This window comes from Dendrobates tinctorius, unplaced genomic scaffold, assembly GCF_039654945.1.
Source record: "Dendrobates tinctorius isolate UK_male_01 unplaced genomic scaffold, ASM3965494v1 ptg000233l, whole genome shotgun sequence".
Classification (NCBI taxonomy): domain Eukaryota; kingdom Metazoa; phylum Chordata; class Amphibia; order Anura; family Dendrobatidae; genus Dendrobates; species Dendrobates tinctorius.
Genome location: NW_027361900.1, coordinates 5689674 through 5964111, shown reverse-complemented (window position 1 = coordinate 5964111; position 274438 = coordinate 5689674). Strand labels below are relative to the sequence as shown.

The following is a 274438-nucleotide window of genomic DNA, read 5'->3' as shown; positions in this document are numbered from 1 at the left end:
ATGAGTCTCTCTGTCTCAATCTTTGCTGCCTTGATTTGCTTTACAGAATTTATTTAATCTTCTGTATTTATTTAATGCCTTATCACTACCTACTTGCTTTAATTCTTTAAATGCTTTATTTTTATCTCTTATTGCGCCCCTTACAGCTCTATTTAGCCATAGTGGTTTCCTCCTATTTCTATCATGTTTATTCTCATACGGTATATATTGTGCACAGGTCCTATTCAGGATACTAATAAACGTCTCCCATTTTCTTTGTGTATTTTTATGTCTTAGGACATCGTCCCAGTTAATTGCACCAAGATCATCATCTCTCATCCGTTGGAAATTTGCTTTCCTGAAGTTTAGTGTCCTTGTAACCCCTCTACTACACATCTTATTAAAGGATACATGAAAACTCATCTGGAATATTGTGTCCAGTTTTGGGCACCACATTTTAAAAAAGACATCAACAAACTGGAGCAAGTTCAGAAAAGAGCGACCAGAATGGTGACCGGTCTGCAAACCCTGTCTTATGAGGAAAGGTTGCAGGATTTGGATATGTTTAGTTTGCAAAAGAGAAGACTGAGAGGAGACTTAATAACTGTCTACAAATATCTAAAGGGCTGTCACATTGTAGAAGGATCAACTTTATTCTCATTTGCACAAGGAAAGACTAGAAGCAATGGGATGAAACTGAATGGGAGGAGACACAGATTAGATATTAGAAAAAACTTTTTGACAGTTAGAGTGATCGATGAGTGGAACAAGCTGCCACGAGAAGTGGCGAGTTCTCCTTCAATGGAAGTCTTCAAACAGAGGCTGGACAGACATCTGACTGGGATGATTTAGCGAATCCTGCTTTGAGCAGGGGGTTGGACCAGATGGCCCAGGAGGTCCCTTCCAACTCTACGATTCTATGACTATTCCCCCAGTGACCCCCAACCCTTATATCTGATCTGCGGTCTGGCCTGTGGGGTAATATTAGGTCTAGCAGTGCCCCCCTCTTGTTGGGTCCTGAACCAGTTGTGAAAGGTAATTGTCTCTCAAAGTGGTCAGACACCTATTACCTTTGCTGGAACTGCAGGTTTCTGTTCCCCAATGTATTTCAGGGTAGTTGAAGTCCCCCATAATAATGACTTCTCCTTGAGTCGCAGCTTCATCTATTTGCTTTATGAGGATATTCTCTGTTGCTTCCATTATTTTTGGAGACTTATAACAAACCCCTATCAGTAATTTATTATTTTTCCCCCCTCCCCCTATCTCCACCCACAGAGACTACATTTTCATTAGATTCATATATATTATCACGCAGGATGGGTTTTAAGGATGATTTTACATATAAACACACGCCTCCCCCTCGCTTATTTGTTCGGTCATTTCTGAACAGACTATAGCCCTGTAAATTAACAGCCCATTCATGGCTCTCGTCCAGTCATGTCTCAGATATCACCACCATGTCAGAATCATGTTCCAACAACATTAACTCCAATTCCTCCATGTTGTTGGTGAGGCTTCTGGCATTAGTATACATGCACTTTATGTATCTCTCTGTACCTCTATTCTTTCTTAATTAACTGTTCTAACCCCACCCCCCATGCCACCCCCACCCCAATTTCATTATTTGTGCCCAGGTCTCTATCTGCACTGTCTTCCCCTCCTATAAAAGGAATACTCTCCCCCCATCCCTAGTTTAAACACTCCTCCAACCTTCTAGCCATTTTCTCCCCCAGCACAGCTACACCCTCCCCATTGAGGTGCAGCCCGTCCCTAGCGTAGAACCTGTACCCAGTTCTGCAGGAACCCAAACCCCTCCTTCCTTTACCAACTCCTGAGCCACTTATTAACCTCCCTAATCTCCCGTTGCCTCTCTGCCGTGGCACGTGGTACAGGAAGTATTTCCGAAAATACCACCTTGGAGGTCCTTGCTTTAAGCTTACAGCCTAATTCCCTGAAATCATCTTTAAGGACCTTCCACCTACCTCTAACTTTGTCAATTGTGCCAATGTGCACCATGACCGCTGGATCCTCACCAGATGCTCTATAGATTTTACCCCCATATGCTGCCCCCCATAAGATGCTCTATAGATTTTACCCCCATATGCTGCCCCCATAAGATGCTCCATAGATTAACCCCATATGCTGCCCCTATAAGATGCTCCATAGATTTTACCCCCATATACTGCCCCCATAAGATGCTCCATAGATTTTACCCCCATATGCTGCCCCCATAAGATGCTCCATAGATTTTACCCCCATATGCTGCCCCCATAAGATGCTCCATAGATTTTACCCCCATATGCTGCCCCCATAAGGTGCTCCATAGATTTTACCCCCATATGCTGCCCCCATAAGATGCTCCATAGATTTTACCCCCATATGCTGCCCCCATAAGATGCTCCATAGATTTTACCCCCATATGCTGCCCCCCATAAGATGCTCCATAGATTATGCCCCCATGTGCTGTCGCTGCTGCATTTAAAAATAAAAAAAAATGACATACTCACCTCTCTGTCGCTGGGGGCCAGGTGCTGGTGTCACTGCTGGCACCTGAGATATTCACCTGTCCAGGGTCCATCGCTGATTGCTGCTGTTTGGCACGTCATCTGTCAGTGACGTTCAGACTGCAGGGGGCGCGGCGCGCACTAACCACTTCACCGTGCCCTCTGCTGTCTGAATATCACTGACATGACGTGCCAGACAGCAACAACACAAACAAAAAAGCACAGAATGACATGTGCAAAAATACCTTGCAATAAGACATATAACAGTCAGCAAGTGCTGATAAAAGGTAATAACAAACACAGGGTATTTAGTCGATACTTTTTTTGCAAAAAAATGTATACCAAGCTGCCTCACCAACGTCAAGGTAACCCGTATTGAAGCAGTCCCTATCTAATGTATTTAATACCTGAACATATGAACAGTGTCTAAATGAGCAGGATTAAGACAGGCACTTTCTGGTATGGGCATGTGATGCAAGACAGCTCCTTATGTGCATGTCACACAAGAGAGGGGTGGGGTCTCTCAAATCATGCATAAGCACGAAAAAAACTGGATTAAAAACACACATGTGGTGTGAACATGGTCCAACAGACTTGTTCACATTGTGCATGTCACATGTGTGTTTTTATTTCAGACAGCAGCAAGCAGCGATGGAACGGGGACAGGTGAATATTGCTACACTTACCCATCCTGGCGCAGCCTCGTTCTCCCGCGGTCTCCCTTCCTGCCTTCAGCAGTCACATGGTACCGCTCATTACACTCATAAATATGCTCATATTCATGAGTGTAATGAGCGGTACCACGTGACCGCTGAAGGAAGGAAGGGAGATCGCGGAGAAGCTGGGGGCTGCAGAGATCGTGCCAGGACAGGCAAGTATGACCTGACACCCCCGCCCCCCCTTCCCTCTGACCCCCTGTTGTATATGACTCGAATATAAGTCGAGAGGGGGACTTTGTTAGGAATCTGTGTCCTACCATACTTATGCAGAGATCCAGATCCTCACATTTGTCTCCAGAGGCTAAGTCCTTTCAGCCAGCTTCTGAGCATGCTCCTGGAATGAGCTCCCATTGGAGTTCAGGAGTCAGGTGCTCAGGTCCTGCTCCTGATTCCATTGGCTTAGCTCAGGGCTCTGGAGATTTCTGGCAGGTCCCGTACGCTATAAAAAGTGCGCATGGCCGCTATGCCATGCGCTAGTATTTTCATACTGCTGCTGTATGTATGGTGATGGATGCTTGGACTGGTGACTGACTTATTCTGAAACCCCTTCCCTCTGATATTACGATTGTGTGAGTGATTGGGCAGCTGCCAGTAGCAGCGCTAGCGCCAGCGCGCTCCAGCTATACGTTTTCAGCAGCTAGCGTCCTGCATCGCGCCAGCTAGATTGCGGTGTCTTCTCTGTGGCTCCATTCACACCGCGCTGCGATTGCAGTTTTCCGCGTCTGCAGTTGCGACGCCTCCTGTCTGATTTCACGGTAGGTCTAGAGGGAGTAGTCCTGCTGCCTAAGGCTACTTCTGTGACTATTTTTACCGTGACAGTTTCGCTGTTATTCTGTGTCCCCGAACAGACGTAGCGTGTCACTTTATTCTTTTCCCTGCAGCTCTGTGAGCATAACAGAGCTCTCTTCTGTGCACTTAGGGTGCAGTTAACCCCGTGCACATTACCGCCATAGTGCTCTGCCTCTCTAGCAGCGGTTGTATCACCTGCCGCACGGTGGACCCCGGGCGGCGAACACGTTTATTTATATTTTTTTAAGCGTGTACCGCCGCCGTAACATAATACTAGCGCCAGGGTCTAGATGCTGCCGTCCAGGCACTTATGGACGCGGTAGGGCGTATGTCCATGTCCGCCCTTGCGCCGACAGTTACCCGCCTCCCGTTGCCCGATAAATATGCTGGGGATGGAGTCCCTCCTCCATCAGCGGACCCGGGTGCATCTGTAGGAGATGGTCGCGAGCAGTTGATGTCGCTGGTTCGTTCGTCGGTGACTTCGTCTACGTGGCAAGCCTATGATGCCGTTAGACCGACTGTCTGGTTACTAGGACACTCCTACATATTTTGGGCAGCGCAGCGAGCTGAGTGCCGCCCTGGTGGGAGGCATCTAGGTTTCCGTGACGTGGCCTTCATGTGGAGAGGCATCAGGGGCTTGCAATGGCCACAAGTTCTACCGGAAGTGGTATCGATTGCAAGAGGAGCCAGGGGTCCTATGATTTTGGATTCTGCACGCGGGGGGGGGGAATGTTCTATGTTCATACAAGGTGGCAGAGCTTCTCACAATGATGCGGGCTGATATGGAACGTTTCCATGTTTTTTTTTTCAGGAATTGGTGCTAGTCTGGTCTGAGATTGTCCCGAGGGCGGTGTGGCAAGGAGCTAGGGATGGTATTGCCGTTGAGCGCACTAGGAGGACCATACACGCCTGTATTTCTAAGATGGTGCGTGAGAGGTTTGGTTGTTAGACACAGACAACTAGAAGGGGATAATGCTGCTTTATTGAGACCTGACGGGGTGCACTTGAACGATATCGGGCTCGATAGCTTATCCGGTCTCCAAGATGGCATAGAGCAGGCATTGCTACTGATGGGTGGGGGTCGGAGTCCTGTTTGAGAAACAGGATCCTCCGTGGCGGTGGAGAAGTAATGGCACATAAGTTATGGCTTGCTGGCTGACTTGCCTGCGAATATGGAGTAGGGCATTAGGCAGCGAGCGCATTTTTAAGAAAGCTAAGTGCCTTTTCAAATGGTTGGTAAGAAAACATTTAATAAAGCTGTGACCGACCTTCCCCCATCACTTGGTCTCTGAGTTTTGATTTGTATGGTTAAGTGGGGCTGAGGAAATGCGCCAAGGGGTTGTTTAGCCCTATGTCAACACATTCATACAGGAGGAGAGGTACTGTGCAGTATATACATATACAGGAGTGGTACTGTGCAGTGTATATATATACAGGAGGAGTGGTACTGTGCAGTATATACATATACAGGAGTGGTACTGTGCAGTATATATATACAGGAGGAGTGGTACTGTGCAGTGTATATATACAGGAGGAGTGGTACTGTGCAGTATATACATATACAGGAGTGGTACTGTGCAGTGTATATATATATACACAGGATGAGTGGTACTGTGCAGTATATACATATATAGGAGTGGTACTGTGCAGTGTATTTATACAGGAGGAGTGGTAATGTGCAGTATATACATATACAGGAGTGGTACTGTGCAGTCTATATATACAGGAGGAGTGGTACTGTGCAGTATATACATATACAGGAGTGGTACTGTGCAGTGTATATATATATATATATAGGATGAGTGGTACTGTGCAGTATATACATATATAGGAGTGGTACTGTGCAGTGTATATATACAGGAGGAGTGGTACTGTGCAGTATATACATATACAGGAGTGGTACTGTGCAGTGTGTATATATACAGGAGGAGTGGTACTGTGCAGTATATACATATACAGGAGTGGTACTGTGCAGTGTATATATACAGGAGGAGTGGTACTGTGCAGAGTTTATATAAAGGAGGAGTGGTACTGTGCAGTATATACATATACAGGAGTGGTACTGTGCAGTATATATACAGGAAAGGAGGAGTTGTACTGTGCAGTGTATATATACAGGACAGAAGGAGTGGTACTGTGCAGTGTATATATACAGGAGGAGTGGTACTGTGCAGTGTGTATATACAGGAGGAGTGGTACTGTGCAGTGAATATATACAGGACTGGAGTGGTACTGTGCAGTGTATATATACAGGACAGGAGGAGTGGTACTGTGCAGCGTACATATACAGGACAGGAGTAGTGGTACTGTGCAGTGTATATATACAGGAGTGGTACTGTGCAGTGTGTATATACAGGAGGAGTGGTACTGTGCAGTGTATATATACAGGAGTGGTATTGTGCAGTGTATAAATACAGGAGTGGTACTGTGCAGCGTATATATACAGGACAGGAGGAGTGGTACTGTGCAGTGTATATATACAGGAGGAGTGGTACTGTGCAGTGTATATATACAGGACAGGAGTGGTACTGTGCTGTGTATATATACAGGAAAGGAGGAGTGATGTTGTGCAGTGTATATATACAGGATTGGTATTGCGCAGTGTATACATACAGGAGGAGTGGTACTGTGCAGTGCATATATACAGGACTGGAGTGGTACTGTGCAGTGTATATATACAGGAGTGGTACTGTGCAGTGTATATATACAGGATTGGTACTGTGCAGCGTATATACACAGGACAGGAGGAGTGGTACTGTGCAGTGTATATATACAGGAGGAGTGGTACTGTGCAGTATATACATATACAGGAGTGGTACTGTGCAGTGTATATATATACAGGATGAGTGGTACTGTGCAGTATATACATATACAGGAGTGGTACTGTGCAGTATATATATATACAGGAGGAGTGGTACTGTGCAGTGTATATATACAGGAGGAGTGGTACTGTGCAGTGTATATATACACAGGAGTGGTACTGTGCAGTATATACATATACAGGAGTGGTACTGTGCAGTGTATATATATATACACAGGATGAGTGGTACTGTGCAGTATATACATATATAGGAGTGGTACTGTGCAGTGTATTTATACAGGAGGAGTGGTAATGTGCAGTATATACATATACAGGAGTGGTACTGTGCAGTCTATATATACAGGAGGAGTGGTACTGTGCAGTATATACATATACAGGAGTGGTACTGTGCAGTGTATATATATATATATATATATATAGGATGAGTGGTACTGTGCAGTATATACATATATAGGAGTGGTACTGTGCAGTGTATATATACAGGAGGAGTGGTACTGTGCAGTATATACATATACAGGAGTGGTACTGTGCAGTGTGTATATATACAGGAGGAGTGGTACTGTGCAGTATATACATATACAGGAGTGGTACTGTGCAGTGTATATATACAGGAGGAGTGGTACTGTGCAGAGTTTATATAAAGGAGGAGTGGTACTGTGCAGTATATACATATACAGGAGTGGTACTGTGCAGTATATATACAGGAAAGGAGGAGTTGTACTGTGCAGTGTATATATACAGGACAGAAGGAGTGGTACTGTGCAGTGTATATATACAGGAGGAGTGGTACTGTGCAGTGTGTATATACAGGAGGAGTGGTACTGTGCAGTGAATATATACAGGACTGGAGTGGTACTGTGCAGTGTATATATACAGGACAGGAGGAGTGGTACTGTGCAGCGTACATATACAGGACAGGAGTAGTGGTACTGTGCAGTGTATATATACAGGAGTGGTACTGTGCAGTGTGTATATACAGGAGGAGTGGTACTGTGCAGTGTATATATACAGGAGTGGTATTGTGCAGTGTATAAATACAGGAGTGGTACTGTGCAGCGTATATATACAGGACAGGAGGAGTGGTACTGTGCAGTGTATATATACAGGAGGAGTGGTACTGTGCAGTGTATATATACAGGACAGGAGTGGTACTGTGCTGTGTATATATACAGGAAAGGAGGAGTGATGTTGTGCAGTGTATATATACAGGATTGGTATTGCGCAGTGTATACATACAGGAGGAGTGGTACTGTGCAGTGCATATATACAGTACTGGAGTGGTACTGTGCAGTGTATATATACAGGAGTGGTACTGTGCAGTGTATATATACAGGATTGGTACTGTGCAGCGTATATACACAGGACAGGAGTAGTGGTACTGTGCAGTGTATATATAGGAGTGGTACTGTGCGGTGCATATATACGGGACAGGAGGAGAGGTACTGTGCAGTGCATATATACAGGACAGGAGTGGTACTGTGCAGTGTATATATACAGGAGTGGTGCTGTGCAGTGTATAGATAAAGGAGGAGTGGTACTGTGCAGTGTACATATGCAGGACAGGAGTGTTACTGTGCAGTGCATATATGCAGGACAGGAGTGGTACTGTGCAGTGCATATATGCAGGACAGGAGTGGTACTGTGCAGTGCATATATACAGGCCAGGAGGAGTGGTGCTGTGCAGTGTATATATACAGGACAGGAGGAGTGGTACTGTGCAGTGTATATATACAGGAGGAGTGGTACTGTGCAGTGTATATATACAGGACAGGAGTGGTACTGAGCAGTATATATACAGTAGGAGTGGTACTGTGCAGTGCATATATACAGGACAGGAGGAGTGGTACTGTGCAGTGTATATATACAGGAGGAGTGGTACTGTGCAGTGTGTATATGCAGGATAGGAGTGGTACTATGCAGTGTGTATATACAGGACACAAGTGGTACTGTGCAGTGTATATATACAGGACAGGAGGAGTGGTGCTGTGCAATGTATATATACAGGACAGGAGTGGTACTGTGCAGTGTATATACACAGGAGTGGTACTGTGCAGTATATATTTACAGGAGGAGTGGTACTGTGCAGTGTGTATATGCAGGACAGGAGTGGTACTGTGCAGTGTATATATACACAGGAGTGGGACTTGCAGTGTATATAGACAGGAGTGGTACTGTGCAGTGTATATATATGCAGGACAGGAGTGGTACTGTGCAGTGCATATATGCAGGACAGGAGTGGTACTGTGCAGTGCATATATGCAGGACAGGAGTGGTATTGTGCAGTGCATATATGCAGGAGGAGGGGTACTGTGCAGTGTATATATAGGAGTGGTACTGTGCAGTGTATATATACAGGAAAGGAGGAGTGATATCGTGCAGTGTATATATACAGGATTGGTACTGTGCAGTGCATATATACAGGACTGGAGTGGTACTGTGGAGTGTATATATACAGGAGTGGTATTGTGCAGTGTATATATACAGGATTGGTACTGTGCAGCGTATATACACAGGACAGGAGTAGTGGTACTGTGCAGTGTATATATATAGGAGTGGTACTGTGCGGTGCATATATACGGGACAGGAGGAGAGGTACTGTGCAGTGCATATATACAGGACAGGAGTGGTACTGTGCAGTGTATATATACAGGAGTGACGCTGTGCAGTGTATAGATAAAGGAGGAGTGGTACTGTGCAGTCTACATATGCAGGACAGGAGTGGTACTGTGCAGTGTACATATGCAGGACAGGAGTGGTACTGTGCAGTGTATATATACAGGACAGGAGTGGTACTGTGCAGTGTATATATACAGGACAGGAGTGGTACTGTGCAGTGCATATATACAGGAGGATCGGTACTGTGCAGTGTATATATACAGGACAGGAGTGGTACTGTGCAGTGTATATATACAGGAGGATCGGTACTGTGCAGTGTATATATACAGGACAGGAGTGGTACTGTGCAGTGTATATATACAGGACAGGAGTGGTACTGTGCAGTGTATATATACAGGACAGGAGTGGTACTGTGCAGTGCATACATACAGGACAGGAGTGGTACTGTGCAGTGCATATATACAGGACAGGAGTGGTACTGTGCAGTGTATATATACAGGACAGGAGGAGTGGTACTGTGCAGTATATATACAGGAGTGGTACTGTGCAGTGTATATATACAGGAGTGGTACTGTGCAGTTTATATATACAGGACAGGAGGAGTGGTACTGTGCAGTGTATATATACAGGAGTGGTACTGTGCAGTGTATATATACAGGAGTGGTACTGTGGAGTGTATATATACAGGACAGGAGTGGTACTGTGCAGTGTATATATACAGGAGGAGTGGTACTGTGCAGTGCATATATATACAGGACAGGAGGAGTGGTACTGTGCAGTGTATATGTACAGGACAGGAGTGGTGCTGTGCAGTGTATATATACAGGACAGGAGGAGTGGTGCTGTGCAGTGTATATATACAGGACAGGAGGAGTGGTGCTGTGCAATGTATATATACAGGACAGGAGTGTTGCTGTACAGTGCATATATACAGAACAGGAGTGATACTGTGCAGTGCATATATACAGGACAGGAGGCGTGGTGCTGTGCAGTGTATATATACAGGACAGGAGTGGTACTTGTGATGTACAATGTCTGTGAGGTATGGGGTTTTGTCCACAAAATATGATGTTTTCTGTTGTAACTTTCCAGAAAGATCCGGCAGATATGACAATCCAGGCTGCTAGCTCTGCAGCTTCATCCCTCCTCCCTTCACACACACACAGAGCAGTGCCACCCCCCCTCCTCTACAGCCTGTGTTCGCACTAGGAATAGGAGACCCCCCTGCTGTTACAACCATTTGTTTCCTTCTCTCCTCTTCAGAGCGGGAAAAACTTCTTTGTTTGAAACGAATAAAACTTTGTTTGAAACGAATAAAACTATGAGAGACTATACCATAAGAACCAAATACCCTAGAGATATGAAAATCACATTTTTGTAATCCGGGCGGTCACAGCGTCGCTGCCGTGGTTCTGGCGAAGCGTAATCCTTTCAGAACCTGAGATATGTGTTCCAGCTAAACGGTGTATCAGAACTACTGCATATTTGGTCTTGAATTGTTGTACTCAACAAATCACAACCAATGATGCCCTATATGTGTCTGTGCGGGCTGCCCCCACGGAGTTATGATTAGTATAAGTTTTCTAGTGTAATTCTACATCCAAAAGAGAGAGGTGGGATTAACCCAGCATGCATCTCTCCGTGATGTCACATAGCAAGTCTTTAAAGCATTTCCTGGACAAAACCAGAGCAGAACAGCTCAAGTCGTCGTGCTAGAAAGACCCAGATGAGCGGAGAAGTGCAGCTCCGCCTCCACCCACCTTAGCCGCATGGTCTGCCTAACAACAATATGGAACCGTGAGTATAATCTCTTTGTTTTCTCCACTTTTATTTTATACCTGTACTGTACATATTTTATGTCTCAATTTTATAGCAACTTTTATCTGTAATCACTGTCCTCTTTCGGAAAATAAATGAAATAATTATTTAGATCTGTCTCTATGCTCTAAGACTCGAACTATACGCCTTTGATAGATAATGGCTACTAATTCAAGGGGTTTGCCACGGACCCTCTTAATTTAACACTGTGAATTAAGTAACCGTGACTGGTGGCAGCGCGTTGTGCACGGCTATTGCGGCTTGCTGGCAGTCTAGAAGGGTCTTATAGAGCTGAATAAGGGTCTGCGGCACCAGCATTCATAATTCCCTTACTGCAGAAGCCTAATTGCCGGTTCACAACAGGCAGCCCGTCCGGCGACCAATTATCCTAGGTGCAGTTCCCTGACTGACCTGAGGGTAAGGGGGGCGCCGGAGAGCTGCAAGTTCAAAAGTGGAACTGAGAAAGTGGGATATACATAAATCCCCGCAGTACTTGGAAGATTGATAGCAGTGGTGGGGCATCCAAATTAAACTCCCCCTGCGGCAAATTGTAGAGTGAGATTAGCTTGCTGGATATTTTTGGTCACATGGTGCCAGTGTTGGGATAACTAAGATAAGCCCCACTGCGCCTGTGATAGCCGTGTGCCGGCATTGTGTCACGCCCCTCCATCCGCTGATACACCGGTGTCAGTGGTGGGATTGTGACAGTGGTGACACAGGGTCCGCTGTCCGTCGCGTTTTGGTGGCAGCGGGACCCCCGTTAGTGTCGCCCGTAAGTGGATGAACGGCGGTGGGCTGTTCGTCACATATTGGTGGCAGAGCGGTGGGATAATCCTAGAGCATTAGTGATTTGGTTTGAGCAATCATTCCTCTCACTAAAGACCTGCACGGTTCCTGCGGGAATCCTGCATCATAGGTTTTGGAGAACAGACTCAGTGGTTACTAGTCCTGAGACATTAGTGTGTACTTGCAAGTATTCCCTCCCTTTTTCTCCGTTTTTCTTTTCTGTCTTTTATTTGGCAACCATGGCTACGATGGGAGCAGAGTGGTATAAGCAGCATAACAAGGCATCTCTTATTGCCCTCTGCGGGGTGTGGCGGATCGACACCACGAACAAAAAACAAAGCCCAAATGATCGCGGCTCTGGTGCAACGGGAAAACGACCAGAGCCCAGCGAACGCAGAAGCGGGCTCAAGTAACAATGGGGCTGCAGCAGAGGCTCCACTCACGAGTTTATCTCGATTGGGGTGCTGGGAGCGGGTTGAGGGAGGTGGGAGTGTCTGAAAACCTGCCCACTGATGTTTTATTGGGGACTGACTTGGGGCGGATGGTTGCATACTACGTCAGGAGTGGTACTGTGCAGTGCATATATGCAGAACAGGAGTGGTGCTGTGCAGTGCATATATGCAGGACAGGAGTGGTACTGTGCAGTGTATATATACAGGACAGGAGTGGTACTGTGCAGTTGCGACGCCTCCTGTCTGATTTCACGGTAGGTCTAGAGGGAGTAGTCCTGCTGCCTAAGGCTACTTCTGTGACTATTTTTACCGTGACAGTTTCGCTGTTATTCTGTGTCCCCGAACAGACGTAGCGTGTCACTTTATTCTTTTCCCTGCAGCTCTGTGAGCATAACAGAGCTCTCTTCTGTGCACTTAGAGTGCAGTTAACCCCATGCACATTACCGCCATAGTGCTCTGCCTCTCTAGCAGCGGTTATATCACCTGGTGCACGGTGGACCCCGGGCGGCGAACACGTTTATTTATATTTTTTTAAGCGTGTACCGCCGCCGTAACATAATACTAGCGCCAGGGTCTGGCTAGAGATGGCAGATCAGAAGCAGCTGTTACAGCTTGTGCGTCAGCTCGAGGCTCGTCTTGCTACCCTTGAGAGGTCTCTCGCAGCTGCGCAGGCCACAGATGCTGCCGTCCAGGCTCTTACGGACGCGGTAGGGCGTATGTCCATGTCCACCCTTGCGCCGACAGTTACCCGCCTCCCGTTGCCCGATAAATATGCTGGGGATGGAGTCCCTCCTCCATCAGCGGACCCGGGTGCATCTGTAGGAGATGGTCGCGAGCATTTGATGTCGCTGGTTCGTTCGTCGGTGACTTCGTCTACGTGGCAAGCCTATGATGCCGTTAGACCGACTGTCTGGTTACTAGGACACTCCTACATATTTTGAGCAGCACAGCGAGCTGAGTGCCGCCCTGGGGGGAGGCATCTAGGTTTCCGTGACGTGGCCTTCATGTGGAGAGGCATCAGGGGCTTGCAATGGCCGCAAGTTCTACCGGAAGTGGTATCGATTGCAAGAGGAGCCAGGGGTCCTATAATTTTGGATTCTGCACGCGGGGGGAATGATCTATGATCGTACAGGTGGCAGAGCTTCTCACAATGATGCGGGCTGATATGGAACGTTTCCATGGTTTTTTTTTCAGGAATTGGTGCTAGTCTGGTCTGAGATTGTCCCGAGGGCGGTGTGGCAAGGAGCTAGGGATGGTATTGCCGTTGAGCGCACTAGGAGGACCATACACGCCTGTATTTCTAAGATGGTGCGTGAGAGGTTTGGTTGTTAGACACAGACAACTGGAAGGGGATAATGCTGCTTTATTGAGACCTGACGGGGTGCACTTGAACAATATCGGGCTCGATATCTTATCCGGTCTCCAAGATGGCATAGAGCAGGCATTGCTACTGATGGGTGGGGGTCGGAGTCCTGTTTGAGAAACAGGATCCTCCGTGGCGGTGGAGAAGTAATGGCACATAAGTTACGGCTTGCTGGCTGACTTGCCTGCGAATATGGAGTAGGGCATTAGGCAGCGAGCGCGTTTTTAAGAAAGCTAAGTGCCTTTTCAAATGGTTGGTAAGAAAACATTTAATAAAGCTGTGACCGACCTTCACCCATCACTTGGTCTCTGAGTTTTGATTTGTATGGTTAAGTGGGGCTGAGGAAATGCGCCAAGGGGTTGTTTAGCCCTATGTCAACACAGTCATACAGGAGGAGAGGTACTGTGCAGTATATACATATACAGGAGTGGTACTGTGCAGTGTATATATATACAGGAGGAGTGGTACTGTGCAGTGTATATATATACAGGAGTGGTACTGTGCAGTGTATATATATACAGGAGTGGTACTGTGCAGTGTATATATACAGGAGGAGTGGTACTGTGCAGTATATACATATACAGGAGTGGTACTGTGCAGTGTGTATATATACAGGAGGAGTGGTACTGTGCAGTATATACATATACAGGAGTGGTACTGTGCAGTGTATATATACAGGAGGAGTGGTACTGTGCAGTATATACATATACAGGAGTGGTACTGTGCAGTGTATATATATATATACAGGATGAGTGGTACTGTGCAGTATATACATATATAGGAGTGGTGCTGTGCAGTGTATATATACAGGAGGAGTGGTACTGTGCAGTATATACATATACAGGAGTGGTACTGTGCAGTGTATATATATACAGGATGAGTGGTACTGTGCAGTATATACATATATAGGAGTGGTACTGTGCAGTGTATATATACAGGAGGAGTGGTACTGTGCAGTACATACATATACAGGAGTGGTACTCTGCAGTGTGTATATATACAGGAGGAGTGGTACTGTGCAGTATATACATATACAGGAGTGGTACTGTGCAGTGTATATACACAGGAGGAGTGGTACTGTGCAGAGTATATATAAAGGAGGAGTGGTACTGTGCGGTATATACATATACAGGAGTGGTACTGTGCAGTGTATATATACAGGACAGGAGGAGTTGTACTGTGCAGTGTGTATATATACAGGAGGAGTGGTACTGTGCAGTGTGTATATACAGGAGGAGTGGTACTGTGCAGTGAATATATACAGGACTGGAGTGGTACTGTGCAGTGTATATATACAGGACAGGAGGAGTGGTACTGTGAAGTGTATATATATATATATATATATATATACAGGAGGAGTGGTACTGTGCAGTGTATATATACAGGAGTGGTACTGTGCAGTGTATATATACAGGAGGAGTGGTACTGTGCAGTGTATATATATACAGGATGAGTGGTACTGTGCAGTGTGTATATACAGGAGGAGTGGTACTGTGCAGTGAATATATACAGGACTGGAGTGGTACTGTGCAGTGTATATATACAGGACAGGAGGAGTGGTACTGTGCAGCGTATATATACAGGACAGGAGTAGTGGTACTGTGCAATGTATATATACAGGAGTGGTACTGTGCAGAGTATATATATACACAGGAGGAGTGGTACTGTGCAGTGTATATATACAGGAGGAGCGGTACTGTGCAGTGTATATATATACAGGAGGAGTGGTACTGTGCAGTGTATATATATACAGGAGGAGTGGTACTGTGCAGTGTATATATATACAGGAGGAGTGGTACTGTGCAGTGTATATATATATATACAGGAGGAGTGGTACTGTGCAGTGAATATATACAGGACTGGAGTGGTACTGTGCAGCGTATATATACAGGACAGGAGGAGTGGTACTGTGCAGCGTATATATACAGGACAGGAGTAGTGGTACTGTGCAGTGTATATATACAGGAGGAGTGGTACTGTGCAGTGTATATATACAGGAGGAGTGGTACTGTGCAGTGTATATATACAGGAGGAGTGGTACTGTGCAGTGCATATACTGTATATACAGGGCAGGAGGAGTGGTACTGTGCAGTGTGTATATGCAGGACAGGAGTGGTACTGTGCAGTGTATATATACAGGACAGGAGTGGTGCTGTGCAGTGTAAATATACAGGACAGGAGTGGTACTGTGCAGTGCATATATACAGGCCAGGAGGAGTGGTGCTGTGCAGTGTATATATACAGGACAGGAGGAGTGGTAATGTGCAGTGTATATATACAGGAGGAGTGGTACTGTGCAGTGCATATATACAGGACAGGAGGAGTGGTACTGTGCAGTGTATATATACAGGAGGAGTTGTACTGTGCAGTGTGTATATGCAGGATAGGAGTGGTACTATGCAGTGTGTATATACAGGACACGAGTGGTACTGTGCAGTGTATATATACAGGACAGGAGGAGTGGTGCTGTGCAGTGTATATATACAGGAGTGGGACTGTGCCGTGTATATAGACAGGAGTGGTACTGTGCAGTGTGTATATATACAGGACAGGAGTGGTACTGTGCAGTGCATATATGCAGGACAGGAGTGGTACTGTGCAGTGCATATATGCAGGACAGGAGTGGTACTGTGCAGTGCATATATACAGGACAGGAGTGGTACTGTGCAGTGTATATATACAGGACAGGAGTGGTACTGTGCAGTGCATATATGCAGGAGGAGGGGTACTGTGCAGTATATATAGGAGTGGTACTGTGCAGTGTATATATACAGGAAAGGAGGAGTGATGTCGTGCAGTGTATATATACAGGATTGGTACTGTGCATTGTATATATACAGGACTGGAGTGGTACTGTGGAGTGTATATATACAGGAGTGGTACTGTGCAGTGTATATATAGGAGTGGTACTGTGCAGTGTATATATACAGGAAAGGAGGAGTGATGTCGTGCAGTGTATATATACAGGATTGGTACTGTGCAGTGCATATATACAGGACTGGAGTGGTACTGTGGAGTGTATATATACAGGAGTGGTACTGTGCAGTGTATATATACAGGATTGGTACTGTGCAGCGTATATACACAGGACAGGAGTAGTGGTACTGTGCAGTGTATATATATAGGAGTGGTACTGTGCGGTGCATATATACGGGACAGGAGGAGAGGTACTGTGCAGTGCATATATACAGGACAGGAGTGGTACTGTGCAGTGTATATATACAGGAGTGGCGCTGTGCAGTGTATAGATAAAGGAGGAGTGGTACTGTGCAGTGTACATATGCAGGACAGGAGTGGTACTGTGCAGTGTATATATACAGGACAGGAGTGGTATTGTGCAGTGCATATATACAGGACAGGAGTGGTACTGTGGAGTGTATATATACAGGACAGGAGTGATACTGTGCAGTGTATATATACAGGAGTGGTACTGTGCAGTGTATATATACAGGACAGGAGTGGTACTGTGCAGTGTATATATACAGGACAGGAGTGGTACTGTGCAGTGTATATATACATCACAGGAGGAGTGGTGCTGTGCAGTGTATATATACATCACAGGAGGAGTGGTGCTGTGCAGTGTATATATGCAGGACAGGAGTGGTACTGTGCAGTGTATATATACAGGAGTGGGACTGTGCAGTGTATATAGACAGGAGTGGTACTGTGCAGTGTATATATACAGGACATGAGTGGTACTGTGCAGTGCATATATGCAGGACAGGAGGAATGGTGCTGTGCAGTGTATATATACAGGACAGGAGTGGTACTGTGCAGTGTATATATACAGGACAGGAGTGGTACTGTGCAGTGTATATACAGGAGTGGTGCTGTGCAATGTATATATGCAGGAGTGGTACTGTGCAGTGTGCATATGCAGGACAGGAGTGGGACTGTGCAGTGTATATATACAGGAGTGGGACTGTGCAGTGTATATAGACAGGAGTGGGACTGTGCAGTGTATATATATATACAGGGCATGAGTGGTACAGTGCAGTGCATATATGCAGGACAGGAGGAGTGGTGCTGTGCAGTGTATATATACAGGACACGAGTGGTACTGTGCAGTGTATATATACAGGAGGATGGGGTACTGTGCAGTGTATATATAGGAGGAGTGGTGCTGTGCAGTGTATATATACAGGAGGAGTGGTACTGTGCAGTGCATATATACAGGACAGGAGGAGTGGTACTGTGCAGTGTATATATACAGGAGGAGTGGTACTGTGCTGTGTGTATATGCAGGACAGGAGTGGTACTGTGCAGTGTGTATATACAGGACAGGAGTGGTGCTGTGCAGTGTATATATACAGGACAGGAGGAGTGGTGCTGTGCAGTGTATATATACAGGACAGGAGTGGTACTGTGCAGTGTATATATAAAGGACAGGAGGAGTGGTGCTGTGCAGTGTATGTATACAGGACAGGAGGAGTGGTGCTGTGGAGTGCATGTATACAGGACAGGAGGAGTGGTGCTGTGGAGTGTATATATACAGGACAGGAGTGGTACTGTGCAGTGTATATACAGGAGTGGTACTGCGCAGTGTATATATATACAGGAGGAGTGGTACTGTGCAGTGCATATATATACAGGACAGGAGGAGTGGTACTGTGCAGTGTGTATATGCAGGACAGGAGTGGTACTGTGCAGTGTATATATACAGGACAGGAGTGGTGCTGTGCAGTGTAAATATACAGGAGTGGTACTGTGCAGTGCATATATACAGGCCAGGAGGAGTGGTGCTGTGCAGTGTATATATACACAGGACAGGAGGAGTGGTACTGTGCAGTGTATATATACAGGAGTGGTAGTACTGTGCAGTGCATATATACAGGACAGGAGGAGTGGTGCTGTGCAGTGTATATATACAGGAGGAGTTGTACTGTGCAGTGTGTATATGCAGGATAGGAGTGGCACTATGCAGTGTGTATATACAGGACACGAGTGGTACTGTGCAGTGTATATATACAGGATAGGAGGAGTGGTGCTGTGCAGTGTATATATACAGGAGTGGGACTGTGCCGTGTATATAGACAGGAGTGGTACTGTGCAGTGTATATATACAGGACAGGAGTGGTACTGTGCAGTGCATATATGCAGGACAGGAGTGGTACTGTGCAGTGTATATATACAGGACAGGAGTGGTACTGTGCAGTGTATATATACAGGACAGGAGTGGTACTGTGCAGTGCATATATGCAGGAGGGGTACTGTGCAGTGTATATATAGGAGTGGTACTGTGCAGTGTATATATACAGGAAAGGAGGAGTGATGTTGTGCAGTGTATATATACAGGATTGGTACTGTGCAGTGTATATATACAGGAAAGGAGGAGTGATGTCGTGCAGTGTATATATACAGGATTGGTACTGTGCAGTGCATATATACAGGACTGGAGTGGTACTGTGGAGTGTATATATACAGGAGTGGTACTGTGCAGTGTATATATACAGGATTGGTACTGTGCAGCGTATATACACAGGACAGGAGTAGTGGTACTGTGCAGTGTATATATATAGGAGTGGTACTGTGCGGTGCATATATACGGGACAGGAGGAGAGGTGCAGTGCATATATACAGGACAGGAGTGGTACTGTGCAGTGTATATATACAGGAGTGGCGCTGTGCAGTGTATAGATAAAGGAGGAGTGGTACTGTGCAGTGTACATATGCAGGACAGGAGTGGTACTGTGCAGTGTATATATACAGGACAGGAGTGGTACTGTGCAGTGCATATATACAGGACAGGAGGAGTGGTTCTGTTCAGTGTATATATACAGGACAGGAGTGGTACTGTGCAGTGTATATAGACAGGAGTGGTACTGTGCAGTGTATATATACAGGACAGGAGTGGTGCTGTGCAGTGTATATATAGATCACAGGAGGAGTGGTGCTGTGCAGTGTATATATGCAGGACAGGAGTGGGACTGTGCAGTGTATATAGACAGGAGTGGTACTGTGCAGTGTATATATACAGGACATGAGTGGTACTATGCAGTGCATATATGCAGGACAGGAGGAGTGGTGCTGTTCAGTGTATATATACAGGACAGGAGTGGTACTGTGCAGTGTATATATACAGGACAGGAGTGGTGCTGTGCAATGTATATATGCAGGAGTGGTACTGTGCAGTGTGTATATGCAGGACAGGAGTGGGACTGTGCAGTGAATATATACAGGAGTGGGACTGTGCAGTGTATATAGACAGGAGTGGTACTGTGCAGTGTATATATATACAGGGCATGAGTGGTACTGTGCAGTGCATATATGCAGGACAGGAGTGGTGCTGTGCAGTGTATATATACAGGACACGAGTGGTACTGTGCAGTGTATACAGGAGGAGGGGTACTGTGCAGTGTATATATAGGAGTGGTGCTGTGCAGTGTATATATACAGGAGGAGTGGTACTGTGCAGTGTATATATACAGGACAGGAGTGGTACTGTGCAGTGTATATATACAGGAGTGGGACTGTGCAGTGTGTAAAGACAGGAGTGGTACTGTGCAGTGTATATATACAGGAGGAGTGGTACTGTGCAGTGCATATATACAGGACAGGAGGAGTGGTACTGTGCAGTGTATATATACAGGAGGAGTGGTACTGTGCTGTATGTATATGCAGGACAGGAGTGGTACTGTGCAGTGTGTATATACAGGACAGGAGTGGTGCTGTGCAGTGTATATATACAGGACAGGAGGAGTAGTGCTGTGCAGTGTATATATACAGGACAGGAGTGGTACTGTGCAGTGTATATATACAGGACAGGAGGAGTGGTGCTGTGCAGTGTATGTATACAGGACAGGAGGAGTGGTGCTGTGGAGTGTGTATATACAGGAGTGGTACTGTGCAGTGTCTATACAGGAGTGGTACTGTGCAGTGTATATATACAGGAGGAGTGGTACTGTGCAGTGCATATATATACAGGACAGGAGGAGTGGTACTGTGCAGTGTGTATATGCAGGACAGGAGTGGTACTGTGCAGTGTATATATAGACAGGAGTGGTGCTGTGCAGTGTAAATATACAGGACAGGAGTGGTACTGTGCAGTGCATATTTACAGGCCAGGAGGAGTGGTGCTGTGCAGTGTATATATACAGGACAGGAGGAGTGGTACTGTGCAGTGTATATATACAGGAGGAGTGGTACTGTGCAGTGCATATATACAGGACAGGAGGAGTGGTACTGTGCAGTGTATATATACAGGAGGAGTGGTACTGTGCAGTGTATATATACAGGAGGAGTGGTACTGTGGAGTGTATATATACAGGAGGAGTGGTACTGTGGAGTGTATATATACAGGACAGGAGTGGTGCTGTGCAGTGTATATATACATCACAGGAGGAGTGGTGCTGTGCAGTGTATATATACAGGACACGAGTGGTACTGTGCAGTGTATACAGGAGGAGGGGTACTGTGCAGTGTATATATAGGAGTGGTGCTGTGCAGTGTATATATACAGGAGGAGTGGTACTGTGCAGTGTATATATACAGGACAGGAGTGGTACTGTGCAGTGTATATATACAGGAGTGGGACTGTGCAGTGTGTAAAGACAGGAGCGGTACTGTGCAGTGTATATATACAGGAGGAGTGGTACTGTGCAGTGCATATATACAGGACAGGAGGAGTGGTACTGTGCAGTGTATATATACAGGAGGAGTGGTACTGTGCTGTATGTATATGCAGGACAGGAGTGGTACTGTGCAGTGTGTATATACAGGACAGGAGTGGTGCTGTGCAGTGTATATATACAGGACAGGACGAGTAGTGCTGTGCAGTGTATATATACAGGACAGGAGTGGTACTGTGCAGTGTATATATACAGGACAGAAGGAGTGGTGCTGTGCAGTGTATGTATACAGGACAGGAGGAGTGGTGCTGTGGAGTGTATATATACAGGACAGGAGTGGTACTGTGCAGTGTATATACAGGAGTGGTACTGTGCAGTGTATATATACAGGAGGAGTGGTACTGTGCAGTGCATATATATACAGGACAGGAGGAGTGGTACTGTGCAGTGTGTATATGCAGGACAGGAGTGGTGCTGTGCAGTGTAAATATACAGGACAGGAGTGGTACTGTGCAGTGCATATTTACAGGCCAGGAGGAGTGGTGCTGTGCAGTGTATATATACAGGACAGGAGGAGTGGTACTGTGCAGTGTATATATACAGGAGTGGTACTGTGCAGTGTATATATACAGGAGGAGTGGTACTGTGCAGTGTATATATACAGGAGGAGTGGTACTGTGCAGTGTATATATACAGGAGGAGTGGTACTGTGGAGTGTATATATACAGGACAGGAGTGGTGCTGTGCAGTGTATATATACATCACAGGAGGAGTGGTGCTGTGCAGTGTATATATGCAGGACAGGAGTGGTACTGTGCAGTGCATATTTACAGGCCAGGAGGAGTGGTGCTGTGCAGTGTATATATACAGGACAGGAGGAGTGGTACTGTGCAGTGTATATATACAGGAGGAGTGGTACTGTGCAGTGCATATATACAGGAGGAGTGGTACTGTGCAGTGTATATATACAGGAGGAGTGGTACTGTGCAGTGTATATATACAGGAGGAGTGGTACTGTGGAGTGTATATATACAGGACAGGAGTGGTGCTGTGCAGTGTATATATACATCACAGGAGGAGTGGTGCTGTGCAGTGTATATATGCAGGACAGGAGTGGTACTGTGCAGTGTATATATACAGGAGTGGGACTGTGCAGTGTATATAGACAGGAGTGGTACTGTGCAGTGTATATAGACAGGACATGAGTGGTACTGTGCAGTGCATATATGCAGGACAGGAGGAGTGGTGCTGTGCAGTGTATATATACAGGACAGGAGTGGTACTGTGCAGTGTATATATACAGGACAGGAGTGGTACTGTGCAGTGTATATACAGGAGTGGTGCTGTGCAATGTATATATGCAGGAGTGGTACTGTGCAGTGTGTATATGCAGGACAGGAGTGGGACTGTGCAGTGTATATATACAGGAGTGGGACTGTGCAGTGTATATAGACAGGAGTGGTACTGTGCAGTGCATATATGCAGGACAGGAGGAGTGGTGCTGTGCAGTGTATATATACAGCACAGGAGTGGTACTGTGCAGTGTATATATACAGGACAGGAGTGGTACTGTGCAGTGTATATACAGGAGTGGTGCTGTGCAATGTATATATGCAGGAGTGGTACTGTGCAGTGTGTATATGCAGGACAGGAGTGGGACTGTGCAGTGTATATATACAGGAGTGGGACTGTGCAGTGTATATAGACAGGAGTGGTACTGTGCAGTGTATATATACAGGGCATGAGTGGATAGTGCAGTGCATATATGCAGGACAGGAGGAGTGGTGCTGTGCAGTGTATATATACAGGACACGAGTGGTACTGTGCAGTGTATATATACAGGAGGGGTACTGTGCAGTGTATATACAGGAGGAGTGGTGCTGTGCAGTGTATATATACAGGAGGAGTGGTACTGTGCAGTGTATATATACAGGACAGGAGTGGTACTGTGCAGTGCATATATACAGGAGTGGGACTGTGCAGTGTGTATAGACAGGAGGAGTGGTACTGTGCAGTGCATATATACAGGACAGGAGGAGTGGTACTGTGCAGTGTATATATACAGGACAGGAGGAGTGGTGCTGTGGAGTGTATATATACAGGACAGGAGTGGTACTGTGCAGTGTATATATACAGGAAAAGTGGTACTGTGCTGTGTGTATATGCAGGACAGGAGTGGTACTGTGCAGTGTGTATATACAGGACAGGAGTGGTGCTGTGCAGTGTATATATACAGGACAGGAGGAGTGGTGCTGTGCAGTGTATATATACAGGACAGGAGGAGTGGTGCTGTGCAGTGTATATATACAGGACAGGAGGAGTGGTGCTGTGCAGTGTATATATACAGGACAGGAGGAGTGGTGCTGTGGAGTGTATATATACAGGACAGGAGTGGTACTGTGCAGTGTATATACAGGAGTGGTACTGTGCAGTGTATAAATACAGGAGGAGTGGTACTGTGCAGTGTGTATATGCAGGACAGGAGTGGTACTGTGCAGTGTATATATACAGGAGTGGAACTGTGCAGTGTATATAGACAGGAGTGGTACTGTGCAGTGTGTATATATACAGGACAGGAGTGGTACTGTGCAATGCATATATGCAGGACAGGAGTGGTACTGTGCAGTGTATATATACAGGACAGGAGTGGCACTGTGCAGTGCATATATACAGGACAGGAGTGGTACTGTGCAGTGTATATATACAGGAGGAGTGGTACTGTGCAGTGTATATATACAGGAGGAGTGGTACTGTGGAGTGTATATATACAGGACAGGAGTGGTGCTGTGCAGTGTATATATACATCACAGGAGGAGTGGTGCTGTGCAGTGTATATATGCAGGACAGGAGTGGTACTGTGCAGTGTATATATACAGGAGTGGGACTGTGCAGTGTATATAGACAAGAGTGGTACTGTGCAGTGTATATAGACAGGACATGAGTGGTAGTGTGCAGTGCATATATGCAGGACAGGAGGAGTGGTGCTGTGCAGTGTATATATACAGGACAGGAGTGGTACTGTGCAGTGTATATATACAGGACAGGAGTGGTACTGTGCAGTGTATATACAGGAGTGGTGCTGTGCAATGTATATATGCAGGAGTGGTACTGTGCAGTGTGTATATGCAGGACAGGAGTGGGACTGTGCAGTGTATATATATACATGGCATGAGTGGTACTGTGCAGTGCATATATGCAGGACAGGAGGAGTGGTGCTGTGCAGTGTATATATACAAGACACGAGTGGTACTGTGCAGTGTATATATACAGGAGGAGGGGTACTGTGCAGTGTATATAGGAGGAGTGGTGCTGTGCAGTGTATATATACAGGAGGAGTGGTACTGTGCAGTGTATATATACAGGACAGGAGTGGTACTGTGCAGTGTATATATACAGGAGTGGGACTGTGCAGTGTGTATAGACAGGAGTGGTACTGTGCAGTGTGTATAGACAGGAGTGGTACTGTGCAGTGTATATATACAGGAGGAGTGGTACTGTGCAGTGCATATATACAGGACAGGAGGAGTGGTACTGTGCAGTGTATATATACAGGAGGAGTGGTACTGTGCTGTGTGTATATGCAGGACAGGAGTGGTACTGTGCAGTGTATATATACAGGAGTGGTACTGTGCAGTGCATATATACAGGACAGGAGGAGTGGTACTGTGCAGTGTATATATACAGGAGGAGTGGTACTGTGCTGTGTGTATATGCAGGACAGGAGTGGTACTGTGCAGTTTATATATACAGGAGGAGTGGTACTGTGCAGTGCATATATACAGGACAGGAGGAGTGGTGCTGTGCAGTTTATATATACAGGACAGGAGTGGTACTGTGCAGTGTATATATACAGGACAGGAGGAGTGGTGCTTCCCTGAGGAAGTTGTTTTTCTAGCTCCGAAACGCGCGTCGGGGATAGGACCGACCTTGCTGCTTCCCCCCGTACTTCAGGTATAGTAATGCAGTTTATTAGGTCATTAGTATGACGTGTATTATACATCAATTTTGCATGTGCGCATTTGCACTTTGTCAGGGTATACTTCTTATGAAGGATTGTAGCACTTGCTGTATGATTTGTCTTATTATACTTTATATAACCCCTTAACTCTTATTAGCTATACCATCTAGCTCTGCATTTTACTATCCTGGCGGGGTGTTTGCAGCTTCGTTGGCCCTTCATGACCATTGTGTTCATTTATATGCTGTTCCTTTTCCCTGTCCAAACACTGTGTGTCCATATCTATTAATGTTTTAAATTATCTTTAATAAATATCATAGTTTTATGGATTTTTTGACTGCTTCTTTGTTTGGTACTTTCTATATACAGGAGTGGTACTGTGCAGTGTATATATACAGGAGGAGTGGTACTGTGCAGTGTGTATATGCAGGACAGGAGTGGTACTGTGCATTGTATATATACAGGAGTGGAACTGTGCAGTGTATATAGACAGGAGTGGTACTGTGCAGTGTGTATATATACAGGACAGGAGTGGTACTGTGCAGTGCATATATTCAGGACAGGAGTGGTACTGTGCAGTGCATATATACAGGACAGGAGTGGTACTGTGCAGTGCATATATGCAGGAGGAGTGGTACTGTGCAGTGTATATATACAGGACAGGAGTGGTGCTGTGCAGGGTATATATACAGGACAGGAGGAGTGGTACTGTGCAGTGTATATATACAGGAAAGGAGGAGTGGTACTGTGCAGTGTATATATACAGGACAGGAGTGGTACTGTGCAGTGCATATATGCAGGAGGAGGGTTACTGTGCAGTGTATATATAGGAGTGGTACTGTGCAGTGTATATATACAGGACAGGAGGAGTGGTGCTGTGCAGTGTATATATACAGGACAGGAGTGGTGCTGTGCAGTGCATATATACAGGACAGGAGTGGTACTGTGCAGTGCATATATACAGGACAGGAGGAGTGGTGCTGTGCAGTGTATATATACAGGACAGGAGTGGTACTGTGCAGTGTATATACAGGAGTGATACTGTGCAGTGTATATGTACAGGAGTGTTACTGTGCAGTGTGTATATGCAGGACAGGAGTGGTACTGTGCAGTGTATATATACAGGAGTGGGACTGTGCAGTGTATATAGACAGGAGTGGTGCTGTGTATATACATATACAGGAGTGGTACTGTGCAGTGTATATATACAGGAGTGGGACTGTGCAGTGTATATAGACAGGAGTGGTACTGTGCAGTGTATATATACAGGACAGGAGTGGTACTGTGCAGTGCATATATGCAGAACAGGAGTGGTACTGTGCAGTGTATATATACAGGACAGGAGTAGTACTGTGCAGTGCATATATGCAGGAGGAGGGGTACTGTGCAGTTTATATATAGGAGTGGTGCTGTGCAGGGTATATATACAGGAGGGGTACTGTGCAGTGTATATATACAGGAGGAGTGATACTGTGCAGTGTATATATACAGGAGGAGGGGTACTGTGCAGTGTATATATACAGGAGGAGGGGTACTGTGCAGTGTATATATAGGAGGAGTGGTACTGTGCAGTATATACATATACAGGAGTGGTACTGTGCAGTATATACATATACAGGAGTGGTACTGTGCAGTGTATATATACAGGAGGAGTGGTACTGTGCAGTATATACATATACAGGAGTGGTACTGTGCAGTGTATATATATACAGGATGAGTGGTACTGTGCAGTATCTGTATCCAACATTCTGCCCCAGCTCACAGCCTGCCCCCATGTCCAGCATTCTGCCTCAGTCTCCAGCATTCTGCCCCAGCTTCGAGCATTCTGCCCCATGTCCAGAATTCTGCCCCAGCGTCCAGCATTCTTCTGCCCCATGTCCAGAATTCTGCCCCAGCGTCCAGCATTCTTCTGCCCCATGTCCAGAATTCTGCCCCAGCGTCCAGCATTCTTCTGCCCCATGTCCAGCATTCTGCCCCGTCTCACAGTCTGCCCTCATATCCAGCATTCTGCCACCAGCGTCCAGCATTCTGTCCCCAGCGTCCAGCATTCTGCCCCCAGTGTCCAGCATTATGCCCCATGTCCAGCATTCTGCCCCAGGCTCCCTGGATAGCCGCTCTCAAAAAAAAAAATAAAAAAAAATTCTTACCTTGTTATCTGGCTGTGCTCCAGCGGCGAGGCTCCCTCCCTCTCCCAGTCCCACGTGGCACACTGACTGAATGAGGAAGTGGAGGAGCAGAGCAGTGTGTGACGTCAGGTGAGGGCGGAGCTGTGGCTGGACCATTGTGCAGGGGGGGATTTCGGCGCTGGCTGGACCATGGTGCGGGGGGGGGGCCTGCCCGAGGGGCCCGGCAGGCGCTGAGTCTGAATTTAAAATATAGCTGCAGAAGCCTGTATAAAATGTAGGGGGGCCCCAGCGCGGATCGGGCTGCCAGCATAGTCGGGCCCCCCTAATCACCGGGCCCCATACACATGTAAGGCCTGTCATGCCCTGATGGCGGCCCTGGTTTCAGGATGCTTGACAGTTGGCATGAGACAAGACTGGTGGTAGCGCTCACCTGGTCTTCTCCGAATAAGCCGTTTTCCAGATGTCCCAAACAATCGAAAAGGGGATTCATCAGAGAAAATGACTTTACCCCAGTCCTCAGCAGTCCACTCCCTGTACCTCTTGCAGAATATCAGTCTGTCCATGATGTTTTTTCTGGAGAGAAGTGGCTTCTTTGCTGTCCTCCTTGAGACCAGGCCTTGCTCCAAGAGTCTCCGCCTCACAGCGTGTGCAGAAGCACTCACACCTGCCTGCTGCCATTCCTGAGCAAGCTCTGCACTGCTGGTAGTCCGATCCCACAGCTGAAGCACTTTTAAGAGACGGTCCTGGCGCTTGCTGGTCTTTCTTGGGCGCCCTGGAGCCTTTTTGGCAACAAAGGAACCTCTCTCCTTGAAGTTCTTGATGATGCGATAGATTGTTGACTGAGGTGCATTCTTTCTAGCTGCGATACTCTTCCCTGTTAGGCCATTTTTGTGCAGTGCAATGATGACTGCACGTGTTTCTTTAGAGATAACCATGGTTAACAGAAGAGAAACAATGATGCCAAGCACCAGCCTCCTTTTAAAGTGTCCAGTGGTGTCATTCTTACTTAATCATGACAGATTGATCTCCAGCCCTGTCCTCATCAACACCCACACCTGTGTTAATGGAGCAATCACTGAAACGATGTTAGCTGGTCCTTTTAAGGCAGGGCTGCAATGATGTTGAAATGTGTTTTGGGGGATAAAGTTAATTTTCTAGGCAAATATTGACTTTGCAAGTAATTGCTGTTAAGCTGATCACTCTTTATAACATTCTGGAGTATATGCAAATTGCCATTAGAAAAAATGAAGCAGTAGACTTTGTAAAAATTATTATTTGTGTCATTCTCAAAATTTTTAGCCATGGCTGTACAGACCAAAGTTTGGACACACCTTCTCATTCAAAGAGTTTGCTTTATTTTCATGACTATGAAAATTGTAGATTCACTCTGAAGGCATCAAAGCTATGAATTAACACATGTGGAATTATATAATTAACAAAAAAGTGTGAAACAACTGAAAATGTGTCTTATATTCTAGGTTCTTCAAAGTAGCCACCTTTTGCTTTGATTACTGCTTTGCACACTCTTGGCATTCTGTTGATGAGCTTCAAGAGGTAGTCACTGGAAATGGTCTTCCAACAGTCTTGAAGGAGTTCCCAGAGATGCTTAGCACTTGTTGGCCCTTTGGCCTTCACTCTGCGGTCCAGCTCACCCCAAACCATCTCGATTGGGTTCAGGTCTGGTGACTGTGGAGGCCAGGTCATCTGGCGTAGCACCCGATCACTCTCCTTCTTGGTCAAATAGCCCTTACACAGCCTGGAGGTGTGTTTGAGGTCATTGTCCTGTTGAAAAATAAATGATGGTCCAGCTAAACACAAACCGGATGGAATAGCATGCCGCTGCAAGATGCTGTGGTGGCCATGCTGGTTCAGTATGCCTTCAATTTTGAATAAATCCCCAACAGTGTCACCAGTAAAGCACCCCCACACCATCACACCTCCTCCTCCATGCTTCACGGTGGGAACCAGGTATGTAGAGTCCATCCGTTCACCTTTTCTGCGTCGCACAAAGACAAGGTGGTTGGAACCAAAGATCTCAAATTTGGACTCATCAGACCAAAGCACAGATTTCCACTGGTCTAATGTCCATTCCTTGAGTTCTTTAGCCCAAACAAGTCTCTTCTGCTTGTTGCCTGTCCTTAGCAGTGGTTTCCTAGCAGCTATTTTACCATGAAGGCCTGCTGCACAAAGTCTCCTCTTAGCAGTTGTTGTAGAGATGTGTCTGCTGCTAGAACTCTGTGTGGCATTGACCTGGTCTCTGATCTGAGCTGCTGTTAACCTGCGATTTCTGAGGCTGGTGACTCGGATGAACTTATCCTCCGCAGCAGAGGTGACTCTTGGTCTTCCTTTCCTGGAGCGGTCCTCATGTGAGCCAGTTTCTTTGTAGCGCTTGATGGTTTTTGCCACTGCACGTGGGGACACTTTCAAAGTTTTCCCAATTTTTCGGACTGACTGACCTTCATTTCTTAAAGTAATAATGGCCACTCGTTTTTCTTTACTCAGCTGCTTTTTTCTTGCCATAATACAAATTCTAATAGTCTATTCAGTAGGACTATCAGCTGTGTATCCACCAGACTTCTGCACAACTGATGGTCCCAACCCCATTTATAAGGCAAGAAATCCCACTTATTAAACCATAGTCATGAAAATAAAGAATACGCTTTGATTGAGGTGTGTCCAAACCTTTGGTCTGTAGTGTGTGTGTGTGTGTGTGTGTATGTGTATATATATATATATATATATATATACACACACTCACTGGCCACTTTATTAGGTACACCTGTCCAACTGTGTGTTAAGACTTAATTTCTAATCAGCCAATCACATGGCGGCAACTCAGTGCATTTAGGCATGTAGACATGGTCAAGACAATCTCCTGCAGTTCAAACCGAGCATCAGTATGGGGAAGAAAGGTGATATGAGTGCCTTTGAACGTGGCATGATTGTTGGTGCCAGAAGGGCTGGTCTGAGAATTTCAGAAACTGCTGATCTACTGAGATTTTCACGCACAACCATCTCTAGGGTTTACAGAGAATGGTCCGAAAAAGAAAAAAAATCCAGTGAGCGGCAGTTCTGTGGCCGGAAATGCCATGTTGATGCCAGAGGTCAGAGGAGAATGGGCAGACTGGTTCGAGCTGATAGAAAGGCAACAGTGACTCAAATTGCCACCCGTTACAACCAAGGTAGGCAGAAGAGCATCTCTGAACGCACAGTGCGTCGAACTTTGAGGCAGATGGGCTACAGCAGCAGAAGACCACACTGGGTACCACTCCTCTCAGCTAAGAACAGGAAACTGAGGCTACAATTTGCACAAGCTCATCGAAATTGGACAGTAGAAGATTGGAAAAACGTTGCCTGGTCTGATGAGTCTCGATTTCTGCTGCGACATTCGGATGGTAGGGTCAGAATTTGGCGTAAACAACATGAAAGCATGGATCCATCCTGCCTTGTATCAACGGTTCAGGCTGGTGGTGGTGGTGTCATGGTGTGGGGAATTTTTTCTGGGCACTCTTTGGGCCCCTTGGTACCAATTGAGCATCGTTGCAACGCCACAGCCTACCTGAGTATTGTTGCTGACCATGTCCATCCCTTTATGACCACAATGTACCCAACATCTGATGGCTACTTTCAGCAGGATAATGCGCCATGTCATAAAGCTCGAATCAACTCAGATTGGTTTCTTGAACATGACAATGAGTTTACTGTACTCAAATGGCCTCCTCAGTCACCAGATCTCAATCCAATAGAGCATCTTTGGGATGTGGTGGAACGGGAGATTCGCATCAGGGATGTGCAGCCGACAAATCTGCGCCAACTGTGTGATGCCATCATGTCAATATGGTCCAAAATCTCTGAGGAATGCTTCCAGCACCTTGTTGAATCTCTGCCACGAAGAATTGAGGCAGTTCTGAAGGCAAAAGGGGGTCCAACCCCTTACTAGCATGGTGTACCTAATAAAGTGGCCAGTGAGTGTATATATGTATACACACACACACACACACACACACACACTGACTTATCTCGGCTAAGACAAAGCCTAGATCCTCAGGCTACATCCACATCATGGGCGTAGCCAGGATCAAACCTGGGGGGGGGCAGAACCTCATACTGCACACCCCTACACTTGAAAATAAAGCCTGCACCTTAAGAAGATGTGGTGGTGAATGCAGTATATTTATTCCAACTATCAGTTGATGTTACTGAAGACGAGCAATGCCTGTCCTGGGCGTCCTTTTGGGCAGCTATGAGGTGGACCTGACTGGTGCTAAAAAAAAGGAGTGTTAGTCTGTGTGCTATCCGGCTTTCATTCTTTTTGGTACAGATATGATATGGATAGACAGATATATAAATAAAAGCAGATTAGAAATCTGCTCTGATATTGAAAACATTATCTATGAGCTCAAAAACCTTTCAGGTGATGCAGTTTTTAAAAAGCTGATCTGCTTTTGCAACTGAAAAACGTATCCTCAAAAAACGCAGCAAAAACGCTGTGTGTGAATGTAGCCTTAGATCAGGAATAGAACAGCCATTTATAGGACATTTCATAACTTTCCCAAATTTCTATGAAAAAATATTCAGCACATTCTGCATTGAACTACTGTACCCAATTTATTATATATTTTAGGAGTCGGAATCGGTCCATTTTATACCAACTCCGACTCCACCAAAATGAGCTCCGACTCCGACTCCACAGCCCTACATACTAAGGTTATGTTTTATCTCCCGTCCACCACACTCCAGCTCCGGCTCCGCCCCCCAAGCACCATCCTCTGCTCCCCCCCCCATGCTCAGCCTCTGCCCCCCCCCATGCTCAGCCTCTGCTCCCCCCCATGCTCAGCCTCTGCTCCCCCCCATGCTCAGCCTCTGCTCCCCCCCATGCTCAGCCTCTGCTCCCCCCCCATGCTCAGCCTCTGCTCCCCCCCATGCTCAGCCTCTGCTCCCCCTCCCATGCTCAGCCTCTGCTCCCCCCCATGCTCAGCCTCTGCTCCCCCCCCATGCCCAGCCTCTGCTCCCACCCCCATGCTCAGCCTCTGCTCCCACCCCCATGCTCAGCCTCTGCTCCCCCCCATGCTCAGCCTCTGCTCCCCCCCCATGCTCAGCCTCTGCTCCCACCCCCATGCTCAGCCTCTGCTCCCCCCCATGCTCAGCCTCTGCTCCCCCCCATGCTCAGCCTCTGCTCCCCCCCATGCTCAGCCTCTGCTCCCTCCCATGCTCAGCCTCTGCTCTCTCCCATGCTCAGCCTCTGCTCCCCCCCATGCTCAGCCTCTGCTACCCCCCCATGCTCAGCCTCTGCTCCCCCCCCATGCTCAGCCTCTGCTCCCCCCCCATGCTCAGCCTCTGCTCCCCCCCCATGCTCAGCCTCTGCTCCCCCCCACGCTCAGCCTCTGCTCCCCCCCCATGCTCAGCCTCTGCTCCCCCCCACGCTCAGCCTCTGCTCCCCCCCACGCTCAGCCTCTGCTCCCCCCCCATGCTCAGCCTCTGCTCCCCCCCACGCTCAGCCTCTGCTCCCCCCCCCATGCTCAGCCTCTGCTCCTCCCCATGCTCAGCCTCTGCTCCCCCCCATGCTCAGCCTCTGCTCCCCCCCCCATGCTCAGCCTCTGCTCCCCCCCCCATGCTCAGCCTCTGCTCCCCCCCCCATGCTCAGCCTCTGCCCCCCCCATGCTCAGCCTCTGCTCCCCCCCATGCTCAGCCTCTGCTCCCCCCCCATGCTCAGCCTCTGCTCCCCCCCCATGCTCAGCCTCTGCTCCCCCCCCATGCTCAGCCTCTGCTCCCCCCCCCATGCTCAGCCTCTGCTCCCCCCCCCATGCTCAGCCTCTGCTCCCCCCCCCATGCTCAGCCTCTGCTCCCCCCCATGCTCAGCCTCTGCTCCCCCCCCATGCTCAGCCTCTGCTCCCCCCCCATGCTCAGCCTCTGCTCCCCCCACTCTCCCCCCACACACCGTCTCCCTTCTGTCCTCTGCTCCCCCCATGCTCAGCCTCTGCTCCCCCCCCATGCTCAGCCTCTGCTCCCCCCCCCATGCTCAGCCTCTGCTCCCCCCCCCATGCTCAGCCTCTGCTCCCCCCCCCATGCTCAGCCTCTGCTCCCCCCCCCATGCTCAGCCTCTGCTCCCCCCCCATGCTCAGCCTCTGCTCCCCCCCCCATGCTCAGCCTCTGCTCCCCCCCCCATGCTCAGCCTCTGCTCCCCCCCCATGCTCAGCCTCTGCTCCCCCCCCATGCTCAGCCTCTGCTCCTCCCATGCTCAGCCTCTGCTCCCCCCCCCATGCTCAGCCTCTGCTCCCCCCCATGCTCAGCCTCTGCTCCCCCCCATGCTCAGCCTCTGCTCCCCCCCATGCTCAGCCTCTGCTCCCCCCCATGCTCAGCCTCTGCTCCCCCCCCATGCTCAGCCTCTGCTCCCCCCCCATGCTCAGCCTCTGCTCCCCCCCATGCTCAGCCTCTGCTCCCCCCCCCATGCTCAGCCTCTGCTCCCCCCCAATGCTCAGCCTCTGCTCCCCCCCCATGCTCAGCCTCTGCTCCCCCCCCATGCTCAGCCTCTGCTCCCCCCCCATGCTCAGCCTCTGCTCCCCCCCCATGCTCAGCCTCTGCTCCCCCCCATGCTCAGCCTCTGCCCCCCCCATGCTCAGCCTCTGCTCCCCCCCCATGCTCAGCCTCTGCTCCCCCCCATGCTCAGCCTCTGCTCCCCCCCATGCTCAGCCTCTGCTCCCCCCCCATGCTCAGCCTCTGCTCCCCCCCCATGCTCAGCCTCTGCTCCCCCCCATGCTCAGCCTCTGCTCCCCCCCATGCTCAGCCTCTGCTCTCCCCCCATGCTCAGCCTCTGCTCCCCCCCCATGCTCAGCCTCTGCTCCCCCCCCCCATGCTCAGCCTCTGCTCCCCCCCCCCCATGCTCAGCCTCTGCTCCCCCCCCCCCCATGCTCAGCCTCTGCTCCCCCCCATGCTCAGCCTCTGCTCCCCCCCATGCTCAGCCTCTGCTCCCCCCACTCTCTCCCCCCACACACCGTCTCCCTTCTGTCCTCTGCGGGGTGTCGCCGCTCCCTCCTCCGGGCTTTGTGTTGTGCCGCGCTCTTCCCCGCTGACAGCTCCGCTCCTCTGCTGCGCTCTCCACAGCAAACATTACGACACCACCGTCGCCTCCTCCATGACTCAGTCCGGCCTCCCACGTCTCCTCACCACACGTCACTTCCCCGCCCGGCCGCCATTTTAGTTCCTGTGGTGGCGGAGCACAGGCGGAAGTGCCGCCATCTGTAGCAGCGGCTGCGGTCCTCCTCACCGTGTCTCCGCCGAGTCAGGAGGTTTTCGTGAGGGGGAGATCTCGGCGGCCTGATACCATAATGCCGTCCCCCCCGCTCCGTGTGGCCGTGGTGTGCTCCAGAACCGCAGCATGGAGGCGCACAATCTCCTCCGGTAATGGCGGAGCCCCTTCTTCTTCAGTCTGTGCGCGTAGTTCGGGGCCGTGTGAGGCCGGGTGATGTCTCTAGGCCTCTGTATGTGATGGAGGACCCTGGGAGCGGCCATACCTTCTTACACACACCTCCATGGTGGCCTTTTCCCCCTCAGATGTAGGAAAATTACACATTTGTAACTGAATGTGTTAGAAACTTTTTTTTTTGGGTGGGAAACTTGCGCCATATAGCAACTCTCCGGCCATTTTTTTAAAATTCTTTTATATGACTGGGAAAGGATTAAAAGCATAACAGTAGTCGCCTTTTCAGTTACCGGGGCCGACTAGGCCTCACATGGGTTCTGGTCGGGTCGTCATCAGTCCAGTCTGGGCAGGTGGTGTGTATATATATATATATATATAATTTAGTTTTCACCCCCCCCCAGTCTCTTCGCTAGTTTTAAGCTTCAGGGGCCTGAAGGTCCTGGAAACCCTTTTATTTCGAGTGATTTCTGGCCGAAGCAAACTTAGGTTTGTTTGTGTCTGGTGGAAACTGATGGCCTTCACTCTGTTTTTTTTTCTGTTTTTGGAGTAAAAAAAAAAAATATATATATTAGGTTCTTTTCACACCAGGACGTGTACACTGAATATATTCTATAGGGTATAACAGGCACCCGTCTGCCGAGAGAACGTCCTTCTCAAATCCATCTGACCACTGTACATCCAAAAAAACTTACCAGCTGATTCATCAGTTTAAATTTTTTTTTTTTTTTTAAGCCAAAAAATGTCTCTTGATGTTTTTACAGCCTCTCTGTTAACTTTGTGAAAAGTTGAATAAAATGCCTTTATCTACGATCATCTGATGTCTTGTTACAAAGAAATTAGACAGGGACAGAGTTTTGAATATTGGAATATTACAATTTTTTCTCATGTAGGGTGACCAGCCAATGTTACTGGGCACAGTGAGGCTACATGAAAGCTCCACATGTCCACTGTTAACTCCTGGTGGATTGTTTTATTAGTAATCTGTTCATTGTGGTATAAGTTGTATGCACAACTTTTTGTGTTTTTTGTGTTGTATTTGAATTCAAATGGAATTTGAATTCAGGGGGTCAGAGCCTGGCTGTCCATGGATAAAAGTGGTCCTTGTGGTGCAGGCTTGAGGGTGCACAAATGCCCAACAGAGCACCACACAGCCCCAAGAACTGCTCCCTCACCTCAGTCTGGTAATTAGCTTTCAAATGACATCCCAATGTCCCCTCTGGCTTTGCCAGAAGTCCCACCAGGGGCCCCAATGTCTGATTTGGACAGCAGATCTGTACTGAAGTCCCTGGTGGTGCAAACTCTTGTGTCACCAGGGAGCATGTCACTGTCAGCAGTCAGGATGGCCTAGTGGTCTAAGGCACTGTGTTCAGGTTGCAGTCTCCCGTGGAGGCGTGGGTTCGAATCCCACTCCTGACAGCAGCAGTACTGGTCCCTGGAGGTGCAAGCTGTTGTGCACCAGGGAGCGTGTTAAGCGTCTGCAGTCACCACATGTGGAGGCGTGGATTCAAATCCCACTCCTTGACAGCAGCAGTACTGGTCCCTGGAGGTGCAAGCTGTTGTGCACCAGGGAGCGTGTTCAGCGTCTGCAGTCACCACGTGGAGGCGTGGGTTCGAATCCCACTCCTGACAGCGACAGTTTTTTTTTTTTTTAAAGAAAAGAAAATAAACCTAGTGGCAGCATGTGTAATAACAGTCTCCCGTGGAGGCGTGGGTTCGAATCCCACTCCTGACAGCAGCAGTACTGGTCCCTGGAGGTGCAAGCTGTTGCGCACCAGGGAGCGTGTTAAGCGTCTGCAGTCACCACATGTGGAGGCGTGGGTTCAAATCCCACTCCTTGACAGCAGCAGTACTGGTCCCTGGAGGTGCAAGCTGTTGTGCACCAGGGAGCGTGTTCAGCGTCTGCAGTCACCACGTGGAGGCGTGGGTTCGAATCCCACTCCTGACAGCGACAGTTTTTTTTTTTTTTAAAGAAAAGAAAATAAACCTAGTGGCAGCATGTGTAATAACAGTCTCCAGGTCTTATAGCCTAATGTATACACCATAAATATTTATATGTGTGTCTATACAGTTGGTGTATATATGTGTGAGTATATTTTTTTAGCCTTAAAGTTTTGATTCTCCATCCTCATTTCTTTCTTTTCCAAATCAAAAAAACACTCGTGTGAGAGCAATCTGCATCCAAAAAAACTTAGGGATAGGGACAATTTAGTGAGTACGTCAGGCTCCCTTAAAAGGTCAATTCACCCAACGAACAAGGGTGCTGCTTGCTCGTCGGGTGAGATGGGCAGCACGATTATTATCATCTAACACGCTTTCCTAGGATAATCTGCCAACACAAATCTCTTCTTGAATGGACAATCGTTTCTTAAATGACAATTTATGCTGATAAAAAAAACAAAAGCTCTAAATTAGGAAGGAGGCTGGAGGGGGGGGGGCGTCAGGGGCTGGAGGGGGGAAGACAGAGGCTGGAGGAGGAAGTGTGGTGGTGTAGACGGGAATCTATCTGATTCCCAAAAGGAAGATGGAAGTCCACAGCATCCATGGGGTCCCTAGGAATTATCTAGTGTCCAGAGTAATCATTCTAAAGACATACTAATAGGGAATTTAGATTGTGAGCCCCATCGGGGACAGTGATGATGTGTGCAAACTGTAAAGCGCTGCGGAATATGTTAGCTCTATATAAAAAAATAAAGATTGAGACACCCACGATTATTACCAGCCATGACGTCCCTGTAGTCCTGGACTTGCCATTCCCTATTGTAAAAGGCCGGGACTTTAAATGGTTTTGGGAACTGAGGGAGGAGAGGGAAATGTCTGAAGAGAGTGCGGCAAGGTGGACTCGAGTAAAAATGGCAAGGGTTCCCCTGGTCGCCAGGGACATGGCGGCTGCAGAAAGGCAGGTCAGGCTGAACACTCTGAAGAAGAGACGGGGTCAGGTGCAAACAAACTTAATGTCCTAGATAAAGAGGTCACATTGCCGCTGACAAACCCCAGCACAGAGGTAACAGTTGATGTGCTGAAAATTAAACTGACATATTGTGATGGTGGAGATGCCTCAGCAAAGATCGTGGTAGGAGAAATCCCAGAGAGTGCAGGTGGAGTGAAAACCCACAAAGGTTATGGAGAGTGGACTGGTGGTTCATTTGCCTCAGGTGGTGGAAAATGACAACTGTGCCAAAATTCTGGAAGAGGAAGGGAACTATACTGAGGCGTGTGACTACAGGACAGTAGGGGGTGAGAACTCCAGAGAACCCGAGGGTAGAGAGATGGAGTCTGGGAGCGAGAACATTGACTCTTCAGAGAGCCCTGTTGAGGCCCTAGGGGTGGTTGATGGTAATGGAGGGAAGACCCACAAAAATCTTAACCTGCAGATGAAGAAATAGGTTGAACTCTGAAGCAGCAGAGAGTGGGTTGGCAAGCTGCCCCATCTGAAACTTTAATTAATGAATTTATGGTCCGACACGTGCTAGCCAAAAGGGAACAGGCTCACGAAGTGGAGATGGTTAAAGAGACAATAAGAGACCATGTCGAGCGAGAAAAGGACCTGAGACAAGTGGCTGAGTACAGAGTTGATGAGCTGGAGAAGGAAGTCTCTGAGCTCAGAGGTCACTTGTCAACGTGTCAATCAGTGAACAAGGCCATATTGGAAAATATAGAGGTGCTTATATCGTAGATAAGTCTGCTGTGGCTAGAGTGAGGATTCCGGCTGATGATGAAGCCCAGGTAGCTGGTGAAGGTGGGATGGTTCCATTCTTCCTTGTCAGATCAATCTAGAGCCTTGAGAATATCCGAATGCTCCTGGAACATCGCACGGCGTACCTAAGAGTGGTAGAGCAGCTGACACTTGAGAGACTGCAAATTAATAAACAGCTGCAGGAAAGACGAAGAAGATGGCGGCCATTTTCAACTCGAGGTATTGAGAGACGAGGGTTTCTTTAAAGGCTTGAAGTACTCAACCGGAAGATAAATGGAACGACTCCTCTCTGGGTAATAAAGACAAAAGGAGAAACTGTCAATAGAGAGACAACCGAAAGTGGCCTGATGGAAGAGGACAAGGAAGAGTTAGAAGTAGTGACTCTTCTGTGAGTTCAGTGATGCGTGACCTAGGCAGGAAACCCCTGTAGCAGACGTGGTGACAAAGGGTCAGACCAGACAGAAGGTATAGGTGTCAGGGAATCACCACACTGTACTGACCGCCAGGGATGGGGGTGGTCCAACAAAGGGGCAACACTATCAGAGGAGGTGAAGGAGTCGGACGACGGATAGTTCCAAAAGGGTTCAGTGATTCGGCCCGATTTTGACAGACGGTGTGACTTTCAGAGGCGACTGAGATGGGTTTCTGGTCGGGTAATAGCAAGTGCCAAGCCTCGGAGCCTTAGGCAGAGTGGGGAGGTATGTGGTATGGCGAGTGTCCATGTGGTTAATGGGCGGTATGTATCACAGAGGTGGGTGGCCCTGTGATGGAAGCCTGGGCTTGTTTTGCTCAGCAGATGTACTGCTGAAGGTTAATATACATTGGGAAGGCTTCCAGGTGACTTGGAGAGATGGGTGGATCCAGACACCTACATACCCCACCCAAGGGGGTGTGTCTGAAGACCCAAGATGGAGTCTGTGTGTTTGTGCACGGGCAGTGCTGGCTAGGCTGTGCCAGAGAGAGAAAACCTGTGGTATACCTCGGGAGAGGATGCCTCTGAGGATAAGAGGTATCGAGGAACCTGTGGACAGTTAATGGACACTAATCCGTGTTAGGTACACCAAGACTCAGTGAGGTCCATGGGTACTGTAGAGCCGAACAGTGCACGGGGTGCTGCAAGTTACCAAGTACCTGAGATTCGGTTTATGCTCAGTATTAATAAATCGATTGGACTTTTGTTTTAACCCTGAGTGTCCCAGCGTATGCCTCAACGACTGGCCAAGTGAGTATTCCCCGTCCACAGATAGTCGAAGTGTCACAATGCATATACATACAGTCATACACATATTCCATGCATGTTTACACATACAGGCATATATCTACACATATACCATCATACATTCATACAGGCATATACCATGCATACATATGTTGAGGAGAGCCTTAAGATCAAATACTTAAATAACCTCGACATAAGAGATTGAGAACTACCCATAAAGTGTATTATTTCACCTTACATGAGCTTTTTCAGATCAAAGTGGGACACTAAAGATAGCTGCCATTTCCTGTTTCACCACACACCATGTGCTGGTATCCAAGATGACGCCCACTCTGATGACCTCATGGATCCGCCCACGATGACGCCCACTCTGATGACCTCATGGACCAACCCAGCCAGATTACCTTATGGATCCGCCCACGGACTAGCTCACTGCCCAACCCACTAACCAATGGAATACATCCGATCACTCCCATTTTAGAGCCCCCTTACAGGGGATATATAAACCTATGTTTGGATTAATAAAGCTCTTGGAGTTGTGCCATAGATTGATCGAAGAGAGGTTACATCCGCCTGTGTCTCTGGTGTGATTTCTTTATTGCACACTAATCAGTATCCATTTGGCCAGGAGCATGCAACTAGTGAACATTTCTTATTGCATACCTCCCAACTTTTGAAGAAGGAAAAGAGGGAAAAATAATGCGGCGCGCACAGCGAGCCGTGGCAAAATTTAGGCCACGCCCCTGACCACACCCATTTCACAACTATTCACACTCATGTCCATGCCCAACTGCACCCATTTAGCACTGCTGAATACACTGACTGGTAAAGAGGGCACAGTGGCTGGCATTATGGGCACAGTGGCTGGTACTATAGGCACACTGACAGGTACTGAGAAAAGAAAGAGAGAAAAAAGAAAACAGAAAGGAGAGCGAGAGAAAGAAAGAACAGAGAGAGGAAGAACAGCAAGAGAAGAAAGGACAGAGAGAAGAAAGAACAGAAAGAAAGAGGGGAAGAAAGAACAGAGCAAAAGTAAGAACAGAGAGAAAGAGAGAGGGGAAGAAAGAAAGAACAGGGAGAGAGAAAGGGGAAAGAAAGAACAGAGAGAAAGAGGGGAAAGAAAGAAAGAGGGGAAAGAAAGAAATAACACAGAGACAGAGAAAGAACAGAGAGAGAGAAAGAAGTAAAGAAAGAGGAAAGAAAAAGAAAGAAAGAACAGTGAGAGAGAAAGAAAAAAAGAAAGATTAGAGAACGAAAGACCAGAGAGGGAGAAAGAAAAATAGAGGGAAAGACAGAACATAGAATGAGAAAGAAAGATTCTATAGCAGCCCAGCTCCCATTGTAACGCCCACCTGACCCTCTCGGTGCAGGACATATCATGATCCACTCACATGGCCAACATCCCCGATTCCAAGGCGATCCTGCTGTCCGCACTGTCGGAGGAGGACATGGTGATGGATCCGAAGCATTCCTGGTTCCGTCACAATCTCCTCATGAATTTACCTAATTTCCAGTACATCACTTCTGGTGGACTGTCATGTGCAAGTTTTGAAGTGCTCCGCCATGTACTCCTGTGTCCTTTGGGAAAAGCCTGCTTTGTATGCCTTGTACACACTTGGCTCCACTCTGTACATCCCATACACATATGGCTCCGCTACATACACCAAGTACACACACAACTCTGCTCTGTACACCTCATACATGTGCAGCTCCGCTCTGTACACCTAATACACACATGACGCGGCTCCATACACACGTGATTCCACTCCGTACGCCCCACACACACACGCGCAGCTCCGCTCTGTACACATGTGGCTTCGCTCTGTACACTTCATACACACACGGCTCTGCTCTGTACACACACAGCTCTGCTACATCCACCCTGTAAAGCACTCCTGACCCCACACAGAAACTTTACCTCATCCAGCACCAAGACAACCAGCACAGCAGAGTCCTGCAGAGTGCAGACACAGAGGCCCCTGATCATGTGAACCCTGACTCCTCCCCTCTCACAGGTCCTGTGCGTACAGAACACACAGCCCAGCCACATCATTACTGTTTAGGTGTTGGGTTCCTGCAGTGGTTCAACAGGAATCCAGAACCTCACATTCTGCGGTATCCCATTGTCTTTCGACCGCAGAGAAGATTGCTCAGCAATCCCGGCTTCCCAGAGGCTCTGCCCAGACCTGCTCTGTGGGGCTGGCTATTGCTGCCACCTTTGGGTCAGCAATGGCAATGCAGGCTGCTCAGCAGCAAATCGCTCCAGAGGCTGTCCTTCTGTCGCTCCACTGAGTATGCTCACGAGACGATCTCCCATTGGAGATCGGGAGCCACATGTCCAGATCCTTCTCCAGATCTGATTGGTCCATTTCAGGGATCTGGAAGCTTCCGGAAGGTCCTGGCTATAAAAAGTTTGCATGGCCACTCTGCTACTGTGAATGATGATGGATGCATGAACCTGCGAATGACTCATTAAGATCCCCTCCCTCTGATATTACGAGTGTGTATAGGGACTTAGCTTTAGAGTCAGCGCCAGCCAGTGGCAAGCTATAGCCACAATAAGTATCCACACAGTACTAGCGTCCGACAGTGCGCCCCCTCTTGGGCATTGTCGACTAGCGGCAGTGTCTGTCGCTGCGCTGCAGTCTGCAGCTCCTTTTGGCGTCCGCAGTTGCGACGCCGCATACACGGTAGGTCTAGACGGATGCTGATCCTCTGCCAAGGGCCCAGCTCCTGTGACCATATACCGTGCGTGCACACCTCTGAGACCTGTGACACTGACAGGCTCAGCCCTTTTGTGTTTTGCACTTAAGGCATCTCTGTGAGTAAAACAGAGATCGCTCAGCGCACCTGGGTGACGTTCAACCTACGTGCGCTATACCGCCATATCGTACGTCCGGCATCAGCTAGCAGCAGTGTTAACACCTTCTGCACGGTGGACCCCGGGTGGCAAACGCACTTTACGTTATTTTATATTTAGTGCGTTCCGCCGTCCCTAACATTATACTAGCGCCAGGGTCTGGCTAGTAATGGCGGACCAGCAGCAGCTATTGCAGTACATTCGGCAGCTGGAGGGCAGGTTGGCGACTCTCGAGAGTTCCGCCTCAGCTGTGAAGGTTACTGAGGCTGCTGTGCAGTCAGTCGCAGAGGCTGTCTCGCATGTGTCCACGTCTGCACCGACAGTTTGCCGCCTCCCGTTGCCTGATAAATTTTCTGGTGACACTGCCTCCTGCAGGGGTTTCGTGAGCCAGTGCTCTATCCAGCTTGTTACTGGCCGCGTGATTCCCTACAGAGCGGGCTAAGGTGGGGTTTATCGTTTCCCTTCTGTCGGGCAGGGCGTTGGAGTGGGCCACGCCACTGTGGGAGCGTGGTGACCCTGTGATTCGGACCACTGCTCAGTTCCTAACATCTCTGAAGCAGGTCTTTTTGGGGCCACGGGTCACTCACGACACCTCTCTCCAGTTACTAGCATTAACACAGGGATCCCTCTCGGTCAGCCAGTACGCCGTCCGTTTCCGGACACTGGCTTCCGAGCTGGAATGGCCTGATAAAACCCTCATCCCTGTGTTCTGGAGAGGTTTGGCGGAGCATGTTAAGGATGCTCTATCTACCAGGGAGGTTCCCATAAGTCTGGAAGAGCGGATTGCTATTTCCACCCGCATCGATCTCCGTTTTTCGGAGCGCGGGCTGGAGCGTGCTCAATCCAGACGGAAGATTAGCTTGGCTCCCAACCTCTTTGAACCTCTAGAACCTCTTGAGCAAGAGAGTTTACCTCCAGAGCCCATGGAGGTGTCCCACGCCGGTCTCAAGACACGGCCGGCACAACGCTCCACACGCTGTTACCAGTGTCGACAGTCTGGTCACGTGGCTAACAGGTGTTCGCAGCGGCCGAAAAAACGACCACGTCCACTGGTAATTGGTGAGGGTCTATTCGCTATGGAGACCGTCTCCCCCAATCCAGCGCTCCAAGGGATGTTAGATAGCGGTGATTCCTCCTGGGAGGTACAGGTCACAGTGGATTCCGGGGCAGAAGGGAACTTTATGTCCTCGTTCTTCGCCCAACAGCACGCTATCCCGTTGGTACCACTTCCTCACTCAGTACCCATCAGGGTGGTAAACGGGTCGACCTTATCATCCCAGATTACCCACCAAACAGCACCCCTTTAAGCTCTCAATTCCACCTTTTCATCGGGAGACGGTGTCCCTGCTCATTATGCCAGAGGGCATCGATCAGGTGCTCCTCGGGGTTCCCTGGCTCTGTTGCCATTCCCCTCATATAGAGTTCTCCTCGGGGAGAATAATAGAATGGAGCAAAGACTGTGTGGGAAAGTGCATGGGGGGAGTCGTCCAAGTAGCCTCTGCGGAGGTGCCTGCAGATCTTTCCGCGCCACCTACTGGGAATCTGAAGACCGTGGCTCCGGTCGTCCTCGAGTCACTGCTGCCAGGCAAGACCTTTGTCCCGCCTCATCTACGGTCCAAGGTTCTCACGTGGGCACACGCGTCCAGGGTGGATGGTCACTTTGGCTACAAGCAGACCACAAAACTCCTGGCAAGCTCTTATTGGTGGCCGCACAGGGCTCGGGACGCTAAAAAATACATTCAGGCATACGCCTCTTATGCTCGGAGCAGCTCCTCTAAACAGAGGCTGGCTGGGTTACTGTATCCCTTGCCGGTGGCAGACCGGGCAATGGAGGTTCGCGACAGTCTGGGTCGCACCCCGCATGTCACTCTATCCTCTAAAGTGAGTGAAGACGCCCGTCGACACACATCGGTGCCCCGCTCCAACTTCTCCTGGCGACTTAGCCATCCCTGACGCCTTCCACGTGTCCCTTCTCAAACCTGTTCACATGTCCCTGTTTTCCGAGTCATCTGCGGAGTCAGACTTGTCTTCGGACAAGCCTGAGGCCTATGCCTCTGTGGGACACAAGGTGGTACGTGGCAAAAAACTTTATTTGGTGGATTGGAAGGCTCAAGGGGAAGGGGGCCCTAGGGGGGGTAATGTTAGGTGTCGCGTTCCTGCTGCGGTTCTACAGGAATCCAGAGCCTCACATTCTGCAGTCTACCATTGTCTTTCGACCGACCGACCGCAGAGGAGATTGCTCAGCAATCCCAGCTTCCCAGACACTCTGCCCAGACCTGCTCTGTGGGGCTGGCTATTGCTGCCACCTTTGGGTCAGCAATGGCAATGCAGTCTGCTCAGCAGCAAATCGCTCCAGAGGCTAAGTCCTTCTGTCGCTCCACTGAGCATGCTCACGAGACAATCTCCCATTGCAGAACGGGAGCCACATGTCCAGATCCTTCTCCAGATCTGATTGGTCCATCTCAGGGATCTGGAAGCTTCCGGAAAGTCCTGGCTATAAAAGGTTCGCATGGCCGCTCAGCCATGCGCTAGTATAGTCTCTAGTTGCTACTGTGTGAATGATGATGGTTGCATGAACCTGCGAATGACTCATTAAGATCCCCTCCCTCTGATATTATGAGTGTGTATAGGGACTTAGTGGGTCGCCCTCCCAGGGCCGTGGGGTACTCGGTACCGGGCCGGTGTCAGTGGGATGTGTCACAGCAGCGGTGGCCCTGGGCGCCCAAGTCAATGGCGGGGATGTGAATGGTGTAATGGAATGGAATAGTTTGTGACGCCACCTGTGGTGTTCGGCAAGGGAGGTGTTAAGCCGACGCTGCAAAGAGATCCTCTGGGACAGATGGTGTGATGCAGCAATGATGGTATAGCCCTCCACAGGCAGGGCTGTTGTCCCAGGGCAGTGTAGATGTGGGGACACTTTGATGGTGTAGTGTCCGGCGCAGGGGATGTAGCAGTGTCAGGCAGACGGACGCAGGAAGGAATGGAGGACACCAGGGCATGTAGTTCCAAGGCTTTACTCCCAGTCAGTAGTGCCCGCTTCTGTGCCGTGTTCTCCAGGTCAGGGACCCAGTCAACCTCAGGCAAGATGGAAAGCTCCCCTCCACACTCCGCCAACTTATGTGCTTTTCCTGAACGTCTCCTCTATAGCGCCTTGAAGTGTGAAGATCTCCAGTACCGTGGTACGCTGGAGTTCCTCCTGTCAGATGTTCCCAAGAACCTACTTGTACGGCAGACAGCTGTAGCCTGCTTCGGGGACTCCCTCCTCCTGAGTCCCGGCTCCCTATACAATTGCTGTTGTGCCCCAAGTCTTAGATGGGAGTAGTGCATTTACAGCCATCTACTCCACCGGTGTCTGCTGCAGAACCATAAGTGTCCATACAACCTCGGGGATCGGGCCCCAGCCTTGCGCTGAGAACCTATAGTCAGGGTTCCTCTTCTAACCCACGTCCTCTCTGTTCTCTCTACTCCTTTGTTCCGTACTTGTCTTTCTTTCTTATGGAAGCTTAGGTTTCAGTTTTATGTCTTTCTCCTTCTGTTCCTTTCCTGTGCCAGGTGGCTCAGATCACTGAGGCAGCTGCAGCACTCCTTCCTCCATCCCTTCTTCCAGGGATCCTCACTCCTGTCTGAGTGACTTCCTACCCTCCCGACCTTCTGTCAGACTGAACCTCACATCCTATACTTTCCCACTCTTTTATGTATCTTAACTCCACCCACCTCCCAGCACATCCAGTGTTCCAAGCGGGGAACCACCAAAGGTGCTCTGCTACCCTCTGAGCATGGAGCCGCAATGTGGTTGTGCAGAACTACCCTGTTGTGTGGGGTGCGAGTGTTGGAGTGTAGAAAGGGAGTTCCCACCTTACTTGGATGGTGGGGTACCCCACCTTGGAGAGAGAGCAAGGTGCAGTACCTCTGTGGTGACTGAGCCTCAGGGGCGTCACACTTAGCTTTAGCGTCAGTAACAGCCAGTGGCAAGCTCTAGCCACAATAAGCATCTACACAGTACTAGCGTCCGACAGTGCGCCCCTCTTGGGCATTGTCGACTAGCGGCAGTGTCTGTCGCCGCGCTGCAGTCTGCAGCTCCTTTTGGCGTCCGCAGTTGCGACGCCGCACGCACGGTAGGTCTAGACGGACGCTGATCCTCTGCCTAGGGCCCAGCTCCTGTGACCATATACCATGCGTGCACTCCTCTGAGACCTGTGATGCTAACAGGCTCAGCCCTTTTGTGTTTTGCACTTAAGGCATCTCTGTGAGTAAAACAGAGATCGCTCAGTGCACCTGGGTGACGTTCAACCCGCGTGCGTTATACCGCCATATTGTACGTCCAACATCAGCTAGCAGCAGTGTTAACACCTTCTGCACGGTGGATCCCGGGCAGCGAACACACTTTACGTTATTTTATATTTAGTGCGTTCCGCCGTCCCTAACAATTGCAGGCTGCGGTGGCTCTCTGGGAGGGTGAGGATCATGGGGTCGGTGAATGGTGGGGCATGGCGGCTCAGTGCAATGCGGGAAAAATAGCGTCCCGGGCGGGACGCGGGTTGGGGGTGTCAAAAACAGGACTGTCCCGCGAGAATCGGGACTGTTGGGAGCTTTGCTTATTGTTCAACCTAACACATACACATATACCATGCATACATACACATCCAGGCATATACCATGCATATATACACATCCAGGCATATACCATGCATACATACACATATACTATGCTATATTAACAAGTTATTACACTAAGGTTCAGATACGGCTTTAAATAAGGCTACTACTTATTTTAAAGTACAAAATTAAAGGAATAGTATAATTGAATAGTATGATTGCGTACACTTTTGTATATTTTAAGATACAAAGGTTAAGTACATATAAAGATTAAATACATATAATGATTAAGCACATATAAACATTAACTACATACTGTATACTCACATCATCACCAAGAAGCTTTTAAACATCATCCATCTGGAATATCAGAGATGCACCAAGACAGAGAACCCCTGGGAAATTCACAACACTGCATGGGCGTCCCCACTTGTGCAGGTATTACAACACTGTACACGTGTACAGGTACCCAGGTTTCTGCTTCTGTCTTAGTTATGTTTCTCTGGCCTTATATACAGAGTGGGCCATTTATATGGATACACCTGGGTGGGCCATTTATAAAGTTGGATCTAAAATGGCCCACTTCAAAATGGCCGCCATGGTCACCACCCATCTTGAAAAGTTTCCCCCTCCCATATACTAATGTGCCACAAACAGGAAGTTGATATCACCAACCATATAGGAATAAATGTTAGCACAGCCAAACAGGGAGGTGCCACACAGTAGGTTCCCAAACCTTATAACCAAGTATCAAATACCAGGCACACTCAAGGATTTTTGGTGCAAAAAAATCAGAATTTTAATGCATACAGTAGCCACTAATTACAAACGTTTCGGTCGTGATAGACCTTCATCAGTGTACTAGGGTTAATTTCTAGATGCTAGTGTGAGTAAATCACAAATAGTAGCCAAATAGCCAAAGATCAGGTAAAGAGTGTAGCCCAGAACTTAGGTGGTCAGTGACCTGCAGTATGCCAAAATAGGTATATGCCAGGTATCCTATGTCACAGTATCCACCGCAAGACAGGGAGCTGTCACCTCCCTATGTTCCGTACTACACTCTTTACCCGATCTTTGGCTACTATTTGTGATTTACTCACACTAGCATCTAGAAACTAACCCTAGTACACTGATGAAGGTCTATCACGACTGAAACGTTTGTAACTAGTGGCTATTGTATATATTAAAATTCTGATTTTTTTTGCACCAAAAATCCTTGGGTGTGCCCGGTATTTGATATCACCAACCATTCCCATTTTATTTAGGTGCATCTATATATATGGCCCACCCTGTAGTGATTTACACTGTGTAACTCTGGTTTCACCATGCCCTTCCAGTGGCCAGCTTTCAAGATTAGGTGAAATGGAGATACCATGGCTATTTGCTGGCTTTCATGCCAGTTCTCATGGTCATAACCCATTCGGGCCGGGTTCAGTCATTTAACCCTTTCAGTAACGCCCTTCGGTGCCCACTTAGATGCCCTTTTTATGCAGTTTTATCATATTTGTAGCTGCTTTTAAGCGTTATTCACAGCAGGGCTCCTCGCCGCATTGTATTTTATTAGAGCAGGTGGAGGCGTTGGTCTGCTCCTATCACCAAAATGTACCTTTCAGGTTATCCCTCAAGTACCCTCACTTGTCTCTTCTTTTGAGGTCCATGCCGTCAGACTCTACACCCCCTTCTCAATGCAAGTGGCGGTGGTATATCATTCTCCCGGCCCCTCCCATCAGTTCCTGGATCATTTTGCCACTTGGCTTCCACATTTTCTCTCTTGTGACATCCCTACCCTCATCATGGGCGATTTCAACATCCCCATTGCTCTTCCCCTCTCCCTATCTGCTACTCACCTTTTATCTCTAACCTCCTCGTTCAGCCTTTCGCAGCTTACTAATTCTCCAATGCATGGAGACAGAAACTCCCTCGACTTGGTCTTCTCTCGGCTTTGTGCAGTGGATGATTTTGCAAACTCCCCTCTCCCGCTCTCTGACCACAACCTTCTTTCATTCTCTATCAAGAACTGCCAGGCCGCTCAGGTCACCCCCACTGTCCATACTTATAGAAACATACAGGCCATTAACACCCAGAAACTTATGGAGAACTTGCAGTCTTCATTGGCCCCTATCTCCTCCCTCTCATGTCCTGATTCTGCATTGAAACATTACAATGAAACACTTCAAAGTGCCCTGGATGAATTTGCACCTCCTAAACATAGACCACCACAACACAGATGGCGACAACCCTGGCATACCCTGCAAACACGTTTCCTGCAGCGGCGCTCCAGGTGCGCTGAACGTCTGTGGAGAAAATCCAATCTACACGAAGATTTCATCCATTATAAGTTTATGCTTAGAACATACAACACTGCCCTTCACATCTCAAAACAAACCTATTTCAACACGCTCATCACCTCACTGTCCAATAACCCTAAACGTCTCTTTGACACTTTTCATTCTTTACTCAACCCAAGAGTACAGGCCCCAACCACGGAGCTTCAACCTAACGATCTGGTGAATTACTTCAAAGAAAAAATTGACCAGCTCGGACAGGAAATTATCTGCCTATCACCTCATACCATGCACTGTCCTCTGTTGTGAGTTCATTTTTCCCTTCACCAGTGAGGTCTGATGAACTCCCTCTTCTGGCGAAGGAAGGTAGTGAGGCTGATCACCAAACAGCTGAGCAGGTAGATGATGACTGGGTCACAGGAACTGATGACTGGATATAAGGCAGCCGACGCCCTGCTGCCTCGCTGGTGAATTCCTGCTGGATTCTTGGAGACCAGTCTGATTTCTGCTTCTCAAAGCTAAGTGTTGCTCTGCCTTTTGTACACTTTAGTTCTGGTTTTGTTTGCCTTGTTTTTTGGAGTTCAGCCATCCCCGGCCGGGGGTGAGCTGAATTCCATTTTTGTCTCTGATCTGTTGATCTCTGGCTCTGTCTTCAGAATATACCTAAGTGCTGATATAGTCTTTTTGAAGCCTAGTGACTTCAGGGCCTGTTTTTCCTATTAGTCTGTTGGTTCATTTTTGGATAGGGTTTTTGCGGATTGCAGACAGCAGCTTTTCTATCCTGTCCTATTTAGTTAGCTTGGGCTCCATCATTTGCTCAAACTATCTTTCTATCTGTGTTAGTGTTTTTCATCTTGCTTCACAGTCATTATATGTTGGGGGCTGCCTATTCCTTTGGGGTCTGCTCTGGGGCAGTTTAGATTTCCCCTTTCTGTCTTTAGGCTAATTTAGTTCTCCGGCTGTGATCGAGGGGTCTAAGGCACCGTAGGAACCCCCCACGGCTACTGCTAGTTGTTGTGGATAGGTTCAGGGGTCTGCAATCCGATAGCTTCCAACTTCTCTGGTTTTCTGGACTTAGCTATTATTTTTGTTTTTTCCTCCTTCGGTGACTCATCCATAACAGTCCTCCCTCCCCCACTGCATCTAGCGCACTCTATGATTTTGAACCAGTCACAGAAGAAGAAGTAAGCAGGCTCCTTGCATCATCTCGCCCAACTACTTGCACCAGTGACCCATTTCTGTCACATCTCCTCCAGTCCCTTTCCCCTGCTCTCACCCCTCACCTAACTAAAATAACCTCTCTCTCTCTTCTGGTATCTTTCCCTCCTCATTTAACCATGCCATCATATATCCACTACTTAAAAAAACCATCCCTCGACCAAAACTGTGCCGCTAAGGGTACCGTTACACCTAGCGACTCACCAGCGATCTTGACCAGCGATATGATGCGGTCAGGATCGCTGCCACACAGGCAGATCTCACCAGCGACATCGCAGGGGACGGGGATCGCTACTTACCTGTCAGACGCGGCGATCCTGCGTCCTCCCGCCCGGCTCCACGCGTCGCTCATCGTCACAGCAGGAAGCGCCGCAGGAAGCTGACGATGAGAAATGATCCAGGAGCTTCTCGCGCGATCAGCAATAACCAGCGGGGGAGCCGGTCGGAGGTAAGTATCACATGCAGCGATATCGCTAGCAATATCGCTGCAACGTCACAAAATCGGTGACTTTACAGCAATATTGCTAGCGATATCACAGTGTGTAACGGGGGCTTTACTATAGACTTGTCTCTAATCTTCCCTTCATCTCTAAACTCCTGGATTGCCTGTCAACTCCCGTCTTATCTACTATTTCTTTGATAACTCTCTTCTCGACCCTCTCCAATCCAGTTTCCGTTCTTTACGCCCTACTAAAACTGCCCTCACTAAAGTCTCTAATGATCTACTAACAGCTAAATCAAATGGTCATTAGTCCATGCTAATTCTCTTGGATCTCTCTGCAGCATTTGACACTGTGGATCATCAGCTCTTCCTCACTATGCTCCGTTCCATTGGCCTCAAGGACACCGTTCTCTCCTGGTTCTCCTCCTATCTCTCTGACCGCTCCTTTACTGTATCTTTTGCAGGTTCCTCCTCCTCTCATCTTCCCCTTACTGTTGGGGTTCCTCAAGGATCAGGTCAAACAATCAGTAGATTGGTCAAACAATCAGTAGATTTGGTTTCCAGTACCATCGCTATGCTGATGACACCCAATTATACGCTGCTTCTTCTGACATCACGCCTGCCTTTCTAGAAAACACCAGCGATTGTCTAAACGCTGTGTCTAACATCATGTCCTCACTATATCTGAAACTGAACCTGTCAAAGACTGAACTCCTTGTGTTTCCTCCCGTTGCTAATGTACCTATACCCGACATTGCCATTTCCGTGTGTGGTTCCACTATTACTCCCCAGCAACATGCCCGCTGTCTTGGGGTCATACTTGACTCCGAGCTTTCCTTTGCCCCCCACATCCGATCACTGGCTCGCTCTTGTTATCTGCACCTCAAAAACATTTCTAGAATTCGACCTTTTCTTACTTTTGACTCCACAAAAACTCTTAGGCTGTGTGCCCATGTAAGCGTTTTTGAAGCATTTGTCCAGGTCAAAATGCTTCAAAAACGCATACAAGAAGCATCCCATTCGTTTTAAATGAAGTCCACACATTTTGTGCACATTGATGCGCTTTTTTTCCGCGAAAAACGCTTCACGGTAAAAAATGCAGCATGCTCATTAATTTTGCAGAAAAGTCAGCGTTTTTGCTCTTTCCTATGAGTCAGAAAACACATGGAAAAAAACGCATAAACGCGCAGTTTTCGCGCGGAAATAAAACGCGCGTTTTCTGGGAAGGAGTCCGATTTTGAAGCAGAAATTTTCTGCATACGTGGGCACATAGCCTCACTGTTTCTCTTATTATTCTTGTCTTGACTATTGTAACTCTCTTCTAATCGGTCTCCCTCTTACCAAACTCTCCCCCCTCCAATCTGTCTAGAATGCTGCAGCCGGGATCATATTCCTCGACAATCGTTAGGCTAAGTTCACACATAGCGGAATTCCCACGGAAGTTACCGCGAGAATTCCGGAATTCCATTCCGCGGGAAAATCGCATTTTAAATTCCCGCGATTTTCCCGTGGAAAAACTAGCGATTTGCAAGCGTAATTAGCTTACGGAATGCTAGCGTTTTCCAAGCGATCTGGAGCATCGCTTGGAGAACTGATTCACAGGTTGGTCACACTCGTCAAACATAGTGTTTGACGAGTGTGACCAACATTTTACTATTGAGGCTGCCTATGCAGCATCAGTAGTAAAAGATAGAATGTAAAAAATAATCAAAAAAAATATTGTTATTCTCATCTTCCGGCGTCCCACGCAGCCTTTCCGCCTCTCTCCACGCTCCCGGCATCGTCCGGTCCGAGACCGCGACGTCATTGCAGTCATTCTCGCAAAGGATTACTGGGACCGGAAGATTCTGGGAGCGTGGAGAGAGGCGGGAAGTCCTCACCCACAAAGCTCTCCGTGGCTCAGCGCCACCCTACATCTCCTCCCTCGTTTCAGTCTACCACCCTATCCGCGCCCTCCGTTCTGCTGACCTGAGGTTAGCATCCTCAATAATCAGAACCTCCCACTCCCGTCTCCAAGACTTTACACGTGCTGCACCAATTCTTTGGAATGCACTTCCCAGGCCAATACGATTAGTCCCCAATCCCCACAATTTTAAGCGTGCCCTGAAAACCACATTTATTCAGACTGGCCTATCGCCTCAACACATTAACCTAATCTATCCCTGTGTGGCACAGCCAAAAGTTTTACCATAACCAGGTTCCCCGCGTCATGTTCCCACATGCTTTATGCATCCATTAGCCCTCTGTGTCTGTACTGTTACACACTTAACATTATGGCTGGTCCATACAATCAGGGCAACTGTTACCACCCACCTTTCGTGTCTACCTCTTTCCTCATAGACTGTAAGCTTGCGAGCAGGGCCCTCATTCCTCTTGGTATCTGTTATAATCTATGTGATTATTGTTATGCTGTAATGTCTATTGTCTGTACAAGTCCCCTCTGAAATGTAAAGTGCTGCGGAATATGTCAGCGCTATAAAAATAAAATTTATTATTATTTATTTTTAAGTTTTGTCATTAAATCTGTAAAAAAAAAAAAAAAACTTAAAAAAAAAAAGGGGGAAAAAAAATTCTGAATAAAAAAAAAAAAAGCTTCAGTTTGGTAAAACATGGCTTCTGGAATAAGATGAAGAAAATTCCCCTCTAGGGGCCACAAGCTGCATTCCCCCTGGTGACGGTGTGCCTTCCTGTCGTCCACACTTCTCTCCTATGGGGAGATGCTGGACAGTGTGGGCGGGGCCACAGCTTCCTCCCGTCTGCTCTATGGAGGAGGAGGCGCCGCCCCTTCTGGTCACATGGGCATGACGTCACCACAGGTCCTGTGTGCACAGAGCAGTCATATATGTGGCGGACGCTCCTGGACCTTCTGCTTTCTGGGCCGGTTCCTCCTGTAAGTCCTACTAACCCTTCCGCCCCCTGTCTTCTCCTTTCTGACAGGACAATCTCTGAATTCGGACAGTGTGACAGGAATTTCAGCAATGTGGAAGGAAGAAATGACAATTTTACTGTTTTCCTCACAGAAATGTCACTTTAGCCCCAAATATATCATTGTCCTAAAGGTGACAGGAGCGCTGAGGCCGCACAGTGCTCCGTGTCTAATGAGTGCCGATACCCCACAGGCTCGGGAGGGAAGGGGCGCCATTGTGGCTGGGATAGACAGCGGACGCCGTGTGACGTGTGAAGAGCTCTGACACCAGAACAGCAGAGACCCCACAAGTGGCCCCATGTTACCCCCTCCACCTCTGGGGGCTCATCTAGGGGGCAGGGAGGATTATTAACCCTCAGGGGTCACAGAATTGTGTAACATTGAGCGGAGGAATGAAATGTTCCCACTAAAATGTCGCTCCGTCCCCAAGTCTGTAATTATCACACGGGAGAAGAGGAGAAAACAGAAACCACTTGTTCCACAATTTCCCCTGAGCGCCGATACCCCATAAGGGGCCGGACACTCCTCAGGAGGGAAGGGGCGCCATTGTGGCTGGGATAGACGGTGGACGCCATGTGAAGAGCTCTGACACCAGAACAGCAGAGACCCCACAAGTGGCCCCATGTTACCCCCTCCACCTCTGGGGGCTCATCTAGGGGGCAGGGAGGATTATTAACCCTCAGGGGTCACAGAATTGTGTAACATTGAGCGGAGGAATACATACATACTACATACATAATATATACTACATGCATGCTACATACATACTACATGCTACATATATACTACATGCATCCTACATACATACTACATGCTACATACATGCTACATATATACTACATGGATGCTACATACATACTACATGCTACATACATGCTACATGCTACATACATGCTACATACTACATATCTACTACATATCTACTACATATCTACTACATATCTACTACATATCTACTACATACATACTACATACATACTACATGCATGCTACATACATACTATATGCTACATACATACTACATACATGCTACATACATACTATATACACTCACTGGCCACTTTATTAGGTACACCATGCTAGTAAGGGGTTGGACCCCCTTTTGCCTTCAGAACTGCCTCAATTCTTCGTGGCAGAGATTCAACAAGGTGCTGGAAGCATTCCTCAGAGATTTTGGACCATATTGACATGATGGCATCACACAGTTGGCGCAGATTTGTCGGCTGCACATCCCTGATGCGAATCTCCCGTTCCACCACATCCCAAAGATGCTCTATTGGATTGAGATCTGGTGACTGAGGAGGCCATTTGAGTACAGTGAACTCATTGTCATGTTCAAGAAACCAATCTGAGATGATTCGAGCTTTATGACATGGCGCATTATCCTGCTGAAAGTAGCCATCAGATGTTGGGTACATTGTGGTCATAAAGGGATGGACATGGTCAGCAACAATACTCAGGTAGGCTGTGGCGTTGCAACGATGCTCAATTGGTACCAAGGGGCCCAAAGAGTGCCAAGAAAAAATTCCCCACACCATGACACCACCACCACCAGCCTGAACCGTTGATACAAGGCAGGATGGATCCATGCTTTCATGTTGTTTACGCCAAATTCTGACCCTACCATCCGAATGTCGCAGCAGAAATCGAGACTCATCAGACCAGGCAACGTTTTTCCAATCTTCTACTGTCCAATTTCGATGAGCTTGTGCAAATTGTAGCCTCAGTTTCCTGTTCTTAGCTGAGAGGAGTGGTACCCAGTGTGGTCTTCTGCTGCTGTAGCCCATCTGCCTCAAAGTTCGACGCACTGTGCGTTCAGAGATGCTCTTCTGCCTACCTTGGTTGTAACGGGTGGCAATTTGAGTCACTGTTGCCTTTCTATCAGCTCGAACCAGTCTGCCCATTCTCCTCTGACCTCTGGCATCAACAAGGCATTTCCGGCCACAGAACTGCCGCTCACTGGATTTTTTTTCTTTTTCGGACCATTCTCTGTAAACCCTAGAGATGGTTGTGCGTGAAAATCCCAGTAGATCAGCAGTTTCTGAAATACTCAGACCAGCCCTTCTGGCACCAACAATCATGCCACGTTCAAAGGCACTCAAATCACCTTTCTTCCCCATACTGATGCTCGGTTTGAACTGCAGGAGATTGTCTTGACCATGTCTACATGCCTAAATGCACTGAGTTGCCGCCATGTGATTGGCTGATTAGAAATTAAGTCTTAACACACAGTTGGACAGGTGTACCTAATAAAGTGGCCAGTGAGTGTATATACTACATACATACTACATACATACTACATGCTACATATATACTACATGCATGCTACATACATACTATATGCTACATACATGCTACATATATACTACATACATACTACATGCATGCTACATACATACTACATGCTACATACATACTACATACATACATACTACATATATACTACATGCTACATACATACTACATACATACTACATGCATGCTACATACAATACATTCATACAATACATACATAGACATACAGTACATATAACATAGAGTACATACTTACCAATACTTGTCACATTGTTCCCCGAAGCCATTGTCTTCTGCGGAATAAATACTAAAATAACAAACCACCAAAATACTCACCCATGATCCGAAGCAGTCCACGAGTGTGTCCCACGACGATCTTGGGTAGAGAACTGCAGCATCAGCTGATGCTACCGCTCTCTACGGGCTCCAGGAATCCAATGACGGAAGGTAGGTATCCTTCCGCACTGTATTCCTCCGCCACTTAAAAAAAAAAAAAGTCCCTAGTCTCACTTTATGGTAAAAGCTGTGTGGGAATTTCCCATGCAGCTTTTACCATAAAGTGAGACTAGGGACTTTTTTTTTTTTTTAAGTATGTATGTAGTATGTATGTAGCATGTATGTAGCATGTATGTACCATGTAGCATGTATGTAGCATGTATGTAGCATGTATGTAGTATGTATGTAGCATGTAGCATGTATGTAGTATGTATGTAGTATATATGTAGTATGTATGTAGCATATAGTATGTATGTAGCATGCATGTAGTATATATGTAGTATATATGTAGCATATATATAGTATATATGTAGCATGTATGTAGTATGTATGCAGCATGCATGTAGTATATATGTCGTATATATGTAGTATGTATGTAGCATGTATGTAGCATGTAGTATGTATGTAGCATGCATGTAGTATATATGTAGCATGTATGTAGCATGTAGTATGTATGTAGCAGGCATGTAGTATATATGTAGCATGTAGTATGTATGTAGTATATATGTCGTATATATGTAGCATGTATGTAGCATGTAGTATGTATGTAGCATGTATGTAGCATGTAGTATGTATGTAGCATGTATGTAGTATGTATGTAGTATGTATGTAGCATGTAGTATGTATGTAGCATGCATGTAGTATATATGTAGTATGTATGTAGCATGTATGTAGCATTATTATTATTATTATTATTATTATTGTTATAGCGCCATTTATTCCATGGCGCTTTACATGTGAGGGGGGTATACATAAATGTAGCATGCATGTAGTATGTAGCATGCATGTAGTATGTATGTAGCATGCATGTAGTATGTATGTAGCATGTATGTATGTAGCATGTAGTATGTATGTAGTATATATGTAGTATGTATGTAGCATGTAGTATGTAGTATGTATGTAGTATGTAGTATGTAGCATGTATGTAGTATGTATGTAGCATGTATGTAGCATGCATGTAGCATGCATGTAGTATATATGTAGTATGTAGTTTGTAAATTTTTTTTTTTTTTTTTTTTTACATTTAACACATTAGCCAGATGATGGGACTACTACTGTCCCATCATTGGCTAATGTGTCAATCACTGTCATGGTAGCAGGCATCGCCAGATGGGACTTGTAGTCCCATCGGACGATGCCTGCACAGACCCTCGCAGGCTGCACAGACCCCCGGACATCAGCACAGCCCCCCGGCAGGCCGGCACAGCCCCCCGGCAGGCCGGCACAGCCCCCCGTAGGCTGCACAGACCACCGGAATCGGCGATACCCGATATTTTTTTTAGATCGGGCGATACCGTCCGATACGATATTTTCAAGTATCGGACGGTATCGCTCAACTCTACTAATGATCAAGGATAAGCGCACAATAAAAGTCAATATTACCGGCTTACACAAACAAAAGTCTGTTTTCTTGACCAACCAGAAATCAACACTTACATTTAAAGCCAACATACAGACAACATTCTATTATTCTTTGTTTGCTAAAAAATAGTTGTCTGGTTACTTAAGATACAATGCTGTATGTCTTCACAATGCCAAAAGTGAAAAAAAAAAGGTTTTTAAAACTATTAAAGAAAAATATATAAAAGTTCAAATCACCCCATTCAAAATAAAATAAAAAAATCAAACACAGTTATTTGGTATCGCCGCTTTCAGAATCGGCCGATCTATCAATATAAAAAAGAATTAACCCTATCGCTAAATGGCGTAATGAGAAAAAAGTCAAAACGCCAGAATTACGTTTTTTGGTTGCTGCAACGTTGCATTAAAATACAATAACGGGCGATCAAAAGATCGTATCTGCACCAAAATGGTATCATTAAAAGCGACAGCTCGGCACACAAAAAATAATCCCTCACCCAACCCAAGATCATGAAAAATGGAGACGCGACTGGTATCGGAAAATGGTGCATTTCTTTTTATACTTTACCTAATAAAGTTGAGTTATTTTTACTGATAAATGTTTGTTTTGGGTCATTTATTTTCTGTTGGTATTTGGTTTATCCTATAAAACTCCCATATAATATTCTCACCCTGAATTTATCCTATAAACTCCCATATAATATTCTCACCTTGAATTTATCCTATAAAACTCCCATATAATATTCTCATCTTGAATTTATTCTATAAAACTCCCATATAATATTCTCACCTTGAATTTATCCTATAAATCTCCCATATAATATTCTCACCTTGAATTTATCCTATAAAACTCCCATATAATATTCTCACCTTGAATTTATCCTATAAAACTCCCATATAATATTCTCACCTTGAATTTATCCTATAAAACTCCCATATAATATTCTCACCTTGAATTTATCCTATAAAACTCCCATATAATATTCTCACCTTGAATTTATCCTATAAAACTCCCATATAATATTCTCACCTTGAATTTATCCTATAAAACTCCCATATAATATTCTCACCTTGAATTTATCCTATAAAACTCCCATATAATATTCTCACCTTGAATTTATTCTATAAAACTCCCATATAATATTCCATCCTTGAATTTATCCTATAAAACTCCCATATAATATTCTCACCTTGAATTTATCCTATAAAACTCCCATATAATATTCTCACCTTGAATTTATCCTATAAAACTCCCATATAATATTCTCACCTTGAATTTATCCTATAAAACTCCCATATAATATTCTCACCTTGAATTTATCCTATAAAACTCCCATATAATATTCTCACCTTGAATTTATCCTATAAAACTCCCATATAATATTCTCATCTTGAATTTATCGTATAAAACTCCCATATAATATTCTCACCTTGAATTTATCCTATAAATCTCCCATATAATATTCTCACCTTGAATTTATCCTATAAAACTCCCATATAATATTCTCACCTTGAATTTATCCTATAAAACTCCCATATAATATTCTCACCTTGAATTTATCCTATAAAACTCCCATATAATATTCTCACCTTGAATTTATCCTATAAAACTCCCATATAATATTCTCACCTTGAATTTATCCTATAAAACTCCCATATAATATTCTCACCTTGAATTTATCCTATAAAACTCCCATATAATATTCTCACCTTGAATTTATCCTATAAAACTCCCATATAATATTCTCACCTTGAATTTATCCTATAAAACTCCCATATAATATTCTCACCTTGAATTTATCCTATAAAACTCCCATATAATATTCTCACCTTGAATTTATCCTATAAAACTCCCATATAATATTCTCACCTTGAATTTATCCTATAAAACTCCCATATAATATTCTCACCTTGAATTTATCCTATAAAACTCCCATATAATATTCTCACCTTGAATTTATCCTATATAACTCCCGTATAATATTCCATTCTTGAACGCACGCCGCGTGCATCATGTTTTTGTACAATTTGTGAATAATATATATAGGTTTTCCCCGTCTGAGTTATTTTTGAAGGTCAACAAAATACGATTTTCCTGTAATTCATTTCTCGCACTCTAGGTATAATAATGACTTTTCCCTGTGTGGGATTTTTGATAAAGAGGTTGACAACTAGTTGGACAACCCCTTCTCATTCCTCATGTTCGGTCCTGTTAATATAAAAACACTTACACAAACCTCCCATGCTGGCTCCGTTTCAGTGATGTTAGCACTTGCGTTCTTGGGCTCTTTTGAGGTTGTTACGTGATGTGAGCCCTGTGCCCAATCAGCGCTGACGTCACTGTCCCCACCTTCAGACAAATCAAGCATCATGAGGCCGTCAGAGAGCAGCCGCAGCCCTGGCCTCCTGTTGATGTTCAATATGTCCGAAGGAACAGTGAAGCTGCCGGTGATTGGGTGCAGGGCTCGTGTGATGTGAGAACCTCACATAAGCCTCGGGACAGTGAGTCTCAACACCGCTGAAGTGGAGCCGGCACGCCAGCGGAGTAGGAGTGTTGTTATTTTAATGAGGCCAAACATGAGGAATGAGTTCAGAGAAAATTTATATATAGGAAGAAGCTGAGCGGTGAAACACGTGTCGGGGTGTCAGGAAGAGTGTCACAACTCTGCATCAGGTGAATCGCTCTCCCTTTACTACTTATAACTTTTATTATTGACATTTGGGATTATTTAGCGTTCAGTCAGCTGATTATAGTATGCATACTGTTTAGAATTAGTGACATTTTGGTCTATTACCTTACATGGCATGGTATAATCAGTGAATTAGATGCACTGCTTTCCCTTTACTACTCACACCTCTTGCTATTGACTTTTGGGATTACTTAGCAGTCTTCTATTCAGCTGTTCATTGTAGTGAATACTGTCTATGCTAAGTGGCTGTTTGGTCTTTTGACCTTATATGATGTGGCACAATCAATGGAAAATAATGCCTTAATTTCGTTTTAGTCGAAGAATAATATATGTTTTCATATATCTGGCACTGTGCATTTTATGATAAACAATTATTTGCATATTTTTGGCATTAAACTTTGGATATATGGGCATTCATTACCTTTGTATTTTCCACTGATTTTTGCACAAGTTGTTCCGTCCTGATTTTTGAGGCATTCTGCTTAATTTTACATAAATTGTTGTTTTTAATATTTGAAACAAAAATGTTATTTTTATGGATCTCTTCTTTTGTCCTTACGTTATCATAAGGAAGGATTGGAGTTAAATATTTATGCTGAAGGGCCATATATCTTTATTGTCTCTTCTGGACATTTACTTGATGGTATATATATATATATATACATATACATACACACTCACTGGCCACTTTATTAGGTACACCTGTCCAACTGTGTGTTAAGACTTAATTTCTAATCTGCCAATCACATGGCGGCAACTCAGTGCATTTAGGCATGTAGACATGGTCAAGACAATCTCCTGCAGTTCAAACCGAGCATCAGTATGGGGAAGAAAGGTGATTTGAGTGCCTTTGAACGTGGCATGATTGTTGGTGCCAGAAGGGCTGGTCTGAGTATTTCAGAAACTGCTGATCTACTGGGATTTTCACGCACAACCATCTCTAGGGTTTACAGAGAATGGTCCGAAAAAAAAAAAAATCCAGTGAGCGGCAGTTCTGTGGCCGGAAATGCCTTGTTGATGCCAGAGGTCAGAGGAGAATGGGCAGACTGGTTCGAGCTGATAGAAAGCCAACAGTGACTCAAATTGCCACCCGTTACAACCAAGGTAGGCAGAAGAGCATCTCTGAACGCACAGTGCGTCGAACTTTGAGGCAGATGGGCTACAGCAGCAGAAGACCACACCGGGTACCACTCCTCTCAGCTAAGAACAGGAAACTGAGGCTACAATTTGCACAAGCTCATCGAAATTGGACAGTAGAAGATTGGAAAAACGTTGCCTGGTCTGATGAGTCTCGATTTCTGCTGCGACATTCGGATGGTAGGGTCAGAATTTGGCGTAAACAACATGAAAGCATGGATCCATCCTGCCTTGTATCAACGGTTCAGGCTGGTGGTGGTGGTGTCATGGTGTGGGGAATTTTTTCTTGGCACTCTTTGGGCCCCTTGGTACCAATTGAGCATCGTTGCAACGCCACAGCCTACCTGAGTATTGTTGCTGACCATGTCCATCCCTTTATGACCACAATGTACCCAACATCTGATGGCTACTTTCAGCAGGATAATGCGCCATGTCATAAAGCTCGAATCATCTCAGATTGGTTTCTTGAACATGACAATGAGTTCACTGTACTCAAATGGCCTCCTCAGTCACCAGATCTCAATCCAATAGAGCATCTTTGGGATGTGGTGGAACGGGATATTCGCACCAGGGATGTGCAGCCGACAAATCTGCGCCAACTGTGTGATGCCATCATGTCAATATGGTCCAAAATCTCTGAGGAATGCTTCCAGCACCTTGTTGAATCTCTGCCACGAAGAATTGAGGCAGTTCTGAAGGCAAAAGGGGGTCCAACCCGTTACTAGCATGGTGTACCTAATAAAGTGGCCAGTGAGTGTGTGTGTGTGTGTGTGTATATATATATACACACACACACACACACACACACACACACACACACACACACACACACACACATGCACTACCATTCAAAAGTTTAGGGTCACTGAGAAATTTCCATATTTTTGAAAGAAAAGCAGTTTTTTACAATGACGCTAACATTAAATGATTCAGAAATACATTCTATACATTGTTAATGTGGTAAATGACTTTTCTAGCTGCAAACGTCTGGTTTGTAATGCAATATCGTCATAGGTGTATAGAGGCCCATTTCCAACAACCATCACTCCAGTGTTCTTATGGCACTTTGTTTGCTAACTGTGTAAGAAGGCTAATGGATGGTTAGAATACCCTTGAAAACCCTTGTGCAAGTATGTTAGCACAGCTGAAAACAGTTTGGCTGATTAGAGAAGCTATAAAACTGACCTTCCTTTGAGCTAGTTGAGAATCTGAAGCATTACATTTGTTGGTTCCATTAAACTCTCAAAATGGCCAGAAAAAAAGAACTTTCATGTGAAACTCTACAGTCTATTCTTGTTCTTAGAAACGAAGACTATTCCATGCGAGAAATTGACAAGAAATTGAAGATTTCCTACAACGGTGTGTACTACTCCCTTCAGAGGAGAGCACAAACAGGCTCTAACCAGAGTAGAAAGAGAAGTGGGAGGCCCCGCTGCACAACTGAGCAACAAGACAAGTACATTAGAGTCTGTAGTTTGAGAAATTGTCACCTCACAGGTCCTCAACTGGCAGCTTCATTAAATAGTACACGCAAAACGCCAGTATCAACGTCTACAGTGAAGAGGCGACTCCGGGATGCTGGCCTTCAGGGCAGAGTGGTAAAGAAAAAGCCATATCTGAGACTGGCTAATAAAAGGAAAAGATTAATATGGGCAAAAGAACACAGACATTGGACAGAGGAAGATTGGAAAAAAGTGTTATGAACAGACGAATCCAAGTGTGAGGTGTTTGGATCACACAGAACATTTGTGAGACGCAGAACAACTGAAAAGATGCTGGAAGAGTGCCTGACGCCATCTGTCAAGCATGGTGGAGGTAATGTGATGTCTGGGGTTGCTTTGGTGATTGTGGAGATTTGCACAAGGTAAAAGGGATTTTGAATAAGGAAGGCTATCACTCCATTTTGCATCGCCATACCCTGTGGACAGTGCTTGATTGGAGCCAATTTCATCCTACAACGGGTCAATGATCCAAAGCACACCTCCAAATTATGCAAGAACTATTTAGGGAAGAAGCAGATAGCTGGTATTCTATCTGTAATGGAGTGGCCAGCGCAGTCACCAGATCTCAACCCCATTGAGCTGTTGTGGGAGCAGCTTGACCGTATGGTACGCATGCCAATGGTCTGCAATGCTGGACTTGCTGCAAAGGGAGCATTCTTTGACGAAAGAAAAATTTGAAGGAGAAAATTATTATTTCAAATAAAAATCTTTTTTTCCAACCTTGTCAATGTCTGGACGAGATCTTAAATTAATTTGGCAACTCATTTGATTAATAAAAGTATGAGTTTTCATAGAAAACACAGTTGTCTGGGTGACCCCAAACTTTTGAACGGTAGTGTATATACATATATATACACACACGTAATTATCCCTTGATTAGAAGATTCACTGACAAAATGATAAAACTAAACTTTATTAATTCCAAATGTAAAACTATAATTCACTCCCTGAAGGTTAGTCAGAAGGTGACTATTAGAAAAAACATGTACCCCACATCTCAGCATATAGGGTAAGGTGACGTATACACACTCACTCTCCAAGCCTCACATTTCTACGGGTTTCATCGTCCTCACCAAAGGCGACTCATGAGGAGATTATTTATTATTGATCTATATTCAAGCAGGACTAGATGAAGAAAACCCTAAAATCATGTTATCTTAAACAGTCAGAAAGCTAGCCACATATTGTCAGATCCCAGACCTCAAACTATATACTGTGTAAGTTTATAAGCCCCTCCAGTGTCAGGAATAGATAGTATGTGATAATACCGTATATACCGCTCAGGGAACACTTACCTTTCAGAGATAATTTCCATATTCATACTAAATAATGGCACAGATCTCCCAGACATTATGACTGCACATATCCCTAGTCTTTATAACGATATTGCACTCATTCCCTTCCAGACCGCAGCATGGCCATTAGTTAGAGGCTGCTAATGATCTTTGGAGCAGGTACGTTTTCCCTGAGTGGTACATATTGGGCCGTCTGAAGACTGAGTTTAGTCTAGGACAATTTGTCTGCACTACTAATTAACAGCAGTTACATTACCAAACTAGGGCAGTCCCTATAGGAGAAAACACAAGAATGATACTGTATTGTCACATACTATCTATTCCTGACACTGGAGGGGCTTATAAACTTACACAGTATATAGTCTGAGGTCTGGGATCTGCCAATATGGGGCTAGTTTTCTGACTGTTTCGGATAACATGATACATGATTTTAGTTTTTTGTCTAGTCTCTCTTGAATATAGGTCAATATTAAATAGTCTCCTGATGAGTCGCCTTTGGTGAGGACGATGAAACCCGTAGAAATGAGAGGCTTGGAAATGTGGATATGTTTTGTCTATTAAGCTATGTGCACATGGTGCGTATTCTGCTTTGGAATTTTCCACGCAAAATTTACTAAATCCGCAGGTCAAATGACCTGCATTTTTCCTGCAGATTTAGTGCATTTTTTGTGCGATTTTACTGCATATTTTGTGCGGTTTTCCCCTGCGGTTTTCCACCTGCAGATTTCTAGAATGGAGCAGGTGGAAAACTGCAGCAAACCGGCACAAAAGAAGTGACATGCTGCATTTTTCATTCCACACCAAATCTGCACGGAAAAAAACGCAGCATGTGCACTGCGGATTTTGTTTTACATAGCCTTTAATGCTACTGTACATCACATGCAGTTCTGCTGCGAATCCGCAGGGCCAAATGCGCTGTGGATCTGCAGCAGAATTCGCACCATGTGCACATAGCCTCAATCACCTTCTGACTAACCTTCAAGGGGTGAATTATTTGTATAATTTTACATTTGAAATTAATAAAGTTTAGTTTTATCCTTTTGTCAGCAAACATGAGGAATGACAAGAGACAACCTATTTAAGAAGATTCAATTTTGGTTAAAACTATTCCAACATTATGAACAAAAAAAAGGCTTCTCCCCTATGTGACATCTCTGATGTTTATTAACAGTTGATTTCCAAGTAAAATATTTCCTACATTAAGAAAATGAAAAAGGTTTCTCCCCTGTGTGACTGCTGTGATGCTTAACAAAATATGATTTGTGCGCAAAATATTTCCCACATTCTGAACAGGAAAAAGGTTTCTCCCCTGTGTGGGTTCTATGGTGAATAACCAAATTTAATTTCCGGTTAAAACATTTCCCACATTCTGAACAGGAAAAAGGCTTCTCCCCTGTGTGAATTCTCTGGTGATTAACTAAATCAGATTTCTTGTTAAAACATTTCCCACATTCTGTACAAGAAAAAGGCTTCTCCCCTGTGTGGGTTCTATAGTGAGTAACAAAATTTGATTTCTCGTTAAAACATTTCCCACATTCTGAACAGGAAAAAGGCTTCTCCCCTGTGTGGGTTCTTTGATGGCGATCAAGACGTGTTTTCCCTTGAAAACATTTTCCACATTCTGAACATGAAAAAGCTTCTCCCCTGTGTGAGTTCTATGGTGAGAAACAAGCAGTGATTTATGTGCAAAACATTTCCCACATTGTGAACATGAAAAAGGTTTCTCTCCTGCGTGAGTTATTTGGTGTGCAACAAGACTCCCTTTTTGGTTAAAACATTTTCCACATTCTGGACAGGAAAAAGGCTTTTCCCCTGCGTGAGTTTTTTGGTGTTGAACAAGATTCCCTTTCTGGTTAAAACATTTTCCACATTCTGAACAGGAAAAAGGCTTCTCCCCTGTGTGAGTTCTTTGGTGCTTAACAAGATTCCCTTTCTGGTTAAAACATTTTCCACATTCTGAACATGAAAAAGGCTTCTGCCCTGTGTGCGTTCTATGGTGTGTAGCACAAAGTGATTTCTTGTTAAAACATTTCCCACATTCTGAACATGAGTATGACTTCTTTGCTTTAGGAGCAGTTTGTTTTGTAATGCCTCTTTTGTGACTTTGATTTTCCTTAGTAGTCAGTAATGAATCAGAAGATGGGACCTGTTTCATAGGATCAGATGACAGATCTTTGCTGTGAATGGATGATGGTATATCTGGAGTAATAGAAATCACTTCAGTTGTATCTTGTAGGATCTTAAGATCATCAAATTTAAAAATTGAAGATGTCAGCTGTCCCTCTGATCTCCTGGTACAGTCATCTAAGATAAAAAAAAAAAACTTTTTTTTAAATAAAATATCCTTGAGTTTTATATTTTTGATCATTTCTACTTAAACTGTACATAAAAATGGCAAGCTATGTAAAAAACTTTAATTATTTACCAAGACAATGACAGTTCACAGTCTAATAGAAAACCTTGTTGGATGAGCCAGTAGTGTGTGGTGTTCAACTGTTTGTTCATTCTGCCTCCCAAATATCAAATAAAAAGAAATCAATCAATGATATGTAGGCGAAAATAATACCAATTTTCATCTCACAAAAAACAAGTCCCCACTCAGGTCCATCATCTGTCAATGGAAAAACAGATAAGGCATGTGATGTACAATGTCTGTGAGGTATGGGGTTTTGTCCACAAAATATGATGTTTTCTGTTGTAACTTTCCAGAAAGATCCGGCAGATATGACAATCCAGGCTGCTAGCTCTGCAGCTTCATTCCTCCTCCCTTCACACACACACAGAGCAGTGCCACCCCCCCTCCTCTACAGCCTGTGTTCGCACTAGTAATAGGAGACCCCCCTGCTGTTACAACCATTTGTTTCCTTCTCTCCTCTTCAGAGCGGGAAAAACTTCTTTGTTTGAAACGAATAAAACTATGAGAGACTATACCATAAGAACCAAATACCCTAGAGATATGAAAATCACATTTTTGTAATCCGGACGGTCACAGCGTCGCTACCGTGGTTCTGGCGAAGCGTAATCCTTTCAGAACCTGAGATATGTGTTCCAGCTAAACGGTGTATCAGAACTACTGTATATTTGGTCTTGAATTATTGTACTCAACAAATCACAACCAATGATGCCCTATATGTGTCTGTGCGGGCTGCCCCCACGGAGTTATGATTAGTATAAGTTTTCTAGTGTAATTCTACATCCAAAAGAGAGAGGTGGGATTAACCCAGCATGCATCTCTCCGTGATGTCACATAGCAAGTCTTTAAAGCATTTCCTGGACAAAACCAGAGCAGAACAGCTCAAGTCGTCGTGCTAGAAAGACCCAGATGAGCGGAGAAGTGCAGCTCCGCCTCCACCCACCTTAGCCGCATGGTCTGCCTAACAACAATATGGAACCGTGAGTATAATCTCTTTGTTTTCTCCACTTTTATTTTATACCTGTACTGTACATATTTTATGTCTCAATTTTATAGCAACTTTTATCTGTAATCACTGTCCTCTTTCGGAAAATAAATGAAATAATTATTTAGATCTGTCTCTATGCTCTAAGACTCGAACTATACGCCTTTGATAGATAATGGCTACTAATTCAAGGGGTTTGCCACGGACCCTCTTAATTTAACACTGTGAATTAAGTAACCGTGACTGGTGGCAGCGCGTTGTGCACGGCTATTGCGGCTTGCTGGCAGTCTAGAAGGGTCTTATAGAGCTGAATAAGGGTCTGCGGCACCAGCATTCATAATTCCCTTACTGCAGAAGCCTAATTGCCGGTTCACAACAGGCAGCCCGTCCGGCGACCAATTATCCTAGGTGCAGTTCCCTGACTGACCTGAGGGTAAGGGGGGCGCCGGAGAGCTGCAAGTTCAAAAGTGGAACTGAGAAAGTGGGATATACATAAATCCCCGCAGTACTTGGAAGATTGATAGCAGTGGTGGGGCATCCAAATTAAACTCCCCCCTGCGGCAAATTGTAGAGCGAGATTAGCTTGCTGGATATTTTTGGTCACATGGTGCCAGTGTTGGGATAACTAAGATAAGCCCCACTGCGCCTGTGATAGCCGTGTGCCGGCATTGTGTCACGCCCCTCCGTCCGCTGATACACCGGTGTCAGTGGTGGGATTGTGACAGTGGTGACACAGGGTCCGCTGTCTGTCGCGTTTTGGTGGCAGCGGGACCCCCGTTAGTGTCACCCGTAAGTGGATGAACGGCGGTGGGCTGTTCGTCACATATTGGTGGCAGAGCGGTGGGATAATCCTAGAGCATTAGTGACTTGGTTTGAGCAATCATTCCTCTCACTAAAGACCTGCACGGTTCCTGCGGGAATCCTGCATCATAGGTTTTGGAGAACAGACTCAGTGGTTACTAGTCCTGAGACATTAGTGTGTACTTGCAAGTATTCCCTCCCTTTTTCTCCGTTTTTCTTTTCTGTCTTTTATTTGGCAACCATGGCTACGATGGGAGCAGAGTGGTATAAGCAGCATAACAAGGCATCTCTTATTGCCCTCTGCGGGGTGTGGCGGATCGACACCACGAACAAAAAACAAAGCCCAAATGATCGCGGCTCTGGTGCAACGGGAAAACGACCAGAGCCCAGTGAACGCAGAAGTGGGCTCAAGTAACAATGGGGCTGCAGCAGAGGCTCCACTCATGAGCGCTGGCCCCACATTCAACCATAACGGGGTGGACCCCTATCTGCAAATGGCCTTGGACGAACTCCCTGCCGAAGACAGTGAGGGTCGTCTGACACTGATCCGGCAATATCGGCAGGAGGCCCAGGCCGAGCGTCAAGCCCAGGCTGAGAGAGCCGAACGTGAGCGTCAATCCCAGGCTGAGAGAGCTGAGCGCCATGCAGAAGCTCAGAGGGCCCATGAGCTGGAGATGCTCCAGCGGGGGTGGAATGCCCCCCACAGCCCGAACCAGTGAGCCCAGCAGCGTCCAGACTCCTAAACCCCGGACAGAGCATTTTCCCGTGATGGAAAAGGACGGGGACTTGGACACGTTTCTGCGAGCCTTTGAGAAAGCCTGCAGACAGTACAGACTGCCCGAAGACCAATGGGCCAGGTACTTGACCCCAGGGCTAAAAGGCAAAGCTCTGGAGGCGTTTGCTTCTCTTCCGCAAGCGCATGATGATGACTATCGCGCCATAAAAGAGGCGCTGATCGCCAAATATCGGCTGACACCTGAGGTATACCGAAAGAAGTTCCGACACCTCCAACGTGGCCCACATGATAGCTACAGTGATGTGGTGCAAGGACTCAGGACCCACTTTGACCAGTGGATCCATGGACTGTCCGTTGAAACCTTTGAGCAGCTACGGGACCTGATGATCAAAGACCAGTTCCTGCATCTCTGCCCAGCTGAGGTCCGACAGTTCATCCTGGACCGCGAACCAACGAACGCGGACAAAGCGGCGCAGATCGCCGACAACCACGAGGCCAACCGGAAGCCCGAGACGCGGAGGCCAGTCGCCACCAGCTGGAAAGGGGGTAAGCCAGCAACCAACCCCAATGCCCCAGCTAGCCGTCCCTCCGGAGGCCCTGTCCCTGTTGCCAACAACAGGCCGGCTACTGACAGTCGCCTGTGTCACCACTGCCAGCGGCCTGGTCACTTCTTTTACGCCTGTCCGAACAGGCCGAAGAACCCCCCAGCCAAGGCCCCCGGGCCCAACGCCTCTGTTCTTTTGGTGGGAGGTGTGGTTGGGAGGGCTGACAACAACGTTCAACTTGTTCAGGTGGGGGCCCGTCTTGCTACAGGCCTCAAGGACACCGGGGCTGAACGAACCCTCATCCGTCCTGGACTGGCGGCCCCTGAAGAGTTTGTTGAGGGGAAAACCCTGACTGTCACCGGGATTGGAGGCACCCGTTGTCCTTTGCCAGTGGCACGAGTTTATCTCGATTGGGGTGCTGGGAGCGGGTTGAGGGAGGTGGGAGTGTCTGAAAACCTGCCCACTGATGTTTTATTGGGGACTGACTTGGGGCGGATGGTTGCATACTACGTCAGGAGTGGTACTGTGCAGTGCATATATGCAGAACAGGAGTGGTGCTGTGCAGTGCATATATGCAGGACAGGAGTGGTACTGTGCAGTGTATATATACAGGACAGGAGTGGTACTGTGCAGTTGCGACGCCTCCTGTCTGATTTCACGGTAGGTCTAGAGGGAGTAGTCCTGCTGCCTAAGGCTACTTCTGTGACTATTTTTACCGTGACAGTTTCGCTGTTATTCTGTGTCCCCGAACAGACGTAGCGTGTCACTTTATTCTTTTCCCTGCAGCTCTGTGAGCATAACAGAGCTCTCTTCTGTGCACTTAGAGTGCAGTTAACCCCGTGCACATTACCGCCATAGTGCTCTGCCTCTCTAGCAGCGGTTATATCACCTGGCGCACGGTGGACCCCGGGCGGCGAACACGTTTATTTATATTTTTTTAAGCGTGTACCGCCGCCGTAACATAATACTAGCGCCAGGGTCTGGCTAGAGATGGCAGATCAGAAGCAGCTGTTACAGCTTGTGCGTCAGCTCGAGGCTCGTCTTGCTACCCTTGAGAGGTCTCTCGCAGCTGCGCAGGCCACAGATGCTGCCGTCCAGGCACTTACGGACGCGGTAGGGCGTATGTCCATGTCCACCCTTGCGCCGACAGTTACCCGCCTCCCGTTGCCCGATAAATATGCAGGGGATGGAGTCCCTCCTCCATCAGCGGACCCGGGTGCATCTGTAGGAGATGGTCGCGAGCATTTGATGTCGCTGGTTCGTTCGTCGGTGACTTCGTCTACGTGGCAAGCCTATGATGCCGTTAGACCGACTGTCTGGTTACTAGGACACTCCTACATATTTTGAGCAGCACAGCGAGCTGAATGCCGCCCTGGGGGGAGGCATCTAGGTTTCCGTGACGTGGCCTTCATGTGGAGAGGCATCAGGGGCTTGCAATGGCCGCAAGTTCTACCGGAAGTGGTATCGATTGCAAGAGGAGCCAGGGGTCCTATAATTTTGGATTCTGCACGCGGGGGGAATGATCTATGATCGTACAGGTGGCAGAGCTCACAATGATGCGGGCTGATATGGAACGTTTCCATGTTTTTTTTTTTCAAGAATTGGTGCTAGTCTGGTCTGAGATTGTCCCGAGGGCGGCGTGGCAAGGAGCTAGGGATGGTATTGCCGTTGAGCGCACTAGGAGGACCATACACGCCTGTATTTCTAAGATGGTGCGTGAGAGGTTAGGTTGTTAGACACAGACAACTGGAAGGGGATAATGCTGCTTTATTGAGACCTGACGGGGTGCACTTGAACAATATCGGGCTCGATATCTTATCCGGTCTCCAAGATGGCATAGAGCAGGCATTGCTACTGATGGGTGGGGGTCGGAGTCCTGTTTGAGAAACAGGATCCTCCGTGGCGGTGGAGAAGTAATGGCACATAAGTTACGGCTTGCTGGCTGACTTGCCTGCGAATATGGAGTAGGGCATTAGGCAGCGAGCGCGTTTTTAAGAAAGCTAAGTGCCTTTTCAAATGGTTGGTAAGAAAACATTTAATAAAGCTGTGACCGACCTTCACCCATCACTTGGTCTCTGAGTTTTGATTTGTATGGTTAAGTGGGGCTGAGGAAATGCGCCAAGGGGTTGTTTAGCCCTATGTCAACACAGTCATACAGGAGGAGAGGTACTGTGCAGTATATACATATACAGGAGTGGTACTGTGCAGTGTATATATACAGGAGGAGTGGTACTGTGCAGTATATACATATACAGGAGTGGTACTGTGCAGTGTATATATACAGGAGGAGTGGTACTGTGCAGTACATATACAGGAGTGGTACTCTGCAGTGTGTATATATACAGGAGGAGTGGTACTGTGCAGTATATACATATACAGGAGTGGTACTGTGCAGTGTATATACACAGGAGGAGTGGTACTGTGCAGAGTATATATAAAGGAGGAGTGGTACTGTGCGGTATATACATATACAGGAGTGGTACTGTGCAGTGTATATATACAGGACAGGAGGAGTTGTACTGTGCAGTGTGTATATATACAGGAGGAGTGGTACTGTGCAGTGTGTATATACAGGAGGAGTGGTACTGTGCAGTGAATATATACAGGACTGGAGTGGTACTGTGCAGTGTATATATACAGGACAGGAGGAGTGGTACTGTGAAGTGTGTATATATATATATATATACAGGAGTGGTACTGTGCAGTGTGTATATACAGGAGGAGTGGTACTGTGCAGTGTATATATACAGGACAGAAGGAGTGGTACTGCGCAGTATATATATACAGGAGGAGTGGTACTGTGCAGTGTATATATACAGGAATGGTACTGTGCAGTGTATATATACAGGAGGAGTGGTACTGTGCAGTGTGTATATACAGGAGGAGTGGTACTGTGCAGTGTATATATATACAGGAGGAGTGGTACTGTGCAGTGTGTATATACAGGAGGAGTGGTACTGTGCAGTGTATATATACAGGACAGGAGGAGTGGTACTGTGCAGCGTATATATACAGGACAGGAGTAGTGGTACTGTGCAATGTATATATACAGGAGTGGTACTGTGCAGTGTATATATACAGGAGGAGCGGTAATGTGCAGTGTATATATACAGGAGGAGTGGTACTGTGCAGTGTATATATACAGGAGGAGTGGTACTGTGCAGTGCATATATACAGGAGGAGTGGTACTGTGCAGTGTATATATACAGGAGGAGTGGTACTGTGCAGTGCATATATACAGGAGGAGTGGTACTGTGCAGTGCATATATATACAGGGCAGGAGTAGTACTGTGCAGTGTGTATATGCAGGACAGGAGTGGTACTGTGCAGTGTATATATACAGGACAGGAGTGGTGCAGTGCATATATGCAGGACAGGAGTGGTACTGTGCAGTGCATATATGCAGGACAGGAGTGGTACTGTGCAGTGCATATATACAGGACAGGAGTGGTACTGTGCAGTGCATATATACAGGACAGGAGTGGTACTGTGCAGTGCATATATGCAGGAGGAGGGGTACTGTGCAGTGTATATATAGGAGTGGTACTGTGGAGTGTATATATACAGGAGTGGTACTGTGCAGTGTATATATAGGAGTGGTACTGTGCAGTGTATATATACAGGAAAGGAGTGATGTCGTGCAGTGTATATATACAGGATTGGTACTGTGCAGTGCATATATACAGGACTGGAGTGGTACTGTGGAGTGTATATATACAGGAGTGGTACTGTGGAGTGTATATATACAGGAGTGGTACTGTGCAGTGTATATATACAGGATTGGTACTGTGCAGCGTATATACACAGGACAGGAGTAGTGGTACTGTGCAGTGTATATATATAGGAGTGGTACTGTGCGGTGCATATATACGGGACAGGAGGAGAGGTACTGTGCAGTGCATATATACAGGACAGGAGTGGTACTGTGCAGTGTATATATACAGGAGTGGCGCTGTGCAGTGTATAGATAAAGGAGGAGTGGTACTGTGCAGTGTACATATGCAGGACAGGAGTGGTACTGTGCAGTGTATATATACAGGACAGGAGTGGTGCTGTGCAGTGTATATATACAGGAGTGGTACTGTGCAGTGTATATATACAGGAGGAGTGGTACTGTGGAGTGTATATATACAGGACAGGAGTGGTGCTGTGCAGTGTATATATACATCACAGGAGGAGTGGTGCTGTGCAGTGTATATATGCAGGACAGGAGTGGTACTGTGCAGTGTATATATACAGGAGTGGGACTGTGCAGTGTATATAGACAGGAGTGGTACTGTGCAGTGTATATATACAGGACATGAGTGGTACTGTGCAGTGCATATATGCAGGACAGGAGGAATGGTGCTGTGCAGTGTATATATACAGGACAGGAGTGGTACTGTGCAGTGTATATATACAGGACAGGAGTGGTACTGTGCAGTGTATATACAGGAGTGGTGCTGTGCAATGTATATATGCAGGAGTGGTACTGTGCAGTGTGCATATGCAGGACAGGAGTGGGACTGTGCAGTGTATATAGACAGGAGTGGGACTGTGCAGTGTATATAGACAGGAGTGGGACTGTGCAGTGTATATAGACAGGAGTGGTACTGTGCAGTGTATATATATACAGGGCATGAGTGGTGCAGTGCATATATGCAGGACAGGAGGAGTGGTGCTGTGCAGTGTATATATACAGGACACGAGTGGTACTGTGCAGTGTATATATACAGGAGGATGGGGTACTGTGCAGTGTATATATAGGAGGAGTGGTGCTGTGCATTGTATATATACAGGAGGAGTGGTACTGTGCAGTGTGTATATATACAGGACAGGAGTGGTACTGTGCAGTGTATATATACAGGAGTGGGACTGTGCAGTGTGTATAGACAGGAGTGGTACTGTGCAGTGTATATATACAGGAGGAGTGGTACTGTGCAGTGCATATATACAGGACAGGAGGAGTGGTACTGTGCAGTGTATATATACAGGAGGAGTGGTACTGTGCTGTGTGTATATGCAGGACAGGAGTGGTACTGTGCAGTGTGTATATACAGGACAGGAGTGGTGCTGTGCAGTGTATATATACAGGACAGGAGGAGTGGTGCTGTGCAGTGTATATATACAGGACAGGAGTGGTACTGTGCAGTGTATATATACAGGACAGGAGGAGTGGTGCTGTGCAGTGTATGTATACAGGACAGGAGGAGTGGTGCTGTGGAGTGTATATATACAGGACAGGAGTGGTACTGTGCAGTGTATATACAGGAGTGGTACTGCGCAGTGTATATATACAGGACACGAGTGGTACTGTGCAGTGTATATATACAGGAGGATGGGGTACTGTGCAGTGTATATATAGGAGGAGTGGTGCTGTGCATTGTATATATACAGGAGGAGTGGTACTGTGCAGTGTGTATATATACAGGACAGGAGTGGTACTGTGCAGTGTATATATACAGGAGTGGGACTGTGCAGTGTGTATAGACAGGAGTGGTACTGTGCAGTGTATATATACAGGAGGAGTGGTACTGTGCAGTGCATATATACAGGACAGGAGGAGTGGTACTGTGCAGTGTATATATACAGGAGGAGTGGTACTGTGCTGTGTGTATATGCAGGACAGGAGTGGTACTGTGCAGTGTGTATATACAGGACAGGAGTGGTGCTGTGCAGTGTATATATACAGGACAGGAGGAGTGGTGCTGTGCAGTGTATATATACAGGACAGGAGTGGTACTGTGCAGTGTATATATACAGGACAGGAGGAGTGGTGCTGTGCAGTGTATGTATACAGGACAGGAGGAGTGGTGCTGTGGAGTGTATATATACAGGACAGGAGTGGTACTGTGCAGTGTATATACAGGAGTGGTACTGCGCAGTGTATATATATACAGGAGGAGTGGTACTGTGCAGTGCATATATATACAGGACAGGAGGAGTGGTACTGTGCAGTGTGTATATGCAGGACAGGAGTGGTACTGTGCAGTGTATATATACAGGACAGGAGTGGTGCTGTGCAGTGTAAATATACAGGACAGGAGTGGTACTGTGCAGTGCATATATACAGGCCAGGAGGAGTGGTGCTGTGCAGTGTATATATACAGGACAGGAGGAGTGGTACTGTGCAGTGTATATATACAGGAGGAGTGGTACTGTGCAGTGCATATATACAGGACAGGAGGAGTGGTACTGTGCAGTGTATATATACAGGAGGAGTTGTACTGTGCAGTGTGTATATGCAGGATAGGAGTGGTACTATGCAGTGTGTATATACAGGACACGAGTGGTACTGTGCAGTGTATATATACAGGATAGGAGGAGTGGTGCTGTGCAGTGTATATATACAGGAGTTGGACTGTGCCGTGTATATAGACAGGAGTGGTACTGTGCAGTGTATATATACAGGACAGGAGTGGTACTGTGCAGTGCATATATGCAGGACAGGAGTGGTACTGTGCAGTGTATATATACAGGACAGGAGTGGTACTGTGCAGTGTATATATACAGGACAGGAGTGGTACTGTGCAGTGCATATATGCAGGAGGAGGGGTACTGTGCAGTGTATATATAGGAGTGGTACTGTGCAGTGTATATATACAGGAAAGGAGGAGTGATGTTGTGCAGTGTATATATACAGGATTGGTACTGTGCAGTGTATACTGTATATACAGGAAAGGAGGAGTGATGTCGTGCAGTGTATATATACAGGATTGGTACTGTGCAGTGCATATATACAGGACTGGAGTGGTACTGTGGAGTGTATATATACAGGAGTGGTACTGTGCAGTGTATATATACAGGATTGGTACTGTGCAGCGTATATACACAGGACAGGAGTAGTGGTACTGTGCAGTGTATATATATAGGAGTGGTACTGTGCGGTGCATATATACGGGACAGGAGGAGAGGTGCAGTGCATATATACAGGACAGGAGTGGTACTGTGCAGTGTATATATACAGGAGTGGCGCTGTGCAGTGTATAGATAAAGGAGGAGTGGTACTGTGCAGTGTACATATCCAGGACAGGAGTGGTACTGTGCAGTGTATATATACAGGACAGGAGTGGTACTGTGCAGTGCATATATACAGGACAGGAGGTGTGGTGCTGTTCAGTGTATATATACAGGACAGGAGTGGTACTGTGCAGTGTATATATACAGGACAGGAGTGGTACTGTGCAGTGTATATAGACAGGAGTGGTACTGTGCAGTGTATATAGACAGGACAGGAGTGGTGCTGTGCAGTGTATATATAGATCACAGGAGGAGTGGTGCTGTGCAGTGTATATATGCAGGACAGGAGTGGGACTGTGCAGTGTATATAGACAGGAGTGGTACTGTGCAGTGTATATATACAGGACATAGGTGGTACTGTGCAGTGCATATATGCAGGACAGGAGGAGTGGTGCTTTTCAGTGTATATATACAGGACAGGAGTGGTACTGTGCAGTGTATATATACAGGACAGGAGTGGTACTGTGCAGTGTATATACAGGAGTGGTGCTGTGCAATGTATATATGCAGGAGTGGTACTGTGCAGTGTGTATATGCAGGACAGGAGTGGGACTGTGCAGTGTATATATACAGGAGTGGGACTGTGCAGTGTATATAGACAGGAGTGGTACTGTGCAGTGTATATATATACAGGGCATGAGTGGTACTGTGCAGTGCATATATGCAGGACAGGAGGAGTGGTGCTGTGCAGTGTATATATACAGGACACGAGTGGTACTGTGCAGTGTATACAGGAGGAGGGGTACTGTGCAGTGTATATATAGGAGTGGTGCTGTGCAGTGTATATATACAGGAGGAGTGGTACTGTGCAGTGTATATATACAGGACAGGAGTGGTACTGTGCAGTGTATATATACAGGACAGGAGTGGTACTGTGCAGTGTATATATACAGGAGTGGGACTGTGCAGTGTGTAAAGACAGGAGTGGTACTGTGCAGTGTATATATACAGGAGGAGTGGTACTGTGCAGTGCATATATACAGGACAGGAGGAGTGGTACTGTGCAGTGTATATATACAGGAGGAGTGGTACTGTGCTGTATGTATATGCAGGACAGGAGTGGTACTGTGCAGTGTGTATATACAGGACAGGAGTGGTGCTGTGCAGTGTATATATACAGGACAGGAGGAGTAGTGCTGTGCAGTGTATATATACAGGACAGGAGTGGTACTGTGCAGTGTATATATACAGGACAGGAGGAGTGGTGCTGTGCAGTGTATGTATACAGGACAGGAGGAGTGGTGCTGTGGAGTGTATATATACAGGACAGGAGTGGTACTGTGCAGTGTATATACAGGAGTGGTACTGTGCAGTGTATATATACAGGAGGAGTGGTACTGTGCAGTGCATATATATACAGGACAGGAGGAGTGGTACTGTGCAGTGTGTATATGCAGGACAGGAGTGGTACTGTGCAGTGTATATATACAGGACAGGAGTGGTACTGTGCAGTGTATATATACAGGACAGGAGGAGTAGTGCTGTGCAGTGTATATATACAGGACAGGAGTGGTACTGTGCAGTGTATATATACAGGACAGGAGGAGTGGTGCTGTGCAGTGTATGTATACAGGACAGGAGGAGTGGTGCTGTGGAGTGTATATATACAGGACAGGAGTGGTACTGTGCAGTGTATATACAGGAGTGGTACTGTGCAGTGTATATATACAGGAGGAGTGGTACTGTGTAGTGCATATATATACAGGACAGGAGGAGTGGTACTGTGCAGTGTGTATATGCAGGACAGGAGTGGTACTGTGCAGTGTATATATACAGGACAGGAGTGGTGCTGTGCAGTGTAAATATACAGGACAGGAGTGGTTCTGTGCAGTGCATATTTACAGGCCAGGAGGAGTGGTGCTGTGCAGTGTATATATACAGGACAGGAGGAGTGGTACTGTGCAGTGTATATATACAGGAGTGGTACTGTGCAGTGCATATATACAGGACAGGAGTGGTACTGTGCAGTGTATATATACAGGAGGAGTGGTACTGTGCAGTGTATATATACAGGAGGAGTGGTACTGTGCAGTGTATATATACAGGAGTGGTACTGTGGAGTGTATATATACAGGAGGAGTGGTACTGTGGAGTGTATATATACAGGAGGAGTGGTACTGTGGAGTGTATATATACAGGACAGGAGTGGTGCTGTGCAGTGTATATATACATCACAGGAGGAGTGGTGCTGTGCAGTGTATATATGCAGGACAGGAGTGGTACTGTGCAGTGCATATTTACAGGCCAGGAGGAGTGGTGCTGTGCAGTGTATATATATACAGGACAGGAGGAGTGGTACTGTGCAGTGTATATATACTGGAGGAGTGGTACTGTGCAGTGCATATATACAGGACAGGAGGAGTGGTACTGTGCAGTGTATATATACAGGAGGAGTGGTACTGTGCAGTGTATATATACAGGAGGAGTGGTACTGTGGAGTGTATATATACAGGACAGGAGTGGTGCTGTGCAGTGTATATATACATCACAGGAGGAGTGGTGCTGTGCAGTGTATATATGCAGGACAGGAGTGGTACTGTGCAGTGTATATATACAGGAGTGGGACTGTGCAGTGTATATATACAGGACATGAGTGGTACTGTGCAGTGCATATATGCAGGACAGGAGGAGTGGTGCTGTGCAGTGTATATATACAGGACAGGAGTGGTACTGTGCAGTGTATATATACAGGACAGGAGTGGTACTGTGCAGTGTATATACAGGAGTGGTGCTGTGCAATGTATATATGCAGGAGTGGGACTGTGCAGTGTGTATATGCAGGACAGGAGTGGGACTGTGCAGTGTATATAGACAGGAGTGGGACTGTGCAGTGTATATAGACAGGAGTGGTACTGTGCAGTGTATATATACAGGGCATGAGTGGATAGTGCAGTGCATATATGCAGGACAGGAGGAGTGGTGCTGTGCAGTGTATATATACAGGACACGAGTGGTACTGTGCAGTGTATATATACAGGAGGGGTACTGTGCAGTGTATATACAGGAGGAGTGGTGCTGTGCAGTGTATATATACAGGACAGGAGTGGTACTGTGCAGTGCATATATACAGGAGTGGGACTGTGCAGTGTGTATAGACAGGAGGAGTGGTACTGTGCAGTGCATATATACAGGACAGGAGGAGTGGTACTGTGCAGTGTATATATACAGGACAGGAGGAGTGGTGCTGTGGAGTGTATATATACAGGACAGGAGTGGTACTGTGCAGTGTATATATACAGGAAAAGTGGTACTGTGCTGTGTGTATATGCAGGACAGGAGTGGTACTGTGCAGTGTGTATATACAGGACAGGAGGAGTGGTGCTGTGCAGTGTATATATACAGGACAGGAGGAGTGGTGCTGTGCAGTGTATATATACAGGACAGGAGGAGTGGTGCTGTGCAGTGTATATATACAGGACAGGAGGAGTGGTGCTGTGCAGTGTATATATACAGGACAGGAGGAGTGGTGCTGTGGAGTGTATATATACAGGACAGGAGTGGTACTGTGCAGTGTATATACAGGAGTGGTACTGTGCAGTGTATAAATACAGGAGGAGTGGTACTGTGCAGTGTGTATATGCAGGACAGGAGTGGTACTGTGCAGTGTATATATACAGGAGTGGAACTGTGCAGTGTATATAGACAGGAGTGGTACTGTGCAGTGTGTATATATACAGGACAGGAGTGGTACTGTGCAATGCATATATGCAGGACAGGAGTGGTACTGTGCAGTGTATATATACAGGACAGGAGTGGTACTGTGCAGTGCATATATACAGGACAGGAGTGGTACTGTGCAGTGTATATATACACAGGAGGAGTGGTACTGTGCAGTGTATATATACAGGAGGAGTGGTACTGTGCAGTGTATATATACAGGAGGAGTGGTACTGTGGAGTGTATATATACAGGACAGGAGTGGTGCTGTGCAGTGTATATATACATCACAGGAGGAGTGGTGCTGTGCAGTGTATATATGCAGGACAGGAGTGGTACTGTGCAGTGTATATATACAGGAGTGGGACTGTGCAGTGTATATAGACAAGAGTGGTACTGTGCAGTGTATATAGACAGGACATGAGTGGTAGTGTGCAGTGCATATATGCAGGACAGGAGGAGTGGTGCTGTGCAGTGTATATATACAGGACAGGAGTGGTACTGTGCAGTGTATATATACAGGACAGGAGTGGTACTGTGCAGTGTATATACAGGAGTGGTGCTGTGCAATGTATATATGCAGGAGTGGTACTGTGCAGTGTGTATATGCAGGACAGGAGTGGGACTGTGCAGTGTATATAGACAGGAGTGGTACTGTGCAGTGTATATATATACATGGCATGAGTGGTACTGTGCAGTGCATATATGCAGGACAGGAGGAGTGGTGCTGTGCAGTGTATATATACAAGACACGAGTGGTACTGTGCAGTGTATATAGGAGGAGTGGTGCTGTGCAGTGTATATATACAGGAGGAGTGGTACTGTGCAGTGTATATATACAGGACAGGAGTGGTACTGTGCAGTGTATATATACAGGAGTGGGACTGTGCAGTGTGTATAGACAGGAGTGGTACTGTGCAGTGTATATATACAGGAGGAGTGGTACTGTGCAGTGCATATATACAGGACAGGAGGAGTGGTACTGTGCAGTGTATATATACAGGAGGAGTGGTACTGTGCTGTGTGTATATGCAGGACAGGAGTGGTACTGTGCAGTGCATATATACAGGACAGGAGGAGTGGTACTGTGCAGTGTATATATACAGGAGGAGTGGTACTGTGCTGTGTGTATATGCAGGACAGGAGTGGTACTGTGCAGTTTATATATACAGGAGGAGTGGTACTGTGCAGTGCATATATACAGGACAGGAGGAGTGGTGCTGTGCAGTTTATATATACAGGACAGGAGTGGTACTGTGCAGTGTATATATACAGGACAGGAGGAGTGGTGCTTCCCTGAGGAAGTTGTTTTTCTAGCTCCGAAACGCGCGTCGGGGATAGGACCGACCTTGCTGCTTCCCCCCGTACTTCAGGTATAGTAATGCAGTTTATTAGGTCATTAGTATGACGTGTATTATACATCAATTTTGCATGTGCGCATTTGCACTTTGTCAGGGTATACTTCTTATGAAGGATTGTAGCACTTGCTGTATGATTTGTCTTATTATACTTTATATAACCCCTTAACTCTTATTAGCTATACCATCTAGCTCTGCATTTTACTATCCTGGCGGGGTGTTTGCAGCTTCGTTGGCCCTTCATGACCATTGTGTTCATTTATATGCTGTTCCTTTTCCCTGTCCAAACACTGTGTGTCCATATCTATTAATGTTTTAAATTATCTTTAATAAATATCATAGTTTTATGGATTTTTTGACTGCTTCTTTGTTTGGTACTTTCTATATACAGGAGTGGTACTGTGCAGTGTATATATACAGGAGGAGTGGTACTGTGCTGTGTGTATATGCAGGACAGGAGTGGTACTGTGCATTGTATATATACAGGAGTGGAACTGTGCAGTGTATATAGACAGGAGTGGTACTGTGCAGTGTGTATATATACAGGACAGGAGTGGTACTGTGCAGTGCATATATTCAGGACAGGAGTGGTACTGTGCAGTGTATATATACAGGACAGGAGTGGTACTGTGCAGTGCATATATGCAGGAGGAGTGGTACTGTGCAGTGTATATATACAGGACAGGAGTGGTGCTGTGCAGGGTATATATACAGGACAGGAGGAGTGGTACTGTGCAGTGTATATATACAGGAAAGGAGGAGTGGTACTGTGCAGTGTATATATACAGGACAGGAGTGGTACTGTGCAGTGCATATATGCAGGAGGAGGGTTACTGTGCAGTGTATATATAGGAGTGGTACTGTGCAGTGTATATATACAGGACAGGAGGAGTGGTGCTGTGCAGTGTATATATACAGGACAGGAGTGGTGCTGTGCAGTGCATATATACAGGACAGGAGTGGTACTGTGCAGTGCATATATACAGGACAGGAGGAGTGGTGCTGTGCAGTGTATATATACAGGACAGGAGTGGTACTGTGCAGTGTATATACAGGAGTGGTACTGTGCAGTGTATATGTACAGGAGTGTTACTGTGCAGTGTGTATATGCAGGACAGGAGTGGTACTGTGCAGTGTATATAGACAGGAGTGGGACTGTGCAGTGTATATAGACAGGAGTGGTGCTGTGTATATACATATACAGGAGTGGTACTGTGCAGTGTATATATACAGGAGTGGGACTGTGCAGTGTATATAGACAGGAGTGGTACTGTGCAGTGTATATATACAGGACAGGAGTGGTACTGTGCAGTGCATATATGCAGAACAGGAGTGGTACTGTGCAGTGTATATATACAGGACAGGAGTAGTACTGTGCAGTGCATATATGCAGGAGGAGGGGTACTGTGCAGTGTATATATAGGAGTGGTGCTGTGCAGGGTATATATACAGGAGGGGTACTGTGCAGTGTATATATACAGGAGGAGTGATACTGTGCAGTGTATATATACAGGAGGAGGGGTACTGTGCAGTGTATATATATACAGGAGGAGGGGTACTGTGCAGTGTATATATAGGAGGAGTGGTACTGTGCAGTATATACATATACAGGAGTTGTACTGTGCAGTATATACATATACAGGAGTGGTACTGTGCAGTGTATATATACAGGAGGAGTGGTACTGTGCAGTATATACATATATAGGAGTGGTACTGTGCAGTGTATATATATACAGGATGAGTGGTACTGTGCAGTATCTGTATCCAACATTCTGCCCCAGCTCACAGCCTGCCCCCATGTCCAGCATTCTGCCTCAGTCTCCAGCATTCTGCCCCAGCTTCGAGCATTCTGCCCCATGTCCAGAATTCTGCCCCAGCGTCCAGCATTCTTCTGCCCCATGTCCAGAATTCTGCCCCAGCGTCCAGCATTCTTCTGCCCCATGTCCAGAATTCTGCCCCAGTGTCCAGCATTCTTCTGCCCCATGTCCAGCATTCTGCCCCGTCTCACAGTCTGCCCTCATATCCAGCATTCTGCCACCAGCGTCCAGCATTCTGCCCCCAGTGTCCAGCATTATGCCCCATGTCCAGCATTCTGCCCCAGGCTCCCTGGATAGCCGCTCTCAAAAAAAAAAAAAAAAAAAAATTCTTACCTTGTCATCTGGCTGTGCTCCAGCGGCGAGGCTCCCTCCCTCTCCCAGTCCCACGTGGCACACTGACTGAATGAGGAAGTGGAGGAGCAGAGCAGTGTGTGACGTCAGGTGAGGGCGGAGCTGTGGCTGGACCATTGTGCAGGGGGGGATTTCGGCGCTGGCTGGACCATGGTGCGGGGGGGGGGCCTGCCCGAGGGGCCCGGCAGGCGCTGAGTCTGAATTTAAAATATAGCTGCAGAAGCCTGTATAAAATGTAGGGGGGCCCCAGCGCGGATCGGGCTGCCAGCATGGTCGGGCCCCCCTAATCACCGGGCCCCATACACATGTAAGGCCTGTCATGCCCTGATGGCGGCCCTGGTTTCAGGATGCTTGACAGTTGGCATGAGACAAGACTGGTGGTAGCGCTCACCTGGTCTTCTCCGAATAAGCAGTTTTCCAGATGTCCCAAACAATCGAAAAGGGGATTCATCAGAGAAAATGACTTTACCCCAGTCCTCAGCAGTCCACTCCCTGTACCTCTTGCAGAATATCAGTCTGTCCATGATGTTTTTTCTGGAGAGAAGTGGCTTCTTTGCTGTCCTCCTTGAGACCAGGCCTTGCTCCAAGAGTCTCCACCTCACAGCGTGTGCAGAAGCACTCACACCTGCCTGCTGCCATTCCTGAGCAAGCTCTGCACTGCTGGTAGTCCGATCCCACAGCTGAAGCACTTTTAAGAGACGGTCCTGGCGCTTGCTGGTCTTTCTTGGGCGCCCTGGAGCCTTTTTGGCAACAAGGGAACCTCTCTCCTTGAAGTTCTTGATGATGCGATAGATTGTTGACTGAGGTGCATTCTTTCTAGCTGCGATACTCTTCCCTGTTAGGCCATTTTTGTGCAGTGCAATGATGACTGCACGTGTTTCTTTAGAGATAACCATGGTTAACAGAAGAGAAACAATGATGCCAAGCACCAGCCTCCTTTTAAAGTGTCCAGTGGTGTCATTCTTACTTAATCATGACAGATTGATCTCCAGCCCTGTCCTCATCAACACCCACACCTGTGTTAATGGAGCAATCACTGAAACGATGTTAGCTGGTCCTTTTAAGGCAGGGCTGCAATGATGTTGAAATGTGTTTTGGGGGATAAAGTTAATTTTCTAGGCAAATATTGACTTTGCAAGTAATTGCTGTTAAGCTGATCACTCTTTATAACATTCTGGAGTATATGCAAATTGCCATTAGAAAAAATGAAGCAGTAGACTTTGTAAAAATTATTATTTGTGTCATTCTCAAAATTTTTAGCCATGGCTGTACAGACCAAAGTTTGGACACACCTTCTCATTCAAAGAGTTTGCTTTATTTTCATGACTATGAAAATTGTAGATTCACTCTGAAGGCATCAAAGCTATGAATTAACACATGTGCAATTATATAATTAACAAAAAAGTGTGAAACAACTGAAAATGTGTCTTATATTCTAGGTTCTTCAAAGTAGCCACCTTTTGCTTTGATTACTGCTTTGCACACTCTTGGCATTCTGTTGATGAGCTTCAAGAGGTAGTCACTGGAAATGGTCTTCCAACAGTCTTGAAGGAGTTCCCAGAGATGCTTAGCACTTGTTGGCCCTTTGGCCTTCACTCTGCGGTCCAGCTCACCCCAAACCATCTCGATTGGGTTCAGGTCTGGTGACTGTGGAGGCCAGGTCATCTGGCGTAGCACCCGATCACTCTCCTTCTTGGTCAAATAGCCCTTACACAGCCTGGAGGTGTGTTTGAGGTCATTGTCCTGTTGAAAAATAAATGATGGTCCAGCTAAACACAAACCGGATGGAATAGCATGCCGCTGCAAGATGCTGTGGTGGCCATGCTGGTTCAGTATGCCTTCAATTTTGAATAAATCCCCAACAGTGTCACCAGTAAAGCACCCCCACACCATCACACCTCCTCCTCCATGCTTCACGGTGGGAACCAGGTATGTAGAGTCCATCCGTTCACCTTTTCTGCGTCGCACAAAGACAAGGTGGTTGGAACCAAAGATCTCAAATTTGGACTCATCAGACCAAAGCACAGATTTCCACTGGTCTAATGTCCATTCCTTGAGTTCTTTAGCCCAAACAAGTCTCTTCTGCTTGTTGCCTGTCCTTAGCAGTGGTTTCCTAGCAGCTATTTTACCATGAAGGCCTGCTGCACAAAGTCTCCTCTTAGCAGTTGTTGTAGAGATGTGTCTGCTGCTAGAACTCTGTGTGGCATTGACCTGGTCTCTGATCTGAGCTGCTGTTAACCTGCGATTTCTGAGGCTGGTGACTCGGATGAACTTATCCTCCGCAGCAGAGGTGACTCTTGGTCTTCCTTTCCTGGAGCGGTCCTCATGTGAGCCAGTTTCTTTGTAGCGCTTGATGGTTTTTGCCACTGCACGTGGGGACACTTTCAAAGTTTTCCCAATTTTTCGGACTGACTGACCTTCATTTCTTAAAGTAATAATGGCCACTCGTTTTTCTTTACTCAGCTGCTTTTTTCTTGCCATAATACAAATTCTAATAGTCTATTCAGTAGGACTATCAGCTGTGTATCCACCAGACTTCTGCACAACTGATGGTCCCAACCCCATTTATAAGGCAAGAAATCCCACTTATTAAACCATAGTCATGAAAATAAAGAATACGCTTTGATTGAGGTGTGTCCAAACCTTTGGTCTGTAGTGTGTGTGTGTGTATATATATATATATATATATATATATATATATATATATACATATATATATATATACACATACACACACACACACTATGACTTATTTATCTCGGCTAAGACAAAGCCTAGATCCTCAGGCTACATCCACATCATGGGCGTAGCCAGGATCAAACCTGGGGGGGGCAGAACCTCATACTGCACACCCCTACACTTGAAAATAAAGCCTGCACCTTAAGAAGATGTGGTGGTGAATGCAGTATATTTATTCCAACTATCAGTTGATGTTACTGAAGACGAGCAATGCCTGTCCTGGGCGTCCTTTTGGGCAGCTATGAGGTGGACCTGACTGGTGCTAACAAAAAGGAGTGTTAGTCTGTGTGCTATCAGGCTTTCATTCTTTTTGGTACAGATATGATATGGATAGACAGATATATAAATAAAAGCAGATTAGAAATCTCCTCTGATATTGAAAACATTATCTATGAGCTCAAAAACCTTTCAGGTGATGCAGTTTTTAAAAAGCTGATCTGCTTTTGCAACTGAAAAACGTATCCTCAAAAAACGCAGCAAAAACGCTGTGTGTGAATGTAGCCTTAGATCAGGAATAGAACAGCCATTTATAGGACATTTCATAACTTTCCCAAATTCCTATGAAAAAATATTCAGCACATTCTGCATTGAACTACTGTACCCAATTTATTATATATTTTAGGAGTCGGAATCGGTCCATTTTATACCAACTCCGACTCCACCAAAATGAGCTCCGACTCCGACTCCACAGCCCTACATACTAAGGTTGTGTTTTATCTCCCGTCCACCACACTCCAGCTCCGGCTCCGCCCCCCAAGCACCATCCTCTGCTCCCCCCCCATGCTCAGCCTCTGCTCCCCCCCCCCATGCTCAGCCTCTGCTCCCCCCCCCCCCCATGCTCAGCCTCTGCTCCCCCCCATGCTCAGCCTCTGCTCCCCCCCATGCTCAGCCTCTGCTCCCCCCCCATGCTCAGCCTCTGCTCCCCCCCCATGCTCAGCCTCTGCTCCCCCCCCATGCTCAGCCTCTGCTCCCCCCCCCCCATGCTCAGCCTCTGCTCCCCCCCCATGCTCAGCCTCTGCCCCCCCCATGCTCAGCCTCTGCTCCCCCCCCCCCATGCTCAGCCTCTGCTCCCCCCCATGCTCAGCCTCTGCTCCCCCCCATGCTCAGCCTCTGCTCCCCCCACTCTCTCCCCCCCATGCTCAGCCTCTGCTCCCCCCCCATGCTCAGCCTCTGCTCCCCCCCCCCCATGCTCAGCCTCTGCTCCCCCCCCCTGCTCAGCCTCTGCTCCCCCCCCCCATGCTCAGCCTCTGCTCCCCCCCCCCCATGCTCAGCCTCTGCTCCCCCCACTCTCTCCCCCCACACACCGTCTCCCTTCTGTCCTCTGCGGGGTGTCGCCGCTCCCTCCTCCGGGCTTTGTGTTGTGCCGCGCTCTTCCCCGCTGACAGCTCCGCTCCTCTGCTGCGCTCTCCACAGCAAACATTACGACACCACCGTCGCCTCCTCCATGACTCAGTCCGGCCTCCCACGTCTCCTCACCACACGTCACTTCCCCGCCCGGCCGCCATTTTAGTTCCTGTGGTGGCGGAGCACAGGCGGAAGTGCCGCCATCTGTAGCAGCGGCTGCGGTCCTCCTCACCGTGTCTCCGCCGAGTCAGGAGGTTTTCGTGAGGGGGAGATCTCGGCGGCCTGATACCATAATGCCGTCCACCCCGCTCCGTGTGGCCGCGGTGTGCTCCAGAACCGCAGCATGGAGGCGCACAATCTCCTCCGGTAATGGCGGAACCCCTTCTTCTTCAGTCTGTGCGCGTAGTTCGGGGCCGTGTGAGGCCGGTGATGTCTCTAGGCCTCTGTATGTGATGGAGGACCCTGGGAGCGGCCATACCTTCTTACACACACCTCCATGGTGGCCTTTTCCCCCTCAGATGTAGGAAAATTACACATTTGTAACTGAATGTGTTAGAAACTTTTTTTGGGTGGGGAACTTGCGCCATATAGCAACTCTCCGGCCATTTTTTTTAAAATTCTTTTATATGACTGGGAAAGGATTAAAAGCATAACAGTAGTGGCCTTTTCAGTTACCGGGGCCGACTAGGCCTCACATGGGTTCTGGTCGGGTCGTCATCAGTCCAGTCTGGGCAGGTGGTGTGTGTATATATATATATATATTTTAGTTTTCACCCCCCCAGTCTCTTCGCTAGTTTTAAGCTTCAGGGGCCTGAAGGTCCTGGAAACCCTTTTATTTCGAGTGATTTCTGGCCGAAGCAAACTTAGGTTTGTTTGTGTCTGGTGGAAACTGATTGCCTTCACTCTGTTTTTTTTTCTGTTTTTGGAGTAAAAAAAAAATATATATATTAGGTTCTTTTCACACCAGGACGTGTACACTGAATATATTCTATAGGGTATAACAGGCACCCGTCTGCCGAGAGAACGTCCTTCTCAAATCCATCTGACCACTGTACATCCAAAAAAACTTACCAGCTGATTCATCAGTTTAAATTTATTTTTTTTTTTAAGCCAAAAAATGTCTCTTGATGTTTTTACAGCCTCTCTGTTAACTTTGTGAAAAGTTGAATAAAATGCCTTTATCTACGATCATCTGATGTCTTGTTACAAAGAAATTAGACAGGGACAGAGTTTAGAATATTGGAATATTACAATTTTTTCTCATGTAGGGTGACCAGCCAATGTTACTGGGCACAGTGAGGCTACATGAAAGCTCCACATGTCCACTGTTAACTCCTGGTGGATTGTTTTATTAGTAATCTGTTCATTGTGGTATAAGTTGTATGCACAACTTTTTGTGTTTTTTGTGTTGTATTTGAATTCAAATGGAATTTGAATTCAGGGGGTCAGAGCCTGGCTGTCCATGGATAAAAGTGGTCCTTGTGGTGCAGGCTTGAGGGTGCACAAATGCCCAACAGAGCACCACACAGCCCCAAGAACTGCTCCCTCACCTCAGTCTGGTAATTAGCTTTCAAATGACATCCCAATGTCCCCTCTGGCTTTGCCAGAAGTCCCACCAGGGGCCCCAATGTCTGATTTGGACAGCAGATCTGTACTGAAGTCCCTGGTGGTGCAAACTCTTGTGTCACCAGGGAGCATGTCAATGTCAGCAGTCAGGATGGCCTAGTGGTCTAAGGCACTGTGTTCAGGTTGCAGTCTCCCGTGGAGGCGTGGGTTCGAATCCCACTCCTGACAGCAGCAGTACTGGTCCCTGGAGGTGCAAGCTGTTGTGCACCAGGGAGCGTGTTAAGCGTCTGCAGTCACCACATGTGGAGGCGTGGGTTCAAATCCCACTCCTTGACAGCAGCAGTACTGGTCCCTGGAGGTGCAAGCTGTTGTGCACCAGGGAGCGTTCAGCGTCTGCAGTCACCACGTGGAGGCGTGGGTTCGAATCCCACTCCTGACAGCGACAGTTTTTTTTTTTTTTTTTTTTTAAGAAAAGAAAATAAACCTAGTGGCAGCATGTGTAATAACAGTCTCCAAGTCTTATAGCCTAATGTATACACCATAAATATTTATATGTGTGTCTATACAGTTGGTGTATATATGTGTGAGTATATTTTTTAGCCTTAAAGTTTTGATTCTCCATCCTCATTTCTTTCTTTTCCAAATCAAAAAAACACTCGTTTGAGAGCAATCTGCATCCAAAAAAACTTAGGGATAGGGACAATTTAGTGAGTACGTCGGGCTCCCTTAAAAGGTCAATTCACCCAACGAACAAAGGTGCTGCTTGCTCGTCGGGTGAGATGGGCAGCACGATTATTATCATCTAACACGCTTTCCTAGGATAATCTGCCAACACAAATCTCTTCTTGAATGGACAATCGTTTCTTAAATGACAATTTATGCTGATAAAAAAAAACAAAAGCTCTAAATTAGGAAGGAGGCTGGAGGGGGGGGCGTCAGGGACTGGAGGGGGGAGACAGAGGCTGGAGGAGGAAGTGTGGTGGTGTAGACGGGGCTGCGGGAGGCTGTGTGGTGCTGTAGAGTGGGTTGCGGGAGGCTGTGTGGTGGTGTAGAGGCCTACAGGGCCACACAGCCCCCTGGTGTGACTTCCCGAGTGCCATGACAGCTGACTGTATATACATGTTTACACATACATGTATGTACATGTGCCATGACCGCTCCTTAGACCATACATACATGGATTGTCACTTACCCAAACCGAGGATGAAGAGGCTTAGCTGCTCCACATGATGATGGTGGCCGGAGAGCTGTGTTCCTCCATAGCGATGTCGTCCATTAGGCAAACTTGGTGTCCTTGTCCCGCCAGTTCTTGAGCCAGTTTAGTGTCCACGATGCCTTGTTACCTATTGGAAAAAAAAGGGAAAAGGAAATTATTGAATTTTGACATAGAATAAAAATTAAGTCCTATGAATTGTACTGGTACATTAACCCCTTTTTCTACGAGCGTATATTGCCAGCAGACACACAGAGAGCGGGCGACTGCCCCAAGTGTTACCTACTGAGAGACAGAGAAATAAAAAAACAATAATTAATAAGGGAAATATTGCATTCATAATTAGTGTTCACAGCAGAGTGACAACACAGCCCCCCTAACCCTCCCCTACCCCACAGGGAACGCCTGTACCCCGCCATGCCCCCCACAGCTGTGCCCATACACTGTCCTCACCTCCCCCTGCAGGGACCACCTGTCTCCCACGCAGTGCCCCCCACAGCTGACCCCAAACACTCTGCAGGGACCCCCTGTCTCCCACGCAGTGCCCCCCACAGCTGACCCCATACACTCTGCAGGGACCCCCTGTCTCCCCCGTAGTGCCCCCCACAGCTGACCCCATACACTCTGCAGGGACCCCCTGTCTACCCGCAGTGCCCCCCACAGCTGACCCCATACACTCTGCAGGGACCCCCTGCCTCCCCCCACAGCTGACCCCATACAGGCATACAGTTACCGGCCGGCAGCTCCAAGGTTCAAATCTGGCGCTCAGGTGACGTCATTGTTGCTGCAGTTAGACCGAGAAAGCAGGGGGTGGGCTCGGAGCCACGTGACACAGAGCCCGGCCGCCCATCCCCCAGCCTCACTGTACTGCAAGCCAGGGAGAGACTGTTTGTGTGCTGCACGGCGCTGGCTCCGCCCCCCGAGCCAGGGGATGAGTCACAGGCAGCTCGGCGTGTCACACGACTCCTCCCTCTTCCACCTTCTATGCAGGCCGGATCTTGGTTCCCATAGCACAGTGACCCTGCCCACCGGCCAGTCACTGCCGCCCCTCCCCCACCACTAAGCGATCTTACACAGCAGCACAGAGCCAGGGAGGAGATGGGAGATGACCCCGCACCACACAGCGGAGCACTATGAGCCCTGGGGGTGCAGCGCTGACCCCGCCCACGCCGCACCACACAGCGCAGCGCTATAAGCCCTGGGGGCGCAGCGCTGACCCCACCCACCCCGCACCACACAGCGGAGCACTATGAGCCCTGGGGGCGCAGCGCTGACCCTGCCCACCCCGCACCACACAGCGCAGCACTATGAGCCCTCGGGGCAGTCTCCCGTAGAGGCGTGGGTTCGAATCCCACTCCTGACAGCAGCAGTACTGGTCCCTGGAGGTGCAAGCTGTTGTGCACCAGGGAGCGTGTTCAGCGTCTGCAGTCACCACGTGGAGGCGTGGGTTCGAATCCCACTCCACACAGCGCAGCACTATGAGCCCTCAGGGCGCAGCCAGGGGTGGGATTCAGCGGGTTCTCCCCGGTTCGGTGGAACCGGTTGTTAAAGCTATTGCTCTCATTTTTGGCACCATTAGCCGGCTCTCACTTTTGAAAATGAGATTTCAAATTTTGAGGTCTGCGGCAGATTCTTTCCGGCGTCCATGCTCCCGGAGGCCACTGCAACATGGCGGCGGCCAGCAAGGGAAGTGCGGGGGCCTCCGGGCTGCGAAGAAATCGCGGCGGAGCCGCTGTCCCTGTACCGGAGCACAGCCCGCTGCCACCACCGCACCGCAGAGCGCCGCCCGCTGCCACCACCACAGAGCCCACCTGCCCCAGCACAGCTGCCCCAGCACAGCTGCCCCTGCCCCAGCGCAGCTGCCTCTGCCTCAGCGCTGCTGCTGCCCCTGCCTCAGCGCAGCTGCTGCCCCTGCCTCAGCGCTGCTGCTGCCCCTGCCTCAGCGCTGCTGCTGCCCCTGCCTCAGCGCTGCTGCTGCCCCTGCCTCAGCGCTGCTGCTGCCCCTGCCTCAGCGCTGCTGCTGCCCCTGCCTCAGCGCTGCTGCTGCCCCAGCACAACCAACCTGCCCTAGCACAGAGCCGCCACCGCACGAGCCTGGACCACTGAATGACCCCTGTGACTACTTCACCTGTGCCAGATCCCTTCCCAGGTAAGCTGAATTCGGACTGTAAGACAGACCCCCATTTGACACATTATTTTTTTTCCCCCTATTTTCCTACTGAAAATTGGGGTGTTCTTATGGTCCGTTGCATCTTATAGTCCGAAAAATACGGTAATTTATCCTGAGATTACAGAGTCTGCAACTTTTCTATCTAGCCAGTTAGAAGTGACTCATTGTAACACTTAGGGTACCGTTACACCTAGCGATGCACCAGCGATCCCGACTAGCGATATGACGTGGTCAGGATCGCTGGTGCATCGCTAGGTGGTCGCTAGTGAGCTGCTACACAGGCAGATCTCACCAGCGACATTGCTGGAGACGGGGATCGCTACTTACCTGTCAGACGCGGCGATCCTGCGTCCTCCCGCCCTGGGCGCCACAGGAAGCCCAGCAGGAAGTGGCCGACGAGGAATGGACCAGGAGCTTCTCGCGCGATCAGTGATAACCAGCGGGGGAGCCGGTCGGAAGTAAGTATCACATGCAGGGATATCGCTAGCAATATCGCTGCAACGTCACAAAATCGGTGACTTTACAGCAATATAGAATCATAGAATCGTAGAGTTGGAAGGGACCTCCTGGGCCATCTGGTCCAACCCCCTGCTCAAAGCAGGATTCGCTAAATCATCCCAGTCAGATGTCTGTCCAGCCTCTGTTTGAAGACTTCCATTGAAGGAGAACTCACCACTTCTCGTGGCAGCCTGTTCCACTCATTGATCACTCTAACTGTCAAAAAGTTTTTTCTAATATCTAATCTGTGTCTCTTCCCATTCAGTTTCATCCCATTGCTTCTAGTCTTTCCTTGTGCAAATGAGAATAAAGTTGATCCTTCTACAATGTGACAGCCCTTTAGATATTTGTAGACAGCTATTAAGTCTCCTCTCAGTCTTCTCTTTTGCAAACTAAACATTCCCAAATCCTGCAACCTTTCCTCATAAGACAGGGTTTGCAGACCGGTCACCATTCTGGTCGCTCTTTTCTGAACTTGCTCCAGTTTGTTGATGTCTTTTTTAAAATGTGGTGCCCAAAACTGGACACAATATTCCAGATGAGGTCTGACCAAAGAGGAGTAGAGGGAAATAATGACTTCACGTGATCTAGACTGTATGCTTCTGTTAATACATCCTAGAATTGCATTTGCCTTTTTTGCTGCTGCATCACACTGTTGACTCATATTCAGTCTGTGATCTATTAGTATACCCAAGTCTTTTTCACATGTGCTGTCACTTAGCCCTATTCCTCCCATTCTATATATGCTTTTTTCATTTTTATTGCCCAGATGTAGTACTTTGCATTTCTCCCTGTTAAAAACCATTCTGTTAGTTGCTGCCCACTTCTCCAGTTTATTTAAATCTTTTTGAATCCTCTCTCTCTCTTCTCTAGTATTAGCTATCCCTCCTAGCTTTGTGTCATCAGCAAATTTAATCAGTTTACCCTCAATTCCTTCATCTAAATCGTTGATAAAGATGTTGAACAATACAGGGCCCAGGACAGAGCCCTGTGGTACCCCACTTGAGACATTCTTCCAACTGGATGTGCAGCCATTTACGACCACTCTTTGGGTCCGATCACTAAGCCAGTTATGAATCCACCTAACAGTTGCCTTGTCCATTCCATACTTAGTCATTTTTTCAATAAGGATTGTATGAGAGACTTTGTCAAATGCTTTGCTGAAGTCAAGATATACTATATCTACAGCATTTCCTTGATCCACCCAATCAGTGATACCGTCATAGAAGGAAATTAAGTTAGTCTGACATGACTTATTAGTTAGAAACCCATGCTGACTCTGTTTAATCACTTCATTCTTATCCAGGTATTGACATACATGTTGTTTAATAATTTGTTCAAAGATCTTTCCTGGTATAGAAGTCAGACTCACCGGCCTATAGTTGCCTGGGTCCACCTTCTTCCCCTTTTTGAAGATAGGAACAACATTTGCTCTTCTCCAGTCTTCTGGCACTTCTCCTGTTCTCCAAGAATTTTCAAAGATTATGGAGAGGGGTTCAAAAATATTGCTAGCGATATCGCAGTGTGTAACGGGGTCTTTACAGACAATGGCGTTTACCATCTGTCTGCAGAACTAAAGTAATGAAAAAGAAGCTGGTAATTAGCTTTCAAATGACATCCCAATGTCCCCTCTGGCTTTACCAGAGGCCCCAATGTCTGATTTGGACAGCAGATTTGAAAAGACATTTTCAGTCTGGGGCAGTCTTGGGGGTTCTCAATCCCCTTAACTACTCTGCAGAAGGGGTCAGGCAAATCAAGCTTGGCAGGAACATCATCCAGGAGGCCACCTACATACAGCAACATCACTTGTCCCCCTGCTCCAAATGGAATTTGAATTCAGGGGGTCAGAGCCTGGCTGTCCATGGATAAAAGTGGTCCTTGTGGTGCAGGCTTGAGGGTGCACAAATGCCCAACAGAGCACCACACAGCCCCAAGAACTGCTCCCTCACCTCAGTCTGGTAATTAGCTTTCCAATGACATCCCAATGTCCCCTCTGGCTTTGCCAGAAGTCCCACCAGGGGCCCCAATGTCTGATTTGGACAGCAGATCTGTACTGAAGTCCCTGGTGGTGCAAACTCTTGTGTCACCAGGGAGCATGTCAATGTCAGCAGTCAGGATGGCCTAGTGGTCTAAGGCACTGTGTTCAGGTTGCAGTCTCCCGTGGAGGCGTGGGTTCGAATCCCACTCCTGACAGCAGCAGTACTGGTCCCTGGAGGTGCAAGCTGTTGTGCACCAGGGAGCGTGTTAAGCGTCTGCAGTCACCACATGTGGAGGCGTGGGTTCAAATCCCACTCCTTGACAGCAGCAGTACTGGTCCCTGGAGGTGCAAGCTGTTGTGCACCAGGGAGCGTGTTCAGCGTCTGCAGTCACCACGTGGAGGCGTGGGTTCGAATCCCACTCCTGACAGCGACAGTTTTTTTTTTTTTTTTTTTGTTTTTTTAAAGAAAAGAAAATAAACCTAGTGGCAGCATGTGTAATAACAGTCTCCAGGTCTTATAGCCTAATGTATACACCATAAATATTTATATGTGTGTCTATACAGTTGGTGTATATATGTGTGAGTATATTTTTTAGCCTTAAAGTTTTGATTCTCCATCCTCATTTCTTTCTTTTCCAAATCAAAAAAACACTCGTGTGAGAGCAATCTGCATCCAAAAAAACTTAGGGATAGGGACAATTTAGTGAGTACGTCGGGCTCCCTTAAAAGGTCAATTCACCCAACGAACAAGGGTGCTGCTCAGGGTGGATTGATTTAAATCACGCCGATTTAAATCATGATTTAAATCACGATTTAAATCAAAAGATTTTTTTCTATTTAAATCGGATCGATTTAAATCATGATTTTAATCATGATTTAAATCACTGATTTAAATCAAAAGTTTTTTTTTTAATATAAATCACGATTAAAATGAGAAGTGAGAGCAGTGTGCATGTGCGCCCATAGTTACACGGACGAAAGTAGGGGCAACGATCTAACGCCAGGGTGAGGGGGGGACCCCAAAGTAAGTAAAAATCTTTTTTGTTTTACTATATGGCAATAGGTAGGTGTTTAAAAGCAGCATGTCTTAATTGTATAAACTATTAATAGCCTCCACATTTTGTTCATACTGCCCCTTTATTTCCACACTTCTAGCTTGGTTTCAGTTTTGGTTTAGTTTCTTTTTCCCTGCATTCAGTTGACATGCCCAAACTTGTTGGATAGTCAGCAGTACTTGGCTCAGGCTGGAGTAACATCAGCAGTGCTTGGCTCAGGCTGTAGTAACAATCAAACTTCATAAGTGATCTGTGTGAGCCATGGCAGCAGGTCGTAAGAGAGACCCTATTTGGGTTCATTTTGTTGAGATGCCAGCAGCAGATCTTGGAAAGAAAGGTGCAAGAGCAAAGTGCAAATACTGTCAAAAGGATATCCAAGGACTTGTTTGCCGTTTGAAATCACATTATGAAAACTGCAATCAAATGATTTAAATCCAAAAAATCTGATTTAAATCAAAAAAATCTGATTTTTTTGATTTTTTTAAAAAATTCAAGATTTTTATCCACCCTGGTGCTGCTTGCTCGTCGGGTGAGATGGGCAGCACGATTATTATCATCTAACACGCTTTCCTAGGATAATCTGCCAACACAAATCTCTTCTTGAATGGACAATCGTTTCTTAAATGACAATTTATGCTGATAAAAAAAACCCAAAAGCTCTAAATTAGGAAGGAGGCTGGAGGGGGGGGCGTCAGGGACTGGAGGGGGGAGACAGAGGCTGGAGGAGGAAGTGTGGTGGTGTAGACGGGGCTGCGGGAGGCTGTGTGGTGCTGTAGAGCGGGTTGCGGGAGGCTGTGTGGTGGTGTAGAGGCCTACAGGGCCACACAGCCCCCTGGTGTGACTTCCCGAGTGCCATGACAGCTGACTGTATATACATGTTTACACATACATGTATGTACATGTGCCATGACCGCTCCTTAGACCATACATACATGGATTGTCACTTACCCAAACCGAGGATGAAGAGGCTTAGCTGCTCCACATGATGATGGTGGCCGGAGAGCTGTGTTCCTCCATAGCGATGTCGTCCATTAGGCAAACTTGGTGTCCTTGTCCCGCCAGTTCTTGAGCCAGTTTAGTGTCCACGATGCCTTGTTACCTATTGGAAAAAAAAGGGAAAAGGAAATTATTGAATTTTGACATAGAATAAAAATTAAGTCCTATGAATTGTACTGGTACATTAACCCCTTTTTCTACGAGCGTATATTGCCAGCAGACACACAGAGAGCGGGCGACTGCCCCAAGTGTTACCTACTGAGAGACAGAGAAATAAAAAAACAATAATTAATAAGGGAAATATTGCATTCATAATTAGTGTTCACAGCAGAGTGACAACACAGCCCCCCTAACCCTCCCCTACCCCACAGGGAACGCCTGTACCCCGCCATGCCCCCCACAGCTGTGCCCATACACTGTCCTCACCTCCCCCTGCAGGGACCACCTGTCTCCCACGCAGTGCCCCCCACAGCTGACCCCAAACACTCTGCAGGGACCCCCTGTCTCCCACGCAGTGCCCCCCACAGCTGACCCCATACACTCTGCAGGGACCCCCTGTCTCCCCCGTAGTGCCCCCCACAGCTGACCCCATACACTCTGCAGGGACCCCCTGTCTACCCGCAGTGCCCCCCACAGCTGACCCCATACACTCTGCAGGGACCCCCTGCCTCCCCCCACAGCTGACCCCATACAGGCATACAGTTACCGGCCGGCAGCTCCAAGGTTCAAATCTGGCGCTCAGGTGACGTCATTGTTGCTGCAGTTAGACCGAGAAAGCAGGGGGTGGGCTCGGAGCCACGTGACACAGAGCCCGGCCGCCCATCCCCCAGCCTCACTGTACTGCAAGCCAGGGAGAGACCGTTTGTGTGCTGCACGGCGCTGGCTCCGCCCCCCGAGCCAGGGGATGAGTCACAGGCAGCTCGGCGTGTCACACGACTCCTCCCTCTTCCACCTTCTATGCAGGCCGGATCTTGGTTCCCATAGCACAGTGACCCTGCCCACCGGCCAGTCACTGCCGCCCCTCCCCCACCACTAAGCGATCTTACACAGCAGCACAGAGCCAGGGAGGAGATGGGAGATGACCCCGCACCACACAGCGGAGCACTATGAGCCCTGGGGGTGCAGCGCTGACCCCGCCCACGCCGCACCACACAGCGCAGCGCTATAAGCCCTGGGGGCGCAGCGCTGACCCCACCCACCCCGCACCACACAGCGGAGCACTATGAGCCCTGGGGGCGCAGCGCTGACCCTGCCCACCCCGCACCACACAGCGCAGCACTATGAGCCCTCGGGGCAGTCTCCCGTAGAGGCGTGGGTTCGAATCCCACTCCTGACAGCAGCAGTACTGGTCCCTGGAGGTGCAAGCTGTTGTGCACCAGGGAGCGTGTTCAGCGTCTGCAGTCACCACGTGGAGGCGTGGGTTCGAATCCCACTCCACACAGCGCAGCACTATGAGCCCTCAGGGCGCAGCCAGGGGTGGGATTCAGCGGGTTCTCCCCGGTTCGGTGGAACCGGTTGTTAAAGCTATTGCTCTCATTTTTGGCACCATTAGCCGGCTCTCACTTTTGAAAATGAGATTTCAAATTTTGAGGTCTGCGGCAGATTCTTTCCGGCGTCCATGCTCCCGGAGGCCACTGCAACATGGCGGCGGCCAGCAAGGGAAGTGCGGGGGCCTCCGGGCTGCGAAGAAATCGCGGCGGAGCCGCTGTCCCTGTACCGGAGCACAGCCCGCTGCCACCACCGCACCGCAGAGCGCCGCCCGCTGCCACCACCACAGAGCCCACCTGCCCCAGCACAGCTGCCCCAGCACAGCTGCCCCTGCCCCAGCGCAGCTGCCTCTGCCTCAGCGCTGCTGCTGCCCCTGCCTCAGCGCAGCTGCTGCCCCTGCCTCAGCGCTGCTGCTGCCCCTGCCTCAGCGCTGCTGCTGCCCCTGCCTCAGCGCTGCTGCTGCCCCTGCCTCAGCGCTGCTGCTGCCCCTGCCTCAGCGCTGCTGCTGCCCCTGCCTCAGCGCTGCTGCTGCCCCTGCCTCAGCGCTGCTGCTGCCCCTGCCTCAGCGCTGCTGCTGCCCCAGCACAACCAACCTGCCCTAGCACAGAGCCGCCACCGCACGAGCCTGGACCACTGAATGACCCCTGTGACTACTTCACCTGTGCCAGATCCCTTCCCAGGTAAGCTGAATTCGGACTGTAAGACAGACCCCCATTTGACACATTATTTTTTTTCCCCCTATTTTCCTACTGAAAATTGGGGTGTTCTTATGGTCCGTTGCATCTTATAGTCCGAAAAATACGGTAATTTATCCTGAGATTACAGAGTCTGCAACTTTTCTATCTAGCCAGTTAGAAGTGACTCATTGTAACACTTAGGGTACCGTTACACCTAGCGATGCACCAGCGATCCCGACTAGCGATATGACGTGGTCAGGATCGCTGGTGCATCGCTAGGTGGTCGCTAGTGAGCTGCTACACAGGCAGATCTCACCAGCGACATTGCTGGAGACGGGGATCGCTACTTACCTGTCAGACACGGCGATCCTGCGTCCTCCCGCCCTGGGCGCCACAGGAAGCCCAGCAGGAAGTGGCCGACGAGGAATGGACCAGGAGCTTCTCGCGCGATCAGTGATAACCAGCGGGGGAGCCGGTCGGAAGTAAGTATCACATGCAGGGATATCGCTAGCAATATCGCTGCAACGTCACAAAATCGGTGACTTTACAGCAATATAGAATCATAGAATCGTAGAGTTGGAAGGGACCTCCTGGGCCATCTGGTCCAACCCCCTGCTCAAAGCAGGATTCGCTAAATCATCCCAGTCAGATGTCTGTCCAGCCTCTGTTTGAAGACTTCCATTGAAGGAGAACTCACCACTTCTCGTGGCAGCCTGTTCCACTCATTGATCACTCTAACTGTCAAAAAGTTTTTTCTAATATCTAATCTGTGTCTCTTCCCATTCAGTTTCATCCCATTGCTTCTAGTCTTTCCTTGTGCAAATGAGAATAAAGTTGATCCTTCTACAATGTGACAGCCCTTTAGATATTTGTAGACAGCTATTAAGTCTCCTCTCAGTCTTCTCTTTTGCAAACTAAACATTCCCAAATCCTGCAACCTTTCCTCATAAGACAGGGTTTGCAGACCGGTCACCATTCTGGTCGCTCTTTTCTGAACTTGCTCCAGTTTGTTGATGTCTTTTTTAAAATGTGGTGCCCAAAACTGGACACAATATTCCAGATGAGGTCTGACCAAAGAGGAGTAGAGGGAAATAATGACTTCACGTGATCTAGACTGTATGCTTCTGTTAATACATCCTAGAATTGCATTTGCCTTTTTTGCTGCTGCATCACACTGTTGACTCATATTCAGTCTGTGATCTATTAGTATACCCAAGTCTTTTTCACATGTGCTGTCACTTAGCCCTATTCCTCCCATTCTATATATGCTTTTTTCATTTTTATTGCCCAGATGTAGTACTTTGCATTTCTCCCTGTTAAAAACCATTCTGTTAGTTGCTGCCCACTTCTCCAGTTTATTTAAATCTTTTTGAATCCTCTCTCTCTCTTCTCTAGTATTAGCTATCCCTCCTAGCTTTGTGTCATCAGCAAATTTAATCAGTTTACCCTCAATTCCTTCATCTAAATCGTTGATAAAGATGTTGAACAATACAGGGCCCAGGACAGAGCCCTGTGGTACCCCACTTGAGACATTCTTCCAACTGGATGTGCAGCCATTTACGACCACTCTTTGGGTCCGATCACTAAGCCAGTTATGAATCCACCTAACAGTTGCCTTGTCCATTCCATACTTAGTCATTTTTTCAATAAGGATTGTATGAGAGACTTTGTCAAATGCTTTGCTGAAGTCAAGATATACTATATCTACAGCATTTCCTTGATCCACCCAATCAGTGATACCGTCATAGAAGGAAATTAAGTTAGTCTGACATGACTTATTAGTTAGAAACCCATGCTGACTCTGTTTAATCACTTCATTCTTATCCAGGTATTGACATACATGTTGTTTAATAATTTGTTCAAAGATCTTTCCTGGTATAGAAGTCAGACTCACCGGCCTATAGTTGCCTGGGTCCACCTTCTTCCCCTTTTTGAAGATAGGAACAACATTTGCTCTTCTCCAGTCTTCTGGCACTTCTCCTGTTCTCCAAGAATTTTCAAAGATTATGGAGAGGGGTTCAAAAATATTGCTAGCGATATCGCAGTGTGTAACGGGGTCTTTACAGACAATGGCGTTTACCATCTGTCTGCAGAACTAAAGTAATGAAAAAGAAGCTGGTAATTAGCTTTCAAATGACATCCCAATGTCCCCTCTGGCTTTACCAGAGGCCCCAATGTCTGATTTGGACAGCAGATTTGAAAAGACATTTTCAGTCTGGGGCAGTCTTGGGGGTTCTCAATCCCCTTAACTACTCTGCAGAAGGGGTCAGGCAAATCAAGCTTGGCAGGAACATCATCCAGGAGGCCACCTACATACAGCAACATCACTTGTCCCCCTGCTCCAAATGGAATTTGAATTCAGGGGGTCAGAGCCTGGCTGTCCATGGATAAAAGTGGTCCTTGTGGTGCAGGCTTGAGGGTGCACAAATGCCCAACAGAGCACCACACAGCCCCATGAACTGCTCCCTCACCTCAGTCTGGTAATTAGCTTTCCAATGACATCCCAATGTCCCCTCTGGCTTTGCCAGAAGTCCCACCAGGGGCCCCAATGTCTGATTTGGACAGCAGATCTGTACTGAAGTCCCTGGTGGTGCAAACTCTTGTGTCACCAGGGAGCATGTCAATGTCAGCAGTCAGGATGGCCTAGTGGTCTAAGGCACTGTGTTCAGGTTGCAGTCTCCCGTGGAGGCGTGGGTTCGAATCCCACTCCTGACAGCAGCAGTACTGGTCCCTGGAGGTGCAAGCTGTTGTGCACCAGGGAGCGTGTTAAGCGTCTGCAGTCACCACATGTGGAGGCGTGGGTTCAAATCCCACTCCTTGACAGCAGCAGTACTGGTCCCTGGAGGTGCAAGCTGTTGTGCACCAGGGAGCGTGTTCAGCGTCTGCAGTCACCACGTGGAGGCGTGGGTTCGAATCCCACTCCTGACAGCGACAGTTTTTTTTTTTTTTTTGTTTTTTTTTAAAGAAAAGAAAATAAACCTAGTGGCAGCATGTGTAATAACAGTCTCCAGGTCTTATAGCCTAATGTATACACCATAAATATTTATATGTGTGTCTATACAGTTGGTGTATATATGTGTGAGTATATTTTTTAGCCTTAAAGTTTTGATTCTCCATCCTCATTTCTTTCTTTTCCAAATCAAAAAAACACTCGTGTGAGAGCAATCTGCATCCAAAAAAACTTAGGGATAGGGACAATTTAGTGAGTACGTCGGGCTCCCTTAAAAGGTCAATTCACCCAACGAACAAGGGTGCTGCTCAGGGTGGATTGATTTAAATCACGCCGATTTAAATCATGATTTAAATCACGATTTAAATCAAAAGATTTTTTTCTATTTAAATCGGATCGATTTAAATCATGATTTTAATCATGATTTAAATCACTGATTTAAATCAAAAGGTTTTTTTTTAATATAAATCACGATTAAAATGAGAAGTGAGAGCAGTGTGCATGTGCGCCCATAGTTACACGGACGAAAGTAGGGGCAACGATCTAACGCCAGGGTGAGGGGGGGACCCCAAAGTAAGTAAAAATCTTTTTTGTTTTACTATATGGCAATAGGTAGGTGTTTAAAAGCAGCATGTCTTAATTGTATAAACTATTAATAGCCTCCACATTTTGTTCATACTGCCCCTTTATTTCCACACTTCTAGCTTGGTTTCAGTTTTGGTTTAGTTTCTTTTTCCCTGCATTCAGTTGACATGCCCAAACTTGTTGGATAGTCAGCAGTACTTGGCTCAGGCTGTAGTAACATCAGCAGTGCTTGGCTCAGGCTGTAGTAACAATCAAACTTCATAAGTGATCTGTGTGAGCCATGGCAGCAGGTCGTAAGAGAGACCCTATTTGGGTTCATTTTGTTGAGATGCCAGCAGCAGATCTTGGAAAGAAAGGTGCAAGAGCAAAGTGCAAATACTGTCAAAAGGATATCCAAGGACTTGTTTGCCGTTTGAAATCACATTATGAAAACTGCAATCAAATGATTTAAATCAAAAAAATCTGATTTAAATCAAAAAAATCTGATTTTTTTGATTTTTTTTAAAAAATTCAAGATTTTTATCCACCCTGGTGCTGCTTGCTCGTCGGGTGAGATGGGCAGCACGATTATTATCATCTAACACGCTTTCCTAGGATAATCTGCCAACACAAATCTCTTCTTGAATGGACAATCGTTTCTTAAATGACAATTTATGCTGATAAAAAAAACCAAAAGCTCTAAATTAGGAAGGAGGCTGGAGGGGGGGGCGTCAGGGACTGGAGGGGGGAGACAGAGGCTGGAGGAGGAAGTGTGGTGGTGTAGACGGGGCTGCGGGAGGCTGTGTGGTGCTGTAGAGCGGGTTGCGGGAGGCTGTGTGGTGGTGTAGAGGCCTACAGGGCCACACAGCCCCCTGGTGTGACTTCCCGAGTGCCATGACAGCTGACTGTATATACATGTTTACACATACATGTATGTACATGTGCCATGACCGCTCCTTAGACCATACATACATGGATTGTCACTTACCCAAACCGAGGATGAAGAGGCTTAGCTGCTCCACATGATGATGGTGGCCGGAGAGCTGTGTTCCTCCATAGCGATGTCGTCCATTAGGCAAACTTGGTGTCCTTGTCCCGCCAGTTCTTGAGCCAGTTTAGTGTCCACGATGCCTTGTTACCTATTGGAAAAAAAAGGGAAAAGGAAATTATTGAATTTTGACATAGAATAAAAATTAAGTCCTATGAATTGTACTGGTACATTAACCCCTTTTTCTACGAGCGTATATTGCCAGCAGAGACACAGAGAGCGGGCGACTGCCCCAAGTGTTACCTACTGAGAGACAGAGAAATAAAAAAACAATAATTAATAAGGGAAATATTGCATTCATAATTAGTGTTCACAGCAGAGTGACAACACAGCCCCCCTAACCCTCCCCTACCCCACAGGGAACGCCTGTACCCCGCCATGCCCCCCACAGCTGTGCCCATACACTGTCCTCACCTCCCCCTGCAGGGACCCCCTGTCTCCCACGCAGTGCCCCCCACAGCTGACCCCAAACACTCTGCAGGGACCCCCTGTCTCCCACGCAGTGCCCCCCACAGCTGACCCCATACACTCTGCAGGGACCCCCTGTCTCCCCCGTAGTGCCCCCCACAGCTGACCCCATACACTCTGCAGGGACCCCCTGTCTACCCGCAGTGCCCCCCACAGCTGACCCCATACACTCTGCAGGGACCCCCTGTCTACCCGCAGTGCCCCCCACAGCTGACCCCATACACTCTGCAGGGACCCCCTGTCTACCCGCAGTGCCCCCCACAGCTGACCCCATACACTCTGCAGGGACCCCCTGCCTCCCCCCACAGCTGACCCCATACAGGCATACAGTTACCGGCCGGCAGCTCCAAGGTTCAAATCTGGCGCTCAGGTGACGTCATTGTTGCTGCAGTTAGACCGAGAAAGCAGGGGGTGGGCTCGGAGCCACGTGACACAGAGCCCGGCCGCCCATCCCCCAGCCTCACTGTACTGCAAGCCAGGGAGAGACTGTTTGTGTGCTGCACGGCGCTGGCTCCGCCCCCCGAGCCAGGGGATGAGTCACAGGCAGCTCGGCGTGTCACACGACTCCTCCCTCTTCCACCTTCTATGCAGGCCGGATCTTGGTTCCCATAGCACAATGACCCTGCCCACCGGCCAGTCACTGCCGCCCCTCCCCCACCACTAAGCGATCTTACACAGCAGCACAGAGCCAGGGAGGAGATGGGAGATGACCCCGCACCACACAGCGGAGCACTATGAGCCCTGGGGGTGCAGCGCTGACCCCGCCCACGCCGCACCACACAGCGCAGCGCTATAAGCCCTGGGGGCGCAGCGCTGACCCCACCCACCCCGCACCACACAGCGGAGCACTATGAGCCCTGGGGGCGCAGCGCTGACCCTGCCCACCCCGCACCACACAGCGCAGCACTATGAGCCCTCGGGGCAGTCTCCCGTAGAGGCGTGGGTTCGAATCCCACTCCTGACAGCAGCAGTACTGGTCCCTGGAGGTGCAAGCTGTTGTGCACCAGGGAGCGTGTTCAGCGTCTGCAGTCACCACGTGGAGGCGTGGGTTCGAATCCCACTCCACACAGCGCAGCACTATGAGCCCTCAGGGCGCAGCCAGGGGTGGGATTCAGCGGGTTCTCCCCGGTTCGGTGGAACCGGTTGTTAAAGCTATTGCTCTCATTTTTGGCACCATTAGCCGGCTCTCACTTTTGAAAATGAGATTTCAAATTTTGAGGTCTGCGGCAGATTCTTTCCGGCGTCCATGCTCCCGGAGGCCACTGCAACATGGCGGCGGCCAGCAAGGGAAGTGCGGGGGCCTCCGGGCTGCGAAGAAATCGCGGCGGAGCCGCCGTCCCTGTACCGGAGCACAGCCCGCTGCCACCACCGCACCGCAGAGCGCCGCCCGCTGCCACCACCACAGAGCCCACCTGCCCCAGCACAGCTGCCCCTGCCCCAGCACAGCTGCCCCTGCCCCAGCACAGCTGCCCCAGCACAGCTGCCCCTGCCTCAGCGCTGCTGCTGCCCCTGCCTCAGCGCTGCTGCTGCCCCTGCCTCAGCGCTGCTGCTGCCTCAGCGCTGCTGCTGCCCCTGCCTCAGCGCTGCTGCTGCCCCTGCCTCAGCGCTGCTGCTGCCCCTGCCTCAGCGCTGCTGCTGCCCCTGCCTCAGCGCTGCTGCCTCTCCCCCAGCGCAGCTGCCCCAGCACAACCAACCTGCCCTAGCACAGAGCCGCCACTGAATGACCCCTGTGACTACTTCACCTGTGCCAGATCCCTTCCCAGGTAAGCTGAATTCGGACTGTAAGACGGACCCCCATTTGACACATTATTTTTTTTCCCCCTATTTTCCTACTGAAAATTGGGGTGTTCTTATGGTCCGTTGCATCTTATAGTCCGAAAAATACGGTAATTTATCCTGAGATTACAGAGTCTGCAACTTTTCTATCTAGCCAGTTAGAAGTGACTCATTGTAACACTTAGGGTACCGTTACACCTAGCGATGCACCAGCGATCCCGACTAGCGATATGACGCGGTCAGGATCGCTGGTGCATCGCTAGGTGGTCGCTAGTGAGCTGCTACACAGGCAGATCTCACCAGCGACATTGCTGGAGACGGGGATCGCTACTTACCTGTCAGACGCGGCGATCCTGCGTCCTCCCGCCCTGGGCGCCACAGGAAGCCCAGCAGGAAGTGGCCGACGAGGAATGGACCAGGAGCTTCTCGCGCGATCAGTGATAACCAGCGGGGGAGCCGGTCGGAGGTAAGTATCACATGCAGGGATATCGCTAGCAATATCGCTGCAACGTCACAAAATCGGTGACTTTACAGCAATATAGAATCATAGAATCGTAGAGTTGGAAGGGACCTCCTGGGCCATCTGGTCCAACCCCCTGCTCAAAGCAGGATTCGCTAAATCATCCCAGTCAGATGTCTGTCCAGCCTCTGTTTGAAGACTTCCATTGAAGGAGAACTCACCACTTCTCGTGGCAGCCTGTTCCACTCATTGATCACTCTAACTGTCAAAAAGTTTTTTCTAATATCTAATCTGTGTCTCTTCCCATTCAGTTTCATCCCATTGCTTCTAGTCTTTCCTTGTGCAAATGAGAATAAAGTTGATCCTTCTACAATGTGACAGCCCTTTAGATATTTGTAGACAGCTATTAAGTCTCCTCTCAGTCTTCTCTTTTGCAAACTAAACATTCCCAAATCCTGCAACCTTTCCTCATAAGACAGGGTTTGCAGACCGGTCACCATTCTGGTCGCTCTTTTCTGAACTTGCTCCAGTTTGTTGATGTCTTTTTTAAAATGTGGTGCCCAAAACTGGACACAATATTCCAGATGAGGTCTGACCAAAGAGGAGTAGAGGGAAATAATGACTTCACGTGATCTAGACTGTATGCTTCTGTTAATACATCCTAGAATTGCATTTGCCTTTTTTGCTGCTGCATCACACTGTTGACTCATATTCAGTCTGTGATCTATTAGTATACCCAAGTCTTTTTCACATGTGCTGTCACTTAGCCCTATTCCTCCCATTCTATATATGCTTTTTTCATTTTTATTGCCCAGATGTAGTACTTTGCATTTCTCCCTGTTAAAAACCATTCTGTTAGTTGCTGCCCACTTCTCCAGTTTATTTAAATCTTTTTGAATCCTCTCTCTCTCTTCTCTAGTATTAGCTATCCCTCCTAGCTTTGTGTCATCAGCAAATTTAATCAGTTTACCCTCAATTCCTTCATCTAAATCGTTGATAAAGATGTTGAACAATACAGGGCCCAGGACAGAGCCCTGTGGTACCCCACTTGAGACATTCTTCCAACTGGATGTGCAGCCATTTACGACCACTCTTTGGGTCCGATCACTAAGCCAGTTATGAATCCACCTAACAGTTGCCTTGTCCATTCCATACTTAGTCATTTTTTCAATAAGGATTGTATGAGAGACTTTGTCAAATGCTTTGCTGAAGTCAAGATATACTATATCTACAGCATTTCCTTGATCCACCCAATCAGTGATACCGTCATAGAAGGAAATTAAGTTAGTCTGACATGACTTATTAGTTAGAAACCCATGCTGACTCTGTTTAATCACTTCATTCTTATCCAGGTATTGACATACATGTTGTTTAATAATTTGTTCAAAGATCTTTCCTGGTATAGAAGTCAGACTCACCGGCCTATAGTTGCCTGGGTCCACCTTCTTCCCCTTTTTGAAGATAGGAACAACATTTGCTCTTCTCCAGTCTTCTGGCACTTCTCCTGTTCTCCAAGAATTTTCAAAGATTATGGAGAGGGGTTCAAAAATATTGCTAGCGATATCGCAGTGTGTAACGGGGTCTTTACAGACAATGGCGTTTACCATCTGTCTGCAGAACTAAAGTAATGAAAAAGAAGCTGGTAATTAGCTTTCAAATGACATCCCAATGTCCCCTCTGGCTTTACCAGAGGCCCCAATGTCTGATTTGGACAGCAGATTTGAAAAGACATTTTCAGTCTGGGGCAGTCTTGGGGGTTCTCAATCCCCTTAACTACTCTGCAGAAGGGGTCAGGCAAATCAAGCTTGGCAGGAACATCATCCAGGAGGCCACCTACATACAGCAACATCACTTGTCCCCCTGCTCCAAATGGAATTTGAATTCAGGGGGTCAGAGCCTGGCTGTCCATGGATAAAAGTGGTCCTTGTGGTGCAGGCTTGAGGGTGCACAAATGCCCAACAGAGCACCACACAGCCCCAAGAACTGCTCCCTCACCTCAGTCTGGTAATTAGCTTTCCAATGACATCCCAATGTCCCCTCTGGCTTTGCCAGAAGTCCCACCAGGGGCCCCAATGTCTGATTTGGACAGCAGATCTGTACTGAAGTCCCTGGTGGTGCAAACTCTTGTGTCACCAGGGAGCATGTCAATGTCAGCAGTCAGGATGGCCTAGTGGTCTAAGGCACTGTGTTCAGGTTGCAGTCTCCCGTGGAGGCGTGGGTTCGAATCCCACTCCTGACAGCAGCAGTACTGGTCCCTGGAGGTGCAAGCTGTTGTGCACCAGGGAGCGTGTTAAGCGTCTGCAGTCACCACATGTGGAGGCGTGGGTTCAAATCCCACTCCTTGACAGCAGCAGTACTGGTCCCTGGAGGTGCAAGCTGTTGTGCACCAGGGAGCGTGTTCAGCGTCTGCAGTCACCACGTGGAGGCGTGGGTTCGAATCCCACTCCTGACAGCGACAGTTTTTTTTTTTTTTTTTTTGTTTTTTTAAAGAAAAGAAAATAAACCTAGTGGCAGCATGTGTAATAACAGTCTCCAGGTCTTATAGCCTAATGTATACACCATAAATATTTATATGTGTGTCTATACAGTTGGTGTATATATGTGTGAGTATATTTTTTAGCCTTAAAGTTTTGATTCTCCATCCTCATTTCTTTCTTTTCCAAATCAAAAAAACACTCGTGTGAGAGCAATCTGCATCCAAAAAAACTTAGGGATAGGGACAATTTAGTGAGTACGTCGGGCTCCCTTAAAAGGTCAATTCACCCAACGAACAAGGGTGCTGCTCAGGGTGGATTGATTTAAATCACGCCGATTTAAATCATGATTTAAATCACGATTTAAATCAAAAGATTTTTTTCTATTTAAATCGGATCGATTTAAATCATGATTTTAATCATGATTTAAATCACTGATTTAAATCAAAAGTTTTTTTTTTAATATAAATCACGATTAAAATGAGAAGTGAGAGCAGTGTGCATGTGCGCCCATAGTTACACGGACGAAAGTAGGGGCAACGATCTAACGCCAGGGTGAGGGGGGGACCCCAAAGTAAGTAAAAATCTTTTTTGTTTTACTATATGGCAATAGGTAGGTGTTTAAAAGCAGCATGTCTTAATTGTATAAACTATTAATAGCCTCCACATTTTGTTCATACTGCCCCTTTATTTCCACACTTCTAGCTTGGTTTCAGTTTTGGTTTAGTTTCTTTTTCCCTGCATTCAGTTGACATGCCCAAACTTGTTGGATAGTCAGCAGTACTTGGCTCAGGCTGGAGTAACATCAGCAGTGCTTGGCTCAGGCTGTAGTAACAATCAAACTTCATAAGTGATCTGTGTGAGCCATGGCAGCAGGTCGTAAGAGAGACCCTATTTGGGTTCATTTCAGGGTGGATTGATTTAAATCACGCCGATTTAAATCATGATTTAAATCACGATTTAAATCAAAAGATTTTTTTCTATTTAAATCGGATCGATTTAAATCATGATTTTAATCATGATTTAAATCACTGATTTAAATCAAAAGGTTTTTTTTTAATATAAATCACGATTAAAATGAGAAGTGAGAGCAGTGTGCATGTGCGCCCATAGTTACACGGACGAAAGTAGGGGCAACGATCTAACGCCAGGGTGAGGGGGGGACCCCAAAGTAAGTAAAAATCTTTTTTGTTTTACTATATGGCAATAGGTAGGTGTTTAAAAGCAGCATGTCTTAATTGTATAAACTATTAATAGCCTCCACATTTTGTTCATACTGCCCCTTTATTTCCACACTTCTAGCTTGGTTTCAGTTTTGGTTTAGTTTCTTTTTCCCTGCATTCAGTTGACATGCCCAAACTTGTTGGATAGTCAGCAGTACTTGGCTCAGGCTGTAGTAACATCAGCAGTGCTTGGCTCAGGCTGTAGTAACAATCAAACTTCATAAGTGATCTGTGTGAGCCATGGCAGCAGGTCGTAAGAGAGACCCTATTTGGGTTCATTTTGTTGAGATGCCAGCAGCAGATCTTGGAAAGAAAGGTGCAAGAGCAAAGTGCAAATACTGTCAAAAGGATATCCAAGGACTTGTTTGCCGTTTGAAATCACATTATGAAAACTGCAATCAAATGATTTAAATCAAAAAAATCTGATTTTTTTGATTTTTTTTTTAACCCCTTCACTACCAAGGGTGGTTTGCACGTTAACTACCGGGCCAATTTTTACAATTCTGACCACTGTACCTTTATGAGGTCATAACTCTGGAACGCTTTCATGGATCCTGGTGATTATGACATTGTTTTCTCGTGACATATTGTACTTCATGTTCGTGGTAAAATTGCATTCAAATAACTTGCGTTTATTTGTGAAAAAAACGGAAATTTGGCGAAAATTTTGAAAATTTCGCAATTTTCCAACTTTGAATTTTTATGCCCTTAAATCACAGCGATACGGCACACAAAAAACTTAATAAGTAACATTTCCCACATGTTTACTTTACATCAGCACAATTTTGCAACCAAAATTTTTTTTTGCTAGGAAGTTATAAGGGTTAAAATTTGACCAGCGATTTCTCATTTTTGCAACACCATTTTCTTTTTAGGGACCACTTCGCATTTGAAGCCACTTTGAGGGGTCTATATGATAGAAAATACCCAAAAGTGACACCATTCTAAAGACTGCACCCCTCAAGGTGCTTAAAACCACATTCAAGAAGTTTATTAACCCTTTAGGTGCGTCACAGGAATTTTTTGAATATTAAAAAAAAAATGAACATTTAACTTTTTTTCACAAAAAAAATACTTCAGGTTCAATTTTCTTTATTTTACCAAGGGTAACAGGAGAAATTGGACTGCAAAAGTTATTGTGCAATTTGTCCTGACTACGCTGATACCTGATATGTGGGGGGGAACCACTGTTTCGGCGCATGGCAGAGCTCAGAATGGAAGGAGCGCCGTTTGACTTTTTCAATGCAAAATTGGCTGGAATTCAAATCGGACGCCATGTCACGTTTGGCGAGCCCCTGATGTACCTAAACAGTGGAAACCCCCCCAAGTGACCCCATTTTGGAAACTAGACCCCCCAAGGAACTTATCTAGATATGTGGTGAGAACTTTGAACCCACAAGGGCTTCACAGAAGTTTATAACGTACAGCGGTACAATTAAAAAATCATATTTTTTCCACAAAAATGATCTTTTCACCCACAATTTTTATTTTTCCAAGGGTAACAGGACCCTAAAAGTTTTTGTGCAATTTGTCCTGAGTACACTGATACCCCATATGTGGGTGTAAATGACTATTTGGGCGCATAGCAGAGCTCGGAAGGGAAGCAGCGCCATTTGACGTTTTTGGCTAGAATTGAGATCGGACACCATGTCGCGATTGGAAAACCCCTGATGTACCAAAACAGTGGAAACCCCCCACAAATGACACCATTTTGGAATCTAGACCCCCCAAGGAACTTATCTAGATGTGTGGTGAGAACTTTGAACCCCCAAGGGCTTCACAGAAGTTTATAACGTACAGCAGTACAATTAAAAAATCATATTTTTTCCACAAAAATGATCTTTTCACCCTCAATTCTTATTTTTCCAAAAGTAACAGGACCCTAAAAGATATTGTGCAATTTATCCTGAGTACGCTGATACCCCACATGTGGGTGTAAACCACTATTTGGGCGTATGGCAGAGCTCGGAAGGGAAGCAGCGCCATTTGACGTTTTTGGCTGGAATTGAGATCGGACACCATGTCGCATTAGGAAAGCCCCTGATGTACCAAAACAATAGAAACCCCCCACAAATGACACCATTTTGGAAACTAGACCCCCCAAGGAACTTATCTAGATGTGTGGTGAGCACTTTGAACCCCCCAGTGCTTCACTGAAGTTTATAACGTCCGGGCGTGAAAATAAAAAAATCGTATTTTTTCCACAAACATGATCTTTTAGTCCCCATTTTTTTATTTTCCCAAGGGTAACAGGAGAAATTGGACCCCAAAAGTTGTTGTCCAATTTGTCCTGAGTACGCTGATACCTCATATGTGGGAGAAAACTACTGTATGGGCACACGTCGGGGCTCGGAAGGGAAGTAGTGACGTTTTGGAATGCAGACTTTGATGGAATGGTCTGCGGGTGTCATGTTGCGTTTGGAGAGCCCCTGATGTACCTAAACAGTGGAAACCCCCCACAAGTGACCCCATTTTGGAAACTAGATCCCCTAATGAACTTATCTAGATGTGTGGTGAGCACTTTGAACCCCCCCAGTGCTTCACAGAAGTTTATAACGACCGGGCGTGAAAATAAAAAAATCGTATTTTTTCCACAAACATGATCTTTTAGTCCCCATTTTTTTATTTTCCCAAGGGTAACAGGAGAAATTGGACCCCAAAAGTTGTTGTCCAATTTGTCCTGAGTACGCTGATATCTCATATGTGGGAGAAAACTACTGTATGGGCACACGTCGGGGCTCGGAAGGGAAGTAGTGACGTTTTGGAATGCAGACTTTGATGGAATGGTCTGCGGGTGTCATGTTGCGTTTGGAGAGCCCCTGATGTACCTAAACAGTGGAAACCCCCCACAAGTGACCCCATTTTGGAAACTAGACCCCCTAATGAACTTATCTAGATGTGTGGTGAGCACTTTGAACCCCCCAGTGCTTCACAGAAGTTTATAACGACCGGGCGTGAAAATAAAAATATCGTATTTTTTCAACAAACATCATCTTTTAGTCCCCATTTTTTTTTATTTTCCCAAGGGTAACAGGAGAAATTGGACCCCAAAAGTTGTTGTCCAATTTGTCCTGAGTACGCTGATATCTCATATGTGGGAGAAAACTACTGTATGGGCACACGTCGGGGCTCGGAAGGGAAGTAGTGACGTTTTGGAATGCAGACTTTGATGGATTGGTATGCGGGTGTCATGTGCGTTTGGAGAGCCCCTGATGTACCTAAACTATTGAAACTCCCCACAAGTGACCCCATTTTGGAAACTAGACCCCCCACGGAGCTTATCTAGATGTGTGGAGAGCACTTTGAACCCCCAAGTGCTTCACAGAAGTTTATAACGCCTGGGCGTGAAAATAAAAAAAACATTTTTTTCCGCAAAATTATATTTTTGCCCCCAGTTTTTTATTTTCCTAAGGGTAACAGGAAAAATTGGACCCCAAAAGTTGTTTTGTAATTTGTCCTGAGTAGGCTGATACCCTACATGTGGGGGTAAAACACTGTTTGGGCACATGGCAGAGCTTGGAAGGGAAGGAGCACCATTTGACTTTTTCAACGCAGAATTGGCTGGAATTGAGATCAGACGCCATGTTGCCTTTGGAGAGCACCTGATGTGCCCAAACAGTGGAAACCCCCAATTATAACTCCAACCCTAACCTCAACACACCCCTAACCCTAATCTGAGCCCTAACCCTAGCCCTAACCCTAACCCTAGCCCTAACCCTAGCCCTAGCCCTAACCCTAGCCCTAACCCTAGCCCTAACCCTAGCCCTAACCCTACCCTAACCCTAACCCTAGCGGGAAAATGGAAATAAATACATTTTCTTTTAGTTTTATTATTTTTCTCTAACTAAGGGGGTGATAACGGGGGGTTTGATTTACGATTTATGGCGGTTTTTATGTTTGGCGGCTGTCGCACGCTAAAAGACGCTTTTTATTGTAAAAATAGTTTTTGCATCACCACATATTGTGAGCTATAATTTTTCCATATTTTGACCCACCGAGTCATGTGAGGTCTTATTTTTTGCGGGACGAGTTGACGTTTTTATTGGTACCATTTTCGGGCACGTGACATTTTTTGATCGCTTTTTATTCCGATTTTTGGGATGCAGAATGAACAAAAACCAGCTTTTCATGAATTTCTTTTGGGGGGTGCGTTTACACCGTTCCGCGTGCGGTAAAATTGATAACGCGGTTTTATTCTTCGGGTCAGTACGGTTACAGCGATACCTCATTTAGGTCGTTTTTTTATGTTTTGTCGGTTTTTTGCAATGAAAACAATTTTATATAAAAAATAATTATTTTTGCATCGCTTTATTCTGCGAGCTATAACTTTTTTATTTTTTTGCGGATGATGCTGTATGGTGGCTCGTTTTTTGCTGGACAAGATGACGTTTTCAGCGGTACCATGGATATTTATATGCGTCTTTTTGATCGCGCGTTATTGCACTTTTTGTTCGGTGGTATGATAATAAATCATTATTTTTTGCTTCGTTTTTTATTTTTATTTTTTAAGGGGTTCGCTAAAGGGGTTAACTAATGGGACAGTTTTATAGGGCAGGTCATTACGGACGCGGCGATACCAAATATGTGTACTTTTATTGTTTTGGTTTTTTTTTATTTTCAAAAAATGGATTTATTGGGGAATATTTTTTTTTTTTTTTAACTAATTTATTTAGCGATTTTTTTTTAATTATTTTTAACACTTTTTTTTTTTTTTTTTTTTACTTTATTACCTTGTCCCAGGTGGGACATCACTGTCCTGTGACAGATCGCTGATCTGTCACATCACAGATCACTGTGACAGATCAGCGATCTGTCACAGGCACTGCTGCAGACTTCCTCATGCCTGCGCTTTGCAGGCACTGAGGAAGCCAGCTTCCTCAGGCCCCCGAAGGCCCCCGTCGCCATCTTGGATTCGGGGGCCTGGAGGATAGGAGCCCCCCGCAGCAGCGCTGCACATTGCGCTGCCGTGGGGGGCTCAGGGAAGCACGGAGGGAGCCCCCTCCCTGCCGATGCTTCCCTTTAACCCCCGGTACACCGCGATCGCGTTTGATCGCGGTGTGCAAGGGGTTAACGTGTCGGGGGCGGTCCGTGACCGCCCCTGACACATTGTGCCGGGTGTCAGCTGTGATAATTAGCTGACACTCGGCCGCGATCAGCGGCGCTCACCACGTGGGCGCCGCTGATCGCGATGACGTAATATTCCGTCCATGGTAATTAGGTCCATGGTCACATGGACGGAATATTACGTCAATTGTAGGTAAGGGGTTAAAAATTCAAGATTTTTATCCACCCTGGTGCTGCTTGCTCGTCGGGTGAGATGGGCAGCACGATTATTATCATCTAACACGCTTTCCTAGGATAATCTGCCAACACAAATCTCTTCTTGAATGGACAATCGTTTCTTAAATGACAATTTATGCTGATAAAAAAAACCAAAAGCTCTAAATTAGGAAGGAGGCTGGAGGGGGGGCGTCAGGGACTGGAGGGGGGAGACAGAGGCTGGAGGAGGAAGTGTGGTGGTGTAGACGGGGCTGCGGGAGGCTGTGTGGTGCTGTAGAGCGGGTTGCGGGAGGCTGTGTGGTGGTGTAGAGGCCTACAGGGCCACACAGCCCCCTGGTGTGACTTCCCGAGTGCCATGACAGCTGACTGTATATACATGTTTACACATACATGTATGTACATGTGCCATGACCGCTCCTTAGACCATACATACATGGATTGTCACTTACCCAAACCGAGGATGAAGAGGCTTAGCTGCTCCACATGATGATGGTGGCCGGAGAGCTGTGTTCCTCCATAGCGATGTCGTCCATTAGGCAAACTTGGTGTCCTTGTCCCGCCAGTTCTTGAGCCAGTTTAGTGTCCACGATGCCTTGTTACCTATTGGAAAAAAAAGGGAAAAGGAAATTATTGAATTTTGACATAGAATAAAAATTAAGTCCTATGAATTGTACTGGTACATTAACCCCTTTTTCTACGAGCGTATATTGCCAGCAGACACACAGAGAGCGGGCGACTGCCCCAAGTGTTACCTACTGAGAGACAGAGAAATAAAAAAACAATAATTAATAAGGGAAATATTGCATTCATAATTAGTGTTCACAGCAGAGTGACAACACAGCCCCCCTAACCCTCCCCTACCCCACAGGGAAAGCCTGTACCCCGCCATGCCCCCCACAGCTGTGCCCATACACTGTCCTCACCTCCCCCTGCAGGGACCACCTGTCTCCCACGCAGTGCCCCCCACAGCTGACCCCAAACACTCTGCAGGGACCCCCTGTCTCCCACGCAGTGCCCCCCACAGCTGACCCCATACACTCTGCAGGGACCCCCTGTCTCCCCCGTAGTGCCCCCCACAGCTGACCCCATACACTCTGCAGGGACCCCCTGTCTACCCGCAGTGCCCCCCACAGCTGACCCCATACACTCTGCAGGGACCCCCTGCCTCCCCCCACAGCTGACCCCATACAGGCATACAGTTACCGGCCGGCAGCTCCAAGGTTCAAATCTGGCGCTCAGGTGACGTCATTGTTGCTGCAGTTAGACCGAGAAAGCAGGGGGTGGGCTCGGAGCCACGTGACACAGAGCCCAGCCGCCCATCCCCCAGCCTCACTGTACTGCAAGCCAGGGAGAGACTGTTTGTGTGCTGCACGGCGCTGACTCCGCCCCCCGAGCCAGGGGATGAGTCACAGGCAGCTCGGCGTGTCACACGACTCCTCCCTCTTCCACCTTCTATGCAGGCCGGATCTTGGTTCCCATAGCACAGTGACCCTGCCCACCGGCCAGTCACTGCCTCCCCTCCCCCACCACTAAGCGATCTTACACAGCAGCACAGAGCCAGGGAGGAGATGGGAGATGACCCCGCACCACACAGCGGAGCACTATGAGCCCTGGGGGTGCAGCGCTGACCCCGCCCACGCCGCACCACACAGCGCAGCGCTATAAGCCCTGGGGGCGCAGCGCTGACCCCACCCACCCCGCACCACACAGCGGAGCACTATGAGCCCTGGGGGCGCAGCGCTGACCCTGCCCACCCCGCACCACACAGCGCAGCACTATGAGCCCTCGGGGCAGTCTCCCGTAGAGGCGTGGGTTCGAATCCCACTCCTGACAGCAGCAGTACTGGTCCCTGGAGGTGCAAGCTGTTGTGCACCAGGGAGCGTGTTCAGCGTCTGCAGTCACCACGTGGAGGCGTGGGTTCGAATCCCACTCCACACAGTGCAGCACTATGAGCCCTCGGGGCGCAGCCAGGGGTGGGATTCAGCGGGTTCTCCCCGGTTCGGTGGAACCGGTTGTTAAAGCTATTGCTCTCATTTTTGGCACCATTAGCCGGCTCTCACTTTTGAAAATGAGATTTCAAATTTTGAGGTCTGCGGCAGATTCTTTCCGGCGTCCATGCTCCCGGAGGCCACTGCAACATGGCGGCGGCCAGCAAGGGAAGTGCGGGGGCCTCCGGGCTGCGAAGAAATCGCGGCGGAGCCGCCGTCCCTGTACCGGAGCACAGCCCGCTGCCACCACCGCACCGCAGAGCGCCGCCCGCTGCCACCACCACAGAGCCCACCTGCCCCAGCACAGCTGCCCCTGCCCCAGCACAGCTGCCCCTGCCTCAGCGCTGCTGCTGCCCCTGCCTCAGCGCTGCTGCTGCCCCTGCCTCAGCGCTGCTGCTGCCCCTGCCTCAGCGCTGCTGCTGCCCCTGCCTCAGCGCTGCTGCTGCCCCTGCCTCAGCGCTGCTGCTGCCCCTGCCTCAGCGCTGCTGCTGCCCCTGCCTCAGCGCTGCTGCTGCCCCTGCCTCAGCGCTGCTGCCTCTCCCCCAGCGCAGCTGCCCCAGCACAACCAACCTGCCCTAGCACAGAGCCGCCACCGCACAAGCCTGGACCACTGAATGACCCCTGTGACTACTTCACCTGTGCCAGATCCCTTCCCAGGTAAGCTGAATTCGGACTGTAAGACGGACCCCCATTTGACACATTATTTTTTTTCCCCCTATTTTCCTACTGAAAATTGGGGTGTTCTTATGGTCCGTTGCATCTTATAGTCCGAAAAATACGGTAATTTATCCTGAGATTAGAGTCTGCAACTTTTCTATCTAGCCAGTTAGAAGTGACTCATTGTAACACTTAGGGTACCGTTACACCTAGCGATGCACCAGCGATCCCGACTAGCGATATGACGCGGTCAGGATCGCTGGTGCATCGCTAGGTGGTCGCTAGTGAGCTGCTACACAGGCAGATCTCACCAGCGACATTGCTGGGGACGGGGATCGCTACTTACCTGTCAGACGCGGCGATCCTGCGTCCTCCCGCCCTGGGCGCCACAGGAAGCCCAGCAGGAAGTGGCCGACGAGGAATGGACCAGGAGCTTCTCGCGCGATCAGTGATAACCAGCGGGGGAGCCGGTCGGAGGTAAGTATCACATGCAGGGATATCGCTAGCAATATCGCTGCAACGTCACAAAATCGGTGACTTTACAGCAATATAGAATCATAGAATCGTAGAGTTGGAAGGGACCTCCTGGGCCATCTGGTCCAACCCCCTGCTCAAAGCAGGATTCGCTAAATCATCCCAGTCAGATGTCTGTCCAGCCTCTGTTTGAAGACTTCCATTGAAGGAGAACTCACCACTTCTCGTGGCAGCCTGTTCCACTCATTGATCACTCTAACTGTCAAAAAGTTTTTTCTAATATCTAATCTGTGTCTCTTCCCATTCAGTTTCATCCCATTGCTTCTAGTCTTTCCTTGTGCAAATGAGAATAAAGTTGATCCTTCTACAATGTGACAGCCCTTTAAATATTTGTAGACAGCTATTAAGTCTCCTCTCAGTCTTCTCTTTTGCAAACTAAACATTCCCAAATCCTGCAACCTTTCCTCATAAGACAGGGTTTGCAGACCGGTCACCATTCTGGTCGCTCTTTTCTGAACTTGCTCCAGTTTGTTGATGTCTTTTTTAAAATGTGGTGCCCAAAACTGGACACAATATTCCAGATGAGGTCTGACCAAAGAGGAGTAGAGGGAAATAATGACTTCACGTGATCTAGACTGTATGCTTCTGTTAATACAGCCTAGAATTGCATTTGCCTTTTTTGCTGCTGCATCACACTGTTGACTCATATTCAGTCTGTGATCTATTAGTATACCCAAGTCTTTTTCACATGTGCTGTCACTTAGCCCTATTCCTCCCATTCTATATATGCTTTTTTCATTTTTATTGCCCAGATGTAGTACTTTGCATTTCTCCCTGTTAAAAACCATTCTGTTAGTTGCTGCCCACTTCTCCAGTTTATTTAAATCTTTTTGAATCCTCTCTCTCTCTTCTCTAGTGTTAGCTATCCCTCCTAGCTTTGTGTCATCAGCAAATTTAATCAGTTTACCCTCAATTCCTTCATCTAAATCGTTGATAAAGATGTTGAACAATACAGGGCCCAGGACAGAGCCCTGTGGTACCCCACTTGAGACATTCTTCCAACTGGATGTGCAGCCATTTACGACCACTCTTTGGGTCCGATCACTAAGCCAGTTATGAATCCACCTAACAGTTGCCTTGTCCATTCCATACTTAGTCATTTTTTCAATAAGGATTGTATGAGAGACTTTGTCAAATGCTTTGCTGAAGTCAAGATATACTATATCTACAGCATTTCCTTGATCCACCCAATCAGTGATACCGTCATAGAAGGAAATTAAGTTAGTCTGACATGACTTATTAGTTAGAAACCCATGCTGACTCTGTTTAATCACTTCATTCTTATCCAGGTATTGACATACATGTTGTTTAATAATTTGTTCAAAGATCTTTCCTGGTATAGAAGTCAGACTCACCGGCCTATAGTTGCCTGGGTCCACCTTCTTCCCCTTTTTAAAGATAGGAACAACATTTGCTCTTCTCCAGTCTTCTGGCTCTTCTCCTGTTCTCCAAGAATTTTCAAAGATTATGGAGAGGGGTTCAAAAATATTGCTAGCGATATCGCAGTGTGTAACGGGGTCTTTACAGACAATGGCGTTTACCATCTGTCTGCAGAACTAAAGTAATGAAAAAGAAGCTGGTAATTAGCTTTCAAATGACATCCCAATGTCCCCTCTGGCTTTACCAGAGGCCCCAATGTCTGATTTGGACAGCAGATTTGAAAAGACATTTTCAGTCTGGGGCAGTCTTGGGGGTTCTCAATCCCCTTAACTACTCTGCAGAAGGGGTCAGGCAAATCAAGCTTGGCAGGAACATCATCCAGGAGGCCACCTACATACAGCAACATCACTTGTCCCCCTGCTCCAAATGGAATTTGAATTCAGGGGGTCAGAGCCTGGCTGTCCATGGATAAAAGTGGTCCTTGTGGTGCAGGCTTGAGGGTGCACAAATGCCCAACAGAGCACCACACAGCCCCAAGAACTGCTCCCTCACCTCAGTCTGGTAATTAGCTTTCAAATGACATCCCAATTGTGATGTACAATGCCCGAAGATATGTTTTCTGTTGCAATGTGCTAACAAATCCTCCATCCTAGGACATTGTAAACTGTCAGTAGTAGGAATTCTTTCCCCCCAGGTTTTATCAACCCTGCCACTTCCTCTGGAAGAGCAGGAATGTTAATTAGCTAGACCATCTTCCTCACACCATTTGGCTTCTCTCAGCTGAAAGAGAAAAAAAGTGCGGGAACTAAACTCTTTGTTTGAAACCAGGAGTTTGAATAAAACAGTAAGGGATTGTCCCGCGAAAACCATACCCAGCAGAAATATAAAAATCATATTTCTGCGATCCGAGCAGACCCAGCTTCGCTGTGGTGCCTGTTGCAAAACTCTCGGATGTCCAGAACCTGAGATATGATTTGCGCCCAAATGGACGGTCATATCGCATAGATGTTTGATGTTTTCTTGATGGGCTCATTACGCTGGGAAACATGATACCACTGATGAGTCCATACCAGCTTCTCCCATAAAGTTATAGCTAATCTAAGTTTTGTAGCCAAAACATAACTTGGATAAGAGAGGTGGGATCAACCCAGAATGCACCTCTCTGTGATGTCACATAGGAAAGTCTATAAGGCATTCCCTGGCAGAACCAGCTCAGAACAGCTCAAGTCGTCGTGCTAGAAAGATCCAGATGAGCGGAGAAGTGCAGCTCCGCCTCCACCCACCTTAGCCGCATGGTCTGCCTAAGGAACAATATGGAACTGTGAGTGTAATCTCTTTGTTTTCTCCACTTTTATTTTATACCTGTACTGTACATATTTTATGTCTCAATTTTATAGCAACTTTTATCTGTAATCACTGTCCTCTTTCGGAAAATAAATGAAATAATTATTTAGATCTGTCTCCATGCTCTAAGACTCGAACTATACGCCTTTGATAGATAATCGCTACTAATTCAAAGGGTTTGCCACGGACCCTCTTAATTTAACACTGTGAATTAAGTAACCGTGACTGGTGGCAGCGCGTTGTGTACGGCTATTACGGCTTGCTGGCAGTACAGAAGGGTCTTATATTGCTGAATAAGGGTCTGCAGTCACAGCATTGATAATTCCCTTACTGCAGAAGCCTAATTGCCGGTTCACAACAGGCATCCCGTCCGGCGACCAATTATCCTAGGTGCAGTTCCCTGACTGACCTGAGGGTAAGGGGGGCGCCGGAGAGCTGTGAGTTCCAAAGTGGAACTGAGAAAGTGGGATATACATAAATCCCCGCAGTACTTGGAAGATTGATAGCAGTGGTGGGGCATCCAAATTAAACTCCCCCTGCGGCAAATTGTAGAGCGAGATTAGCTTGCTGGATATTTTTGTCACATGGTGCCGGTGGTGGGATAACTAAGATAAGCCCCAACGGTGCCTGTGATAGCTGTGTGCCGGCATTGTGTCACGTCCCTCCGTCCGCTGATACACCCGTGTCAGTGGTGGGATTGTGACATAGTGGTGACACAGGGTCCGCTGTCCGTCGCGTTTTGGTGGCAGCGGGACCCCCGTTAGTGTCGCCCGTAAGTAGACGAACGGCGGTGGGCTGTTCGTCACATATTGGTGGCAGAGCGGTGGGATAATCCTAGAGCATTAGTGATTTGGTTTGAGCATTCATTCCTCTCACTAAAAACCTGCACGGTTCCTGCGGGAATCCTGCATCATAGGTTTTGGAGAACAGACTCAGTGGTTACTAGTTCTGAGACATTTGTGTGTACATACAAGTATTCCCTCCCATTTCTTCGTTTTTCTTTTTCTATCTTTTATTTGGCAACCATGGCGGCAAAAGGAGAACCTTGGTACAACCGGCAGACAAAGGAAGTTCTTGCTGGGTTATGCACGTACCAAGGCCTTGACGCCACGAACAAAAACAGAGCTCAAATGATCGCGGCTCTAGTGCAGCTGGACAACGACCAGAATCCAGCGAGCGCAGAAGTTGGCCCAAGTGGCAATGGGGCTGCAGCAGAGGCTCCACTCCTGAGCGCTGGCCCCACATTCAACCAGGACGGGGTGGACCCCTATCTGCAAATGGCCTTGGACGCACTCCCCGCCGAAGACAGTGATGGGCGGGTGAGGCTGATCCAGCAATATCGGCAGGAGGCCCAAGCCGAGCGTCAAGCCCAGGCTGAGAGAGCTGAGCGCCGAGCGGAGGCTGAGAGAGCAGAGCAGCGAGCCGAGAGGGAGGCGCAGAGGGCCCATGAACTGGAGGTACTCCAGTGGGGTGGGAATGCCCTCACAGCCCGAAGCCGTGAGCCCAGCAGCGTCCAGACTCCTAAACCCCGGCCAGAGCATTTTCCCGTGATGGAAAAGGACGGGGACTTGGACACATTTCTGCGAGCCTTTGAGAAAGCCTGCAGACAGTACCAGCTGCCTAGAGACCAATGGGCAAGGTACTTGACCCCAGGGCTAAAAGGCAAAGCCCTGGAGGCATTTGCTTCTCTTCCGCCAGAAGCCGATGATGACTATGACGCCATAAAGCAGGCGCTGATCGCCAAATACCGGCTGACACCTGAGGTATACCGAAAGAAGTTCCGACACCTCCAACGTGGCCCACACGATAGCTACAGTGATGTGGTGCAAGGACTCAGGACCCACTTTGACCAGTGGATCCATGGACTGTCCGTTGAAACCTTTGAGCAGCTACGGGACCTGATGATCAAAGACCAGTTCCTGCATCTCTGCCCAGCTGAGGTCCGACAGTTCATCCTGGACCGCGAACCAACGAATGCGGACAAAGCGGCGCAGATCGCCGACAACCACGAGGCCAACCGGAAGCCCGAGACGCGGAGGCCAGTCGCCACCAGCTGGAAAGGGGGTAAGCCAGCAACCAACCCCAATGCCCCAGCTAGCCGTCCCTCCGGAGGCCCAGTCCCTGTTGCCAACAGCAGGCCGGCTACTGACAGTCGCCTGTGTCACCACTGCCAGCGGCCTGGTCACTTCTTTTACACCTGTCCGAATAGGCCGAAGAACCCCCCAGCCAAGGCCCCCGGGCCCAACGCCTCTGTTCTTTTGGTGGGAGGTGTGGTTGGGAGGGCTGACGACAACGTTCAACCTGTTCAGGTGGGGGCCCGTCTTGCTACAGGCCTCAAGGACACCGGGGCTGAACGAACCCTCATCCGTCCTGGACTGGCGGCCCCTGAAGAGTTTGTTGAGGGGAAAACCCTGACTGTCACCGGGATTGGAGGCACCCGTTGTCCCTTGCCAGTGGCACGAGTTTTTCTTGACTGGGGTGCCGGGAGCGGGTTGAGGGAGGTGGGAGTGTCTGAAAACCTGCCCACTGATGTTTTATTGGGGACTGACTTGGGGAGGATGGTTGCATACTATGTCCCTGACACCCTTCCCCAAACTGATAATAAGGGTAACGTTAACCCTGATGATGTTGATGATGGGAAACTGAATGTGTTACCTGCTAATGCCTTGATGAGTAATGATGCAACTAACAACCATTCTTTCCCAAGGTATGATGCTGATGCTGATGTGAATGTACCAAAGCAAACTGATAACCATTCTTTTCCTAGGAATGATGATGTTGATGTATCTGTGCCGACTGAACCCGTTAACCCTTTCTTTGAAACGGTAGATGTGTCCACAGGTACCGAGGTGCTCAGCCCCGTCACTCTGCGGAGTGAGACGGCTGAGGAACCCCTGGCAGGAGCAAGCAACGGTGCTCAAGAGGATGGGGAGGTGCATGGGGACCATGAGGAAGGTAATGCCATGCAGCTGACCAGTGCCACCGAGGAAGGTAACTGGCCCATAAGTAGCACTGCTCCTAAAGTGTTGGGGGTGGATGGGGAGGTAGAGCCCAGGGCAGCACCAGCTGGTGGGTCTGAAGAAATCCCCAGGGAGACAGCATACATAGCAGCTGTCACACGCAGTCAGAGTGCCCAGATCGCAGGTAACGCACTGTCTTCTGGACCCTCTGCTGCTACAGGAGAGACTGAACCAGAGGTGAACCCAGAGCCGGTTCCAGAGGGTCCCAGTAAAGAGGGGACCCTGACGTCACTTCTGGCAGCCTCCAGCATGGAGTTCCAGGCTGCTCTGCACTCAGATGCCAGCCTGGAGAAATTGAGAGGTCTCGCCGAGACGCCCACCTCCAAGTCTGATAAGGAGAGGGTGTTCTGGGAACGAGGAAGGTTGTACCGGGAGACAGTACCCGGAGATCCTAAAAAGGAGTGGTTGAGGGAAAGACAGCTGGTCGTCCCCTATCAGTTCAGAACTGAGTTGTTGCGGATTGCCCATGAGATTCCACTCGCTGGACACTTGGGGATCAGCAAAACAAAGGCACGGCTGTCTCAACACTTCTATTGGCCCAAGATGGGGACAGATGTAACACACTACTGCCGCTCCTGTGCCACCTGTCAAAAAGTGGGTAAGGCGGGGCCTGCTCTTAAGGCTCCCCTTATTCCTTTGCCGGTGATAGAGGAGCCTTTCCAGAGAATCGCGGTGGACATTGTAGGACCGCTGTCCGTCCCCAGCAGCTCCGGAAAGCGATACATTCTCACCGTGGTAGACTACGCTACCCGGTACCCAGAGGCAGTAGCTCTGTCTTCAACCAGGGCAGATAAGGTGGCTGACGCACTGGTGACCATCTTTTCAAGAGTAGGATTTGCCAGGGAGATGCTTACCGATCAAGGGCCCCAATTCATGTCTCGCCTAATGGAGGCTCTCTGTGAGAAAATGCAGGTGACGCAGCTGGTATCGAGTCCGTATCACCCACAGACTAATGGTTTGTGTGAACGTTTCAACGGTACCCTCAAACAGATGCTCCGCATACTGGTTGAGACCCAAGGGCGCGACTGGGAGCGGTACCTCCCACACCTGCTGTTCGCTTACAGAGAAGTTCCGCAGGCCTCGACCGGGTTCTCCCCCTTCGAGCTCCTGTATGGCAGGCGAGTCCGGGGACCCCTTGGGTTGATAAGAGAATCCTGGGAAGATGAGCCAAACCCCACAGAAGTGTCCATCGTGGATTATGTCATGCGCTTCCGTGACAAGATGCAGACCTTGACGCAGTTGGTGCATGACAACATGACGCAGGCTCAGGCTGACCAGAAGCGCTGGTACGACCAGAACGCCCGGGAGCGGACCTACCAGGTGGGTCAAAAGGTGTGGGCGCTGGTCCCTGTACCAACGGATAAGCTTCAGGCAGCCTGGGAAGGCCCGTACGTCGTCCACCAACAGCTCAACCCGGTCACCTACGTGGTCACGCTTGACCATGCTCGGGGTAGGCGCAAGGCCTTTCACGTCAACATGCTGAAGGCGCACTACGAACGTGAAGCTTGCGTCCTACCGGTCTGCAATCTGCCAGAGGATGGGGAGGAAGATTCCCTCCTGGACATGCTGGCCCAGGCCAAGGCCAATGGGTCCATTGAGGACATGGAGATAAGTGGTTCGCTCACCGTGTCCCAGCGGTTGCAGTTGATGGCCACCCTGGAACTCTTCCGGCCCGTGTTCACCAACCGTCCTGGGAGGACGGAGTTAGCGGTTCATGAGGTGGACACCGGGAATCATGCCCCATTACGGCGAACACCTTATCGGATCTCTGAAACGGTGCAACAAGTCATGCGCCGAGAGGTCGATGAGATGTTAAGGCTGGGAGTGATTCGACGGTCAAAAGGTGCGTGGGCTTCACCTGTAGTCCTCGTTCCTAAAAAGGATCGAACCACCCGGTTCTGCGTGGACTACAGGGGGCTCAACGCCATCACAACCTCTGATGCCCACCCAATGCCGCGCATCGAGGATCTGCTCGAGCGGTTGACAAACGCCAACTACATATCCATCATGGATTTGAGTCGGGGATACTGGCAGATTCCCCTGAGCCCTGAGGCGCAGGAGAAATCCGCCTTTATCACCCCCTTTGGACTGTACGAGTCCACGGTCATGCCCTTCGGCATGAAGAATGCCCCTGCCACTTTCCAGCGGATGGTCAACCACCTGCTTCGGGGACTGGAGGAGTACGCCGTGGCGTACTTAGACGATATTGCCGTCTTCAGTTCCACCTGGGAGGAACACCTTCAGCACCTCCAGGAGGTGCTCAAGCGTCTTCACCAGGCAGGCCTGACCATCAAGCCGGGGAAGTGCCAGATAGGCATGCGCAAGGTCCACTACCTGGGGCACCGGGTAGGCGGGGGTTCCATGAGTCCGGAGCCAGGAAAAGTGGACGCAATCGTGTCCTGGCCCACCCCCAGGACCAAGAAACAGGTGAAGTCCTTCTTGGGCACTGCAGGGTACTATAGGCGGTTCGTACAGGACTATAGCGCCCTTGCCAAACCCTTGACTGACCTCACCAAGCAGAGGCTACCCCAAACAGTCAACTGGACAGATGACTGTGAGGCGGCTTTCCAAGCTTTGAAAGCAGCCCTGTGCAACTCTCCAGTGTTGAGAGCAGTCGACAGCAGTCGCCCGTTTCTGGTACAGACCGACGCCAGCGAGTTTGGCCTCGGTGCTGTGCTTAGCCAGGTCGACTCGGGGAACCAAGAGCACCCCGTGTTGTACCTGAGCCGGAAACTTCTGCCGAGGGAAGTGGCATACTCGACCATCGAGAAGGAGTGTCTGGCCATGGTGTGGGCACTGCAACGTTTGCAGCCCTACCTGTACGGGCGCGCCTTCACGGTGGTAACCGACCACAACCCTCTGAGCTGGTTGCACACAGTGTCCGGAACCAATGGAAGATTGCTCCGCTGGAGCCTTGCCCTTCAACAGTACGATTTTACTGTAAAACACAGGAAGGGCAGTGAAAACAGCAATGCCGATGGGTTGTCCCGCCGGGGCGAACCCGCTGAGGTGCGCATGGCAGATTACCGAGAGGTAATGCCTCCTTAGCGCCCTCTTAAGGGGGGAGGTGTGATGTACAATGCCCGAAGATATGTTTTCTGTTGCAATGTGCTAACAAATCCTCCATCCTAGGACATTGTAAACTGTCAGTAGTAGGAATTCTTTCCCCCCAGGTTTTATCAACCCTGCCACTTCCTCTGGAAGAGCAGGAATGTTAATTAGCTAGACCATCTTCCTCACACCATTTGGCTTCTCTCAGCTGAAAGAGAAAAAAAGTGCGGGAACTAAACTCTTTGTTTGAAACCAGGAGTTTGAATAAAACAATAAGGGATTGTCCCGCGAAAACCATACCCAGCAGAAATATAAAAATCATATTTCTGCGATCCGAGCAGACCCAGCTTCGCTGTGGTGCCTGTTGCAAAACTCTCGGATGTCCAGAACCTGAGATATGATTTGCGCCCAAATGGACGGTCATATCGCATAGATGTTTGATGTTTTCTTGATGGGCTCATTACGCTGGGAAACATGATACCACTGATGAGTCCATACCAGCTTCTCCCATAAAGTTATAGCTAATCTAAGTTTTGTAGCCAAAACATAACTTGGATAAGAGAGGTGGGATCAACCCAGAATGCACCTCTCTGTGATGTCACATAGGAAAGTCTATAAGGCATTCCCTGGCAGAACCAGCTCAGAACAGCTCAAGTCGTCGTGCTAGAAAGATCCAGATGAGCGGAGAAGTGCAGCTCCGCCTCCACCCACCTTAGCCGCATGGTCTGCCTAAGGAACAATATGGAACTGTGAGTGTAATCTCTTTGTTTTCTCCACTTTTATTTTATACCTGTACTGTACATATTTTATGTCTCAATTTTATAGCAACTTTTATCTGTAATCACTGTCCTCTTTCGGAAAATAAATGAAATAATTATTTAGATCTGTCTCCATGCTCTAAGACTCGAACTATACGCCTTTGATAGATAATCGCTACTAATTCAAAGGGTTTGCCACGGACCCTCTTAATTTAACACTGTGAATTAAGTAACCGTGACTGGTGGCAGCGCGTTGTGTACGGCTATTACGGCTTGCTGGCAGTACAGAAGGGTCTTATATTGCTGAATAAGGGTCTGCAGCCACAGCATTGATAATTCCCTTACTGCAGAAGCCTAATTGCCGGTTCACAACAGGCAGCCCGTCCGGCGACCAATTATCCTAGGTGCAGTTCCCTGACTGACCTGAGGGTAAGGGGGGCGCCGGAGAGCTGTGAGTTCCAAAGTGGAACTGAGAAAGTGGGATATACATAAATCCCCGCAGTACTTGGAAGATTGATAGCAGTGGTGGGGCATCCAAATTAAACTCCCCCTGCGGCAAATTGTAGAGCGAGATTAGCTTGCTGGATATTTTTGTCACATGGTGCCGGTGGTGGGATAACTAAGATAAGCCCCAACGGTGCCTGTGATAGCTGTGTGCCGGCATTGTGTCACGTCCCTCCGTCCGCTGATACACCCGTGTCAGTGGTGGGATTGTGACATAGTGGTGACACGGTCCGCTGTCCGTCGCGTTTTGGTGGCAGCGGGACCCCCGTTAGTGTCGCCCGTAAGTAGACGAACGGCGGTGGGCTGTTCGTCACACCAATGTCCCCTCTGGCTTTGCCAGAAGTCCCACCAGGGGCCCCAATGTCTGATTTGGACAGCAGATCTGTACTGAAGTCCCTGGTGGTGCAAACTCTTGTGTCACCAGGGAGCATGTCAATGTCAGCAGTCAGGATGGCCTAGTGGTCTAAGGCACTGTGTTCAGGTTGCAGTCTCCCGTGGAGGCGTGGGTTCGAATCCCACTCCTGACAGCAGCAGTACTGGTCCCTGGAGGTGCAAGCTGTTGCGCACCAGGGAGCGTGTTAAGCGTCTGCAGTCACCACATGTGGAGGCGTGGGTTCAAATCCCACTCCTTGACAGCAGCAGTACTGGTCCCTGGAGGTGCAAGCTGTTGTGCACCAGGGAGCGTGTTCAGCGTCTGCAGTCACCACGTGGAGGCGTGGGTTCGAATCCCACTCCTGACAGCGACAGTTTTTTTTTTTTGTTTTTTTTTAAAGAAAAGAAAATAAACCTAGTGGCAGCATGTGTAATAACAGTCTCCAGGTCTTATAGCCTAATGTATACACCATAAATATTTATATGTGTGTCTATACAGTTGGTGTATATATGTGTGAGTATATTTTTTAGCCTTAAAGTTTTGATTCTCCATCCTCATTTCTTTCTTTTCCAAATCAAAAAAACACTCGTGTGAGAGCAATCTGCATCCAAAAAAACTTAGGGATAGGGACAATTTAGTGAGTACGTCAGGCTCCCTTAAAAGGTCAATTCACCCAACGAACAAGGGTGCTGCTTGCTCGTCGGGTGAGATGGGCAGCACGATTATTATCATCTAACACGCTTTCCTAGGATAATCTGCCAACACAAATCTCTTCTTGAATGGACAATCGTTTCTTAAATGACAATTTATGCTGATAAAAAAAACAAAAGCTCTAAATTAGGAAGGAGGCTGGAGGGGGGGGCGTCAGGGGCTGGAGGGGGGAAGACAGAGGCTGGAGGAGGAAGTGTGGTGGTGTAGACGGGAATCTATCTGATTCCCAAAAGGAAGATGGAAGTCCACAGCATCCATGGGGTCCCTAGGAATTATCTAGTGTCCAGAGTAATCATTCTAAAGACATACTAATAGGGAATTTAGATTGTGAGCCCCATCGGGGACAGTGATGATGTGTGCAAACTGTAAAGCGCTGCGGAATATGTTAGCGCTATATAAAAAAATAAAGATTGAGACACCCACGATTATTACCAGCCATGACGTCCCTGTAGTCCTGGACTTGCCATTCCCTATTGTAAAAGGCCGGGACTTTAAATGGTTTTGGGAACTGAGGGAGGAGAGGGAAATGTCTGAAGAGAGTGCGGCAAGGTGGACTCGAGTAAAAATGGCAAGGGTTCCCCTGGTCGTCAGGGACATGGCGGCTGCAGAAAGGCAGGTCAGGCTGAACACTCTGAAGAAGAGACGGGGTCAGGTGCAAACAAACTTAATGTCCTAGATAAAGAGGTCACATTGCCGCTGACAAACCCCAGCACAGAGGTAACAGTTGATGTGCTGAAAATTAAACTGACATATTGTGATGGTGGAGATGCCTCAGCAAAGATCGTGGTAGGAGAAATCCCAGAGAGTGCAGGTGGAGTGAAAACCCACAAAGGTTATGGAGAGTGGACTGGTGGTTCATTTGCCTCAGAGGTGGTGGAAAATGACAACTGTGCCAAAATTCTGGAAGAGGAAGGGAACTATACTGAGGCGTGTGACAACAGGACAGTAGGGGGTGAGAACTCCAGAGAACCCGAGGGTGGAGAGATGGAGTCTGGGAGCGAGAACATTGACTCTTCAGAGAGCCCTGTTGAGGCCCTAGGGGTGGTTGATGGTAATGGAGGGAAGACCCACAAAAATCTTAACCTGCAGATGAAGAAATAGGTTGAACTCTGAAGCAGCAGAGAGTGGATTGGCAAGCTGCCCCATCTGAAACTTTAATTAATGAATTTATGGTCCGACACGTGCTAGCCAAAAGGGAACAGGCTCACGAAGTGGAGATGGTTAAAGAGACAATAAGAGACCATGTCGAGCGAGAAAAGGACCTGAGACAAGTGGCTGAGTACAGAGTTGATGAGCTGGAGAAGGAAGTCTCTGAGCTCAGAGGTCACTTGTCAACGTGTCAATCAGTGAACAAGGCCATATTGGAAAATATAGAGGTGCTTATATCGTAGATAAGTCTGCTGTGGCTAGAGTGAGGATTCCGGCTGATGATGAAGCCCAGGTAGCTGGTGAAGGTGGGATGGTTCCATTCTTCCTTGTCGGATCAATCTAGAGCCTTGAGAATATCCGAATGCTCCTGGAACATCGCATGGCGTACCTAAGAGTGGTAGAGCAGCTGACACTTGAGAGACTGCAAATTAATAAACAGCTGCAGGAAAGACGAAGAAGATGGCGGCCATTTTCAACTCGAGGTATTGAGAGACGAGGGTTTCTTTAAAGGCTTGAAGTACTCAACCGGAAGATAAATGGAACGACTCCTCTCTGGGTAATAAAGACAAAAGGAGAAACTGTCAATAGAGAGACAACCGAAAGTGGCCTGATGGAAGAGGACAAGGAAGAGTTAGAAGTAGTGACTCTTCTGTGAGTTCAGTGATGCGTGACCTAGGCAGGAAACCCCTGTAGCAGACGTGGTGACAAAGGGTCAGACCAGACAGAAGGTATAGGTGTCAGGGAATCACCACACTGTACTGACCGCCAGGGATGGGGGTGGTCCAACAAAGGGGCAACACTATCAGAGGAGGTGAAGGAGTCGGACGATGGATAGTTCCAAAAGGGTTCAGTGATTCGGCCCGATTTTGACAGACGGTGTGACTTTCAGAGGCGACTGAGATGGGTTTCTGGTCGGGTAATAGCAAGTGCCAAGCCTCGGAGCCTTAGGCAGAGTGGGGAGGTATGTGGTATGGCGAGTGTCCATGTGGTTAATGGGCGGTATGTATCACAGAGGTGGGTGGCCCTGTGATGGAAGCCTGGGCTTGTTTTGCTCAGCAGATGTACTGCTGAAGGTTAATATACATTGGGAAGGCTTCCAGGTGACTTGGAGAGATGGGTGGATCCAGACACCTACATACCCCACCCAAGGGGGTGTGTCTGAAGACCCAAGATGGAGTCTGTGTGTTTGTGCACGGGCAGTGCTGGCTAGGCTGTGCCAGAGAGAGAAAACCTGTGGTATACCTCGGGAGAGGATGCCTCTGAGGATAAGAGGTATCGAGGAACCTGTGGACAGTTAATGGACACTAATCCGTGTTAGGTACACCAAGACTCAGTGAGGTCCATGGGTACTGTAGAGCCGAACAGTGCACGGGGTGCTGCAAGTTACCAAGTACCTGAGATTCGGTTTATGCTCAGTATTAATAAATCGATTGGACTTTTGTTTTAACCCTGAGTGTCCCAGCGTATGCCTCAACGACTGGCCAAGTGAGTATTCCCCGTCCACAGATAGTCGAAGTGTCACAATGCATATACATACAGTCATACACATATTCCATGCATGTTTACACATACAGGCATATATCTACACATATACCATCATACATTCATACAGGCATATACCATGCATACATATGTTGAGGAGAGCCTTAAGATCAAATACTTAAATAACCTCGACATAAGAGATTGAGAACTACCCATAAAGTGTATTATTTCACCTTACATGAGCTTTTTCAGATCAAAGTGGGACACTAAAGATAGCTGCCATTTCCTGTTTCACCACACACCATGTGCTGGTATCCAAGATGACGCCCACTCTGATGACCTCATGGATCCGCCCACGATGACGCCCACTCTGATGACCTCATGGACCAACCCAGCCAGATTACCTTATGGATCCGCCCACGGACTAGCTCACTGCCCAACCCACTAACCAATGGAATACATCCGATCACTCCCATTTTAGAGCCCCCTTACAGGGGATATATAAACCTATGTTTGGATTAATAAAGCTCTTGGAGTTGTGCCATAGATTGATCGAAGAGAGGTTACATCCGCCTGTGTCTCTGGTGTGATTTCTTTATTGCACACTAATCAGTATCCATTTGGCCAGGAGCATGCAACTAGTGAACATTTCTTATTGCATACCTCCCAACTTTTGAAGAAGGAAAAGAGGGAAAAATAATGCGGCGCGCACAGCGAGCCGTGGCAAAATTTAGGCCACGCCCCTGACCACACCCATTTCACAACTATTCACACTCATGTCCATGCCCAACTGCACCCATTTAGCACTGCTGAATACACTGACTGGTAAAGAGGGCACAGTGGCTGGCATTATGGGCACAGTGGCTGGTACTATAGGCACACTGACAGGTACTGAGAAAAGAAAGAGAGAAAAAAGAAAGGAGAGCGAGAGAAAGAAAGAACAGAGAGAGGAAGAACAGCAAGAGAAGAAAGGACAGAGAGAGAAAGAAGAAAGAACAGAAAGAAAGAGGGGAAGAAAGAACAGAGCAAAAGTAAGAACAGAGAGAAAGAGAGAGGGGAAGAAAGAAAGAACAGGGAGAGAGAAAGGGGAAAGAAAGAACAGAGAGAAAGAGGGGAAAGAAAGCAAGAACAGAGAGAGAAAGAAAGAGGGGAAAGAAAGAAATAACACAGAGACAGAGAAAGAACAGAGAGAGAGAAAGAAGTAAAGAAAGAAAGAAAGGAAAGAAAAAGAAAGAAAGAACAGTGAGAGAGAAAGAAAAAAAAGATTAGAGAACGAAAGACCAGAGAGGGAGAAAGAAAAATAGAGGGAAAGACAGAACATAGAATGAGAAAGAGAAAGATTCTATAGCAGCCCAGCTCCCATTGTAACGCCCACCTGACCCTCCCGGTGCAGGACATATCATGATCCACTCACATGGCCAACATCCCCGATTCCAAGGCGATCCTGCTGTCCGCACTGTCGGAGGAGGACATGGTGATGGATCCGAAGCATTCCTGGTTCCGTCACAATCTCCTCATGAATTTACCTAATTTCCAGTACATCACTTCTGGTGGACTGTCATGTGCAAGTTTTAAAGTGCTCCGCCATGTACTCCTGTGTCCTTTGGGAAAAGCCTGCTTTGTATGCCTTGTACACACTTGGCTCCACTCTGTACATCCCATACACATATGGCTCCGCTACATACACCAAGTACACACACAACTCTGCTCTGTACACCTCATACATGTGCAGCTCCGCTCTGTACACCTCATACACACATGACGCGGCTCCATACACACGTGATTCCACTCCGTACGCCCCACACACACACGCGCAGCTCCGCTCTGTACACATGTGGCTTCGCTCTGTACACTTCATACACGGCTCTGCTCTGTACACACACAGCTCTGCTACATCCACCCTGTAAAGCACTCCTGACCCCACACAGAAACTTTACCTCATCCAGCACCAAGACAACCAGCACAGCAGAGTCCTGCAGAGTGCAGACACAGAGGCCCCTGATCATGTGAACCCTGACTCCTCCCCTCTCACAGGTCCTGTGCGTACAGAACACACAGCCCAGCCACATCATTACTGTTAGGTGTTGGGTTCCTGCAGTGGTTCAACAGGAATCCAGAACCTCACATTCTGCGGTATCCCATTGTCTTTCGACCGCAGAGAAGATTGCTCAGCAATCCCGGCTTCCCAGAGGCTCTGCCCAGACCTGCTCTGTGGGGCTGGCTATTGCTGCCACCTTTGGGTCAGCAATGGCAATGCAGGCTGCTCAGCAGCAAATCGCTCCAGAGGCTGTCCTTCTGTCGCTCCACTGAGTATGCTCACGAGACGATCTCCCATTGGAGATCGGGAGCCACATGTCCAGATCCTTCTCCAGATCTGATTGGTCCATTTCAGGGATCTGGAAGCTTCCGGAAGGTCCTGGCTATAAAAAGTTTGCATGGCCACTCTGCTACTATGTGAATGATGATGGATGCATGAACCTGCGAATGACTCATTAAGATCCCCTCCCTCTGATATTACGAGTGTGTATAGGGACTTAGCTTTAGAGTCAGCGCCAGCCAGTGGCAAGCTATAGCCACAATAAGTATCCACACAGTACTAGCGTCCGACAGTGCGCCCCCTCTTGGGCATTGTCGACTAGCGGCAGTGTCTGTCGCTGCGCTGCAGTCTGCAGCTCCTTTTGGCGTCCGCAGTTGCGACGCCGCATACACGGTAGGTCTAGACGGATGCTGATCCTCTGCCAAGGGCCCAGCTCCTGTGACCATATACCGTGCGTGCACACCTCTGAGACCTGTGACACTGACAGGCTCAGCCCTTTTGTGTTTTGCACTTAAGGCATCTCTGTGAGTAAAACAGAGATCGCTCAGCGCACCTGGGTGACGTTCAACCTACGTGCGCTATACCGCCATATCGTACGTCCGGCATCAGCTAGCAGCAGTGTTAACACCTTCTGCACGGTGGACCCCGGGTGGCAAACGCACTTTACGTTATTTTATATTTAGTGCGTTCCGCCGTCCCTAACATTATACTAGCGCCAGGGTCTGGCTAGTAATGGCGGACCAGCAGCAGCTATTGCAGTACATTCGGCAGCTGGAGGGCAGGTTGGCGACTCTCGAGAGTTCTGCCTCAGCTGTGAAGGTTACTGAGGCTGCTGTGCAGTCAGTCGCAGAGGCTGTCTCGCATGTGTCCACGTCTGCACCGACAGTTTGCCGCCTCCCGTTGCCTGATAAATTTTCTGGTGACACTGCCTCCTGCAGGGGTTTCGTGAGCCAGTGCTCTATCCAGCTTGTTACTGGCCGCGTGATTCCCTACAGAGCGGGCTAAGGTGGGGTTTATCGTTTCCCTTCTGTCGGGCAGGGCGTTGGAGTGGGCCACGCCACTGTGGGAGCGTGGTGACCCTGTGATTCGGACCACTGCTCAGTTCCTAACATCTCTGAAGCAGGTCTTTTTGGGGCCACGGGTCACTCACGACACCTCTCTCCAGTTACTAGCATTAACACAGGGATCCCTCTCGGTCAGCCAGTACGCCGTCCGTTTCCGGACACTGGCTTCCGAGCTGGAATGGCCTGATAAAACCCTCATCCCTGTGTTCTGGAGAGGTTTGGCGGAGCATGTTAAGGATGCTCTATCTACCAGGGAGGTTCCCATAAGTCTGGAAGAGCTGATTGCTATTTCCACCCGCATCGATCTCCGTTTTTCGGAGCGCGGGCTGGAGCGTGCTCAATCCAGACGGAAGATTAGCTTGGCTCCCAACCTCTTTGATCCTCTAGAACCTCTTGAGCAAGAGAGTTTACCTCCAGAGCCCATGGAGGTGTCCCACGCCGGTCTCAAGACACGGCCGGCACAACGCTCCACACGCTGTTACCAGTGTCGACAGTCTGGTCACGTGGCTAACAGGTGTTCGCAGCGGCCGAAAAAACGACCACGTCCACTGGTAATTGGTGAGGGTCTATTCGCTATGGAGACCGTCTCCCCCAATCCAGCGCTCCAAGGGATGTTAGATAGCGGTGATTCCTCCTGGGAGGTACAGGTCACAATGGATTCCGGGGCAGAAGGGAACTTTATGTCCTCGTTCTTCGCCCAACAGCACGCTATCCCGTTGGTACCACTTCCTCACTCAGTACCCATCAGGGTGGTAAACGGGTCGACCTTATCATCCCAGATTACCCACCAAACAGCACCCCTTTAAGCTCTCAATTCCACCTTTTTATCGGGAGACGGTGTCCCTGCTCATTATGCCAGAGGGCATCGATCAGGTGCTCCTCGGGGTTCCCTGGCTCTGTTGCCATTCCCCTCATATAGAGTTCTCCTCGGGGAGAATAATAGAATGGAGCAAAGACTGTGTGGGAAAGTGCATGGGGGGAGTCGTCCAAGTAGCCTCTGCGGAGGTGCCTGCAGATCTTTCCGCGCCACCTACTGGGAATCTGAAGACCGTGGCTCCGGTCGTCCTCAAGTCACTGCTGCCAGGCAAGACCTTTGTCCCGCCTCATCTACGGTCCAAGGTTCTCACGTGGGCACACGCGTCCAGGGTGGATGGTCACTTTGGCTACAAGCAGACCACAAAACTCCTGGCAAGCTCTTATTGGTGGCCGCACAGGGCTCGGGACGCTAAAAAATACATTCAGGCATACGCCTCTTATGCTCGGAGCAGCTCCTCTAAACAGAGGCTGGCTGGGTTACTGTATCCCTTGCCGGTGGCAGACCGGGCAATGGAGGTTCGCGACAGTCTGGGTCGCACCCCGCATGTCACGCTATCCTCTAAAGTGAGTGAAGACGCCCGTCGACACACATCGGTGCCCCGCTCCAACTTCTCCTGGCGACTTAGCCATCCCTGACGCCTTCCACGTGTCCCTTCTCAAACCTGTTCACATGTCCCTGTTTTCCGAGTCATCTGCGGAGTCAGACTTGTCTTCGGACGAGCCTGAGGCCTATGCCTCTGTGGGACACAAGGTGGTACGTGGCAAAAAACTTTATTTGGTGGATTGGAAGGCTCAAGGGGAAGGGGGCCCTAGGGGGGGTAATGTTAGGTGTCGCGTTCCTGCTGCGGTTCTACAGGAATCCAGAGCCTCACATTCTGCAGTCTCCCATTGTCTTTCGACCGACCGACCGCAGAGGAGATTGCTCAGCAATCCCAGCTTCCCAGACACTCTGCCCAGACCTGCTCTGTGGGGCTGGCTATTGCTGCCACCTTTGGGTCAGCAATGGCAATGCAGTCTGCTCAGCAGCAAATCGCTCCAGAGGCTAAGTCCTTCTGTCGCTCCACTGAGCATGCTCACGAGACAATCTCCCATTGCAGAACGCGAGCCACATGTCCAGATCCTTCTCCAGATCTGATTGGTCCATCTCAGGGATCTGGAAGCTTCCGGAAAGTCCTGGCTATAAAAGGTTTGCATGGCCGCTCAGCCATGCGCTAGTATAGTCTCTAGTTGCTACTGTGTGAATGATGATGGTTGCATGAACCTGCGAATGACTCATTAAGATCCCCTCCCTCTGATATTATGAGTGTGTATAGGGACTTAGTGGGTCGCCCTCCCAGGGCCGTGGGGTACCGGGCCGGTGTCAGTGGGATGTGTCACAGCAGCGGTGGCCCTGGGCGCCCAAGTCAATGGCGGGGATGTGAATGGTGTAATGGAATGGAATAGTTTGTGACGCCACCTGTGGTGTTCGGCAAGGGAGGTGTTAAGCCGACGCTGCAAAGAGATCCTCTGGGACAGATGGTGTGATGCAGCAATGATGGTATAGCCCTCCACAGGCAGGGCTGTTGTCCCAGGGCAGTGTAGATGTGGGGACACTTTGATGGTGTAGTGTCCGGCGCAGGGGATGTAGCAGTGTCAGGCAGACGGACGCAGGAAGGAATGGAGGACACCAGGGCATGTAGTTCCAAGGCTTTACTCAGTCAGTAGTGCCCGCTTCTGTGCCGTGTTCTCCAGGTCAGGGACCCAGTCAACCTCAGGCAAGATGGAAAGCTCCCCTCCACACTCCGCCAACTTATGTGCTTTTCCTGAACGTCTCCTCTATAGCGCCTTGAAGTGTGAAGATCTCCAGTACCGTGGTACGCTGGAGTTCCTCCTGTCAGATGTTCCCAAGAACATCCCGGAACTTAGGTGGTCAGTGACCTGCAGTATGCCAAAATAGGTATATGCCAGGTATCCTATGTCACAGTATCCACCGCAAGACAGGGAGTTGTCACCTCCCTATGTTCCGTACTACACTCTTTACCCGATCTTTGGCTACTATTTGTGATTTACTCACACTAGCATCTAGAAACTAACCCTAGTACACTGATGAAGGTCTATCACGACTGAAACGTTTGTAACTAGTGGCTATTGTATATATTAAAATTCTGATTTTTTTTGCACCAAAAATCCTTGGGTGTGCCCGGTATTTGATATCACCAACCATTCCCATTTTATTTAGGTGCATCTATATATATGGCCCACCCTGTAGTGATTTACACTGTGTAACTCTGGTTTCACCATGCCCTTCCAGTGGCCAGCTTTCAAGATTAGGTGAAATGGAGATACCATGGCTATTTGCTGGCTTTCATGCCAGTTCTCATGGTCATAACCCATTCGGGCCGGGTTCAGTCATTTAACCCTTTCAGTAACGCCCTTCGGTGCCCACTTAGATGCCCTTTTTATGCAGTTTTATCATATTTGTAGCTGCTTTTAAGCGTTATTCACAGCAGGGCTCCTCGCCGCATTGTATTTTATTAGAGCAGGTGGAGGCGTTGGTCTGCTCCTATCACCAAAATGTACCTTTCAGGTTATCCCTCAAGTACCCTCACTTGTCTCTTCTTTTGAGGTCCATGCCGTCAGACTCTACACCCCCTTCTCAATGCAAGTGGCGGTGGTATATCATTCTCCCGGCCCCTCCCATCAGTTCCTGGATCATTTTGCCACTTGGCTTCCACATTTTCTCTCTTGTGACATCCCTACCCTCATCATGGGCGATTTCAACATCCCCATTGCTCTTCCCCTCTCCCTATCTGCTACTCACCTTTTATCTCTAACCTCCTCGTTCAGCCTTTCGCAGCTTACTAATTCTCCAATGCATGGAGACAGAAACTCCCTCGACTTGGTCTTCTCTCGGCTTTGTGCCATGGATGATTTTGCAAACTCCCCTCTCCCGCTCTCTGACCACAACCTTCTTTCATTCTCTATCAAGAACTGCCAGGCCGCTCAGGTCACCCCCACTGTCCATACTTATAGAAACATACAGGCCATTAACACCCAGAAACTTATGGAGAACTTGCAGTCTTCATTGGCCCCTATCTCCTCCCTCTCATGTCCTGATTCTGCATTGAAACATTACAATGAAACACTTCAAAGTGCCCTGGATGAATTTGCACCTCCTAAACATAGACCACCACAACACAGATGGCGACAACCCTGGCATACCCTGCAAACACGTTTCCTGCAGCGGCGCTCCAGGTGCGCTGAACGTCTGTGGAGAAAATCCAATCTACACGAAGATTTCATCCATTATAAGTTTATGCTTAGAACATACAACACTGCCCTTCACATCTCAAAACAAACCTATTTCAACACGCTCATCACCTCACTGTCCAATAACCCTAAACGTCTCTTTGACACTTTTCATTCTTTACTCAACCCAAGAGTACAGGCCCCAACCACGGAGCTTCAACCTAACGATCTGGTGAATTACTTCAAAGAAAAAATTGACCAGCTCGGACAGGAAATTATCTCCCTATCACCTCATACCATGCACTGTCCTCTGTTGTGAGTTCATTTTTCCCTTCACCAGTGAGGTCTGATGAACTCCCTCTTCTGGCGAAGGAAGGTAGTGAGGCTGATCACCAAACAGCTGAGCAGGTAGATGATGACTGGGTCACAGGAACTGATGACTGGATATAAGGCAGCCGACGCCCTGCTGCCTCGCTGGTGAATTCCTGCTGGATTCTTGGAGACCAGTCTGATTTCTGCTTCTCAAAGCTAAGTGTTGCTCTGCCTTTTGTACACTTTAGTTCTGGTTTTGTTTGCCTTGTTTTTTGGAGTTCAGCCATCCCCGGCCGGGGGTGAGCTGAATTCCATTTTTGTCTCTGATCTGTTGATCTCTGGCTCTGTCTTCAGAATATACCTAAGTGCTGATATAGTCTTTTTGAAGCCTAGTGACTTCAGGGCCTGTTTTTCCTATTAGTCTGTTGGTTCATTTTTGGATAGGGTTTTTGCGGATTGCAGACAGCAGCTTTTCTATCCTGTCCTATTTAGTTAGCTTGGGCTCCATCATTTGCTCAAACTATCTTTCTATCTGTGTTAGTGTTTTTCATCTTGCTTCACAGTCATTATATGTTGGGGGCTGCCTATTCCTTTGGGGTCTGCTCTGGGGCAGTTTAGATTTCCCCTTTCTGTCTTTAGGCTAATTTAGTTCTCCGGCTGTGATCGAGGGGTCTAAGGCACCGTAGGAACCCCCCACGGCTACTGCTAGTTGTTGTGGATAGGTTCAGGGGTCTGCAATCCGATAGCTTCCAACTTCTCTGGTTTTCTGGACTTAGCTATTATTTTTGTTTTTTCCTCCTTCGGTGACTCATCCATAACAGTCCTCCCTCCCCCACTGCATCTAGCGCACTCTATGATTTTGAACCAGTCACAGAAGAAGAAGTAAGCAGGCTCCTTGCATCATCTCGCCCAACTACTTGCACCAGTGACCCATTTCTGTCACATCTCCTCCAGTCCCTTTCCCCTGCTCTCACCCCTCACCTAACTAAAATAACCTCTCTCTCTCTTCTGGTATCTTTCCCTCCTCATTTAACCATGCCATCATATATCCACTACTTAAAAAAACCATCCCTCGACCAAAACTGTGCCGCTAAGGGTACCGTTACACCTAGCGACTCACCAGCGATCCTGACCAGCGATATGATGCGGTCAGGATCGCTGCCACACAGGCAGATCTCACCAGCGACATCGCAGGGGACGGGGATCGCTACTTACCTGCGTCCTCCCGCCCGGCTCCACGCGTCGCTCATCGTCACAGCAGGAAGCGCCGCAGGAAGCTGGCGATGAGAAATGATCCAGGAGCTTCTCGCGCGATCAGCAATAACCAGCGGGGGAGCCGGTCGGAGGTAAGTATCACATGCAGCGATATCGCTAGCAATATCGCTGCAACGTCACAAAATCGGTGACTTTACAGCAATATTGCTAGCGATATCACAGTGTGTAACGGGGGCTTTACTATAGACTTGTCTCTAATCTTCCCTTCATCTCTAAACTCCTGGATTGCCTGTCAACTCCCGTCTTATCTACTATTTCTTTGATAACTCTCTTCTCGACCCTCTCCAATCCAGTTTCCGTTCTTTACGCCCTACTAAAACTGCCCTCACTAAAGTCTCTAATGATCTACTAACAGCTAAATCAAATGGTCATTAGTCCATGCTAATTCTCTTGGATCTCTCTGCAGCATTTGACACTGTGGATCATCAGCTCTTCCTCACTATGCTCCGTTCCATTGGCCTCAAGGACACCGTTCTCTCCTGGTTCTCCTCCTATCTCTCTGACCGCTCCTTTACTGTATCTTTTGCAGGTTCCTCCTCCTCTCATCTTCCCCTTACTGTTGGGGTTCCTCAAGGATCAGGTCAAACAATCAGTAGATTGGTCAAACAATCAGTAGATTTGGTTTCCAGTACCATCGCTATGCTGATGACACCCAATTATACGCTTCTTCTTCTGACATCACGCCTGCCTTTCTAGAAAACACCAGCGATTGTCTAAACGCTGTGTCTAATATCATGTCCTCACTATATCTGAAACTGAACCTGTCAAAGACTGAACTCCTTGTGTTTCCTCCCGTTACTAATGTACCTATACCCGACATTGCCATTTCCGTGTGTGGTTCCACTATTACTCCCCAGCAACATGCCCGCTGTCTTGGGGTCATACTTGACTCCGAGCTTTCCTTTGCCCCCCACATCCGATCACTGGCTCGCTCTTGTTATCTGCACCTCAAAAACATTTCTAGAATTCGACCTTTTCTTACTTTTGACTCCACAAAAACTCTTAGGCTGTGTGCCCATGTAAGCGGTTTTGAAGCATTTGTCCAGGTCAAAATGCTTCAAAAACGCATACAAGAAGCATCCCATTCGTTTTAAATGAAGTCCACACATTTTGTGCACATTGATGCGCTTTTTTTCCGCGAAAAACGCTTCACGGTAAAAAATGCAGCATGCTCATTAATTTTGCAGAAAAGTCAGCGTTTTTGCTCTTTCCTATGAGTCAGAAAACACATGGAAAAAAACGCATAAACGCGCGTTTTCTGGGAAGGAGTCTGATTTTGAAGCAGAAATTTTCTGCATACGTGGGCACATAGCCTCACTGTTTCTCTTATTATTCTCGTCTTGACTATTGTAACTCTCTTCTAATCGGTCTCCCTCTTACCAAACTCTCCCCCCTCCAATCTGTCTAGAATGCTGCAGCCGGGATCATATTCCTCGACAATCGTTAGGCTAAGTTCACACATAGCGGAATTCCCACGGAAGTTACCGCAAGAATTCCGGAATTCCATTCCGCGGGAAAATCGCATTTTAAATTCCCGCGATTTTCCCGTGGAAAAACTAGCGATTTGCAAGCATAATTAGCTTACGGAATGCTAGCGTTTTCCAAGCGATCTGGAGCATCGCTTGGAGAACTGATTCACAGGTTGGTCACACTCGTCAAACATAGTGTTTGACGAGTGTGACCAACATTTTACTATTGAGGCTGCCTATGCAGCATCAGTAGTAAAAGATAGAATGTAAAAAATAATCAAAAAAAATATTGTTATTCTCATCTTCCGGCGTCCCACGCAGCCTTTCCGCCTCTCTCCACGCTCCCGGCATCGTCCGGTCCGAGACCGCGACGTCATTGCAGTCATTCTCGCAAAGGATTACTGGGACCGGAAGATGCTGGGAGCGTGGAGAGAGGCGGGAAGTCCTCACCCACAAAGCTCTCCGTGGCTCAGCGCCACCCTACATCTCCTCCCTCGTTTCAGTCTACCACCCTATCCGCGCCCTCCGTTCTGCTGACCTGAGGTTAGCATCCTCAATAATCAGAACCTCCCACTCCCGTCTCCAAGACTTTACACGTGCTGCACCAATTCTTTGGAATGCACTTCCCAGGCCAATACGATTAGTCCCCAATCCCCACAATTTTAAGCGTGCCCTGAAAACCACATTTATTCAGACTGGCCTATCGCCTCAACACATTAACCTAATCTATCCCTGTGTGGCACAGCCAAAAGTTTTACCATAACCAGGTTCCCCGCGTCATGTTCCCACATGCTTTATGCATCCATTAGCCCTCTGTGTCTGTACTGTTACACACTTAACATTATGGCTGGTCCATACAATCAGGGCAACTGTTACCACCCACCTTTCGTGTCTACCTCTTTCCTCATAGACTGTAAGCTTGCGAGCAGGGCCCTCATTCCTCTTGGTATCTGTTATAATCTATGTGATTATTGTTATGCTGTAATGTCTATTGTCTGTACAAGTCCCCTCTGAAATGTAAAGTGCTGCGGAATATGTCAGCGCTATAAAAATAAAATTTATTATTATTTATTTTTAAGTTTTGTCATTAAATCTGTAAAAAAAAAAAAAAAAACTAAAAAAAAAAGGGGGAAAAAAAATTCTGAATAAAAAAAAAAAAGCTTCAGTTTGGTAAAACATGGCTTCTGGAATAAGATGAAGAAAATTCCCCTCTAGGGGCCACAAGCTGCATTCCCCCTGGTGACGGTGTGACTTCCTGTCGTCCACACTTCTCTCCTATGGGGAGATGCTGGACAGTGTGGGCGGGGCCACAGCTTCCTCCCGTCTGCTCTATGGAGGAGGTGGCGCCGCCCCTTCTGGTCACATGGGCATGACGTCACCACAGGTCCTGTGTGCACAGAGCAGTCATATATGTGCCGGACGCTCCTGGACCTTCTGCTTTCTGGGCCGGTTCCTCCTGTAAGTCCTATTAACCCTTCCGCCCCCTGTCTTCTCCTTTCTGACAGGACAATCTCTGAATTCGGACAGTGTGACAGGAATTTCAGCAATGTGGAAGGAAGAAATGACAATTTTACTGTTTTCCTCACAGAAATGTCACTTTAGCCCCAAATATATCATTGTCCTAAAGGTGACAGGAGCGCTGAGGCCGCACAGTGCGCCGTGTCTAATGAGTGCCGATACCCCACAGGCTCGGGAGGGAAGGGGCGCCATTGTGGCTGGGATAGACGGCGGACGCCGTGTGACGTGTGAAGAGCTCTGACACCAGAACAGCAGAGACCCCACAAGTGGCCCCATGTTACCCCCTCCACCTCTGGGGGCTCATCTAGGGGGCAGGGAGGATTATTAACCCTCAGGGGTCACAGAATTGTGTAACATTGAGCGGAGGAATGAAATGTTCCCAGTAAAATGTCGCTCCGTCCCCAAGTCTGTAATTATCACACGGGAGAAGAGGAGAAAACAGAAACCACTTGTTCCACAATTTCCCCTGAGCGCCGATACCCCATAAGGGGCCGGACACTCCTCAGGAGGGAAGGGGCGCCATTGTGGCTGGGATAGACGGTGGACGCCGTGTGAAGAGCTCTGACACCAGAACAGCAGAGACCCCACAAGTGGCCCCATGTTACCCCCTCCACCTCTGGGGGCTCATCTAGGGGGCAGGGAGGATTATTAATCCTCAGGGGAATCGCTTGTGTAATACACGACCGCTCCAAAGTTTGGGGTCACCCAGACAATTTTGTTTTCCATGAAAACTCCGACTTTTATTCATCTATTGAGTTGCCAAATTAATTTAACCCCTTAAAGGGAGTCTGTCACCCCATTTTAGCGCTATAAGCTGGGGCCGCCGCCATCAGGGGCTTATCTCCAGCATTCTGTAATGCATTCTGTAATGCTGTAGATAAGCCCCCGATGTAACCTAAAGATAAGAAAAACACGTTAGATTATACTCACCCCGGCGTTCAGTCCGGTCCGATTGGTGTCTCCTTCCCGTCCGGCGCCTCCCATCTTCATACGATGATGTCCTCCTAACTTCTCCCTCGGCTCCTGTGCAGGCGTGCTTTATTGGCCCTGTTGAGGGCAGAGCAGAGTACTGCAGTGCGAGGGGCCGGGAAGGTCACAGAGGTCCCGCGCATGCGCACTGCAGTACTCTGCTCTGCCTTCTACAGGGCAGATAAAGTACGCCTGCACAGGAGCCGAGGGAGAAGGTAGGAGGAGGACGTCATCGTATGAAGATGGGAGGCCCTGGACCGGACTGCAACACCCCCCGCCCCCCGGTGAGTATAATCTCACGTGTTTTTCTTACCTTTCGGGTTACATCGGGGGCTTATCTACAGCATTACAGAATGCTGTGGATAAGCCCCTGATGGCGGTGGCCGCAGCTGATAGGGCTAAAATGGGGTGACAGATTCCCTTTAATAAACGGAGCTTTTTTCGTTTTTCGCTCCCCTTATTTCCAGAGCCATAATTTGTATATTTCTCCGTCAGTATGGCCGTGTGAGGGTTATTTTTTGCGGGGTGAGTTGTGCTTTTGAACGACACCATTGCTTCTACCATGTCTTGTACTCAAAATCGGGAAAAAAATTCCAAGTGCGGTGAAATTGCAAAAAAAGTGCAATGCCACACTTGTTTCTTGCTTGGCTTTTTTGCTAGGTTCACTAAATGCTAAAACTGCCCTGCCATCATGATTCTCCGGGTCATTACGAGTTCATAGATACCAAACATGTCTACGTTCTTTTATCTAAGTGGTGAAAAAAAATACAAAATTTGCTAAAAAATAAGCACAATTTTCCAAGCCCCGTAACATCTCCATTTTTCGTGATCTTGTGCTTGGTGAGGGCTTATTTTTTGCGTACCGGGCTGATGGTTTTAATGATACCACGTTTTTGCAGATACATTCTTTTGATCACCCGTTATTGCATTTTAATGCAATGTCACGGCGACCAAAAAAAACGTAATTCTGTCATTTGATTTTTTTTCTCGCTACGCCGTTTAGCAGTCGGGTTCATCCTTTTTTTATTGATCGGGCGATTCTGAATGCGGGGATACCTAATATCTGTAGGTTTGATTTTTTTTTTTATTTTATTTTGATTGGGGCGAAAGAGGGGTGATTTGAATTTTTGTTTTATTTTCTTTCATTTTTAAACACTTTTTTGTTATTTTTGGCATGCTTCAATAGCCTCCAAGGGAGAGTAGAAGCATGCCATACTTGATCGGCTCTGCTACATATGGGAGATGAGCAGATCGCCCATATGTAGCAGTAATACAGCATTGCTATGAGCAATCTGACGGCAACAACCATAGAGGTCTCTATGAGACCTCTGATTGTCATGGCAACGCGTCGCTGACACCCGATCACGTGACGGGGGTTGGTGATACGCTCATTTCCGGCTGGACGCCGGAAGTACTAGTTTAATGCCCGCTGTCAGTGTTTGACAGTGAGATTTAACTAGTTAATAGGCGCGGGCAGATCTTGATTCCGCCCGCGCCTCTTGCCGGCACATGTCAGCTGTTTATAACAGCTGACATGTCGAGGTTTTGAAGTGGGCTCACCACCGGAGCCCACATCAAAGCAGAAGATACTGACCGCTGATGTACTATCCCGTCAGCGGTCTGTAAGGGGTTAAAATCTCGTCCAGACATTGACAAGGTTCGAAAAAAAGATTTTTATTTAAAATAATAATTTTCTCCTTTAAACTTTGCTTTCGTCAAAGAATGCTCCCTTTTCAGCAATTTCAGCATTGCAGACCTTTGGCATGTGTACCATACGGTCAAGCTGCTCCCACAACTGCTCAATGGGGTTGCGATCTGGTGACTGCGCTGGCCACTCCATTACAGATAGGATACCAGCTGCCGGTTTCTTCCCTAAATAGTTCTTGCATAATTTGGAGGTGTGCTTTGGGTCATTGTCCTGTTGTAGGATGAAATTGGCTCCAATCAGACTCTGTCCACAGGGTATGGCATGGCATTGCAAAATGGAGTGATAGCCTTCCTTATTCAAAATCTCTTTTACCTTGTACAAATCTCCCACTTTACCAGCAAGAAAGCAACCCCAGACATCACATTACCTCCACCATGCTTGACAGATGGCGTCAGGCACTCTTCCAGCATCTTTTCAGTCGTTCTGCGTCTCACAAATGTTCTTCTGTGTGATACAAACACCTCACACTTGGATTCGTCTGTCCATAACACTTTTTTCCAATCTTCCTCTGTTCAATGTCTGTGTTCTTTTGCCCATATTAATGTTTTCTTTCTATTAGCCAGTCTCAGATATGGCTTTTTCTTTGCCACTCTGCCCTGAAGGCCAGCATCCCGGAGTCGCCTCTTCACTGTAGACGTTGACTCTGGCGTTTTGTGGGTACTATTTATTGAAGCTGCCAGTTGAGGACCTGTGAGGCATCGATTTCTCAAACTACAGACTTTAATGTACTTGTTACTCAGTTGTGCAGTGGGGCCTCCTACTTTTCTTTCTACTATGGTTAAAGCCTGTTTTTGCTCTAGGAGTAGTACACACCGTTGTAGGAAATCTTCAGTTTTCTTGGCAATTTCTTATATAGAATTTCTAAGAACGAGAATAGACTGTCAAGTTTCACATGAAAGTTCTTTTTTTTTCTGGCCATTTTGAGAGTTTAATGGAACCAACAAATGTAATGCTCCAGATTCTCAACTAGCTCAAAGGAAGGTCAGGTTTATAGCTTCTCTAATCAGCCAAACTGTTTTCAGCTGTGCTAACATACTTGCATAAGGTTTTTCAAGGGTATTCTAACCATCCATTAGCCTTCTTACACAGTTATCAAGCACAAAGTACCATAAGAACACTGGAGTGATGGTTGTTGGAAATGGGCCTCTATACACCTATGAAGATATTGCATTACAAACCAGACGTTTGCAGCGAGAATAGTCATATACCACATTAACAATGTATAGGGTGTATTTCTGAATCGTTTAATGTTAGCTTCATTAGAGAAAACTGCTTTTCTTTCAAAAATAAGGAAATTTCTAAGTGACCCTAAACTTTTACATGGTAGTGTGCTTTAATATTAGCCGTATTTCCTGTTGGCAGGTATACCTTTTCTTTTAGGATTTCATTAAAAACTTCCACCAGTGGAGAAGAAACCTCTTCTACTAATGTTTTGCAGAACTCCCCTGGCAGCCCATCTGGTCCGGGGGCCTCGCTATTTTTCAGGGAGTTAATAGTGTCTAGTATCTCTTCCTTTCTTATTGTAGAGTTGAATCTTTCTCACCTTCTGAGACTGTTGGGAGGGATAGTCTGTCTAGGAATGTCTTCCCCTCTTCTCCATCTACTGGTTCTTGTTCATACAATGTGTTATAGTATTTATGCCAGCTGTCATTTATGATTTTTGGGTCTGTTTGTGGTGAACCTTTGTGATCATTCAAGCTACCTATAAATATCATAGGTGTTCGACCTTTTGCCAAGCGAGCCAATAATGAACCAGCCTTATTAGGCTGGTTTCACATTTGCGCTTTTGTGCGCTGCGCATCGTGCGCACCCGTGCGCATGCGCACTGCGCACCTATGTTTAACATGACGTGCGCATGGTCTTGCGCACGGTTGCGTTTTCGTGCGCATGCATTTTTTTGTCTTTTGCGCCAGGCGCGCCAGACGCAACATGTTGGATTTTTTGGTGCGCCCTGTCTCGGCAAAAAAACGCATGCGCACGCTTGCGCACGGAATGCGCAAAAACAACACATTGAAGTCTATGGGAACGCATGCGTGAGCATGGTCTTGCGCACGGTTGCGTTTTTTTGCGCATGCGTTTTTGAGTGAAACAAGTCTAGAATGTTCTCTAGACAATGGAAAAAATGTCACACCTAAAAACGCATGTGCATAAAAAAAAGCAAACGCATGCAAAAACGCATGTAAAACGCAAGCAACGCTGCGTTTTTTTGACGCATCAGCGTGCGCATGATGTTAAAAAAACGCGCGTTTGTTTTGCGTTTTTCTTTGCGTTTTTTATGCGCACGATGCGCTGCGCAAAAAAACGCTAATGTGAAACTAGCCTTACCGTATCTAAAAATTCAGATGTTTTTTGGTTCCCCCTTATTCTTTCTAGTCTGTCCAGCTAAAGGTCAAATTCCGCTTTAGCTTTGATCCATTTATGCCTATTTTCTAAATTGGGTCAGTTAACCCCCAAGGGTGGTTTGCACGTTCATGACCAGGCCAATTTTTACAATTTTGACCACTGTCACTTTATGAGGTAATAACTCTGAAACACTTCCATGGATCCCAGTGATTCTGACATTGTTTTCTCGTGACATATTGTACTTCATGTTAGTGGTAAAATTTCATTCAATTAACTTGCGTTTATTTGTGAAAAAAACGGAAATTTGGCGAAAATTTTTAAAATTTCGCAATTTTCCAACTTTGAATTTTTATGCCCTTAAATCACAGAGGTACGGCACACAAAAAACTTAATAAGTAACATTTCCCACATGTTTACTTTACATCACCACAATTTTGGAACCAAAACTTTTTTTTGTTAGGAAGTTATAAGGGTTAAAAGTTGACCAGCGATTTCTCATTTTTGCAACACCATTTTATTTTTAGGACCACATCACATTTGAAGCCACTTTGAGGGGTCTATGTGATAGAAAATACCCAAAAGTGACACCACTCTAAAAACTGCACCCCCTTAAGGTGCTCAAAACCACATTCAAGGAGTTTATTAACCCTTCAGGTGCATCACAGGAATTTTTTGAATATTTAAAAAAATGAACATTTAACTTTTTTCACAAAAAAAATACTTCAGATTCAATTTTTTTTATTTTACCAAGGGTAACAGGAGAAATTGGACTGCAAAAGTTATTGTGCAGTTTGTCCTGAGTACGCTGATACCTGATATGTGGGGGGGAACCACTGTTTCGGCGCATGACAGAGCTCAGAAGGGAAGGAGCGCCGTTTGACTTTTTCAATGCAAAATTGGCTGGAATTCAGATTGGATGCCATGTCACGTTTGGAGAGACCCTGAATTACCTAAACAGTGGAAACCCCCCACAAGTGACCCATTTTGGAAACTAGACCCCCCCAGGAACTTATCTAGATGTGTGGTGAGAACTTTGAACCCACAAGGGCTTCACAGAAGTTTATAACGTACAGCCGTACAATTAAAAAATCATATTTTTTCCACAAAAATGATCTTTTCACCCCCAATTTTTATTTTTCAAGGGTAACAGGACCCTAAAAGTTATTGTGCAATTTGTCCTGAGTACGCTGATACCTCACATGTGGGGGTAAACGACTATTTGGGCGCATGGCAGAGCTCGAAAGGGAAGCAGCGCCATTTGACGTTTTTGGCTGAAATTGAGATCGGACACCATGTCGCGTTTGGAGAGCCCCTGATGTACCAAAACAGTGAAACCCCCCACAAATGACCCCATTTTGGAAACTAGACCCCCTAAGGAACTTATCTAGATGTGTGGTGAGCACTTTTAAACCCCCAGTGCTTCACAGAAGTTTATAATGACTGGGCGTGAAAATAAAAAAATCGTATTTTTTCCACAAACATGATCTTTTAGTCCCCATTTTTTTTATTTTCCCAAGGGTAACAAGAGAAGTTGGAACCAAAAGTTGTTGTCCAATTTGTCCTGAGTACGCTGATACCTCATATGTGGGAGTAAACTACTGTATGGGCACACGTCGGTGCTCGGAAGGGAAGCAGTGACGTTTTGTAATGCAGACTTTGATGGAATGGTCTGCGGGTGTCGTGCGTTTGGAGAGCCCCTGATGTACCTAAACTATTGAAACTCCCCACAAGTGACCCCATTTTGGAAACTAGACCCCCCACAGAACTTATCTAGATGTGTGGTGAGCACTTTGAACCCCCAAGTGCTTCACAGAAGTTTATAACGCCCGGGCGTGAAAATAAAAAAATCATTTTTTTGCACAAAAATGATATTTTTTCCCCCAATTTTTTATTTTCCTAAGGGTAACAGAAGAAATTGGACCCCAAAAGTTGTTTTGCAATTTGTCCTGAGTACGCTGACACCCCATATGTGGGGGTAAAACACTGTTTGGGCGCATGGCAGAGCTTGGAAGGGAAGGAGCACCATTTGACTTTTTCAACGCAGAATTGGCTGGAATTGAGATCAGACGCCATGTTGCATTTGGAGAGCCCCTGATGTGCCCAAACAGTGGAAACCCCCAATTCTAACTCCAACCCGAACCCCAACACACCCCTAACCCTAGCCCTAATGGGAAAATGGAAATAAATACATTTTTTTATTTTATTATTTTTCCCTAACTAAGGGGGTGATAATGGGGGGTTTGATTTACTATTTATGGCGGTTTTTATGTTTGGCGGCTGTCGCACGCTAAAAGACGCTTTTTATTGTAAAAATAGTTTTTGCATCACCACATATTGAGAGCTATAATTTTTCCTTATTTTGACCCACCGAGTCATGTGAGGTCTTATTTTTTGTGGGACGAGTTGACGTTTTTATTGGTGCCATTTTCGGGCACGTGACAATTTTTGATCGCTTTTTATTCCGATTTTTGTGACGCAGAATGAACTAAAACCAGCGTTTCATGAATTTCTTTTCGGCGTGCGTTTACACCGTTCCACGTGCGGTAAAATTGATAAAGCGGTTTTATTCTTCGGGTCAGTACGGTTACAGCGATACCTCATTTATGTCATTTTTTATGTTTTGGCGCTTTTATGCAATGAAAACAATTTTATATAAAAAATATTTTTGCATCGCTTTATTCTGCGAGTTATAACTTATTTTTTCGCTGATGATGCTGTGTGGCAGCTCGTTTTTTGCGGGACAAGATGATGTTTTCAGCGGTACCATGGATATTTATATGCGTCGTTTTGATCGCGCGTTATTGCACTTTTTGTTTGGCGGTATGATAAATCATTATTTTTTGCTTAGTTTTTTATTTTTATTTTTTAAGGGGTTCGCTAAAGGGGTTAACTAGTGGGATAGTTTTATAGGGCGGGTCGTTCCGGACGCGGCGATACCAAATATGTGTACTTTTATTGTTTTGGGTTTATTTTATTTCCAAAAAATGAATTTATTAGGGAATTTTTTTTTTTTAAATTTATTTAGCGATTTTTTTTTTAAATTATTTTTACACCTTTTTTTTTAACTTTATTACATTGTCCCAGGTGGGACATCACTGTCCTGTGACAGATCGCTGATCTGTCACATCACAGATCACTGTGACAGATCAGCGATCTGTCACAGGCAGTGCTGCAGACTTCCTCATGCCTGCACTTTGCAGGCACTGAGGAAGCCGGCTCCCTGAAGGCCCCCAAAGGTCCCCGTCGCCATCTTGGATCCGGGGACCTGCAGGGATAGAGCCCCCCCGCAGCAGCGCTGCACATTGCGCTGCTGTGAGGGGCTCAGGGAAGCACGGAGGGAGCCCCCTCCCTGCCGATGCTTCCCTTTAACTCCCGGTACACCGCGATCGTGTTTGATCGCAGTGTGTAAGGGGTTAACGTGTCGGGGGCGGTCCGTGACCACCCCTGACACATTGTGCCGGGTGTCAGCTGTGATAATCAGCTGACACCCGGCCGCGATCAGCAGCGCTCACCACGTGGGGGCCGCTGATCGCTGTGACCTACTATCCCGTCCCTGGGAATGAAGTCCCAGGGCACATGGACGGGATAGTACGTCACATGGCAGAAAGGGGTTCTGTGGGAATTGCGAACATGTGCTGCACTTGCGGTTTTGAACTTGCAGTGAAACAAAAAATCACAGCTAGCAGCGTTGTTTTCCGTTGCAGCAATACAGCATTTGCCGGATCTGCCGCGAATGGCATAAATGGCTGATGTGACAGTAGCCTAAGTCCCTGACAACAGTGTCTGCATTAGTCATCCTCATCAATGGGGGGCAGCACTAAAAGTGCCCAGGGCAGCACAAACTCTAAACACGGCCCTGAGCGGAGGCTCCTGTTTGGGATAATAAGCCAACATGATCACAGCTACTCCAAATGAAAAGAAAATTAGTTTATTACAATGAGAGTTCGTTCACATAACTATATGATATGGTCGAGAACTATCCGATGTCTTATCAGATCGCGCTAGACCCAATATTATACCATGGGGCAGAGCAGAGCTGTACTCTCTATCTCATACTAATTCAGCATGAGAAAAAAAATCACAGCCACTGGCCACCTCCTGATGGGCACCATGAAGAATGTGAAGTGACCAGATAAAGTCCATCATCACCCTGCACCTTGGCTCAGCCGGACGGGGCTCTTCTCTAGCACATGATGCTCACGAAGGAGTCACAAAAGCATTTTTTTACCAGGCAGATATTCTATATCCTGTTCAAATTGTTTTTATTGAAAATGTCCTAATTATTATACAATCCAGGTAATGACGGTCACAGAGGAGCGCCAGCCGTGCCTTCTCTGGGGAGATCAATGCAGCTCCAGCCGGGTGCCTCCAAAGAGGAAGGAGGTTGCGATGCTGGATGAACCCGGTCGGACGGAGCTCAAAGAGAGGGGAGTGTAGATTTAGAATCTTCTTATATTAATCACATTGGACTACATTAATAAAAGAAGATTGTAAATCTACATTCCCCTCTCTTTGCGCTCCGTCCGGCCGGGTTCATCCGGCATCGCTAATTATTATACAAAATAGAGTTAAACAAAATAAAGGAAAAGAAAAGGAAAAAAAAAGGGGAAACAAGGGAAAATAAAGGAAAATGGGAGAAGGAACTATCGCAAAGCAACAACAGTTATTCTATCTCTGATACATGTACCAAGAGAGATACTAAGATCAAGGGTAAGACAATGGAGTTATCATTTCTTTCACATTATCTCACCATTGTGATAATGAAACCATCACATATTATGTAAGCTATGTTCCTGATCAGGGCTGCCAAAAGGAATTTCAGGGCCCCATACTGGCAAAATTTTTGGGCTCCCTTGAGACTCCGTCCAGGCTCCACCTCAGTTCTGCCTCCACTCAAGCCCCACCTACACCCCTCAAACTTTCCACAGTCCCACCACCCACTCCTGGAAAAACTCTTCTACCCCATCCTCACCAATCACACAGTAACTGTTCCCATGGAACTGTATCACATACATAACCATCAGCTTTTATTTTGACCAACTGATTTTTTAAGCCTGCCACCACGACAAGGTAGACTCTTCTGGCAGGGCCCTACTCTACTCTAACCTATTAAACGTTTCTTAAAATATCCAATCATCTTATTAGGAATATTTTCTATTTGTTTTTCTTTAAGGGAATGTGTCACATACATTTTTTAAACTAATTGAAATCCTATTGTTATAATCTTTTTTGTATAATCTGTATTTCTGATTGCAGATTATTGTATGCTGTTTCCTGAACATTTATGGGAGCTGCTCTCTTGCCTGTTTGGAGATATGGATATTGGACATATACATGTGTATATATATCATAACACATTATAGGGGACTCTATTTCCTTGGGAGAGTTTTCTATTCATGTTCTTACGTTTAGTGACATTACATGCAGATGTCATTGTGCAGGAAGGGGGAAGAGGTGAGCTGTGACATTACCTAATGGTGTACCCTGTTATCTCTCATTGTAATCCTGCTTGTTATGATAATGAGGTGACTGCTAATAAGGGATCTCTTCTGGAAGTGCCAGTCTATTAGAAAAGTTGTTTCTGTTTATTTTATGATATAAGGGGTTACATACTTTCTTGCAAAACTTTATTAACTATGATTAAAAGGATTAGCCATGTTCTGGTTATTGGTCACGAATGTGTTTGAGATGATAGGGCTCTTACTAATATGGCCTTTCTTGAATTACAGCAACAAATATGAAATATGGGAAATAGAAATATAGGCTATGCTGAATTTCTGCACTAAATGCCTTTTAATCATCTCATATAATTGTAGATTGTGAGCCCTCGCGGGCAGGGTCCTCGCTCCTCCTGTGCCAGTCGTGACTTGTATTGTTTAAGATTATTCTACTTGTTTTTATTATGTATACCCCTCCTCACATGTAAAGCGCCATGGAATAAATGGTGCTATAACAATAAATAATAATAATATACTCATTGGTTAATAATAATAACTAGAGAGTGGACAATGCCCAAAACATAAAAGCTTCATAACACATTCCCACTAAATATTTTGCTAGCTAAATCTATTTTCATAGGAGTCATTTAGTTAAATCCTTTGGTCAATTACATAAAGTGCAAAATTACAGTGACAATAACAAAAGAGAAAACAAAGAAAACAGACAAAACAAAAACAACACATATAACAATAACATATAACACAATGAAAATAAGGTCATTTTGTGAGATCAGAGAAACATAATATAAAAACAACAAAGAGTATTGCACACAATCTAAGGAACTGAAGTAGGTCCGACCCCCCCCCCCCTTTGTTCCTGCTCACCGGGCACCATACACTAGTAAGGGCAGTAATGCCCTGATGGCGGCCCTGTCCCTGCCTACATGAAGTATGTAGCTAGTCTACATAGATCATGGGATGTCAGACATCCATTCCTGGCTACCTACAGTTGCCATTTCATCTACGTATTCAGTCAATCTATATTAAAAGGAAACTGTCACCCCGCCAAGGTCATATATGACCTATTAATATGGGCACACAGGTAATAGGTGCTAGTCCTACCTGTATGCCTCATATTAACGGTCTTGTTGTGGAGAAATGTTATATTCTGTCTTTACATTAATGATTTCTTCCAGGCTCCGGGGCATTCTCTGCCTGGAAGAAATCCCTGCCCCCTCTCCTCATTACAATACTACCCTCCTCCCATCAGCGCCAGTAATAGCCCCAGAATCCTGCGCCTCAGCCATGCACCTTGTCGGCGCTCACACCAGAGATTACTGGAGCGGAAGGCGCCGGCACCTGTGCAGAAGATCCCTGAGTGCAGTACCCATAGAAGGGAGGATGAGATATGTATTTCTGGGGGAGTGCAGGGCGCAGGAGTGGGATTCCAGGGCCAAAACTGCCGTGCATGAGAGGGTGTTAGTATTACAATGAAGAGAGAAGGCAGGGATTTCTTCCAGGCAATGCAAGCCCCAGTGCCTGGAAGAACTCATTAACGTTAAAAAAATGTAACATTTCTCAATAACAAGACCATTAATATGAGGCATACAGGTAGGACTAGCTTAACATTTCTATTACCTGTATGCCCGAATTAATAGGTCATATACGTCTCGGGGGGTGACAGATTACCTTTAAAGCATAAACACACATAGATAAGAATTAATATATATAATATGATGACGACAGCCGTCCAGACCTGCATCCCACCACAAGAAACAGTCCAGAGTAATCCCTGGAGAATGCTATCATCCTCAGTGACACAGTGAGGGGCTATGCGCCCCCTTCTGATCTCAGGCTATTTACTCATCTAGGAGTGTCTGCTCAAACTGTTGGGGTACAGCTGTGGGACCCTATTTTCAGAGATGATGTCCTCCACCCAAGTCTCAAAAAGCTAAAAGGGTCTTCAGGAGAGGTGGGTAGTCAAGCTAGCCTATCAGACGGTCATCTCTGTAGCTGTAGTCATCCTTCCTATGGTACTATTCAGGGGTGGACATGTTATTAGTACAAATTGTGAAATTGCACACGGGCCAAGAGGTAAGGGGACCCATTTCCACCTCCAAAGCAGATACAATTATGCATTATGATGAGTTATTGGGCTGATCTTTAGCATAAAGACATAATATATCCACAAGACCATTAATATGAGGCATACAGGTAGGTCTAACGTAACATTTCTATTACCTGTATGCCCATATTAATAGGTCATATACGTCTCGGGGGGGGGGGGGTGACAGATTACTTTTAAAGCATAAACACACATATATTAATTCTTATCTATCTAATAGGATGACGACAGCTGTCCAGACCTGCATCCCACCACAAGAAACAGTCCAGAGTAATCCCTGGAGAATGCTATCATCCTCAGTGACACAGTGAGGGGCTATGCGCCCCTTCTGATCTCAGGCTATTTACTCATCTAGGAGTGTCTGCTCAAACTGTTGGGGTACAGCTGTGGGACCCTATTTTCAGAGATGATGTCCTCCACCCAAGTCTCAAAAAGCTGAAAGGGTCTTCAGGAGAGGTGGGTAGTCGACCTAGGCTATCAGACGGTCACCTCTGTAGCTGTAGTCATCCTTCCTATGGTACTATTCAGGGGTGGACAGGGTTGGACATGTTATTGGTACAAATTGTGAAATTGCCCACGGGCCAAGAGGTAAGGGGACCCATTTCAACCTCCAAAGCAGATGAAATTGGGCGTTATGATGAGTTATTGGGCTGCAAAGGATCCATATATTGTTCATGCACAGTGTCCCTCTTCCGCCTGTGTCTTCCAGTGGCTCCAATATATAATTAATTTCCTGCAGTGAGAATCACATCACATTAATAATTTCCAGGCAATCAAGCTCAACACCATCAATCCTATCACTACCAATACTGTGTGGGCTTTTGAAAAGTTGAGAGTAAATTGTTTAACCCAACTCTGATAGACCCCATCCAGAAAAAGGGATTCCATCCCTCCTTGGATATATCTCCAGCTTTTTGCTGCAGCTCCTTTCCTTTATCCATTATTGAATCATGTGCATCTTCTAGGAGCAGCATTGCTCTCCTATAACAGCGCAAGTGCCCCCTTCAACTGCTAACAGGCAGTCAAGCGCCATTGTCTTCTGAAGGGCTACTATCCTCATTAGTGACATCACAAGTAGAAGCTAATGGAGGTGACGCCAACAACCAAAACATTTGGTGACATCACAAGTAGTAGCTTATGGGGGCAAAGCTAACCACCAAAACATTCCGTGAAATGACAAATAAGAGCTAATGTGGGCGGAGCCAAGAACCTCACTTCCATTGAAGCGCATTGCCCAATATACTAGAGATCAAACGATATGAATCCTCCAATGTGGGGGAAGATTTGACTAGCTTTACTGCATATGGAGCTAATATGTATATACATCGGTGTTGTGCAAGGATTTCCCAATATTGGTTGGATTTATATTTTTGATCTGGACTGTATATTACTATATGTCTCAATGACATCCGACAATTACATAGTTATCTTCATGTTACATGCAGGGTGGATAAAAATCTTGATTTTTTAAAAAAAATCAGATTTTTTTGATTTAAATCAGATTTTTTTGATTTAAATCATTTGATTTAAATCAGATTTTTTAATCAAGTTGTACACAAGCAAAACTTTGTCTTTTTGCAAATCTAATTGTTTTACACAAATAAAAATATTAAAACAGTTGATTATGAAACCTAATAATTTTTATTTGCACTATTAAACACTCAGAATTGAACTACAGAGAGTAAGTACTTTTTAACAATAGCCTATCTCTAACGTTTGAAGTAAGCAAACATCTTCAGTGAATACATCAGTCCTTTAAGCCTACTGTTTATTTAGGACTTTTTATAGGAAAACCAGTTGTCCTGCTTTAGCAGTTCCTAATCCTAAGCGGTTTCGGACTGTTGTGTGCACAAAACCAAATGAAGAAAACAATCTCTCTACTCCTGCGGATGAAGCCGATGCAGTCAGTAGCTGAGTAGCTAGATTTATTATCTTTGCTGGAAGAACAAGTGATTGCGACTTCCACCAGTCCAGTGGTTTTAGTTCATTAACGACGTTATCTGCAAACATGTATTTTTGAAATGGTGCAGATTCACACTTCAATTTCAGCACAGTTGCCACAATGTCATGGTTAGTATTGGCGAGCCACTCCATTGCAGAGTTGATTTCCGCCTCAGATAATTTTTTCCCTCTGTAGATGGGATGCAAGATATTGGCTAAATAGTGTTCTTCTTTTAATGCTTGGTCCTTGCGGTGCTGTATTGCAACCTTTACATTGTTTGAGAGGTTCAAGAGATCTAGAGAACCTTCTAAATCTTTCCAAACTTCTGTGGCATCAGCTATGGTTGCAGTATCTTTCTGCATTTTATCCAAAGCAATCGATATTGGCTTTAACCTTTCCAAAAGGTCCTCGGCATTTCTCTTCACACCAAGATTTAATACTTTGCTTCGTATATTAGCATCAATTTTATCCCGATGTGTTTCGCAAATGGACAGTAATTTTGACCAGTTGTTAATAAACAGTTCCAAGCAGTCAGCCAAGGTATTCCATCTAACATCTTGTGGTAGAACCAACTTCAGTCCTCCCATTTCCTTGTAGGTTGCATGTGCAAAATGATTATTGCGGAAATATTTAACAATTTCTACAACATGTTCCTTGACACCCAAAATATGCAGGTCTTTTGCCAAAAGATGCAACAAATGGGCAGAACAACCGTATGTAATGACATTTGTGTCATCCTGTGCCAGTTCCGCTCGCATTTTTGCCACATTGCTTGCGTTATCAGTAACTAAGCTCCTTACTTTACATCCAAACTGTTCTTGGCATTGGTGAATTGAGTTCTTAGCAATTTCAAGTAAATATTCAGCAGTATGTGAATTTCCAGATGTGTCGATTGTGTCTGTAAGGTAAGTTTCACCATCTTCTGTTGTGACACAAGTGCAAATTATGGGGTCGTTGTGGATGTTGCTCCAACCATCCAAGCTCATGTTAACAACCTTGTCTTTCAAATATTTTGTACAAGCCGCTCTTTCTATGTCGTATACAGCCTGAAGATGTTTTCCTGAGATATCAAATCTACTTGGTGGTTTGTAGCCTGGTCTAATTCCTTCGATCATTTGTACAAACAATGGGTGCTCAACTAGTCGGAAAGAAGAATTGGTTGCAAATATGAATTTAGCAATTAATTCATCAAAATGTTCTTTCTGGCTCGTCGTAGTCTTTAAGATGAATTTTTCTACACTTTGCACGCAAAGTTTTTTTTTGGGCTGCTTTGTTGAAGTTGTACCCAGATATTGATTGTCACGTGCAGCACAAGCCATATTTGACCCTGAAAGCACAGAAATTAAAAATATAAATCGACTGCGTATTTGAAGAAATATAACGAAAATATTGAAACAAACTTTTTGAACAATGTAATGGTCCTCGTCCTATAAGGGCTGTCTCAAAAGTTATGCTACTCAAGTTTTCCGGTGAGGTTGCTGTAATACTGGTAACTAATATCAGAGCCTCAGCAACTGAAAAAAATTATGTCACAAAAGTTTTAAAAATGTTTTTTTTTTTAAAATGGTCAATTTGGCAGACTTCAAAAGTGAATTGCAGCCTACAATAAAAAAAAAATAAGCGTATACACTTTATTTTTACTTAAAGGACATGTGCACCTTTATTTTTTAAGGTGCAGCCAGTCACAGTGTGCACATGTCCTCCCCCCCGCAGCTCTCTTACCTCCGATGTCAGCGCTGCGGGGATCCGTGGCTTCGTTCTGCCCGTCCGCGAGCGCGCCTCCATTCATTTCAATGGAGCGTGCGGCCCGCTGACGTCACGCCGCTGGATCACTGCGAGTAGGCCGCAACCGGAGGACGGGAGGCGGACGGTCAAAACGAAGCCACGGATCTCAGCGCTGCGGGGATCGGAGGTAAGAGCGCTGCGGGGGGAGGACATGTGCACCTTAAAAAAATAAAGGTGCACATGTCCTTTAGCGTTAATTTTCTGTGAAATATTGCCTTAACATAAATTTAAATTCTATACTCCAGAACTACCAGTGCTAGAAATTTTTCTTTTCATAGACTTTAACCATCCCAGTAAAATGTCTGTTAAAAAAATAGGTTGTAAATTAATTGCCAGACTTACCACTAGTACTAGGCTCCTGGTGCATAAGAAGCTGTGGGGGTTCATTGACATTAGTTGTATCACTATCAACATCTTCATTTCCCTTCTGGTTGCAGTTTTCATAATGTGATTTCAAACGGCAAACAAGTCCTTGGATATCCTTTTGACAGTATTTGCACTTTGCTCTTGCACCTTTCTTTCCAAGATCTGCTGCTGGCATCTCAACAAAATGAACCCAAATAGGGTCTCTCTTACGACCTGCTGCCATGGCTCACACAGATCACTTATGAAGTTTGATTGTTACTACAGCCTGAGCCAAGCACTGCTGATGTTACTACAGCCTGAGCCAAGTACTGCTGACTATCCAACAAGTTTGGGCATGTCAACTGAATGCAGGGAAAAAGAAACTAAACCAAAACTGAAACCAAGCTAGAAGTGTGGAATTAAAGGGGCAGTATGAACAAAATGTGGAGGCTATTAATAGTTTATACAATTAAGACATGCTGCTTTTAAACACCTACCTATTGCCATATAGTAAAACAAAAAAGATTTTTACTTACTTTGGGGTCCCCCCCTCACCCTGGCGTTAGATCGTTGCCCCTAGTTTCGTCCGTGTAACTATGGGCGCACATGCACACTGCTCTCACTTCTCATTTTAATCGTGATTTATATTAAAAAAAAACCTTTTGATTTAAATCATGATTAAAATCATGATTTAAATCGATCCGATTTAAATAGAAAAAATCTTTTGATTTAAATCGTGATTTAAATCATGATTTAAATCGGCGTGATTTAAATCAATCCACCCTACTGCCATCTCGCCCGATTTGAGACGTGCTCTGGAAGAGTTTCAGGAGGACAAACCTGAGCGTTGTCCCAGTGGAAAGTTGTATGTTCCTGACCAGTGGAGGAAGAGAGTGATGTCTGAAGTTCATTGCTCTGCATTGGCTGGTCATCCAGGTATTTTTGGTACTAGAGATCTGGTGAGTCGATCTTTTTGGTGGCCCGCCTTGTCTCGTGATGTCAGGAATTTTGTGCAGTCCTGTGGGACTTGCTCCCGGTCTAAACCTTGTTCTCGCTCTAGTGGCTTGTTGATGCCTTTGCCGGTGCCCAGGAGGCCATGGACCCATATTTCAATGGATTTTATCTCTGATATGCCTGTCTCTCAGAGAATGACTGTTATTTGGGTGATTTGTGATAGATTCTCTAAGATGGTCCATCTTGTACCACTCCCTAAGTTGCCATCTTCCTCTGAGTTGGTGCCCTTGTTTTTGCAACAGGTGGTTCGCTTGCACGGGATTCCTGAGAACATTGTATCTGACAGAGGAGTTCAGTTTGTGTCTAGATTTTGGAGGACTTTCTGTTCCAAGCTGGGAATTCAGTTGTCCTTCTCCTCTGCGTTTCACCCTCAGACCAATGGGCAGATGGAGAGAACAAACCAGACTTTGGAGTCGTATTTGAGATGTTTTATTTCTGCCGATGAGGATGATTGGGTTTCATTTTTGCCCTTGGCCGAATTTGCTTTAAATAATAGAGCTAGTTCTGCCACTTTGATGTCACCTTTTTTTTGTAACTTTGGTTTTCACCCTCGATTTTCTTCAGGGTAGGTGGAGCCTTCTGCCTGCCCAGGTGTTGACACTGTGGTGGAGAGAATGCACCAGATCTGGGACCAAGTAGTGGATAAGTTGTCTCTCTCCCAGGAAAAGGCCCAGCGGTTTTCCAACCGGCGTAGGACCGTTGGTCCCCAGTTTAAGGTGGGTGATATGGTTTGGTTGTCATCAAAAAATATTGCTATGAAGGTGGCTTCTCCTAAGTTTAAGCCTAGATTTATTGGACCTTACAAGATTTTGGAGATTATTAATCCGGTCTCTTTTCGGTTGGCTCTTCCTGTCACATTTAAAATTCATAATGTGTTTCATAAGTCCTTATTGAAGAGGTTTGTTGAACCAGTAGTTCCTGTGGTGGCACCTCCTGACCCTATATTGGTTGAAGGTAACATGGAATATGAGGTAGAGAAGATACTGGATTCCCGTCTGGCTAGACGGAGGCTCCAGTATTTGGTTAAGTTGAAGGGTTATGGTCAGGAGGATAATTCCTGGGTCTCTGCCTCTGATATTCATGCCGAAAGATTGGTGCGTGCCTTTCATCGGGCTCACCCGGATCGCCCTGGTGGCATGGATGAGGGTTCGGTGACCCCTCCTGAGTTCATTTTTCCCTTCACCATTGAGGTCTGATGAACTCCCTCCTCTGGTGAAGGAAGGTAGTGAGACTGGTTACCAAACACCTGGGCAGCTAGATTATGACTGGGTGGCTGGAATTGAGGACTGGATATAAGGCTGCTGACGCCCTTCTTCCTTGCTGGTGATTTTCCTGCTGGATTCTTTGAGACCAGTCTGATTCCTGCATCTCAAAGCTAAGTTTTTCTGCTCTGCTTTGTACTCTTCTGTTTTGTTTTTGTTTTGCCTTGTTTTTTGGGAGTTCTGCCATCCCCGGCCGGGGGTGAGCTGAATTCCATTTTTGTCTCTGATCTGTTGATATTTTGCTCTGTCTTCAGAATTTACCTGAGTGCTGATATAGTCTTTTGAAGCCTAGCGACTTCAGGGCCTGTTTTTCCTATCAGTCGGTTGTCTCATTTTGATAGGGTTTTTGCGGATGGCAGACAGCAGCCTTCCTATCCTGTCCTATGTAGTTAGCTTGGGCCCCATCATTTGCTCAACCTGTCTTTCTATCTGTGTTAGTGTTTTCATCTTGCTTCACCGTCATTATATGTTGGGGGCTGCCTTTTGCTTTGGGGTCTGCTATGGGGCAGTTTAGTTTTTCCCCTTTCTGTCTTTAGGCTATATAGTTCTCCGGCTGTGATCGAGGGGTCTAGGGCACCGTAGGAACCCCCCACGGCTACTGCTTGTTGTTGTGGATAGGTTCAGGGGTCTGCAAACCGATAGCTGCCAACCTCTCTGGTATTTCTGGACTTAGCTGGTATTTTGTTTTTTCCTCCTTCGGTGACTCATCATAACAGAGAGGCCTCCCAAAGACACTACTTGGGCAGATGCTCAGAAGGGGTGACAGCAGAGCCCAATTTAGCGACCACCTGCTGGTGATCAAGTACAAGAGGGATGTCCTTTTCTTTACCACCATACACGGTGGTGGCAGCGCCCTCAGCACTGTACAAGGTATCTCTACACAGGTCTGCAAACCGGACTGTGTACAGGGGTACAACAAAAACATGGGGGCGTTGATCTCTCCAATCAACTCCTCCAACCGTACAGTGCTTTGAGAAAGGCCAGGGTGTGGTACAAAAAGCTGGCCGTGCACATCATACAAATGGCAATGCTCAACGTTTTCCTGCTGTCACTATGTCGTACCTTCAGTTCCAGGAGGTAGTAGTTAAGGCCCTGATATTTGGCACTAAGGAAGGAGCGGGCCCCAGTACTTCCAGAACTGAAGGTGCTCGTATCGTACCAGGTCAGCATTTCCTGGGAGAGGTCCAACAAACTGGAAAAAGAGGTAAGTCGCAAAAAAGGTGCCAAGTGTGTAACAAAAGGGGAATACGCAAGAACACCATCTATCAATGCGACACCTGCCCAGAAAAACCTGGCCTGTGTATGAAGGATTGCTTCAAATTGTACCACACCTCCATGCACTACTAATTTACTTTACAGGAAGCAGTAAATTAGTTCCAAAAAGGGGGCACATCTAGATAAGTTCCTGGGGGGTCTAGTTTCCAAAATGATGTCACTTGTGTTTTTTTTTTACAGTTTAGGCACATCAGGGACTCTGCAAATGGAACATGACGCCCGCAGACAATTCTATCAAAATCTGCATTACAAAACGTCACTACTTCCCTTCCGAGCCCCGATGTGTGCCCAAACAGTAATTTTCTCCCACATATGGGGTATCAGTGTTCTCAGGACAAATTGGACAACTTATAGGGTCTAATTTCTCCTGTTACCCTTGGGAAAATAAAACATTGGGGGCTAAACAATCATGTTTGTGGAGAAAAAATTTTTTTTCGTACCCGATCATTATGAACTTTAGTGAAACACTTTGGGGTTCAAAGTTCTCACCACACATCTAGATAAGTTCCGTAGGGCATCTAGTTTCCAAAATGGGGTCACTTGTGGAGGGTTTCTACTGTTTAGGCACATCAGGGGCTCTGCAAACGGAACATGAAACCCGCAGACCGTTCGTGGAAAGGGGCTATCCACGCAGAGTAATTTCCCAGGCTTATCAGAAAGCTTTGACAAATGAAAGGTCTGTATTGCTTCAACCTAAATCTCGAAATTCTTCTCATACCATTAACTTGATCACTCCCTACAATAACCAGTGGCGCGAGATTTATCAGGTATTAGATAGGCATTGGGAAATTTTACTGAACGAACCCAAACTAAAACCTTTTCTTTCTGATAGACCAAAAATCGTAGCCAGAAAGGCTAAGAACTTGAAAGACCATTGACAACCAGTCATTATCAACGACCAACGACAAGGATTGGCACTGGGCATCGTCTATCAGGTTCGTTTCCTTGTGGTGGATGTACTATCTGCCCGTTCATGATCGCTTCTGATACCATTACACTCTCAATTTTTCCAGGTACAATTCAATTGAGGCACTATTCCAACTGCAAATCTAGAAATGTGATTTATCTCTTGATCCGCCTATGCCCTAAAATTTACGTAGGACAAAACAGCCAAGAACTCAGACGGAGAGTGCAACAGCACATTTCAAATGCGAATAAGGCCAAAATGGACCGTGAGAAGGGTAAGCCCATAACCTCTGTGGCCAGTCACTTTTTGGACTATCATGGAGGTAGACATCAGGGTTTACGGGTGTTAGTAATTGATCAAATACGGAGTAACATTTGTGGCGGTAATCCAACAGAAGAACTTCTTCGCAGGGAGTCATGCTGGATCTACAATTTAAAGAGTATGGCCCCACAGGGATTAAATGAGGAGCTTCTATTTTCAGGTTTCTATGGATAATACCAGGCCTTTACATTCACCTCCTTTTCTTTCCTTATATCTTAGGTGGTTTCCAGGACTCCAAGACCCTTTCAGGTCTTGCTACAGCTTTCATCTGAAATAACGTACATTTGATCCGGCGATTGAATCATCAATCTCTGCAAGATTTTAAATTTCAGCCACCTGCTTTTGTAAAAAGCGCATATGGACTTTCTTTCCCCTACCATTTTTTCATTTTTCTATTCTTGCCTGTTGTGTCTTTGTTCAAGATTGCTCATTGTCTGCCAACATTCAAGTTGGCTGTTTATTTATGGCATCATATTTGACCATTCATAGCACCATGTCCCTGGTCCCATTGTGACCATACCAGATCTTATTTTTGAAGTCACATGTTCACCTTGAGAAGGGCCATTTATTGGCTCCTTATGTTTGCCCATGTATTCTCACTCTGTGTATTTAATTCATTGCACACTAGTCTGTGCCCATACACAGTGTGTTTGCCATATTACTAGGATATCTGATCATTCACAGCACCATGTTTTTGGCCCCATTTTGATCATTTTTATGTTGGAAGACTCATGCTTATCCTGAAAAGGAGTTATTTATTGGTCTCTCGTTCTGTGTGTTTAAATGTCTTGCACACTAATCTGGATTTCTACACGAGCTGCTTGTTATAATAGCATATGCTGCATGAGGATAATCCTGTTTAAGATTTCCGTGCGTTTCATCTTTTGCACACTGATGTAAGGTTTTTATTTATGGTGCATAAATTTGTACCCAATCCAAATCATGTAGTTTTTAACCCTTCTGAGTTTATATAAAATTGAGATACTACCTTTACGACTGTATTATCCATTTATATATGTCTTCCTTTTCTCAGTTGGGGTTTCTCTATTTGCCATGCACATAGATATCTTAGGCACAACAGCATGTGCTGATTTTTCATAATGTGCATATACAAGCACGCATCTTGGACACGATTTTTCTATCATGTGTAGATATATTCAGATCAACGTATATGTGCTCGCACGTGTCTGATTCCATATAGGTGTCATTGATGTGACGATGCATTGGGTGCCCATATGCTATAAATAAAATTGTATTGACATCTATAGATGCGTCTTGGATACGATATCATGCACCCATGCACTTTTTGTCAACACGTCTGCATATGATATGGAATTGTATATACATATGTATTGATTAACAAACATGGCTTATATATTCATAGTTCTGTTTTTCCAGAATAGATTAATATTAACTATCTATTCAGTCTCTTTTGTGCAGCACATTATGTTTATTTCGGTAGACGCTATGCGTTGATCAACCGGCCCTCTTTTTGCTTCCATGTTGCACTAAGGCAGATTTCAGCCTAAGTACCATAAGAATAAACTCTGCGCAGGCGCTAAAGCACGTTTTTGGCGCATGTGCTGTTCACGTCCATATATCTGACATCTGCGCATGCGTGTAGTTCTGTTTCATTTAGAATAAACTATTGGTTATGCTATATAGTCTACATTGCACAATACATAGGGCTTATTTATAGACAAATGTCCAGCAGTGATTGATTAAAAAGACTTATAGTGTTGTTCGTCCTATACTAAAGGTACTGTCACACTTAGCGATGTACCAGCGATCCCAACCAGCGATATGACGCGGTCAGGATCGCTGGTGCATCGCTAAGTGGTCGCTAGTGAGCTGCCACACAGGCAGATCTCACCAGCGACATCGCTGGGGTTGGGCGTCGTTACTTACCTGTCACACTAGGCGATCCTGCGTCCTCCCGCCCGCATCCTCGCTCGTCGGCGCCACAGGAAGCCCAGCAGGAAGCTGACGACGAGAAACAGTCCTGGATCTTCTCGCGCGATCAGCGATAACCAGCGGGGGAGCAAAGGAGGTAAGTATCAGACAGAGCGATATCGCTAGCAATATCGCTGCTACGTCACAAAAACCAGTGACGTTATAGCGATATTGCTGGCGATATTGCTTAGTGTGACGGGCCCTTAAGGTAAACTTTATCCCAAATGTCGCAGGCACGTACTTTGCACAAGCATCCAAATATATGCTCTGGCGCTTGCGCTATCTACTTTCATATGGCAGTGCGTTATACATCTGCGCATGCGAAAAAGGTTTTGATCTCTGCGCATATCCCAATAAGGTATTTGCCAAACTTTATTGCCACCTTGTCAGATGTTGACAAGATGGCCAACGCCGCAACTACTTCTGACCGCCTCACTTCAGCTGGGTGTTTTCCACGCATGCGCGGTTTAATCACCTTGCTTAACTTTATTGTTAGACCTTGCCACGCTGACAAGATGGCCGCGGCCATGCGATTCTCCAGCCGCCTCACTCCAGTAAGTGTTAATTCAATTATACCGCACATGTGTTCATGATATAAATATGACCGACGCACACATGGACTCAGCGCTCTATCCCTCCCTTGAGAAAGCCACTCGTTTGTGGCGATACACGTGGGGTTTGCTCCCCCCACCATCTAATCCTGCAGAGGCACCAGGCACTTTAATCTTCTTACATGCATTAGCATATTCATGGAGTTTTGGTCTATTGATCTTTTTTGTCTGCATCTTCTGGCAATTTGTGGTTTGTATGCCTTTCTTAACCATATCAGGGGTGCTCAGCCACCAGCTCCTTTGTCTTATATGGGCTTTTGCATTTAACTATCTCATATTGGCTGCATGTCCTTGATAACATGCGATTTGCATGCTTTCATTAACCACACCAGGGCCGCACAAATGCTAGCCTCATTGTTCTATATGGGCTTAGTTCATATTTTTCTTGGTGCTGTGAAGTCTTTATTACTCATAGATATCTTTGACCGTATTTTTTTATTCTGTTTGGATCTGCTTTATTCATGCATATCATGAATCATGTCTCATTAGATATTCTATGTGGTCATTTGCTCAATTTTTGTGGGATTCTTTGATGTGGGTGGGTTATCACATCATTATTCCATGACATGACCTGTTCCTTCTATGTGTACATGTTTTTAAATGTTTTTATGGAGTTTGTGCTATTCCATGTCTGTGTTGGATTTGTTCAATAAAATAAAATTGTGTTTATACAAACCCATATCTCTGGTGTTCCCATTGTATAGGCAAGTCGCTTTCTCCTCTGTTTTATGACGCCCGCAGACCATTCCATCAAAGTCTGCATTCCAAATCATCACTACTTCCCTTCTGAGCCCGACGTGTGCCCAAACAGTAGTTTTCTCCTAAATATGGGGTATCAGTGTCCTCAGGACAAATTGGACAACAATTTCTGGGGTCAAATTTTGCCTGTTACCCCTGGAAAATAAAAAATTGGGGACTAAACGATCATGTTTGTGGAAAAAAACATTTTTTTTTCATGCCCGGGTATTTTAAACTTTAGTGAAACACTTGGGGGTTCAAAGTGCTCACCACACATCTAGATAAGTTCCTTAGGGGGTTTAGTTTCCAAAATGGGGTGAATCGGTGGTTCCCACTGTGTAGACATATCAGGGGCTCGCCAAACGCAACATAGTGTCCGATCTTAATTCCAGCCAATTTTAGTTTGAAAAAGTCAACCGGTGCTCCCTCCCTTCCGAGCCCTGCCATGCACCCAAACAGTGGTTCCCCCCACATATGGGGTATCAGCATTCTCTGGACAAATTGGACAATTTTTGGCATCCATTTTCCATTTTTTCCTTCCCCGTTTCTTCTGCTCCTGTGAAACACCTGAAGGGTTAATAAACTTCTTGAATGTGGCTTTGATCAGCTTGAGGAGTGCAGTTTTTAGAATAGTGTCACTTTTGGGTATTTTCTGCCATATAGACCCCTCAAAGTGACTTTAAATGTGAGGTGGTCCCTAAAAAATGTTTTTGCAAATTTTGTTGCAAAAATGAGAAATCGCGGGTCAACTGTTAACCCTTATTACCTCCTAAAGGGACAGTGGTCAGAATTGTAAAAATTGGCTCGCTAATTGACGTGCAAACCACCCTTGGGGGGTAAAGGGATTAAAAGATGAAAGCTGAGCTGTGATTGGTTGTTATGAGCAACAGTTTTCCTTGTAGACAGTTGCGGTAACTGAGACTTATTATTCTTATCATTTCTAGGATGTTTCTGTAAATCTGGAAATAACACAATTTATTACCGTGCCAACACAGACCACCCTCTGACACAGACTGCAGGGGGAGCCCAGAATCAGGAACTTCTGTTTGTCTGGCATGAAGCATCTCACTAACTTAAAAATTCAAGCACAGATTAAAAAAAGAAACACAAGACGGATTTCTCCAACCCATGTATAATTTTAATCGATGTAACAGCGCCAACCTGAGAATGTTGGCTCTGACGGGATGATGTGGAATATTAGGGGTAGTAGACCGATGGCTCTGACAGAATGATGTGCGATATTAGGGGTAGTAGCCTGGTGGCTTTGAAGGGATGATGTGAGATATTAGGGCTAGTAGACCCTGGCTCTGCCTGATGGGATGATGTGGGATATTAGGGGTAGTAGTCCGGTGGCTCTGGCTGATGGGATGATGTGGGATATTAGGGGTAGTAGTCCGGTGGCTCTGGCTGATGGGATGATGTGGGATATTAGGGGTAGTAGTCCGGTGGCTCTGGTTGATGGGATGATGTGGGATATTAGGGGTAGTACGGGATGACGGATTTCATTTAGTTGGATGGTAGATATATATATATTTAGATGGGAAAGTAGACTAGGTGGGAAAGGGGGGGTATGGAATTAAGATGGGATATTGTGGCTAGGGAGAGAAAGCACAGTAGGTGCTCATCCACGTTGATTCTACCTGTAAGAATCTTGTTATGGGAGAAAAATATATTTGATAATTTATATAATATTTACAGCTAATTTATAACCCAAACTTGTTGATTGTGTGGATGTGTCTGGCCTAAGAGAGACAATCACAGGGAGTGAGTGTGACGACAAAATAGTATTTTGACACGGTGACTACTTCAAATAAGAGTCTTCATTGCTAGTGCATAAATCAAGAAGCAGGAGAACGTGGCAAACCCCACAATGTCCACATACCAAAGAGGCACACACAGACAAGACAGATCTATAGAGAGGATTACATTACCCAGAGGCGCTCTTTTCAGCACGTTTCTCTTGTAATGCTTCCTCAGAAAGGGGTTTCTACAAGAGAAACGCGGGTAATGTGCAGTTTGCCCCGTTCTGCTGCTTCTGGATTTATGCACCAGCAATGAAGACTCTATGTGAAGCCGTGACCGTGTCATGCCCATAATGCCACACATGCCCTATGGAATCGGCTTTATAACATTCATTGTCTGTACTATTTTTTTAATGTTTCCATGAGCACTGTCACTTTATGAGTCTACAATGTAATATTTATTCCTGTGTGGATTGTAAACCCGTTCTATATATTCTTTGTATCTGGGTTTATTGTGAATTGTTATTGACCATTCGGCGGAGACCTTACACCTGAGATATGTAACGATATAGGGTGATAAGCGATATAATTGTTATACTTCTTCCATATGGGCTTTCCACTTACAGTTATATATACTGTATATGTAAAGGATTTTACTAAACTATACTTTGGGACAGATTTCCATACGTTTTATATACATACCTGATGATTTTTCTCTGCATAATCTCTCCTTTTTACATGTTTTTATGTTTTGCTGAAATAAAGAAATTGAATTTCATACTGAAATGTTGTTTATGGGAGTAACGTTTGTAGGCCATGTTGTTGATTTCTACTTCTGAATATATGGAGGACCTTGTTTGAGATATATATATATATATATATACACTCACTGGCCACTTTATTAGGTACACCTGTCCAACTGTGTGTTAAGACTTAATTTCTAATCAGCCAATCACATGGCGGCAACTCAGTGCATTTAGGCATGTAGACATGGTCAAGACAATCTCCTGCAGTTCAAACCGAGCATCAGTATGGGGAAGAAAGGTGATTTGAGTGCCTTTGAACGTGGCATGATTGTTGGTGCCAGAAGGGCTGGTCTGAGAATTTCAGAAACTGCTGATCTACTGGGATTTTCACGCACAACCATCTCTAGGGTTTACAGAGAATGGTCCGAAAAAGAAAAAAAATCCAGTGAGCGGCAGTTCTGTGGCCGGAAATGCCATGTTGATGCCAGAGGTCAGAGGAGAATGGGCAGACTGGTTCGAGCTGATAGAAAGGCAACAGTGACTCAAATTGCCACCCGTTACAACCAAGGTAGGCAGAAGAGCATCTCTGAACGCACATTGCGTCGAACTTTGAGGCAGATGGGCTACAGCAGCAGAAGACCACACTGGGTACCACTCCTCTCAGCTAAGAACAGGAAACTGAGGCTACAATTTGCACAAGCTCATCGAAATTGGACAGTAGAAGATTGGAAAAACGTTGCCTGGTCTGATGAGTCTCGATTTCTGCTGCGACATTCGGATGGTAGGGTCAGAATTTGGCGTAAACAACATGAAAGCATGGATCCATCCTGCCTTGTATCAACGGTTCAGGCTGGTGGTGGTGGTGTCATGGTGTGGGGAATTTTTTCTGGGCACTCTTTGGGCCCCTTGGTACCAATTGAGCATCGTTGCAACGCCACAGCCTACCTGAGTATTGTTGCTGACCATGTCCATCCCTTTATGACCACAATGTACCCAACATCTGATGGCTACTTTCAGCAGGATAATGCGCCATGTCATAAAGCTCGAATCATCTCAGATTGGTTTCTTGAACATGACAATGAGTTCACTGTACTCAAATGGCCTCCTCAGTCACCAGATCTCAATCCAGTAGAACATCTTTGGGATGTGGTGGAACGGGAGATTCGCATCAGGGATGTGCAGCCGACAAATCTGCGCCAACTGTGTGATGCCATCATGTCAATATGGTCCAAAATCTCTGAGGAATGCTTCCAGCACCTTGTTGAATCTCTGCCACGAAGAATTGAGGCAGTTCTGAAGGCAAAAGGGGGTCCAACCCCTTACTAGCATGGTGTACCTAATAAAGTGGCCAGTGAGTGTGTATATATATATATATATATATATATATATATATATATATATATATATAGTTAGACAAACGAACTACATATGGCGGCAAAAGGCGTATACATGATAACCTCATACTGCAGGGAAAGACAATAAAGAAAGTGATAACACAAAATGACAATATTTAGGAGTATTTCACCAAACTCTGACATGGCTGTTCAACATATTTAGTACTGATCATTCTCGTACAATGAGTGTTTTTATTGTAACATGGCCAAACATGAGGAATGACAAGGCGCTGTCCTAGTAGTGGTCAACACCTTTAAGAAGATACAATTTTCAGTTAAATTATTTCTAACATTATGAATATGAAAAAGGCTTCTCCCCTTGTGACAACCATGATGTTTATTAAGAGTTGATTTCAGTGTAAAACTTTTCCCACATTAAGAACATTAAAAAGGCTTCTCCTCTGTGTGAGTTCTTTGGTGACTTAAAACAGATGATTTCTTCACAAAACATTTTCCACATTCTGAACAGGAAAAAGGCTTCTCCCCTGTGTGAGTTCTCTGGTGTCTAACAAGATTTCATTTATGGTTAAAATATTTCCCACATTTTGAACAGGAAAAAGGCTTCTCCCTTGTGTGAGTTCTTTGGTGTCTAACCAAATCTGATTTCCAGATAAAACATTTCCCACATTCTGAACAGGAAAAAGCCTTCTCCCCTGTGTGAGTTCTTTGGTGTCTAACCAAATCTGATTTCCAGATAAAACATTTCCCACATTCTGAACAGGAAAAAGGTTTCTCCCCTGTGTGAGTTCTTTGGTGTGTAACAAAACGTGATTTATGTGCAAAACATTTCCCACATTCTGAACAGGAAAAAGGCTTCTCCCCTGTGTGAGTTCTTTGGTGCCTAACCAAATGTGATTTCTGGCTAAAACATTTCCCACAATCTGAACAGGAAAAAGGCTTCTCCCCCGTGTGAGTTCTTTGGTGCCTAACCAAATCTGATTTCTTGCTAAAACACTTCCCACTTTCTGAACATGAATATGGCTTCTCTGCTGTGTGAATTCTCTCATGTGTAACAAGATCTGAATTCTGAGTGAAACATTTCCCACATTCTGAACAGGAAAATCTATTCTCTGTTATGTGAATTTTTTCATGTTTAAGAAAAGTCTTTTCAAGAAAATTATTTCCATTTTCTGAATATGAAAATGGCTCCTTTCCTTTAGAATCAATTAATTTTTCAATGCTTATATTGTGACTTTGATTTTCCTTAGTAATTGGTAATGAACCAAAAGATGGGACCTGTTTCATAGGATCAGATGACAGATCTTTGCTATGAAGGGATGATGGTATATCTGGAGTAATGGCATTAACTTCAATTGGATCCTGTGAGATCTCAAGATCATCAGATTTAAAAATAGAAGATGTCAGCGTTCCCTCTGATCTCCTGGTACAGTCATCTGCTAAAAATAAAACCAATTAATAATTTTGAATAAAATATCCTTAAATTTTATACTTTTGGACATTTCTACTTAAGCTGTCCATAAAAATACAAGCTTTTTAAAAATATTGAATTATTCACCAAGACAATGACAGTTCACAGTCTAATCGAAAGCCTCATAGCATGAACCAGCGCATCATGGTGCTCAATGGTTTGTTCATTCTGCTTTCCAAACATGGAATAAAAAGCCAACAAACAATATTATATAGGCAAAAATTATACCAATAAAACTTCTATTTATCTCACGGAAACACAAGACACCACTAAGGTCCATCATCTGTCAGAGGAAAACCAAAAGGTTTCCACAATATTTGTGGCTCAACAGCTCTTGAAAAGCAACATGGCTTCCATAAACCAATCCAGCAATATCCGCTCTCCCAAAGTCAAATATCCACTCTCTTCTGAGCCTTGTAGTGCGCCCAAACCATATTTAGCATCCATATATTTGGCATTACTATAGTGAGAAGAACCCACTTAATTTACGGTGTGTGTCTCCTGGAGCACAATCTGGGCATTATGTGTTGGATAATAAAATGGCAAATTGCAATTTTCATGTTGCAACATCCAGTGCGAGCTAATTTCCGTAAAGTGTCACTACTCCCATAGAATAATTCACTGAGGGTTATAATTTCCATAATGGAGTCACTTTATGGGGATTTCTACTGCTTTAGTTTCCTGTAATTTTGTTATATTAGGGCATCTGCAGATGGTGTGTCCCCTCTCCTCTGGAATCTGCTCCTGCGATGTTTGATTCCATCACCAAGCAGCGCCTTATTTATTGTGCAGGCGTTGCTGGTAATAGAAGAGACGTCGAAACCAGAAGCTCTGGGTGGCGCTGGCTCTGTCCAGCCACTAAGATTAGGGTGCCTGAGACCAGTAGTTTCATCCAGCCTGGCAGTATGGGTTTGTGTGCTGTCCAGCAATCTGGTAGCAATCTGCTACCTGCTTAAGCCAATTAGAAAGCACCAAACCCTCCTAAAGCTTGAAGCCTATTCCCGGAATCTGCCAGATACCGCCTTGTTCTCCTCTGGTTCAGTCCTCTGTGCTCAGCTGGTGTATTTGTTTCCTGGTGTAATCCCAGCCCGCTTACTGACTACACTTGTGTCTTCTGATTTTGTACTTTCTCTGCCCTCCTGGTTATGACCAACTACCTGACTATTCTTCTTGCCATCTCACTCCACAGAGTAGCAGGTAACACCATGGCCCAAGCCTAGGGATCTCTGTGTAATTCCAGATCCATGTAGAGGGGTTAAAGGATGATGAGCAAGGCAATCACTGGGATCTGGAAAATAGAGTAGATAGAGCCAAGCCTTCTCGTGGTGGCCATCTTTTCATCTGCCGGGTGATCACTAACAGTGCTCCCAATACATCGTGTCTGCAAACTATTCCATCAAGATCTGTGTACGAATAGCTAAATGGCGCTCCTTCCTTTCTTAACCCTGGCATGTGCCCAGAGAGTAGTGTACAACCATATATAGGGGATTGTTGGATTCAAGAGACATTGGAGAATAATTTGTAAGGTGCATTTGTTTCCTATTATCCTGGTGAAAACTCTCTGGGTAATTAGAGTATGGGGCTCGGTGGCTCTTGGCAATCTAAACTATCGTAAGGGCCAATATTTTCCATCAGATGAGTTTCAAGAAAAAAGATTAGACATTCATGGACAACCTTTTATAATAGTGCAGAGCTGATGTGTCTTAAATTTAGATCTCAGGCATCTGGCAGAGGTAATGGAGACTTATTTTAAAGGCTACCAGGTAGTTGCAGATCACATAAGTGAGGCAGGCCGATCCCACCATCATCAGACTACCATACAAAATGAACCTGAACAAAAAGAAATAGAATAAAAAAACATGTTACCGTATTTTTTGGATTATAAGACGCTCCCCAAATTTTGAGGAGAAAAATAGGAATTTCTTGTTAATAAAATGGTGGTGTTTCTTATAATCCATGCGTCTTATTTCTGTGGTGAAGCGGGGTCCCAGGGTCGCTGCTGGAGGAGGCAGGAGTGGGGTGATGCTGCAGGCCGCAGGGTGGGATGAGGGGGGGTCCGATGTGCAGTACACCGCTGTGATTGTTTGGTGCTGCTGGGGTGCCTGGCGCTGCTGCCCGGGGAGTCCGCTGCTGCAGGGGGACTCTGCCGACATTTCGTGAAAGGCCAGAGCCCCCCGCATGTCCATGGTTTCCTCCTGTGCGGTGGACTCTGTGAACATGGCTGCCGGGGGGCGGTACATGCGCAGATGGAGATCTCGGTATCAAGATCTCAGGAGATGAGATTTCAGCCCTGAAATTAGATCTCAGGGATCTAGGAAGCCAACAGCATCATTACCCTCCACTTTCTCTTACAGGCCCAGCATAATAGCTTTCTTCAAGTGATTTTCTAACTTGTCAGCACATTCTACGTACGCTGTCATTTGGCTTTATAGTTACAGATCTGGGCAGGTAACGATCAGCATCTCCTAATCCTAGGGGGTAGGTGGATCCTCCAGGTCGTAAGTTCTATAGAAAAGGGCTTTCAATGCCCAAAGTCATTTGAACAGTTTTGGGTGGAGGAGAATGTTGTGGTCTAGAGGCAAAATGGTGATCATGGTAATACGGCCGGACTACACCACCGATAAAGCAGCCACAGCCGGTGACTGAGAGGAATCTGTGACTTCTCTGCATTCAGTGGTTACTACTCACCTGGGTAGTCATATGTGGGAATCTCCTCTTTACACCACTCATCATCTCTCACATATGTCTCTGTAGTATTAATATGGGTCAGATCTTCACCCTGAAACAAATATTGTAAAAGTCACAGACAGATGGAGGAGTCCCTTCTATGATCAGCTCTAATCCTGCCATATCCACTGTTCTCATTATAAAAGTTGTTGGAATAGGTTTAGTGCAACAACTCCATTCATGTACATGACTGTTCAGTTGCTAGATTTGTATGCTGTTTATAAAGTTTAAAAAAAAAACTCCCAGGGGCTCACACAGGGAGAGCATGTGACTGTATTTCCTGCTGTGTCTGAGTATGAGAGAAGCAGCCTGCTGTAGATGCTGCACAGATAGAGACACTCAAATGATTTATTCCTGATCTATTAGGCTTATCATATATTGTTCCTGATTGTTCCTGAAAAAACAAGTTCTGTGATGTATTAAGAGAAGTATAGAGTCTACATCACGTCAAATAATTATTCTCCTCTACTCCTTCTTGGTCAGATCTCTTCTGGAACACTGTGTCCAGTTCTGGGCATCACATTTAAAAAAAAGCATTGACAAGCGAGTGCAAGTTCAGAGAAGAGCTACCAGGAATGGTGAGATAAAACAAGACTGAGCACAAGACCTTTACAGCCATCTACACATCATAGGGGAGATCTCCTGACACCTTCTCTCCATCTACCTGATGATCCTGAGGAACATTGGGATCTTCTTGGTTACAGTCCTGTGGAAGAAGAGGACGGGGACATCTCTCTGGTGTTGTCCTCTTACTGGATAGATCTGGAGGAAACACATACAGGGACTGAATTCATTCTCTACATACAGATAATTATAGGCTGTGTGTATTTAGTCCTGTCTATTACCTGGAGATGTGAGGGGCTGGGGAACCTCCATTATGATGTTCTTGTACAGATCTCTGTGTCCTTCTAAATACTCCCACTCCTCCATGGAGAAATAGACGGCGACATCCTGACACCTTATAGGAACCTGAGACATACAATGATACGGTCATCCCCCCGATCTCTTCATAGTGATACTGTATAATGTCCCAGCATTCCCAGCAGTGTCACCTCTCCAGTCAGCAGCTCAATCATCTTGTAGATGAGTTCTAGAATCTTCTGGTCATTGATGTCCTCATGGATCAGGGGGTGAGGTGGAGGCCCCGTGATTGGGCTCAGGGGTCTTCCCCATCCCTCAGACACAGGGTCCTGACAGCAATCACTAGAGGTCTTCTTCACCACTGTGTAATCCTGGTAAAGGAGGGACACATTAATAAATCTCACTACAGACATTTCCAGAGTCCTCACCTCTCCAGTTCTGTCCATCTGTTATTCTCATAGATAACAATGATGTAATGTGACGTCAAAATATTCTTTAACTACATAAATAGTAAGAAGCTAAAAAATGACAGTGTAGGTCCCCTTAAAAATAGTCTGGGTGAAATGGTGGATGAGGAGGAGGAAAAAGCCAATATGCTAAATGACTTTTTTTCAACAGTATTTACACAAGAAAATCCCATGACGATTAACATGATCATGTGAAAATGAGGATGAGTGACCTCGTGGAGATCAAACATCCAACACTGCGGAGACACCATCACATGTTTCTCAACGCAGTGATCTAGAGCAATGCCCCCATCCCTTATGGGAAATATGCAAAAACATGCAAAACACAAGCCGCGGAGACACCATCACGTGTTTCTCAACGCAAGCAATGACTAGCAAGGTCTTTCCCCGGGAAGGAACAACCACGGGAAGGGCAGTCTCCAATGAAGGAAACCACCTATGCCAAAACATGGTATCCATCCACAGACAGCTGTTTCGGGGTATTGCCCCTCATCAGTGTGGAGTAGGAAACTGGCTAGTAGGAGCAATGCCTAGTAAAAGACTGTGAAAATGAGGATGAGTGACCTCGTGGAGATCAAACATCCAACACTGCGGAGACACCATCACATGTTTCTCAACGCAGTGATCTAGAGCAATGCCCCCATCCCTTATGGGAAATATGCAAAAACATGCAAAACACAAGCTGCGGAGACACCATCACGTGTTTCTCAACGCAAGCAATGACTAGCCAGGTCTTTCCCCGGGAAGGAACAACCACGGGAAGGGCAGTCTCCAATGAAGGAAACCACCTATGCCAAAACATGGTATCCATCCACAGACAGCTGTTTCGGGGTATTGCCCCTCATCAGTGTGGAGTAGGAAACTGGCTAGTAGGAGCAATGCCTAGTAAAAGACTGTGAAAATGAGGATGAGTGACCTCGTGGAGATCAAACATCCAACACTGCGGAGACACCATCACATGTTTCTCAACGCAGTGATCTAGAGCAATGCCCCCATCCCTTATGGGAAATATGCAAAAACATGCAAAACACAAGCCGCGGAGACACCATCACGTGTTTCTCAACGCAAGCAATGACTAGCCAGGTCTTTCCCCGGGAAGGAACAACCACGGGAAGGGCAGTCTCCAATGAAGGAAACCACCTATGCCAAAACATGGTATCCATCCACAGACAGCTGTTTCGGGGTATTGCCCCTCATCAGTGTGGAGTAGGAAACTGGCTAGTAGGAGCAATGCCTAGTAAAAGACTGTGAAAATGAGGATGAGTGACCTCGTGGAGATCAAACATCCAACACTGCGGAGACACCATCACATGTTTCTCAACGCAGTGATCTAGAGCAATGCCCCCATCCCTTATGGGAAATATGCAAAAACATGCAAAACACAAGCCGCGGAGACACCATCACGTGTTTCTCAACGCAAGCAATGACTAGCCAGGTCTTTCCCCGGGAAGGAACAACCACGGGAAGGGCAGTCTCCAATGAAGGAAACCACCTATGCCAAAACATGGTATCCATCCACAGACAGCTGTTTCGGGGTATTGCCCCTCATCAGTGTGGAGTAGGAAACTGGCTAGTAGGAGCAATGCCTAGTAAAAGACTGTGAAAATGAGGATGAGTGACCTCGTGGAGATCAAACATCCAACACTGCGGAGACACCATCACATGTTTCTCAATGCAGTGATCTAGAGCAATGCCCCCATCCCTTATGGGAAATATGCAAAAACATGCAAAACACAAGCCGCGGAGACACCATCACGTGTTTCTCAACGCAAGCAATGACTAGCCAGGTCTTTCCCCGGGAAGGAACAACCACGGGAAGGGCAGTCTCCAATGAAGGAAACCACCTATGCCAAAACATGGTATCCATCCACAGACAGCTGTTTCGGGGTATTGCCCCTCATCAGTGTGGAGTAGGAAACTGGCTAGTAGGAGAAATGCCTAGTAAAAGACTGTGAAAATGAGGATGAGTGACCTCGTGGAGATCAAACATCCAACACTGCGGAGACACCATCACATGTTTCTCAACGCAGTGATCTAGAGCAATGCCCCCATCCCTTATGGGAAATATGCAAAAACATGCAAAACACAAGCCGCGGAGAAACCATCACGTGTTAACATGATCAGGGATAAAAATTCTCCATTAAATGTCACCTGCTTAACCAAGCAAGAAGTACGGAGGCGTCTAAAAATCACTAAAATTGATAAATCCCCGGGCCCGGATGGGATACACCCCCGAGTACTGCAGGAATTAAGCACAGTCATAGATAGACCATTATTTTTCATCTTTAAAGATTCCATAATAACAGGGTCTGTACCACAGGACTGGCGTATAGCAAATGTGGGGCCAATATTCAAAAAGGGGACAAAAACTGAACTTGGAAATTATAGGCCAGTAAGTTTAACCTCAACTGTGGGTAAAAACCTGGAGGGTTTTCTAAGAGATACTATACTGGAGTATCTGAAGAAGAATAACCTCATGACCCAATATCAACATGGGTTTACGAGTGACCGTTCCTGTCAGACTAATCTGATAAGCTATTATGAAGAGGTAAGTTCCAGATGGACCAAGGGAAAGCAGTGGACATGGTGTACATGGACTTTTCAAAAGCTTTTGATACGGTGCCACACAAAAGTTTGATTGTTATGACTGAGTCACCGTAGGAGGCAGACACAAAAATAGAAGCTACGTCCAGAAAACCAGAGAAGTTGGCAACTATCAGATTGCAGACCCCTGAACCTATCAACACAACTAGCAGTAGCCGTGGGGGGTTCCTACGGTGCCCTAGACCCCTCGATCACAGCCGGAGAGCTAAATAGCCTAAAGACAGAAAAGGAAATCTAAACTGCCCCAGAGCAGACCCCAAAGTAAAAGGCAGCCCCCAACATATAATGACGGTGAAGCAAGATGAAAAAACACTCACACAGATAGAAAGATAGGCTGAGCAAACGATGGGGCCCAAGCTAACTAAACAGAACAGGAAAGGAAGGTTGCTGTCTGCAATCTGCCAAAACCCTATCAAAGACATAAGCCAACAAGCTGATATGGAAAAAGACCCTGAAGCAGCTAGGCTTCAAAAACTAAATCAGCACTCAGGTATTTTCAGAAGACAGAGCTAAAGGAATTCAGCTCACCCCAGCAGGGAATGGCAGAAATCCAGAAAAACAAAGCAAAACAAAGTCAAAGCACAAATGCAAAAAGCCGAGCAGAAAACTTAGCTTTAGAAGAGCAGGAATTCAGACTGGTCTCCAAGGATCCCACAGAGAAATCACCCGCAGAGCAGAAGGGCGTTGGCAGCCTTATATCCAGTCAGTAACTCCACTCAGCCAGTCATCATCATTAGGCTCAGGTGTTTGATAATCAGGCTCACTACCTTTCTTTACCAGAAGAGGGAGTTCCTCGGGCCTCAGTAGTGAAGGGGAAAATGAACTCACAACAGTACCCCCCCTTGAGGAGGGGTCACCGAACCCTCAACCACGCCACCAGGGCGATCAGGGTGAGCCCGATGAAAGGAACGCACCAATCTTTTGGCATGAATATCAGAGGCAGAGACCCAGGAATTATCCTCCTGACCATAACCCTTCCACTTATCCAAATACTGGAGTCTCCGTCTAGCCAGACGGGAATCCAGTACTTTCTCTACCTCATATTCCATGTTACCTTCAACCAATACAGGGTCTGGAGGTGCCACCCCCAGAACAACAACAAAGATTTATGGAACACATTATGGATTTTAAATGTGACAGGAAGAGCCAAACGAAAAGAGACTGGATTAATAATCTCCAAAATCTTGTAAGGTCCAATAAATCTAGGCTTAAACTTAGGAGAAGCCACCTTCATAGCAATATTTTTTGATGATAGCCACACCATATCACCAACCTTAAACTGGGGACCAATGGTCCTATGTCGGTTGGAAAACCGCTGGGCCTTTTCCTGGGAGAGAGATAACTTATCCACCACTTGGTCCCAGATCTGGTGCATTCTCTCAACCACAGTGTCAACACCTGGGCAGGCAGAGGGCTCCACCTGCCCTGAAGAAAATCGAGGAAAAAACCCAAAGTTACAAAAAAAGGTGACATCAAATTGGCAGAACTAGCTCTATTATTTAAAGCAAATTCGGCCAAGGGCAAAAATGAAACCCAATCATCCTGATCAGCGGAAATAAAACATCTCAAATACGACTCCAAGGTCTGGTTTGTTCTCTCTGTCTGCCCATTGGTCTGAGGGTGAAAAGCAGAGGAGAAGGACAACTGAATTCCCAGCTTGGAACAGAAAGTTCTCCAAAATCTAGACACAAACTGAACTCCTCTGTCAGATACAATGTTCTCAGGAATCCCGTGCAAGCGAACCACCTGTTGCAAAAACAGGGGCACCAACTCAGAGGAAGACGACAACTTAGGGAGTGGTACAAGATGAACCATAATAATCTTTATTTTTTATATAGCGCTAACATATTCCGCAGCGCTTTACAGTTTGCACACATTTTTCATCACTGTCCCCGATGGGGCTCACAATCTAAATTCCCTATCAGTATGTCTTTGGAATGTGGGAGGAAACCGGAGTACCCGGAGGAAACCCACGCAAACACGGGGAGAACATACAAACTCCTTGCAGATGTTGTCCTTGGTGGGATTGACTGAGCCACCGTGCTGCCCAAACCATCTTAGAGAACCTATCACAAATCACCCAAATAACAGTCATCTTTTGAGAGACCGGCATATCAGAGATGAAATCCATTGAAATATGGGTCCATGGCCTCTTGGGGACAGGCAAAGGCATCAACAACCCACTAGAGCGAGAACACGATTTAGACCGGGAGCACGTCCCACAGGACTGCACAAAATTCCTGACATCACGAGACAAGGAGGGCCACCAAAAAGACAGACTCACCAGATCTCTAGTACCAAAAATACCTGGATGACCAGCCAATGCAGAGCAATGAACTTCAGACATCACTCTCTTCTTCCACTGGTCAGGAACATACAACTTTCCACTGGGACAACGCTCAGGTTTGTCCTCCTGGAACTCTTGCAGAGCACGTCTCAAATCGGGCGAGATGGCAGAAAGAACTACCCCTTCGCCTAAGATGGTAGCAGGCTTGGTCACCACAGGAGAATCAGCAAAGAAGCTCCTAGAGAGGGCGTCTGCCTTGACATTCTTAGTTCCAGGAAGAAAAGAAACCACAAAATCAAAACGTGTAAAAAACAAGGCCCACCTAGCTTGTCTAGGGTTCAAGCGCTTAGCCGACTCTAGGTAAAGCAAATTCTTGTGGTCAGTGAGGACCACGACTTGATGCTTAGCTCCCTCCAACCAATGTCTCCACTCCTCAAATGCCCATTTCATGGCCAACAGTTCCCGATTCCCCACATCATAGTTACGTTCAGATGGAGAGAACTTTCGGGAAAAGAAAGCACAGGGATTCATTTTAGATGTTACAGGATCCTTTTGGGACAAAACAGCTCCTGCATCAATCTCAGAAGCATCCACCTCTACCTGGAACGGGAGTGAGACATCAGGTTGCCGCAAAACCGGGGCGGAGGTAAATCTTCGCTTCAGCTCCTGAAAGGAAGCAACAGCCTCCGGAGACCAATTCAACACATCAGCACCCTTCTTAGTCAGATCAGTCAATGGCTTGGCAATACCAGAAAATTTTGCTATAAATTTCCGATAAAAATTAGCAAAACCCAAAAACTTCTGGAGGGCCTTCAAAGAAGTGGGCTGAACCCAATCATAAATGGCCTGTACCTTGGCCGGGTCCATTTCAATAGTTAATGGAGACAAAATAAATCCCAAAAATGAAATCCTCTGTACTCCAAAAAGGCATTTCGATCCTTTGACATACAGGGAATTCTCCCTCAAGATCTGGAACACAGTCCGAATATGTTCCACATGAGAATCCCAATCCTTGGAGAAGATCAAAATATCATCCAGATAGATAATCATAAATTTATCGACAAAGTCTCGGAAAATATCGTTCATGAAGCACTGGAAGACAGAAGGGGCATTAGTGAGCCCAAAAGGAATCACCAGGTACTCAAAATGTCCCTCCGGAGTATTAAACGCCGTCTTCCATTCATCCCCCTGCTTAATGCGGATAAGATTATACGCCCCCCTGAGGTCAAGCTTGGTAAACCAGCAAGCACCTCTAACTCTAGAGAATAGATCCGAAATCAGGGGTAACGGATACTGATATTTAATAGTAATTTTGTTGAGGGCACGATAATCAATACAAGGCCTTAAAGAACCATCCTTTTTGGCCACAAAAAAAAACGGCACCTAAGGGTGAAGAGGATGGTCTAATATGACCCTTCTCCAACGCCTCCTTAATATAGGACCGCATAGCCTCGTGCTCGGGTACAGATAAATTGAAGAGCCGACCCTTGGGAAATTTACACCCCGGGCTCAGTTCAATTGCACAGTCATAACTCCTATGAGGAGGCAAGGACGCAGACTCATTCTCACTAAATACATCATAAAAGTCCGCCAAATAGTCAGGAACATCATGCGACTGAGGAGAGGTGGAAAAAACCGGAGCCTCACTACAGGCACACCGACAACCCCAACTCACCACAGACAGATTTCCAATCCAAGACTGGATTATGAATTTGCAACCAGGGAAACCCCAGAACAACAGGCATCATGCAGACCATGTAACACCAAAAATCTGCAATTTTCTTGATGGTCTGGGGCGACCCGCATGACCACCTGGGTCCAAAACTGAGGTTTATTTTTCGGCAAAGGAGTAGCATCAATCCCCCTCAAAGGGATAGGCGTCTGCAGAGGTGTCATAGGAAATCCACAACGTTTAGCAAAATCCAAGTCCATTAGGTTTAGCGCTGCTCCCGAATCCACAAAAGCCTTGGCGGAAAATGTGGACAGGGAGCAGATCAGAGTAATTGCCAGAAGAAACTTAGGTTGAACACCACCAACAGAAAACGTGTGTGCAAAGCGTTTCTCTCGTTTAGGACAGACAGAAATAATATGCGAGGCATCTCCACAGAAAAAACACAACTTATTACGCCTTCTGAACTCCTGACGCTGCTCTCTGGACAAAACTCTATCACATTGCATAGGTTCAGACATTTGTTCAACAGGTGGCAACACCTCTCGTGCAGCTTTGCGTTCGCGCAAACGCCGATCAACCTGAATGGCTAATGACATAGAATTGTCAAGACCAGAGGGAACAGGAAATCCCACCATAGTAATATCATGGTATGCCTAGGTTACTTTAGGCGAAAACCCCGGGACCCCTGCAGTGTCCCTCAGACTAGGGAAAACCCTGTCTGTCCCTCAACCCAGGGTTTACACTGAAGGTGTGCCTGCCTGGGCCTCCACCCTGTCCCTGTCTCCTGTCCAGCCCTAAGCTGAACCCACCACCCTCCACCCAGTGAGGGGACCAGACACCAGACCCCACAAATACGTATGGACAGGGGTAAAAGAAACACCACACCATTAATACACGAGGGAATACAATAATGTGCAAGGGCAACCAAATATAAATATATAACAGATAGGAGAAAGAACAACTGAGAGATATACTGCACCAGATATCAGATGCTCCAAAACCACCACTGCTGACCGGTATTGCTAGCACTAGGCAAAAGCTATAGTCGGCGACGCCCATAGTCAGGACGGACTATTTAAAGACCAAGGGCGTTGCCCAGCCCTCAGCCAGCATGACAACCTGGTTAACCCTATCCCGACTGGAACAGAATACCCAACAAAGTCCCTGAGCATACTGTAGTTGAATAGGGTATTACCGCTGTCTGCCAGACACCCTGGTGTGAACAGTGTCCGACATGACAATACTGTAGTGGAATAGGGTATTACCGCTGTCTGCCGGACACCCTGGTGTGAACAGTGTCCGACATGACAAGTATCTTTTACGGCTTCTGACAACCCCTTCCGAAAGAGAGCAGCCAAGGCATTATCATTCCAGGTAGTAAGTACTGCCCACTTTCGGAATTTTTGACAGTACAATTCTGCAGAATCTCGACCCTGGTTCAATGCCAACAGGGTCTTTTCAGCCTGATCAATGGCATTAGGTTCGTCATACAACAACCCCAAGGCCTGAAAAAATGCGTTCACATTAGTCCGAATAGGATCATCTGGTTTCAAAGAAAACGCCCAATCCTGGGGATCGCCACGCAGCAAAGAGATGACAATTTTAACCTGCTGTGCGGAGCTCCCTGACGAGTTAGGCTTCAAGGCAAAAAATAATTTACAATTATTTTTGAAATTCAAAAATTTAGACCGATCCCCAAAAAATACATCAGGTGTAGGAATCTTTGGTTCAGCAGCATGTGAATGAGCAAGGTAGGCGGAAATTCCCCGCACTTCCGCAGCGAGCTGCTCCACACGATCAGACAATTGTTTTATCTCCATTGAGAGAAAAAAAAATTCCCCCTACAGCCTCAGAGATATAGAGGAAAAAATATACACACTCTTTTTTTTTTTTTTTACAATTCTTTCCTGCTATTGAGTACCCTAGGATCTGCGGTATGGCGGGTGATTCTGTTATGATTGAGTCACCGTAGGAGGCAGACACAAAAATAGAAGCTACGTCCAGAAAACCAGAGAAGTTGGCAACTATCAGATTGCAGACCCCTGAACCTATCAACACAACTAGCAGTAGCCGTGGGGGGTTCCTACGGTGCCCTAGACCCCTCGATCACAGCCGGAGAGCTAAATAGCCTAAAGACAGAAAAGGAAATCTAAACTGCCCCAGAGCAGACCCCAAAGTAAAAGGCAGCCCCCAACATATAATGACGGTGAAGCAAGATGAAAAAACACTCACACAGATAGAAAGATAGGCTGAGCAAATGATGGGGCCCAAGCTAACTAAACAGAACAGGAAAGGAAGGTTGCTGTCTGCAATCTGCCAAAACCCTATCAAAGACATAAGCCAACAAGCTGATATGGAAAAAGACCCTGAAGCAGCTAGGCTTCAAAAACTAAATCAGCACTCAGGTATTTTCAGAAGACAGAGCTAAAGGAATTCAGCTCACCCCAGCAGGGAATGGCAGAAATCCAGAAAAACAAAGCAAAACAAAGTCAAAGCACAAATGCAAAAAGCCGAGCAGAAAACTTAGCTTTAGAAGAGCAGGAATTCAGACTGGTCTCCAAGGATCCCACAGAGAAATCACCCGCAGGGCAGAAGGGCGTTGGCAGCCTTATATCCAGTCAGTAACTCCACTCAGCCAGTCATCATCATTAGGCTCAGGTGTTTGATAATCAGGCTCACTACCTTTCTTTACCAGAAGAGGGAGTTCCTCGGGCCTCAGTAGTGAAGGGGAAAATGAACTCACAACAGTTGATACATAAAATGAGAACAATGGGGATAGTGTTATGATTGAGTCACCGTAGGAGGCAAAAACAGAAATGCTAGCAAGTCCTGAAAACCAGAGAAGTTGGCAACTATCAGATTGCAGACCCCTGAACCTATCAACACAACTAGCAGTAGCCGTGGGGGGTTCCTACGATGACCTAGACCCCTCGATCACAGCCGGAGAGATGCATAGGCCTAAAGAAGGAAAGGGGGAAATCTAACTGCCCCAGAGCAGACCCCAAAGCAATAGGCAGCCCCCCACATATAATGACGGTGAAGCAAGATGAAAACACTTACACAGACAGAAAGACAGGCTGAGCAAAGACGGGGCCCAAAAACTACCTAGATAGGAACGGATAGGAAGGCTGCTGTCTGCAAACTGCCAAAACCCTATCAGCGACAAAAGCCAACAAGCTGATATAAAAATGGCCCTGAAGCAACTAAGCTTCAAAAACTAAATCAGCACTCAGGTACTTTCAGAAGACAGAGCTCACGGAACACTGCACACTCCAGCAGGGAGTGGCAGAATCCAAAAAGCAAGAAAAACAAAAATAAATCTTAGATGCAAAAGGCAAAACAGAAAACTTAGCTTTAGGAGAGCAGGAATCAGACTGGTGTCCAAGAGTCCACAGAGAAATCACCCACAGGGCAGAAAGGGCGTAGGCTGCCTTAAATCCAGTCAGTGACTCCACTCAGCCAATCGTCTTCATTAGTCCCAGGTGCCTGATAATCAGGCTCACTACCTTCCTTCACTAGAATAGGGAGTTCACCAGGCCTCAGTGACGGAGGGGAAAATGAACTCATAACAGTACCCCCCCCTTGAGGAGGGGTCACCGAACCCTCAACAACGCTACCAGGGCGATCAGGGTGAGCCCGATGAAAGGCACGCACCAATCTTTTGGCATGAATATCAGAGGCAGAGACCCAGGAATTATGCTCCTGACCATAACCCTTCCACTTAACCAAATACTGGAGTCTCCGTCTAGCCAAACGGGAATCCAGAATTTTCTCTACCTCATATTCCAAGTTACCTTCAACCAATACAGGGTCCGGAGGTGCCACCTCAGGCACAACTGGCTCAACAAACCTCTTCAACAAGGACTTATGGAACACATTATGGATCTTAAATGTGACAGGAAGAGCCAAACGAAAAGAGACCGGATTAATAATCTCCAAAATCTTGTAAGGTCCAATAAATCTAGGCTTAAACTTAGGAGAAGCCACCTTCATAGCAATATTTTTTGATGATAACCACACCATATCACCAATCTTAAACTGGGGACCAATGGTCCTATGTCGATTGGAAAACCGCTGGGCCTTTTCCTGGGAGAGAGATAACTTATCCACCACTTGGTCCCAGATCTGGTGCATTCTCTCCACCACAGTGTCAACACCTGGGCAGGCAGAAGGCTCCACCTGCCCTGAAGAAAATCGAGGGTGAAAAACAAAGTTACAAAAAAAGGTGACATCAAAGTGGCAGAACTAGCTCTATTATTTAAAGCAAATTCGGCCAAGGGCAAAAATGAAACCCAATCATCCTGATCAGCGGAAATAAAACATCTCAAATACGACTCCAAGGTCTGGTTTGTTCTCTCTGTCTGCCCATTGGTCTGAGGGTGAAAAGCAGAGGAGAAGGACAACTGAATTCCCAACTTGGAACAGAATGTCCTCCAAAATTTAGACACAAATTGAACTCCTCTGTCAGATACAATGTTCTCAGGAATCCCGTGCAAGCGAACCACCTGTTGCAAAAACAGGGGTACCAACTCAGAGGAAGATGGCAACTTAGGGAGTGGTACAAGATGAACCATCTTAGAGAACCTATCACAAATCACCCAAATAACAGTCATTCTTTGAGAAACCGGCATATCAGAGATGAAATCCATTGAAATATGGGTCCATGGCCTCCTGGGGACCGGCAAAGGCATCAACAACCCACTAGAGCGAGAACAAGATTTAGACCGGGAGCAAGTCCCACAGGACTGCACAAAATTCCTGACATCATGAGACAAGGTGGGCCACCAAAAAGAGCGACTCACCAGATCTCTAGTACCAAAAATACCTGGATGACCAGCCAATGCAGAGCAATGAACTTCAGACATCACTCTCTTCTTCCACTGGTCAGGAACATACAACTTTCCACTGGGGCAACGCTCAGGTTTGTCCTCCTGGAACTCTTGCAGAGCAAGTCTCAAATCGGGCGAGATGGCAGAAAGAACTACCCCTTCGCCTAAGATGGTAGCAGGCTTTGTCACCACAGGAGAATCAGCAAAGAAACTCCTAGAGAGAGCGTCTGCCTTGACATTCTTAGTTCCAGGAAGGAAAGAGACCACAAAATCAAAACGTGTAAAAAACAAGGCCCACCTAGCCTGTCTAGGGTTCAAGCGTTTAGCCGACTCTAGGTAAATCAAATTTTTGTGGTCAGTGAGGACCACAACTTGATGTTTGTCTCCCTCCAACCAATGTCTCCACTCCTCAAATGCCGATTTCATGGCCAACAGTTCCCGATTCCCCACATCATAGTTACGTTCAGATGAAGAGAACTTACGGGAAAAGAAAGCACAGGGATTCATTTTAGATGTTACCGGATCCTTTTGGGACAACACCGCTCCTGCACCAATCTCAGAAGCATCCACCTCTACCTGGAACAGGAGTGAGACATCAGGTTGCCGCAGAACCGGGGCGGAGGTAAATCTACGCTTCAGCTCCTGAAAGGACGCAACCGCCTCCGGAGACCAATTCAACACATCCGCACCCTTCCTGGTCAGGTCAGTCAATGGTTTGGCAATACTAGAAAATTTTGCTATAAATTTCCGATAAAAATTAGCAAAACCCAAAAACTTCTGGAGGGCCTTCAAAGAAGTGGGCTGAACCCAATCATAAATGGCCTGTACCTTGGCCGGGTCCATTTCAATAGTTGACGGAGACAAAATAAATCCCAAAAAAGAAATTCTCTGTACTCCAAAAAGGCATTTTGATCCTTTGACATACAGAGAATTCTCTCTCAAGATCCGGAACACAGTCCGAATATGTTCCACATGTGAATCCCAATCCTTGGAGAAGATCAAAATATCATCCAGATAGATAATCAAAAATTTATCGACAAAGTCTCGGAAAATATCGTTCATGAAGCACTGGAAGACAGAAGGGGCATTAGTGAGCCCAAAAGGCATCACCAGGTACTCAAAATGTCCCTCCGGAGTATTAAACGCCATCTTCCATTCATCCCCCTGCTTAATGCGGATAAGATTATACGCCCCCCCTGAGGTCAAGCTTGGTAAACCAGCAAGCACCTCTAACTCTAGAGAATAGATCCGAAATCAGGGGTAACGGATACTGATATTTAATAGTAATTTTGTTGAGGGCACGATAATCAATACAAGGCCTTAAAGAACCATCCTTCTTGGCCACAAAAAAAAAAACGGCACCTAAGGGTGAAGAGGATGGTCTAATATGACCCTTCTCCAACGCCTCTTTAATAAAGGACCGCATAGCCTCGTGCTCGGGTACAGATAAATTGAAGAGCCGACCCTTAGGAAATTTACACCCCGGGTTTAGTTCAATTGCACAGTCATAACTCCTATGAGGAGGCAAGGACGCAGACTCATTCTCACTAAATACATCATAGTAGTCCGCCAAATAGTCAGGAACCTCATGCGACTGAGGAGAGGTGGAAAAAAACGGAGCCTCACTAAAGTTACACCGGCAACCCCAACTCACCACAGACACAGACTTCCAATCCAAAACTGGATTATGAATCTGCAACCAGGGAAACCCCAGAACAACGGCATCATGCAGACCATGCAACACCAAAAATCTGCAATTTTCTTGGTGGTCTCGGGTGACCCGCGTGACCAACTGGGTCCAAAACTGAGGTTTATTTTTAGCCAGAGGGGTAACATCAATCCCCCTCAAAGGGATAGGTGTCTGCAGAGGTGTCAACGGAAATCCACAACGTTTAGCAAAATCCAAGTCCATTAGGTTTAGCGCTGCTCCCGAATCCACAAAAGCCTTGGCGGAAAATGTGGACAGGGAACAGATCAGAGTAATCGCCAAAAGAAACTTAGGCTGAACCCCACCAACAGAAAACGTGTGCGCAAAGCGTTTCTCACGTTTAAGACAAACAGAAATAACATGTGAGGTATCTCCACAGAAAAAATACAGCTTATTACGCCTTCTGAATTCCTGACATTGCGCCTTAGACAAAACTTTTCTGTTATGATTGAGTCACCGTAGGAGGCAAAAACAGAAATGCTAGCAAGTCCTGAAAACCAGAGAAGTTGGCAACTATCAGATTGCAGACCCCTGAACCTATCAACACAGCTAGCAGTAGCCGTGGGGGGTTCCTACGATGACCTAGACCCCTCGATCACAGCCGGAGAGATACATAGGCCTAAAGAAGGAAAGGGGGAAATCTAACTGCCCCAGAGCAGACCCCAAAGCAATAGGCAGCCCCCCACATATAATGACGGTGAAGCAAGATGAAAACACTTACACAGACAGAAAGACAGGCTGAGCAAAGACGGGGCCCAAAAACTACCTAGATAGGAACGGATAGGAAGGCTGCTGTCTGCAATCTGCCAAAACCCTATCAGCGACAAAAGCCAACAAGCTGATATAAAAATGGCCCTGAAGCAACTAAGCTTCAAAAACTAAATCAGCACTCAGGTACTTTCAGAAGACAGAGCTCACGGAACACTGCACACTCCAGCAGGGAGTGGCAGAATCCAAAAAGCAAGAAAAACAAAAACAAATCTTAGATGCAAAAGGCAAAACAGAAAACTTAGCTTTAGGAGAGCTGGAATCAGACTGGTGTCCAAGAGTCTACAGAGAAATCACCCACAGGGCAGAAAGGGCGTAGGCTGCCTTAAATCCAGTCAGTGACTCCACTCAGCCAATCGTCTTCATTAGTCCCAGGTGCCTGATAATCAGGCTCACTACCTTCCTTCACTAGAATAGGGAGTTCACCAGGCCTCAGTGACGGAGGGGAAAATGAACTCACAACAGGATAGGGGAAAATATGTGTAGGTGGGTTAAGAGCTGGCTCAGGGATAGGAAACAAAGGATGGTTATTAATGGAGCACACTTGGACTGGGTCACGGTTAGCAGTGGGGTACCGCAAGGGTCAGTTTTGGGCCCGCTGCTAGAGAGTAGAATTTCAATATTTGCAGATGACACTAAACTTTGCAGGGTAATCAATACAGAGGAGGACAATTTTATATTACTGGAGGATTTATGTAAACTAGAAGCTTGGGCTGATAAATGGCAAATGAGCTTTAATGGGGATAAATGTAAGGTCATGCACTTGGGTAGAACGAACAAGATGTATAATTATGTGCTTAATTGTAAAACACTGGGCAAAACTGTCACTGAAAAAGACCTGGGTGTATGGGTGGACAACAAACTCACATTTAGTGGCCAGTGTCAGGCAGCTGCTGCAAAGGCAAATAAAATAATGGGATGCATTAAAAGAGGCATAGATGCTCATGAGGAGAACATAATTTTACCTCTATATAAGTCACTAGTGCGACCACACTTAGAATACTGTGTACAGCTATGGTCTCCGATGTATAAGAAAGACATAGCTGAACTGGAGCGGGTGCAGAGAAGAGCGACCAAGGTTATTAGGGAAGTAGGGGGTCTGCAATACCAAGACTGGTTATTACACCTGGAGTTATTTAGTTTGGAGAATCGAAGGCTTCGGGGTGATCTTATTACAATGTATAAATATATGTGGGGACAATACCAAGAGCTTTCTAATGATCTTTTTACTCTTAGACCTGTGACGGGGGGGACAAGGGGGCATCCTCTACGTCTGGAGGAAAGAAGGTTTAAGCATACTCATAGACGCGGATTCTTTACTGTAAGAGCAGTGAGACTATGGAAGTCTCTGCCATATGATGTTGTAATGAGTGATTCCCTACTAAAATTTAAGAAGGGACTGGATGCCTTTCTTGGAAAGTATAATATTACAGGGTATATACACTAGTTACCTTAATATTGCGTTGATCCATGGAGCTAGTCTGATTGCCGTATGTGGAATCGGGAAGGAATTTTTTTCCCCAATGTGAAGCTTACTGTTTGCCACATGGGTTTTTTGCCTTCCTCTGGATCAACATGTTAGGGAAAGTTAGGACAGGATATGGGATGAGCTAGATGGACTTAAAGTCTCCCTTCAACCTCAATAACTATGTTACTATGTCATCAGAATCTCTCACCTCTCCAGTGAGACGGAAGAGGATCTCTAGGGTGAGGTGTAATATCCTCTCCGCCATCTTGTCTCTGTCCATATCCATCCTTGATGGGTAAATCAGGAAAATTCTCTTCTGTAGAAGATCTTCACTGAGAGGATCCGATATTGTAGAGACCTGAATGAGAAGATGATCCGATGTAACATCATAAGAATCCTGTGTAATAATACAATTACTGGAGATAATAAGGGAAACATATGAGGAGATTTATTATCTTACAGGGTTTAGTTTTTTTCCCTGACATCTACTAATAAAACCTATATATTTAGGCCACAGACAACAAGCAGTTTCCTCCTCGGAGTCGGCAGCTGAACACGTTCCTCATAGACTCATCTTCCATAACGCTAATTCTCGTCTCATTACCGACACTGGAATCAGCATTAGCAATACTGCAGGAGAGATTCATTACACGCGACATGAGAAATAACTCCTTCATGATGAGGACGACATCTTCATCTTCTACTGCGGCTCTAGAGACAGATGTGGCCAGAGTCGGTCACTGCCTCCATCCCCACCGGCCGTCTATATGAAGGTTTCCCGTCTTCCCCGCACTGGAATCTTCTCTCACGTTAGATCTCAGCTCTGAGTCACACACAGAAGTTTGAGGCTTTTCTGGAAGAACAGGACAGGAGAGATCTGAGGCCGATGTCTCCATGTACAGGGTTTCCCCTCGGGATAAGAGGCTTTTCTATCCCTTTCCCCAATTAGTGGGGACACCTGTGGATATCGGGGTCTTTACCGGCTGCAGTCCTGGGGGGATTTACTCGGTAACGTGGACGTTGGACAAACATCACCATCAATTCCCATCAGAGTGAAGGAACATTGCTCCTCTATTCAGCTCTATGGATCCAGGATGAAATCCACTGCGGCCCCTGCAAGAAAAGAGCAAAGTCTGGTGAGACCCCGGAGGCCGGAGATTTCTACAGCTGCTCTGTGCACACAGGACCTGTGATGAGGTCACAGGAGGGGAGGAGTCAGGGGTCACATGATCAGGGGCCTCAGTGTGTGCAGGACTCTGCTGTGCTGGTTGTCATGGTGCTGGATGAGGGGAAGTTTATGTGTGGGGTCAGGAGGGGTTTACAGGGTGGATGTAGTGCAGCCATGTGTGTGTGAGGTGTACGGAGCGGAGCCGCGTGTGTACGAGGTGTACGGAGAGGAGCCGTGTGTGTACGAGGTGTACGGAGCGGAGCCGTGTGTGTACGAGGTGTACGGAGCGGAGCCGTGTGTGTACGAGGTGTACGGAGCGGAGCCGTGTGTGTACGAGGTGTACGGAGAGGAGCCGTGTGTGTACGAGGTGTACGGAGCGGAGCCGTGTGTGTACGAGGTGTACGGAGCGGAGCCGCGTGTGTACGAGGTGTACGGAGTGGAGCCGCGTGTGTACGAGGTGTACGGAGCGGAGCCGCGTGTGTACGATGTGTACGGAGCGGAGCCGTGTGTGTACGAGGTGTACGGAGTGGAGCCGTGTGTGTACGAGGTGTACCGAGCGGAGCTGTATGTGTACGAGGTTCATGGAGCGGAGCCCTGTATGTACGAGGTGTACGGAGCGGAGCCGTGTGTGTACGAGGTGTACGGAGCGGAGCCGTGTGTGTAAAAGGTGTACGGAGCGGAGCCATGTGTGTACGAGGTGTACGGAGTGGAGCCGCATGTGTACAAGGTGTACGGAGCGGAGCCGTGTGTGTACGAGGTGTACGGAGCGGAGCCGTGTGTGTACGAGGTGTACGGAGCGGAGCCGTGTGTACGGTCGTCCCTCCTCTATAGTGACAGGGGTGTTGCTATTCCATCTAACGAATCACAAGTTAGATTCGTAACTGGTTATAACTCCCAGGCATCTAGGGTGCGGCAAGCCCTCCAGAAGTCTTGGCACATTTTAAAAGTAGATCCTATTTTATCAAAAATTATACCTGAGAGACCGGCATTATCTTTCAGAAGAGCAAGAAATTTGAAAGACCATCTTACTCGCAGCCTCTATTGTTATGATTGAGTCACCGTAGGAGGCAAACACAGAGATGCTAGCTAAGTCCAGAAAACCAGAGAGGTTGGCAGCTATCGGATTGCAGACCCCTGAACCTATCAACACAACTAGCAGTAGCCGTGGAGGGTTCCTACGATGCCCTAGACCCCTCGATCACAGCTGGAGAATTAAATAGCCTAAAGACAGAAAGGGAAATCTAAACTGCCCCAGAGCAGACCCCAAAGCAAAAGGCAGCCCCCCACATATAATGACGGTGAAGCAAGAGGAAAGAACACAACACAGACAGAAAGATAGACTGAGCAAAGACGGGGCCCAAGCTAACTAGCTAGGAAAGGACAGGAAGGCTGCTGTCTGCAATCCGTGAAAAACCCTATGAAAATAAGAGCCAACAGACTGACAGTGAAAAAGGCCCTGAAGACGCTAGGCTTCAAAAAGACTATGTCAGTACTCAGGAATATTCTGAAGACAGAGCAACAGGCAAAAGAAGAATCAGCTCACCCCAGCAGGGAATGGCAGAATCCAGAAAAGCAAGGCAAACAAAAACAAAACACAAATGCTAAAAGGCAAAGCAGAAAACTTAGCTTTAGAGGAGCAGGAATCACACTGGTTTCCTAGAAGTCCACAGAGAAATCACCCGCAGGGCAGAAGGGCGTCGGCAGCCTTATATCCAGTCCGTGACTCCACTCAGCCAGTCATCATCATTAGACTCAGGTGCCTGATAATCAGGCTCATTACCTTCCTTTACCAGAATAGGGAGTTCACCAGACCTCAGTGACGAAGGGGAAAATGAACTCACAACAGTACCTTCCCCTTGAGGAGGGGTCACCGAACCCTCAACCACGCCACCAGGGCGATCAGGGTGAGCCCGATGAAAGGCACGCACCAATTTTTGGCATGAATATCAGAGGCAGAGACCCAGGAATTATCCTCCTGACCATAACCCTTCCACTTAACCAAATACTGGAGTCTCTGTCTAGCCAGACGGGAATCCAGTATTTTCTCTACCTCATATTCCATGTTACCTTCCACCAATACAGGGTCCGGAGGTGCCACCCCAGGAACAACTGGTTCAACAAACCTCTTCAACAAGGACTTATGGAACACATTATGGATTTTAAATGTGACAGGGAGAGCCAAACGAAAAGAGACCGGATTAATAATCTCCAAAATCTTGTAAGGTCCAATAAATCTAGGCTTAAACTTAGGAGAAGCCACCTTCATAGCAATATTTTTTGATGATAACCACACCATATCACCAATCTTAAACTGGGGACCAATGGTCCTATGTCGATTGGAAAACCGCTGGGCCTTTTCTGGGAGAGAGATAACTTATCCACCACTTGGTCCCAGATTTGGTGCATTCTCTCCACCACAGTGTCAACACCTGGGCAGGCAGAAGGCTCAACTGGAAAGGACAACTGAATTCCCAGCTTGGAACAGAAAGTCCTCCAAAATCTAGACACAAACTGAACTCCTCTGTCAGATACAATGTTCTCAGGAATCCCGTGCAAGCGAACCACCTGTTGCAAAAACAGGGGCACCAACTCAGTGGAAGACGGCAACTTAGGGAGTGGTACAAGATGAACCATCTTAGAGAACCTATCACAAATCACCCAAATAACAGTCATTCTTTGAGAGACCGGCATATCAGAGATGAAATCCATTGAAATATGGGTCCATGGCCTCCTGGGGACCGGCAAAGGCATCAACAACCCACTAGAGCGAGAACAAGATTTAGACCGGGAGCAAGTCCCACAGGACTGCACAAAATTCCTGACATCATGAGACAAGGTGGGCCACCAAAAAGAGTGACTCACCAGATCTCTAGTACCAAAAATACCTGGATGACCAGCCAATGCAGAGCAATGAACTTCAGACATCACTCTCCTCTTCCACTGGTCAGGAACATACAACTTTCCACTGGGACAACGCTCAGGTTTGTCCTCCTGGAACTCTTGCAGAGCAAGTCTCAAATCAGGCAAGATGGCAGAAAGAACTACCCCTTCGCCTAAGATGGTAGCAGGCTTGGTCACCACAGGAGAATCAGCAAAGAAGCTCCTAGAGAGGGCGTCTGCCTTGACATTCTTAGTTCCAGGAAGAAAAGAGACCACAAAATCAAAACTTGTAAAAAACAAGGCCCACCTAGCCTGTCTAGGGTTCAAGCGTTTAGCCGACTCTAGGTAAATCAAATTCTTGTGGTCAGTGAGGACCACAACTTGATGTTTAGCTCCCTCCAACCAATGTCTCCACTCCTCAAATGCCCATTTCATGGCCAACAGTTCCCGATTCCCCACATCATAGTTACGTTCAGATGGAGAGAACTTTCGGGAAAAGAAAGCACAGGGATTCATTTTAGATGTTACAGGATCCTTTTGGGACAAAACAGCTCCTGCACCAATCTCAGAAGCATCCACCTCTACCTGGAACGGGAGTGAGACATCAGGTTGCCGCAAAACCGGGGCAGAGGTAAATCTTCCCTTCAGCTCCTGAAAGGAAGAAACAGCCTCCGGAGACCAATTCAACACATCAGCACCCTTCTTAGTCAGATCAGTCAATGGCTTGGCAATACTAGAAAATTTTGCTATAAATTTCCGATAAAAATTAGCAAAACCCAAAAACTTCTGGAGGGCCTTCAAAGAAGTGGGCTGAACCCAATCATAAATGGCCTGTATCTTGGCCGGGTCCATTTCAATAGTTAATGGAGACAAAATAAATCCCATAAATGAAATCCTCTGTACTCCAAAAAGGTATTTCGATCCTTTGACATACAGGGAATTCTCCCTCAAGATCTGGAACACAGTCCGAATATGTTCCACATGAGAATCCCAATCCTTGGAGAAGATCAAAATATCATCCAGATAGATAATCAAAAATTTATCGACAAAGTCTCGGAAAATATCGTTCATGAAGCACTGGAAGACAGAAGGGGCATTAGTGAGCCCAAAAGGCATCACCAGGTACTCAAAATGTCCCTCCGGAGTATTAAACGCCGTCTTGTATTCATCCCCCTGCTTAATGCGGATAAGATTATACGCCCCCCTGAGGTCAAGCTTGGTAAACCAGCAAGCACCTCTAACTCTAGAGAATAGATCCGAAATCAGGGGTAACGGATACTGATATTTAATAGTAATTTTGTTGAGGGCACGATAATCAATACAAGGCCTTAAAGAACCATCCTTTTTGGCCACAAAAAAAAAAACGGCACCTAAGGGTGAAGAGGATGGTCTAATATGACCCTTCTCCAACGCCTCCTTAATATAGGACCGCATAGCCTCGTGCTCGGGTACAGATAAATTGAAGAGCCGACCCTTAGGAAATTTACACCCCGGGCTCAGTTCAATTGCACAGTCATAACTCCTATGAGGAGGCAAGGATGCAGACTCATTCTCACTAAATACATCATAAAAGTCCGCCAAATAGTCAGGAACATCATGCGACTGAGGAGAGGTGGAAAAAACCGGAGCCTCACTACAGGCACACCGACAACCCCAACTCACCACAGACACAGATTTCCAATCCAAGACTGGATTATGAATTTGCAACCAGGGAAACCCCAGAACAACGGCATCATGCAGACCATGTAACACCAATAATCTGCAATTTTCTTGATGGTCTGGGGCGACCCGCATGACCACCTGGGTCCAAAACTGAGGTTTATTTTTCGCCAAAGGAGTAGCATCAATCCCCCTCAAAGGGATAGGCGTCTGCAGAGGTGTCATAGGAAATCCACAACGTTTAGCAAAATCCAAGTCCATTAGGTTTAGCGCTGCTCCCGAATCCACAAAAGCCTTGGCGGAAAATGTGGACAGGGAGCAGATCAGAGTAATTGCCAGAAGAAACTTAGGTTGAACACCACCAACAGAAAACGTGTGTGCAAAGCGTTTCTCTCATTTAGGACAAACAGAAATAATATGCGAGGCATCTCCACAGAAAAAACACAGCTTATTACGCCTTCTGAACTCCTGACGTTGCGCCTTAGACAAAACTCTATCACATTGCATGGGTTCCGACGTCTGTTCTACCGGTGGCAACACCTCTCGTGCAATCCTGCGTTCACGTAAACGCCGATCAACCTGAATGGCTAATGACATAGAATCGTCCAGACCAGAGGGAACAGGAAATCCCACCATAGTATCTTTTACGGCTTCTGACAAACCCTTCCGAAAGAGAGCAGCCAAGGCATTATCATTCCAGATAGTAAGGACCGCCCACTTTCGGAACTTTTGACAGTACAACTCTGCAGAATCTCGACCCTGGTTCAATGCCAACAGGGTCTTTTCAGCCTGATCAATAGCATTAGGTTCGTCATACAACAACCCCAAGGCTTGAAAGAATGCATTCACATTAGTCAGAATAAGATCATCTGGTTTCAAAGAAAACGCCCAATCCTGGGGATCGCCACGCAGCAAAGAGATGACAATTTTAACCTGCTGCGCGGAGCTCCCTGACGAGTTAGGCTTCAAGGCAAAAAATAATTTACAATTATTTTTGAAACTCAAAAATTTAGACCGATCCCCAAAAAATACATCAGGTGTAGGGATCTTTGGTTCAACAGCATGCGAACGAGCAAGGTAGGCGGAAATTCCCCGCACTTCCGCAGCGAGCTGCTCCACACGATCAGACAATTGCTTTATCTCCATTGAGAGAAAAAAAAATTCCCCCTACGGCCTCAGAGATATAGAGGAAAGAATATACACACTTTTTTTTTTTTTAAACACAATTCTTTCCTGCTATTGAGTACCCTAGGATCTGCGGTATGGCGGGTGATTCTGTTATGATTGAGTCACCGTAGGAGGCAAAAACAGAAATGCTAGCTAAGTCCAGAAAACCAGAGAGGTTGGTAGCTATCGGATTGCAGACCCCTGAACCTATCAACACAACTAGCAGTAGCCGTGGGGGGTTCCTACGATGCCCTTGACCCCTCGATCACAGCCGGAGAATTAAATAGCCTAAAGACAGAAAGGGAAATCTAAACTGCCCCAGAGCAGACCCCAAAGCAAAAGGCAGCCCCCCACATATAATGACGGTGAAGCAAGAGGAAAGAACACAACACAGACAGAAAGATAGACTGAGCAAAGACGGGGCCCAAGCTAACTAGATAGGAAAGGACAGGAAGGCTGCTGTCTGCAATCCATGAAAAACCCTACGAAAATAAGAGCCAACAGACTGACAGTGAAAAAGGCCCTGAAGACGCTAGGCTTCAAAAATACTATGTCAGTACTCAGGAATATTCTGAAGACAGAGCAACAGGCAAAAGAAGAATCAGCTTACCCCAGCAGGGAATGGCAGAATCCAGAAAAGCAAGGCAAACAAAAACAAAACACAAATGCTAAAAGGCAAAGCAGAAAACTTAGCTTTAGAGGAGCAGGAATCAGACTGGTTTCCTAGAAGTCCACAGAGAAATCACCCGCAGGGCAGAAGGGCGTCGGCAGCCTAATATCCAGTCCGTGACTCCACTCAGCCAGTCATCATCATTAGACTCAGGTGCCTGATAATCAGGCTCATTACCTTCCTTTACCAGAATAGGGAGTTCACCAGACCTCAGTGACGAAGGGGAAAATGAACTCACAAAACTCTGTGTAGGCGAGCCAAGGACTACTTTTCTTGACAGTAGGGCAATGCGGCATGGTAGTTATCCATGTGGCCACTGTGTCGCCTGCCCGAACATGGATCGCACCACCACCTTCCCTGACTCTAGTGGTAGGATCTACAATATCAAGAAATCGATCACATGTGCAACACGATGTTATTTATCATGCAACATGCCCATGTGGCCTTATCTATGTGGGCCTCACTACACGTCAGTTGAAGGTGCGTGTGCGTGAACATGTTCTGGGCATTGAGGCGTCAGTCGGCCAGGTAGATGTATCCTTATTAAAGACGATTCCCCGTCATTTCAAACTTTTCCATGAGAGTGACAGTAGTTTGATTAGATTCAGGGGCATCTATGCCATTGATGTTAGTATTAGGGGAGGTAAGCTCTCTACCAAGTTAGCACGTCTTGAATCCCGCTGGATTTGGACTTTAAGGACTGTGCACCCTCAGGGGTTAAATGAAAACCTCAGTTTCGCCCCCTTTTTGGAATAGGTATTTGCGGAGTTCCCCTTGCTTTATTGCCTATATATTTTATATATATATTTTTTTTTAATTATTTTTTATTGTTTCAGTTTGATCCTGTTCGGCTTACGGGCTTCTGGATGAATCCGTTGGTGTGGACGTGTATAGCTATGAAGTATCTCCTCTCTACTGGTGATGTGCCGGGAGTCTATACAGCTGCATGTCTGTGAACATTCTATATGGCATTATGGACTTGTATTGTTCCCTTGGCTTACTATTATTATTATCATCTTTTCTGTGCATCTGTGTTTATATGATACTGTAAGGACTATATGAGTAGCCCTTGCTGTTTCTTTCCCCCCCCGTTTTGGTATATTTTGTTATGTTATTGCTTGTATGGGACGGCTGATTTTTGTGTTCACATGTATGAGCATGTGGACGGATGCACGTGTATGCAGGTATGTAATTCATGTGCGTGCACGCGGGTGTGTATGTGGTGAACATGTGTGTACGTGTGTATGTATGTGCATATATGGGGGCTGCATATATTTGTCTTTTCTGACCTATTTGGCATCTGGATTATTGTTATATGTATGTCATAGCAGCGCATATCCTTATTCAGATACGTGTACATGCATTAGCTCTATTATTGCTGCTTGTAATAATAATAATAGTATCCTTTATAATGTCTCTTTTTTCAGTATTGACCTTATATAAACATGATATACTGGTCGTTCTGTGCTAACAGCTGCCCTCATTGACCTATGAGATCCATGCACATTTGCCAGTTTCTAATATGGTGGCGTCTCCTTGAGTGTAATCTTTTTGCGTCTGTGTGACTTCCACCGCACTCCCTGTGCTGACGTCAGGTTTTATGGGCGTCACATTCTCCTGTCGTCATGCCGGGGATGGCGTGGGCGTCTCCCTGATATCGGCTTACATCGCCGTTTAGTTCTATTAGCCACATAGCGATTGTATGCGAGTCACCATAGTAACGGATGACACTTCCGGTTTTGACGTCAGTCCTACTTCCGGTCTTTGCCCGTTATTTAAACAGCGCTTTTTATATTACCTGCTGCGCCCCCTGACGAAGGTGTTCCGAAACGCGCGTTGGGGCGGTCACAGGGACCCCCAGGTTGCCACCTGCTTCTTGTTATTGTGTCCAGGTAACTTATGATTCATGTGAATATATACTTTGATTGCTGTCTGGACCTAATATGTTCTTTCTATTGAGTGCAATATATTTTCATTAGATATTTTTCAGTATTGTAATGTGCAGCAGTGGTAACTTCAGTCTCTGTGTCCCTATGTGCATGTTTTTATATTTTTATGGCACTTCAGCATGTTGCTTTGTACCTTGCCTGACCACTCTAATAAAGCAATTTTATTATGACCATTAGTTGAATTTTGGATTTTGTCCCCCCCCCCCCTTTTTCAGTAAGCAAACAAACAGTGACAGACTGATACAGAGGGGAGAGAGGACCCTGCCCTTTCGGGCTGATATGCTACAGGATGGTGGGGAAGGAGACAGTAGGTTGGTGGGTTGCAGCAGTTCCGGTGATGGTTGAGGTGATATCGCCGGTAGTGGTGATAGAGAAGGAGGTAGCGGGGTCATTGCAGGCTGTAGGCTTTCTTGAAGAGGTGGGTTTTCAGGTTCTGTCAGAAGGATCCAAATGTGGTTGATAGTCGGACTTGTTGGGGCAAAGAATTCCAGAGAATAGGGGATATTCGGGAGAAGTCTTGGAGGATATACACCCGTAAACCCCTAGCTTCAATCACAGACCCCTCTGTGTACTCTATATACACCCATATACCCCCAGCATCGGTCTCAGACCCCTCTGTGTACTCTGTATACACCCATATACCCCCAGCTTCGGTCTCAGACCCCTCAGTGTACGCTGTATACACCTGTATACCCCCAGCTTTGGGCGCAGACCCCTGTGTACACTATATACACCCGTATACCCCCAGCTTCGGTCGCAGACGCCTCTATGTACGCTGTATACACCCATATACCTCCAGCTTCAGTCGCAGACCACTCTGTTTATGCTGTATACACCCGTATACCCCCAGCTTCAATCACAGAGCCCTCTATGTACTATGTATACATCCATATACCCGCAGCTTCGGTTGCAGACTCGTGTACACTGTATACACCCGTATACCCCCAGCTTCAGTCACAGACCCCGCGTCTCTCACACTGTATACACCGTATACCCCCAGCTTCAGTCTCAGACCCCTGTGTGTATGCTGTATTATTATTATTATTATTATTTATATACAGTGCCTACAAGTAGTATTCAACCCCCTGCAGATTTAGCAGGTTTGATAAGATGCAAATAAGTTAGAGCCTTCAAACTTCACACAAGAGCAGGATTTATTAACAGATGCATAAATCTTACAAACCAAAAAGTTATGTTGCTCAGTTAAATTTTAATAAATTTTAAACATAAAAGTGTGGGTCAATTATTATTCAACCCCTAGGTTTAATATTTTGTGGAATAACCCTTGTTTGCAATTACAGCTAATAATAGTCTTTTATAAGACCTGATCAGGCCGGCACAGGTCTCTGGAGTTATCTTGGCCCACTCCTCCATGCAGATCTTCTCCAAGTTATCTAGGTTCTTTGGGTGTCTCATGTGGACTTTAATCTTGAGCTCCTTCCACAAGTTTTCAATTGGGTTAAGGTCAGGAGACTGACTAGGCCACTCCAACACCTTGATTTTTTGCCTCTTGAACCAGGCCTTGGTTTTGTTGGCTGTGTGCTTTGGGTCGTTGTCTTGTTGGAAGATGAAATGACGACCCATCTTAAGATCCTTGATGGAGGAGCGGAGGTTCTTGGCCAAAATCTCCAGGTAGGCCGTGCTATCCATCTTCCCATGGATCCGGACCAGATGGCCAGGCCCCTTGGCTGAGAAACAGCCCCACAGCATGATGCTGCCACCACCATGCTTGACTGTAGGGATGGTATTCTTGGGGTCGTATGCAGTGCCATCCAGTCTCCAAACGTCACGTGTGTGTTTGGCACCAAAGATCTCGATCTTGGTCTCATCAGACCAGAGAACCTTCAACCAGTCTGTCTCAGAGTCCTCCAAGTGATCATGAGCAAACTGTAGACAAGCCTTGACATGACGCTTTGAAAGTAAAGGTACCTTACTGGCTCGTCTGGAACGGAGACCATTGCGGTGGAGTACGTTACTTATGGTATTGACTGAAACCAATGTCCCCACTGCCATGAGATCTTCCCAGAGCTCCTTCCTTGTTGTCCTTGGGTTAGCCTTGACTCTTCGGACAAGCCTGGCCTCGGCACGGGAGGAAACTTTCAAAGGCTGTCCAGGCCGTGGAAGGCTAACAGTAGTTCCATAAGCCTTCCACTTCCGGATGATGCTCCCAACTGTGGAGACAGGTAGGCCCAACTCCTTGGAAAGGGTTTTGTACCCCTTGCCAGCCTTGTGACCCTCCACGATCTTGTCTCTGATGGCCTTGGAATGCTCCTTTGTCTTTCCCATGTTGACCATGTATGAGTGCTGTTCACAAGTTTGGGGAGGGTCTTAAATAGTCAGAAAAGGCTGGAAAAAGAGATAATTAATCCAAACATGTGAAGCTCATTGTTCTTTGTGCCTGAAATACTTCTTAATACTTTAGGGGAACCAAACAGAATTCTGGTGGTTTGAGGGGTTGAATAATAAATGACCCTCTGAATAAACTTTTCACAATTTAAAAAAAAATTAAACAAAGAAATAACATTCTTTTTTGCTGCAGTGCATTTCACACTTCCAGGCTGATCTACAGTCCAAATGTCACAATGCCAAGTTAATTCCGAATGTGTAAACCTGCTAAATCTGCAGGGGGTTGAATACTACTTGTAGGCACTGTAGCACCATTGATTCCATGGTGCTGTACATGAGAAGGGGTTACATGCAAATTACAGATATCACTTACAGTAAACAAACTAAGAATGACAGACTGATACAGAGGGGAGAGAGGACCCTGCTCTTTCGGGCTGATATGCTACAGGATGGTGGGGAAGGAGACAGTAGGTTGGTGGGTTGCAGCAGTTCCGGTGTTGGTTGAGGTGATATTGCCGGTAGTGGTGAGAGAGAAGGAGGTAGCGGGGTCATTGCAGGCTGTAGGCTTTCTTGAAGAGGTGGGTTTTCAGGTTCCGTCTGAAGGATTCAAATGTGGTTGATAGTCGGACTTGTTGGGGCAAAGAATTCCAGAGAATAGGGGCTATTCGGGAGAAGTCTTGGAGGGTATACACCCGTATACCCCCAGCTTCAATCACAGACCCCTCTGTGATTCAAATGTGGTTGATAGTCGGACTTGTTGGGGCAAAGAATTCCAGAGAATAGGGGCTATTCGGGAGAAGTCTTGGAGGGTATACACCCGTATACCCCCAGCTTCAATCACAGACCCCTCTGTGTACGCTGTATACACCCGTATACCCCCAGCTTCAGTCGTAGACCCCTCTCTGTACTCTGTACACACCCGTATACCCCCAACTTCAGTCGCAGACCACTCTGTGTACACTGTATACACCCGTATACCCTCAGCTTCAGTCACAGACCCTTGTGTTCACTGTATACACCTGTATATCCCCAGTTATGGTCGCAGACCCCTGTGTACAATGTATACACCCAGGTTCGGTCGCAGGCCCCACAGTGTACGCTGTATGCACCTGTATACCCCCAGCTTTGGTCACAGACCCCTCTGTGTATGATGTATACACCCGTATACCCCCAGCTTCGGTCATAGACCCCTCTATGTATGCTGTATACACCCGTATATCCCCAGCTTCGGTAGCAGACCCCTGTGTACACTGTATACACCTGTATACCCCCAGGTTCGGTCGCAGAACCCTGTGTACTCGGTATACACCCGTATACCTCCAACTTCGTTCGTAGACCCCTGTGTATGCTTTATACACCCGTATACCCCCAGCTTCAGTCACAGACCCCGCATCTCTCTCACTGTAGAACTGACGCCAGACACACAGTAAAACTGCGGTCATCGGTCTCTCATCTCTCGCACTTATACTGATAACATAAGATGGAGTCAGACGAACCCTCCTACAAAACGTGAGAACAAAGTCATTACTACAGGACTGTGTGAGAAAGGGATTTATTCCACAAGAAACGCTGGGACCACAAATGAGAATAACATAATGTCGTTCATCTTCTCTTTCACCATAGATCTTGGCAATGAGGGAGACTTCCACTTTATCGCAATGTGGATTTTAGTGGCCATACATAAGTAGTTTACTAGCTTCTGAAAGCTTTTTGGAAGCCGGGAAGGCCTGGTTCCCAGTAAAAGGGTAGAAGGTTCCACAACAACCGGTCCACCATACATCTGTACTATCAGATACTTCACCTTCTCCCAAAGCCCAGAAACCACCATACAAGACCACCAAATATGTCTCATGTCACCAGATATTCCACAGCCCCTAAAACAGTCTCCCGAGAATTTAGGAAAAATGCTGTGAATTTTTTCCTGTACATAATAGACTCTGTGCAATAGTTTTAAGGAGGTCTCCACAAGGGAAGTCTTGATATGGTGTCACAGCTACGATACCATTCATCAATTGACTGTTCAAACCCCAGATCCTCCTCCCACTGTAACATATACTTCAATTCTTTATCATCTTGTGGAGAATTTATAGCATAGTAGATCAATGAGATCGTTCCCCTGCCCAAAGGGTCATTTAGACATTTATTTTCAAAACTGGTTGCCCTGAGAGTAGTACCGCTCGGGAGGATCTGCTTTGCAAAGTGGAAGATCTGGTTTAATTGTATTACCTCCCTAACTGGAGGTTCCAATATTTGAACAAATTCCTTGACGTTGGTATTGTCAAGTATTTACCTCGTGGGGATAACAAGCATCTTGACTTACCCCCGAAACCCCACCGTGACCATAAAACCACCACCACCACCTCGGCGCCAACTAATACACAGACACTGGTATTTCTTTTGGAATTTTATGGCCACAGCAGCCTTTTATTATAACAACAAACAAACAATAAACACTGTATCATAAATAACATGAGTACAATGAATTTAACCCTGGAAGGAGAAGTCCTTGAAGCCACAAGATCATGGTGAAATAGTCCAAAATATTGTGAACAACCCCCAACCATTTGCTCCCAGCCGTTACCCCACAGGCTCGGGAGCACCAGCACACCAATAGATATTGTCCACAAACTCCTTGGAGATCCGCCCTCTTCCAACAGAAAACTCCGCATCCACCTTTCACCAGATCACGACCAGCATACCTTTAAACGAAGGAGACCCTACCCACAGAGTCTCCAAAACCAATTTCCACCGACTTCAAGGACTCCCCCCTCCCCCAAAACCGCCATGACCCAAAATAGAATCACGCACCGCTGTCCAAAAAGAAAAAGGGAGGGAGGGTGGGACTGTTCTGGAGCTGGGAAAACAGGAACAGAGGGCGGGAACCCCCCAGTCCCTATCTTAAATACCCGCCAGCTCCCCCTCCCCTTTAACCCTTCCCTCACTAAAACCTCCAACCCCCCGTCATGATGGCCTCCGCCCACGCCTCCTCCAGGTGGTCGGGAGGCTCACTCCGGCCATTTCTTGACGTTGGTATTGTCAAGTATTTACCTCGTGGGGATAACAAGCATCTTGACTTACCCCTGAAACCCCACCGTGACCATAAAACCACCACCACCACCTCGGCGCCAGCTAATACACAGACACCGGTATTTCTTTTGGAATTTTTATGGCCACAGCAGCCTTTTATTATAACAACAAACAAACAATAAACACTGTATCATAAATAACATGAGTACAATGAATTTAACCCTGGAAGGAGAAGTCCTTGAAGCCACAAGATCATGGTGAAATAGTCCAAAATATTGTGAACAACCCCCAACCATTTGCTCCCAGCCGTTACCCCACAGGCTCGGGAGCACCAGCACACCAATAGATATTGTCCACAAACTCCTTGGAGATCCGCCCTCTTCCGATGGAAAAACTCTGCATCCACCTTTCACCAGATCACGACCAGCATACCTTTAAACGAAGGAGACCCTACCCACAGAGTCTCCAAAACCAATTTCCACCGACTTCAAGGACTCCCCCCTCCCCCAAAACCGCCACAATGAGGGGCCTTTGAACGCCTCAATGACCCGAGACCCCCACAATCCGCCAAGCGACAGCCTTCTCTATACCCTCCTGAAGGGCGAGGGCCCAAATATCAGAACCCACTGCATTCAAGTGAATCCCGTCCGCCAACCAGTAATCGCCCTCACCCTTTTCCAAATCGAAATGTCGCACGTCAACTCCCCCATTTTTAACTATAAAAGCAGACACCGCTCTGTTGACCTTGATCCTGGCCCAATTGACCTTTTCCAACGATCTCATGGACCGCCAACGCCTACGTGGCACAATCTCAGACCACACAATCGTGATCTCCCGATACGTTACCCACAACCGCAAGCAATCTTGCTTAATGTCCTTGATCAATTCCCGAAAGGGACGGACAGCCAGATCGTTACCCCCCAGCATGAATAACGAGAACATCTGGTGCCCGGTCCAACCGGACACACTCGTGTATTTCCGGCAACACCCGACGCCACACCAGGCCCCTAAAACCGAGCCACCGCACCACCGCCACCGTTCTGGAAATCCCCAACTGTCTGCCGTCGTTCCTGACATCAGCTCGCACCACTCCCCAATAAACAAAGGAGTGACCAAATATCCAGACCAGCAGCGGTTCAGCACCTGAAACACAAAACGACACTCACAGGAAAACATCTGCAACAAAGATAGAACTCCAACCCCTGTAACATTCAATCGACCCATGGACACCACCAACCAAGCCGACCTCCTGCACACCTAAGGCCGAACATAACTGCGATAACGATTAGACCTCCACCCGCCGATGCGCTGTATGAAAGAGGGACCCAAACCACACTCAGCTGCCTCAGTCGCCGCACCAATCCTAAAAGAATGAGAGGCAAATCGAGAATCATCTAACCCCAAACACCGAATGGACTTTTTAAACACCGCGCCAAACTGATAATGAGACAAACTACCACCATCTGCGTGACACAACAAAGATCCGCCCAGACTGGGACGAAGATCCCAAAAATTACCCAAACACTGAACCGGGCACATTCCAGAAACAGACAAAACACCCAACACAACTCGACGGCCTTTTCCAGACTGGTCCGTTTTTGACCTACGCAGCCAGAACTCGACCCCCTGGGGAGTCAAAACCACATCCCTGGCTAGCAACCTACCCATCGACTCTTTATTGTGAGACACGAGTTCCCCAATCCGCAGTGCCCCAAAAAATGCAAAGGAAAAAGCCAAACGAAACAACACAACCTCATAACCATCTGCGCATACCGATCCCAGAACCAGTCCGAATTGCTCTAGTATATTAAACGACACGGGCCATCTTAAATCACCCTCCCCTCGGAAACGGTGAAAACCTTTCGCTGCCTGTCTCACCAGAAACGTTTTCGTCAAATCCCTGCACCCACGCAACCGAAAACCGGAAGACAAACCGGCCAACAAACGTGTCACCTTCGCACGAGACCAACCTTCGCTTGCGCCCTGCCCCAACCAAGACAACAACAGACCCTCTTGCTCAAGCCTAACCCCACTGGTGGGGCCAGCCGTAAGGACTTCTTCCCACATACGCCACACATTCCGATAGGCCTCCCAGGTTTTTGGTGCCAATGACGATACAATCAGTGACTCTGCGGCTCGTAAGCCACCCTCCACAACTCCTCCGGACAAATCAGACCCTCGAACTCTGCCTCCGGAGCCAAGGAACGAAAACGATCCCATTGCAAACGAGAGAGAGAATCAGCTATCTCGTTCTTCACTCCAGGCACATGCGTCGCAGTCACATGTGCATTCAAAGACAAACATGATAGCACCAACTTCTGCAAAACCCTGACAACTGGAGGGGACGATGCAGTAAGACCATTAATCGCGCTCACAACACTCATGTTGTCGCAATTAAAACGAACGCGCCGATTCCGAAAATCCTGACCCCACAAATGTACCGCCACCAGAATCGGAAAAATCTCCAACAACGTGATGTTACGCACCAACCCAGCCGAAACCCACGCAGCGGGCCACTGAGCTGCGCACCATTGCCCTCCAAAATAGGCACCAAAACCGAATCCACCCGCCGCATCCGTAAACAAATCCAACGCATCGTTACAAACCACATCAGCCATTACCAACGAACAACTGTTGTACGACTCCAAAAAGGACTCCCAGACCACCAAATCAGCCCTGAGCTCCACCGACAATCTCACAAAATGATGAGGAGCCCGAATCCCCGAAGTAGCGCTAGCCAGCCTACGTGAAAAAACTCGACCCATCGGCATCACCCGACAAGCGAAGTTAAGCTTTCCCAACAGCGACTGAAGATCCCGCAACGATATTTTTCGCAACCGACGTGCACGAACCACTTCAGACCTCAAATCTTCTAGCTTGTCCTCAGGCAACCGAAATTCCCATTCGACGGTATCGATGACGATCCCCAAAAAACGCAAACACGTACTGGGGCCCTCAGTTTTTTCGGGCGCCAACGGGACCCCGAACCGATCCACCACCCACTCAATCGCTTTCAAAATCCTGAGACAACGTGAAGAATCAGCCGGGCCAATGCACAAGAAATCGTCCAAATAATGAACCACTGAATCAAAACCAGAAACGTCGCACACGACCCACTCAAGAAAAGAACTAAAAGCCTCGAAATACGCACAAGACAATGACCAACCCATAGATAAACACCTATCTACAAAAAACCTGCCTTCCCAAAAACAGCCCAACAACCTCACGCTTTCTGGGTGGACCGGAAGTAAACGAAAAGCGTTTTCAACATCAGTCTTAGCCATAAGGGCACCGCGACCACATTTCCGGACCCAACTTGCCGCCTCGTCAAATGAAGAGTTTACCACCGAACAAATCTCTGGATCAATACCGTTGTTAACCGACCTCCCACGTGGGTAAGACAAATGCTGAATTAGCCGAAATTTATTGGGCTCCTTCTTCGGAACCACCCCCAACGGGGAAACCACCAAATTCGGAAAAGGAGGGGACACGAAAGGGCCCGCCATGCGACCCAACGAAACTTCTTTCCGGATTTTCTCCGAAACAACTGAAGAATGCTCCAAGGCGGAGCGCAAATTTTTCAAAACAAGCAGGATTTCAAACGGAGGACCCGGAATACGAAAACCCTCCTTAAAACCTGAATACAACAGCCCCGCTCTTACCCTATCAGGGTACCTATTTAGATAGGGGACCATCCTTTCCAGATTCACTGGAGTCTCCCCCTTGCGAATTACCCCCACCAGATTTGGACTTCCCTTTCTTGAAACACTTTGATGCCCCGTGTGAGGCACCATTGCAATTTGAGCAGAGGTGTTTAAATTTACAGTTGGCCCCAAACTTACACTGGCCATCATTAAACTGCCAGCACACCCCCGCCTTGTGCGTTCCCGACTGCCCTTGACCCCCGCCACTCGTAGAGCCGGAGGTGCCGCTATTCTGGCTGGTGCTTCCAGCCCCCCCATGAAAGGAACTCCCAGACTTATTTTGCGCTATCACACGCATCCACAAACCAATGTCTTTTTGGTCCCAGCGGATAGCCGGACGCACAGCTTTCCTCTGACGAAATTGCTCGTCATACCACAGCCACGCCTGACCGCCATATACTCTGTAAGCCTCCCCAATAGCATCCAAATAACAAAACAACGCTGAGCAATTATCAGGGGCCTGTTCCCCAATAACACTCGCCAAAATGGCAAAAGCCTGCTGCCAATTTACAAATGTCTGAGGAATCATGCGCCACCTCCGCTTTTCCTCCTCTTCCTTTTTGCTATCCTCTTTCTTACTTTTATCCAAATAAAATTCTCAAAAGGCAATAGCGAAAATATTTCCACATATTCATCCTTCCAAATCTGCTCTTTCACCTCCTTTTTTAAATGTGCCCCCAACGAACCTTCAAAGCACACATACACCTCGCCATGCCCCCGATCATCCAGATGCACACAACACTCCTTTTCTCTGTCGGTTTGCACCGACACTGACACCGGCTCACCAGCACAAGGGCCCGACGCAGCCGCGCCCTGACCTGACAACCCGCCACCCTGTGGCCCGACCCACGCTGCTACCGGTGACGACCCAACAAAACCCCGCTCCAAACGTAAAAGCAAGCTACGCACATCCGCCAGCATATCACATACACCCCCGGCCGACCCAGAACTGCTCAACCCAGCCTCAAACCCACCGCCCCTGGATTTTGCTAAGGGGCCCCCTACCACCACTGACGAAGATAATAGCGTATGACAAACAGGGGACATAGACGCATACTCACCGGGCTGCGAGGGGGCTGTGTGCCCTCCAGCCAGAAATCCTGGATCCCCTGACGCCTCGTGGACCTCGCGGCTCCCGGCGGCGGACCCACCGCCTCGTTGTTGTGGCCCGAACACCCCCGCAGCCTGGGCCGGGGTAGGAGGCCTGAACCCCTGGACTGAACCAGGCAGCAGTACCCCCACATCCGAAGCCTCCTGGCCCCCCCGCCGAGAGTCATTCCAGATGTGCCATCGCGAGGCACATGGCCGCCTGGGGCCCCCCACGGCAACTGGGAGCCCGACAGTGTCCTCCGCTCGAATCTTCTTGCAGCCGGCCCCGACCCAGCCGGGCTGCTCTCCGGTCCCGCTGCAGCCCCAGGGCTGTGAAACACGTTCAGGGGGTCAGAAGCAAGCGCCGCTGCGGGGCCAGCACAGCAGCGCCCCCCGCTCCAGCCGGTTCCCCCGCACCGCTGGGGGATGAAGCAGGACCCGGCCCTGCCGCCTGGCAGGCCGCCACTCTGCCGGCGGCTGAAACGCTGGAAGCTGCAGGGGCAGGCCGCGTGGCACGTCCATAACCGCCGCGGCCCCACGAAGGAGCTGGTGCTGCCGGAAGTCGGGCGTGCGCCAGCTCCGCCCCCTTCCTGCCCCGGGTGCGAAGGTCCGGACGCCGCCACAGGGCCTCGCCGCGCATAAGGATTCCTCCCAGGCCGTGCCGCCACGGATGGGGAAGTCAGCGTCGCGCAGCCTGGAGGGTCATGGGAGGGGCTCCGACGGCGACGCGAGGCCCGGGGAGCGGTGTCGGGCGATAACCGTTCTGGAGGCCGCGCCCGCCTGGACCTCCGCTCCCTCACCTCGGCCTGCGCTGGCGCCCCCTGAAGCAGGCCGGCCACCTGAGCCTCCAGCCATCCTGGAGCCTGCGCTGCCGCTGCCGCCCGCAGCCTGTCCAGGATCTGGTCGACTGCAGCCATCCCCATAAGTGTATGGGACTGACTGTTCTGGAGCTGGGAAAACAGGAACAGAGGGCGGGAACCCCCCAGTCCCTATCCTAAATACCCCCCAGCTCCCCCTCCCCTTTAACCCTTCCCTCACTAAAACCTCCAATCCCCCTGTCATGATGGCCTCCGCCCATGCCTCCTCCAGGGGGTCGGGAGGCTCACTCTGGCCATTTCTGTCTGTCAAGTAAGATATTAAGTGGGGAGCACAAATGTTTAAGTATATGAATACCTTTCAGCTTCCACCAAGAAAACATTTGTGGCTCAAGGCCTGGAGGGAACATGGGGTTTTGTAATATAGCTGTCAGGGGAGAAGGGCTTGATTGTAAGTTATATTTAAACCGGACTTTCCTCCAAAGAAGCAACGAGTGGACTGTAAAAGGAGCCACATTCATTAACCCCCGTGGAAGTCGGTCTGTGGTCCACATGAGGCCTGATAAAGAGAATGGTTTGGAGAGAAATGATTCCAGAATAACCCATCTCGGACTATTGGGATATGAACACGCACTTATTAATGGAGCAATCTGTGCCGACTTGTAATAAAGGGTAAAATTAGGGAGGGATAAACCCCCTTCTTTTCTGTGACGGAACATAAGTTTTTGCACAATTCTGGGTTGTTTTCCGAGCCAAAGAAACTTAGACATCATAGAGTGTAAATGAGTGAACGTTCTGGCTGGTACCATAATTGGGAGGGACCTAAATAGATATAAGAAGCGAGGCAGTGACACCATTTTTAATGCATGTGTTCTGCCGAGCCAGGATAACTTTGAGGAAGCCCATCTATCCAGGTCCCTCTGGAAGTTTTGGATCAGTGGAGTGTAATTCCACCGAAACAGAGGTGACCTGTTGGCTGTTAAGTTGATACCCATACAAAAAGGGTGGGGGAACAAGAGGCGCAATAGTGCCCTATCACTAGTGACACTACGATGTGAGTGGTGTAATGCAGTACCACTCAACTATTCCAGTTGTGTGACCCACAACTGGCTTGAAGACATAACACAGTATCAGCTGCTGCAGGACCTCCACCGACCACTCCAACGTGGAAAAACTGCCAGAGAATATGGGAAGCAAGGTGTGCCACAGTCCGCGCTGCTGAGTCCACAAAATCACCTGGGATGCAAGATGTTGTAACAAAGTACTTCTTTATTCCTTCCTACGCGTTTCGGCGCCCTTCCTGGCACCTTTATTCCTTCCGAAACGCGTAGGAAGGAATAAAGAAGTACTTTGTTACAACATCTTGCATCCCAGGTGATTTTGTAGACGCAGCAGAGCGGACTGTGGCACACCTTGCTTCCCATATTCTCTGGAAGTTGATACCCAGATATGTTAGATAATGTTCTTTGTGTATAAACCCAAAATGGGAGGCTATATTAGTTTGCTCTTAGGAAAATTTACAAATAATGCTTCGGATTTATCAATGTTAATCTTTAACCCTGAGATCTTCTCAAATTTAAGAAGGGGAGAAAACAAGTGAGGGAGTGTAGTGTGGGAACTTATTAATGTTAGCAGGAGATCATCCGCAAAGAGGCTGACTTTATATTGGTCTCCCATATTCTCAGGGCCAAGGATATTCTGATCTCTCCTTATTGCTTCCACAATGGGTTCCATTGCGAGTGCAAAAAGATCCGGAGATAGAGGACAGCCCTGCCTGGTACCCTCTGAATATTAATTGGAGTGGGATGTGGTGACGGGAGTTTTACATAAGTGATAGGGCTATCATATAACAATTGGAGGCACTTTATAAGTTTAGGGGAGAATCCGACTTCCGATAGAACCGTAAAGAGATATGTCCAGGACGCCGAATCGAAAGCCCTCTCAATATCTAATGCAAGCAGGAGAAGTCGCTTTCGCTGTAGGTTAGTTGTATGAATAATATTTAACCCTCTCCTAATATTATCTGGGGCCTGTCGCGCTGGTATAAAACCAACCTGACCCCGATGGATGAGGTGAGGGAGGATTTTATTGATCCTGTTAGTCACAATGGATGTAAAGATTTTGAAGTCAATGTATAAGAGGGATATAGGTCTATAATTTGTTGTGAGATGATCTTTCTTAGGATTAGGGATTACGGTTACATGCGCCACGTAGAGCTCAGGGGGCAGCTGTGAGCCATTTAGTAGTGAATTACAGAGGTTTTTATATGTGGTGTCAGCACATCGCTGCATTTTTTATAATATATTGCTGTAAGACCATCCGGCCCCGGGGCCTTTCCTCTTTTTAGTTTTTTGAGTGATGAAACTATTTCCTCCTCAGAGATGTGTAAATGGAGTTGTTGTGCCGCGGACTCAGTCAGGTTAGGTAGATGTAGTGTGTGAAGGAATGACTCCAGTAGTGAGGGGGGGTGATTGTGGGGGGAATACAAACTCTGGGAGTATTCATTATAAGTGCTATACATGACATCGGGGTGGGCTGAGGTCTGACCCTTAGGGTCTTTTATAGAGGAGATTATATGCAGTGACTCTCTCATTCTGAGCTTACGAGCGGCATCTTATTAGGCTTATTGGCATGGTGATAAAACGCAGCTTTACTCCAAGTTAGCGCCTCTCCGTTCTGGTGGTGAGAATGGCGTCTAATTGTCATTTCATGTCTTGTATTTGTGTAGATAAGTATAGGGGTGAAGAGCGCTGATTGGCCAATTCTAACTCCTGCAGTTTCTCCTCCAGTCTGGGCTGTAATTCAGACCTTTCTTCTTCCTGTCGGCCGATAACTTATCAAAGAACTGGGAATAGATTTTCTGTGCGCGAGTCACATTGCTCCAAGTGAGGCCTCCTCCGCTGTGTGAGTTTAGGGGAAATTTGTTATATCTTCTCTTATAGCGGTTACATTAGAGATTTGGGCATTTTAGTTCCTGGTGTGGAGTCGATAGCACAATCATATGCCGCCATATAGTAGACGGCCGGTAACTGGGGAGAATTCCCTCATGTGTGGGGTCTATTTCACTCCAGAGAAACCACACGTTACAGTCCACACATAACACTGTGTAGAGAAGGCGGCGCGGGGTAATTGTGCCAGTAGTGAGGGGCAAATAATGGCGGGAATGTCACTGACTGAGGAGAAGGCTCCATGAAGGTCTGCACTCCGGAGATCATGTGACCCCTGACTCCTCCCCTCCTGTGACCTCATCACAGGTCCTGTGCACAGAGCAGCCATATATGTGGAGTGCGGCTCTGCAGGTTAGTGGTGGGCAGTCCGGCTCTTCTGGCTCCTTTCACCACTTTTCTCCCTCCTGTCCCCTCACTATAAAGCCTGGGCCTCATTATACAGCTGTACAGGGGTCTAGTGAAGGCTTTTTAGCACTTTCCTCAGACTGTGGCTCCTGGGATCAGGCCCTCACTCCTGTCCCTTCACTATAAAGCCTGGGCCTCATTACACAGCTGTACAGGGGTCTAGTGAAGGATTTTTAGCCCTTTCCTCAGTCTGTAGCTCCTGGGAACAGGCCCTCACTCCTGTCCCTTCACTATAAAGCCTGAGCCTCATTATACAGCTGTACAGGGGTCTAGTGAAGGCTTTTTAGCCCTTTCCTCAGTCTGTAGCTCCTGGGCACAGACCCTCACTCCTCTCCCTTCACTATAAGCCTGGGTCTCATTATACAGCTGTACAGGGGTCTAGTGAAGGCTTTTTAGCCCTTTCCTCAGTCTGTAGCTCCTGGGAACAGGCCCTCACTCCTGTCCCTCACTATAAAGCCTGGGCCTCATTATACAGCTGTACAGGGGTCTAGTGAAGGCTTTTTAACCCTTTCCTCAGTCTGTAGCTCCTGGGCACAGGCCCTCACTCCTGTCCCTTCACTATAAAGCCTGGGCCTCATTATACAGCTGTACAGGGGTCTAGTAAAGGCTTTTTATCCCTTTCCTCAGACTGTAGCTCCTGGGCACAGGCCCTCACTCCTGTCCCTTCACTATAAAGCCTGGGCCTCATTATACATCTGTACAGGGGTCTAGTAAAGGCTTTTTATCCCTTTCCTCAGACTGTAGCTCCTGGGAACAGGCCCTCACTCCTGTCCCTTCACTATAAAGCCTGGACCTCATTATACAGCTGTACAGGGGTCTAGGGAAGGCTTTTTAGCCCTTTCCTCAGTCTGTATCTCCTGGGAACAGGCCCTCACTCCTGTCCCTTCACTATAAAGCCTGGGCCTCATTATACAGCTGTACAGGGGTCTAGTGAAGGCTTTTTATCCCTTTCCTCAGACTGTAGCTCCTGGGAACAGGCCCTCACTCCTGTCCCTTCACTCTAAAGCCTGGGTCTCATTATACAGCTGTACAGGGGTCTAGTGAAGGCTTTTTAACCCTTTCCTCAGACTGTAGCTCCTGGGAACAGGCCCTCACTCCTGTCCCTTCACTATAAAGCCTGAGTCTCATTATACAGCTGTACAGGGGTCTAGTGAAGGCTTTTTAGCCCTTTCCTCAGACTGTAGCTCCTGGGAACAGACCCTCACTCCTGTCCCTTCACTATAAAGCCTGGGCCTCATTATACAGCTGTACAGGGGTCTAGTGAAGGCTTTTTAGCCCTTTCCTCAGACTGTAGCTCCTGGGAACAGGCCCTCACTCCTGTCCCTTCACTATAAAGCCTGAGTCTCATTATACAGCTGTACAGGGGTCTAGTGAAGGCTTTTTAGCCCTTTCCTCAGACTGTAGCTCCTGTCCTGGGAACAGACCCTCACTCCTGTCCCTTCACTATAAAGCCTGGGCCTCATTATACAGCTGTACAGGGGTTTAGTGAAGGCTTTTTAGCCCTTTCCTCAGACTGTAGCTCCTGGGCACAGGCCCTCCTGTCCCTTCACTATAAAGCCTGGGCCTCATTATACAGCTGTACAGGGGTCTAGTAAAGGCTTTTTATCCCTTTCCTCAGACTGTAGCTCCTGGGAACAGGCCCTCACTCCTGTCCCTTCACTATAAAGCCTGGGCCTCATTATGCAGCTGTACAGGGGTCTAGTGAAGGCTTTTTAGCCCTTTCCTCAGACTGTAGCTCCTGGGAACAGGCCCTCACTCCTGTCCCTTTACTATAAAGCCTGGGCCTCATTATACAGCTGTACACGGGTCTAGTGAAGGCTTTTTAGTCCTTTCCTCAGACTGTAGCTCCTGGGAACAGACCCTCACTCCTGTCCCTTCACTATAAAGCCTGGGCCTCATTATACAGCTGTACAGGGGTCTAGTGAAGGCTTTTTAGCCCTTTCCTCAGACTGTAACTCCTGGGAACAGGCCCTCACTCTTGTCCCTTCACTATAAAGCCTGGGCCTCATTATACAGCTGTACAGGGGTCTAGTGAAGGCTTTTTATCCCTTTCCTCAGACTGTAGCTCCTGGGCACAGGCCCTCACTCCTGTCCCTTCACTATAAAGCCTGGGCCTCATTATACAGCTGTACAGGGGTCTAGTGAAGGCTTTTTAGCCCTTTCCTCAGACTGTAGCTCCTGGGAACAGGCCCTCACTCCTGTCCCTTCACTATAAAGCCTGGGCCTCATTATACAGCTGTACAGGGGTCTAGTGAAGGCTTTTTAGCCCTTTCCTCAGACTGTAGCTCCTGGGAACAGGCCCTCACTCCTGTCCCTTCACTATAAAGCCTGGGCCTCATTATACAGCTGTACAGGGGTCTAGTGAAGGCTTTTTAGTCCTTTCCTCAGTCTGTAGCTACTGGGAACAGGCCCTCACTCCTGTCCCTTCACTATAAAGCCTGGGCCTCATTATACAAATGCCAAGTGTACGGTGTTGGGCTGTGAGCACAACCCCCATCTGTGGATGTCGTGACCTCAGACCATCCTCATGGAGTCGGTTTCTAACCGTTTGTGCAGACACATGCACATTTGTGGCCTACTGAAGATCATTTTGCAGGTCTCTGGCAGTGCTCCTCCTGTTCCTCCTTGCATAAAGGTGGAGGTTGCGGTCCTGCTGCTGGGTTGATGCCTTCATACAACCCCCTCCACATCTCCTGGTAAACTGGCCTGTTTCCTGGTAGCGCCTCCAGCCTCTGGACACTACGCTGACAGACACAGCAAACCTTCTTGCCACAGCTCACATTGATGTGCCATCCTGGATGAACTGCACTACCTGAGCCACTTGTGTGGGTGTCATGGAATGCCTAGGTTACTTTAGACAAAAACCCCGGGACCCCTGTGATGTCCCTCAGACTAGGGGAACCCTGGCTGTTCCTCTACCCAGGGTTTACACTGAAGGTGTGCCTGCCTGAGCCTCCACCCTGTCCCTGTCTCCTGTCCAGCCCTAAGCTGAACCCACCTCCCTCCACCCAGTGAGGGGACCAGACACCAGACCCCACAAATACGTATGGACAGGGGTAAAAGAAAACACCACACAGTTAATACACAAGGGAATACAATAATGTGCAAGGGCAACCAAATATATATATAACAGATTGGAGAAAGAACCACTGAGGGATATACTGCACCAGATATCAGACGCTCCAACACCACCACTGCTGACCGGTATTGCTAGCACTAGGCTAAAGCTATAGTCGGCGACACCCATAGTCAGGACGAACTATTTAAAGACCTAGGATGTGGCCCAGCCCTCAGCCAGCATGACAACCTGGTTAACCCTATCCCGACTGGAACAGAATACCCAACAGGGTATTACCGCTGTCTGCCGGACACCCTGGTGTGAACAGTGTCCAACATGACAGTACCCCGCCTTCTACGAGGGACCTCCGGAACCTCACCATGTCGAGGACCTGGCTTGTCCGGATGGCGACGATGGAACATAGTAACCAGTCGATCAGCATGAATGTCAGAGGCCGGACCCATGTCCTCTCCTCAGGACCATAGCCACGCCAGTGGACCAGGTACTGTAGAGTGCGACGCACAACCCTAGAGTCCACCACTTTGGACACCTCAAATTCCAACGCGCCATCCACCAAGACGGAAGGTGGTGGCCCGGGGGAACCATCCACCAAACCCACGACCTTCTTTAGCAATGCTTTGTGAAATACATTATGAATCTTATACACAGCTGGCAACTCCAAACGAAATGCCACGGGGTTGATCACTGTGGAGATTCTAAATGGGCCAATGAACCTGGGACCCAACTTAAGTGACGGTATCTTGAGCTTAATGTTCCTAGTAGATAACCACACCCAATCACCCACACACAGGTCCGGACCTGGCACACGTCTGCAGTCAGCCACCCGTTTGTACCTGGAACCCACCTTCAACAAGCGCTGCTTGACTCTCCTCCAAACAGACGACAATTGAGCTCCCAACTGGTCCTCCTCAGGGACGCCAACTGAGCACCCCTGACGCAAGGTGCAAAATTGAGGATGTTGACCATACACACAAAAAAAAAGGAGATTCTCCAGACGATTCCTGGCAATGGTTGTTTATTGCGAATTCTGCCAGAGGAAGAAACGCTGACCACTCTTCCTGATTGTCGGAAATAAAGCAGCGCAAGTATTGCTCCAGGTTTTGGTTCATCCGCTCAGTCTGTCCATTCGACTGAGGGTGGAAAGCCGATGAATGAGATAATTTGATTCCAAGGCGAGAACAAAAAGCTCTCCAAAACTTTGCCACAAACTGCGTACCTTGATCAGACACAATGTCAGACGGGACACCATGAAGTCTGACCACCTCGCGAATAAATATCTGAGCAAGAGTCTTAGCATTGGGCAAAGACGGTAAAGCAACGAAATGTGACATTTTGGAGAACCTATCAACAATTACCAAAATGACCGAGTTCCCTGCCGAGGCGGGCAAGTCAGTAATAAAATCCATGGAAATCTCAGTCCATGGCTTACTGGGCACCCCGAGAGGCTGCAAGCTACCAGCGGGACGGGAACGAGGAGTCTTGGCCCGTGCGCACGTGTTACAGGCAGCCACATATGAGGCCACATCCTGCCGGATTTTAGGCCACCAAAAACGACGCGATACCAGTTCCAGAGTGCTCTTAACCCCTGGATGACCTGCCAGTACCGTGTCGTGATGTTCGCCCAACACTCTAGAGCGTAGATGTAGCGGCACAAAAGATTTATTAGCAGGCAACCCCGGCGGTACCACCTCCTGAGCCTCCGCAATCTCTGCCTCAATCTCTGTCGTGATGGCAGATACCACCACACCCTTTTGGAGAATAGGCACCGGCTCTTCACATAACTCTCCACCAGGAAAACACCTGGATAAAGCGTCTGCCTTAACATTCTTCGACCCAGGGCGATAGGTAACAATGAAGTTGAACCGGGTGAAGAATAATGCCCAGCGAGCCTGTCTGGAGGACAGGCGCTTAGCAGATTCTAAATAAAGCAAATTCTTATGGTCGGTTATCACAGTAATCTGATGAACAGCCCCCTCCAAGAAGTGTCGCCACTCCTCAAATGCCAATTTGATGGCCAATAGTTCCCTGTTGCCAATATCATAATTACGCTCCGCAGGCGACAGCTTCTTGGAGAAGAAGGCACACGGATGCAACTTGGCCCAAGAAGGGCCCTGAGACAGTACAGCCCCCAGCCAACCTCCGACGCATCCACCTCCACGACAAACGGTAAGGAGACATCGGGCTGCACCAGAATGGGCGCTAAGGCAAAACTATTCTTGAGGAATTCAAACGCCTGTACCGCAGGCTCAGACCAGTCAGAAAAGTCGGTACCCTTCTTAGTCATGTCAGTCAGTGGTTTGGCAATCATAGAGAAGTTCTTAATAAATTTCCTATAGTAATTGGAGAAGCCAAGAAATCGCTGAAGCGCCTTAAGATTATCAGGCCGATCCCAATGTAGTACCGCCTGCACCTTTGCGGTGTCCATCTTAAAACCTGAGGCGGAGATTATATAACCCAAGAATGGTAGCTCCTGTACGAAAAACACACATTTTTCAAGCTTGACATAGAGCCTGTTCTCTCTGAGCAACTGCAGAACCTGTCTAACATGCTCTATATGTGTATCATGGTCTCGAGAGAAAATGAGGATGTCGTCAAGATAAATTATAACAAACCTCCCCAACAACTGAGAGAAGACATCATTAATGAAGTGTTGAAAGACCGCCGGTGCTATAGTCAACCCAAACGGCATTACCAAACTCTCAAAGTGACCCTCAGGGGTATTGAACGCTGTCTTCCACTCATCCCCCTGACGGACTCTTATAAGATTGTACACCCCCCTGAGGTCCAGTTTGGAGAACCACCTGGCACCAACCACTTGGTTGAATAAATCGGGTATAAGTGGCATAGGGTAAGGATCACGGACCGTAATCTGGTTGAGTTCTCTGAAATCCAGACACGGGCGTAAACCGCCATCCTTCTTTTTAACAAAGAAGAAGCCAGCAGCCAGAGGAGAAGAGGAAGGTCTAATATGACCCTTGCTCAGGCTATCCGCAATGTATTCCTTGAGAGCTAGCCTCTCGGGACCTGAGATATTAAACATTCTAGCTTTAGGTAACTTGGCCCCTGGTTTCAACCTAATAGCACAGTCATAGGGGCGATGCGGTGGTAGTTCCGAACAACCCTTCTCAGAAAATACATCCGCATAATCCAGCAACGGCTCCGGGATACTGGGGGTCAAAGCGGAAATACATGTAGCCAGGCACCTCTCCTGACACTCCCTGCTCCACTGAATTATGTCCTGGGTCTTCCAATCAATAACAGGATTATGCATTGACAACCATGGAAAGCCCAGAACCATCTGAGCCGGTAAGTTACTAAGCACCTTACAAGTTACCCGCTCTGAGTGTAATACTCCGATGTGGAGTCGTATATCCAACACACACTCTGTGATCTCCCCTTGAGACAACGGGGAAGCATTGATGGTAACCACCCGGATGGGGTTCGGCAATTTCTCCACCGGAAATCCCGCTGTATGCGCGAACCTCTCATCAATGAGATTGGCAGCTGAGCCACTATCAATAAATACTGTAATAGAGAGCATTTGCCCCCCAAGTACCACCCTAGCAGGGAGCATACACTGGGAAACCATGACGGAGGATACACAAAGGCTCAGACTAGACTCCTCCAAACTCTCTGAGCCTATCAGTTTTCCGCCGGCGCGCCCTTCTTAGGTACCAGGGGGCAAGCGTTAATAAAATGTCCTCCTTTGCCACAAAAAAAAACAGAGCCCCTGCCTTCTGTGCCAAGGACGTTTAGGCTTGTTACTCGGTGACTGTGCTATACCAGTGATCTGCATGGGTTCCACGGATTCACCCGCGGCAACCTCACCGACCACTCCCCCACCTCCCGGAGGCAACGAAACCAGCGCCCCCTGATGGAGACGTCGGTCTATGCGTACTACAAGTGTCATCGCAGCCTCCAGAGAGGCGGGAGTCTCGTACATTAGGAGAGTCTGTTTAACCCTTCCAGAAACCCCATGCAAAAATTGACTTCTAAGCGCAGGGTCATTCCACTGCGTGTCCACCGCCCAGCGCCGGAATTCCGTGCAGTAATCCTCAGCTGGTCGATCACCCTGTAGCAGTGAGCGTATCTTAGACTCTGCTAAGTTTAATCTATCTGGATCGTCATAGATCAAACCCAGAGCAGAGAAAAAAAAATCTACAGATTCAAATGCCGGTGAGTCTGAAGGGAGTGAAAAGGCCCAGGCCTGTGGGTCACCACTCAGCAAAGAAATCACCAAGCCCACGCGTTGAGCCTCATTACCTGAGGAATGTGGACGCATACGGAAATACAATTTGCATGATTCACGAAACACCGTGAACTTACCACGATCACCAGCAAATCGTTCAGAAAGGGGAAACTTGGGCTCAGCTGCCCTGGCTGCAGCCTCAGCAGGTACTGCAGGAGCTGACAGACCTTGTTGCTGGACCGCCCCCCTGAGTTCAGTGACCTGTATGGATAGAGCCTCCAGCTGCTTGGTTAGGGAAAGTATAGGATCCATAGTAAGTAACCCCTATATTCCCTTTTTTTTTTTTTTTTCACTTTATTATTTGGGCCGACTATAATGTCATGGAATGCCTAGGTTACTTTAGGCAAAAACCCCGGGACCCCTGTGATGTCCCTCAGACTAGGGAAAACCCTGTCTGTCCCTCTACCCAGGGTTTACACTGAAGGTGTGCCTGCCTGAGCCTCCACCCTGTCCCTGTCTCCTGTCCAGCCCTAAGCTGAACCCACCACCCTCCACCCAGTGAGGGGACCAGACACCAGACCCCACAAATACGTATGGACAGGGGTAAAAGAAACACCACACCATTAATACACAAGGGAATACAATAATGTGCAAGGGCAACCAAATATAAATATATAACAGATAGGAGAAAGAACAACTGAGAGATATACTGCACCAGATATCAGACGCTCCAACACCACCACTGCTGACCGGTATTGCTAGCACTAGGCTAAAGCTATAGTCGGCGACGCCCATAGTCAGGACGAACTATTTAAAGACCAAGGGCGTGGCCCAGCCCTCAGCCAGCATGACAACCTGGTTAACCCTATCCCGACTGGAACAGAATACCCAACAGGGTATTACCGCTGTCTGCCGGACACCCTGGTGTGAACAGTGTCCAACATGACAGTGGGTTTTAGAGTCCGTCTCATGCTACCACGAGTGTGAAAGCACAATCAGCATTGATACTGAGATGTGGTCTGTGGTCCCCACCTGCAGAATCACTCCTTTATTGAGGGTGTCTTGATAATTGCCAATAATTTCCATCTGTTGTCTATTCCATTTGCACAGCAGCATGTGAAATTGATTGTCAATCAGTGTTGCTTCCTAAGTGGACAGTTTGATTTCACAGAAGTTTGATTTACTTGGAGTTATATTCTGTTAAGTGTTCCCTTTATTTTTTTGAACAGTGTATATAGATAGAGTTTTCTTTTCTTTGCGTTGGAGGGTCCAATTCCAGCTATTGCTGTGTGATCTGTGATTTCTATCTACTCCACTGTGTACAGGATAATAGAGTATAATAAAGTAGTTATGGACGTGACGTAACTAACATTGTGCAGTGACTCTGCTTTCCATATAGTGATGGATATTTCTTTTTGCTGAAACTGTGATTTTTTCCACTTTAAACCTTTTTTAATCCCCTCTGATCAGTGCGATCACACAACATACACGCCTCTGATGGCTCCGGTGATGCCCTGTACTACTGTAGTGCCTTGTATCATCACTGCCTGTCAGTGTAATACTAACGGCCCCATACACATGAGATCAGAGTTGGCTGAACGGTCATTTGGCAGACGGCGATCTCTCCCGACTCCCCCATACACACAAATATTCCAGCTTTCCTGTGGTCTGTATGAGAGAGTCGCCTCCAGACTCCTCTAGCGGAGGATTATCTACAGGAAGAACAAACGGATTATCCTCTGAAATTCAGGATGCCAGATCCTTCTCTGTCCTGACATCATCTGTCGGGAGGCCCCCAAATACATTATATGGTCGGCCAAACCCCCGAAATCAGTGCTTTCATGGAACTTTAGTCTAATGTGTATGGGGGCGTTATAAGGTAACTTATTGGACGCTGCCTCTGGCCCGGCCTAATAGACCTTCATACATTGCAGCCCAGACCCCATTATTAGGCATGTAAGTATCGGAGTAACTAGGCCGCCCCATACTATCGAGTACTTGGAGGCGGGGGGCATTCAGCCAAACTCTGTCACACCTTCTTAGATGTCATGTTTGCTTTTCAGGGTTTTTGTTGCAGCCTCATCTGTGCCGTCCCTGCGGTGTACATCCATGTTCTGGGGCCCAAAAAGATTAATTTCTTTTTAATAAATGTTTAACATGTTAAAAATTATAAAATGTGTCTTCTGCTTTTTACATATTTTTTTCTTCTTACAAGAATTGTTGGAGCCAATTTTCTTTAGAAACATTTTAATATCGGCTTTTTCTGGAGTTTTTCTTGTAATATAGGAAAGCCTAAGGCCAGAAATAAACCCCATAAATCACTGTACATGGAGACTTTGGGGTCAGATCATTTCTGTCCGCTGTGTTTGTGGAAACAAAAAATCTTTTCTAAAAGCCTCAAACTTCTGTGTGTGACTCAGAGCTGAGATCTAACGTGAGAGAAGATTCCAGTGCGGGGAAGACGGGAAACCTTCATATAGACGGCCGGTGGGGATGGAGGCAGTGACCGACTCTGGCCAAATCTGTCTCTAGAGCGGTAGTAGGAGATGAAGATGTCGTCCTCATCATGAAGGAGTTATTTCTCATGTCGCGTGTAATGAATATCTCCTGCAGTATTGCTAATGCCGATTCCAGTGTCGGTAATGAGAGGAGAATTAGCGTTATGGAAGATGAGTCTATGAGGAACGTGTTCAGCTGCCGACTCCGAGGAGGAAACTGCTTGTTGTCTGTGGCCTAAATATATAGGTTTTATTAGTAGATGTCAGGGGAGAAAACTAAACCCTGTAAGATAATAAATCTCCTCATATGTTTCCCTTATTATCTCCAGTAATTGTATTATTACACAAGATTCTTATGATGTTACATCGGATCATCTTCTTCTCATTCAGGTCTCTACAATATCGGATCCTCTCAGTGAAGATCTTCTACAGAAGAGAATTTTCCTGATTTACCCATCAAGGATGGATATGGACAGAGACAAGATGGCGCAGAGGATGTTACACCTCACCCTAGAGGTCCTCTTCCGTCTCACTGGAGAGGTGAGAGATTCTGATGACGTCACATTACATCATTCTTATCTATGGGAATAACAGATGGACAGAACTGGAGAGGTGAGGACTCTGGAAATGTCTGTAGTGAGATTTATTAATGTGTCTCTCCATAACCAGGATTACACAGTGGTGAAGAAGACCTCTAGTGATTGCTGTCAGGACCCTGTGTCTGAGGGATGTGGAAGACCCCTGAGCCCAATCACGCGGCCTCCACCTCACCCCCTGATCCATGAGGACATCAATGACCAGAAGATCCTAGAACTCCTCTACAAGATGATTGAGCTGCTGACTGGAGAGGTGACACTGCTAGGAATGCTGGGACATTATACAGTAACACTATGAAGGGATCGGGGGATGACGGTATCATTGTATGTGTCAGGTTCCTATAAGGTGTCAGGATGTCGCTGTCTATTTCTCCATGGAGGAGTGGGAGTATTTAGAAGGACACAGAGATCTGTACAAGAACGTCATAATGGAGGTTCCCAAACCCCTCACATCACCAGGTAATAGACAGGACTAAATACACACGGCCTATAATTATCTGTATGTAGAGAATGAATTCAGTCCCTGTATGTGTTTCCTCCAGTTCTATCCAGTAAGAGGACAACACCACAGGACTGTAACCAAGAAGATCCCAGTGCTCCTCAGGATCATCAGGTAGATGGAGAGAAGGTGTCAGGAGATCTCCCCTATGATGTGTAGACGGCTGTGAAGGTCTTGTGCTCAGTCTTGTTTTATCCACCAGTATTATATGTTTTATACTTGTGTAATGAGAACGGTGGAGATGGCAGGATTAGAGGTGATCATAGATGGGACTTCTCCATCTGTCTGTGACTTTTACAATATTTGTTTCAGGGTGAAGATCTGACCCATATTAATACTACAGAGACATATGTGAGGGGTGATGAGTGGTGTAAAGAGGAGATTCCCACATATGACTACCCAGGTGAGTAGTAACCACTGAATGCAGAGAAGTCGCAGATTCTTCTCAGTCACCGGCTGTGGCTGCTTTGTCGGTGGTGTAGTCCAGCCGTATTACCATGATCACCATTTTGCCTCTAGACCACAACATTCTCCTCCACCCAAAACTGTTCAACGACTTTGGGCATTGAAAGCCCTTTTCTATAGAACTTACAACCTGGAGGATCCACCTACCCCCTGAGATTAGTGTGAAGGTGAACCTTTAAAGCGAGATCTATATGATTGCTTGTACCTGACCTAATATAGGCCGAGTGCGCGCTTAAGGAGTCACACCGAACACAGAGTTAGATGTCTACTCCTTTCTCAGCAAAGGCTTGCACACAACTGAAGTTTATTCTCAAGACAGAGAGACAGGAGATGGGTGTCACACAATCTCCTGAGGAGCCAGTGTCAGTCTATGATAGGTCCATTTCAGCTTCACTTCCATATATGGTATCCAGTATCTCAGCTTCTGCATTCCAAGGATTCCTTCCAGGGTGTTGGCTGAAGACACAGACGCCATCTTGGTACACCATATCTGAACTGACTTATATAACGTTTAATAATTGATTTCATTAGCCATTGTCTCCTTCACATTAGGAGACGCTGACCGTTACCTGCCCAGATCTGTAACTATAAAGTCAAATGACAGCGTACGTAGAATGTGCTGACAAGATAGAAAATCACTTGAAGAAAAATCTTATGCTGGGCCTGTAAGAGAAAGCGGAGGGTAATGATGCTGTTGGCTTCCTAGATCCCTGAGATCTTATCTGATGAATCTTCTCTCCCTTCTGTGCTGCTGAATGTCTCATGGTCCCTACAAGACCAGGTCCAGTCTTTCTGGCCACACTTCCCTTTTATGAGCGACACCAGTAAATGTGCAGTGAGGCCAAGTGTGAATTTCTGTCCAATAACAGCAGAGTTTCCCTTTATCCTGAGTTTTCAATTTGTATTAAAACCAACTAACTTCAAGGAGGATTGTGATAATCTCCAGGACAAACATTCCACCTGTGCCCTGATAGATCTCTAAGCTGTGCGTGGCTGAGGGCTGTAATATACATTTATTCCCGCCTGCAGGAGATGTGTTGGCTCCAGCCCTGGTGTCATGGAGTCACTCCACGTCATACATTACATTGTTTTTGGTCCTAAGGAATTCAGATTACTGCACAATCTCTCCTGAAATGGGGAACAATATTATTTTCTCTAATCTTCTGGTCAGGATTCATAGTAGCTCCAATGATCCACCATAAATGAGGGCAACTCTGGTTTACTGTTGTATAATCTGTATTTGTAGTTTTCAGTTAATGAGATTCTCGTGCTCTGGGGCGGGGCTGTGGGTGGGGCTGTGGGCGGGGCTTTATGTGGTGCTCTGATTACATATTCGTCTGTATTGGCTTATGACAGGTCGCTGATCCCTCACTGACCTGCCTCCATTATTACATAATACATATAATAGCATTGATATTATTGGTGATAATGCCTATAATATTGTGGCTATTGTGAGGCTTAGAAAAAAAAATTACATCCAGCAAAATGACACCAGCGGCGCCTGCGCAGTAACCTCTATCTCTTACTTATAGATGCTACTATGCAGGAGCCGCCATGACCGGTGACATTTTGCTGGATGTCATTTTTTTTTCTAAGCCTCACAATAACATATTGTGCCCAGCTTGTGTCTCTGGAGACCTCCCCCCACCTACACCCGGATATTAAGTCAGCTCTACTCAAATGTGTCTGTCACTAAATAAACCAAATGCTTGAATGTCAAAACAGTTCAAAAACGTGGTTCTGTGTGGAAGATTGTAAAGCCGTCATGAAGGCATAAGGCTGGCAGTGATGGGCATTGTGGGTAATAATAGCGGGGATCATGCCTCATTCCTCTCTAGGAACATACACGACATCTTCTCTGGGGTTCTTTCTTGTCTCAGTTACTGGGATGAGTGCAATAAAATGTCGCTCAGTGAGTCTTCTCACATCTTCAGATTCTAAAGGATTGGCTGGGACAACATTGTCAGAAACAAGATTTTCAGTGACCTTTTCCTGATAATCAAGGAAAGTGTCTGCATTTCCGGCTTTTCTGGATAACACAAAAGAATTATATGTGGCCACCTGAAACAAATACATGACTAACTTTTTATACCAGACATATGATTTTCTTGATACCTGGTATGGCTGTAGAACCTGATCTGGAAGGTCCACACCCCCATATATTTGTTGTAGTCAGTGACAGACCCAGGTTTTGGAGTAGTGGATCCTTGTTGGTCTGCAGTGGCCCTTGTGGCATCTGTGTGGATCGAGCTCAGGATAAAAATATCTTTTTTATCCTTATACTTAAGGGCAAGCAGCTCTCCATTGTGTAAAGCCCCTGACTGCCCCTTTCGGAACTTTTTGCTGACCACTGATTGTGGAAACCCCTGACGGTTTTTGCAAATGGTCCCACAAGCCCCTATGTTAAGTTCAACCAGAGTTTTAAATAAGGGTATGCTGGTGTAGTAGTTGTCAACTTACAGATTGTATCCTTTTTGTAAAAATGGAGTTATCAGCTCCCAAATGATTTTTCCGGATGTCCCCAAATAAGTAGGGCATGGCTGGAACAGGGCGGTTGGAACAATAGGACTGAAAGAATTGGCCGGAGCTGAGCCTCCCCTGCCCCCCCCAAGGAGGCATAGGCGGAGGCCAGCATGACAGGGGGGTGGTCGGCTACCAGGGGGAGTACCCTGGAGTGGGGGAGTATATAGAGGAGGGGTGTGGGTGTCCCAATCCTCTTTGGATCTGGTCCCCCCAAGAAGAAGTCACCTTTACCATGTCTGATGTGGAGCGGGTGTTGGAGCAGCTGCGAGCGGCGGCGCGGTCACAGCCCCCAGGCTGGCTGGCATCACGGGTGGCCGGCATTGTTCCTGGGACGTCCGGAGAGTCTGCAGCAGCAGCGGGGAGGGAACGGCGCTACAGACGGGTGAGGCATCCCGAGCGGCTCTCACCCGATTCATCCCCCAGGGCCTGGCGACGCCGCCGGAGCCCCTCCGGGGACCCTCCAGGCCGGGCGCAGCGTTCTGTGCCTGTCGCCGCTACCCGGCCTGGGAGGAATCTGCAGGCCAGGCGAGGGCCCGCGGCGATGGCTAGGCCGCGGCCTACCTCCAGGCGGGGGGCGGGCCTGTCAGGCGCCGGGCGGCGGCAAGCTCCTGCATCAGCGGGAGGCCGCGGCGGTAACCTCCTCGCCGTGCGGCCTGCCTCCCCCTCCAGCAGGGGGGCGGACGTCGGGGGAGCTTCGGCCTGCAGCCTGGCAGGGCTGCCATCATCATCCCCAGGCAGTGGGGGAACACCGAGTGCGGCAGGGGGCCACGGCGAAGGGGCCCAGCATCGGCTGTCCGCTTCGGGGGCCGCTGCAAGAGGAGGGGGACGTCTCCACACCAGGACCGCGGCCTGCTCCCCTGTGGGGCCGCTAACAGCGATGCCCATGTACAGTGGCGATGGGCTCTTTTCCGGGGGCCTGGAGGCGCAGCGGGGGGCCCTTAGTGCTTCGCTGCAGGAGCCAGCCGTGGCAGCGGGAGCAGAACTCACGGTGTCCCAGTCAGCGTCCATTGCTGGGGTCCCGTCATCGGGGTCCCTCGGGGGGCCCAGTCATCATCATTTGGCTCCTCCTGCGGGGAGTCCCAGAGGTCGACAGCAAGCTGGCGAAGGTACATCCGAGGACCCAGGTTTTCCGGCTGGAGGGCACACAGCCCCCTCGCAGCCCGGTGAGTATGTCCCCTGTTTGTCATCCAGTTGCAACATCATCCTGGTTGGGTGGGGGGCCGTTGGCGGAATCCCTCGGGGTCAGCGGGGGGTTGGGATTTGGTGGCGTAGCCGCGGCCGGGGGGGTTAGCGATGTGCTTGCGGATATGCGGAATTTGGTATCACGTCTGGAGCGGGGTCTCGCTTCATCGTCACCAGTAGCAACTTGGGCACAAGCTGGGAGTCCTGCGGGGCGGAGTGGGGCGGATTTGGCCGGGCGCGCAAGTGAACCGGTGTCGGTGTCGGTTCACACTGAGAAAGAGAAAGAATGTCGCATACACTTGGACGATAGAGCGCATGGGGAGGTGTATGTTTGTTTTGAGGGTCGGTTGGGGGCTCATTTAAAGAAAGAAGTAAAGGAGTGCATTTGGAAGGACGAGTCTGTGGAAATATTTTCCCTCTTGCCATTAGAGAAATTTAATTTGGATAAGGGCAAGAAGGAGGATAGCAAAAAGGAGGATGAAGAGAAGCGTAGATGGCGTCTGATCCCGCAAACGTTCGTTAATTGGCAACAGGCGTTCGCTATTTTGGCGAGCGTCATTGGAGAAAAGTCCCCTGATAATTGCTCAGCGTTATTTTGCTATTTTGACGCCATCGGGCAGGCCTATAGGGTGTACGGGGGTCAGGCTTGGTTGCGCTATGATGAGCAATTTCGGCAGAGGAAGGCCGTCCGTCCGGCTATCCGTTGGGACCAGAAGGACATTGGGCTGTGGATGCGGGTCATAGCTCAAAATAAATTTGGTAGCTCCTTTCATGGGGGGGCTGGGAGTACCAGCCAGAGTAGCGGCAGTTCCGGCGTCTCAGGAGGGGGCGGGTAGGTTCAAACGGGAAATCATAAGTTGGGGGTGTGCTGGCAGTTCAACGACAGCCCATGTAAATTCGGGGCGAACTGCAAATTTTAACATCTTTGCTCCAACTGCAATAGCGCGTCCTATGGAGCCGCCATGTGTTTCAAGAAAGTGAAGCCCCGAACCGGACGGTGGTAATTCCCAAGGGGGAGTCTCCAGTGAGGCTGGAAAGGATGGTCCCTTATCTAAATAGATATGGGGACAGGGAGAAGTCGGCTTTGCTGTACGCGGGTTTCAAGGACGGTTTTGTTATCCCTCACCCCTTTTGCTATTCCGCGGGTTTTAAAAAATTTGCGTTCGGCCTTGTTACATGGTTCAGTGGTTTCAGAAAAGCTGGAAAAGGAGGTTTCGTTGGGCCGTATGGCTGGCCCCTTTGTTTCCCCCCCTTTTTTGGATTTGGTTGTTTCTCCTCTAGGAGTGGTTCCGAAGAAAGAGCCGAATAAGTTTCGGCTTATCCAACATTTGTCGTACCCTCGCGGGGGTTCTGTTAACGATGGTATCGATCCGGAAATCTGTTCGGTGGTTTACTCCTCCTTTGATGAAGCAGCGCGGTGGGTGCGAAAATGTGGTCGGGGTGCCCTTATGACTAAAACGGACGTGGAATCCACTTTTCGTTTGCTCCCGGTTCATCCGGATAGCATGAAGTTGTTAGGTTGCTATTGGGAAGGCATGTTTTTTGTGGACAGGTGTCTACCCATGGGATGTTCGTTGTCTTGTGCGTATTTTGAAGCCTTCAGTTCTTTTTTGGAGTGGGTCGTGCGCGATGTTTCCGGTTTTGATTCGGTCATTCATTACTTGGATGATTTTTTGTGTGTGGGCTCCGGGGATTCCGATTGTTGCGAGAGACTGTTACAGGCCATCGAGTGGGTGGCGGAGCGTTTTGGTGCTCCTCTCTCGCCTGAAAAAACCGAAGGCCCCTGTACATGTTTGCGTTTTTTGGGAATTGTCATTGATACGGTGAATTGGGAGTTCAGGCTGCCTGAGGATAAGTTGGCTGATTCGCGGGTGGAGGTGGTCCGAGCGCGCAGGGTCAAGAAGTTGTCGCTGCGTGATCTCCAGTCGTTGCTGGGAAAGCTCAATTTTGCATGTCGAGTCATGCCAATGGGGCGTGTTTTTTCACGTCGTCTGGCCAGTGCGACCGCGGGTGTTCGAGCCCCTCATCATTTCATCAGGTTGTCAGCGGAACTCAGGGCCGATTTGGCGATTTGGGAGTAATTCTTGGAGGGGTACAACGGCCGTTCGTTGGTGATGGAAGAGGTGGTCAGCAGTGACGCGTTGGAGTTGTTCACAGATGCGGCTGGCGGTGTTGGTTTTGGGGCTTACTTTCGGGGGCAGTGGTGCGCGTCCCGGTGGCCTAAGGAATGGATTGCGGATGGCTTGGTGCGCAATATCACTTTGCTGGAGATCTTTCCGATTCTGGTAGCCGTCCATTTGTGGGGACATGAGTTTCGGGATCGGCGGGTGCGTTTTAATTGCGATAACATGGGCGCTGTGTGCGCGATTAATGGTCTTACTGCATCGTCTCTCCCAGTCGTTCGGGTGTTACAGCGGTTGGTTCTCCTCTGTTTGGACCTGAATGCACAAGTGACCGCGACGCATGTTCCAGGTGTTAAGAACGATATCGCTGACTCTCTCGTTTACAGTGGGATCGGTTTCGCTCTTTGGCGCCAAAGGCGGAGGTCATGGGTTTAGCTTGTCCGGAGGAGCTGTGGATAGTGGCCTACGGGCCGCGGCATCGCTGATTGAGTCGTCTTTGGCTCCAAAGACCTGGGAGGCTTACCAGGCTGTATGGTGCAAGTGGGAGGAACAGTTAGCGGCCGACGTAGCAGTCGGGCCCGGCTTGGATCAGGAGGGAGTTTTGTTGTCTTGGTTGGGGTGGGGGGCCTCCGAGGGTTGGTCGGGTGCAAAAGCCATGCGTGTTTTAGCGGGTTTGTCCTTTGGATTTCGCTTGCGCGGCTGCCGCGATTGGACGAAAACATTTTTGGTGAAACAAGCGGCGAAAGGGTTTCGCCGGTTAAAAAGCGGGGGTGACTTGAGGCGTCCGATATCTTTTGAGGTGCTTGAACGGTTGGGCGGCATTTTGGAGACGGTGTGTTCTTCACGCTATGAGGTTTTGTTATTTCGCCTAGCCTTTTCGTTGGCATTTTTTGGCGCATTAAGGGTAGGGGAACTAGTGTCGGGGAACAAGCAGTCAGCCGGGGGTATATTGGCCAGGGATGTTGTGCTTACTGCGCGGGGCATTGAGTTTTGGTTGCGACGGTCTTAGACGGATCAGGCGGGTAAAGGTCGCCGAGTGGTGTTGGGCCATGTGCCCGGGTCTTTGATGTGTCCCGTTCAGTGTTTGCGGGGGTTTTGGGAGCTGGGTCCTAGTTTGAGCGGCCCCCTTTTGTGTCACGTGGATGGCTCTAGTTTGTCGAGATACCAATTTGGTGCTGTTCTCAAGAGGTCAGAGGTCCATCCGATCGTTGGGTTTGGATGAATCCCGTTTCGCTTCTCATTCGTTCAGGATTGGGGCGGCATCAGAAGCAGCAGTTCGGGGTTTGGATGTGGCTTTGATTCGGCGCATTGGTGGTTGGGCGTCCAATCGTTACCGAAGTTATGTTAGGTCGGTGGGTGGTGATGGGTGAGGCGGAGGGCGGCATTCACGCTAATGGTGCTTGTGTTTGATATTGGCATCGCCTTTTTTATTCCAGGTGTCAAGCCGTTGCTGGTGTGGATTTTTGGTCATTCCTTCGTTTACTGGGGAGCGTTGCGGGTGGATGTCCGGAACGAAGGCAGACAGCTCGGTTTTTCCAGGAACATGGCCTTGGTGCGTTGGTGTGGTTTTAGGGGGATGGAGTGGAGACGTGTCTTGCCGGAGATACACGAGTGCGTTCGGTTGGACCGTGCTCCGGACATCCTGGTGTTGCATGTTGGGGGGTAGTGACTTGGCGGTTCGACCTTTTCGGGAGTTGATACGGGACATCAAACAGGACTGTCTGCGCTTGTGGTTATTGTACCGAGGGGTCACTATCGTTTGGTCCGACATTGTTCCTCAGAGGTGATGGCGTTCCATGAGGTCTCTCGCTAAGGTTAATAAGGCCCGAATAAAAGTGAACAGGGCTGTGTCTTCTTTTGTTATCAGGAATGGAGGGGTGGCGGTGCGACACTTTGATTTGGAAAAAGGCGAGGGTGATTTCTGGCTGGCCGATGAGGTTCATTTGAATTCGGTTGGTTCTGACATTTGGGCTCTCGGATTCCAGGAGGGTATTGAGCGGCCCATGGCATGGCGGGTTCGGGGGGTCTCGGGCCATTGAGGTGTTCAATTGGCCCTCGTTGTGGCGGTTTCGAGAGGGGGGGGGAGTCCTTGAAGTCGGTAAAAATTGGGTGTGTAGACTCAGTGTCTAGGGTCTCCTTCGTTAAACAGGTATCTTGGGGGTGATCTGGTGAAAGGTGGGGGGGAGTTTCCGGCCGAAGTGGCAGATCCCCGAGTAGCTTAGTGGACAAGATATATCGGTGTTGGTGCCCCCGAGCCAGTGGGGTATCGGCTGGGAGCAATCATGAGGGGTTTTTATCCACAGCAATTTTTGGGGTTATTCACCAAGATCTTGGGGCTTCAAGGACTCCTTCTCAGGTTCATGTTATTGTTAATGTGATTTATGATTCACTGTTTGTGTTTTTGGTGTTTATAATAAAGGCTGCTGTGGCCATAACATTCCAAAAGAAATTCCGAGTCTCCGTGTTCTGTGGTGGGGATTATTGGAGGTGATGCGGGGGGGGAGTTTTGGTGACAGGGTGAGATTTGTTCCCACGCCTGTCTGGTGGCAACTCGACACTACCAACGTCAAGAATTGGCTGGAGCTGAGCCTCCCCTGCCCCCCCCCAAGGAGGCATAGGCGGAGGCCAGCATGACGGGGGGGTGGTCGGCTACCAGGGGGAGTACCCCGGAGTGGGGGAGTATTTAGAGGAGGGGTGTGGGTGTCCCCTTCCTCTTTGGATCTGGTCCCCCCAAGAAGAAGTCCCGCCCTCCCTCCCTTTGTGTTCTTGGTGTGTTGTTGGTTATTTTTATTTGGGGTCATGGCGGTTTCGAGAGGGGGGGAGTCCTTGAAGTCGGTAAAAATTGGGTTTGGAGACTCAGTGTCTAGGGTCTCCTTCGTTAAACAGGTATCTTGGGGGGTGATCTGGTGAAAGGTGGTGGGGGAGTTTCCGGCCAAAGTGGTGGATCCCCGAGTAGCTTAGTGGACAAGATATATCGGTGTTGGTGCTCCCGAGCCAGTGGGGTATCGGCTGGGAGCAATCATGAGGGGTTTTTGTCCACAGCAATTTTTGGGGTTATTCACCAAGATCTTGGGGCTTCAAGGAATCCTTCTCAGGTTCATGTTTTTGTTAAAGTGATTTATGATTCACTGTTTGTGTTTTTGGTGTTTATAATAAAGGCTGCTGTGGCCATAACATTCCAAAAGAAATTCCGAGTCTCCGTGTTCTGTGGTGGGGATTATTGGAGGTGATGCGGGGGGAGGTTTGGTGACAGGGTGAGATTTGTTCCCACGCCTGTCTGGTGGCAACTCGACACTACCAATGTCATGCTCGTTTCTTTAACAAGCCCCATAGTGAATGTAAGTCCTAAAAATGTTTTCATTTATAGGACATTAGTTGGTGTCCATAAATTTGACCTAGCATAATCGGATCGTGGATTCTGGCTGATGAATTGGGACGCATATAAATTTGTAGGACAATATGCTCTAGCAAGCTATCTGTCATAAACAAATTAAAAAAATAATTGGTCCAAAATTTTCCACCTCCACATTTATACCAGGAATGGCATTAAAATTAGGGATGAATGGAGTAGCCGAATCCGAAGCCTCCCATCTGGGAAATGCTACATCAAGAGGCAAAGCCCCTTGGACATTGGTGTGCACCAATTCACGAGCACTAGGGACAGCACTAGTACTGGGCATTGTTCCCTGAGTTGGAGACATTTCTCCAGAAGCGCTATTTGTCCTTCTTGTTGTACTGGTCCTTGTGTGTGAGGATGGACCAGAATCACTGCTCATTTCTGAGCTATCATTCTCACTGCTACTAAAACCCTCGAAATCCACATCACCATCTGACACTGCGCTTTTTTCACTGTCAGAACGTAAAAAGTGCATAAGCCTCCTCTGCACTATAATACTGACCGGCCATTTTATTTGTTTTTATTTCTTTTTCCGGAAATAGAAATCTCTGACATGACTGACTTGACCAAATTATTGGGGAGACAATTGAGAAAAGCCTAATTCTTTAGCCTAACAGTAACTAACTTTAGCATAACACTAACCCTAACTTTAACCTAAAAGTAACCCTAACTTTACCCCAACACTAACCCTAACTATAGCGCTAACTGTAACCTGCCTTATCTGTTTTTCTATTGACAAATTATGGACCTGAGTGGGGTCTTGTTTTTTGTGAGATGAGAATTGGTATTATTTTCGCCTACATAACATTGATTGGTTCCTTTTTTATTCGATATTTGGGAGGCAGAATGAACAAACAGTTGGACACCACACACTACTGGTTCATCCAACAAGGTTTCCTATTAGACTGTGAACAGTTATTGTCTTGGTAAATAATTAAAGTTTTTTACATAGCTTGCCATTTTTATGGACAGTTTAAGTAGAAATGTTTAAAAATATAAAACTCAAGGATATGTTATTAAAAAAATTGTTTTTATCTTAGCAGATTACTGTACCAGGAGATCAGAAGGACAGCTCACATCTTCAATTTTTAAATCTGATGATCTTGAGATCCTACAAGATACAACTGAAGTGAATGCCATTACTCCAGATATACCATCATCCATTCACAGCAAAGATCTGTCATCTGATCCTATGAAACAGGTCCCATCTTCTGATTCATTACTGATTACTAAGGAAAATCAAAGTCACAAAAGAGGCAGTAAAAAACAAACTGCTCCTAAAGCAAGGAAGTCGTTTTCATGTTCAGAATGTGGGAAATGTTTTACATGGAAATCACATTTTGTTAGGCACCAAAGAACTCACACAGGGGAGAAGCCTTTTTCCTGTTCAGAATGTGGGAAATGTTTTATCAATAGATCAGAAGTGGTTAGGCACCAAAAAACTCACACAGGGGAGAAGCCTTTTTCCTGTTCATTATGTGGGAAATGTTTTAACCGGAAATCAGATTTGGTTAATCACCATAGAACTCACACAGGGGAGAAGCCTTTTTCCTGTTCGGAATGTGGGAAATGTTTTAACAAGAAAGAGCATCTTATTAGTCACCATAGAATTCACACAGGGGAAAAGCCTTTTCCATGTTCAGAATGTGGGGAGTGTTTTAACCGGAAATCAAATTTGGTTAATCACCATAGAACTCACACAGGGGAGAAGCCTTTTTCCTGTTCGGAATGTGGGAAATGTTTTAACAAGAAAGAGCATCTTATTAGTCACCTTAGAACTCACACAGGGGAGAAGCCTTTTTCCTGTTCAGAATGTGGGAAATGTTTTAACAGTAAATCAGATTGTGTTAAGCACCAGAGAATCCACACAGGAGAGAAGCCTTTTTCCTGTTCAGAATGTGGGAAATGTTTTAACAGTAAATCAGATTGTGTTAAGCACCAGAGAATTCACACAGGGGAGAAGCCTTTTTCCTGTTCAGAATGTGGGAAATGTTTTGTCAACAAATCAGAATTGGTTAGGCACCAAAGAACTCACAGAGGGGAGAAACCTTTTTCATGTTCAGAATGTAAGAAATGTTTTATCCGGAAATCACAATTGGTTAATCACCAGAGAATTCACACAGGGGAGAAATCTTTTTCATGTTCAGAATGTAGGAAATGTTTTAACCGGAAATCAAATTTGGCTAATCACCTTAGAACTCACACGGGGAAGAAGCCTTTTTCCTGTTCAGATTGTGGGAAATATTTTAACCAGAAAGTGCTTCTTGATCGCCATCAGAGCAGTCACACAGAGGAGAAGCCTTTTTCATTTTCTTAATGTGGGAAATATTATACTTGGAAATCAAGTGTTAATAAACATCAGAGATGTCACATAGGGGAGAAGCCTTTTTTATGTTCGTAGTGTTGAAATAGTTTTAACCAAAATTGAATCTTCTTAAATGCGTTGTCTCTTGTCATTCCTCATGTTTGCTGACAAAAGAATAAAACTAAACTTTATTAATTCCAAATCTAAAACTATACCCATAATTTGCCCCTGAAGGTTAGTCAATAGATGACTAATAGAAAAAACATACGGTATACTACGAAATTGGTTTTGCATGTGAAGTAGTCCCTAATGGGGTAAGATTTGCCTGTACGTGAGTGAATGACTTCATCACCTTTAATGATGTTGGAACAACTCATGCAACTGAGGCAAGGGAAAGTACCCGTCCTTTTTTGACCTGACAGTGTTCGTGTGGAAGTCTGATTGCAATGTCCTAGGTCGGCCCTGACCAACTTGTCTTTGATGTTTTGAGGTCTTCTTAAACACATCAATGGTGGGCTCTTGAAATTGTCAATTTTGGGGCAGGCTTTGGTAAGTAGAAACCAATGTTTATGGATGAGATTATGGACTCTCTGCATGGAAGGATGGTGGCCATGAACAAAAGGGAGTCTAGGTGGTTTTGGTGCGATGGTGATACAACAGTCAGGGTTTTTTCTTCCCTTCAGACCCACTGAACAGGTGCCCCTATGAGTCTATATTGACACCTTCCCTGGCGGTAAGATAAATAATAATATATTTGTTTTCATTTTTCTTAAAAAAAAATGTCCCCCTTTTTATTTTTTATTTTAATTTTTTTCCCTTTTTTTCAACATTTTTTCATTTGGTTTATTCATCCATTTTTTTCATTCATCCATTCTTTTATATAGATTTCATCCCAAAAATGATTTTGTTCTGTTATTTTCACATTCATTTATTCCCATTTCATTTGCTTTATTTACATTATTTTCCCATTATCCATTTACTTTCTCCAATATGGCGCTCCTTCCCTTCCAAGCTCTCCCATGCGCCCAAACAGTGGTTCCCCCCACATATTGGGTATCAACCTGCTCAGGACAAATTGCACAACAACTTTTGTGGTCCAATTTCTCCTGTTACGCTTAGGAAAATAAAAAATAGCGGGCTAAAAAAAATCATTTTTGAGGAAAAAAAAGTGATTTTTATTTTCACTGCTGTTGGTGTCACTTGTGGGGTTTTTTCACTGTTTGGGCACATCAGGGGCTCTGCAAAAGCAACATGGCATCCTATCTCAATTCCAGCCAATTCTGCATTGAAATAGTCAAACGGTACTCCTTCCCTTCTGAGCTCTGCCGTGCGCCCAAACAGTGGTTTACCCCCACATATGGGGTATCGGCGTACTCAGGACAAATCGCACAACAACTGTGGGGGTATGATTTCTGCTGTTACCCTTGTAAAAATAAAAATTTGGGGGCGAAAATATCATTTTTGTGGAAAAAAATGATTTTTTATTTTCACGGCTCTACGTTATAAACTTCTGTGAAGCACTTGAAGGTTCAAAGTCCTCACCACACATCTAGATAAGCTCCTTAAGGGGTCTAGTTTCCAAAATAGGGTCACTTGTTGGGGGTTTCCACTGTTTAGGAACATCAGGGACTCTCCGAACGCAACATGGCATCCGGTCTCAATTCTAGCCAATTCTGCGTTGAAAAAGTCAAACGACGCTCCTTCCCTTGCGAGCTCTGCCGTGCACTGAAAAAGTGGTTTACCCCCACATATTGGGTATCGGCGTATTCAGGAGAAATTGCACAACAAATTTTGTGGTTTATTTTCTTTTTTAACACTTGTGAAAATAAAAAAAAAGTTGGTTCTGAAGTAAATTTTTTGCAAAAAAAGTTAAATGTTAATTTTTTCCTTCAACGTTGCTTTAGTTCCTGTGAAGCACGTAAAGGGTTAATAAACTTCTTTAATGTGGTTTTGAGTAGGTTGAGGGGTGCAGTTTTTAGAATGGTGTCACTTTGGGGTATTTTATGCCATATAGACCCCTCAAAGTGACTTAAAATGTGAGGTGGTCCCTAAAAAAAATGGTTTTGTAAATTTTGTTGTAAAAATGAGAAATCGCTGGTCAACTTTTAACCCTTATAACTTCCTAACAAAATAAAATTTTGTTTCCAAAATTGTGCTGATGTAAAGTAAACATGTGGGAAACGTTATTTATTAAGAAATTTGTGTGATACATCTCTCCGATTTAAGGGCATAAACAATTTAAAGTTTTTTTCATAAATAAAAACAAGACATATCGAAGAAATTTTACCACTAACATGAATTACAATATGTCACGAGAAAACAATGTCAGAATCACCGGGATCCATGGAAGCGTTCCAGAGTTATGACCTCATAAAGGGACAGTGGTCAGAAATGTAAAAATTGGCCCTGGCATTCAGCTGCAAAATGGCTCTGTCACTAAGGGGTTAAACAAGATTTATTTTAGCCACACAATTCAATACTGTTTTCCTTTCTATCCTCACCGTGCTCTTACTTAAGAAAGTGAGAATATGTTCTTTTCTCTACACATAGTTGTAGAATACACATAACTGTAATGACCTGCATAACACAGCGATCAGACTATTTACAGGAATCGGTAAGTTACGGGAGAAACAAAATGGCGTAATTGATATTTTTCTCTATAAAACCCATAAAATCATAGAATCGTAGAGTTGGAAGGGACCTCCTGGGCCATCTGGTCCAACCCCCTGCTCAAAGCAGGATTCGCTAAATCATCCCAGTCAGATGTCTGTCCAGCCTCTGTTTGAAGACTTCCATTGAAGGAGAAGTCACAACTTCTCGTGGCAACCTGTTCCACTCATTGATCACTCTAACTGTCAAAAAGTTTTTTCTAATATCTAATCTATGTCTCCTCCCATTCAGTTTTATCCCTTTGCTTCTAGTCTTTCCTTGTGCAAATGAGAATAAAGTTGATCCTTCTACAATGTGACAGCCCTTTAGATATTTGTAGACAGCTATTAAGTCTCCTCTCAGTCTTCTCTTTTGCAGGCTAAACATTCCCAAATCCTGCAACCTTTCCTCATAAGACAGGGTTTGCAGACCGGTCACCATTCTGGTCGCTCTTTTCTGAACTTGCTCCAGTTTGTTGATGTCTTTTTTAAAATGTGGTGCCCGAAACTGGACACAGTATTCAAGATGAGGTCTGACCAAAGAGGAGTAGAGGGAAATAATGACTTCACGTGATCTAGACTGTATGCTTCTGTTAATACATCCTAGAATTGCATTTGCCTTTTTTGCTGCTGCATCACACTGTTGACTCATATTCAGTCTGTGATCTATTAGTATACCCAAGTCTTTTTCACATGTGCTGTTGCTTAGCCCTATTCCTCCCATTCTGTATATGCTTTTTTCATTTTTATTGCCCAGATGTAGTACTTTGCATTTTTCCCTGTTAAAAACCATTCTGTTAGTTGCTGCCCACTGCTCCAGTTTATTTATATCTTTTTGAATCCTCTCTCTCTCTTCTCTTTTATTAGCTATCCCTCCTAGCTTTGTGTCATCAGCAAATTTAATCAGTTTACCCTCAATTCCTTCATCTAAATTGTTGATAAAGATGTTGAACAATACTGGGCCCAGGACAGAGCCCTGTGGTACCCCACTTGAGACATTCTTCCAACTGGATGTGCAGCCATTTACGACCACTCTTTGGGTCCGATCGCTAAGCCAGTTATGAATCCACCTAACAGCTGCCTTGTCCATTCCATACTTAGTCATTTTTGCAATAAGGATTGTATGAGATACTTTGTCAGATGCTTTGCTGAAGTCAAGATATACTATATCTACAGCATTTCCTTGATCCACCCAATCAGTGATTCCGTCATAGAAGGAAATTAAGTTAGTCTGACATGACTTATTAGTTACAAACCCATGCTGACTCTGTTTAATCACTTCATTCTTATCCAGGTATTGACATACATGTTGTTTAATAATTTGTTCAAAGATCTTTCCTGGTATAGAAGTCAGACTCACCGGCCTATAGTTGCCTGGGTCCACCTTCTTCCCCTTTTTGAAGATAGGAACAACATTTGCTCTTCTCCAGTCTTCTGGGACTTCTCCTGCTCTCCAAGAATTTTCAAAGATTATGGAGAGGGGTTCAAAAATTTCTTCTGCTATCTCCTTCAGTACTCTGGGGTGTAATTCATCTGGACCTGGAGACTTGATTTCATTTAGGTTAGCTAAGTGTTTCCTCACTATCTTTCTGTTTATAGATATCCTGGATTCTTCTATTCCCTTAATAGGACAGTGAAGAACAGCTGAGGTTACATTTCCTTTCTGAGAGAAAACAGATGCAAAATAGGAATTTAAAAGTTCGGCCTTCTCAACATCCTGTCTTACCATTTCATCATTTTCATCCTGTAAAAATCCTATAGCATCTTTGACTTTTCTTTTACTTTTGACATATCCCCAAAATCCTTTATTATTGCTTTTGACATCTCTTGCAAGCCTCAATTCATTTTCAGCTTTAGATAATCTGATTTGTGCCATGCAGGTTCTGCAGACAGCATTATATTCTTCTTTAGATATGCCTCCCTCTTTCCATTTTATAAACATTTTTTTCTTCCTTTTTAGCATGTGCTTAAGTTCTGTGTTCATCCATCCTGGCTTCCTTAAATGCTTCCTATTCTTCCCTCTTTTTGGAATTGTTAACAATTGTGCTTTGAGAATTTCATTTTTCAAGATTTCCCATCCTTCCTGGACATTTTTGTCTTTAAGGATATCCAGCCATTGGATCCCTCCAATTCGCTTTCTGAATCCCTTAAAATCTGCCTTTCTGAAATCTAACCTTGACGTCTGAGTCTTGACAGGTCTTCCGCCTCTAGTTATCCAAAATTCTAAAATAGCATGGTCGCTACCTCCTCGGGTCCCAGCCACTTTTACCTCCTCAACCATTTCCTCCCTGTTTAAAAGGATTAGATCCAAGGTAGCAGTTCCCCTTGTTTTCTCCCTTACCTTTTGGAAGATAAAGTTGCCAGCAAGAGAGGATAAGAATTTCCTTGACCTGTTAGTTTTGCCTGAGAGAGATTCCCAACAAATGTCTGGATAGTTGAAATCTCCCATGACAACTATGTCATATTTTTTGGAGAACTTGGCCATTTGATGCATAAAGAGTTCATCCATATCTTCAGCTTGCACAGGTGGCCTGTAGTAAATGCCTACAATGGTGTCCTTTCCATTGTTCTGTCCTTGTATTCTTACCCAAACAGTTTCCACAGAACTCCCAGTCTCTGAAGCTTCAATCTCTGTGCAGATATACGCATTTCTAACATACAATGCGACACCCCCTCCTCGTTTATCAAGTCTGTTTCTTGCAAATAAGTTGTATCCTTCTAGTCTTGTATTCCAATCATGTGTATTGTCCCACCAAGTCTCAGTGATTCCAATGACATCATATTTCTTTTCCTGTGTTAGTAGTTCCAATTCTCCTTGTTTGTTGCCCATGCTTTGTGCATTAGTATAGAAACATTTTAGTTTGTGATTGGTTTCTCTTTCTCCAATATTTTTATTAATTAGATTCTTTCGTCTTTGTTCTTCCTTTCCACTTCTATTAGCAGAGTTCTCAATAGTATTTGTCAGGTGTATGGCTTTTTCTGGTCTTTTGCTTCCCTTCCCATGTTGTTCTAGTTTAAAGCTCTCCTTACAAGAGTAGCAAGGCGACTTCCAAATACATGCTTTCCAGTCTTCGTAAGGTGCACCCCATCTCTAGCAAGTAGTCCATCGTAAAGGTAATTCACTCCGTGATCCAGAAATCCAAATCGTCGCTGACGGCACCATCGACGTAGCCAGTTGTTCACCTGCAGAATCTTATTCCACCTCCTTGTTCCATGGCCATCCACTGGGAGGATGGAAGAGAAGACCACCTGCGCTCCCAGTTCTTTCACTTTCTTGCCTAAGTCTTCAAAGTCTCTGCAGATGGTTTCCAGGTCGTTTCTTGCGGTGTCATTTGTCCCCACATGTAGTAGCAGGAATGGGTAGTCATCTGTAGGTCTGAAGAGTCCTGATATCCTGTCAGACACATCTTTAATTTTTGCACCTGGAAGACAGCACATTTCTCTTGAAGTTATATCCGGTCTGCAGATAGCGGCCTCTGTTCCTCTCAACAGGGAATCCCCCATGACCACCACTCTCCGTTTCTTCTTCACAACATTTTTCTTTCTCCATCCAGGAGGACTCTGAAGGCGTACAAGGTTGCTGTTTGTGGGCGAAGTCTTATCCTGATGTATTTCTTCATCGTTTTCCTGCGTGAGAGCCTGGTACTGGTTTCTGAGCAGTATGGGTGCTGACTGCCTCCTGATCCTCCTGCTTCTCTGGGTCACATGTCTCCATTCCTCTGTTTCTTCAGGTGCACTTCGAATTTCTTCTCTTTCTGTAACATGAAGAGATAATTCTGCTCTGTCCAAGAACTCTTCACCTTCCTTAATGATCTTCAACGTAGCTAACCTCTCTTCGAGATTTTGCAACTTTTCCTCCAACAGGGACACAAGCTTGCATTTGTGGCATGTGAAGTTTGGCTTTTCCACTGGTAAGTCTGTGAACATGTAGCAAGAAATGCAGCTCACCAAATGGCTCCTGGCCTCTTCCATATTGAGATTTCTTAAAAACGATGAAAGATGAGCCAAAATTCTGATTTCCTCTTTTCAGCTGCAACGGCCAAAACCCAGTGATCGTTGAGCTCGCGGAGACTCTTCACTTATCCCAGAAGGCACTGGGAATATGCAAATGATCTCCTCAGGACTCTTCCCCTGGTTTTGTGATAAAGCTGTGATGCGGAGGACGTGTTCACACGTAGCGTAAATGCTGCGTTCTTCCTTCTGTAAATGTCTGACCCAGATGACGTAGTGACAATCCTCCCTGATTATTGCGCGTTTGCTGCGTTTCTTCTTTTTTGCATTTTCCCCCATATTTGATGTTATTTGGCAGATATGAAGCCGCATTTAACACTTGTTGAATAGTACAGAAAAGCTTTGATTCTGCGCTTATAAATGTGACGGCGGTTTTCTCTTCATACATTTTTTTCTTAATACATTTTTTTCAGAAGAAGCCTATAAAGGGAAAACGCATCAAAGCCCCAGAGGTCCGCAGGGTCTTCAGACCACAGAGAGCGCAGATTTCATGGAATCACGCCCACTTTGCTATGAAGTTTAGACCGTGTTCACATGTAGAGTAAATGCTGCGAATTTTCTGCTGCGTTTAATTGTCCAAGCAAAGTGGATGAGATTTCATGGGAACTGCGGCGCTATTAGGCTATGTGCACACGGTGCGGATTCTGCTGTGGAATTTTTCGCGCAGATTTTGTTAAATATGCAGGTAAAATGACCTGTGTTTTACCTGCAGTTTTAGTGCAGATTTAGTGAAGTTTTTGTGTGGATTTCCCCTGCGGTTTTCCACCTGCAGATTTCTATATTGGAGCAGGTGGAAAACTGCAGCAAAACCGCACAAAAGAAGTGACATGCTGCTTCTTTAGGCTGTGTGCACACGGTGCGGATTCTTCTTCAGTTCAGCAGCAGATTTGGCCCAGCAGAACTGCAAGTGATGTACAGTACCATTTAGGCTATGTGCACACGCTGCGGATTCACCTGCGGTTTGGTCTGCGATTTTGCTGTGCGGTTTCACACCTCTACTATGTTAAAGGTGTGAAACGGCAGCGGAATCCGCAGAAACAATTGACATTGCTGCGGTTTATAAACAGCAGCAAAACCGTGCGGAAAAAACCACAGCGTGAGCACAGCGGTTTTTATAAACCAATAAGGTTACATGGTACTGTACCATGTCTGCGGAACTGCTGCAGTTCCGCAGGGCCAAAACCGCAGCGGAACCGCAGCAAAAACCGCAGCGTGTGCACGTAGCCTAAAGGCTATGTAAAACAAAAACTGCTGTGCACATGCTGCAGATTTTTCCGCGCAGATTTGGTGCGGAGTTCTGCAGCATGTCACTTCTTTTGTGCAGTTCTGCTGCAGTTTTTGGCCATGTGCACACGGTGCAGATTTCCTGCGGATCCGCAGCGGATTTTTCCACGCAGAAACGCTGCAGATCCGCACTGTGATTTACAGTACAATGTAAATCAATTTAAAAAAAAAAACCCTGTGCAGACAGTGCGGAAAAATCAGAGCAGATTTGCTGCGGTTTTAAAAGAAGTGCATGTGACTTCTTTTGTGCGGTTTTCCACCTGCCAAATTCTCCAAATCCGCAGGGGGAAAACCGCAGTGGAAAACCACACAAAAACCACAGGATAAATGCAGGACATTTGACCTGCGGATTTAATAATAATCTTTATTTTAATAATAATAATCTTTATTTTAATAATAATAATCTTTATTTATATAGCGCCAACATATTCCGCAGCGCTTTACAGTTTAACAGTTTCAAAACACAAGTCATAAGTAACAACGCTAACAATACAATAATTAAAGCAAAATAAGACGAAATAAGACGACCCTGCTCGTGAGAGCTTACAATCTACAATGAGGTGAGGGAGATACAGAGTACAGGTGTGTATTTACAATGGTGTATTTACAATGAAGGTCCAGCCATCTTGCAGGAGTGAAGGATGGATGGAGATAGTGAATGGGCTACGCACGCACACTTAATTTCTTAAAATCCACGCGGAAAAATCCGTGGGTGGAGCCACACCGTGTGCACTTAGGCCATGTGCACACGATGCAGATTTCCAGCAGATTTTACCACGCAGAAACGCTGCAGATCCGCATTGTGATGTACAGTAGCATGTTAATCAATAGAAAAAAAACGCTGTGCAGACGCTGTGGATTTTCCCCCGCGGTTTTCTTGTGGTTCAAAATATGCAGCATGTCACTTCTTTTGTGCGGTTTTCCACCTGCTCCATTCTCCAAATCCGCAGGGGGAAATCCGCAGTGGAAAACCGCAAAAAAGCCGCAAGAAAACCGCAAAAAAAAAGGAAGAAATCCGCAGGAAAAATGCAGGTAATTTGACCTGCGGATTTCTTCAATTCTGCGTGGAAAAATCCGCAGGCCAAAAAAGTACGTGTGCACTCAGCCTTACATCTGCTCCATTATAGAAATCTGCAGGTGGAAAACTGCAGGGGAAATCCAAACAAAAACTGCACTAAATCTGCAGGTAAAATGCCGGTCATTTTACCTGCGGATTTAACAAAATCTGCACGGAAAATTCCACAGCAGAATCTGCAATGTGTGCACACACCCTTAGGCTGTGTGCACACGATGCAGATTTGCAGCGGTACCGCAGCGGATTTTACCGCGCAGAAACGTTGCATATCTGCATTGTGATGTACAGTAGCTTTAAAATGAATGAAAAAAAAAAACGCTGTGCAGACGCTACGGATTTTTCCACGCGGTTTTCCTGCGGTACAAAATCTGCGGCATGTCACTTCTTTTGTGCGGTTTTCCATCTCCCCTGTCACCAAATCCGCAGGGGGAAAACCGCGATGGAAAACCGGACAAAAACCGCAAGAAAACCGCGTGAAAAATGGAAGAAATCCGCAGGAAAAATGCAGGTCATTTGACCTGCGGTTTTCTTCCATTCTGCACGGAAAAATCCGCAGGGCTCAAAACTCCGTCTGCACTCAGCCTTATTCTGCACCAAATCTGCGCAGAAAAATCTGCAGCATGTGCACAGCCTTTTTTGTTTTACATAGCCTTAAATGGTACTGTACATCACGTGCAGTTCTGCTGCAGTTCTGCAGGGCCAAATCTGCTGCAGAACTGCACAGAATCTGCACCGTGTGCACAGGGCCTTAAACTCCAACAATCAGTATCTTCCATGATGTTAGGCTATGTGCACACACTGCGGATTCACCTGCGGGTTTTTTCCTGCGGAACCGCAGGTAAAGCCGCAGGTAAAGTGACCTGCGGTTTTGCTGCGGTTTGGCCTGCAGTTTTGCCCTGCGGTTTTACACCTCTACTATGTTAAAGGTGTAAAACCGCAGCAGAATCAGCAGAAACAATTGACATGCTGCGGAAAAAAAAACGCAGCTTTTCCACAGGTAAAAAACCGCAGCGTGAGCACTGCGGTTTTGAAAACCCATAGGCTAACATGGTAAAGTACCATGTCTGCGGAACTGCTGTTCTGCAGGGTCAAAACCGCAGCAGAACTGCAGCAAAAACCACAGCGTGTGCACATGGCCTAAGGCTGAGTGCAGACGGAGTTTTGAGCCCTGCGGATTTTTCCGTGCAGAATGGAAGAAAACCGCAGGTCAAATGACCTGCATTTTTCCTGCGGATGTCTTCCATTTTTCACGTGGTTTTCTTGCGGTTTTTGTGCGGTTTTCCATTGCGGTTTTCCCCCTGCGGATTTGGTCACAGGGGAGATGGAAAACCACACAAAAGAAGTGACATGCTGCGGATTTTGTACAGCAGAAAAATCTGCAGCGTCTGCACAGCGGTTTTTTTTTCATTCATTTTAAAGGTACTGTACATCACAATGCGGATATGCAACGTTTCTGCACGGAAAAATCCGCTGCGGAACTGCTGCAAATCTGCATCGTGTGCAGACAGCCTAAAGCCATGTGCACACGATGCATTTTTCCTGTGGATCCGCAGCGGATTTTACCGCGCAGAAACGCTGCAGATCCGCAAAGTGATTTACAGTAGCATGTAAATCAATGAAAAAAAAACCCGCTGTGCAGACGCTGCGTTTTTTCCCGGGCGGTTTTTGTGCGGTACAAAAAATACAGTATGTCACTTCTTTTGTGCGGTTTTCCACCTGCTCCATTCTCCAAATCCGTAGGGGGAAATCTGCAGTAAAAAAGGAAGAAATCCGCAGGAAGAATGCCGGTCATTTGACCTACGGATTTCTTCAAATCTGTGCGGAAAAATCTGCAGGAGGAAAATCACCGTGTGCAGTTAGCCTAAGGCTAAGTGCACACGTAGCAGAAATTTTCTGCTGAAAAACAGGACTCCCTTCCCACAAACCGTGCATTTTTTTCTGTGTGTTTTCCGCGCGTTTCATGGAAAAAGCCAGAAATGCGGAAAAAAAACGCGAAATTTATGAGCATGCTGCGTTTTTTACCGCAATGTTTTTTTCGCGGTAAAAACCGCATCAATGTGCCCAAAAAGTGTAAAATGCATAGAAATGAATGGGAAGCTTCTTTTTCGCGTTTTTCCCGCAGATTTTTTGGCAAATCCACGGGAAAAACCCTGAAAAAAACGCTGTGAGTGAACACAGCCTAACAGTCAGTATTCCTCTTGATTCTCGTCTCTCCGCCTGGTTACAGCTGTTCTTCCTTTCTCCCCTTTTCTTTCCTCGCCTTTCCCATTCCTTCTCTTCCCCTCCTGCCTCTTAAATGTTTTATATGATGTACAATAACAAATTGTGGTACCGTGTTAGCCAGAAAAATCGATGTGAATACTTTTCTGCCCAATGATGACAGAAGTATTCTAGGAGTGATACCTTTATTGGCTAACCAGAAAATAATATGTTTGCAGGCTTTCAGAGCACAGTGACTCCTTCTTCAGGCAAGATTACAAATAGATTAATGTTTTATATATAAGGTATTATATGTGTCTCTTAACCCCTTTCCCGGCCTATCCTGTGCAGACCAATCTTTTTCATTTTCTTTCTATCCCTTTTCCCCATTTTCCTTAACCCCTTCACGACTGTACTAGTACGGCGCAGGTAGCTTCTCTCCCTTTGATGTCGGCTCCGGCGGTGAGCCCGCATCTTTCCCAGCACACGTCAGCTCAGGTGAGGTATTTGACTACATAGAGGTGATCTGATCATCGCCTGTATGTAGCAGAGCCGACCGAGTTATGGCAGCTTCTAGTCTCCCATGGAAACTATTGAAGGAGGCCAAAAGTAAAAAAAAGTTTTTAAAAATATATAAAAAATATAAAAGTTCAAATCCCCCCACAACCTGTTGCAATTTGGTGCGCTCGGCGCAGCGTCAAAAGGACGTGTGCACCGCCAAACGCATACCTGCGCATGGCCTGCGTCCTCAGTGCTAAAGATAGGGGACACATGCAGCGTCATGCGCCCATAGGCGGAGCTACTAGCGGAGGCACGGCAGGGGGCGGGGCTTAGCGGCAGCCGTGCGCAGGCCGACGCTGCGGCCTTAAATGCAAATGTGAAACCACCCTTACTGGGTATTTATAATCTGTCTCTCCCCTTTTTCTTTACCCCATTTATGTAAATAAATCCTTAATAAAAACTACTTTCCCATAAAAGGCGCCCGCGGCACGCGGCTGATCTGTGCCGATTTGGGGCTTTTCTCTCTCTAATAAAATCGCAGGTAAAAAAACTGCAGAAACTTTATTAACTGCAGAATCAAAGCTTTTCTGTCCTCTAAAAAGCGCAATAAAAACGCGGCTTCACATCTGCACCAAGAACGCATCAAATAAGGGGGAGAAGATCGTTATTGTAGATGGTGCGGATCCTGCAGAAAACAAAAAACACCGTTTTTCTACAATGTGTGAACACGGCCTTACAGATACAAATAAGCCGGGTGTCGTATAGTGACGCTACATAAAGAGGAGAACGTTCTGGAGGCTCCGACTGTGAATGACGGCACAAAAAATAATCCCCAGGTCCCACGCACGCTGGACCAGAGAGCCATGAATCCACCTGCTCATCTCTAGTCCCAACTGTCCCGGATACAGCGGACAGTCCCGGATTTGTGTCTACGCCCTGCAGTCTCAGGCGTCTGCTGAATTTCCCTCACTACCAGTGTCCCTCTGACAACTCCTCCTGCCGGGGGAGAAAGCAGTGGTAAATGGCCGTGGATTAGGGTGAGGCCAAAATTTGCTGCTATGCGCACCACATGATCTTTGCCTCTTTCTATGCTTCAAAAGTTGTGAGGTGTGCACAGTTACTTGGTGTAACACTGGTGGATGTGGACCCACTGCAACATCGGCCAGGCTTACCCTAGAGAGGTGTAACTGGGTGTCCACCAGGTTTTCACTAAAGTTACTGGTGGATAGGCTGGACAGCTGGTAGACACCAGGAACTACTCCAGGGAGTCCCCAAGACTACATCAGCTGATTGGTGGGTCAGAGACTCAAGTGTGAGGTACAACAGGCAAAGTGAACTGCCTAGGAACCAACATCCAACAGAGAGCGGATGGTGGAGCTGCCTAATATAGGACCTGCCACCACGGGATAGGCTGGGGAACCTAATCTGTGAAGGACACAGCAGGGTTAAATTTCTGTAGAGACTGGCCAATCCCCCAAGGCTAAATGGAAGCAACATGCTGAGAAGCTGCAGTGACCATAGTGAGTAGGAAGGCGCTGAGAGGGCATGTGAGGGACCACCGTAACACCTGGTTAGGAGCCCACTCAGATGTCCCTGAGCTGAACCCCGCGCTGCACCTCGGAACACATGTCATATTATCTTCACAGCCAAGTGGTAAAGAAATCAGTGACACCTGTAAGATAAAAATGCCCATTACACCCTTAGATGACTTCCCTGATGGGTACAGGGTCTGAAATGGGGTCACTTTAGGGGGTCGTATGTTGTCCACACACATCGGGGGCTTTACAATTGGCCCCCACAAGGGAGGACTGCCAAATTACTGCTCCAAAAGCAAAATAGCGAATCTCCCCATTGGAGCCCGGCCGTGTGCAGTCATTCCTGGCCTCAGATTTGGGAGAAATTTTTGTGTAAATTGTGGCTCCATTTTGACTCTAGGAGGCAGAGAAAAAAGCACCACTGCATGATAGCGCACACTGACGCAGAGGTCCTCTTTGTCTCAACCATTACAACGCTTGGATTTGGGACATTTTTCATGTGGACTTCCTCTATTGAGAGTTCCCTGCCTCTTAGTGAAGGATACATTATCCCAGTATTTACCTTATATAATAGAGAACTGTAAGGATCCTTTGGTCTATGAGTATTTTGTTCTGGCTCTTTTTTATCCTTATACCAAGATGGACTCCGGATTTACCCAAGATTTTCCTGCCGGTGTTAGACAGGGGGACCTCTTTATGCCAATGATTAGAACCTTGGGTTTGGGTTACTTCCTATTGGGACTATTCAAGAGTTCCCTCCATTCACATGGAATAACATATTGTCCTACTATCTAGCTTACACAATTGAGGATGAGAGTGGTGGATAGTTCCTACTGGCTCACGAGGACTCTGCTTCTGGTTATTCTTGGAACTGTTAGGTGTGCAGATAGGGGGAATCCCTCTTCTAGTTTTCCTAACCTTATCTTGGGTCTATTAGGAGGGATATATCACGATAGTACACACTTTTCAGTATGCAACAGTTTATATATGTTTTTTGTGGGCGATACGTGTGTCTTTCCTCTATTCGGATTTGATGGGGTATTCCCGGCTCACTTTTGGCCACACTGTCCTTCAAATATGGGGTATATGTATATACTCTTTCAATAATAAATCTGTAGCTATGACTGTATTGCTCAGTTATTATCCCCCCCCTTATTGTTTCCATTGATGGCCTGGCTGTTCCTTGCATGGCAGCCCTTTCCCAGGGAGTGCTGTGCTATTCCTTGTTATTGGATTGTTGATATTGGATATATATAGGCCTTTTTGATGCACTTTTTCATAGGATTTTACCTTGAGACATTCTAATGCGTATCTTTGCCATAAATCATTGATTTCGGATCTATATATAGGCCTCTTGATGCACTTTTTCACAGGATTGCACCTTGAAATACTCTAGTGCGTATGTTGGCCATAAATTATTGTTATAGACATCATTTCATTTTTCCATCAATTAGATCCTGGATGTATTAGAGAGTTTTCTGTCCTGGATCATTCATTATTAAATGGTCATCATTATTATAATGGTACATATATATATATATATGTTTTGTATTTATGTGCTGTTGTCCTCCTTGTCTGTGTGTCTATGTATGTCCAGTCCGTTTATGTGTCTTTGTCTCCCGGGAGCTGCGCGCACTTTTTCATACATCAATATGAGCTCACTACTGGTTGGCTTAGCGCATGCGCGATTCTAATGCGGCTCAGGCATCTAGGCCTGCGTTCCACTAGACGCAAGCGCTGTATGAATGTCAGCGTGAGCCTCCTATAGGCCGGCATGACGCATGCACGGTTGTAATGCGGCCTAAATGTTTGGGCCCTGCGCTCATGACCGGGACGCCGGTTTTTTTCACTCCCGGTTCATTCTAATGAGAGGATGTCCCCAGCACACCGGAACATCTTTATGGACACCTGCAAGGTATTTAAGCCCTATGGATCATCATCTCCATACTTCCCCTGACGAAACCGTACAGGTTACGGCGATACGCGTGGGGTCATGGTCTAGGGCTTGGCATCCATGGATCTGCATTCTATTTGTGGCATATGATCTCTTCTGGTAATATTATTACTTTTTAGCTCCCCCTCCTTGGCTCTTTTACTGGGCTACTTGCATATTCAAGGTCGGACTCTTGCCTCTTGGTGACCTGGACTCATTGTAGTCCTGGCTAGATTGTATCAGGGGGCCCTATTGAGTTTAATGGTCTTTATGGCAGTTTTGGTCATGATTCTATATTGGTTGACCACACTATGCTTAGGGTCTTGTAAGTCATCATGAGCCATAGTAGCAGGGAGAGTGTATTATATCACCTTAAATTGGACCTATTTATATATTGTGTATGTCTTTATGCTAACATGTTTTCTGTATTGTAGACATCATGGAAGCCATAGTCTTGTGATTTTACTTATGTTTTAATTTTACATAATTCCGTGTATCAATATAGATTATTTCATTATATTATAATCTATCTCTGGGTCAGTGTGCGCTATCATGCAGTGGTGCTTCTCTCTCTCCCTCCTCTACTTGTTATTTCTACTGCTGCTGCACCTGGCCATATGAATGATTTTGTGATGGTATCAAATAGTTTACTGTGCCCAGAAATCTCCTTGTTTTCCATTTTCACTCTGTGAAATTTAAAAATTTGAGTCTAAAACATTACACCTCGTACACACAGGGCTCCGCGCCGTACACCTCGTACACACACGGCTCTGCTCCGTACACCTCGTACACACAGGGCTCGGCTCCGTACACCTCGTACACACAGGGCTCGGCTCCGTACACCTCGTACACACAGGGCTCGGCTCCGTACACCTCGTACACACACGGCTCGGCTCCGTACACCTCGTACACACGCGGCTCGGCTCCGTACACCTCGTACACACACGGCTCCGTACACCTCGTACACACGCGGCTCGGCTCCGTACACCTCGTACACACGCGGCTCGGCTCCGTACACCTCGTACACACGCGGCTCGGCTCCGTACACCTCGTACACAGGCGGCTCGGCTCCGTACACCTCGTACACACGCGGCTCGGCTCCGTACACCTCGTACACACGCGGCTCGGCTCCGTACACCTCGTACACACGCGGCTCGGCTCCGTACACCTCGCACACACGCGGCTCGGCTCCGTACACCTCGCACACACGCGGCTCGGCTCCGTACACCTCGCACACACGCGGCTCGGCTCCGTACACCTCGCACACACGCGGCTCGGCTCCGTACACCTCGCACACACGCGGCTCGGCTCCGTACACCTCGCACACACGCGGCTCGGCTCCGTACACCTCGCACACACGCGGCTCGGCTCCGTACACCTCGCACACACGCGGCTCGGCTCCGTACACCTCGCACACACGCGGCTCGGCTCCGTACACCTCGCACACACGCGGCTCGGCTCCGTACACCTCGCACACACGCGGCTCGGCTCCGTACACCTCGCACACACGCGGCTCGGCTCCGTACACCTCGCACACACGCGGCTCGGCTCCGTACACCTCGCACACACGCGGCTCGGCTCCGTACACCTCGCACACACGCGGCTCGGCTCCGTACACCTCGCACACACGCGGCTCGGCTCCGTACACCTCGCACACACGCGGCTCGGCTCCGTACACCTCGCACACACGCGGCTCGGCTCCGTACACCTCGCACACACGCGGCTCCTCTCCGTACACCTCGCACACACGCGGCTCGGCTCCGTACACCTCGCACACACGCGGCTCGGCTCCGTACACCTCGCACACACGCGGCTCGGCTCCGTACACCTCGCACACACGCGGCTCGGCTCCGTACACCTCGCACACACGCGGCTCGGCTCCGTACACCTCGCACACACGCGGCTCGGCTCCGTACACCTCGCACACACGCGGCTCGGCTCCGTACACCTCGCACACACGCGGCTCGGCTCCGTACACCTCGCACACACGCGGCTCGGCTCCGTACACCTCGCACACACGCGGCTCCTCTCCGTACACCTCGCACACACGCGGCTCCTCTCCGTACACCTCGCACACACGCGGCTCGGCTCCGTACACCTCGCACACACGCGGCTCGGCTCCGTACACCTCGCACACACGCGGCTCGGCTCCGTACACCTCGCACACACGCGGCTCGGCTCCGTACACCTCGCACACACGCGGCTCGGCTCCGTACACCTCGCACACACGCGGCTCGGCTCCGTACACCTCGCACACACGCGGCTCGGCTCCGTACACCTCGCACACACGCGGCTCCTCTCCGTACACCTCGCACACACGCGGCTCCTCTCCGTACACCTCGCACACACGCGGCTCGGCTCCGTACACCTCGCACACACGCGGCTCGGCTCCGTACACCTCGCACACACGCGGCTCGGCTCCGTACACCTCGCACACACGCGGCTCGGCTCCGTACACCTCGCACACACGCGGCTCGGCTCCGTACACCTCGCACACACGCGGCTCGGCTCCGTACACCTCGCACACACGCGGCTCCGCTCCGTACACCTCGCACACACGCGGCTCCGCTCCGTACACCTCGCACACACGCGGCTCCTCTCCGTACACCTCGCACACACGCGGCTCGGCTCCGTACACCTCGCACACACGCGGCTCGGCTCCGTACACCTCGCACACACGCGGCTCGGCTCCGTACACCTCGCACACACGCGGCTCGGCTCCGTACACCTCGTACACACGCGGCTCTGCTACATCCACCCTGTAAACCCCTCCTGACCCCACACAGAAACTTCCCCTCATCCAGCACCATGACAACCAGCACAGCAGAGTCCTGCACACACTGAGGCCCCTGATCATGTGACCCCTGACTCCTCCCCTCCTGTGACCTCATCACAGGTCCTGTGTGCACAGAGCAGTCATATATGTGGCGGATGCTCCTGGACCTTCTGCTTTCTGTGCTGGTTCCTCCTGTGAGTCCTATTAACCCTTTCGCTCCCTGTCTTCTCCTTTCTGACAGGACAATCTCTGAATTCGGACAGTGTGACAGGAATTTCAGCAATGTGGAAGGAAGAAATGACAATTTTACTGTTTTCCTCACAGAAATGTGACTTTCCCCCCAATGTATCATTGTCCTACAGGTGACAGGAGCGCTGAGGCCGCACAGTGCGCCGTGTCTCCTGAGTGCCGATACCCCACAGGCTCGGGAGGGAAGGGGCGCCATTGTGGCTGGGATAGACGGCGGACGCCGTGTGACGTGTGAAGAGCGCTGACACCAGAACAGCAGAGACCCCACAAGTGGCCCCATGTTACCCCCTCCACCTCTGGGGGCTCATCTAGGGGGCAGGGAGGATTATTAACCCTCAGGGGGCACAGAATTGTGTAACATTGAGCGGAGGAATGAAATGTTCCCACTAAAATGTCGCTCCGTCCCCAAGTCTGTAATTATCACACGGGAGAAGAGGAGAAAACAGAAACCACTTGTTCCACAATTGCCCCTGAGCGCCGATACCCCATAAGGGGCCGGACACTCCTCAGGAGGGAAGGAGCGCCGTCTGACAGGGCAGAGTCTGCTCTTATGGTGTTAGGGGCCATGTCACATTATCAGAGCCCCCAATAAGAGGCGCCATGTTACACCCGCCACCTCTCAATTACTCATCTGTGTCCCAGAATTTTATACCATTGGGCGATGAGGAAAAAATAATTACATTTTACCACAAAAATAAGTTTTCTCCCCAGAGCAGCCATAGAAGCTGTCAGTGCTGAGAGAGACTGGATTGTTGCAGCTGCCTGAAGAAGGAGCCGCTGTGCTCTGCAAGCTGCAAACATACTATTATCTGGTTATAAAGGCGTCACTCCGAGAATAGTTATATCATCATTGGGCAGAAAAGTCTTCACATCGATCTTGTAATATAGGAAAGTCTAAGGCCAGAAATAATCCCCATAAATCACTGTACATGGAGACTTTGGGATCAGATCATTTCTGTCCGTTGTGTTTGTGGAAACTAAAAATCTTTTCTAAAAGCCTCAAACTTCTGTGTGTGACTCAGAGCTGAGATCTAACGGGAGAGAAGATTCCAGTGCGGGGAAGACGGGAAACCTTCATATAGACGGCCGGTGGGGATGGAGGCAGTGACCGACTCTGGCCACATCTGTCTCTAGAGCCGCAGTAGAAGATGAAGATGTCGTCCTCATCATGAAGGAGTTATTTCTCATGTCGCGTGTAATGAATATCTCCTGCAGTATTGCTAATGCCGATTCCAGTGTCGGTAATGAGACGAGAATTAGCGTTATGGAAGATGAGTCTATGAGGAACGTGTTCAGCTGCCGACTCCGAGGAGGAAACTGCTTGTTGTCTGTGGCCTAAATATATAGGTTTTATTAGTAGATGTCAGGGGAGAAAACTAAACCCTGTAAGATAATAAATCTCCTCAAATGTTTCCCTTATTATCTCCAGTAATTGTATTATTACACAGGATTCTTATGATGTTACATCGGATCATCTTCTCATTCAGGTCTCTACAATATCGGATCCTCTCAGTGAAGATCTTCTACAGAAGAGAATTTTCCTGATTTCCCCATCAAGGATGGATATGGACAGAGACAAGATGGCGGAGAGGATATTACACCTCACCCTAGAGATCCTCTTCCGTCTCACTGGAGAGGTGAGAGATTCTGATGACGTCACATTACATCATTCTTATCTATGGGAATAACAGATGGACAGAACTGGAGAGGACTCTGGAAATGTCTGGAGTGAGATTTATTAATGTGTCTCTCCATAACCAGGATTACACAGTGGTGAAGAAGACCTCTAGTGATCGTTGTCAGGACCCTGTGTCTGAGGGATGGGTAAGACCCCTGAGCCCAATCACGGGGCCTCCACCTCACCCCCTGATCCATGAGGACATCAATGACCAGAAGATCCTAGACCTCATCTACAAGATGATTGAGCTGCTGACTGGAGAGGTGACACTGCTGGGACATTATACAGTAACATTATGAAGGGATCGGGGGATGACGGTATCATTGTATGTGTCAGGTTCCTATAAGGTGTCAGGATGTCGCTGTCTATTTCTCCATGGAGGAGTGGGAGTATTTAGAAGGACACAGAGATCTGTACAAGGACGTCATAATGGAGGTTCCCCAGCCCGTCACATCACCAGGTAACAGACAGGACTAAATACACACGGCCTATAATTATCTGTATGTAGAGAATGAATTCAGTCCCTGTATGTGTTTCCTCCAGATCTATCCAGTAAGAGGACAACACCAGAGAGATGTCGCCGTCCTCTTCTTCCACAGGACTGTAACCAAGAAGATCCCAGTGTTCCTCAGGATCATCAGGTAGATGGAGAGAAGGTGTCAGGAGATCTCCCCTATGATGTGTAGAGTGCTGTGACGGTCTTGTGCTCAGTCTTGTTTTATGTCACCATCCTGTTAGCTCTTCTCTAATCTTGCTCTCGCTTGTCAATGTTTTTTTTTAAATGTTGTGCCCAGAACTGGACACAGTGTTCCAGAAGAGATCTGACCAAGAAGGAGTAGAGGAGAATAATTATTTGACGTGATGTAGACTCTATACTTCTCTTAATACATCACAGACCTTGTGTTGGCAGCGGATTACTCACAATTCTCCCCAAGCGTGTGACAACAGAACTTGTTTTTTTAGGAACAATATATGATAAGCTTAATAGATCAGGAATAAATCATTTGAGTGTCTCTCTCTGTGCATCATCTACAGCAGGCTGCTTCTCTCTTACACAGACACAGCAGGAAAACAGGAAATTCAGTCACATGCTCTCCCTGTGTGAGCCTCTGTGAGTTTTTTTTTTGAACTTTATAAACAGCATACAAATCTAGCAACTAAACACTCATTGACAGGAATGGAGTTGTTGCACTAAACCTATTCCAACAACTTGTATAATGAGAACGATGGATATGGCAGGATTAAAGCTGATCATTGATGGGACTTCTCCATCAGTCTGTGACTTTTACAATATTTGTTTCAGGGTGAAGATCTGACCCATATTATTACTACAGAGACATATGTGAGAGATGATGAGTCGTGTAAAGAGGAGATTCCCACATATGACTACCCAGGTGAGTAGTAACCACTGAATGCAGAGAAGTCACAGATTCCTCTCAGTCACCGGCTGTGGCTGCTTTATCGGTGGTGTAGTCCGGCCGTATTACCATGATCACCATTTTGCCTCCAGACCACAACATTCTCCTCCACCCAAAACTGTTCAAATGACTTTGGGCATTGAAAGCCCTTTTCTATAGAACTTACGACCTGGAGGATCCACCTACCCCCCTGGGATTAGAAGATGTTGACGGTTCCCTGCCCAGATCTGTAAACTATAAAGCCAAATGACAGCGTACGTAGAATGTGCTGACAAGTTATAAAATCACTTGAAGAAAAATATTATGCTGGGCCTGTAAGAGAAAGTGGAGGGTAATGATGCTGTTGGCTTCCTAGATCCCTGAGATCTAATTTCAGGGCTAAAATATCATCTCCCGATATCTTGATACCGAGATCTCCATCTGCGCTTGTGCCGCCCCCCCAGCAGCCATGTTCACAGAGTCCACCACACAGGAGGAAACCATGGACATGCGGGGGGTTCTGGCCTTTCACGAAATGTCGGCAGAGTCCCCCCGCAGCAGCGGACTCCCCGGACAGCAGCACCAGGCACCCCAGCAGCACCAAACAATCGCAGCGGTGCACTGCACATCGGACCCACCCTCATCCCACCCTGCCACTTGCAGCATCACCCCACCTTTGCCTCCTCCAGCAGCGACTCTGGGACCCCGCTTCACCACAGCAATAAGACGCATGGATTATAAGAAACACCACCATTTTATTAAAAAAAAAAATTCCTATTTTTCTCCTCAAAATTTGGGGAGCGTCTTATAATCCCAAAAATACGGTAACATGTTTTTTTATTCTAGTTCTTTTTGTACAGGTTCATTTTGTATGGTAGTCTGATGATGGTGGGATCGGCCTGCCTCACTTATCTGAGTCTGCAACTACCTGGTAGCCTTTAAAATAAGGTCTCCATTACCTCTGCCAGATGCCTGAGATCTAAATATAAGACACATCAGCTCTGCACTATTATAAAAAGTTCTCTATGAATATTTAATATTTCTTCTTGAAACTCATCTGACAGAAAATATTGGCCCTTACGATAGTTTAGATTGCCAAGAGCCACCGTGCCCCAAACTATAATTACCCAGAGAGTTTTCACCAGGACAATAGGAAACAAATGGACCTTACAAATTATTCTCCAATGTCTCCTGAATCCAACAATCCCCTATATATGGTTGTACACTACTTTCTGGGCACATGGTAGGGGTAAGAAAGGAAGGAGCGCCATTTAGCTTTTCGCACACAGATCTTGATGGAATAGTTTACACACACGATGTATTGGGAGCACTGTTAGTGATCACCTGTCATATGAAAAGATGGCCACCACGAGAAGGCTTGGCTCTATCTACTCTATTTTCCAGATCCCAGTGATTGCCTTGCTCATCATCCCTTAACCCCTCTTCATGGATCTGCAATTACACAGAGACCCCTAGGCTTGGGCCATGGTGTTACCTGCTATTCTGTGGGGTGAGATGGCAAGAAGAATAGTCAGGTAGTTGGTCATAACCAGGAGGGCAGAGAAAGTACAAAATCAGAAGACACAAGTGTAGTCAGTATGCGGGCTGGGATTACACCAGGAAACAAATACACCAGCTGAGCACAGAGGACTGAAGCAGAGGAGAACAAGGCTGTATCTGGCAGATTCCGGGAATAGGCTTCAAGCTTTAGTAGGGTTTGGTGCTTTCTATTTGGCTTAAGCAGGTAGCAGATTGCTACCAGATTGCTGGACAGCACACAAACCCATACTGCCAGGCTGGATGAAACTACTGGTCTCAGGCACCCTAATCTTAGTGGCTGGACAGAGCCAGCGCCACCCAGAGCTTCTGGTTTCGACGTCTCTTCTATTACCAGCAACGCCTGCACAATAAATAAGGCGCTGCTTGGTGATGGAACCAAACATCGCAGGAGCAGATTCCAGTGGAGAGGGGACACACCATCTGCAGATGCCCTAATATAACACAATTACAGGAAACTAAAGCAGTAGAAATCCCCATAAAGTGACTCCATTATGGAAATTATAACCCTCAGTGAATTATTCTATGGGAGTAGTGACACTTTACGGAAATTAGCTCGCACTGGATGTTGCAACATGAAAATTGCACATTTGCCATTTTATTATCCAACACATAATGCCCAGATTGTGCTCCAGGAAACACACACCGTAAATTAAGTGGGTTCTTCTCACTATAGTAATGCCAAATATATGGATGCTAAATATGGTTTGGGCGCACTACAAGGCTCAGAAGAGAGTGGATATTTGACTTTGGGAGAGCGGATATTGCTGGATTGGTTTATGGAAGCCATGTTGCTTTTCAAGAGTTTTTGAGCCACAAATATTGTGGAAACCTTTTGGTTTTCCTCTGACAGATGATGGACCTTAGTGGTGTCTTGTGTTTCCGTGAGATGAGTAGAAGTTTTATTGGTATAATTTTGACCTATATAACATTGTTGGCTTTTTATTCCATGTTTGGGAAGCAGAATGAACAAACCATTGAACACCATGATGCACTGGTTCATGCTATGAGGTTTTCGATTAGACTGTGAACTGTCGTTGTCTTGTAGAATAATTCAATATTTTTAAAAAGCTTGTATTTTTTTATGGACAGCTTAAGTAGAAATGTCCAAAAGTATAAAATTTGAAGATATTTTATTCAAAATTATTAATTGGTTTTATTTTTAGCAGATGACTGCACCAGGAGATCAGAGGGAACGCTGACATCTTCAATTTTTAAATATAATGATCTTGAGATCTCACAGAATCCAATTGAAGTGAATGACATTACTCCAGATATACCATCATCCCTTCACAGCAAAGATCTGTCATCTGATCCTATGAAACAGGTCCCATCTTTTGGCTCATTACCAACTACTAAGGAAAATCAAAGTCACAATATAAGCAGTAAAAAACTAATTGATTCTAAAGGAAAGGAGCCATTTTCATATTCAGAACATGGAAATAGTTTTCTTGAAAAGACTTTTCTTAAACATGAAAAAATTCACATAACAGAGAATAGATTTTCCTGTTCAGATTGTGGGAAATGTTTTACTCAGAATTCAGATCTTGTTACACATGGGAGAATTCACACAGGGGAGAAGCCATATTCATGTTCAGAATGTGGGAAATGTTTTAGCCAGAAATCAGATTTGGTTAGGCACCACAGAACTCACACAGGGGAGAAGCCTTTTTCCTGTTCAAAATGTGGGAAATGTTTTACGCAGAATTCAGATCTTGTTACACATGAGAGAATTCATACAGGAATGAAGCCATATTCATGTTCAGAATGTGGGAAATGTTTTAGGCAGAAATCAGATTTGGTTAGGCACCACAGAACTCACACAGGGGAGAAGCCTTTTTCCTGTTCAGAATGTGGGAAATGTTTTAGCAATAAATCAGATTGTGTTAATCACCAGAGAACTCACACAGGGGAGAAGCCATTTTCCTGTTCAGAATGTGGGAAATGTTTTAGCAATAAATCAGATTGTGTTAATCACCAGAGAACTCACACGGGGGAGAAGCCTTTCTCCTGTTCAGAATGTGGGAAATGTTTTCGCAATAAATCAGATTGTGTTAAGCACCAAAGAACTCACACAGGGGAGAAACGTTTTTCATGTTCAGAATGTGGGAAATGTTTTAACCAGAATTGTCATCTTGTTAATCACAAGAGAACTCACACAGGGGAGAAGCCTTTTCCCTGTTCAGAATGTGGGAAATGTTTTAACCAGAAATCAGATTTGGTTAATCACCATAGAACTCATACAGAGGAGAAGCCTTTTTGCTGTTCAGAATGTGGGAAATGTTTTAACTGGAAATCAGGTTTGGTTTATCACCATAGAACTCACACAGGGGAGAAGCCTTTTTCCTGCTCAGAATGTGGGAAATGTTTTAACTGTAAATCATATTTGTTTAAGCACCAAAGATCTCACACAGGGGAGAAGCCTTTTTCCTGTTCAGAATGTGGGAAATGTTTTGTGAAGAAATCATCTCTTCTTAGTCACCAAAAAACTCACACAGGGGAGAATCCTGTATCATATTCTTAATGTGGGAAATGTTTTCTACCGAAATCAACTCTTAATAAATATCAGGGAAGTCATATGCGGAGAAGCTTTTTTCATGTTCAAAATGTTGGAAATATTTTAACTCAAAATTGTATCTTCTTAAAGGTGTTGACCACTACTAGGACAACCCCTTGTCATTCCTCATGTTTGGCCATGTTACAATAAAAACACTCATTGTACGAGAATGATCAGTACTAAATATATTGGACAGCCATGTCAGACTGAGCTGCCATCTTGGAAAAACTTTCGCTAACTAACTTTGCAGCTAATGAGATGACCTTATGGGAGCTCTAGCCAGAATGGAGACCTAAAATGACATCAGAGCCATTAGCAGGTATGGTTGGCATACACAAGGGTTAATAGGGGTAGCTGCAGGGCATTGTGAGAGTAAATAATGGTGTCATATGGTAGTAAGTAGTGTCTGTGATGAGGACAATACAGTAGTCAATATGTGAAGAGTTATGTGAGTAATGACATTAGATAAAAGGGACATGGGGATTTATGGACTGTAATGGAGTTTGGTGAAATACTCCTAAATATTGTCATTTTGTATTATCACTTTCTTTAGTATTCTAGAATATGTCTTCCCTGCATTATGAGGTTATCATGTATACACCTTTTACCACTATATGTAGCTCGTTTGTCTAACTATATATATATATATATATATATATATATATATATATATATAAAAAGCCCAAACGAGGTCCGCCATATATTCAGAAGTAGAAATCAACAACATGGCCTACAAACGTTACTCCCATAAACAACATTTCAGTATGAAATATATCTGTATTACAGCAAAACACATAAAAAAATGTAAAAAGAAGAGATTATGCATAGAAAAATCATCAGGTATGTATATAAAACGTATCTAAATCTGTCCCAAAATATAGTTTAGAAAAATCCTTTACATATATATAATTGTAAATGGAAAGCCCATATGGAAGAAGTATAACAATTACAGTGCCTCGCGAAAGTATTCGGCCCCCTGGAACTTTTCAACCTTTTCCCACATATCATGCATCAAACATAAAGATACCAAATGTAAATTTTTGGTGAAGAATCAACAAGTGGGACATAGTTGTGAAGTCGACCGAAATTTATTTGGCCCATTTACTTTCAGTGCAGCAAACTCACTTCAGAAGTTCATTGTGCATCTCAGAATGATCCAAAATTGTCCTAAATGACTAATGATGATAAATATAATCCACCTGTGTGTAATCAATTCTCTGCATAAATGCACCAGCTCTGTGATAGTCTCAGGGTTCTGTTTGAAGCACAGAGAGCATCATGAAGACCATGGAACACAACAGGCAGGTCCGTGATACAGTTGTGGAGAAGATTAAAGCTGGATTTGGATACAAAATGATTTCCAAAACTGTAAACATCCCAAGGAGCACTGTGTAAGCGATCATATTGAAATGGAAGGTGTATCATACCACTGCAAATCTACCAAGACCCGGCGGTCCCTCTAAACTTTCATCTCAAACAAAGAGAAGACTGATCTCAGATGCAGCCAAGAGGCCCTTGATCACTCTGGATGAACTGCAGAGATCTACAGCTGAGGTGGGACAGTCTGTTCATAGGACAACAATCAGTCGTACACTGCACAAATCTGGCCTTTATGGAAGAGTGGCAAGAAGAAATCCATTTCTCAAAGATATCCATAAAAAGTGTCATTTAAAGTTTGCAACAAGCCACCTGGGAGACACACCAAACATGTGGAAGAAGGTGCTCTGGTCAGATGAAACCAAAATCGAACTTTTTGGCAACAATGCCAAATGATATGTTTGGCATAAAGGCAACACAGCTCATCACCCTGAACACACCATCCCCACTGTCAAACATGGTGGTGGCAGCATCATGGTTTTGGCCTGCTTTTCTTCAGCAGGGACAGGGAAGCTGGTTAAAATTGATGGGAACATGGATGGAGCCAAATGCAGGACCATTCTTGAAGAAAACCTGTTGGAGTCTCCAAAAGATCTGAGGCTGGGATGGAGATTTGTCTTCCAACAAGACAATGATCCCAAACATAAAGCAAAATCTACAATGGAATGGTTCACAAATAAACATATCCAGGTGTTAGAATGGCCAAGTCACAGTCCAGACCTGAATCTAACCGAAAATCTGTGGAAAAAGGTGAAAACTGCTGTTCACAAACGATCTCTGTTGTGAGTTCATTTTTCCCGTCACCATTGAGGTCTGATGAACTCCCTCCTCTGGTGAAGGAAGGTAGTGAGGCTGATTATCAAACACCTGGGCAGCTAGATTATGACTGGGTGGCTGGAATTGAGGACTGGATATAAGGCTGCCGATGCCCTTCTTCCTGGCTGGTGATTTTCCTGCTGGATTCTTGGAGACCAGTCTGATTCCTGCTTCTCAAAGCTAAGTTTTTCTGCTCTGCTTTGTACTCTTCAGTTTTGTTTTTGTTTTGCCTTGTTTTTTGGGAGTTCTGCCATCCCCGGCTGGGGGTGATCTGAATTCCATTTTTGTCTCTGATCTGTTGATCTTTTGCTCTGTCTTCAGAATATACCTGAGTGCTGATATAGTCTTTTGAAGCCTAGCGACTTCAGGGCCTGTTTTTCCTACGGTTGGCTCATTTTGATAGGGTTTTTGCGGATGTTAGACAGCAGCTTTCCTATCCTGTCCTATGTAGTTAGCTTGGGCCCCATCATTTGCTCAATCTATCTTTCTATCTGTGTTAGTGTTTTCATCTTGCTTCACCGTCATATGTTGGGGGCTGCCTATTGCTTTGGGGTCTGCTCTGGGGCAGTTTAGTTTTTCCCCTTTCTGTCTTTAGGCTATCTAGTTCTCCGGCTGTGATCGAGGGGTCTAGGGCACAGTAGGAACCCCCCACGGCTACTGCTAGTTGTTGTGAATAGGTCCAGGGGTCTGCAATCCGATAGCTGCCAACCTCTCTGGTTTTTCTGGACTTAGCTGGTATTTTGTTTTTTCCTCCTTCGGTGACTCATCATAACAGATCTCCATCCAACCTCACTGAGCTTGAGCTGTTTGCCAAGGAAGAATGGACAAGAATTTCAGTCTCTCAATGTACAAAACTGATAGAGACATACCGTATATACTCGAGTATAAGCCCCATAGATTGTTCCCCCATATACTGCCACCATAAGAAGCTCCATAGATTATTCCCCGATATACTGCCCCCATAAGAAAATCCTTAGATTATTCCCCCATATGCTGACCCCATAAGAAGATCCTTAGATTATTCCCCCATATGCTAACCCCATAAGAAGCTCCTTAGATTATTCCGCCATAGCAGCTATGGACGCAGGACAGGTGAGTATCGCTATACTTACCTGTCCTGATGCTGTCTCTTGAGCCCCCAGCTTCTCCGCGCTCTCTCTTCCTGCGTTCAGCTGTCATGTGATACCGCTCATTAAAACTCATGAATATGCATGTATTCATGAGTTTATTGAGCGGTACCACGTGACCGCTGAAGGCAGGAAGAGAGAGTGCGGAGAAGCTGGGGGCTCAAGAGACAGCGTCAGGACGGGTAAGTATGACCTGACACCCCCTCCCCCTCCGACCCCCCGGTGTATATGACTCGAATATAAGCCGAGAGGGGGACTTTCAGCCCAAAAAAATGGGCTGAAAATCTCGGCTTATATTCGAGTATATATGGTACTCCAAGCGACTTGCGGCTGTAATCGCAGCAAAAGGTGGCGCAACAAAGTATTAAGTTAAAGGGGCCGAATACTATTGCACGCCCCACTTTTCAGTTTTTGTATTTCCACAAAAATTTAAAATAAATAAATTTAATTCACAACAAAATGGGGTTTCTGGGGAAGCATTACAAGCGAAACGTGCATAAAAGAGCGCCTCTAGGTAATGGAATCCTCTCTATAGATCGGTCTTGTTTGTGTCTGCCTCTTTGGTATGTGGACATTGTGGGGTTCGCCACGTTCCCCTGCTTCTGGATTTATGCACTAGCAATGAAGACTCTATGTGAAGCAGTGACCGGGTCACAATACTATTTTGTCCTCACACTCACTCCCTGTGATTGTGTGGATGTGTCTGGCCTAAGAGAGACAATCAGCAAGTGGGTTATAAATTAGGTATAAATATAATATATATGATCAAATATATTGTAGTTCCCCCTTCATTCTCTCCCATAAGAAGATTCTTGCCGGTAGAATCAGCGCGGATGAGCACCTACTGTGCTCTCTCCCCGGCCACAATTCCCCATCTTAATTCCATCCTCCCCCTTTCCCCCTAGTCATCTTTTCCCATCTAGATATATATATCTACCATCCGACTATAGTGATAAACTATCTGCAGATTCAGGGGCGGACACAAACTGTTGTGGGCCCCTGTGCAAGAAATTTTTCGGGCCCCCCCCAACCCTTCATAGGGCAACAAAGTTATTTGTTGTTATCTAATATTGAGGCTATGCAGGGCTGGATATAATATCTGTATAGAACATATTGTAACCCCCCATAGAATATAATGCAGTCCCCCATATAGTATAATGCAGCCCCTCCATAGAATATATGGCAACCCCCTCATAAGATATAATGCAGCCCCTTATATAGTATAATGTAGCCCCTCCATAGAATACAATGTAGCCCACCTCATATAGTATAATGCAGCCTCCATAGAATGTAATAAATATGATACAGCCCCCCTATAGAATATAATGTAGCCCCATATAGAATATAATACAGCCCACCTCCCCTTAGAACATAATGTAGCCCCCCATATTATATAACACAGCTTCCCCTTATAGAATATAATGTAAAATGTCCCCCATGGTATATAACAGCCGCATGGTATATAGCCCAGCACCACATGGTATATAGCCCAGCCCACCATGGTATATAGCCCACCATGGTATAATACAGCCCAGCATGGTATATAGCCCCCCCAGAATGGTATAATACAGCCCAGCATGGTATAATACAGCCTAGCATGGTATAATACAGCCCATCATGGTATATAGCCCCCCAGCATGGTATAATAAAGCCCAGCATGGTATATAGCCCCCCAGCATGGTATAATACAGCCCAGAATGGTATATAGCCCCCCCAGCATGGTATAATACAGCCCAGCATGGTATATAGCCCCCCCAGCATGGTATAATACAGCCCAGCATGGTATATAGCCCCCCCAGCATGGTATAATACAGCCCAGCATGGTTTATAGCCCCCCCAGCATGGTATATAGCCCCCCAGCATGGTATAATACAGCCCAGCATGGTATATAGCCCCCCCAGCATGGTATATAGCCCCCCCAGCATGGTATATAGCCCCGCCAGTATGGTACAATACAGCCCAGCATGGTATACAGCCCAGCATGGTATATAGCCCCGCCTCCCAGCATGGCATATAGCCCCCCAGCATGGTATAATACAGCCCAGCATGGTATATAGCCCCCCAGCATGGTATAATACAGCCCAGCATGGTATATAGCCCCCCCAGCATGGTATAATACAGCCCAACATGGTATATAGCCCCCCCAGCATGGTATAATACAGCCCAGCATGGTATATAGCCCCCCCAGCATGGTATGATACAGCCCAGCATGGTATATAGCCCCCCAGCATGGTATATAGCCCCCCCAGCATGGTATAATACAGCCCAGCATGAAATATAGCCCCCCAGCAAGGTATAATACAGCCCAGCATGGTATATAGCCCCCAGCATGGTATGATACAGCCCAGTGTGGTGTATATAGCCCCCAGCATGATATATAGCCCCCCCAGCATGGTATATAGCCCCCCCAGCATGGTATGATACAGCCCAGCATGGTATATATCCCCCCAGCATGGTATAATACGGTCCAGCATGGTATATAGCCCCCCAGCATGGTATAATACAGCCCAGCATGGTATGATACAGCCCAGCATGGTATATAGCCCCCCAGCATGGTATGATACAGCCCAGCATGGTATATAGCCCCCCAGCATGGTATATAGCCCCCCCAGCATGGTATAATACAGCCCAGCATGAAATATAGCCCCCCAGAATGGTATAATACAGCCCAGCATGGTATATGGCCCCCAGCATGGTATGATACAGCCCAGCGTGGTATATAGCTCCCAGCATGGTATATAGCCCCCCCAGCATGGTATATAGCCCCCCAGCATGGTATAATACAGCCCAGCATGGTATATAGCCCCCCCAGCATGGTATATAGCCCCGCCAGTATGGTACAATACAGCCCAGCATGGTATATAGCCCCGCCTCCCAGCATGGCATATAGCCCCCCAGCATGGTATAATACAGCCCAGCATGGTATATAGCCCCCCAGCATGGTATAATACAGCCCAGCATGGTATATAGCCCCCCCAGCATGGTATAATACAGCCCAACATGGTATATAGCCCCCCCAGCATGGTATAATACAGCCCAGCATGGTATATAGCCCCCCCAGCATGGTATGATACAGCCCAGCATGGTATATAGCCCCCCAGCATGGTATATAGCCCCCCCAGCATGGTATAATACAGCCCAGCATGAAATATAGCCCCCCAGCAAGGTATAATACAGCCCAGCATGGTATATAGCCCCCAGCATGGTATGATACAGCCCAGAGTGGTGTATATAGCCCCCAGCATGATATATAGCCCCCCCAGCATGGTATATAGCCCCCCCAGCATGGTATGATACAGCCCAGCATGGTATATATCCCCCCAGCATGGTATAATACGGTCCAGCATGGTATATAGCCCCCCAGCATGGTATAATACAGCCCAGCATGGTATATAGCCCCCCAGCATGGTATGATACAGCCCAGCATGGTATATAGCCCCCCAGCATGGTATATAGCCCCCCCAGCATGGTATAATACAGCCCAGCATGAAATATAGCCCCCCAGAATGGTATAATACAGCCCAGCATGGTATATGGCCCCCAGCATGGTATGATACAGCCCAGCGTGGTATATAGCTCCCAGCATGGTATATAGCCCCCCCAGCATGGTATGATACAGCCCAGCATCGTATATAGCCCCCCAGCATGGTATAATACAGCCCAGCATGGTATATAGCCCCCCCAGAATAGTATACAGCCCAGCATGGTATATAGCCCCCCCAGCATGGTATAATACAGCCCAGCAGGGTATATAGCCCCCCCAGCATGGTATGATACAGCCCAGCATGGTATATAGCCCACCCAGCATGGTATAATACAGCCCAGCATGGTATATAGCCCCCCAGCATGGTATATAGCCCCCCAGCATGGTATGATACAGCCCAGCATGGTATATAGCCCCCCCAGCATGGTAAATAGCCCCCCCAGCATGGTATGATACAGCCCAGCATGGTATATGGCCCCCAGCATGGTATATAGCCCCCCCAGCATGGTATATAGCCCCCCCAGCATGGTATAATACAGCCCAGCATCGTATATAGCCCCCCAGCATGGTATAATACGGTCCAGCATGGTATATAGCCC

The 274438-nt window shown here is 46.9% G+C and overlaps 2 protein-coding genes, 2 long non-coding RNA genes and 6 other non-coding genes across 13 annotated transcripts; 9 read left to right on the top strand and 1 right to left on the bottom strand.

Annotated features, from left to right (window-relative positions):
* The first annotated feature begins 36252 nt into the window (after nucleotides 1-36252).
* TRNAL-CAG (transfer RNA leucine (anticodon CAG)) lies at nucleotides 36253-36335 on the top strand. Its single transcript has one exon. It is a non-coding gene; the product is annotated as a tRNA-Leu (tRNA).
* A 17649-nt stretch (nucleotides 36336-53984) lies between these two features.
* LOC141060228 (uncharacterized) lies at nucleotides 53985-172778 on the top strand. 4 transcript variants are annotated; one of them, XR_012222687.1, is made up of 4 exons: nucleotides 53985-54123; nucleotides 166553-166655; nucleotides 166734-166901; nucleotides 167168-168215. It is a non-coding gene; the product is annotated as an uncharacterized lncRNA (long non-coding RNA). The 4 variants fall into 4 exon arrangements; XR_012222686.1 differs by lacking the exon at nucleotides 53985-54123 and adding an exon at nucleotides 145393-145454; XR_012222688.1 differs by lacking the exons at nucleotides 53985-54123; nucleotides 167168-168215 and adding an exon at nucleotides 171195-172778 and having other exon boundaries at nucleotides 164694-166655.
* On the bottom strand, nucleotides 66119-89035 carry LOC141060227 (uncharacterized). The gene is made up of 2 exons (XM_073556461.1): nucleotides 88913-89035; nucleotides 66119-67239 (listed from the first exon to the last, which is right to left on the bottom strand). The coding sequence occupies exon 2, from the start codon at nucleotides 67088-67090 to the stop codon at nucleotides 66353-66355; it is 738 nt and encodes a 245-aa protein (XP_073412562.1). The 5' UTR covers nucleotides 67091-67239; nucleotides 88913-89035; the 3' UTR covers nucleotides 66119-66352.
* Nucleotides 90392-90474, top strand: TRNAL-CAG (transfer RNA leucine (anticodon CAG)). The gene has a single exon. It is a non-coding gene; the product is annotated as a tRNA-Leu (tRNA).
* Nucleotides 96238-96320, top strand: TRNAL-CAG (transfer RNA leucine (anticodon CAG)). Its single transcript has one exon. It is a non-coding gene; the product is annotated as a tRNA-Leu (tRNA).
* Nucleotides 102954-103036, top strand: TRNAL-CAG (transfer RNA leucine (anticodon CAG)). The gene has a single exon. It is a non-coding gene; the product is annotated as a tRNA-Leu (tRNA).
* TRNAL-CAG (transfer RNA leucine (anticodon CAG)) lies at nucleotides 109744-109826 on the top strand. The gene has a single exon. It is a non-coding gene; the product is annotated as a tRNA-Leu (tRNA).
* TRNAL-CAG (transfer RNA leucine (anticodon CAG)) lies at nucleotides 130245-130327 on the top strand. Its single transcript has one exon. It is a non-coding gene; the product is annotated as a tRNA-Leu (tRNA).
* On the top strand, nucleotides 132873-134600 carry LOC141060232 (uncharacterized). The gene is made up of 2 exons (XR_012222691.1): nucleotides 132873-133518; nucleotides 133768-134600. It is a non-coding gene; the product is annotated as an uncharacterized lncRNA (long non-coding RNA).
* A 42259-nt stretch (nucleotides 172779-215037) lies between the features above and the next one.
* On the top strand, nucleotides 215038-267055 carry LOC141060291 (uncharacterized). Its single transcript, XM_073556507.1, is given in 17 exon segments — nucleotides 215038-215172; nucleotides 228936-229085; nucleotides 229215-229394; nucleotides 229477-229600; nucleotides 229684-229754; nucleotides 229953-230043; nucleotides 237370-237493; nucleotides 237801-237922; nucleotides 240374-241632; nucleotides 261292-261483; nucleotides 261608-261787; nucleotides 261861-261984; nucleotides 262068-262165; nucleotides 262828-262918; nucleotides 265645-266387; nucleotides 266389-266619; nucleotides 266622-267055. Coding segments are annotated over 17 exon segments (4296 nt in total). The 3' UTR covers nucleotides 267003-267055.
* The last annotated feature ends 7383 nt before the right edge of the window (nucleotides 267056-274438 follow it).

Coding starts and splice junctions, on each gene's coding strand:
- LOC141060227 (XM_073556461.1), bottom strand. CDS start 67,090: ATGAAACAGGTCCCATCTTCTGATTCATTACTGACTACTAAGGAAAAT.